The sequence below is a fragment of the Neovison vison genome, chromosome 12 (assembly GCF_020171115.1).
Source record: "Neovison vison isolate M4711 chromosome 12, ASM_NN_V1, whole genome shotgun sequence".
Lineage (NCBI taxonomy): Eukaryota > Metazoa > Chordata > Mammalia > Carnivora > Mustelidae > Neogale > Neogale vison.
The window spans coordinates 87599233-87854914 of NC_058102.1; the positions used below are offsets into that span (position 1 = coordinate 87599233).

The following is a 255682-nucleotide window of genomic DNA, read 5'->3' on the forward strand; positions in this document are numbered from 1 at the left end:
TAAAAGCATATGCATACAAAGCATATTCATACAAAAACTTGCACACAAACACTCCTATCAGCTTTATTTTTAATAGGCAAATCTGGAAATAACCTAAATGTCATCAACAAGTGACTGGATAAACAGTATATTTACATTCCTATAATGGTACATTCCTATAATGGTATATTCCTATAAGGAACACTACTCGGCAATAAGAAGTCAAACCATCCATAGGCAACTGAATCATCAACAACAGGATAATCTCAACAGAGTTATGTGAGCGGAAGTAGCCATACCAAAAAAAAGGACATACTGTATGATGCCATGTATTTAAAATTCTGAAAAATGCAAACTAATGTACAGTAATAGAAAGAAGATTAGTGGTTGCCTGGAGAGAGAACGTGGGAGAGTGATACATGGAAAGATTACAAAGAGGCAGAGGGAACCTTTTGGAGGTGATGGTGATAATTTCTCGCGTGTACACAGACGTCAAAATTGTGCACCCTAAACACGCATAGCTTATCGCATGTCAAATACGCCTCCATGAAGCTATTTAAAAATGCATGCAGTGGGCACACTAAGTGCTGGCATACTGTGCGCCAGGTTGCGTTGTAAAGGTGTGACATGCCTTCTCTTCAGCCCTCACCACAAAGCGATCAGGTTTTGTGATCTACGTGATCACATAGATAGATCATCGTGATCTATCTATGGTTGCTCCCTTTTTACCGAGGGACTCTGGAAGTCTTTTACTGAGGTCTGGAGAGTTGTTCAGGTTCCAAGGCTGCCCAGTTGGTAAGTGGCCACCTGACCCTCCTGTTTCGCTCTTAACTCTGAACTCCCGAGCTGCAGGAGCACAAGGAAGTGCGGAGTTCTCACATCCATTACCGGCCGCCTCCTCACGGAGTGTGGAGTCAGCAGTTCAAATGTTCGCGCCTGCTTTGCATACAGGCTCGCGGAGCTTCAGCCAGGTTAAGGTGGCCTTGGCCCAGCTTCGCACCGGAGGCTGTCAGGGAAGCGATGCGTCCCTTCTCCTCTTTCCAGGGCCCTGTCCACTGACTCACAGGGCTCCAGCTGCCGTGGATAGACTTCGGCGTTTTGTGTTTTTCAGTCGGCCAAAGATCATGTAGATTGAGTTCTCTGAGCTTGTAGGTGCCAGAACCCCAGCAACGGAGCATTGCCCTACAGCTGGGCATTACCGCTGCAACTGGCGTTCGGGAGACAGGTGAGACTTGGCATTCACCGGGGTCGCGGGGCGTTCGGGCCCACATAGCACCTTCGGGCTTCGGCTTCCAGTAGCTGGCAGGCGGCCCGCCGCCGTCCAGCGGCCGCGTCCCGGCGCTCAGCCGGGTGCCCCTCCCGCGCGGCTCCGCGGGGGCGTCGGGGAGGCGGGCCCGGGGACGCTCGCGAGGCACTCCGGCGCGGCGCCCCCTGCCGGCGCCCTGCTCCCTCGCCCGGGATCCGGTCCGGGCGGCGCGGGGACTCCGGCCTGAGAGCCAGCGAGCGCGCGGGCGGGCGGGCGGCGCGGCGCGCTGCGGGCGAGCGGGCGCGTCCTGCAGGGGTAGGTGGGCCGCCAAGCACCGGCGGGCAGGAGGGCGTGGGCGGCGCGCGCGGGCGGGCCCGGGGCGGGCGGGGGGCGCGCGGCGGGGGTCGGCGCGGGGGCGGAGCGGGCGGGGGGCCCGGCGGCGGGGGCGCGCGCGGCGGCGCGCGGCCGGCTCGAGTCATCAATTATGCAAGGACTCGGGCGGCGCGGGGGGCGGGCGCGGGGAGCGCTCCAAGATGGCGCCCACCGCAGTCCCGCCCGCCGCAGCCTCGGCGCCTCTGCAGTCCGGCCGCGCCTCCCGGGCCCCGCGCTAGGGCCGTCGTTGCCTCCCTCGCCGCCGCTGCCGTAAGTCGCCCCGGAGCCCCCGCCCCGGCGCCGCTCCTCGCCCGCCGGCTTCCCCTTCTCGCCTCGGGACCCCGGAGCGGGGCTCGCCCATCTCCGGTCGGGGGCTTTGCCGCAGAGTGCGCGGCGGGGCTCGAGGGGCCGCGGAGCTGGGTTTCTGTCCTCCCGGTTTTGGACAGGTGTTTGGAAGTCTTGCTTCCTTCTACCGTGTTTACCAGGGGTCCCTGAGGAGAGCTGAGGACCACCGGCCACCACCCCGATACACCCTCGCTCTTCTTGTCTCTTGGCTGCATTGGGGGACAGTGGCCTGCCCTCGGCGCCCCTTCGGTGGTGCAACCTCCCTCCCCCAACCTCCAAGGGCCGGGGCAGAGTCGGGGCCCCTCTCGGGGTTGCACTGGGAAGGGCAGTGCTGTCGGGATCGTCCTACAGCAGCCCCTCAGCTCTACCCCCTCCCCCATGTCTTACTGCATTCTTCTCCCCCATCCGGCTCCAGATCGTTACCAGCTGCAGAAGCCAGGAGCTCCTGGGTTCTTAGGGCAGCCAGAACTCCCCCTGTCCTTTACTCGGATGTCCGTCCCCCTCCTGACAGGGTGCTCTGGGGCTGTGTTGGGGGCCCTCGGGACCTTCCTCGGCAGGCTAGAATTCCTGCATTAGGGAGTACATCACTTTCAGAATATCCCCCTTCCCCCACCCCCATCCCTACGCCACCCGATGCAGAGCCTGTTCCTCTCCTCCTTTCTCCCTTCCCTCCCCCACCTTACCAGGATCAGCAGCACCCCGGGCTTCTTAGCGTTTGGCTTAAAGGACTGCCCAGCTCCACAGACCCCTCCTCTCTAGTTCTCTTGGTACTTGGGGGACCGCAAAGCCTCTGCATTTTTCCTCAGAGCTCAGCTCCATCCCCTCTGCCTGCGGCAACCACCGGTGGAGACTTGGCAGTTAACTTTCCGGGGGTTAGCTGGGGCTTTCAGACCCATTCAGAGGCCCCGGCTTAGAGGTCGGGTGGGGTGGGAATCATTTTTCAGTTTGATAAATACGATTCTTCAAACCATGCGTTCCTTCCAACTACTCCACCCTGTGCCCTCTTCCTCACTTACACTGCAGTTTTTGAAACACGGGGGAATGCATTTTATATGGGGAGATTCCAAGATTCTCGGCATCGGTGTTCATAATAAAAGAATGTCATCTGTTTGGGGGAGGGGGGAGAAACTTGGCGTTGCATCTGGCTAATCCAGGGAAAGGGAGAAATAATTAACATGAAGCAAACTCTACCACACCAGGAAAATTTAGTGGGTACCAGAGAAACAAGAATGGAAGCAGGAAATGTGGGTGAGGGCTTTGGGAGCAAAGGGCAATAGTGCTTTTTATAACTATTTTCTCAAGTTTAAACCTGGAGAGCCTTCAGAGACGTCTCCGTGTGTTAGGGCTGGGGGATGTTTTAGCTTTCCATAGGAGATTTCGGGTGTGGTAGACTGTTTCACCGTCTCTCTGTACTTTGCTTTCCTCCACGTGCATTATTAGAAGATAATGGAGGTGGGGGGACTTTTTTTTTTCCCTCAAAGAAAAAAAATTTTTTTTTTGATGTGTAATGCAAATGGCTGGAGAACATTAGCATCTGGTGCCATTCTGGTAGGAATCTCGGGGGGGGGGGGATCAGACTTAAATTGCTGAAAGCTTTGTAGCACGTTGCCTGTAACCCGGTTCTTGAAATACTGCAGCATTTTTTCTTTGGAACTCATGACCCATAAGGCCTTCAGTTCTCCCTGAAAGAGGATTTGATTGCTTGAGAGGGGGGTGGTAATGATGGTTTGGTATTCGGCAGGCATCATCTGTCCTAGAAATCGAGTCTCTCCCTGGAGAGGGCTCTGAGCATGTTCTATGTTTTCAACATCTGATTTAGGGTATGTGTAAATGTGCTGTGTTTCTTGGTAGGGCTGGTGGTGGAGATTGCAAAGCAGTTCTTGATAGTGCAGGCCAATTATTGGTTTCTTGAATTCAGTTTGAGAGGCAGACTTAATATACCTTTGGTTTTCATTTGGGATTTTGTCAACTTTCATCAAAGTACTTAAAGGATTTTATTTTAAATTAATAAAGGACTATGAAGTAGAATATAGCATACTTAAAAACAAACCATGTACAGTGCTTGTTGCTCTTTTTGTAGGAGAATAACAAATTTTTCTCGTGGTCCAGCTTTGGGTGCCCGTGTTGGGGCTTGCACCAGGGTTCTTGCTGTGGTGCTTAAAGGACAGTTCCCTGGTTTCTTGCTGTGGTGCTTAAAGGACAGTTCCCGGACCAGCGCTGCCATGAAGTATGCACATGCTGGACGCGATTTGGGTTTTTCTTTGCTTTTATTATCAGCAGGCTTTCTTGTAGATGTGTGTGTGCATGCGCAGCTGGGCTTATTCTTGAGATTGCAGGCCTAGTTATCATATTTTATTACTCCCACGTAACTTCATTTTGGCTGTCCCTCATGGAGACAGTGTTTTACAGGCTGCAACAGATCCATATGTAAGACATACAGTGACATTTTGCTGACTACATTGTTTTAGCACATTTTGGTAATTTAAAGTAACAAGGGTCAGTTAATAATTATGGGAATTTGGTCTCCACAAGAATTAATCAGATAGCTTGCTAAGTCAAGCTGGCTCAGAAGGAAATCTTCTGAGTTGATTTGAACAGTGAGCTGAGAAAAGGACTTGATACACAGAGACCAGTATGCAGTCCTTTATATCACTAGAGTAGACTTGTCAAAATTTTATTTTAAAATTCTAGAAAGGGAAGGTGGCCATAAAATTCAGCTCTACAACCTCCTAGCACAGAAGTTCCATTATGGGAGATCTTTGCTTTGAGTACTTCCATTGGTAGGGAACTTCCTTCTACATAAAGTTAGCTCATTCCATTTGGGTTCACTGTGATTAAGTACTTTAATGTCATTGAAAAGATAACACACATAATGTTAAAAGACCTATGGTTTAGGGCTATATCAAGGCCAGATGTCATTCTTGTGCTAATTACCAAGAAAAGATTGACTATTGATATTCTGTAGCAATTATACAAGAAATCCCCATCTGCTTGAAAAGAACACAGAGATAGACATATCCACCTAAAGCAAGAAAAACATTCCATGAATGGAGAGAAAAATAATTATCTTTAATGTGCTGATGTTATGTAACAAGTTCTAGAGGCACAGGCATGAATTAATGAATACATAATTCCCGTCAATTATATCTGACAAAGAAAAAATAACCCCACATTGTATAGAAAGTGTTAAAGATGCAAAGTTTATCCAGAGTGCGATTAGTTCCTGTAATTATGAAAAGAACACATTCTTATTACAGAAAAATTTTAATATATGTAAAAAAAAACAGGAAAAAGTCATCCTTAGCTTTTTTTTTTTTAAAGATTTCATTTATTTATTTGACAGACAAAGATCATAAGCAGGCAGAGAAGCAGGCAGAGAGAGAGGAGGAAGCAGACTCCCTGCTGAGCAGAGAGCCCGATGTGGGGCTCGATCCCAGGACTCTGGGATCATGACCTGAGCCGAAGGCAGAGGCTTTAACCCACTGAGCCACCCAGGCGCCCCACTATCCTAAGCAAAATAGTTGTTTTATTGTATATTTTCAGTCTTTTTTTTTTCCCTATAGGAGGGCAAGAAGCACTTGCAAATGTTATTCAGAATAATAGTATTTAGACTATGAACTTAAGAGTCTAAAAGCCTTGGTTTAAAAATACTATTATTCTGAGTTTCTGAGCATGGTATCATTTTCTAAGCTGGTTCTTGCCACTTAAAATATGTTAGTGCGTAGAACAATGCCTCACACACAGTAGGTACAGAGGGAGAATATTTGTTGATTTGATGATTAAGGAAAGATTTCTTTATTCCTCTGGTTATCTTGCTATATTTAAATCAAGAGACTTTACGGGCAAATTCTAAGAATGAATTCTTTCACATTAAAGGTAATTTTTTTGAAAATTTAAAAATGATTCTGAGAAAAGGTAAATTAAATATAACCATCTAGTGTTTAAGTCCCTAAATGAAACTATGGCTATTAAAGTATACAAGGAAGGAAACAGAACTGTCACATTGTAGGTGTATATTAATTGCTGAAATGTGGTATGACAGGCTTTTAGGTCTAAGCTGGTAAAACAATAATTTTTAGGAATAGGAAGTAAATGCAGGAAAAGGAGAGACAAACAGGAAGTCTTCTGGGAAATTTTTCTCTGTCTCTTTGTGAATGTGTGGAAACACAGCCAGGACACACAGTTAAGTACCATGTCTGGAATTAAGGTGAAATGAAGACACTAGCAGGTTGCCATAGTTAACACCATTGAGAAGCAGCAGCAGCAGTATGGGCTTAAGTTCATGTCTTGACTCTGCTACTTATTAGGTTTGTGACTTTGGGCAAATTAATGTATTTGAGTTACAGTGTTCTCATCTATAAAAATAAGAATAATAATTCCTATGTTTGGGTGTTGTGGGGATTAAAAGAAATCGCTGTTACTTTGTGGTTTCTGACACATAGAGCTCAATGTATATTTGCTCCTTTCCCTCTAAGGATTTAGCAGCTTAGTGTGTGTTTATACACGTATTTGTTATAGTATAGATATGCTGTATTAAATTTTGGTAGTCTGAAAGGCAGATAGTTGCTTTATCTTCAGTCTGGCATAGAGGATAGGATCTGCAGATACCCTGATTTGGATGGGCATTGCTGGTCTAAGAGGAGAAAAGCTTTATTTTATTATTATTTTTTAAGATTTTATTTATTTATTTGACAGACGGAGATCCCAAGCAGGCAGAGAAGCAGGCAGAGAGAGAGGGAGAAGCAGGCTCCCTGTTGAGTGGAGAGTCCGATGTGGGGCTCGATCCCAGGACCCTGGGATCATGATCTGAGCCGAAGGCAGAGGCTTTAACCCACTGAGCCACCCAGGCGCCCAGGAGAAAAGTTTTATTATACAATTGCAGTGCTGATCTCCACCACAACCATGCAAATATTGTTACCAAAGTAATTCCTCAGTCATTCCCAAACTATCCTAGAGTAGGATGTTACCCAAGAGAAATGCTCTTGCACTGCTAGCTAGCTGGCAGGCCATGAACTGTTTTTAGCTATAGCCTGGTATCTGAAGGCGGAATGGACCCAAAGACTGAGGCTCCCCTTTATTCTTCCTTAATTATGATGAGTGATTATCAAGTTTGGAGTTGCTTTTGTCTTTAGTACCATTCTAGGTTTTTCCATTATATTTGCACTGATTTATTTGAATGGGTCTCATATAGTAAGATCTCACAGCTGACCATCTACCTTTGGTAATTATTATTCTATGGTTGTCGGTTTATCAGAACTTTAAAAAACCTGGGACGCCTGAGTGGCTTAGTTAGTTAAGCATCTGCCTTTTTGGCTCAGGTGATGATCCCAGGGTCCTGGGATCCAGCCCTGCATTGGACTCTTTGCTCAGCAGGGAGCCTACTTCTCCCTCTGTCTGTGTCCTCCCCCCATTCCACGTGTGTGCTTGCTCAATCTCTCTCTCTGACAAATAAATAAATAAATAAAAATTTTAAAGACATTTTTTTAAAAGATTTTATTTGTTTATTTGACAGAGATCACAAGTAGGCAGAGAGGCAGGCAGAGAGAGAGGGGGAAGCAGGCTCCCCGCTGAGCAGAGAGTCTGATGTGGGGCTTGATCCATGACCTGAGCTGAAGGCAGAGGCTTTAACCCACGAAGCCACCCTGGCGCCCCTAAAAAAATTTTTTTTTAAAATCTTTCTATCAATTGATTGTTTGAATTAGGTAAGGCAAATATTATTCTACCCATTTTACAGCTGAGAAAATTGAGTGTCCCAGAACTTAACCACATTGTCTAGGGCTACAGGACCATTAAGTCATGGAGTGGAGATGGGTACCCAGGTTGGTTGGCTGACCCATGATTAAAGACTTTTTCCCCATGATGTTCATATAACTAAGTAACGTGAACAATTTTGGCTTTGTTTTAAGAAATTATCATTATCCTAGGTAGCTAAATGTGTTTTAGTGAGTGGGCATAATTAAAGATTCTGGGATAGGCGGAGGGAGGGCAAAAGTACCTTTGAGGGATAGCATTTTGAAAGCAGGGAAAATGAACTGAAGATGTGTTTCTTATTGAAGTAACACACCTGTTTTGTTTCTGCAGCTCTCCTGAGTACTTTTTTAAAGGTCATCGTGTCTGCTTACCTTTCTTTATTTCTCTTGCACATAAATACATACATATAGTTACTCATAAATACTCCCATATTGCCAATGAAAGTTATAACCAGGACTGTAGAGGAATTATGGCCTCTACCACCTGACTTCTTTGCTTATGCAAGGCTGAAATTGGTGTAGGGCTGTATACTGGGGGTTGGTGCTGGGAGGGGTATTCAGGGTGCAGCAGAAAAAGGTTCTGGGAGGCTCTTGGGCTACAGCAGCAAAGGTGGAAGTGGATAATAAAGATTTCCCTTAGGTATTTGGAGATGTGCCCTGTTGAGGAAAGGGGAACAAAATAAAAGCTGGGGGCTGAGGGTCGAAGAGGTACTCTAGGTTTGGGACTCAAGTTCTCTTGATCCTGGAAAGTGTTGATTGGGTTAGGGTGACTGAAATGTTAGTGGGGGGGAGGGTCTGAAGCACTTTCATATTCACTATTGGTGGTACAGAGAGGCCTCCCATGTTCAGTGGGCTTGTTCTGGGACCTGGAAGTGGAAAGCACCGAAATCCCCCAGAAGACATATTAACAGGCTCTTTTCATGTTCAGTTGATTAGTGCTGTTTTTATGCTGTAAAATCTTTGGGTTCCTGGAGAGTAAGGATGTTAGAGAAATCTAAGTGAATGTGTATTTATCCAGGGAATGGATTCTCTAGGCTGTGAATTATACGTCATTTATTTCCCTCCTTTTTCCTACATTTTGGGTATTTAACTGATCATTAGCATATCCACCAGAATGAACTTAGGAAGGAAAAAAATCCAAATTAAAATGTTACTTTAAGTTTTTAGTTAGTGGCTGATAAAGAAAGAGATCACTACTACTTTATCAATGAAAAGGCAATTCATTTTTCAGCTGTTCTTATTCTCTTGTTATTTCAGCAGTTCACAATTGAAGGCTAAACTTCCAAAAGCTTAATATTCACTGGTAGCAAGTGTGAAATAACATTTTTCCTTCATTTGACTGAGCAACTGTCCTGTAAATAAATAGAGTTTCATATATGACATGGTTAGTTTCTTGTTTTAGGAGGAACCCTTCTTCAAGTAAGGATAATGCATTAGGCTTTTGCTTTATATTCACTACTGTCTTTTTTGTCTTAACAAGAAGCTGAATAAAACACTTTTAAATGAAAAGAAAATTGTTTATTATTATTAAATTGTGGAGAAAAATTGAGCAGTTTGCAAATGAGACTGGTAGAGCTTTCTCAGAAGTCAGAATACCCAGAAATCTCACTTGCTTCAGAATTCTCAATTGGATTTCCTAAGATTTTGGCGAAGACTGAAGAGGTGAAATGCCTTGCTTCTAGGAAAGAGACGTTAGAGAAAATAGGCATTTTTTTAAAGATTTGTGCTTTGATGAAGAAGAAAGTATTGGGAGTGTGAGGAATCATTGGAGCAGACTTTGAGAAAAGTGTGGGAATGACTGCTGTGAATGGGCAAGGGAGTTTGGACGTGAACTTGGGGAACTGCTCATTTTTTAAGAGGAGTTATCTCTCCTCTGCAGACTCTTTTGGAAACCTCTCTGTGACCTGATATTCTGGATGGGGATTGGAACCTTGGAAAGGTGTCTTTTTTTTTTTTTTTAATGTCCCTAGCCTGCTAGAACTGTGCTACAATTGCTTTCTTTATCCCATTCTTGCATTGGAAAAGTTAGGGAGTGTTTTCTTGCTTTATACTAAAAAATTTAGTAACATTCTTAAATATTATTTTGTTTCCTCTTTTTAAAAAAAGATTCTAAGTCATTTAATATAAAAAATTTTACTCAGAAGGCACTGTTGAAGTTATCTCTTTCATTCTATGTTGTAAAATATGTACTTTACAATTGAGTAGCTAACAGAGGCTGTTCAAAAATCAGAAGGTTCAAGGTTAAGTCTTCTTATAACTGTCTCCCACTTAATCAGTATGCACTCCATAAAGGCAACTATCATTACCAGCTTCTCTTGTATTCTTTTTTGTGTACATATGCACCTGTGCACATTCTCTCCCCTGGCACATACCCAGTTATTTCTAGTGTCTTTTAGAGAAAACTATTAAAATAGTTTTGGGATTTGAACTCTCTTTTTAAATCACCTTAGATTAATTTTCCCCTTATGATACAGATAATCCCTTATGTTTTATATTTCTTAGTGAAATTTCTTGGCTTATTTAAGGTAAAAAGTTAATTTGGGCCAAAGCACCCATTTCCTACCAACTAAGTTGTTTTTTAGGGTTTCCATATGAGAATTACATATGAAAAAGTATAGAGAAAGACATGGCCTCAAGAACTATTGACACTTTGATTTGTAGATCCCCTATCCTGACCATACCAATCGACAGAATTGTCATGAGTAACAACTAAGGGTGAGGCATTGTGACAGGTGTTGAAAGATACTGTAGAGTTGCAGGAATGTATTTATTGGGTGAAATAAATTATAAGCACAACATGTTAAATAAGAGGTGTTCATAATGGCTCATGGCAACAACTGTAAGGGGTTTAAGTTCATATAAATGGTATAGAATTTTTATTATTTATTTATTTATTTTTTAGAAAGGAGAGTTTTAAGCTGATATGATGAGAGGGTGATGGAAGAAGTATGACTTGAACTGAGCTTTACAGAATGGTTGGGTAAGACAGTGTGAGTCAAAGTAAGAAGGTGAGAATGCATGAAGTATTTTGGGAGTGCAGTTAGCGAATCAGTTGGGCTGTGGTTGAATGCCACCTCCCCTTCCCCAGCAGGTAGGCCTGTGAAAGATAGGGTAGAGGTAGCCCAACATTAACGATTTTTCAAAGCTGTGTTTATCCTTAGAGACCATGGAGAACATAGAGGATTTTTGAGGTAGCACAGAATGACACATCATCAAAGCTGTGCTAAAATGTATCAGGAGGATTGGGTAGCAATGTGTAATAGGACAGAATAGAACATATAATGGATGTCCAGCTAATTGACTGTTTGGTTTGGCCTTAGATGGGTGGTGACAAGGGCTTGGACCAGGATTATAGTGATGAAGATGGAAAGGAGGGGAAAGAGAGAGAATTTTGTATATGTGTGTCCCATGTATTTAAGTAATATTTCCCTAATGTAAGAAGTAGTTTATAGGACGACTCAGTAGGACTTGATGAAAGACTACATGGGAAAAGGGAGGAGGAGGGGTTCAAGATTATTTTGCCATTTTAAAATTCGGAGATATAATCTTCTATTTAGAACATATGGGTGGGGGTATAGGCTGTAATATATGTTGGCAGTCTAGTCCAGACCAACTTGGTTATTAACAAGCTATCTTTTAATTAAAAAAATTTTTTTTGTAATCTCTGCATCCAATGTGGGGCTCAAATTCATGACCCCGAGATCAAGAGTCAGGTGCTCTTCTAACTGAGCCAACCCAGCGCCTCTATTTCTAATTTTTAATCCTTTCTTTGCAGAGAGTTATCCCCCGCCCCTTGAGCTTCTAAAGTTTTCTTTAAGAGAAACCTAAGTGTTCCCACTTCTTTATTCTCTGTGCTTGCTCACTGATAAAGATTATTTAAACTTTGTCGATCTCTGTCCTTTTGTTTCTTATTTTGGGAGTGTTAAATTCTGTCCATTTGTAAACATTTAACATGTGGTCATTTTCCTTGATATTCTCAACTAACCTTTAGTTTCATATATAAAGAAACAAGTATTATGCACCTTTTCATAGACCTGGTAGATGACTGTTTTGTCCTTACTGAAATTCAGTGGCTTGCTTTCTTTGATCATTTGGTTATGTTCTGTGTGCTTCATGAAAACCATTGAAATTGCAGGATTTATTAAAGGTAACAACTGAGAGGATTCTAATAGTTGAAAGCAGAGGGAAAGAGGCTCTATCAGCTAGTGCTGTTGCTTTTTCTTTCAGGTATTGAATCTTGGGTGGATACAAAATGTCAGGCTTGACTTGCATCAACTTCTGATATATCTGGGGTACCAGACAGTTGTCAGTGAGCCCTAATGTGCAACTTCAGTATACAGTGGTAATTTAGAGCAAAAAGTATGCTCAGGTTGCTCAGGTTCTGTTCTAGCCTTTTGTATTCAGTAAAGGTCTTTGAAAAAGAAAAAAATAAAGGGTGATTGAAACATCAGAGCATGCGTAAGCAAATTAACAGAATACATGTAAGAAAAAAGCAATTTAATTTAATGCAATAAAATTTTTCATTTAATTTGTTAATATTTTCTTTCTCACCACTAAAATTACAGAGTTCTTGCAAATTCCATTAACATTCGCCACAGTTTGCACTTAGACAGTTGGCAGAAGTCCCCATGGTTTGTGTGGAACCAATAGAGCAGATGGAGTTCATGTACAAGATATTAGTAAATTTAGCACTCTACTTGGGGATGCAAAGCATCCTTATGGTAATCCCATTAGGAGAGTCTCTGTGCAATCACATTATAAGTTTGTACCTGTTTTTTAGTGTGAATGCTCAAAGTAACTGTGGTTAAGAATAGTTGAGCAAAAACTCCCTGGGAAGGCATTCTTAGGGTAGTCTGGAATGAGGAAAGTCTATGAAGACCTCTTAACTGAATGCCAGCAATCTGTTTCACTTTTTAAAATATTTTATTTGCTTATTAGAAAGAGAGAGTGTGAGACATAGAGAGGCAGACTCCCTGCTGAGCAGGCAATCCAACATGGGACTCGATCCCAGGACCCTGGGATCATGACTGGAGCCAAAGGCAGATGCCTAACTGACTGAGCCACCCAGGAGCCACTGGCAATCTGTTTTATTAATCTAGATGTTCTAGAGCAAGTAATATTTTGATAGATACAGAGTTTTTTTCTCTTTCCTTCTATTTGTAGTAGTTCTTCCTTATCTCTGGAAGAGGAGGGGGAGGGATGTGTAAGACCAAAGAAGGACACAGAATGAGTGATTAAGTGTAGTGGGGAAATAAGGTAGAATAACCATATGAGTACTTCACCTATCTTAGAAGCTTTTTTTTTTTTTCTTTCCTGACTCATAAGAAAATTTCAGCCATAAGTGCAAAAGGGGTAAGACTTCTATATTTGGGGATCTGGCATTAGAAACTGCTGAAAAGTTTTATAGGTCAAAGAAAGTAAGTGTGTTTTTTGTGATGACTGGATATTGAAGAGATGTTATTAATTAGATCTGAGTATTTTCCACCTTTAATTTTAATTCGATTGCATGCAGCCTGACCCTTGGGGGGCTGATAGGCCTCGTTCCTTGCCACATGCTCCTTCCCAACCATTAGTAAGTTTCTGGCTTCTCTTGTTTCTTGTGCGTAGTGGGAGTTGCCACCACTTTCACCTCCCACTCCTTAGCAGGCTTGCTGTGCTGCTTCCCAGAGCTGAGGCGCAGCAGACATACCAGAGGCTGTGACTCAGGTTCCTGCTTGGGCGCTGCTCTACAGCCCTGTCTTTGCTCAGGGGACTGCTCAGAGAGAGATTTGTTGGCTTTTTTTTTTAAGATTTATTTATTTATTTATTTTACAGACAGAGATCACAAGTAGGCAGAGAGCCAGGCAGAGAGAGGAGGAAGCAGGCTCCCTCCTGAGCAGAGAGCCCGATGCAGGGCTCCATCCCAGGATCCTGGGATCATGACCTGAGCTGAAGGCAGAGGCTTAACCCACTGAGCCACCCAGGCGCCCCTGTTGGCTTGCTTTTTAAGAGCCATACATTTATCACTCAGTACAATTTGTTGCAAAATCTCAAGAAAAAAATATCATCCCCAGAAAGCAGTGTCAATTTCTAGCTGGGCTTATAGACCCATCAGCTCCTTTTAGGTACTGCTTTTGTTTATAGATGTTGAATTGTCAAGACTTTTCCAGTTTGTTTGTTTTTTTTTCCTCATTACTCATAGAACCCAGGAAGAACCCTTATTTGTGAAAACTGCTGACGTTTGAGGGTATTATAAAAATCCAGTGTGGATCTATAGAGTTCAAAGTATGGACACTAGTCTCCATTTTGGACATAAAGGTATCAGATGTTTTTATGGACAAAGTTTAGGCATCAGAACGCGTACAGTCTGGTTGTGGCTTTGGGCCAGTACATAGTGCCCCTGGGATGAATAGGGTCTTTTTTCCTATTTGGAAACATATTCCTATTAGGGTACTATCACCAAATAGAGTCCTGTTTCTTTCACAAGAATAAGTCCAATAGAATATTTGAAAAGCTTTTGAAGTTCCAGCTCAACGTATGGCAAATATATATATTTTTTCCTTTTAACATTTTTAACAGCTTTGGTTACTTTTCTTACTGTTACTTTTAAAATTTACAAACGGTACCATTGAAAAAATTTTGGTGTACAATTCTGTGAGTTTTCACACATGTGTGAATTCATACAACCACCATTGCAATCAGCGTACAGAACAGTTGCATCACCTCAAAAAGCTCCCCACTACTGTCCCTTTGTAGTCATATTCTCCCTAATGCATAATCCCTGCCAACCACTGATTGGTTCCCCATTCCTAGGGTTTTGCCTGTTTTAGAATATCATATAAATGGAAACATGCTAGAGTATATAGCCTTTTGGGACTGGCTTCTTCCAGTTAGCATGATGTTCATGTTGTATTTATCAAAATTTGTTCTTTTTTTTATTGTAAGTAGTATTCTACTGTATGATTATGTAACAGTTTGCTTACCCCTCATTTGATGAAGGTTATTTGATTTGAGATGTGTCCAATTTCAAGCAATTGTGAATAGCACTCCTCTAAACATTTGTGTATAGGTTTTTGCATGAACCCAAATTTATTTTCTTACTGTGAGTTTTGAGAGTTTTCAAAAAGTACACATATTGCAGATATGTCTTTTATCAGATAAATTACCTGGTTATATCTTCTCCTAGTTTGTAACTTCTCTTTTCCTTGTTTTAATATTGTCCTTTGTAGAGCTACAATTTTCAAATCTTATTTGTCAGTTTCTTTTATGGATCATGTTTTTGATGTCAAAGATAGAATTCTTTGTTGAGCCAAAGGTCACAAAGATGTTCTTTGTTTTCTTCTGAAAGTTTTATAGCTTCACATTTTACTTTTAGATCTATGATCCATGTAAGTTAATTTTTGTATAAGGTATGAAGTTTAGATCAAGGTTCATATTTATTTACTTTTTGCAGATAGATGTGCAGTTGTTCCAGCATCATTGCTATTGAAAAGGCAATCCTTTCTCCATTGAATTGGTTTTGTACCCTTGTCAAAACTCAGTTGGCTGTATCTGTATGGGTCTTTTTCTAGACTCTGCTCTGTTCCATTGATACATGTGTCTGTCCCTTCATAGTTGATTACTATAGCTTAAAGCAAGATTGAAAATTGTGTATTGTGAACTTTTCAGCTTTCTTCTTCTTTTTTTCAAAATTGTTTTGGTTATTCTAGTCCTTTTGTCTTTCCATATCAATTTCAGAATCAGCTTGTCTGTATCTGCAAAAACCCCTGCTTGGCATTTTGATTGGAACCGCATTAAATCTGTAGATAATTTGAGAGTTGATACCTTAACTACATGGTGTATTGAATCAATGAATGAGATGTATGTCTTCATTTATTTAGGTCATATTTTATTTCTTTCATCAACATTTTATGGTTTTCAGCATATAGGTTTGTACATGTTTTGTTAGATTTTTTCCCTTTTTTTTAGCTATTATAAATGTTTTTGTTTTGGATTTCAATTTCTTTTTTTTCTTTTTTTTTTTTTTAAATTTTTTTTTATTTTTTCAGCGTAACAGTATTCATTATTTTTGCACCACACCCAGTGCTCCATGCAATCCGTGCCCTCTCCAATACCCACTACCTGGTTCCCCCAACCTCCCACTTCAAAACCCTCAGATTGTTTTTCAGAGTCCATAGTCTCTCATGGTTCACCTCCCCTTCCAATTTCCCCCAACTCCCTTCTCCTCTCTAACTTCCCATGTCCTCCATGCTAATTGTTATGCTCCACAAATAAGTGAAACCATGATACTTGATTCTCTCTGCTTGACTTATTTCACTCAGCATAATCTCTTCCAGTCCCGTCCATGTTGCTACAAAAGTTGGGTATTCATCCTTTCTGATGGAGGCCTAATACTCTACAGTGTATTTGGACCACATCTTCCTTATCCATTCGTCCATTGAAGGGCTGGATTTCAATTTCTAATTCATTCTTAGGATATAAAAATATGATGAATTTTTTATTTTGAATTTATATCCTATAATCTTGTTAAACTCACGTCTTAGTTCTAGGAACATTTTTATAGATTTTGGGGACTTTTCATATAGACAATTATGTCATCTGTGAACAATGACAGCTTTATTTCTTCTTTCTAATGTATGTGCTTTTTATTTCTTTCTCTCTTCTACCATTATTATAGACTTTACAGACTTCTAGTAGGATATTAAATGAGAGTGGATATTTCTTCCTGTTCTTAGGAAAAAAGCGTTCAGTCTTTCACCACTAAGTATGATGATAGCTGTTAGTTTTTGTAGGTGTTCTTTATAAGGCTAAGTTCTCTTCTCTTCCTGGTTTGCTGAGGGTTTTTTTCAGAAATGGATGTTGAATTTTGTCAAATGCTTTTTCTGTATCAATTGATATGATCATAGGATTTTTTTCTTCTTAATCTATTAATAGAATAAATAACACTGATTGATTTTCAAATATTGAACTAGCCTTGCATTCTTAGGGTAAACACCACTTGGTTGTGATGTGTTATGTTTCCAAGTTGTTGGATTTGATTTGCTAATTTGTTGAATTTTAAGTCCGTGTTCATGAGGATATTATCAGTTTGTAGTCGTGTGTGTGTGATTTATTTATTTATTTATTATTAGATTTATTTATCTGAGAGAGAGAGGGCACTGAGAGAGAGGGGGAGGAGAAGATGGAGAGAATCTTCAAGCAGACTCCCCGCTGAGCACGGAGCCCAACATGGGGCTTGATCTTATGACCCATGAGATCACAACCTGAACCAAAACCAAGGGTCCGCTGCTTAACCACTGAGCCACCCAAGGCACCCCTGTAGTTTTGTGTTTTCTTTTCTTTTTTTTTTTTTTAAAGATTTTATTTATTTATTTGACAGAGCAAGATCATAAGTAGGCAGAGAGGCAGGCAGAGAGAGAGAGGAGGAAGCAGGCTCCCTGCCAAGCAGAGAGCCTGATGCGGGACTCGATCCCAGGACCCTGAGATCATGACCTGAGCCGAAGGCAGAGGCTTAACCCACTGAGCCACCCAGGCACCCAAGTTTTGTGTTTTCTTATGCTGTCTTTCTTTAGTTTTGGTATTAGGATAATGCTGGTCTTACAAAATAAGTTAGAAAGTGTTTCCTTTAATATTTTTTAGAATAGAATGTATAAATTCCTTCTCTTTAAGTATTTGGTAGAATTCTCCAGTGAAGGCATTTGTACCTAGGGTTTTCTTTGTATGAAGATTTTTAGCTGCAAATTAGATTTCTTTATTAGATATAGGACAGCTCAGGTTGTATGTTCTTTTTGGGTGAGTTTTGGGACTTTGTGGCTTTCAAGGAATTGGTTCATTTTATCTAAGTTGTGAAATTTATGTACATAGTATATACTGTTTCATTATTCTTTTAATGTGTGGGGGTTTATGGTGATAGCCCTTCTTTCATTCCTGATATTGATAATTTGTGTATTCATTCTTTTGTTTTTGATTTGTTTAGATAGAGGCTTATCAATTTTATCCATCTTTTCAAAAATCCATCTTTTAATTTTGTTGATTTTTCTCTATTGCTTTTCTGGGTCTTTTTAAAATTGTTTTTTATTTACATTGTTTTTCTTATATTTATTTTCTTCCTTTAGTGTACTTTGAGTTAATTTTCTCTCACTTTTTTTTTTTAAGGTGGAAGTATAGACTGTTTGAGACCGTCTTTTCTTTTTTTTTTTGAGACCTTCTTTTCTAATATAAATTTTTAGACTATAAATTCCCCTCTAAGTGCTGCTGTGACTATATTTTACAAATTTTGGTATGTCAAAATTTTTTTTTAAAGATTCTATTTATTTATTTGACAGAGAGCGATCACAAGTAGGCAGAGAGGCAGGCAGAGAGAGAGGAAGGGAAGCAGGCCCCCCACTGAGCAGAGAGCCCCATGCGGGACTCGATCCCAGGACCCCGATATCATGACCCGAGCCAAAGGCAGCGGCTTAACCCACTGAGCCACCCAGGTGCCCGGTATGTCAAATTTTTATTTTCTTTTAGACTTCCTTTTTGACCAACGAATTATTTGGAAGTGTGTTGTTGTGAGATATTCTAGAGTCTTTATTTTATTGATTTCTAGTTTAATTCCATTATGGTCAGAGAATATACTTTATATGATTTCAATACTTTTGTATTTGTTAAGGTTTATCACCCAAGACATGGTCTGTCTTGGTGAGTGTTCCTTGTGCAGTTGAAAAGAATATATATTCTGCTGTTAGGTAGAATGTTCGGTAGATGTCGATTATATTCAAATGGTTGATGGTGCTGTTCATTTGTTCTGTATCCTTGATTTTTTTTTCCTTCTCTCTTTTTTTTTCTAAAAATGTGATTTAATTATTATTTAATTGCAACATTATATTCTGCCTTTTAGCTTTTGCAGCTGTTTTGAGTTGTAATTGACTAATAGGAATTGTGTCTATTTAAGATCTACAACTTATGTTTTGCTATCCTTGATTATTTTTTTTTTAAGATTTTACTTATTTATTTGACAGACAGAGATCACAAGTAGGCAGAGAGGCAGGCAGAGAGAGAGAGAAGGGAAACAGGCTCCCTGCTGAGCAGAGAGCCTGATGTGGGACTCGATCCCAGGACCCTGGAATCATGACCTGAGCCGAAGGCAGAGGCTTAACCCACTGAGCCACCCAGGCGCCCCTTGATTATTTTTTATTTAGTTGTTCAGTTGATTACTGAGAAAGGAAGATTGAAATCTCCAACTGTAATTGTAGATTTGTCCATTTTTTCCCCTTAGTTCTGTCAAGTTTTACTTGTTCAGTGCATATACATTTAGGATTGTTATATCCTCCAGTGAACTGACCCCTTTATCATTATTTAATGCCCTTTCACACCTGGTAATTTTCCTTGGTTTGAAGTCCACTTTATCTGACATTAATACCAGCCACTCCAGTTTCCTTTTGACTTATGTTTTCATGTATTTATTTTCCCCCTTTTACTTAAACATTTTTAAAATTTTGAAATAGTTTCAGATTATTAAAATAGTTGCAAAAGTAGTTTCTTTATGCCTTTCACCTAGCTTTCCCTAATATTAACATCTTATATAGCCTTAGTACATTTACCAAAACTAAGAAATTAGCATTAGGATAGTAATCTATTAAATAAACTACAGAATTTTATTTGGATTTCACCAGATTTTCTACTAATGTCCTTTTTCTGTTCCATAATCCAACTCATATTGCATTATCATCCTTTTATTTTTAACCTACATATATCATGTTTAATGGGTTTCTAGTAAACAACATTAGTGCGTGTGTGTGTGTAAATTGAAGTCCATTATGACAATCTCTTTTCTAATTGATGTGTTTAGACCATTTACATTTAACATAATTATTATTTTGAATTCAAGTCTACCATTTTGTTATTTCTTTTGTTTGCTCATTCTGTTTTGTGTTTGTTTCCCTTCCCTTCTTTTGGGTTATTTGAATATTTTTTAGTATTCTGTTTTAATTTATCTATTGAGTTTTTTACTGCCTCTGTATAGTTGTTTCAGTTTTGACTGGGGATTACCATATACATACTTAAGTATTCAGTCTTCTTAGAATTGGTATTTACTACTTCAAGTGGAATGTAGAAACTTAAGCATCATTAGATTTACCTCTTTACCCTCTTGCTTTTATGTTGTAATTGTCATATGTATTACATTTACATTCATGGAAAACACCATCAGACACTGTTACAATTTTTGCTTTCAACCATTATTTAGATTTTGAAGACTTAAGAGGAATGAAAATGGCTTTTACACTTACTCAGATATTTACCATTTCTATTGCTCTTCCTCCTTTCCTGAAATTCTAAGTTCCCCTTTAGTTTCATTTCGCTTCCCCAAAAATTTCCATTAGCATTTTTTTTGGAGGGAGCAGGTATGCTGATAATGAAGTCTCTTCATTTTCTTCATCTGAGGATTTATTTTCTCATCATTTTTGAAGGATATTTTCCGTGGATATAGAATTTTAGGTTGACAGTTGTTGGTTTTTTCCCAACACATAAAAATCTTGTTCCATTGCCTTCTATCCCTCCATGGAACATCCAGTAACTCACATTATTATTTCCCTATAGATAAAGCATCATTTTTCTGACAGTTTTCAAGACTATTTCTTTGTTTTAGTTTTCATCGGGCAAGAATCTCTTTGAGTTTGTTCTATTTGCCATGGACTGAGTTTCTTGAATGTAGAAGTTTATGTCTTACCAAATTTGGGAAGTTCGTGGCTATTGTTTCTTCAAATATTTTCCCTGCACCGTACTTTCTCCTTTCCTTATGGGCTTTGATGATATAAGTATTAGGCCTTTTGTATTGTCTGGTGGGTCCTTGAGGTTCTCTTAATGTTTTTGCAATCTTTTTTTCTCTAGTTAGCTTGGATAATTTTTGTTGGATCCATGTTCAAGTTCACTGACTCTTCTGTCATCTTAGTTATACTATTGAGCCCATCCAGCAAATTTTTAAATTTCTGTTATTGTATTTTCTTTTTTTTTTTTTAAAGATTTTATTTATTTATTTGACAGAGAGAGATTATAAGTAGGCAGAGAGGCAGGCAGAGAGAGGAGGAAGCAGGCTCCCCGCTGAGCAGAGAGCCTGATGCGGGACTCGATCCCAGGACCCTGAGATCATGACCTGAGCCGAAGGCAGCGGCTTAACCCACTGAGCCACCCAGGCGCCCCATCTGTTATTGTATTTTCTAGTTTAAAATTTTCCATTTGGCTCCTGTGTGTGTGAACGTGTGTGTGTGTTCTTTTCTTTTGTTGAGATTATGTATGTTTCCATTTACTTCAAGCGTGTTTGCATTTGGCGCACCAGGGTGGCTCAGTGGGTTAAAGCCTCTGCCTTCAGCTCAGGTCATGATCTCAGGGTCCTGGGATCGAGCTCCGCATTGGGCTCTCTGCTCAGCGGGAAGGCTGCTTCCCCCTCTCTCTCTACCTGCCTCTCTGCCTACTTGTGATCCCTCTCTCTCTCTGTCAAATAAGTAAATAAAAAAATTATTTTTTAAAGAGTGTTTGCATTTATTTCTTGGAGCATGATTATAATAACTGCTTTACAGTCTTTGATAATTCTTATATTTTGGGGTTGGTGTCTGTTGATTGTCTTTTGCCTTGTGAGATGTTCAGATATTCTTTTGAGAGAGAGAGAGAGAATGAGAATGGGGTAGGGGGAGATTGGTGGGCAGAGGGAGAAAATCGTAAGCAGACTCCATGCTGAGCAGGCAACCTAATGCAGGGCTCTATCTCACTACCTGAGATCATGATCTGAGCCAAAATCAAGAGTCAGACTTAACCAACTGAGTCACCCTCGTGCCCCAGGATGTTGAGATTTTTATGTTTGTTTGTATATCAGTTTGGATTTGTATCCTGGACATTTTGAATATCATGTTGTGAAACTTTGGGTCTTACATAAACCCTCTAGAGACTGTTTCTATTTGCTTGTTTGTTCTAGCAGGTATTCAATCTAGTTAGGTTCAGGCTGTAAGTACTTACCTGTCTTTTACGGGCTGGGGTTCAGTAGCTGTTCAGTTTTCAAAGTATTTGTCATGCTATTTGTGTCTATTCCATATGTGTACCAGCTAGTGACCAGTCTCGGACCTGGGCAGTAGTACACCCCATAGATCAGTTGTCAAAGCCTTTGTTTTAGGGTCAGAGACATGCCATGTGCAGCTTGGGGATGAGCCCTGGAGTTCACACATAGCCTTACTGAGCTCCCTCCTCTTCCTGTCGTTCTTCCATACTTTCCAGACTCTCCTTTCTGCTCCTCTCACTAGAAAGCTCAGACTTTAACTTTCTACTCTATCTTGAACTTCTGGTGACTACATTTCCCTGAAAATCTCTCTGCTCTGCCTGGGATTGAAGTTCCTCTGGTCAGAGAAATGGTTTTCCTATTTGGCTGCTATTGTCATTGCCACTACTGCCCCCTTTGTTTTGGGATAAAGCAGTAGAGAACAGAAGAGACACACAAAATCAGGATATTTCCTCTATTTCTTTTGATCTTTAAGGGCTCCCTTCCTGGTTTTTTTTTGCACCAAAAATGGAGGTCTTCTTTTGGAGCTCTTTCTGTGTGCACCTGGTATACCATTCTGGATTTGGGCTGCCTTTGAGTTCAGTCCAGGAGATACCAGAAGAACGAAAAAGGAAAACTCTCTTGATTTCATGGCATTTTGAGCTTTGGTTTCTTATCCCAGTCCACTGGCGATCAGTTACTTTTCAGTTATCTGATAATGCATGGAGTTGCTCTATCTATGAATTTTAGTGGAGTTCAGTGGGAGTGAGAGGGTGGAATGGTCTTACTCCATTTTAACTGCTTCTGCCAAGTCTTTTACCAAAATTATAGAGGGGGAAAAAAAACCCCGAAAGTGCAGTAGTTGACATTTACCTTCTTTACACCACCTTCTAATTCTATTAAGAAACATGCTAACAATCTCTGGAGAAAATTGTGTAAAATGGCTATAGTAAACAGCCAAAAGGAAGGATATAGTAGTCGAGGGGAATTGGATGGCTGTTTGATTAGACAGTGAGTCCCTAATGCTTACAGTTTGGTTTGGATTTAAACCTTTCTTCTGAGGAACATTTTGTCCATCATGTATGTCCATCTACACAGCGATGCCTGTGTCTGTCCATAGAGAGATCAGGCGAAAGCTGCCAGTGTTTATTTACTATATTTATGGGGGTACAGAAGCCATACACATACAATAGTCATTTTTTTCTAATCCCTAGATCAGCATGTGTGATGTTAAAAGTTTTCATGTAAGAAACCATCTCAGAAATGAAGTTAATATTGTGGAGACCAAAGTGTCATTGTTGAGGGTTTGTTTTTTTAATGGTTTATGGTGTTTGCTTGAAAGCCTTGCATTTTCTGGGGCACCTGGGTCACTCAGTTGGCTAAGCATCTGCCTTTGGCTCAGGTCACGATCCCAGGGTCCTGGGATCAAGACCCACATTGGGCTCCCTGTTCTGTGGGGAGCCTGTTTCTCTTTCTCTCTCTGCTGCACTCTCACTCTTTCTGTCAAGTAAATAAATAAAATCTTTTTTTATTTTTTAAAAAAGGGTATTTCTAGACCCAAAGAGCTATGATAAGTTTATAGTTGGCAAGAGCCATGCTTGCTTAACTTGCTTTATATGCTAAGCAGAGAAGGTCACAGAAATTTATGAAGATAAAAAGTAAAAAATATAGCATTTAAGCAATAAAAGAGTTCAACAGTCTTTCCTCTGTTGTATTACTTTATAAGACCACAATGTGAGGAAAGACTGAGGTTACCCAGTAAGAGCCGTATCTTAGGATCCTTCAGTACACTTGCTATAGTCAAGTCATTGTAAGAAGCATCGATTTTTTTTTTTCCCATCCTGCCCTGTAGTGATGTCTGATCCTACAGAGCCTTTTTTAAATTTAATTTAATTTATTTGAGAGAGAGAGAGCATGAGCAGGGTGAGGGGCAGAGGGAGAAGCAGACTCCCACTGAGCAGGGAGCCCAATGAGGGGCTCAATCCAGATCTCAGGACTCCAGGATCATGACCTGAGCTGAAAGCAGACAACTGACTGAGCCATCCAGGCACCTCACTAGAGAGCCTTTTAAAAAAAAATTTGACTGATGTGGAACAGGTTCAAAAGGCAAACTCAAACAAAAAATTCAATGTTTTATAAAGTGACTCCTTCACTGTATTAAGTGCATGGTCTCCCAAGATAACTGTTTTGTTTTGTGTTTTCTACTGCATTGTACTTCTTTAAAAAATTAATACATGCTCATCCCCATTTTTCAGACAATGTGAGATTAAATACATAAAAAGTTAAAATAAAATGACTATAAGAGCCACCCAAACCAGTTCTTTTTTTTTTTTTTAAGATTTTATTTATTTATTTGACAGAGAGAAATCACAAGTAGATGGAGAGGCAGGCAGAGAGAGAGAGAAGGAACAGGCTCCCTGCTGAGCAGAGAGCTGGATGAGGGACTCAATCCCAGGATCCTGAGATCATGACCTGAGCCGAAGGCAGTGGCTTAACCCACTGAGCCACCCAAGCGCCCCCCAAACCAGTTCTATTACTTAATAATTAGGGTCTCCACTTGGAAAAAAACACTATTCACTTTAAAAAGTCTTTTTTAAAAATATTAATGTTCTAGCTAATTTTATGATTTACTAAAATTAATTGATGCAGATTCCAATATCATTAAAGCCAAGTAAACATGAAAATTTTTAAGTACCTCATTGATCTGATTTTTGGTCTCAGGTATAAAGTCCCATAGACTACTATTAGGGAAATGCAAGGATTTCTCTCTCTCTCTCTCTCTCTCTTTATAAAGATGTATTTATTTGACAGAGAGGGAGAACAAGCAAGGGGAGTGGTAGACGCAGACTTCCCGCTGAGCAAGGAGTTACCTTTTGAATGCTGTTTTCAGAATTTGGATTAGAGTTTGGAGCCAGTATACATCTTTCCCAGAGGGCAGCCAATGAATTCTTAGAATTTTAAATCATTAAAAATGTAGTGCTAAGTTTCATTTAGGAGTACTTCTTGAGGATAACCTCAAAAAAGGAATGGTAATAGGGATGACTGACAGGTGTCTCTCATCAGTTCTGTTGTCTTATGCGGAGCCTATGCTGTTATTTGGCCAGAGGCTAGGACATTGCTATTCTCAGTTCATGTACATGATGATGCTTCTGGAATAATTCAGTTTGGGAGTAGAGATACTGGGGTGGTTCAGCGATCTTCAGTTCCATGTCAGAGCCAAGAGCAGTGAGAAGGAAGGGGCAGAATATCAGCCACAGCCCTGGGCCTCTTAAAGGCAGGTCAGGGTCCAGACCAGACAAGGTGAGAGTCCTAAGAGAGGCCAGAGTTCTGCTATATAAGCCTGGGAAGCCCAGGAATCTTGCGAGAGAAGAAAGGAGTCCTCCTCAAAGAAAGGCTGTGTATCCAGTAGTTTAGGTATTCTGCTTCTGGTCAACAAGCCTCTGACTGTGACTGTGCCATGGAGATGCATTGTCTTCATCAATAGAAGTATCACTGCAATGGATTTAGCTTATAGGATAGTAGTAGGTCGAGCACTCTGTATTTGCTCTCTGTAACAGATGTGTCTAGCCATGTGATCCTATTCTTCTGTCACACAGGAATCTTGCAGAGAACACTTCAATTAGTTTTCTCACTAATCTGACCCTAAACCAGCATTAGATTATTAAAAAATCAAATTTTAAATTTTAGAATAATTCTAGATTCACAGGAAAGTTGCAAAGATAATACAGAGAGTTCTGCCTATGGTTCACTCAGCTTTCCCTGATGTTAACACCTTCCGTTACTGAGTATAATTGTCAAAAGTAAGAAACCAAGATTGGTGCCTCACTGTGAAATTCCAGACTTTCTTTGGATTTTACCAGTTTTTATACTAATGTCCTTTTTCTCTTACAGGATCCAGTCCAATATATCATATCGCATTCAGCCATCATGTTTCCTTTGCCTCCTCTGGTCTCCTCAGTTTCTCAGACTTCCCTTGTTTTTTATGATACTGGCAGTTTGGAGGAGTACTGGTGAGGTATTTTGTAGACTGTCCCTCAGTTTGGGTTTGTCTGGAGTCTCTCACGATTAGACTAAGGCTGTGGGTTTTGAGGAAGTGTACCTGAAAGGTGAAGTACCCTTGTCATCACAGCCCATCAGCAGTGTATGGTATTAACATGACTTATCTCTGGTGATGTTAACCGTAGTCATTTGGTTAAGGTAGTGTTTGCCAGGTTTCTTCACTGGAAAGTGACTCTTTTTCCCCCTGCCATACTCTAGTCTTTGGAAATCAGTCACTCAGTCCGGCCCACAGGTCGGGGAGGAGGGAAAGGATTAAGGCCTATCCCCTAGAGGAAGTAGTATCTACATATATTATTTGGAATTCTTGTGTAAAGGAAGATTTATTCCTTTCTTCCCTGTGGGTTTTTTTTGTTGTTGTTTGTTTGTTTTTTGTTTGTTTGTTTTTTTTGGTGGTTGTTGTTAATTTATATCAGTATGGACTCATGTATTTATTTCATATTTTGGGTTGTAACCCTGTTGTTTATTTGGTTGCTCACATTGTTCTAGTTTTGGCTACGGGGGGCTATTCCACATTGGCATGTGTGCCTTTGACATGCCGTCATTCTTCTGTTACTTGAGCACTTCCTTACTTTCTGGAACTAGAAGATGTCTCAGGCCTGTCTTGTATTTTCTCTGTCCTCACTTTGGAATCAGCATCTTTGAAAGGAGCACTGATTCTTTTCATTGGAGAAACCAAGCTCTGAGCATTAGATGTGTGTGTCACTAGTAGGTCCTCTCAGAGGATAGATCTAGGAACTACACATATGTATACCAACCCACATATGTATGCATATCTGCATTTATTCCTGAATCTGTCCGTCTGTATGTACATGTTAAGCAGGGTTCATGCTGATACCTCTGATTCTAATCCAGTTCCACAGTGCTCATTCTAGCCTTCCCCTTGCTTGCCTGCATTTCCTCCTCTGACAGTGAGGAACCTGCCTCTCACCATCCACCACAGTGGATGGTAGATTTTCTTCTTTATTCGGTCCTGCATGCATGTAAAGCAAGTTCTCAGTTAGTAATCATACTCCCATGAGCAACAAATATCCCAACTAAAATACAGTGTTTATGTTCAGTTTCTTTTATCTTCAACCTTATAGTTTTTTGTTGAAACAACATTTTCCAAAGTAACAACTCAGCTCCTTTTCTCCCCCACCCCCTTCAGTGAGTTTATGTCATGCATTTATAATATATTAGGTTCATTTGTCATAGTATACATTTTATCTTGGAATCCCCTGATATCCTTTTGATTGTCTTTTAAATTGCATACACTAACGTTCAGTGTTTGTAAGGTTTAGTTGTGTGGGTTTTGACAAATATATAAAGTCATGTACTACATAGAATTGTTCTATCACCCTAAAAATTTCCCTATGCACGTTGTCATAGTCAGCCACCTACCACCACACTGTCAATCTGTTTTAATTTTTTAAGATTGTATTTATTTGTTTGTCAGAGACAAATAAATGCTTATTGTCTGCTTATTTGCACAAGCAGCAGGAGCTGGGAGAGGGAGAAGCAGACTCCCCGCTGAGCAAGGAGCCCGATGTGGGACTCGATTCTAGGACCCCAGGATCATGGCCTGAGCTGAAGGCAGAGTCTTAACCAACTGAGCCACCCAGGAGTCCCTGTCAGTCTGTTTTAGACATCGCTAATCTGTTTCCATACCTATAGTTTTGCCTTTTCCAGAGTGTTAACATGAGTGGAATCCTGCAGTATGTAGTTTTTCAGTCAGCAAAATGCGTGTAAGATTTATCCATATTGTTCCATGGACCAGTAGCTCATTCTTTTGGGACATTGACTAATATTCCATTCTTCAGATATACCACAATTTGTTTCTCCATTCACCAGTTGAAAGACATCCTAGTTGCTTCCAGTTTGGGACCTTTATAGATAAAACAGCTATAAATATTTGTTTAGTTTTTCATGTGAACATAGTTTTCAGTTCACTTGGCTAACAATGTAGGAGTGTGGTTGCTGGGTCATATTGTAGTTTATATTTAACTTTATAGAAAACTGCAAAACCATGCAGCATTAGAGTTTAATCACCCATTTTGGGGATTATTATTTTTTAAGGGAAGGGGGGTAATTAATAATTGATAAGATTGAGGCTAAAGAAAGATCAACTAATTATCTGTGTAACTTTCAGCATATCAACTGACTGCTGTGTATATAGCATTAAATTTGGTGAGTGGGTGATACCTTAAGTCTTCAAAGGGATTTGTCATCTAATAGGGTAAGTTTTTATAAACAGTGATGTAAGGCAGCATTTAGGATTAGGCTGGGTTCTGCTTCTTTGTGTCTTGTTGTGATAGTAATGATGGTATCCAGCTGATTTGTGTTTGAGTCTAATCTGTAAAGGAGACTGACAGCACGGAGAGGTAAATGCCGTTAAAAGAAGGGTTTATTATTTACAGTCCCCAAGAGAAGGGGTGCCCCCACTGGATTTGGTCAGGAGGAGGGAGTAATGAGAAAATGAGGCCCAGAGCCCTTTTTCTGTTTTCCCTGAGAAACACAAAGCGGGGCAGGGGAAATGGCATTGGATTAGCTAGTGTGAATCATTTTGGTGGGGTTGGGGGTCTGGGGCTGTTCCTAAATCAACCTGTTCCTGGGTTGATTTAGGGCAAGGGAAATATTGGCTTGGTATGTGAGTTGATAAAGGATGTAGTTCAGAGTGTGGGCTGTGGATGGCAGGGAAGGTATAAATGACCCTGGTTGTTAGTTTGGCCCTGTGATTAATGGATGACAAAATGAGAAATACAGAATATAGAAAAACACAGAATACCAACACAGACTTCCTGCCTAGAGCTCTTTGTACCTACCGGTTGAATAATTTAATTCAATGCATTACTGACTGCCTGCTTTGAAACAGGAATACACAAATACATGAAATGAGGTCTTTGCCCTCAAGGAGCTCATGAGATATCAGGAAAAAGCAGATTCATTCATTCATTCACTAATCATTTACTGAACATCTACCATGTGCCAGGCACTTGCCAGTCTCTGAAGATACAGGGTTTTTTTTTTTTTTTTTTCTATTTCTTTTTTTTTTTTTCCCAATTTATTTATTTTCAGAAAAACAGTATTCATTATTTTTTCACCACACCCAGTGCTCCATGCAAGCTGTGCCCTCTATAATACCCACCACCTGGTACCCCAACCTCCCACCCCCCCCCGCCACTTCAAACCCCTCAGATTGTTTTTCAGAGTCCATAGTCTCTCATGGTTCATCTCCCCTTCCAATTTACCCAAAAACACATACCCTCCCCAATGTCCATATCCCTACCCCCCTTCTCCCAACCCCCCTCCCCCCAGCAACCCATAGTTTGTTTCGTGAGATTAAGAGTCACTTATGGTTTGTCTCCCTCCCTATCCCATCTTGTTTCATGGATTCTTCTCCTACCCACTTAAGCCCCCATGTTGCATCACCACTTCCTCATATCAGGGAGATCATATGATAGTTGTCTTTCTCCGCTTGACTTATTTCGCTAAGCATGATACGCTCTAGTTCCATCCATGTTGTCGCAAATGGCAAGATTTCGTTTCTTTTGATGGCTGCATAGTATTCCATTCTGTATATATACCACATCTTCTTGATCCATTCATCTGTTGGTGGACATCTAGGTTCTTTCCATAGTTTGGCTATTGTGGACATTGCTGCTATAAACATTCGGGTGCATGTGCCCCTTTGGATCACTACGTTTGTTGAAGATACAGGGTTTAATCTTTTGGATGGAACGTGCATAACCAAATAGAGTAGGTTTCTTTCCCTTACAAACATTAATGTTTAGGACCAAAATACATACTCTCATTTTGCTCTTTGTTTTCTATTTCCCTCTACCCATTCCCCCAACTCTCCAGTTGTTTTCTAGACATACATTTAGATTTAGAGGAGCTTAGATTATGGATTTAGGTTTTCACATTTATGAAAAATATAAGAAGTGGTATATGAGTGACAGGTTTTCTTCTAAGAATATGGAGCACATATTTTTTTTCCCTCTAGAGCAGGTAGTTTAAAATGTAAAACTTGGTGGGGGTGGGGGGTGCCTGGATGGCTCAGTCAGTAGAACATGAAGCCCCTGATCTCAGGGTTATGAGTTCAAGCCCCACTTTGGGCATGAAGCCTAATTTTTTATAAAAAATGCAACACTTTGATTAGATAGTTGTTTAGACTTTCTCTGCTATGTCTAAGAAGCAGTAATAGGGGAGGTGGCACAGTTGTGTGTGTGGCTGAAGGAGGAGGGAGAAGGGCTGTGGGGAGAGAGTTAGAAACGGGGGGCTAGAAGTCAGAACACTGGCTCTGGTGTCGGTATTGTTGTTAACATGTACATTTTGGTCAGATCATCTTCCTCTTTCTAAGCCTAGTTTCCATTTCCTCATTTAGAGAAGGGGTTGATGGTTACCACGTGTTCTACCGATCTTGTATTGTGATTAACAATGAAGTGTGGTATAAATATAGACTTACTGTGCAATACAAATGTGGGGTATATTGTAATACCTCATGCATAAAAAGCCTCAGAAAATATTGAGAGAATGAATGAAGCGATCCTTTTTTTCTTTTGTTTCTGATATTTCACTCCAAGGAATGAGAACTAAGAGACCTTGAACCTATTGTCTGAACTTGGGTAGTACTTAACCTCTCTAACTGTAACTTAGTAATTCCGTGCTTTCTTAAGCTTAGCTGTGGTTTTGAGTGGGTTAGTATTGGCACTTCAAGGAGAGTAACTAAAGAGGATACATATTTTCTGTCTCCTGTAGAACCGAGAGTACATTGTAGGAAGTCAGTAAATATTTGCTGATTGATTAATACATATTGAGAGTTTAACATACCTAAGTAAAACCTTTGGGGACTAATTCTAAAACAGAATATTTGTAAGTGAGTGAGAAGTTGGTATACAGACTGGGAGAGGTCATCATGGAATGGAGTTAATAAAGAAGACTTGATAGAAGGTTTGAGTGAGAACCTGATGTTTAGCTTAATGGCACAGTATGTTTCGCTTGGGAAGAAAGAAGAAAGGTAAGCCTGATTAGGATTTCAAGGAGGAATGAGAATGGCACTTTAGAGAGTGAGTGAAGTGCTGGAACTGTAGTAAAAGCCAAGTTGATGAGGTATTAGAATCATTTTCAAATTATAGTTATTACTGAGGCTATGCATTTATCAAAATCAAACAAGCAACCTTCCAACTTTACTCAGAAGTGAGTCCTTGTCACTGTATAGACTAGCTCTGCAAGGTTGAGACTCAATGCTTAGAAAGAATCTTTCTTCTGCAGACCAATCTCTTAGGCTGCTGATATCATTAATTCTATAATCTGTGTAGAGTGTCAGAAGTTTCTAGTAGTTTTGTAGCCCAGCTAAGCAGATAGGCCAGGAATTAGTAGCCTTTTATGGAGATGTACCAAACTTTGGGTTACTTTCCTTCTAGAGGCTGAAGATGATTCTTACAGTGTAGGGATTCTCACTAGCTGGCGTGTGTGTGTGTGAGAGAGAGAGACAGACAGAGACAGAGACAGAGACAGCATGCTGGCCCCCAGCTGTAGGTGGCTGGTAGAGACCACTTGAAGTGGAAAACTGAGCTGAGTATTGGTATCAACAGACTTGTGTTTGTGTGGAGTAGAGAAGGCGCTTCTCCCCTAAAGTAAAGGCGCTTTTCTTATCTGGGCATTTACAACAAGCTGGCAGGTACTCATCTCCTTCATGTTCATCATCAACCTAGTTATAGTACAAGTTATATACTACTGAGTACTAGTCTGGATGATATTTTTACTGGCAGTCTGGGCAACACAGTGTAAACATGCTACCTGCTCTCGAGAATTTCAGTGTAGGACTCTTAAACCTAAACATAAAAGCACAGATAGATGATTATATAAATATCCATCTGCTATTTTTATAAGGTAACCGTCTTCTGAATTTGAAGAACTGCTATGTAGAACGTGGATTCGACTATTGTTTGACCTCAGAATTAGGGTGAAGACTGATAGGTGAAGTCTTGTAGAGGCAAACTGTCATCAAATTTGAGGAATACACTTATTTGCCAACAGGTGAAGTAGGCTGCCTCAGATCACAGTTCTCTGTCCGTCATAGGCATTGTAGCAGACGCTGTCATCTCCTGGAAACTATAAAGGAAGTGCAAGTGTCATGTGAGTGGTTGGGTGACTGGGGTGTCTCAGCCTTGGCACTATTGACATTTTTTTTTAACGACTTATTCACTTGAGAGAGAGCACAAGTAGGGGAAAGAGCAGAGGGAGAGAATCTTCAGGTGGACTCCCTGCTGAGTGCAGAGCCCAACACAGGGTGTGATGCCAGGACCCTGAGCCAAAATCAAGAGTCGGATGCTAAACTGACTAAGCCACTCAGGCACCCCACTATTGACTTTTTTTTTTTTTTTTGACTTTTTTTTAAAAGATTTTATTTACTTATTTGACAGAGAGAGAGAGAGAGAGAGAGAGAGATCACAAGTAGGCAGAGAGGCAGGCAGAGAGAGAGGGGGAAGCAGGCTCCCTGCTGAGCAGAGAGCCCGATTCAGGACTCAATCCCAGGACCCTGGGATCATGACCTGAGCCAAAGGCAGAGGCTTTAACCCACTGAGCCACCCAGGTGCCCCCACTATTGACATTTTTGAGAGGGATATTTTTTGTTGTGGTGGGCTGTTCTGTGCCCTGCAGGATGTTTAGCAGCATCCCCAGCCTACCACTAGATGCCAGCAGTACCCCCCAACACACAAGTTGTGACTCTCAAAAATGTCTGCAGACGTTTCCGAATGTTCCAGTACGGAACTGCCAGGCCGAGTGACATTAAGGTGCCTCGGAACTCTAGTAATTTAACCTTTTTTTTTTTTTTTTTGGCAAGCAAACTCTACATCATAAATTTTTTTAACAAGTGAGACTTGGTTAAAGGACCTACATAATTGAAGTAGGAATATTCTCTTACCTACCAATTCAGGTGGCTTTCTAGGGTTGGGAGGTTTTTCTGAATCTGTTGCATGATGTTGGTGAGCTTGGAATGTGCAGGACATTCCCTAAACAGGGTGCATGCTTGGGAGAGGGCTAAGAGATGAAAATGGGATGAGACAAAGTTTGAGCCAAGACACCCCCCCCCATGACCAGTGTGAGGGAGAACGATCTTAATGAGTTGTTACAGCAGCTGACCTGTGGTCAAGCAAAACATCAGAGTTCTCTTCCTGATCATTCTCCTTGTTCTTCTCTTTCTCCAAAACCCTGGACAGCTCCGTGGTCGGGGAGGAATGGGTGTCCGAGGAAATCACAAGCTTTAAGCTTGGCTTGAATCTTGTCTCCTCCCTTTACTGGTTTTGACCTGTCAAGTTTTTTAACCTCACTATGCCTAATTTTTTTTTTCATTTTAAAAAATTGTGATGAAATATGTAACATATAATGGACCACTTTAGCCATTTTAAAGTGCATAGTTCAGTGCTATTAAGTACATTCATAGTGGTGTGCAACCATGACCACTATCCATCTCCAGAACTTTTTCATCTTCCCAGACTGACACTCTGTATCCATGAAACTCCCATTCCTCCTTGCCTCCAGCCACTGGTAACCACATTCCGCCTTCGAACTACTCTAGGCCCCTGATATAAGAAGTATCTTAGAGTATTTGTCCTACCATGACTGGCTTATCTCACTTGTATCGTGTTGTCAAGCTTCAGCAGTGTAGCCTGGGTTGGGATTTCCTTTCGAAGGCTCAGCAATATTCTATTGTATATATGTGCCACATTTTGTTTATCCGTTCATCTGTCAATGGACACTTGGGTTGTTTCTACTTTTTGGCTGCTGTGAATAATGCTACTGTGGGGTGTGAGAGTGTGTGTGTGTGTGTTTTCATTTAAAAATGGTAAGAAATGCTTTTTTTTCACAGAATTATGGTGGCTGTCTGTAAGGGCAGACAGTGCTGGGCATTAGCACGTGATAAGTGGCACTTTCTTTCCTCACCCTTTTTTATGGCAGCTGTTTCCCTTTTGCTTCTTTTACGGTCTCCCCAGCCTAGGACTGGTAATCAAACCGAAGCTGGGGCTAATGGTTTTTTCCCCTGCTAACTAAACTCAATTCTGGGACTAATGTTTTGTCATCAGTATTCTCTAAACTGTTTGTGTTACTTCAAGGCTAGTGAATCTCTGGGCATTGGAGTTGACTGTAAGGTTGCCTGAAGTGCTCTGGTTTTTTAATGGCTTTGAGAGTCCTTCACTAAACTCATTGTCACACTTTTCTCTAAGATAATTTGTTCCAAAACCTTGCTAATGACAGCTTGCTGTGCCCAGGGTCCTGAGGTCCCTTCATCAAGGGTTTTGATTCATTTGTCATTCAAAAGACTATTGATATCCTGAGGGCAAGTTTTAGATACACTTGGTGAATTTCATTGCTTTGTTCTTTTGACTCCTGCCTTTAAACACCCAGGCTCCCTCCCTCTGTGGGAAGGAATATTTTTGGCTGGCCCTTTTCTGTCTGTGCCGTGCCATCTGTCACAGGGGTCATTGCTCAGAGGCTAGCTTCTTCCCTGCTGGGAGCAGGTGGTCAAAACCAACGGCTATTGACAGGGTCAGGTTGGGGCATCTTACCAATATGCCCCCAAAGCTGTGTGGATAGCTGTTATCCTTCAGAGGAATAAGAGAAGGTCTTACTTTGTGGTCTTTTTCTGCGTTAAAGAGGAAGAGATGCAGATGTGATCCTAAATTCTTAGCTGATTACTGTGGTCCAGCCACTTGTCCTGTCTATACTCTTGCCCCTACCTCAACTGGTTCTGGACTCTAAGACTACTACCTGAAGCAGCCTACAATGTACAAGGAAAGAGACATCTGTGTAAATTATGGGTGATGTAATTACTCAAGCTGATTCATGTCTGAGATGCTAGAGGTGACATCCTGATCCTTGTTCAAACAAAATAAAATGCCCCTGAAATCTTCCAGTGATCTCGGGTCGTAAAGATCTTGGTTTTAAAGTCTTATTTAAAGAGATTGTGCTTTCAACCACTCAGGATTCTGGGCCTGACTCACAGGAGAGCCAGCCCAGTGCTGAGTCACTCAGCCAACTTCATTCATCGATCATGTGCTTGTGCACAGCTTGGTTGCAAGGTGGGAGAGAATTACTATTTTCAAATGTTCCTTCCTGAGGTAGCATGGTCCAGAAGTGAGCCGAGAGACAGGATGCTGGAGTTCTATTCTTGGCCCAGCTATGCACCTTCAGCAAGATACATCCCTCTCCCCACTCCCCTGCCCCCTCCACCCTAGAGTGTTAATATAGAAGGATCAGGGAAATAAAACCAAGAAGACAGATAAGAACAGGATTTTTTTTTTTAAACTGATTTTCCCAGAGAGATTATAAGGAAATATGGTCCACAAACCCATGACTCCCTGGTTGGCTGAGTTTGTTCCCCATTTTCTCAAGTAACTTGTCATAGCCTCCACTTTTAAGATAAAGAGGAATTTTTCCTGGGGAGATGAACCCCAGCATTCCTAGTCTTTGTTCTTTTTCAAACCCGTAATGCCTCTTTCCGGTAGTATTCACTGCATGGTGCACTTGGATACAATCAGCTGTCTTAAAAAGCACAAACGATTTTTGTCCGTTAAGTGGGGGACTTACTTCAGAATAATTTACCAAGTAAATTAGGCCTAAGGTGTGTGGTTTCCCTTTACCAAAATCAGCTTGACCTAGTGTAAGGCATTGCTGGTTTCTTTGGGGGCTCCCTAGTTCCCCTGGAGGCCTAGTATTCACGTGGCTCTGTCCACCCTCGCTGCTGTGCTCCCAGGTGTCCCATCCACCCAGGCCGAATTATGCCTTTCACTTCTTCGGACCTTTGGAGAAGTCAGGTCTTTCCCACCAACGCCTCAGGTATTGTTTCCTCCTTGGCATCCTAACCTCGATATGGCGGCATCTCTAAACTCTGCTGAAAGAATTCTTTTGTTTTTTAAGCATACAGAAAAATGTAGCGAATAATAAACTATTTGCTTGTGCTCTTTTTTTTGAATGTAAGAAATCAGGGTGGATTCATTTGAGCCCAGAGGCACCCTGTTCACCGCCACCCCCAACTTTTTTGTCTAAGGCACAGTGTAGAGTGTTTCACCTCCCTGTAGTTGGCCTGCCTTCCTCCCCCTGTGTTTATTATTCTGTTTTCCTCAAATGCTCGCACAGCTCCCCTCCCCACCCCTCACTATGACCTTGGGCAAATTGCTTTATCTCTGTGAGCTTTTTGGTTTTTTTTAATGTATCTGTGTGCATATCTTTAAAAATATGTATATGTAACATGTGTATATATGTATTTTTTGTGTTTTTTTTTTTAATTTTTAAATTTTTTATAAACATATATTTTTCTCCCCAGGAGTACAGGTCTGTGAATCGCCAGGTTTACACACTTCACAGCACTCACCAAAGCACATACCCTCCCCAATGTCCATAACCCCAACCCCCTTCTCCCAACCCCCCTCCCCCCAGCAACCCTCAATTTGTTTCGTGAGATTAAGAGTCACTTATGGTTTGTCTCCCTCCCAGTCCCATCTTGTTTCATTTATTCTTTTTTTTTTTTTTAAAGATTATTTATTTATTTGTCAGAGAGAGGGAGAGAGAGCGAGCACAGGCAGACAGAGAGGCAGGCAGAGGCAGAGGGAGAAGCAGGCTCCCCGCCTAGCAAGGAGCCCGATATGGGACTCGATTCCAGGACGCTGGGATCATGACCTGAGCCGAAGGCAGCTGCTTAACCAATTGAGCCACCCAGGCGTCCCCCATTCTTCTCCTACCCACTTAAGCCCCCATGTTGCAATATATGTATTTTGTTTAATTTTATTTATTTATTTGACACAGAGAGACAGAGAGATCGCAAATAGGCAGAACAGCAGGCAGAGAGAAATTTTTTATTTTTTTCTTTATGTATTTTTTATTTGAGAAAGCATGCACATACATGTGGGAGGGGAGAGGCAGAGGGAAAGAGAATCTCAAGGAGACTCTACACTGAGTGTGGAGGCCAGCGTGGGCTCAGTCTGATGACTGCAAGATCATGACCTAAGTGCAGATCAAAAGTTAGACGCTTAATGGACTGAGCTACCCAGGGGAACCCACTCTGTGAGCTTCGTGTTTTATTTCTCATCTGTAAAATGAGAATAATAGCAATAGCTGCCTTCTCCAATAAGTTATTTTGAGACTCAAATAGGGTAATATATGTAGAAGTGGTCTGTAAAGTTTTGTGTTACATGTGGCATCAGTTGTCTTGTTTTCTAAGGCTGTGAGAGAGGGTGCTGGGGGATGAGAGATGGCCAAGGGAAGGGATGGATGAGAATCCCCAGGGGTTTTTCCAAACTAGGACATAACTATTTATACTTGTATGTGTATACATGCCCATAGACACATATTCATGTCATTAGAAATGCTTTGAAGGTAGAGGCCAGTGAAATAATCTCTATTTAGACTCTCTTCTTCTATCATTTTCAAGGTTCTGTGTTATTTTTTGACCTATCTCCCCCATTGTTTTGCATTTGAATGACCATTTAAAAAAAATCAATTTCTTAGTCTATCTCTGTTCACTCAGAGTTCAGATTTTCAATAAGAATCTTCATCAACTGTTTGGCTACAGAGGTTTGCTTTCACTAAGATGCTTTGCAGAATTCCTGCCAGCAGTTTCTTATTACCCCAGAATATGTCTTTCTCTCCTATTGTGCTCTATCTCTTCTACAGAATGTAGTCTGAAGAGAGCTCTCCTGCTGTGCAAGAGTTAAGGATGCCTCAACAGTCCCTTTAGAGCACATTAAACGGAAGACAGTCAGGTGTAATTACTGTCTAGTCATTTCTCTGCCCCTGCATGTAGGCTTCTGAGTAGATCCTGCCTGCTGGTCATTGTCTCTTAGCCTTCCAGATTTAATCATTTGATTTATGGGTGCCTGGGTGGCTCAGTGGGTTAAGCCTCTGCCTTTGGCTCAGGTCATGATCCCAGGATCCTGGGATCAAGCCCCACATTGGGAAGTCTGCGGGTGGGAAGTGTGTGGGAAGTCTGCCTCTCCATCTCCCTCTACCCCTCCCTTTTGCTCATGCGCGCTCTCTATCAAATAAATAAAATTTTTTAAAAAAATCATTTGATTTTATTCAGTTATGGTACTCTGGCCCAAAGTAGAGAAGGGGTACATGGGTGAAGATATTCCTGTATAACTGTAGTAAGAACTATTCAGTTTTATTATTTAAAATGTTAAAGATTCAAGGGTAGAAGTTAAAAATGCTTGTGCTCTAGAACACAGTACTTGAGCTCCTGGTGTATATCTAAGAGGAACTTGCTCATTGAGCACATGGTGGCCTGGACAAGAATGTCTTTGGTAGCACTGTTGACAATACAACACAATCATTGGAAACAAAGGTTCATCAACAGGAAGGAGGATACGTTGTGGTGTAGTCAAACAGGGAGACATGACTGTGAAGCCATGAAAAGGATGAATTAGGGAGCTATGTCAAAAGGAATCTGTCAGCCATACTGCGGTGTGGAAAAATGCAAGTTTTAGGATATGATCAATATTTTGCATTTATACAAATTCTCAGAACGTGCGAAACAATCTTTGAATTATAATGGATATACTGTTTAAATGGCAATAATATAAAATAATACAAGAAGTGGGAGAGTTTGAGAAACCCCTAATTCAGGATAATGGTTGTATTTGAGGAGGGTAGAGAGGAATTGTATGGGAAGTTCTATTACTATCTGTATGTTTTTTTAACATCTGAAATATTTCATAAAATGAGTCAACTGTAATAAAAAGGATTCAAAATGTGTGTCTTAGTCAATTTAGGTTCCTATAACAAAAATACCATAGACTAGGTGGCTTATAGATATTAGACATGAATTTCTCAGTAATGGAGGCTTGCAAGTCCAAGATCAAGGTGCCAGCAGATTTAGTGGGAAGGGAGGGCCTCCTTCCTTTCCTACAGGCCGACTTTTTGCTGTGACCTCTCATGGTGGAAGGGACAAGGGAGCCCTCTGGGGTCTGTTTTATGAGAGCCTCTGTCTTTTGTAATTCAACATATGTATTTGGCGGGGGCAGCACAAGTATTCAGTCTATAGCAATGTTTAAAGAATATGACCCCAGCTTTGTAAAATTGTAGGCAAAGGAAAGAACGTGGAACTATTTAACAGAAGTTCTGTAGGTATTAGGCTCATAGATTATCTTTATTTTTTTATATTTTCCTAGTGTTCTGCAATGAAATACATAACTGTTTTTATAACCAGGAAAATAACAAGAGGTGTTATTTTTTAAAGAGAGGTCACAGGATATCAAAATAAGGCAGTAAAGTAGTATTGACAGCTGCTTGGGGTTTTTTCTCCAATCTGGACCTGAGAGTATTTTACAGTTACTTTAACTGGCTATAATTTTCAAATGCTTTAATTTGATGAGTGCTTTACTGTTCTTTTTGCTTTAACTTTTTGTTTTAAGGAATCGGGTTTAGAGGGAAAAAACTGTTATGATTTTTAAAATCAAAAGATGCTATTTAGTATTACATGAAATCATGTTAAGATGAATAATGATTTTTTCCAACACTGACAGCATGGTTAATAAGCTAACCACTTCCCAGTTAGAAAAAATTCTCATGGGTTGAAGACAGACTGGATCAAACTGCAGGGAAATAAACTTAATTTTAACTTTTCTGTTTGCCTTATACCTTTAACGTCCTACATTTCACATGTTCATAGAACAAACTTTCTTTTCTTCTCAGCTCAGATATTACTTTTAATTGGAAACCCTACCTCCGCCCCATCCCACACCGATCTGCCCCTAATTCTGGATTATATGAATCCCTGGTACCTGATATGGGACCGGCCTTAATGTTGTGGTGTCCCTGCATGGTAATTGGCTGGTAATCCATCTGTCTCCACTGGAGTTTAAGCTTCACAAGATTGGATGCAGATATTTTGTTCATTATAGAAACATTCCTTGGTATCTAGCATAGTATCTGGCACATAGAAAGTGCTGTAAATAATTCTTGAATGAACAAATGGACGAAAAGGTCACAGCTGAAGGGGACCTTACGGAAACTGACCCAACTGATGGAAAATTTTAAACTGGGTTTTCTGCGTATAGGTACAAGAGAAGTAATTAGGTTGAATAATAAGAATCCCAGAATTCTCCCTAGAATGTTTCAGTGGAGAAATGAAAAGCCAGAGTTTTAAATGCCAATGCCTTACTAGAAATAACAAATGAAGAAGCAGGGAAATGAAGAAAGTACACCCAGGACTGACATAATTAATGATAAAAAAAATTGTTAAATTGGTTGCTCCTTCCTCTTATCTGATTTCAAATGTTATTTTTAAATCTTGCTTTAAATGGTCTGATTTCTTAATAAGTTGTTTCATCAGTATTCATTTTATAAATACATCTTCTTGAAATACAACGCATATAGGAAAATGCAGAAATCATGAGAGTACTCTGATAAAGTTTTGGTAAATGTACCTGTGTAACCAGCTGCCCAGAAGGTTCCTCCTGCCTCTCCTAATCACTTACTGCCTTTCTCCAAGGGAACTACTATCTTCAGTTTTCATTTTTTCACACAGTTTTTACAGAATGCCTCAACCTGTCATGCTCCTATCAATATCAGGAGTTAGCCAGACTTCTGGGCCCAGCTATTCAAATAGTCGCCATCTTCCGGCTGGGGATTTGAATGAAGGCATGTTAACTTTAGCCCAAGTGGATGCTCTGTTTTTTTTTTGTTGTTGTTGTTGTTTGTTTTGTTTTGTTTTTAAGAATTTATTTATTTGTTTGACAGAGATCACAAGTAGGCAGAGAGACAGGCAGAGAGAGAGGGGGAAGCAGGCTCCCTGCTGAGCAGAGAGCTCGATGTGGGGCTCAATCCCAGGACCCTGGGATCACGACCTGAGCTGAAAGCGGAGGCTTTAACCCACTGAGCCACCCAGGCACCCCTATGTGTTCATTTCTATTCAGGTAGAAACAGGGAGAGGCTTAATCCACTGAGCCACCCAGGCGTCCCGGATGCTCTGATTTTTTGACAAAGGATGTCATATTCCTAAATCATCACTTAACCTTTATCATGGAGATCTTAAACCATGCTGTGTGGAAACGTGATTAGCAGAAATTTAGTTCTGTAGTTGATCTGAGCCCTGGCTCCCTTGAATATTGAAGATGTCAAACTGCTAGAGGCATTATTTAAGAGGTTTTAGAGCCAATTTGTTTTCTACTATAGCTTTTGTCTTAAGTAAGACAAAAGCACCATTCTTTCATTTATGGGACAAACATTTATCTGATGTCCTACTGTGTTCCTCTTTGTGGGCAAAGCACAGTGCAAGGCAAGGATGCCATGATTAATAAGCTCGATCCTTGCCCTTGAAGCACTTATAATTAGGGAAAATGAAGCACAGACACATAAAACCATAATTTAAAATAGTATTTTAGGAGTTGACATAACGTACTCAGGGGGCAGAGGTATTTGAAGGAGGGGGAATATGAATGGCTGTCCCAAGCAAGGTTAGGCAGGAGAGCCTTCTAGGCAGAGGGAATGGCACAAGCAAAGGTGTAGGAATGGAAAAGTACAGTAGGAGTGAGGGACGGCTTCGTGAAGCATAAGCTACAAGCAGAGAATAGCTATTAATAGTCTGAAAAGGGCCCTGAGTGCTCATTTAAAGATTTGAAATTTTAATCAAAAAGCAGTGGAGAGTCTGAAGATTTTTGAGCAGAAGGAAGCCATGGCCATCAAAGTTAAATTTCATTTCAATTTCCAGTTGTGTCTACAGTTTAGAATTACTGTACTGTCCCTGAGCTTTGCATGGGTCGTTCCAGCTCTGAGGATTAGTCAAATTCATTTGTCATCAGGTTAACAATAGTTAGGGTACCATAACAGTCATGAAGAGTTTTCTGTTTTAATGTTTCCTACAGGATATTTGCTAGTCCCAACTTTCCTAAGTTGATAGGGAACTTTGGACATCTTAGGGAAAAGTATAAGATTAATACATTACAAATGCAATTAGAAATCTATTTCTCCTCTTGCTACCATTGTGTTTGTCCCATTATAACATTCTTTTTTTGACGGAGAACGTCACACTACAAAAAAACACACTGGACGAAGAGCCACACTGACTCTGCTACTTTGCTATCTTTGTGACCCCAAGCAAGCCACTTAACTCCTTTGGGCCCGTCAAGAGGCTGGGTGTGAAGTGCCAGTTGGAAAGTGCTTGGGAAAGTGTCCCTAGCAGTACTGGGATGCATCTTGTGGTGCTTTGTATTTGGAGGTGATGTTCCCATGTGGGCATAGCTGGCAGTGTTCATGGATGCTTCTGAAAAGCCCTTGTCCACATCACATGCACAGTGCTTCGTGGCGGTGTGTTATCGCTGGAGGAAAAGTGCTGGGGTAGAAGGCAGAAACACCGAATGCCAGCCCGCACCCGGCCCCTTGCCCATGGCACTCAGATGTAACTGCCTGCTTTTGTAAGCTTCCTTGCATTTGCCGTAAGGCCCCATAAAAACACAACCACGCAACAGCACCATCACAGAAATAAAACACATGCAAAATACCCAAATTCCAAAAATTCCAAAAGACTTAATGAGTAAAGCAAATGTTTACCCGATGATTCTAAAGAGAGTAGCAGAATGTATTGGGCATTAGTCCACTAGGCCTGCTAAGAGGTATTCTTTAGGCACTCTGTATCATCCTTGTCCTATCTCCTTTTTTCCTTTCTTTCTCCTTTTCTTTCGGTGCCCAAACATCCCAGCCCCATGGAAAGCCATCTTCAGCATCAGCTGCATTCCCACAGTTTGCCTTCCTGGCCTCTTTATCATCACCGCCATTATCGGTATGACCATGCGGCACTTCCCCCTTTCCCTTCTTACTCAATTGTTCTGTTCAGCACGAGGAAGATGGCTGGTCTCAACAGGAAAGAAATTCTCCCTCCTCAGATGGGAAACCATTTAATATTTTGTCCCCGGGTCTCTGGCAAGGCAGTTAACCTCTCTGACCCCAAACACCTTTTCTGTGAAGTTGGATCTATCAGTGGTTGCTCTTTGATCCCCCCACCAGTGGGGATGAGATGAGGTAAAGCAGGAGAAAGCTCTCCGTAAATGGTAGAGTGCTGTGCAGATATGAGGCTGTATTCATTTGTAGCCTCAGCAACTGTTTGCAGAGTCTGTCACTGTCAGCTCAGTCTCCCAAGACTCCTGGCAAGTCTGAAATCTCGTTCAGGAAAGATCTATCCTGTTTTTAATCGTGGCTGACCACACCGGATTGTTTGCTGCTATGATTTCCTGAGAATTTACAGCGGGCTGCAGTGTATTACTGTATTTTCATGTGTATGACACTTCAAGAGCTCCTGACATATTCTCTCATCTGTTCTTTGCTGTAACCCAGTGTGAGGAAGATGATTTTATTATCCCATGGCCGTCCCATTGTGTGCTTCTCCCTGCTTGTAGTCACCACATCTGAGTGCACAGTACAGTGGCTGCTTGAGTGACCTGTCCCTCCCCACCGACAACCTCATAGATGTGTGAGTGATGCCTCTGAGTTTGGTCAATTTACTATCTTCTGGTGACCGTGTAGTGGGTCTAACCTGCCAGCTACTAGTGATGGATTGAGCAAGTGAAGAGCAAAACCCATAAGCATGTTCTTATGCTTAAGCACGTTCCATGCTGTTTGAATGCCATACAGTGTGACCCAGTTTGGGTGTCACCTTTTTTGACCGGTGAAGTGACCCGTGTGTTGCCTCCATAGCAAAACTCCATGCAATCTGTCAGTTTTCATGTTTTCATTAAAAGTCTTCCTCTGATCTGTGGAGTTCTTTGGAGTAGGCCATGCTTGACCTTAGTCACTGTCAGGACATCATGGTACCAGGGAAGGCATGTGGCCTTTGGATGGAGGCTACTTCCTGTGTGACCATGGGAATTCCTATTTTTTCTTTGCGTCTCTCTTTCTTCACTTGTAAAATGAAGCTGTCAGTACCTGCCTTATGAGGTTGTTTTGAGGATTAAAGGTAATGTTTATGAAGTGCCTGGCAATATATATTATCCTAATCTTTATAGCTGCTGTACGAGCTTTGCAGACAGGCACATAAGCACTTTCCTCTACTGTTTTATGTCTATATCAAGTGAACTTTATTAGTGAGCAATCCCAGATCCATTGTTCTAGGAACTGTCCATTGAATTCTGGAGTTGAAAGGGACCAATCATCTTGTACTAGTTTTGAGGCCATCCAGATACTCCGCAGGGATGTCTTCAGGGGTGATCTGAGAGGAGTGAGGTGGACATTGGGCCCTGCTTCAATTAGAGCAAAGTTACTTTTATCTGTTTTATCGATATTTCTTCCAGCATTTTGTTTGAAAAAGATTTCCACTGATTGAAAATAAAAAGCTTTAAAATTTGAATCCATCTTTCTACCATTCAATGCAAGAATCTCCTTTACAAGATTGACAGACAGTGACTTAGAATGTGTTGTGATTAGCAGTCTTCTAAGTTCTAAGCTTTCCAGTTCCACATAGTAGACACGCAAGAAGTGCGTACTGAATGGGTGAATTCTCGGCCTCTTTTGAGCCTCTGTGTTCATTTCTTTTTCCAACACATAGTTCTTTCTGATTTAAGCTTATATGTTTAGAACCTCAGTAATTCTGGCAGAGAAGCCAACATTGCTTAGCTTGTCAGAGTCCAGGGCAGCTAATTAATTTATGTTTATGGAATCATAGAGCTGAAAGGGATCTTTGAAGGGGTGCAGAGAAGGGAAAAGAGGGCTCATAAGAAGTAGTATAGTGAAATGGTTAAGAACACAGACCCTAGAGCCAAACAGCTTGGGTTTGAATCTCAGTCTAATCTCGGGCAAGTTACTTAACCTCTCTGTTTCAGTTTTCTCATAAATAATGCACAACAGTGATAATACATACCTCACAGAGTTGTTGGAAGGATCAAAAAGATTATGTAAAAGTTTTTAGTACTATGCCTAGCACATGTAGTAAATGTTCCATGTTATTATATGCTATTAATATTGATAGTATTATGATTATCATTATTTATTTATTGAAACCTACTTCATATGCATTATCTCACTTAACCCTTAAATGAGGAAATGGAGGCTCCTTAAGATTATGTAATTTGCCCAAGGTCAATTAATTAGCTGACAAACTGCAGAATTAGCTCTAGAAATGATTTCACTCACCTCCCCACTTTTATAAGTAAGACCAAGGCTTGGGTAGGTGAATTGAATTATTAAAGACCATACAGCTGGTCAGTGATGATATGCAAATTAAATCATTAATGACTATATATATTTCTTGGTCTTGGTCTAGGATTGTTTCTCTTTTGGGGGGTGTGGTAGAGGTCTTGATCTGATGTCCATAATTAAAAAAAATTAAAATTAAAAAAAAAAACAAACTCTAGAGCAAAGGTAACATTAGCTGTCCAAAACTGTTATGATTGGAAATTGTCCAGCTGTATGGAAGTGTATGAGCTAGAGTCTTACCAGTCTTGGAGAGTAGCAACCTCATAACTCTTACTATACTCAAATGCCATATTTTTGAAGATGGCAAATATAAAGCCAGCTGTGAAATATTGTGCATTAACTTCTAAATTCTCTACTACATAAAAAAAGTATATGCAGACAAAAATAATACAACCCGGTGATGCTAATGTTATCATAGTCCCTTACTATCATCCTCAGTTGTGGAAGACATTGTAAGTCCAGCAGGCATTTCCACCATCTCTCTGTTGAGGGTCAGTCATCTTCACTCCCCAGCTGAAGGTGGCAGGCATGCCTCTGGCTGCGAATAGTCTATAAAGTAGTAGAGAGTATCTTGCCCACAGTGGTCTGCATTTGTCTTTTGTACACATGATATATTGATACTCCTTAGCTACCTTTTATATCCACATTTGGATTTTTTTTGTATCAACTGAAAAAATGAATGTTTATGCTTAGTATTTCGTGTCACTGACTGCACACCAAAAATTTATTTCCATAATGATTTCATCTTTGTTCAGCAAGATTTACGCAATGATTTTCAGACATTGTTTTGGATTTTTATTTATTTTAGAAGACTGAACGAAATGAAAAAAAATTAAACTGATGGTACAAATGGTCTTAACTGATATTTACTATGTACTTTCTACTTGTTAGACACTGTATTAACCCCTGTACTTTCTTTGTTGTTTTAGTAGGTCTGATAGTCATTATACAGTAGAGGCAAAGCTTAAAACCATTAGATTTTTGGTTAGAAGGAATGAATCTAACGCAAATCAGATATTTGGTATACTTAAGCTGATTGACTATGTCCAATTGGAAAGGAAAAGAACAACACGAACTATGAGATGTGTTGATTTCTTTTCCTCAGTTATATAACAATAACACAATAAAAATATAACGGCCTTTTTATATGTACAACTGCTTTCTCCCTATACCCCCAACCATATTCCTTCATATGGAAGGATTTTTCCTGTTCCTACAATGCCCAATAAACACTGATGGGAGAATGTGTACCTGGGCTCTGGAGTTGTACTGGAAACCCAAGATACCTGGAGCAAAATGCAACTTTCCAAATGTTTTGGTCTTCTTTAGACATAGGAACACCTGTTCAGTGACATTTCTTTTCTAGATGCTTAACCTGTGTCGGTATTTTCATTTCTTGGCAAACAAACAGTCTAGTGGAAAATAAAACATTTGCTCCCTCTTTAGACCACTGGGGAGGGGAGGAAGGATGAAATAGGGGAGAGAGGAGAGTCTCAATATGACTGAAAGGAAAGCATAGGAAATGGGGGTTAAAATCTAAGGTGCATGTTGGGATTGAAGCAGAAGTGGAGAACCACAGCTCACAAATTGCAATTAAGGGACGCCTGGGTGGCGCAGTTGGTTGGACGACTGCCTTCAGCTCAGGGCGTGATCCTGGAGTCCCGGGATCGAGTCCCACATCAGGCTCCCAGCTCCATGGGGAGTCTGCTTTGCTCTCTGACCTTCTCCTCACTCGTGCTCTCTCTCACTGTCTCTCTCTCTCAAATAAATAAAATAAAATCTTAAAAAAAAAAAAAAGACTCTTTAAAAAAAAAAATTGCAATTAATAATGCAGTGAACCAGAAAAAACTGCACTGTAACTTGAATCAGGAGACTAGTGAAGAGAATGACAGTAGATGTGGGGCAACAACCATAGTCTACAAGCATTTAGGAGGTGTACCTTGTGGAAGAAATAAAGGAACACAGAAAGCCAGTTAAATTTGAAAAAAAAAAAAAAGAAAAGAAAGAAAATTGGTGATGGGGTTAAGCGATAAAATAGAGGACAGTTTTGACTTGTACTATCTGCAGGGCCAGGGAGATGGAAGTCTAAGGGCCTCTTGACTGGGCCATGTCTTGAGTCAGAAGAGTAGGCTGTATGGTTGTATGGATATATAGACAAAGTAGAATTCTGTCTTCATTTTAGCCTGATGGGACCTGCCCAGAGAAACTTTTGGAACCATTTATATTCATTATAATCATTGGTTTTGACTTCATTTAAATGCCTTTTTATATCAAAACGTTCATGTACTCAAAAAGTGTTAAGCACTTCATCAGCCCCTCCTGGTAGACTGACTTACTTATCATGGTCAATCTTGTGTTTATATCCATTTTAGGCCACTTTCAAAATAGTCCATAAATAGACCCTTCGAAAAGTATCTGCAGAAAGACATAGATGTAAATCATTGAAGAGTGACTGTCTCAAAGGGATTAGGAAGAGACCAGTTATTGAGAATCGGAAGTGAAAACAGATCAGCTTTGGGCAAGTTTGATGTGTGTGAGGCTTAGGAAGAAGAAGCCTCACAGTGGCCTCCTGGGGTGGAAAGCCAGAAGAATGCACAGGGCAGCTCTCAGGCAAGACGGGTGCTGACAGTCACCAGGGTGAGGATGGGCCATAAAATCTGGTAGCAGCGAGAGCCAGATTTTGATGTTATCATGAGAGGGTTAGGACTGCAATTTTTTATGTTTCAAATGAGTAAAATTAAGGTTTGACAAAATTGTTTTTATTTCAATTTCTAGAACTGTTATATGATTTCCCAAAATGAAATCTGTAAGTGACAAAGAAAATTGGCAGCCTAGCATCTAGTTGTCACTTGAGGAAGGAGGGGCCTAGCAAGTGGGGACAGTGTAAACTCCATCCATCTGGCTGCATTTTTCTCTTTGGTGATAAGAGCCGCCCACCTTCCTCCCAGTGCAGGGCTGCTCCTCTGGCTGATTCCAAACGAGCTGTGTAGCAGCAAGCAGAGAGCTGGCTGCCGGTTCTCAGGGGCTAGCTGCAGTGCTCCACCAGACTTATTCTCTTCTTTTTGTTCTTGTGGTTGTCTTTTCCCTTGAACTTCAGAACCACATATCTACCGCCTATTTCCTGTGTCCATTTGGATGTACCAAAGCAACTCAGACTCAACATATTTAAATGTGAAGTCATCTTAACTCCCAAACTGTGCATCACCTCTTATTCTCTCAGGGAATTTTACTTACCTTCCATCCATGTGCCCATGACACAAATCTGGGCCTCTTGGTTTTCCTTCTGCTTTACTTCCCACTTCAGTTAGTCAACAGCACTGCTCAGTATATCCTCCCTACTTGCTGCTGCCCAGTTCAGGCTGTCATAATCTGTCACGTGAATGGCTACAACAGTCTTCTACCTAGTCTTCTTCACTCTGATCTTGTTCCTCCCCCAGCCCAGCTCCCCATTGCCCACCTCATTCTGTACACTGTAGCTGGAATAATCTTTCTGAAATACAACTTCGATCATGTCATTCCCTGTTTAAAGACCTTCAATATCTCCTTATTGCCTTCAGGATAAGATCCAAACTCCTTCCCATGATAACGCCTTTGCCTTCCTGATGTGGCTTATCTGTTAATTTTCGGAAGTCTGCTTATACTGAATTGTTTACAGTACCCAAGTGGCTTGATCTCCCTTGTCTGTGGTCTCTTTTGTATGTACTGTTCCTACTTCTTGCAAAGCTCTTTCCATTTTCCTGCCAACCCCCCCTCCACTGGCCATCCTTCAGGCTTACCTGAGGTGTCACTTTCTCCAGAAAGCCTTCCTTGATCTCTGCAGATTAGATTAGGTGTGCTGCTTGTAAATATCTATAAAAGCTTATTTTACTTTATTGGATTTATCATACTGTACTTTGCCTGTTTACTTATCTGCCACCCCCAGAAGACTTTAAAGGTCCCTGAAGGCAGGGAGCTACCTTGATCATCAATATAGTTTCTGGCATATAGTAGGGAACACAGTAAATGTATCAATTGCTTTTTTTTTTTTAAGATTTTATTTATTTATTTGACAGAGGGAGAGAGAGAAATCACAAGTAGGCAGAAAGGCAGGCAGAGAGAGGAGGAAGCAGGCTCCCCACTGAGCAGAGACCCCGATTCTGGGGCTCAATCCCAAGACCCTAGGATCATGATCTGAGCTGAAGGCAGAGGTTTAACCCACTGAGCCACCCATGTGCCCTGTATTTTTTTTAATTGTGGTGAAATTCACATAATACAAAATTTACTATCTTAAATGTACAATTCATTAGTGTTAAGTACATTCACATTGTTGGACATCCATCACCACTGTCCACCTGCATAACGTTTTCATCATCCCTAACTGAAATCTGTACCCACTTAAATAATTTCACATTGCTGTCTCCCCCTAACCCCCAGTAATCACTATTCTACTTTTTGTCTCTGTGTCTTTTACTATACGTCTCTCACGTAAGTGGAATCATACAATATTTGTCCTTTAAAAATTTTTTTAATTTTATTTTTTTTTAAGATTTTATTTATTTATTTGACAGAGAGAGATCACAATTAGGCAGAGAGGCAGACAGGGAGAGAGGGGGAAGCAGGCTCCCTGCTGAGCAAAGAGCCCGATTCGGGGCTCGATCCCAGGACCCTGGGACCATGACTTGAGCCAAAAGCAGAGGCTTTAACCCACTGAGCCACCCAGGTGCCCCTGTCCTTTTTAAAAAAGATTTCATGTGGGTGCCTGGGTGGCTCAGTTGGTTAAACGTCTACCTTCAGCTCAGATCATGATCCCAGGGTCCTGGGATTGAGTCCTGCATCAGGCTCCCTTCTCGGCAGGAGGCCTGCTTCTCCTTTTCCCTCTCCCTCTGTTGCTTCCTTGCTTGTGTTCCCTCTTGGGCTGTGTCTCTCTCTGTCAAATAAATAAACTCTTTTAGAAAATAAAAAATTAAAAATAAAAGATTTTTTATATTTATTTATTTGAGAGAGAGGAAGAGCAGGGGGGAGGGGCAGAGGGAGAAGCAGACTCCCCACTGAGAAGGGAGCCCAACTTGCAGCTCTATCCCAGGACCCTGAGATCATGACCTGAGCCGCCCAGGCACTCCCAGAATTTTCTTACGTTTTAAGGCTGAATAATATTCCATTGTATGGATATAGCACACCTTGTTTATCCATTCATCATCTATCCATGGACATTTGGGTTGCTTCCAGATTTTGGCTATTGTGAATACTGCTACTGTGACCATGAGTGTACAAATACTTGTTTGAGTTCCTGCTTTCAGTTCCTCTGGGTATATGTCTAAAAGTGGAATTGCTGAATCTTGTGGTAATTTTATGTCTAATTTTATATCTAAGCAATATAAGGGTTCCAGTTTTCCCACATCCTTTGTCAATACTTGTTATTTTGTTTTGTTTTGTTTTATATTAACCACTCTGATGAGTGTGAAGTTGATCTCATTGTGGTTTTGATTTGCATTTCCCTAATGATTAGTGATGTTGAGCACCTTTTCTGTGGTTATTGGCCCTCTATCTGTCTCCTTTGCAGAAATATCTATTCAAGTCCTCTGGCAATTTTTTTGAAGGATTTGTTTATTTATTTCAGAGGGAGTGCTGGGGGTTGGGGGTGCTGAGAGAGAGGCAGTGAGAATCTTTTTTCCCCCCCAAAGATTTTATTTATTTATTTGAGAGAGAGAGAGAGACAGAGACAGCATGAGTGGAGAGAGAGGTAGAGGAAGAAGCAGACTCCCTGCTGAGCAGGGAGCCTGATGTGGTGCTCGATCTCAGGACCCTGGGATCATGACCTGAACTGAAGGCAGATGCTTAACCCACTGAGCCACCCAGGCATCCCTGAGGCAGTGAGAATCTTTTTTTATTTTTTTAAAGAGTTTATTTATTTATTTGACAGACAGAAATCACAAGTAGGCAGAGAGGCAGGCAGAGAGAGAGGAGGAAGCAGGCTCCCTGCTGAGCAGAGAGCCTGATGCGGGGCTCGATCCTAGAACTCTGAGATCATGACCTGAGCCGAAGGCAGAGGCTATAACCCACTGAGCCACCCAGGTGCCCCAGCAGTGAGAATCTTAAGCAGACTCTGTACTGAGTGTGGAGCCAGACACGGGGCTCAATTCAGATTTGGGCTTGATCTCATGACCTTGAGATCACAGCCTGAGGGGAAACCAAGAATTAGATGTTCAACTGACTGCCCCATCCAGGTGCCACCCCCAAACACCTCAGTCCATTTTTTTTTTAAGATTTTATTTATTTGACAGTGAGAGAGAGCGCACAAACAGGGGGAGTAGGAGAGGGAAAAGCAGGCTCCCCACTGAGCAGGGAGCCCGATGTGCAGCTCGACCCCAGGACCCTGGGATCATGACCTGAGCTGGAGGCAGACGCTTAACCAGCTGAGCCACCCAGGTGCCCCCACTGTCCATTTTTTAATTAGGTTGTTTGTTTTTTGTTGTTGAGTTGTAGGATTTTTAAAAATGTAGTCTGAGTATTAATCTTTCATGAGATATATGATTTGCAAATATGTTCTTCCATTCTGTGGGTTGCCCTTTCACTCTCTTGATAGTACCCTTTGAGGCACGGAGGTTTTCCTTTGATGAAGCCCAGTATATCTGTTCTGTTGTTGTTGCTGTGCTTTTGGTACCATATGCAAAAAATCCTTGCCAGATCCAATGTAATGAAGATTTCCCTCTACATTTTCTTCTAAAGAGGTTTATAAAGTTAGCTCTTACATTTAGATATTTGGTCCATTTTGAGTTAATTTTTGTGCATGGGGTAAAATAGGTGTCCAACTTCACTCTTCTGCGTGTAGTTATCTAGTTTTTCTAGCACCATTTGTTGAAAAACCTGTCCTCTTCCTCACTAAATGGTCTTTTCACTCTTGTTGAAAATCACTTGATCATGTATATGAGGGTTTGTTTCTGGGCTCTCTATTTCGTTGGTCTATATGTCTGTCTTTATGCCAGTACTGTTACGGAATCGTGGACTGCAACAGCCTAGAAAGAATTCTTGAGATGTTGTATGGTGCAGCTTAGTTTATTTATGTAGGGACAGGACCTGTGGAATGAGCTTCACTTCTGCTGGATAAAATGGTCATTAATATGCTGAGTGCTCAAGGCAGTGGGGTCGTGCAGGGAGTATTAGATCATAAATGTCTTCTTTGAATTTCTACTCATAAAACTACTCTCACAAGATTTCTCTGGTGCTTATCATTCAGTTCGGTATTAGCTATTGGTAAGATTTATAGGCAGTCATGAGACCCTTTAAGAATGTAACAACCAGCACATATTTGATCCTTAATGAAACTATACAGGCTGTACGTCAGCCTTGTGGACACTTCTGGGCTACAGGTGAACATTTTCCTGCTTTTCTCCTTCATCAGTACCACCCTGGTGGGTGACTGTATCTTTGTAGTAATCGTTGCTATCATAAAATATAAGTACCCTAACTTTGTTTCTTGTTTTTCAAGTCAGAGACAAGTTTTTAATAGTGCTTGCTATTGACCCTCCTTGTAACATTTTTCTTGAGTACCCTTGCCTATAATATTTCTGCTAACAGCTCCTCCTGGGTGACTTCTCTTCCTTCGTCTCTGTTATAACTACTCCAAAGCCAGTTTTCCTTCCCTCTTCTACTCCTCTCCCCTTAATTTAGATTCATTTCTAGTTGTGGGTACAGGCCACAGCTAGTAGTTTAAGTCCTTAATCCTCCTGGATCACCAAGAGAAGGGAATCCTAAAAATCTCTTTCCCCCAACTTTGAGTCCAGTTCAGTCTCTTTCAGAACTGCTAGGGTTAGAAGTCACTTTTATTGTTCCTTCATCATCAGGGTTGGGTGTCTCATCTTAGCACTCCACCAGAAGAAAGCTGAGACTGGGTTGCTGTGATGGGCAAGATGCATTGCCTAAGAGGCTGTGTGATACGGTGAGAAGAGCATTTTGTTGGAGGCCAAGAGACTTGAGCCCTATCTCTACATGTACCACTAATTAGCAGTTAGATAACTCAGCCTTTCTTGCTTACTGGAAACTTCTCTTATCTGTAAAGCAAGGAAAGTTAGACTAGATGGTCTCCAAGTTCCTTCTAGATCTAAAAAGTTTATTTTTTACTTTTTGCAAGACAGTTTCCTCAGAAGAAGGATTTAAGCTGGTTTAAATGGATGAATAGAACTTAGATGAAAAGGAAAGAAAGACTTCAGGAGATTTAAAACAAGAAAATGAAAGTATATTTAGAAGTCCATGAGAATAACAGTGACCAGCCTTTTTATTGAGTGATACCTGGGCCATTAGATATCCATGTAGGAAAAAAAGAAGAAAAAGAACCTAGACCTCTATCTTATATATACAAAAATCAATTCCAAATTATTTGAAATCTAAATAAGAAAGGTAAAGCAATGAAGCTTTTAAAAGAAAAAAAAAAGACTAACAGCTACATGACCTTGGGATAAGCAAAGATTTCTCAGAACAAAGAAAACATGAAAGACAAGATGGTTAGTTTGGATTTTAGCAAAATTAAGAACTACTTTTGATCAAAAGATACCACCAGGAAAGTAAAAAGGAGAAAAACATTTGAGATATATCTGACAGGTGACTTGTATGGAAAATATCCAAAGAACCAAAAATCAATAATACAGGTGCCCAATAGAAAAAAGTGACCAAAGACTTAAACTAGAGTTTCACAAAGGAGGGTATCTAAATAGTCAGTAAGCATGTGAAAAGGTGCTCAATACCCTCAGAAAAAAGCCAATTAAAACTCCAGTAAACCAGCAAACAGGGAAAATTGATCAACCTCTTGTCATTGGAGAAATGCAAACCAAAACCCATGATGAGACATCACACACACCCACTAGGATGGCTGTGCTACCGTAATTAAAAAAAAAATTTTAAAATTTAGAAGGAAAATAAACATTGGCTAGGATATAGAGACATTGGATCCTTATTACATTGTTGGTGAGAATGCAAAATGGCTCAGCCACTGTGCAGAAAGTTTGGCATTTCCTCAAAAAATTAAACATGCTCTTGAACATCTGCCTTCAGCTCAGGTCAGGATCTCAGGGTCCTGGGATCGAGCCCCCCTTCGGGCTCCCTGTTCAGTGGGGAGTCTGCTTCTCCCTCTCTCCCTCCCCCCTGCTCTTCCTCGATCTTTCTCTCTCTCTCTTGCTCTCAAATAAATGAATCTTTAAAAAAAAAATAGAAACTAAAAACAAAAACATTATGCTAAGTGAAAGAAGGCAGACCCAAAAGATTACTTATTTTAAGATTCCATTTGTATGAATATCCGGAATAGATCAAGAGAGACAGAACACAAACTGATGGCTGCCAGGACAGGAAGAGGAATGAAGAGAAACTGATTAATGGGGAAAGGGTTTTACTCTGGAGTGGTGGAAATGTTTTGGAACTAAACAGACATGGTAATTGCACTACATTGTGAGTGTACCAATCGCCATTGGTTGGTTCACTCTCAAATAGTTCATTTTAGGTTATATAAATTTCACCTCAATAAATTATTATTTTTTAAAACCTGTGCAGTACCTGTATATATACCCACTAGAAAGAGTGAAATAAAGAAACCTGTCATTTTGAAGTCTGGTGAAGATATAGAGCAACTGAACGTCTCTTAACGTTTCTGGAGGTATTATCAAAGCAAGACTAACACATGCCCTCCTTTAACCCCAGCATTCCACTCCTGTTTCTACCTGAATAGAAATGAACACATAGGGGTGCCTGGGTGGCTCAGTGGGTTAAAGCCTCTGCTTTCAGCTCAGGTCATGATCCCAGGGTCCTGGGATCAAGCCCCGCATGAGGCTCTCGGCTCAGCAGGGAGCCTGCTTCCCCCCCCCCTCTCTGCCTGCCTCTCTGCCTACTTGTGATCTCTCTCTGTCAAATAAATAAATAAAACCTTAAAAAAAAAAAAAGAAATGAACATATAGATGCCAGCAGAAGACATGTGCAAAAACGTCCTGCTAAGGACCCTTAGCTAAGCTGCTAAGCTTTTGTCCATAATGGCCTAAAACAACAAACAACCTTGATGTCTATCAAGGTAAAATGGATAAACCGTGCTGGATTCCTACATAAACTGCCCAGCAATAAAAAGACTGAACTACTGGTACAAACACAATAGAGATAAATTTCAGAGAAAGAATGTTGAGTGGAAGAAGCTAGACCCTGAAGAGTATTTGATGTTCTACTTATATGAAGTTCAGGAACCTGCCAGACTAATCTATGGAGATAGATGGCAGGCTAGCCCGTGGTAGGTTACTGGTGATGGTGGTGGTTATTGACAAGGGAGCTCCAGAGAGCTGTCTGGCTTCTAGAATAAATCTTCTATAACTTAATCTGGGTGCTGGTTACACAGGTGTATCTGTTTGTACAAAATAACCAATCTGTGCACTTGAGATCTGTATACTTTATTATGTTCTACCTTAAAAAAAAAAAAGCCTAGAAAATCAGAACAATAAACAGTCACCAGAGTAGATGTTCTTGCAGGGAAGAACAGAAGAGAATGTTTGAGAAGTGTAAGGTTGTAGAAAACCTTGAATGGCAGTAGAGTGGCTGAAATTTGGACTGTGTCCTATAACTCTGGGAAGTTTGAGGGAGGGAAATGACATCGTGGAAGCAGAGATGTGTCTGGTGGTCTGAGGACTGGTCTACAAGTGAAGGCTGTTCTAGCAGGACCAGAATGCAGGTGATACTGTTGAAAGTGGAAACTCAGAAGAAAGAAGGGTCAGTAAGGCTCGTCACTGGTTGGGCAAGCACAGCAAAGAATGACAGGGCAAAGATGATGAGAGTCATTGCTAGATGGCTGGAAAAATGATGGCTCTAATAACAGAATTGAGAAATCCAGGAGAAAGAATCAGTTTGGGAAGTACAGAGATGAGTGGTTTTACATGTTTAATTTTGAAGTGGTGACAGCCAGTTGTGAGACTCAGGAGGACAATTAGGGCTGGTGAACAAAATCCGAAAACCACCCAGGGACAGATTATGCTGAGTAGATGAGCTCCCTGAAAGAAAGAGGGTGACAGAAAGATTGCTGAGGACCAGCCCTTAGAGAAGAAAAGACTGTAGTTGTGGATAGGACCAGGACAATGTGGAATAGAATGAGAATCTTAAGCCATATGGAGAGAGAGTGGGGTGGGATATATAAATGGAAAAGATGAAGAAATAGGAAAGGAAAAGTAAAGATTGGGAATGTGAGGGAAAGCTGGGATCATTGAGGGACCATGGTCTTGGGGAGGGCAGGAGGAAACAGGATCTGGAAACAAAGGCAGAGCACTTAGCCTTGGACAGCCTGACCTATGAAGAATGCTGGGGTGTCCAGTCAGGCCCAGGCATTGTCAGCATCTCCAGTCACTTCCTCTTGCAGTATATTCATTTTTTCAGTTGGGAGTGTAGCGGACACACAATGTTACATTAGTTTCAGGTGTATAGCATAGTGACAAGTCTAATCTACGCTCACCACGAGTGTAGCTACCATCTGTCACCATGAACTCTATGATTGTACCATTGACCATATTCCCTGTGCTGTGACTTTCATTCCTGTGATGTATACTTTCCACAACTGGAAGCCTGTGTCTCCCCCTCCCTGTCATCTACTTTGCCCATCACCCCAGTGCTGCCCCGCCTTGCCAACCATCAGTTTGTTTTCTGTGTTTATGGTCTATTTCTGCTGTTTGTTTGTTTTAGAGTCTACATATAAGTGAAATCATATGGTTTTTGTCTTTTTCTGTCTGACTTACCTCACTTAGCATTAAGCCTTCTAGTTCTCTCTGTGTGGTTGCAAATGGCAAGATGTCTTTTTTTTTTTTTTTAAGATTTCATCCATTTATTTGACAGAGATCACAAGTAGGCTTTGAGGAAGGCAGAGAGAGAGGAGGAAGCAGGCTCCCTGGTAAGCAGAGAGCCCGATGTGTAGCTCGACTCCAGGACCCCAGGATCATGACCTGAGCCGAAGGCAGAGGCTTTAACCCGCTGAGCCACCGAGGCACCCAAGATGTCATTCTTTTTTATGGCTGAGTAATATTCCTGTGTGTGTGTGTGTGCATGCACACATACCACAACTTTATCCATTCATCTTTCTTTCTTTCTTTTTTTCTCTTTTACATTTTATTCACATTTATTTTTCGCTTTTATATCCATTCACCTTCCGATGGACACTTGGGTTGCTTCCATGTGGCAGCAACTCTTGCAGTATTCTTTGTCCTCTAGATAGCAACTGAGGATGACCCAGGGTCGATAATGAGTGTGACTGTGAGAACCAAGAGGCCCCAGGTATTTGAAGAAATTATGGGTTTCAGGCATAATCCTATCATTTGTGAAAGGGATGCAGAAGGAGTTCAAGGCACAACTCTTGCCCTCTGGGAACTTATAGGGTGCAATTCGACCATGACCAAGAGACACAACAAGTGCAAATAGGTTGTTTTGAATCCTGGTTTGTCATTTTCTAGCTGTGTAACTTTGAGTAGGCTGTCTTAGTCCTGTTTCCTCATCTCTGAAAAGGGAAGAATAATGATACCTACCTCATATGTTGTCCTGGAGATTAAGTGAGTTAATAGAAGCAAGGTGCTTGGACCAGTGCCTGAAACATAGTAAGTGGTGGATAAGTATCAGCTAAGATCCTGGTAAAGCTTATAGGAGTTCGCAAGGGGGAAAGGCTGCAGCTGGTGGGAAGGTGGTGTGGAAGAGTGGGCATTTACTGGAGAGAATTCAGGGATACAGAGGAGGAAAGGAATGAGAGAAAAGGATTTCTAGCTTGAGGAAGACGTTGTGAATAAAGTCTTAGATCAGCAAAAACAGTGGCATTTCCCTATGATTTACCTGATGATCCACACTGTTCCTGCTGGGAGTACTGGGGGTTAGAGCAGGACAGGAGAGTGGGTGACTGGCACTGGTCACAATAAAAGAAGTATGAGTTGGAGAGTCAAAAGCACTTTGGCTGTGATTTTATCCTGGCCCTGTGACCTTGGGCAAATTGTCCAATCTCTTAGGACCCCAAGTTTCTTAATCTAAAAGATGAAATGGACTGTGTCTGTAAAATCCCTTGCATCTCAGAAATTCTGTGCTTCATACGTGAAAATGATTTCTTGGACCCTATGGTCTAGGGAACATTGGGGTTTTTTTCTCATGCAGTGTGGAGCTCTCTGGTCTTTGTGGGGGCAGACTTGTGGTTCTGGCCTCATTAGCCCCACGCGGTGAGGGAGTGAACTGACCAGCCCACATAGAGACACTACACACTGCCTTTGCAACACTTTGCACTCACCACCACTAGAGAAATCTGGGATCTCTGCGGGTGTGTTTATGAAAGGAGCCCTTGGGTATTTCACTCTCAAATTATTTAGAGTTAACTCTACTACTGTTCTCTTGAGGAGCCTCGAGTTTTATGGATACTTGCCTTGAAGTGGACCCTGAGGGCTAAGTAGGAGGGAAAGAACAATCTTTAGCCTTTCAAAAAAAATTTCCCAGATTGTCTTTGTGGAGCTCACAGAACTAATGGCAAAAGCAGCACCATGAGCACCAGATGAAATGCTGGTAAATTCTTGAAGCTTTCCTGGTAAGACTCCCCTGCTCAGGTGCTTTTGTGATAGGCAATAAACACTGTTGTTTTTGATGTTAGGAATTCCTCTGTTTCTAGGTGTGTTTGGCATGGTTTGGCTTAAAGATTTTATTTATTTATTTATTTATTTATTTATTTATTTATTCAGAAAGAGAGAGAGAGTGTATGTGTGTGTGTGAGTCTGGAGAGAGGCAGAAGAAGAGAGGGAGAGAGAGAATCTCAAGCAGACTCCGTGTTGAGCCCAGTGGGGCGGGGGCTCAATCTCAGGACCCTGAGATACTGATTTGAGCTGAAGTCAAGAGTTGGACTCTAAACCTACTGAGCCACCCCAGTGCCTCTAAGGTGTGTTTTAAATAACCCAGGACTCTGTTTAAACATGCAAATGCGCTTTTCAAATCCCGTGCTTAGAGATCATGGGGCCTAGTACAGCCCTACCTCATTTTTCCTTTTATTTTTTAATTTTTATTTTCATTTTTTAAAAATATTTTATTTACTTATTTATTTGACAGACGGAGATCACAAATAGGCTGAGAGGCAGGCAGAGAGAGAGGAGGAAGCAGGCCCTTCACTGAGCAGAGAGCCCAATTCCAGGGCTTGATCCCAGGACCCTGGGATCATGACCTGAGCCAAGGGCAGAGGCTTTAACCCACTTTAACCCATTTTTCCTTTTAGAAGGGACGTTTGGTTTGTTGTTCTCTTCTCACCTGTGTCCTTCCTGGTTTGAGCCCCTGTGGGCTGCACACAGGCCTTTCTGCCATCCTTTGCCCTGCGGCAGGCGCTGCAGTGCTGTGTTCAGAAGTTCTCCGAGCGTCCTCTGCCATTTGGTTCCCCTGCCCCACCCCCAGTTGTCCCTGGCAGGATCTCAGTCATCGAAGAGGTACTTCTGGACTCTCATACCAGATGGGCTTTACACATCTTGATGAATTGAAAAATAACTTGAAATGGAAGAGCCAAAGTAGATGGCAGCTCTTTGATCTACATTTTATGCAAACCTTAAGGTTTTGAAGGGTTTAGTGTTTTCAGAAATTGACATTGGAAAAGAGTGACAGTTTGCCCTTGCGTTATATTTGGAAGGAAGAGTATTTCTTTAGGGACTAGAGTACCAGGAAAGGAAGGTGCCTTGAGCATATAAGGCTCCCCAAGCTAACATGTGCCCCTGGGTAATGTTAAATATGCCTTATTAGAATAGGAGTTCCACGAGGGAATGGAATGTATCTCTGTAGTCATATGTGGGTGCAAACAGTGAGTGGCATCTAAGTCAAGAAGAAAAACTAGCAGCTCAGGAACCTCCCATCTTGGGATCTTCCTGGCTAGCCGGTCCCGGAGGGGCAAGTATGAGCCTCACCTAGCCTGCTCATGCCACAGATTTTCTAGAGAGAAAAATAACCGAGTCCCGGAAGAAGCTGTGTGTTGCGGACGTTGTGAATAAAGGTCGGGAGTGAGATGGTTTGGTCTGGCCTCTTTTCAGAGCAGCGATTGATTACTGATGTCTGTGTTGCCGTTTCTTCCAGAGCTGACCTGTCCCGGCCGCAGCACAACTAACGAAGCTGCTGCAGGATGAGAAGATGGCAGCGCGGCTGCTCGCACCACCAGGCCCTGACAGTTTCAAGCCTTTCACCCCCGAGTCACTGGCGAACATCGAGAGGCGCATTGCCGAGAGCAAGCTCAAGAAACCGCCGAAGGCCGAGGGCAGCCATCGTGAAGACGATGAGGACAGCAAGCCCAAGCCAAACAGTGACCTGGAGGCAGGGAAGAGCCTGCCTTTCATCTATGGGGACATCCCACAAGGCCTGGTTGCGGTTCCCCTGGAGGACTTTGACCCATACTATTTGACGCAGAAAGTGAGTTGGAGGAGGCGGCAACCCAGCTTCAGACCCCCTGTCCTAACAGGCTTAGGGGAGACTGGGAGAAAGAGCTGTCCCTTTGCCCAAGTTTGGATAAGTAGCTAACCTTTTGTTTCAGTTCTGGTTAACGGGGTTTATTTTTTGAGTTTAATTGCTGCTCAGAGTCATTCGTGGGTCTTAACACTGCTCAACTCTGTTAATAAGACTTCTGTGTTTGGCTCCAGGCCAGATCAAAAGAAGATGAAAACAGATTAAAACAAAACAAAACAAAAGAGAACATAAATGCAGTGGGACTGTTTAATAGAGTCCAAAAAAGCCGGCATAGTGAAAGATGATATAAGCCAGGTAGAATCTCTCCCACACACATTCCAAATTCTATCTTTAACTCTAAAGATGCTGTAACTATTACAATATCAGCAAAGCCTATTGTTCCTATAAAGGAAATGAGGGATGTGTACTCTGTCCAAACTTTCTCTGTCCCGTGGTGACATTAGATCATAGCTGTTGGAGACAGGAGCAGAATAAGGTGAACCAGACTGGGCCAGTGAAGAGAGCAGGTGTTTGGCCTTGTTACTCAGTTGTCTGGGTGGAGCCACCACTCATTCTTACATTAGAGTCCATTCTGTTATTCCTACCAGTAAGAAGCAAAGTGAATAAACAAATAAACACTAGTCTTCATTTGGCCAAGAATTTCAGGCTCCCTTAACAAATATTTGACCAAACTGTGGGTTTCTTTCTCATGATTATCTTTTGAAACAAGGCAACAGGTGGAGAAGCAAAGCCCCCTAGTTAATCCACCAGCCAACTAACGAGCCCTTGCATACTGAGGAATGACATTAGATACCATTTTAGGGATCCCTCATTTGATAAATGTCATTTAAAGAATTAGATTGATAGGTGAGGGGAGAGAGGCTTTGCGTAATTACATATTCATAAACACAGAGCTTACCTGAACTGTCTTTATTAACAAAACTGCCTCATAAAAGTCCCCTAACTTGTCCTTCAGTCTTATAATTTGGAAGAAATTTTAGTTTCTTGGCTTAATAATGGGACAGAAGTAAGATGAGACCAGTAGCTCTCTTGACCTCGCTATAATTGTGGAGTCATTTTTGGTTCATGATGGTAAAAATAGGTAAGACGTTGTCTACACAAAATAGTCCTTCACTCACTTCTGTTGCAGCTCAGGACAGCGCCATAATAGAAAACAAAGTAGCAAGAGTAATCTTTATCTTCCACTGAGAAATGCAGAAAGTTTCAGAAACAAGCATGATATGATAGAAATAACAGTAGACCAGAAGTAAAAACTCCTGACTCTACCATAATTCACCACGTTTATTATCTGTATTTCTCTTTTGTTGTATGTGTATTGTTCAAGCTACCACAAATAGATTATAGGAAAAGAAAATTATAAATAAAGAAAAAAACTTATCAAAACTAGTTTATGTCCGTTAGCAAGCTATGCTACCTCTCTGGGCCTAAATTTTCTTATCTAGAACTGAGAAGTTGGACAGAATTTTTAAGGACTTTTTCACACATCAAGTTCTGGAACTAAGTAGTTTTCATAAACTTTCATTAATTTCCTCATTTTTTCTTCCCTTTTTTCAAATCTGACTTTGTAATCTGGGCCTTTGCCAAGTAGGGTAGATGGGAGAGGGATGGGGTAGGCTGTAACATTCTGGATTAGTGAATGAGGGAACATGGAATCTTGGGCTATTTTTAGACAAAAATTTCATTCATTGTAAAATTCTGAAATATTTTTAGAAATGTTTCCTTGTTCTTTCCTACCCTTACATCGTGATCTTAGAAGAGGTACGAAGCAGTGAAAAATCACAGGGCTTAAGTTGTGCCTCTTTAGGTGAATTGGCCAATGGTACAACTTTTTCAGAAATTCTTACAGCAATAAGAAGGTAAGTAAAGCCCCTTGGACCCTGACCTTTCAGGTAGCTAAAACCTCTTTGGTTTTATTTGAACTGTTTCTTTTTCTAACTCAAATGCAAATTAAGTCTCCCTTTCTTAAACCTGACTTAATGTATGAAGAATACATAGAGCTGTTGGTTGTCAGAGCCAGTTTTCTTTTGCGTGCCTTTTCCCCTGGTTGCTGCCCCATAGATAGCCCCTTCTCTCCTCCAACACCCCAGGTGTCAGTGGCCCTGGAACCGGAGTGAGACTTCAGACAGGGTGGGTCTCTGGCCCTGATAGGTATCATCCCTTGCATAGGGTAGATGTTGATGGAGCTCCATTACGGACTGGCTCTTCATGATAGACGGGCTGACTTTAGCGTTTGGCCTCATCATAAGAGTAAATAGTTTGCAGAAAGGAGAACTTTAATTGTATTTTTTTTCTAATTTTTTTTTATTGTGAAACATACCACCATGTGAAAAATTCATAAAACATAAATGCATAGATTAATGGTTATTATAAAGCAGACACACTAACACTCATGACAAGAAAGAACATTAGTAGCACTTGAGAAGTATTAATTATGCTGTTCATCAAGGGATTTTTTTTAAAGATTTTATTTTTAAGTAATCTCAGCACCCAACATGGGGCTCAAACTTACAACCCCCAAATCAAGAATCACAAGCTCCACCCACTAAACCAGTGAAGCACCCCAAAGCAAGGGATTTTTTTAGTTGATTAATATTATGCTTGCTCAAGTTTATCTGCAAATCTTCACTGGCATTACTAATACTTCTTACTAACTAGGCCTTTCTCTAGGCCAAATTAGCAAGGTCTCCTCTACAAGGAAGCACACTGGGAATTAACCCACAAATCAAAAAATATTGAGAGTAGAAATGACTTTAAGGGGACATTTCCTTGCGTTTGTTTTTCATGGGGACTGCCTTAAATAATTCTTGCAAAATAGAATTTCTTTGCTAAATTATACAAAAGGATTTCTTTATCTTTTCCTTATAGGTCTCATTTTCTACCGAATTAGTCATTTTTATGGCTCTCACTGAAACTGGTTTCTCATTTCCTTCCCTCTGTTGTAGAGGGTGAAAGAAAACTCCTTCCCTATTAGTACAGTTCTGGTTTTATTCCACTGTGGATTTCACACTCTCCAGGGACACAGGGACATAAACCTGTGTGTCGTCTTTTCAAGATACTCTTGTGTCAGCTGGGACTGGTTTGAGCTGTCATAAACTTCTTGAGGTCCTTGCAGCAGTCTTGTCCATGTTGCATTTCACTCCCAACAGGTCCTCAAAGAACAGTCTAGGTTATCCCCTCTTTGGATTTCCTCCGTCCTCCCAGTGCTACAACATTTTCTTTGTCTCTTGGTACTTTGTTCTAATGTCTCCTTTCTTTGGCTTTCTTGTATTTCAATTGTTTCTTGCAAATAATTGAATTTAGGGGATGTTTATTTACTTACTTACTTATGTTAAATAAAAATAAGTCATGTACCTACATGGTTAAAAACTCAATTGAAGATACTCAGTAAAAAGTCTCCCCTTTACAGCTCTCCCTCATCTGCTCACTTCCTGCCTCCCTGAACAGGTAACCACTGTTAGGAGGGTCTTCCAGAGTTTATTTATATGTATAAATATACATATACATTTTTTTTTTTGGCAAAAACAAATAAGTATTCTAAGGAACTTGAACTCTTCTGAATACCTTTGTTCTTGGTTTTTCTTTCTGCTATTTTCATAAGCCCACTGAAGTCTTAATTTTGTTATTTCTTTTCCCTTCTCTGAAGCTAGGAAATCTTACATTTTATCCGTGTAAATTCTCAACTCACTTCTCCCCCTTCTTAGCTTTTTTTGTTGTTGTTTTTTAAAGATTTTATTTATATATTTGACAGAGAGAGACACAGTGAGAAGGGAACACAAGCAGGGGGAGTGGAAGAGGGAGAAGCAGGCTTCCCGCCAGGCAGGGAGCCTGATGCGGGGCTCGATCCCAGGACCCCAGGATCACGACCCGAGCTGAAGGCAGACGCTTAATGACTGAGCCACCCAGGTGCCCCTCAGCTTTTTTAATAAAGCAAATCAAGGACTTTCTATTACTTGAAGGAGTGTCTTTCTGTCTCCCCAGTTCTCAATAATAACTTGTCCAATTTCAAATGGCCCCATATATTCCTGATAACTATCTTAAGTGGTGCAGCAGGAAAGCCTATGGATTAGCTTGAAAAGGCCTTCAGAGTTGGCTCGTACTTCTTTTCCCACTTCTTAAATTGGTAATTGATCTATGTGTCCATTTTGTTCCATGGGTATATCCTCTTATAAGAAAGTCTTATGAACAAAAATCTCAACTATGGGATGGACTAATGTGCCTTTAAATAGAGCATGTGCCTATTGCATTAAGAAATTACATGTCTTGGGGCGCCTGGGTGGCTCAGTGGGTTAAGCCGCTGCCTTCGGCTCAGGTCATGATCTCAGGGTCCTGGGATCGAGTCCTGCATCAGGCTCTCTGCTCAGCAGGGAGTCTGCTTCCCTCTCTCTCTCTCTCTCTGCCTGCCTCTCCATCTACTTGTGATTTCTCTCTGTCAAATAAATAAATAAAATCTTTAAAAAAAAAAAAAAAAAAGATTCTCCCTTCTCTCGTTCTGTCCCTCCCCCACCAAACTCTCTAAATAAATTTAAAAAAAAAAAAAAAAAAAGAAATTATATGTCTTTTCCAAAAGTTCAGTTTACTTTCAGGTCTTCATTTCTCTTTTCCTGCAAATTGGAATCTACCTAGAATCATAGAAAATTAGAATATTATATCCTTAGACATCAGGTAATTCAACTTCCTCCTTTTATAAATTTATTGAGGGGAAGTACTTGTCAAAAGCCACCATTAGGGGTGCCTGGGTGGCTTAGTCCATGGAGCATCTGCCATAGGCTCAGGTCACGATCTCAGCGCCCTGGGATCAAGTCCTACATCAGGCTACCTGCCCAGCTGGAAGTCTGCTTCTCCCTCTCACTCTGCCCCTCCCCAGCTTGTGCTCTTTCTCTCTCTGACAAATAAATAAATAAAATGTTTTAAAAAAATGTATAGCCCTTCTTCCCCCTCTGCCCCCCACCCCCCAAAAACCAACAGCAGTGTTTGTGGTGGAGCCAGGACTCAAACCCATGCCTCCTAACTCAAGTTTGTTACATTTCTGGTTCTCCACTTTGCTAATATTTTATTTTTATTATTTATTTATTTATTTATTTGACAGAGATCACAAGTAGGCAGAGAGGCAGGCAGAGAGAGAAAAGCAGGCTCCCCGCTGAGCAGAGAGCCCGATGCAGGGCTCAATCCCAGGACCCTGGGATCATGACCTGAGCCGAAGGCAGAGGCTTTAACCCACTGAACCACCCAGGCGCCCCTAATACTTTATTAATCGATCCTCAGCTTCATTGGCTCAGTTCTTCTGAAGCTAGGCAGGCAAATTTAGAGATAGGAAGAAGAACCTGCCTTTTCATTCACATTCCTGATAATCCCTATGGTTTAATAATAATAACTCTTTTAAGGATGGGTCCTAAGAAGCACAGGACTTCTGAAGGAAAGGATGGTGTCTTTATTAGCTCCAGTATTTTATCTTTGGAAGTGAAGGAGCTGACTTGTCGAGCAGCACGGGAGAAGCCATTCCAGAGACTTGGGCTCAGTGTCTGTACTCCTGCAACTCTTCAGCTGGACATGTAATCTGAAGGCAGTTTACTTAACCTCCCTACATACTTTTACTTCTCTCTCTCTCTCTTTTTTTTTTTTCTTTTTAGAGAAGAAGAGGCGGGGCATAGGGAGAGGGACAAGGGCGGCTGAATCTCGTGACCCTGATCATGGCCTGAACTGGAATCAGGAGTCGGACACTTAACAGACTGAGCCACCCAGGCGCCCCCATATTTTTACTTTTGATGGGAGCATGATCTCCCACCTGTCCCAGTCCCCCAGCCTACTGACAGAATGTGATAGTGAAAAGAGCACCTAACTGGCAATATAAACACTTCCGTTTTAGTTCTTCCTTTGCTCCTTGTTTGCCCTTGACCAAATCACTCAAATTCCTCTGGGCTTCAATTTCCTCACCTATAATATATGCAAGAGTCGGACCTTTATCTATATCCTTCTAATTCTATTTCACACATATGTCTATCACATAGCATCTTTCAGCTGTGGCAACCTGCTTTCCTGTTTCCCGAGTGTCCCCTGCCTCCTGGACTCCATTTCCTTCTCTTAGAATGTACTGTCCTTTAACTTCACCTTTGGACACTCCACCATTTAACCAGACCTTAGGGCCTCTTCTTTCTTAGAGCCTGACTTGATTCTCTACACCAGACCTAATCCCTTCTCCTTCTGGATTTCTATGATACATTAAGACTTTCAGCCCAACTTTTACTAAGAAGTGGTTTTTAGATTTAATTCACGTTAGCTATAGCAGGACATCCTGTTCCCAGCAATATTTATACTTTTTTCCTTACACACATGCACACGTGCACACACACACACATGCATGCACGCAGTCCCATGCATTCCTGGGAGAAAATCCTTGCTGAATCTATTTTCACGCACTCTTCAACAGGTGTGCAGAGCAGAGACAGACTGTTAACGGAGAGTTTATGTTCATTAAGTGTGATTTGAAGTATTGCTAATGAGAGGTGTTGCATTTCCTGCTTTTGCACGATAAGCCTGGATGCTCCTTTTTGTTCTAAATAAAAACTACATATTTCAAAACTTTATTTTTACAAAAAGCCATTTTGCAATAATATTTTTAAAAATAGTGTTTCTTTTATTTTATCCTCTAAATCAAAGTTAGGCAAATGTTCATGTGCTAGTGGGAGGCAAGCAGGTGATGGGTTAAGGATGTGCATGTGTGAGGTGCTTTTCTACTCTCCAAGCATCATTCTCTAGAGGGGAAGGAATTTAGTTGAACATTAAAACCTTAGCAATAGACCAAGTGTTGGGAAATCTGGTTTCTGATCCTGTCTCCGTCTACTGCAAGCAATCTTGAGCATGTTACTTAACCATTCAGGCTGTCAGTTTCCCTAATTTAGGAAATTAAGATTATGCTAATAGCTAATATCCCACCTATTTTGCCAGGTTGTTGGGAAGATCATTTCCTGACTAGCCTATGTAAAACAAAGCAGCCTATTGCTCTAGCCCCGCTTCATTTTTCTCCATAGCTTAGCAACACCCGCCGTATATTTTTCTGTTCATTGTTCATCCTCTTGTGTGGTCATCAGCTGGTGCAGTGCCTGCCCTACAGCGAGCCCTCAATCCATGTCTGTTGATTAAATTAATCTTAGGAGATAATGCATGTGGAAATGCTATATACTTTTCTGGGTGCTTTGAACATGGAAGGTGACACTATGATATTTTTTCCAATAAAAATTTTCCCATTGACCAAAATGAATTGAACTCTGGAAGGAAAAGAGACTGATTCCCAGTATATCTTTTCCTTTCCCAGAGAATTAGTTTCCTTGAGGGACTGAGGAAGTCGATCAGTAAATAGTTTTCCTGACCTTTTAGATATTTTCAGAGGGCTGAACGGCTACCAGTCTTATCTCTCCTCTTGTAGAAAATTAGAATCGGAAAAGACTATCAAAAGCCATGGGTTAATAGCCTCCACCTAGTGCTTGAATCTCTTCTTCGTTTATTGGTATCATGTGTGTATTATACGAAGGATGTTATTTCCTGAATATTATAAGTTGTCCTGTCATGTCTACTTTTATTAAGTGTTTTGCTTCTTTCTGGGCTGTGTGAATTGTTTTACCCGCTCTGTATTAACTGACTTGTAAAGGAAATGAGAGAAATGGACATTGGAATATACACCAAATTGGGCTGCCTCATATAAAACATAACCCATTTATTCAACAAAAATACATCTTGAGTGCTTCCTGTATGTGAGGCACTATGGGGCAGGGGATCTGTTCAGTTCTTTTGGAGAAACAAAGATTAATAAAGTCCGCTTTTTATCCTTAAGTAGCTTATAACATGGCAGTGCATAGTATGAGACAATAGTTGACAATGGAGCCCCAGAAAGGGCCTTACATAATTCATAGTAAGAGTAGTCTTTGAATCAGCCTTCAGAATTTAGAAAAGAGGGATCAACTGAAACATTCTAGGCAGAAAGAACAATGCAAGCAAAGGCTCAGAGACAAGGGTGTTGGACAATGGAAGAAAATGCTGAGTAGTCTAATTTGCGTGGAATGTGGGGAAATGAGTGAGGAGTCTTAGGAAATGAGGCCTGGGAGGGAGGGCTGGAGCAGGATCACGAAGGACTCGGTATGGGACAATCAAGTTTGGTCTTTACTCCTGGAGGTATTGGGGAGTGCAGATATGTGATTGAAGCAGTGCTTTAGGGATGTGAATGTGGTCTGTAGGATGGACCAGAGGGACAGAGACCAGCTATGAGGGGATGATTGTCCAGATTATGATAGTGGAAGTGAAAAGTAAGGGCAGTCGATGAAGTCAAGAGCTGTTACGGAGATAAACTGATAGGATTGTGTGATTGATTGTGGAAGGTTAAGGACAGAGTCGAGCATTCAGTCATTCATTTGAAAATTTGATAAATTGTTATTGAGCGTTTTCTGTATGCCCAGGCTCTGTTCCATGCCCTCGGGAACAAACCAGACAAGACTTTTCTGCTATTCTTAGAACTTAGTTTTCGTTGAGGAGGCAGATAATAAACAAGTAAAGAAATAAATCATTACAGATAATGGTATGAGCATTAAAGATAATATGGCCCAGGTACTTGAGAGGTTGCAGTGCTCTACCTTGGTAAGAGACTAAACGCGGAGAATACAGAAGAATCAAAGGCTACGTGCTGTCTAAGTACTCAGTGTCTTAAATAGGCCTTTAGCAAGCACTCAAGTATAATATTTAAAAGGACCCATAATGCAGATATTCTGAGTTACTTAAAAACCAGAATCGTCACTCTGTTGAGAGACTTTGCCAGCCTTCGATTTCTGCATAGGCAGGAGTCCAGTACCTTTCAGCGTCAGTGTGAGTCACAGGGCCACCTGCAGATGAACCCAGCATTTGCTCCAGAAAAATCCCTCAGGTCTTCCCAACTCCTTGCACAAGTACAAAGTTGCAGTTCCAAATCTCTGAGCCATGTTCGTGTAGAAGAGACACCTTCACCTGAATTCTAGAATGTGTGTGAGATTGAATGAGCTAGAATGAGCTGACCACCTCAGCCGCACTGACTGACAGTTTTAGGTCTCTGATTGTTTAGTTAGTCTCTGATGGCTTCTACAGGATTGTGAAATATTTTTATTTTAACAAAAATTGACCTGTTGAATGGGTTAGTTAATAATGGCCATTGGAAATAGTGGAGGACCTCTCAAGACCACAATGATATTGATCATCTTCTGATAGTAATTAACCATATTTTAAATCCTTTCTTAGTCATAGAGAACAAGCCTATGGCATCATTATAAAGAGGAATACTTCTCTAATTGTTTACAAATTCACGTGAGTTGTCAGTACTTTACATATTGTTCTTTACATTTAATCAACCCTGTCTGACACAGTTCAAGATTAGGATTGCCCCATTATATGACCATTTCTGCCAACTCTGAATCTAGCAGTAGACCTTTTGATACAGACTCTGGTCAGTAGAGTATTGACTCTAGGAATATTCCAGACACTTTGTTGAGGTTACAAAGTTTGGCCTGTGGGAGCAAGCTTGAATAAAAAAATCTCTCCAGTTTTAGCAGATGAGGTCCCCTGTCTACTGTTCAAGACCAGTCCCTCTCCTTGTGCCTTTGACCCCACCCATGCCTTCCAACCTTCTCCAGAACCTCACTCTCTCAGTTTTCCTCTCACTTTTCTGTTCTGTCAGTCTTTCCCTTCTCATCCTGTTTCCTTCCCCTCAGCCTATAAGCACTCCCAAAGCCTCTACCATTCTACGAGCCCTCACTTGAGCTCACATCACCAGCTAGCCTAACCTCTCTTCTACTGTCGTTCAAACTGGTAAAGAGTAGCCTTCACTCATCAGGACAACCTGCCTTCGACCCTCTTCCCCATCCTTGAAGCCTAACTCTGCATCCTTACCTCTCCACTGACATTCTCAAGATGAGATCCTCTGTGACGTCAAATTGCCAAATTTATCAGATACTGTTTTACTTCTTAACCCACCAGACTTCTCCGCTGGATTTGATACTGTTGATTACTCCCTAATTCTTGCAGCTCTTCTCTCCTTGGCATAGTGCTCCTTACATCTTTCCTTCTCTTCCATTTCCAGCAGCTCTCCCTTAAGTGCTGGTGTTCTCCCAGGTTCCGTACCCGTGTTTCTCCCATTTGGCACACTCTCCCTGGGTGATGTCACCCGTTCTCCGTCCTCTTGAATCTGTCTCTCCAGCCTGTACCTTGCCAGGCCTCTCTAACTGGGTTTCCAGTCAACTCAGTGCGTTCAACATTGAACTCATTTCTCCCCTCAGACCTCCTTCTTTCATCTGCTACTTTCGTGGATGACACCACCCAAATTCTAGATATCATTATTGACTCCCCAATTTTCTGCAGTCCTTAAGGGTTACCAATATTAGGGAGTTGTCAGTAGAAGGTTGCATATTTTTATAAGTAAGAAAATATTGTGACTCAGAAATCTTAATTGCTCAGATTCCCTGAGCGAGTGTGTGGTAGAGTCAGGTTCCAGGCACAGCGATGTGTGATTTAATATTCATGGTCTTTCTGCCATACCATGCTGTCTCTGTAGCGTATGCTGCAGACTGATTTTTTGTTTTGTTTTCTTCTATCACTTTTAGATAATTTTCTAGCATTTTACACTGCCTCAATATGAAGTTAGGATATGGTGTTTTGGGTTTTTTGTTTCGTTTTTTAATGTATTTGTTTCAGGCTGTATCTTTAGCATGGGACCTGAGACACAGAAAAGTTGAGAAGGCTTTTCAAACTACAGCAAATCATTCTTATGGGTGGATGAGCTAAAGGGTGGAAAAGGTCAATTAGACACCTAGTGGAAAGTTGCATATAGTTATAGGTTAGTTGTATAGTTGTATGGTCAATTCCTCCTGTCTGAGATTAATTCACATATTCAGTATGCGTGTTGGAATTCTCCACCTTGTACCAGATGGCCATCATATTATGCACTCTGCTTGCTAAGCTGAGAAACAGCAGCTGGAAACCATAGCCTTGCCCTTAGAGATCTCAGAGTCCAGTGAGAGATACAGAAGTGTACACAAAAATGACAACACTACGTTAACTGCTCTAATTGAATTAAGTGCCAAGTGGAGACACACAGGAAGGAAGGATAATTCTGTTTGAGAGAGTTGAATGGGGCACCTGCAGAGAGGAGGTGATAGTTGAGCTGGACCTTAAAGTATTAAAATATGGTTAAAAAATTCAACTGTTGGAAAAGAGAAGAAAGAATAATTCAGGTAGAAAGACTGGTGCATGCAAAGGCAGAGAGGCATGGGAAGGCCTGAACTGTTTCCAGCAGTGAGTGTAGTTTTGACAAGAGCATGGAGTGTGGTTTGCCAAGACAGGAGCCTAATGTGGGGGGTCAGGTTGGATCCCAGGGTATGCATACTAAGCCGTGTTTATTTTCTCCCACTTTCAGAGTTCTCAGGTCTGACATAAGATCTGGGGCCCGTCTTGAGCCAGTGCAGCCATAAGGGTGTCTCCTAGTGACTGGATACTTGGTCTGGCTTATCCTACTGACTTGTGCCAAGTGTGTGAGTACTAACTAACGTGAACGGTAGCCCTTGGGGTCTCCCTGTGGCCACCCCATGTTGGCAGCCAGAGGGCAGGAGCAGCTGTGGTCTGTGTGACCGCCGCGCAGCAGCCTCACCACGTCCTTTGGGGGTTTGTTCTGTGCTAGGCACGGTAGTGAGGACTTTTGGTGACTCTTCATTAAATCTCAGAACCTGGTAAAGTAGGTACTATTAGTCATTATCCCTATTTTATCAGTAAGAAAACTGCGTCTTAACAACCCAAACAAGTGGACAAAGATCATGACGCTACTAAGCAATGGAGCTGTGTCTTGAATCCAAGTCTTTGTGGCCTCCGAGCCTCCATGGAAACCACACTGCTGCTAAGAGAGAGGAGAGCAAGGATATAGACTCTCCTGGAATATGAATAGAGAGACTAGAAGGGCTAACATGCTTTATGTAATGAACATGTGTTTTGCTTTCCCCTAGAGCAGTCTGTGTATCCTAAGAGCGCAAAGGGGAAGGAGATCAAAGGCAAATTCACACTAAAGGGCGGCAAGGAAGAGGGGCCAAGGAGGAGGTTCAGAGCTGCCCGGCCTCTAGGGAGCAGCATCCTGCCGGCTCTGCGCTGAAGCAGGTGCCCAGCGCTACTCTTCTGCCGGGGTTGGCTTCCTGTGACAAGGGTGTGGGCAGGAAGCGTGTCAGCTGCTCCAGATCTGGGTTGGAGGGCGTGAGGTTACAAGATCAAACCAAATCAGAAGCATTACCTTCATCCAGCTTAACTTGGGGAAAAGACTGTAACCATAACCAGCTACTAGGATCTCTGAGGCCTGTGCAGAGGTTTTCCTCTTGCCAGAATTACGGGTATTAAGTAAGAGAGATTCCTTCTTTGCCTCAAGATTGGACCAGGGACCGGGTGTGGTAAAAGCATTCAGGACCAGACGCCAGGAGAACTGGGCCCTAGGAATTCTCAGCCCTGTGGTGTCAGTGTGAGCAGAGGTGTCTGTGCTTGGTTTCTTGTCTGTAAAGAGAGGAGTTCGATTTTTTTGAAGCTTTTTTTAAGTTGTCTTATGATGATTAAGAGCATAGGCTTTGGAGTTGGACCACCTCTGCTCAATTCTAAGTTTTGCCATTTAATAAATAATTTTGTGGTCTTGGGAAAGTTACCTGACTTTCCACCTCGATTTAATAATCCGTATTATAGTACTTTCCTACTTCCCGGAGTGGTTGCTGTGAGATAGATACTACATGGGCACCCTAGTAGGCTGCCTGCTGCAAAGTAAGTACTTAATGTTCATTATTATTCCTCAGATAGGCTCACAGGTACAATCGTCAATGACCAAAAGCAATAAAAACATAAACATGGGATTTAGAGGTCTCTCTTGCTCCATCCTCAGTGTAGTGGAATAGAGAGTTGGAGGATGATGTCTCTAAATATTCTTAGTTTGGGCTACTTGGGTGGCTCAGGCGGTTAAGCGTCCAGCTCTTGATCTCGGCTCAGGTCTTGATCTCAGGGTTATGAGTTCAAGTCCCATGTTTGTGGAGCCTACTTAAAAAAATTAAAATAAAGGGGTGTCTGGGTGGCTTGGTCATTAAGCCTCTGTCTTCGGCTCAGGTCACGATCTCAGGGTGCTGGGATCAAGCCCCACATTGGGCTCCCTGCTCGGCAGGAAGCTTCTTCCTCTCCCATTCCCTCTGCTTGTGTTCCCTCTCTCGCTGTGTTTCTGTCAAATAAATAAAATCTTCAAAAAAAATTTTTTTTTTTTTAAAGATTCTATTTATTTATTTGTCAGAGAGAGAGCGAGCACAGGCAGAGAGAGAGGCAGGCAGAGGCAGAGGGAGAAGCAGGCTCCCTGCCGAGCAAGGAGCCCGATGTGGGACTTGATCCCAGGACGCTGGGATCATGACCTGAGCCGAAGGCAGCTGCCTAACCAACTGAGCCACCCAGGCGTCCCCCCCAAAATTTTTTTAAATAAAATAAAATATTCATAGTTCAAATGGAAGTACAGCCTAAAGGAAAAAAAAATTGTCCATATTTCATGTCCTGCTTTAGATCAGTATTCTTAAAAAGGCAGCTTAGTACCAGGACACATGTACTGAAGAAATTCAGGCCAGTTGTGCCTTTGCTAGAGCCTTTCCTGAAGCAAATGGGACTATAATCGTGATTTCATCTGAGGGACCCACTAAGCAGATGCACATTAAGAAGGGCGTCTGGGCCCTTTTCAACATGGTGGAGTCATTTCAACAGCACAGGTCATTTATTTCCCAACAGCTTCCTAGTCCAAAGTAGAATCTATTTAGATTTGACATTAGATTTTGCTTTACTAAAGGAGGGGAACTTTGAAGGGACCTTGATTTGTTGCCTGCTCCGTTGGCTTTATGGCTAGTTCCTTGGGAGTGAGCGCCAGATTGCTGTTGGTAAGTGGACTGCGGGCTGCTGCTGCTGTCTTTGCGGTAGCTGCCCTCACGTCAGCTGTTCTTAGATCATTATTGGGTGGACACACACTCTGAAACCAAGAGGCAGAGATGATTTGCCCCAGTAGTAGTCACCAGAACTCACAATTTATAGTTAGGCAGGAAGGAGCTAAGAACTATTACAAGTCCAATTGGCCAGTTGCCTGGTTCAGAAGAGATACATAGGTCTGGGAAAAGAAGGTATATATATAAGGTTGAGGCAGACAAGAACTTAAGGCTAGAGAATTCAGCTAAGAACGAGAGGGTCAGTCCTCTCTAGAGATTGAAACAGTTAAGATCCAAGAAGCATACCTGGGGAGGTAGTCATATGTCAGTGTCAGTAACAGCTGTAGCTAGCTAGACTCAAAGGACATTGGTTCCCAGCTGCCCTCTTGTAGATCGGCGCAATCCCTGGGCCCCTGGCTGCGCACTGTAGCCAGAAGTCATCGGGTACCTGCAGGTTACCTTTGCCCTGAGGGAGCTGATGACCTCACAGGGGAGGGAGAACTCAGTGGAGGGGAGAGCCACTCTCCTGGGCCGTGTGTCCCACAGCAAACCAGGGGCTGGGGACTGCACCCTTCTTTGAGAGGCTTTCTGGTCTGTGATATATTCCACCCCTGCACTGAGTACTTTTCGCTGTAACATCCTTTCATATTTGTGCACGCTTAATTATTTTAATCTGTACTTTTTGTAGGATTAAAAAAATTACTCTGATCCTAGGGTGGGCTGAGGGTGACAAAATGCCATGATCCTGGCCGCACTATAGTACTTGGGTATGAGCGTGCATTTCTGGACTGCATTTGCAGTATGCTAGGATTTGTTCGGTGTGTGTGCGAATGTGCTTGTCCCTGGCCGTGGACAACGTCCCTCCCCCTCTTGGTAGACCCTGAACAGAATACATCTTACTCTGAATTAGCAGTGGCAAAGCTCCTCCATCTTGGGCTCCAAGCCCCACACTGCTATTAGAAATGAAAAGCCTGTGCTTTTCAGAAGGTTCATTTTATGCCGGCATGACATATTTATTAATATTCCGTGCCATAACTCGTTAAGGGCTATTCCACTGCTCTTAATGGGCCTTATGCTCAAATGAATTCAGTGGCTGTTATTATAAACTGATATTTCCCCTTGGACAGTAAGCCACAATTCAATTTCAGTTTCCCTTTTAACTCATTTACTTTGCAAAGATTTAATTTAAGACAGATTAGGTAAAATATTATTGGACTTCATGGACACCAGTGATTATTGCTTAAGAAGTATTCTTGTAAGAATCCAAAGCTTGCTGTCCTTCCCATTCATTCTTCCTGGACTTTGAAGAATCCAGTGTTGAACAAGGAACTAAACTCCTTTTCTAGATTCTTATCAGCAGTTTAATGATGATTACTAAGATTTTATTAGTTGTGCATATGGCTTTAAAATGCTTTAAATATATATATTTTTAAAGTCAGCCCATCACCCGTCATCTCAATTTGTTTTCTCTCTCCTATTCACTGGTCTGCCAAGAATGGGATGTGGAGGTGGGGTTGCCCTGGGACTGCTCCGTGCTGCCCCCCGCCCACATATAAGTATAGTTTTCAGGGTAGTATCACAGCTGTTGACCCTGGGCTTTGACAGAGTATCACATGAAAGAGCAAAATTCAGGAGAGTTCTACCAACATGTAATGTGAAAGAATAAATAATAATAGACTTTCTCCTCAAAAGTATGGCTTGCTGCTTTGTTGTACTTCCTCTTAGATACTTCTGCATATTCTCCAAGTCACAGAATCAAGAACTCAGAGCAGGAAAAGGCTTGAGCATGCCATCATTTTACATATGAGGAAAATCAGATCCAGAGAGAAGCGGGGACTCACCCCAGCTGTACAGCTAGGTAGAGGCCGGTAAAGCAGGAGAACCTAAGTGTTTGAAGACAGGTGTTTTGGAGCCGCCCCTCCTTTTAGTGACCTGGAAGATGACTTGGTGGTTCCCAGATCCTGGTGAGCAAGATTCCTCTGCAGCTTATTGAATCCCAAACCTCTGTGGTGGGCCTTGTGAATCTGCATTTCCTTTTTTTTTTTTTTTTTTAATTAACATATGATGTATTATTTGCCCCGGGGGTACAGGTCTGTGAATCGTCAGTCTTACATAATTCACAGCACTCATCATAGCACATACCCTCCCCAATGTCCATAACCCTACCACCCTCTCCCTACCCTCTCCACCTCCCCACCCCGTCCCCCTCAGTTTGTTTTGTGAGATTAAGAGTCTCTTATGGTTTGTCTCCCTCCCAATCCCATTTTGTTTCATTTTTTCTCTCCCTGCCCCCTACGACCCCCTACCCTGCTTCTCAAATTCCTTATATCAGAAAGATCATATGGTAACTATCTTTTCCTGATTGACTTATTTCACTTAGCTTTATACCCTCTAGCTCCATCCATGTTGTTGCAAATGGCAAGATGTCATTTCTTTTGATGGCTACATAGTATTCCATTGTATATGTATATACCACATCTTCTTTACCCATCCATCTGTTGATGGACATCGAGGTTCTTTCCATAGTTTGGCTGTTGTGGACATTGCTGCTGTAAACACTTGGGTGCACATGCCACGTCAGATCACTAGGTTTGTATCTTTAGGGTAAATACCCAGTAGTGTGATAGGGTCGTAGGGTAGCTCTATTTTCAACTTTCTGAGAAACTTCCATACTGTTTTCCAGAGTGGCTGCACCAGCTTGCATTCCCACCAACAGTGTAGAAGGGTTCCCCTTTCTCCACATCCTCGTCAGCATCTGTCATTTCCTGACTTGTTAATTTTAGCCATTCTGACTGGTGTGAGGTGGTATCTCACTGTGGTTTTGATTTGTGTTTCCCTGATGCCGAGTGATGTGGAGCACTTTTTCATGTGTCTTTTGGCCATCTGGATATCTTCTTTGCAGAAATGTCTGTTCATGTCCTCTGCCCATTTCTTCATTGGATTATTTGTTCTTTGGGTGTTGGAGTTTGATAAGTTCTTTATAGATTTGGGATACTAGCTCTTCATCTGATATGTCCTCTGCAAATATCTTCTCCCATTCTGTCAGTTGTCTTTTGGCTTTGTTGACTGTTTCCTTTGTTGTGCAGAAGATTTTGATCTTGATAAAGTCCCAATAGTTCATTTTTGCCCTTGCTTCCCTTGCCTTTGGCGATGTTTCTAGGAAGAAGTTGCTGCAGCTGAGGTTGAAGAGGTTGCTGCCTGTGTTCTCCTCAAGGATTTTGGTGGATTCCTGTCTCACATTGAGGTCTTTCATCCATTTTTGAGTCTATTTTTGTGTGTGGTATAAAGAAATGGTCCAGTTTCATTCTTCTGCATGTGGCTGTCCAATTTTCCCAACACCATTTGTTGAAGAACTGTCTTTTTTCCATTGGATATTCTTTCCTGCTTTGTCAAAGATTAGTGGACCCTAGAGTTGAGAGTCCATTTCTGGGCTCTCTATTCTGTTCCTTCAATCTATATGTCTGTTTTTGTGCCAATACCTTACTGTCTTGATGATTACAGCTTTGTAATAGAGCTTGAAGTCTGGAATTGAGATGCCGACAACTTTGGTTTTCTTTTTCAACATTCCTCTGGCTATTAGGGGGTCTTTTCTGGTTCCATATAAATTTTAGGATTGTTTGTTCCAGTTCTTTGAAAAGAAAATTGATGGTATTTTTATAGGGATTGTGTTAAATGTGTAGATTACTTTAGGTAGCATACACATTTTCACAATATTTTTTCTTCCAGTCCATGAGTGTGGAACGTTTTTCCATTTCTTTGTGTCTTCCTTAATTTCTTTCATGAGTACTTTATAGTTTTCTGAGTATAGAGTCTTTGTCTCTTTGGTTAGTTTTCTTTCTAGGTATCTTACTGTTTTGGGTGCAGTTGTAAATGGGATCAGCTCCTTAATTTCTCTTTCTTCTGTCTTGCTGTTGGTGTATAGAAATGCAACTGATTTCTTTGCATTAATTTTATATCCTGACACTTTACTGATTTCCTGTACGAGTACTAGCAATTTTTGGGTGCAGTCTTTTGGGTTTTCCACATAAAGTATCGTATTTTCCACAAAGAGTGAGAGTTTTACTTCTTCTTTGCTGTGATTAACTCCTATGTAGCCAGTTGGGCGTAGGTCCAGAACTGGTGTTAGTGTGTGACAGGGTTCACCCAGCTGTGCCCCGAGGGTCAGATCATCTCTGCCATTTGTTGTTGTATGGCCCATGGGTTCAAAGGGTTTTTACACCTTTAAATGGCTACAGAAATGTCAAAGGAAGAATAATATTTTGTGATGTGTGAAAATTACATGAAACTTCAATTTCCTTGTCCATAAATAAAGTTTATTGGAACACAGACACTCTTACTTGTTTATATGTTGTCTGTGGTTACCTTGCCCCACAGTGGCAGGCTTGAGTTGACTGTGCAGCCCACAGAGCCTGCAATATTTACTGTGTGGCTCTTTATGAAAGAGATTTGCTCTCCCCTGATATACATGATGCTGTTTGTCACATGAGCACTGCAAATGCCAGTGTTGAAAGGGAGATTCCTAAGCTTCGAGTACTTGTCTTAGTCTACACACCACCTTGTTTTATGCTAAAGATGCAGTTATGAAAGGGGGCACCTGGGTGGCTCAGTCTGTTAAACGTCTGCATTTGGCTCAGGACATGATCCCGGGGTCCTGGAGTTGAGTCCTGCATCGGGCTCCCTGCCCAGTGGGGAGCCTGCTTCTCCCTTTGCTCCCCGCCTACTCATGCTCCCCCCATCTCAAATAAATAACTAAAATCTTTTTTTAAAAAGATGCATTTGTTAAAAACTGCATATACATTAAGCATATATACTAGTTATTTTAACAATAAAGTATGTTTTATCGTAATACAGCCGGCTACTAGAAGTATGGAGGATTCATCTTCACTGGAGGTGGTTTTGTGTGGACCATGTGTTTATTTCTCTTTGAGTGGAAAAAAGATACCTTCTTTTTATACTTGATGAAGACCTAGGATGGAAATATTTAGAAAAGAGTGCTGATAAACTATTTTTACTTTATGCACAGTATTTAATACCTAAATTAATTATGAAATTTCTACTTCACACATAAAACGTAAAAAAATCCTTTTTTTCCTTCTTTTAAAATTTACTTACTTTTTGACAGAGAGAGAGCACAAGTAGGGGGAGCAATAGAGGGAGAGGGAGAAGCAGGCTCCCCACTGAACAGAGAGCCTGATGCAGGACTTGATCCCAGGGCCCCTGGGCCAAAGGCAGCTGCTTAACCGGTGCCACCTACACGCTCCACATAAAATTTTTTTTTTTTTAAAGATTTTATTTATTTATTTAGTAGAGATCACAAGTAGTCAGAGAGGCAGGCAGAGAGAGAGGAGGAAGCAAGCTCCCCGCTGACCAGAGAACCTGATGCGGGCCTTGATCCCAGGACCCTGAGACCAGGACCTGAGCTGAAGGCAGAGGCTTTAACCCACTGAGCCACCCAGGTGCCCCACACATAAAATATTCTTAATAAAGCCTTTATACCTATGAAACCATAGTTTTTAAATTCACCAAAATCCCTACTTTCCTTGCCAACTCCTCACTTACTAATTCAGAATCCTAGCTGACTCCTGGCTTTTCTTCAACCAAGACTAACAGTTTCCGTTCCTTCATGTCTTCTTTTTCTTTTGCCTCTTCTCCTAGTCCCTCAACTCAGACACACAAGCATTTGTTCATTAAGCAGTTAGCAGATAGTTGTTCATGTGCAGATGCTGACTCCGCGGTAGGAGGTACCCTCAGTGGACCTCTAGACCCATCTTTCCATGATTTTTCCGTGATCAAACTCAAAGATCAGAGAAATGGGGGGTGCAGATTACGCTACTTTCAAAAGTCCTGTTCCCTGTCTTCCTCTAAAGCAGGTGGGTGATTTTGTAAAGACCTGGCCTGGTTTTTAGATCCTGGGACATGGGCCAGTGCTTCTTTCATTGCTGCTTAAGCTTTTATGTTGTGTGCCCCAGGGGCTCAAATTTCTCATTCACCAGGGAATCCATCCCCCATACCAGTCTCATTCTCTGCCACATTGCCACTAATCAGCCTCTCAATCTGGCACAGGAGAAGCTGTAAGGAGGCTCTAAACTTGGCATAATATACTGCTCTTTGCTGCGTGACCTTTGCTGCGTGACCTTTGCTAGGTGATGTCCCTCTCCTGAGCTTTTGTAAAATGCATACAGGAGAATAATCCCTCCCCTACCCATACTTCATGGGAATATTAGGAGGCTGAATGAGGAGGTTATTTAAAAGGCTTGGCATTTTCATAGAGGGAGTTGCTATAGAAACCCAGAGGCGTACAAGTACTTCAGAGAGGGAGTTTCTGGAAAGTCCCGGTGTCTTTGTTTCTTTGGGTAACCAAAGTATGGAAGACCTGGCCTCTGACCTGCTTCAGCTTAACCCTAGGTCTACTGCTTCCTCTTGCTTTTAGGATTTGGCTTTCCTGCAGCACGTCCCACCAGAGCCAGTACCCTCTGGTAACAGGAAGAACATTGTCACAGTGCAGTCTCGAACACTAGGGATGGTGAATTGAGCATTTCCAGAATATATATGGCATAACACCAACACTGCTTTCCTACTGGGAGAGAAAGGCGTGACTGCCAGATTAGGAAAGACTAGACGATGAGAGGAAAGGATTTTTGGCAGCTGTTTATTGGAAGTGCGTGGCGTGGGTTTGGGTTATTGGAACTGTGGGAAGAAATGTGAGATTGACTCCTGCCCTCTGAGAGTGTAAAACCTAGTTTTGGGGTAACTAGTTGGGGCAGTGGGAGGGTTAAAAAAAAAAGATTTAGAATGGAATGAAAGGCAAAAGAAGTCCAACTATAAATAGGAGTTCAGAAAATGGAGAGCTCAGAGTAATTGGGAATATTTCATTAAAAAGTGGGACCTCAAGACCAGTTTCAAAATCATGCTTCCTCTGTGGGAAGGAGGGATGTGTTTGGAGAGCGTGAAGGAAGGAGCAACATTGGTAAGGCCTTAGTCTCTTCAGCTACTGATGGGTACATGGATGTTGGTGGTATTGTTCTTTAGGCCTTTCTATATGTCTTATACTTCTTAAACAGTTTATTTTTTTGTTCTGTTGCTGTGGTGTTTGTTTTTTACTGAGGTATCATTCACAAGTTAGTTCACCATTTCAAAATGTGCAGTTCATTGGTGTTTTGTTCACATGTTGTTCAGTCGTCACCACTATCTAATTCTGGAACATTCTTGTCTCCCCAGAGATGCCCCTTAACAGTGACTCCCCATTCCCTTCCCTATCCAGCCCTACGCAACATCTAACCAACTTTCCGCCATAGATCTGCCTATTCTGGACATTTCATGTAAATAGAGTCCTTTTGTGTATGAATTCTTTTCAAGATTTTCATGGTTCACCCATGTTGTGACATGAATAACCCGTCATTTTCTTTCTTTCCTTTTTTTCTAGGGCCAGATGTCTTTAGTTTTCAAAAAGTTCCTCCAATCATTTTGAAGTTCAAAATGGGTTAGGAAACCACCTTTGGCTATTACTTTTCTTAATTCTATTACTTGGCTTGGAATAAAGCTGATTTCTATAAATTTGTCAATAACACCTTACTGAGTACTCTTCAGATAATAATGTTTATATTTTTATTGTGGCAAAATATATGTAACATAAAATTTACCATTTTAACCATTTTTAAGTGTACAATTCAGTGATACTAAATATATCCATCATCTTGTACAACCATCACCACTATCCATTTCCAGAGCTTTTTCATCTTCCCAAAGGGAAACTTATATGCATCAGACAGTCTTTCCATATCTTCTCCTCCAGCACTTGGTAAACTCTATTCTACTTTCCATCTCTATGAATCTGCCTATTCCAGGCTCCTCATAGAAGTAGAACTTTATATCAGTCCCTTTGTGTCTGTCTTATTTCACTTACCATGATGCCTTGAAGGTTCATCTGTGTTGTAACATATAAATGAATCTCATTCCTTTTAAAGACTGAATAATATCCCATGATATGGATAGACCACATTTTGTTTATTCACCCATTACCAATGGACATTTCAGGTCATTTCTGCTTTTGTACCATTTTGAATAATGCTTTAATAAACCTTTGTGTATGAGTTTTTGTGTGAATACCTGTTTTCAGTTGTACATACCTGTACATACCTGGGAGTGGAATTGCTGGGTCATATGGTGACTCTGTGCTTAACTCTTGAAGAACTGCCAAACTGTTTTCCAAACTGGCTGCACCATTTTACATCTGCCAGTAATATGTGAGTGTTCCAGCTTCTCTACATCATTGCCAGCACTTGTTCTTTTCATGTTCTTTTTTCTTCCATTACGATCATCCTGGTAGGTGTGAAGTACTGTCTCATTGTGGTTTTATTTGCATTTCCTTAATGACAAATGATGTTGAACATCTTTTCATGTGCCACTAATTTGTCTGGCTGTTTTGTAGAAATGTCTACTTTAAAATTGAATTATTTGTCTTTTTACTGTTGAGTTCTGAGAATTCTTTTCTAGTCTGGCAGCTAGACCATTCTTAGATTCACAATTTGCAAATATTTTTCCCATTCTGTGGGGTTCTCTTAACTTTCTTGATAGTGTCATTTGTTGCACAAAATTTTGAATTTTGATCAAGTCTAATTTATCTCTTTTTAATTTGGTTGTTTGTGGTTTAGGTGTCACAAGTATGACACCACTGCCAAATCCAAAGATATGAAGATTTACACTTATGTTTTTTGTCAAAGTGTTTTATCATTTTAGCTCTTACATTTAGATCTTTGATCCATTTTGAGTTAATTTTTGTATAAGGTGTGAGATAGAGGTCCATATTCATTCTTTTGGATGTGGTTGTCCAATTTTCCCAGCACCGATTATTGAAGGCTAGGCTACTCTTCCCCCCTTTGAATTGTCTTGGCACTTCTGTCAAAAATCAATTTGTGTAGTTGTATGGGTTTATTTTTGAATTCTCAATTCTGTTCTCTTGATAGATATGGCTATCTTTATGCTAGTCTTGATTACTATAGCTTTCTAGTAAGCTTTGAAACAGGGAAGTGTGAGTCCTCAAATTTATTCTTAATTTTCAAAATTGTTTTTCTCTTTTGGTTCCCTTGCATTTCTCTATGAATTGAGCATAATTTCTCAACTTGTTAATTTCTGCCCCAAAAAGCAGTTGAGATTTTGATTGACATTGCCTTGAATTTGTGGATTTGTTTGGGGAGTATTGCCATCTTAACAACATTACATCTTCTAATACCTGAGCATGAGATAGTTTTCTCTGGTTTAGGTCTTCTTTGATTTCTGTTGATGATGTTTTGTAGTTTTCAGTGTACAGGTTTTATACTCCGTTTCTTACATTTATTCCTAGGTATTTTGTTCTTTTGGGTGCTCTTGTAAATGGAGTTGTTCTCTTAATTTCCTAATTTTTGAATTGCTTATTGCTAGTGTATAGAAATACTACTGATTTTTATATATTGATCTTGTATCTTGAAACTGTGCTGAACTTGTTTATGAGCTCTAATAGTTTTGTGAGTGTGTATTCCGTAGAGTTTTCCATATACAGGATCATTTCATCTGCACACAGAAATAGTTTTACTTGCTTATTTGCCTTGCCTGGAACATTCAGTACAGTGTTGAATAGAAGTAGTGAGAGGGACATCCTTGTCTTATTCCTAATTTTAGAGAGAAAACTTTCAGTTTTATCATTAAATGTGATATTAGCTATATGCTCTTCATCAGGTTAAGGAAGTTCCCTTCTATTTCTAGTTTGTTGGGTGTTTTTATTATAAAAGAGTATTGGACTTTGTTGAATGCTTTTTCTGCATCTGTTGAGGTGGTCTAGTGGTTATTGTCTTAATTTTATTAGTATGTTGCATTATATTGATGGATTTTTACATATTAAACCATCTTTGTATTTCTTGATCATGGTGTATAATCTTTTATATGCTGCTAGATTCAGTTTGCTGGTATTTTGTTGAGACTTTTGTGTCTGTATTCAAAAGGGATATTACAGTTTTGATTTTTTTTGTGATGTCTTTGTCTGATTTTGTATCAAGTCAATACCAACCTTACAGAATGAGTTGGGCAGTGTGTCCTCTTCTGTTTCTTGGAAGAATTCGCAAAGGATTGGTGTTAATTCTTTAAACATTTGGTAGAATTCATCAGTGAAGCCATCTGGTCCTGGGCTTTTCTTTGTGGGGGTTCATTTTTTAATGCAAGGTGCAGAAGATTATTTATAGTACAATCCCATCTGAGAGAGAAAGTAAGTCTTTTTAAGGCTGTATCTGTATGCTTGTATTTACACAGAAAAGTTCAGAAAAGATGTACAAAAAAAAGATATAACAGCAAAGGTTGTCTTTGGGTAATGAGATAGAACTTAAGTCTTCTGTGCCTTATATAAAATTACAAGCATGTATTGCTTGGTATATATATATTTTTTTCCTTTAAAGATTTTATTTATTTATTTATTTGACAAATAAATAGGTCACAAATAGGCAGAGGCAGGCAGAGGGATGGGGGGAAGCAGGCTCCCCACTGAGCAGAGAGCCCAATACGGGGCTCCATCCCAGGACCCTGAGATCATGACCTGAACCAAAGGCAGAGGCTTAACCCACTGAGCCACCCAGGTGCCCTATTTTTTAAAACCTACTTAGAATGGCTAACGTTTGACAATTTGCTCTTTCATCCACACAATGAGTTGCCAGTGCTGTGTACTTGCCACTGGCCTTGTCTCCTTAGTAGCTCAGTCTCTTAAGGCCCCTGCCTCTCCAGCTTCATAGTCTTCTGCACCCCTTCTCTGTTTCTCCTCCATCAACACCAAATTACCTATCAGTTCCCTGAGAATGGCCCACAGTTATGTGCTACTGGGCTTCTCTACATTCTATTCTATTCCCTTTCCCTGCCAGCCCTTCCCTTTGTATCTTTGAAATCCCTTCCAAATATCAGTTCCCTTCCTTCATGAATATCTTCTAACTCACTCTCCTCCCTTCCATTCTTTACCCAAGGGGAGAAAAAACTCCCCCTCCTGCTGCCTCTCATACAGTACGCATTTTTTTCGTACTGAACTTTGTATTTACCCTGCATTATAATTACTAGTTCACATATATGCCTTCCCTAAAAGTACAGTTTTATCCAATTTTGTAACCCAGAGTTTAGCACAGAATCGATGCTCAGAAGTACTTTGAATTGAATTCATGAGACAAGAAAAGACATTGTGGGTATTGGCATTGTGGGTAGTCATAACTGGCCTTTGCTCACATAAGCAATGTGAGCAAAGGCCAGTTATGACTTAGTATAACATGGCAAGACAGGAAGATTCACGTTGGGAAATACAGTTGAATGATTTCGTCAAGGCTGTTTGGTCATGGAGGCTTTTGAGATCCAGAGAGAATAGACTCCGTAGGTAAGCACCAGTGGAATGGAGAGCTCTTCTCACTTACTTCGAGTCTTTGCTCCATGGACAACCTCCTTCAGAATGAGTCACCTCTCCATTCACATGTCCTCTGACCCAAGTACTCTCTGTCTCCCCTTCCCTCATCCTCCTCCTTTTTCCATAGCTCTTACCACATTGTATATCATTTACTTATTCGTTATGTTTTTTTTTTTTTTAATCTGTTGTCTTTCTTCCCCATTAAAATATAAGCTTCCTGCACCACGGTAGCCTTGTTCACTGCTGTTTTTCAAGCACCTAGAACATTGCCTGGAACACAGTAGGGATGTAGAAAACAGTTGTTGGGTGAATGAATCCCAAGTTAATGAACTTCAATATCTTGTCCAGAACTGGCAGAGTACAGCTTAGGTATAATTCAAATATGTTTCTGAAAGAAAGAAAGAAAGTTATACAAGTACATAAAATTGCTGAGATAGTACACATTATGTGTTATGTCTATAATCTGGGGGCAGGTCAGGGGAGGGATGGGAGGGAAAGAAAGACACAGTGTCTTAAGGTTTCTTGCCTTAGAAACCAGCTTGGGAAATCAAAATTATAAATACATTTAAGTTTATTTATTTCTTGCCTAGAAAAATGTTATTGTGTGTGGTGACTAATTCCCATGCTTTAATAATTTCTCTTTTTCTTTCTCCACAGACCTTTGTAGTATTAAACAGAGGGAAAACTCTCTTCAGATTTAGTGCCACGCCTGCCTTGTACATTTTAAGTCCTTTTAACCTGATAAGAAGAATAGCTATTAAAATTTTGATACATTCATATCCTTTTCTACAAATGTGGGCTAAGTGCAGCATTTGCATGGTCGCTGGTATATAGAATATGTTTCTGAGCTTTGACAATTGAATTGTATATTAAGTATCTTATCAGTAGTGTCGTTGACAGTAGTGTTGGAGCCAGCAGTTTGCGTGACCTTCTGCCAGATCCTGGACTAAGCTTTAGCAGCTCTCTTTTCCTAGAATGATATCACGGGAGTCTGGAATTTTGTTGATATCACGAGAAGAGGCAAATCAAGACACTAACCTGTAACTGAAGTCTTACTCTTTAAAGTGCTCAGAGTTCAGTCATTTCATCCTGAGGCAAACGATTCTGTTCTTTTTTTTTTTTTTAAAGATTTTATTTATTTATTTGACAGAGATCACAAGTAGGCAGAGAGGCAGGCAGAGAGAGAGAGAGAAGGAAGCAGGCTCCCTGCAGAGCAGAGAGCTCAATGTGGGGCTCCATCCCAGGACCCTGGGATCATGACCTGAGCCGAAGGCAGAGGTTTTAACCCACCGAGCCACCCAGGTGCCCCGATTCAGTTCTTTAACACAAGTTCAATGCTAGAATTTTTTGGAAGGCCACTTCTTGAGTATAAAGAGTTCAATGAATGCTTTAGAAATCTGCCTTGAATATTTCTGATTTCTTGAGCAGTGAGTATGGAAAGTGCCAGAGACAGTTTCTCACATTAAATGGCCCCTTCATATAGAGGTTTAGATCTAGATTGCAAGCCTAATATGAGCCTCTACTCGCATTTTCCCCCCCTTCAGCAGAAAATGCTCATTTTCTCATGTGGCCTGACTTTTATATCTTATTAATGTAGAAGAGTGTATGACAGATGAAAAATTATGTGAGGAGTTTAGCATAGTGACTTTATATTTAATGGTTGGAGTTTAGTTTGTCAGTACTTAGTCCCATGCTTTGAAGGATATTGTATTCTCCAATTGGGATGAGGAAAGTGGCGATTGGAACTTAGTAAATTGGTTGGCTAAGCTGTTGGCGCATTTTATTGACTCTAAGAATTTAGCAGCCCAATTCTGAAATCTGTGGTTTACAAGAAACATAGTTCTGAAACTTAAAGGTTTACAAGGAGTAAATAATTCACAGTGGACTTATTCCCCTTTTGTTGGATCAGAAGGCAGCATCTTTTTCTCTTCTAACTGGATTGTGTTATTCCTGGAAGAAAAGTTGAGCTGTAATGAAGAAAAAAATCCAGCTGTAAGAAGTATTTTTTCTTTTAAAAACTCCATTAGTAGAGTGAGGATGGTGAAAGCTGTTAGCAAGAGAGAGAGTGGAGCAACAAATGGGATATGGATTCTGTGCTTGTTAAAGTGACAGTTTTTTGAGTTTGAGTAACTCACATGCTGACCTAAAGGAGTTTATTTTTTTCTCAGTAGACAGAAACAGAAAGGGTTGAGAAAAATCTTGGATGGAATGGAAAAAGCAACAAAATGTTTTGCTCTCCATAAACATTCCTGAGCACTTTCAGCATGATCAGACGCATCTTCCCCATTATCTAATTCTTTGTATGAATGTGCATATGTCCTTGAAATCCTCACCCAACGGGTCGTGACTGGTTTCCCACACTGTTCAAATGCCACACATAGCGGCTGTTGCCTTGCCCTCTAAGGACAGTTCAGCCCTTTGGGGACCTAGGAGCAAAAGTGAACCGTTGTGTTCTACCCCTGAAACCAACATAACAGTGTGTGCCAACTATACTTCAATTAAAAAAAAAAAAAGTTAACCATTAATTGCATGTAGGTTTCCAAATAACTAGTTATGCAAGACAAGATAATTAACTTAACAGTAAATGAGTACTGAATAATATAGATTCAATTTAATGTGTTTTTTTCACCTGATGATTTGGGCATCTGGTAGACCGGTAGATTTCTGGTTACTTTGTACACTGGGATTTAGAATCTTGTTCCATAGCTGAGGCTGAAGAGGGAAGGGGTGGGGGGGACATGATTTATCCAAAAGGAGTAGAGCAGTGACAGCCCTTTTGAAAGAAAGAGAGTGGCTCTCCTGCTGTGTCCACCCACAGTTCTCTGGTCAGGTGTGGATACATATGGCGGCATTCTGTATTCATGGTGGCTTTCATTATCACCTCGCCGTTTCCTTGTCCTCTGTGCTTTGTCTCCTTTCAGGTTACTGACTTAATTCTCATGATACCCAATGTGAAATGTGTTTGCTTTCTGAGGAAGAAAATAGGCCAGATTTTGTATATTCTCCCTTGACTCTTTTCTACAGTATTTAGCATGATCATTATGTGCACTATTTTGACCAACTGTGTATTCATGACTTTTAGTAACCCTCCTGAATGGTCGAAGAATGTGGAGTAAGTAGCTCATTTATTTATTTGTCTGCTTGCTTGTTTTAAAGATTTTTACACACCAAATCTTGCTTTGCACCGTTTATCCATCAAGGAAAAAAATTGTTTTTTTTCCCCACTCTTTACTTCACAGAGAAGGGTGAGGATCCATGTGGAATTTAGGAAATATCCTTAGAAGTCAACTCTAGAAAGAGAAAGTGCATTCTGGAAGTTACTGCCCTTCACCTCCACCCTTACCTGTGCTGGCCAATGCCTTTGACTTGCTGCCCCAGCGCCATCTTGTGCCCTCAGTTAGTCCCTCATGACACTGCCTTCTTCTCCAACATGAGGTTTCCTTTTTTTTTTTTTTTAACTTGTCTAAAGTTAAAAATAGCTCTGGGGCCTCCTCACCTGGTTCAAAATGATCCTACTAGATGACACCCAGTACAGCATTCCAGAGTTCTTGGTTTTGTGTTTCGTAAGTTTCCTTCAAAGCATCCCTTTCTCTTCCTGCCTTCCTTTCTGCTGCATTGGCTGTGCCCGTTCCGTTTTGTCTCTACAAGTTGAAGCCACATTTCAGGCACCATTACCTTCAAGGATTCATTTAAAGTTTCTGTCTGTTTGGAAATTACCTCAAACTCTCCATTTCTTTGACAGGTACACATTCACAGGGATTTATACATTTGAATCACTAGTGAAAATCATTGCGAGAGGTTTCTGCATAGATGGCTTTACCTTTTTACGGGATCCGTGGAACTGGTTGGATTTCAGTGTCATCATGATGGCGTAAGTTGTCTGCTTACTTTACTGCTGTTCTGGGTGTGATTGTGTATGTGTGGCTGTATTCCTGGTTGTGTGTGTAAGTGTGTTTATGGCCAGTTATAAGAGGAACTAATGGATAACCATTTAAGGCCAAGCAGGCTTTATGCCTGTGATTTTTGCTTGTGAGGACGATGACAGCATGTTTCCATGGGAGAAGGAAAGCCAAGGTTTTACAGCAAGGAAAGAAAGTAGCAAGTGATTTTCCATTGACATGCTCTCATATTTTCTTCCCCCTTATAACACTAATCAAGGTTTGCCTGCTTATCACCATGGGGCCTTGGTGAAGATTTGAAATTTTTTAGGTGTTAACCTTAACCTGAAAATCAGTTTCTTGGATAGGTTATATCGCATGTAATTTCATGAGGCTGGTCCAGATGTTGCAGACTTGAGAGCACATTTTAAAGTTAAAAACATGAGCCAAGGTATCCAAACTGGTCCCTTCCTAAGGAAGTAAGTACTGACCAGAAGTTCAAATTATTCTGAGAGGGCAGTATGACCCCACATTAGTGTGCTAGCTGCATGTTTGTATACCTGTATCTCTTTGGGAAATGTAACTGATGGTTGAAGAGTTAGAGAAGATTTAACTATTTGTATTTTCAGGTGTGGAAGCACTCTGTGGTATGGTGGGGAGTAAGGGCGTTGCATAGATTGTGTGTGTGCACGCAGATGTGTAAGAGAGTGAGTGTGTCTGTATATATACAGGTCTGAGCGTCAGAAAGATGGGTTTCAGCTATAAAAGGTGAATGAGTGAATGCTATGCATTGAATATTTGAAACTGAAACTTTGACTTTCTGTTATATTAAGGCAATTTCCAGCTTTCCAACATTATGAATGCACACTGGTGTTCATTTAAAATTTAAGTATCCTTGCTGGGCACAGAGCTGGTGATAAAATGGGCACTTAACACACTATTTGCTTTGATCCCATGATCCTGAGCCCTGCTCTTGTATGTCACAGGCACTTCATCTGAGGGCATGACTGCAAAGATATGCGTGCAACTCTTCGATAAGTCATATATGTAGACATTAAGGCACTTTTGCCATAGTCAACTAGGGAGCTACTTGATGTAAATTTGTTTTTCTGGGGCTTCAGCTACAGAAATTTGCCTCCTTTTTCCTAAGAAATTATTCACAAAGCTTGGGGACATAGCCTTTGATACATCCTGGCCTGCCTTTTTGCTAAAAATAATGAATGGACCGAGAATAGTCATTCTGATTGGGATCCACACAGCACGATGCTGATTAAGAGAGTAAGCCCTCAGAACCTCCTGGTTGTGTCAGTTCTTTCAAATATTCTTTTGGATTCTCCTTGTCCAACTGAAAAAAGAAATGTGTTCTTTAAGTGTTTATATTTGGAAATTTTCTTTTTCAACAACAAAAAGAATGAAATCATAGCTTGTGTATAAGACCCTTTCTTCCCCCCCATTGTCAAACCCTCGCCCAGTGGTACCATTACAAGTTAACTTTGGTTTGATTCTGCAGGTATATAACAGAGTTTGTAAACCTAGGCAATGTTTCAGCTCTACGCACTTTCAGGGTACTGAGGGCTTTGAAAACTATTTCGGTAATCCCAGGTAAGATGGCCCGGGGTTGGTGTTAGGTGTTGGGTTAGGGCCCTGACGTGACGTATTGTACTTTTTGTTTTGTTGTGGTTTTGTTTTTTTTTCCTTCGGTGTTTGTGTTCGTGTCTGTGTTTGTCATTTGTGTCTGTGTGTGACCTCCCTTACTACAGATATGTGACAGAGTTTGTGGACCTGGGCAATGTCTCAGCGCTGAGAACATTCAGGGTTCTCCGAGCTTTGAAAACTATCTCTGTAATTCCAGGTGAGAAAATTTACACACACAATGGACTGCCTCATCGCCTCTTTGCCCTCCATTCATTGTGTCCACCACATTCTAAACTGGTGTCAGCACACTTGATATGGCCTTGCATTCCGCATGTTCTTCCTGGGAGACGTTCTCTGGAATGGCCCTTTGGTCCTCAGGCCCTTGCGATGGCAGCGCTGGCCAGGCATGCAGCCCCCATTCCATCCATGCTTTGAGAAAGCACGTGCTGAAAAATCACTTGGATCCTCCAGTATCTGAAAAAATTGTCACAGAGCTAGCTGTCTCTTTAAACATTGATCATTTGCTTCCTGGCCTCATGGAATTACAGTATATTTAACATTCACCATCATCCCATTGCTTGTGGTTTCTAGGCTTCCTGTCGCATGGTTTGCTGATGGGATGTTATTCAATGAACTATATACTTTTATTGTAACTGTGTTAATGGACTTATTTAACCACAGAAGACACCTACCCTGTTAACTAGCCCAGTTTTAGAGCCAAATTGAAGAGCCTTGGAGTTAGTGAACAACTTTAGTAATCACTATCACATCCTATTGCTGTCTGTTTCACTGGAGTAAGAACCAGTAGACATCTACTATGTATGTATTCAGAGGCCATTCTCAAACACAAATCCCAATGAAAGCTTGTGCAGATGCTGTTAAAAACAGTGAAAGGTAAGATAACATACATACGTCTGAATGTATGGGCAAACAGCAAGGACAGAAACTTGAGAAGGAAAAGGAATCAATCAGTGGGTGGCTATGAAGTAGTTAACTGACAGTGGTTTCATAATTTTTGCCTTTTTCTTTTTGGTCCTGGTTGAACTAGCCAAGTGCTTCTTCACCTTTTGAAAGTTTTTAGTCCTTTCGAGAAGCAGGGGAAAGTTCCCAGACTCCACTGAACCCCACCTATGGACCCCACATTAAGATCCTTAATTTAATTTAAATCCTTACTACAAGGTAGTACTTAACTATTTTTTCCAAAGGCTGGTCTTGAAATCTGGAAGGGAAGATATTTGAGCTAGTCTTGCTAGCCTGAGATACACGGGCAGTAACATGGCAGAAATCAAGAGTGTGCTGTTGTGGCTGGTCTCTGGTTCCATTCAGGGGCTTTCAGGGAAGACAACCCAAGGGACCAAGCCTCCCACTGCACTCTTGTAGAAACAGGGACATGAAGAGCAGAGGCATCCTGTTCCTGGCGTCACATGGCTTTTCTGGCAGCCGACTCAGAAATATTCCTCTTTCCCCCTTTTCAACTTTATCTAAGTATCAGACACAGAGAGAGGGAAGCCTAAAGATAGAGTCCTGGAGAGAACTGGCTTGGAATGTGGCTTTCTGAGAACCTCAAGAAAGGTAAACCTCAGTTTCTCCATTTACAAATCTAGGCATCAAGTGGGCCAGTAAATTCAGGCCCTACTAAAAATGAGTTCTTTTCTAGTTAGCAGTGGGAGCTTTCTCCCTGTCAGATAGAGGCTGGGCATCAGTTGGAGTACATTCTTGGCAAAAAAACTACAACCCTGACTTACCAAGGTTCAGTTCCTAGCCATTTTAAATCCGTTTGACAAAAAAATGAAACTCATTCTCCAGGCAGCGTCACGCAGCTCACTGATGGTGGTTTAACCCTTAGACAGGCCTTGTCTTATTTCTTCAGGCATCTGGAGCACCAAATCTGTATTTTCATTTTCCCTCGGCTCTCTTTCTTCTCTGGCCTCTTTTAAATATGATCCCATGTTTTCTGCTCACTTCCCCCAATGTACTCTGCAAGGCATCTGTCTCTTTATGTTCTTGTGATCTGAAAACTTCTCTTCCAGAATTAAATTGGAAAGCTGCGTTCTGTTCACTAACTAGGGCAGCAGATGCTATCTCTGGTCTAGCTTTTAGCTTCTGTCTCTGCTGTACGGATAGCTTCTGACCACAGCACTTCTGCAAGGTAACTCTTGACCGGGATCAGACTACTTATCCTTATTATTAACCTGTCTGTCTGTCTATCAGCAAAATCTATTTGTAAACACAGAGTGGTGCTCTATCATTGATTTTTGTGTAGCAATTATTATTATAAAGAAGAAAGTTAAACCCAAAGAAAAGGTTTGTATCAAGCCTTAGACCTCCACTTCACAATTTGAAATAGATTCCAGATTCCTGTTTCTAGAAGCACCCCCACTCGAGCTGGCTTTGTGAAGTTAGCTGGGATGCAAAATAACTCTAATGGCTAATAAAGCCAGTGATAGATCTGTCTGTGAGTGGTGTAATTGGTATTTGAATTAAAGTGTGACTTTTCATGCCAAGTCCTTTCCCTCCCCATTCTATTTATAGAAGACTGTGGCCCTGTTCCTACCTGCCTGTTAACCAGCACTCCTTTCAAGATGGGAGCACCATTGCATGAGTCACTAGACCTGGTGCCATCCCTTGACTGGAAATCTCAGTCATTCTGACTCTACTGTAGAGCCAGGCCTTAGTCCCCTCTTAGTGAAAGCCATTGCTTTGCACGCCAAGTTTTCTCAGGGGTCAGTTCAGTGGGACTGGGGCTCTCTTTACCTTTTCCTGTCCCCAGTTTGATTGTAGGCTTTTGCGAAAGCTGCCAGGAACAGAAGCAAGGGCAACGACTTAACTGACATGAGGTCTGCAAGATCCCACAAAGCCTTCAGCTCCCTTCACGAGAGTACTGCCTTCCTGGATAGCTCACCCACTCACCTGCCGTCCCTCTTAGAACTTTTGGTAGATAGTCTAAATGTGTCAGTGAGGTCAGGACTCCTAGAAGGTGGGGTAATGCAGTGCACTGGTTAGCTCCAGCCTTTTGGATAAGGGCTGCTTTGATTTAGGGCTTTCTAGTGCCTGAGAAAAGACCAAACCCACATTCTGACCCTTTTTATTTGCTGAGTGGAGACCTAGATACATATCACACATGGTGTCCTTTTTGCTTCCGAGGCCTTGGCTTGAAGAACTGTGCATGCAAACTGTAGTTACGGGAAAGGACCCTTTCTACATTTTCTTTGGTCCAGAATTTGCTGGATTCAACTCGACATTGAAGTATTCTGTGTAGAAATTCATGTCTTAAAACTTTGTTTTCAGGGCGCCTAGGTGGCTCAGTCGGTTCATGGTCCAACTCTTGGTTTCAGCTCAGGTCATGGTCTCTGGGCAGTGGGAATCGAGCCCTGCATCAGGCTCTGTGTTCAGCACGGATGAACACTCTGTGTTCATCTCCCCCCACCGCCGTCTCTCTCTCTTTCTCTCTCTCTCTCTCAAATAAATAAATAAAATCTTCAAACAAGCAAATAAACAAAAACTTTGTTTTTGCTTTATATTCATTCGGGGCCTGGGCATAAAAATGAGCTTCTGAGTGACTTTGTCAGAAGTTTGATCTTCTACGTGTTTTAATCATGTGCCACAGGACTGACATACCCAGAGAAAGCGTGGAAATCTCAAAGCAGGAATCTTGAGTTTTTCCTATTGAGTAGCATTTAGTGGTGTAAATAAAACCAGTTGGAACAGCCTTACTTGCCAGTTGCTTCTCATTTCTATCATCGTTTCAGTGACTCCCCAAAAGCACTGCATTTCTATTTGCCAACACTAGTTTAGTATCATTTTGCTTTCTTTAGAGTTACAATTTTTTATTATTTTTCTCTTTGATTTTTTTTTTTTAATTTCTGTGCTTTCATTTCTGTTACTTTCTCTCCTTACCTGTGGTATCAGGTAAGAAGCAGGAAAAAGGTTGGGTCCTTCTTCTTCCCACCCTGGTATTCACAAAGGAAGCATTTTCTTTAGACACATGCCTTATGAAGATGACAATTTCTGCTGCACAGTGAAGGGGGATAAAAAGGTGTTTTCATACAATATTTAGACTCCTTGTTTCCTTTATAATATTCTAGTTATTAATCCAGTGCTTCTTGTATTTCTCCTTTTCCCATTGCTTCTCAGAGAAGATAACTGAAGTTGAACACAATGGTCCTAAATGGTAAAACACTGGAGTCTCACAGGCTCCCACTGACCCACCTTTGGGAGCTAGTTTAAGTTTTGTTCAGACTTTGTGATGCAAATTTGGTCTTGGGAATAAATCTACTGCCTCCAGATCTCTCCCAAATTATTCTTGATCTAAAGAACCCTCAAGAATATCATTGTGAGGCTTGAACCTGCAGCAGGAAAATTGACCTGGCACAACTTTACCCTAGGGCTTGTCTGGACGAAGCCAGACTTTGGAAATTGGGGAACTTTTTCCCCCTGGGGTGAGAACCGCTTGTTACTGCTCTTGAGACCCGTTCCAATGTTAATTTTGTAGAATTAGCTCATGTGGCTTCAAACCAGACAGATTTCTCAACCTGAGCCACAAGCTAGGAAATATAAATTTACTTTATTTATGATCTGGCATCACCGCTGTGGAAGATTGTGATCCCGGGATGCATGGCTGATTTCTCCAGACTTGGCACATAAGCAGGCTTTGTTCTTTGTCCAAGGGGTTGGATGTCGTGAAAGGGGACAGGGGTTCAGATGCGTTTGGATGTAGCAGCTTCACTGCTTCTCAAAATTCCTCAAGTGTCCCGACTTCCTCTCTGGTAGCTGACATTTCTGTACGTTGGGTCCAGCTATCTTTTCTTGATCTGTAGTAAATGTATTAACTGCTTCTGCTCAGACTCATCCCAATGCTAGTTAATGTTAGCCTTTTCCAAGAGTTCTTGCTGTCCAATTTGCCCCCATGTGGCTTCTGTTGCACACTCTGTTGTGTAGGAGTTGTTTGAAGGAGCATTCTGCTCTGTTTGGGATAATCAGCTTCCAGTCAGTATCTTGCTTATTCTGGTGTGTGGTGGTGTGAGCCAGTAGAAGAAGCAAGGCAACTTCTCCTCACAGCCAGAACAGTGGCATTTTCCATTCTTGTACACATCAGGTCAGGAATTCCACCAGCAGCTTCTCACTTTATTGACCTGTGTTGGTGCTAACAGGGAGCACTTTTGCCTGGCTGCATTTACTAGTGCGTGTCAGTCACTGCTGGCAAGACTGTAGAGGCTGAGCTCAAGAAAGGCATTATATGGGCGCCTGAGTGGCTCAGTGGATTAAGCCGCTGCCTTCGGCTCAGGTCATGATCTCAGGGTCCTGGGATCGAGTCCCGCATCGGGCTCTCTGCTCAGCGGGGAGCCTGCTTCCCTCTCTCTCTCTCTGTCTGCCTCTCTGCCTACTTGTGATCTCTGTCAAATAAATAAATAAAATCTTAAAAAAAAAAAAAAGAAAGGCATTATATGAAAGACCATCAGGTACATGAAAAGATGGTCAACATTACTAGTCATTAGAGAAATACAAATTAAAACCATAATGAGATATCAGCTCACATAAGTTAGAATGGCCATCATCAAAGAGACGCGACAGCAAACGCTGGCCTGGATGCGGAGAAAATGGAGCCCTTGCATGCTGTCAGGTTTAGTAAATTGGTGCAGCCACTATGGGAAGCAGTATGAAGGAACCTCAGAAATTAAAAATAGAACTACCATATGATCCAGCAATTCTACTTCTGGGAATATATCCAAAGGAAACGAAAACACTAACTCAGAAAAGATACCTTCATAACAGCATTATTTACAATAGCCAAGACATGGAAGCAATCTAGGTGTCCATTGATGGATGAACAGACAAAATTGTGAGAGAGATACACAATGGAATATTGTTCAGGTACGAAAAAAATGAGGAAATCCTACCATTTTTGACAATATGGATGGACCTTGAAGGCACTGTGCTCAGTAAAATGAGTTGGACAGAGAAAGACAAATAAGTACTATATGATCTCACTGAAATATGGAATCTAAAAACAAACAAACTCATAGAAAAGAGATCGGACTTGTGGATCCCCGAGGCAGAGTATGGGGGGGAGGAGTTGGAGGAAGTTGGTCTAAAGTTACCAGACTTCCAGGTATAAGAAAGTGCTGGGGATATAGTGGACAACATGATAACGATAGCTAACATCACTGCATGATACATGGGAAAGTTGTTAACAGAGTAATTCCTAAGAGTTCTTATCATAAGGAAATATTTTTTTTCTTTTTGTCCTCTTTTTATTGTATCTATTTGAGAAGGTGGATGTTAGCTAACCCTATGGTGATAATCATTTCACAGTATATGTAAGTCAAACAATTATGATGTATGCCATAAACGTCTACAGTGACGTATGTCAATTATTTCTCAATAAAACTGTGGGGAGGGGGAGAAAGAAATGCACTGATAGCCCCATCTCCATAACCTGGTGTTGATGTCTGCAAATATGGTCCTTGACAATCATCAACCCTAATGGAAGGAAGAAGAGTCTTGGTGAAGGCCAGATGACCCAGTGACCATTTACATTTAACATTGCTGTGTAATTGTGTGTCTACCTCGGCATGCTAACATTATGCCACACCACCTTTCTTCCTGTGGGACCTGGATGAAAGTCTTGGAGAGTAAATTTCTAGATGGCCATAGTTAGTGTTATTTAGTGGTTATTCTTGCTTAGTTAAGATATGTTTCTCTGAGCCCCTGTGAAGTAAAAGCAGCTGAATACCATTTCCAACTTGAGTTTTTACCTTAAACTTCTTAGAGTTGAAAAGCTCTCACCAACACGTTGATCTAAACTTCAGACTTCAGAAGAAAACACTTCAAGTGTTTTGGGTTTTTTTTTGTTTGGGTTATTGTTTTTGTTTTTTTAGCCTTCTTGACTCATGTTTACAGATTTCTTCAGCAATATCTTCTGGTTTATGGAGAAAAGATTTTAAACCCGCTGATTGAGAGCATTAAGGTTTATCCCCAGAAAAATGATGAGTGCCATGTATGGTTGGTGCATTAGTTGATCATCTTTGGTGGCAAGTGAAAGGATACATGAAGGGCTGGAATGTTTTTAGGCTTCTGGAAGCCAGGGAAACCAGAATGCAGAACCAGAAAGCTCCAGATACCAGGAAGTATTTTTTCTTCATGTTTTCTGTCTCCATGTATCGATTTCCTTTTTCTATCTCTTAGCTTACTAACTGACTTTACTTCTCAGACATCCTAATATAATGATAGAATAGGGCTACCACTTATTTCCCAAATTTACATGTTATCGTTCCTTCCACTTGTGAAGACTACTGGACTATCTTTTGTCCTGTTCTAAGTTCCCGGAGGAAAAGGATGAGGATTTAGGTCAGATGTCCACCCTGACATCTGGAACCTACTAACAGATGGTCACTTCCTGCAAGTAAGGCTGCTAGGGTCCCAGTTTTGTAAAAGGGGATAATTTGAGCCTCATGGCCTGGAATTTCCTGTTACATACATGGTCTTTGAACTGTTTAGAGAGTTCCCAGTGCAGGAAAATCAGATGAGACTCATGCTAAAATTGTATGTTTTTTTTTTAATTTGATTGATTGATGTCACAAATGCATTGGTTTGACTGTTTTGTAGTATTACACTCTTGTTGCTAATACAAACGACAGCTTACAGCTCCTTTTTCCATTCATTTAAAATGGAAATGGAAATGGCCTTGAACAATCATCAAGTGTTCAGATCAGTGATTGAACCCTTCAGGGGAGATATAAGCTCTCCTTAAAGAAATCCAGGAAAAGAAACTACAACCATTCTTTAGTGACCTATTCAACTTTTTTTTTTTTTTTTTTTTAATCATGCTTTGGCTTTGAAAACAGAGCTGTGTAATTTTAGGAACCTAGAACTGAATTATTGACCTAGTATAGACCCACCTCAACCAAACCAAATACAATGAAGGACTTTTCTATTCCTCAGCAACTTATAAAAATAAGGCCCATAATACTGGAACAACATGTACTTCTTTTTAGTTGCTTTCTGTTTCATTCCACCAGTATCTTCTTCTTTTTCTTTTTTAAGATTTTATTTATTTATTTGACAGAGAGAGAGTTCACAAGTAGGCAGAGAGGCAGGCAGAGAGGGAAACAGGCTCCCTGCTGAGCAGAGAGCCCGATGCGGGACTCAATCCTAGGACCCTGATATCATGACCTGAGCTGAAGGCAGCGGCTTAACCCACTTTGAGCCACCCAGGCACCCCCACCAGTATCTTCTTACTTATCTGTGTGACTGTGATACAGCTCTCAGGCCTTCGGAATAAGATTGAAATTTCAGCTGCTTAATCTTGAAGAAATAAATATCTCTGCCCTGTTTTGAAAGACTTTTAAAGAAGATTCTTCATCATTTCCTCTACTGCCCACTGCCACATACTCCTGTGTTTGTCCACATTCTGTATATAAGAAAATGAGGTGGGATCTTGAATTTGTTCTGTTATGCCATGGATCATATCTGGTGACTGAGCCAGGACCAGAATTCCTACTTTCTGATTTCCTGTCTGGTGCTCTTTTTGAACAGTCTTTCCCCCCACCCCTTTTCTTTACAATTTTATTTTAAGAAAGAGAGAAAAAGACCATGATCAGTGGGGAGGGGTACAGGGAGAGGGAGAAGCAGACTCCCTGCTGAGTAGGGATGCCTGCCATGGGACTCAATCCTGACCTGAGCCGACTGAGCCACCCAGGTGCCCCTGCACAGTCTTACAAGGAGAAAAGAATCAGGTTATGCTATTCAACTATAATTATTCCCATTTTAAAGACGAAAAAACTAAGATTCCAAGAGATTAGGTATATTGTTTTGGTCATACTAGTAAGTAGTCTAACTTAGTTAAGAGTAGTAATTATACAGCCGACTTCACACTTCAGAGCCGAGATTAGGATTTCTCTTGAATTTTAGTCTAATATTCCTCCCTTCAGAGGTAGTTGAGGGTTGAGATCACTCTTGAGGTCTGTGTGTCTGCCTCCCATCTATCCTGGTACATGGACCTCCCTGGAGTGCTCAGTGCTTTGTTGCCCTTTTCCTGTGGACAGCCTGATGTCCGGACATGCCCAGGAGAGCTTCACACAGAATCTGTTTTGACCCAAACATCATGAACCCACCACTGTGTTTTCCTGTGTCTCCTATCACTGATGCCGCCATTGCAATTAAGAAAGCTACACACAGGTTCAAATTTTAACTGGTGGCTTATACTTAAGTCTCAAATTCAAGTAGGTTAGATAGTTTTTTTATTTTGCTTTCAATCTAGGACAGAAAAAAGGCCAGTAGTAGAGAGCAGGACATACATGTGGTCCAGAGAAGGTGTATTTGTAAATGGAAAGACAAACTGTAAATACTGGGTTGATAATAATTAACCTGTTCAACACATTGGTATTTCCAGAACTCCTGGGAAAATATTTACTGTATTTTCTCACAACTTGGCTTTTAAGCTTTCCAGTAGTTCTCTGCCCAACCAAGAAATTTCCTCACCCTGATCTTCCCATTTGTTTATTCAGTGAATATTTACTGAGTACCCGCCATGAGTTAGACAGTCTAGATAACAGTTGTGAATGAGACAAACATAAATTATTAATTATAAGCATGATAAATGCTGTAGAGGGAAGTATAAGCAGCTATTAAATTATTAATAATAATGGGGGAGGGAGAAGAATTGAAAGTCAGAAAAGGCTTTCTGAGGGAATTCCTATATTATTCAGCTGAAGAATAATATAGGAGCCTGAAGAATGAGGAAGAGATAGACAGGTAGGACAGGGGAATGGAAGGAAGCATTCCAGGCAAAGGGAAGAGCATGTCTGAACCCTCAGAGGCAAGTAAGAGCTTGTCTCCTTTGAGGAGCTAAGCAGCAGTCAGGCTCAGGAGGGTACTTCCCAGAGGAAAAGAGCCACACACTGGAAAAGGAATTTCTTTTTCTTCTTAGAAATTATTGACTAAGAATTAATATTTCTGGAAAAAAATTATAATATTGCTGACCCATTGTTATTCCCATGGCATAAGAGAGTGGCCATGGTTCAAGGGTGGTGCTATGGGGAGGAGTAGAAGCCAGTAGCTAAGAGGGAGGCTGGGGGAGGTGGGGAGGGTTCTGAGGTGACTCTGATTCTGGGGCTTCTATCTCCTCAGGCCTGAAGACCATTGTGGGTGCCCTAATCCAGTCAGTGAAGAAGCTGTCAGATGTGATGATTCTGACAGTGTTCTGCCTGAGTGTTTTTGCTTTGATTGGACTGCAGCTGTTCATGGGCAATCTGCGAAACAAGTGTGTTGTGTGGCCCATAAACTTCAACGAGAGCTATCTGGAAAATGGCACCAAAGGCTTTGATTGGGAAGAATATATCAACAATAAAAGTAGGTGGCCCCTTCTCTGCAAGGGGCGAAAGACAAGTCTGTCTCTAATTTACATGGTCTGAAGCCATCACTGGGCTTTGAAAAGTCGTTGGGGCCAGAAAGGAATCCAGGGCTACTGAAGCAGCCTGAGGAAGTTATTCCCTGTTCTTGGGGTAGGATTGCGTTCAGAAGCGCTCTCTGGGCTTTTTCTCTTCCTTTAAAACACAACATGGAACTTTGTAACTTTTTTCACAGGCACCTAAACTTTTGTTTTCAAAATCAGGCTTAGGAGTTTGATAAAAATACCTTTTGCTTAGGAGTTTGATAAAAATACCTTATAGTTGGGTTACCTCAAATGGTTCAGGATATGCCTCATAATCTCTCTTCATATTAGTAAGACCTTAGCAGTCAGTCTGGTGTGGGACGTCGGGTAATCTCTAAGTAACCATTTGAGCCCCTTATATTGAAGGAGTTTTAATAATTTCATTTCAGGAACCACGGCACTTGAGTCTGCAGTAAGGAACGTTTGGTATGGTAGTACTTCCAAAGAATAATGGGGAAGAGTTAGCAATATCACTGTTCATCACCCTGGAGGAACTAAAGGCAGTTAAGTAGCCATAGGAAAGTGTTGCAAAGGTAATTTCAGGAACACATATAGGAAAAGGAAACGTGCCTTCTAATTAATACAGGACAAAGTAATGTGATCAGTGAGGGTTTTAGCTTATCTTTGGTAAAGAGAAGTTTTAAGGATAGAAGGCTAAGGTTGTATAGAGGAGTAAAGTGTTCAGAAAACTCCCTTTCAGACCCCTTAGACTGAAGTACCAGAAACTAGCATATAGATTTGAAATACGAGTGGAGGTCAAGGGTCTGTGAAAAGACATTGCATTACAGCTGTGTGGGAGCACTTTTCATTTGTAAGTATATATAAGAAAATAATTAATGGGAAAGAATTCTTAACAGGTCTTACTCTGTCAGGAAAGATTTATATGAGCTAAAATCAATGACTGTTTCTGCCGGGGCTAGTTAGGAACAGTGTAACCTTATTCTCTCATTCAGTTAAATCTGCCTTATTTATTTCTTGCTCTTCAAACTTTTCTAGCAAATTTTTACACAGTTCCTGGCATGCTGGAACCTTTGCTCTGCGGGAACAGTTCTGATGCTGGGTAAGTAGCTCGCCTAATTATATTCTTCTCCTTTAAAATAATGTGTCAGATGAAAATGGGGAGTATTTTCACTTTTCTTTGTGCTCGTGTAGTAGATCCTAACTGGGTCTGACATATTGGTTGGCTCAGATTTTCTTCTTGTTTCATATTTGTCCATCCAAATTTGGCATTTCTCAAGTAGGTGAATGTGCCTATAGTTTCAAGCCAAAATAAAAAATGTGAAAGGCTGAGGATAGAGTCTATAACACCAGATACCTTGCTTGTCTCTTGTAGACTCCCCTCATTCTGATTATAACATGTTAATAAAATATAAAGTACGGAAACTGTCTTCATGATGGATTAGTAGCAAGGATGACCCAAAACATACCAGGCCTGATGGCATGGAAAGGGAACAGAATAGCAACATAATATATTTTTCCATTTTTAAAAAAGATTTTATTTATTTATTTATTTATTCGATTGAGAGAGAGAGAGTGTGTGTGCCCACAAGCAGGGGGAGGGGGATGAAGCAGGCTCCCCGCTGAGCATGGACCTGAAGTGGGGCTAGATCCCCAGACTCTGGGGTCATGACCTGAGCTGAAGGCAGCTGCTTAAACAACTGAGACACCCAGGTGTCTCTTTTTTTCCCCATTTTTAAGAAATTGTGGTAAAATATGTAGAGCATAAGATTTAGTCTTACAACCATTTTTAAGTGTCCTGTTCAGTGTTGTAGAACCGTCAGCACCATCCATCCACAGCACTTTCCATCTTCCCAAACTGGCACTGTACCCATTAAACACTAACTTCCCATTTTCCCTTCCCCTCGCAGTCCCCTCGTGACCTCCATTCCAGTTTCTGTCTCTGATTTTGATTGCTCTAAGTGCGTCTAAGTGGATCATGCAGGAATCGTCTTTTTGTGACTGGCCTCTTCCACTTTGCCTGATGTCCTCAAGGTTTACCATGTGACAGCATATATCAGAATTTCCTTCCTTTTAAGGCAGAATGACATTCCATTGTCTGTATATGCCACATTTGTTTATCTATTCATCTGTCAACAGACATTCGCGTTACTTCCATATCTTAGTTATTGTGAATAATGCTGCTATGAACACAAGTTTATAGCAACATATTGCAGTTATATTGGTTCTGCCTCTGGCATACTAGTAGACTAGAACTATCCTAACTCATGGTTTTCCAGAGAATCCTCTCCAAATAAGATTTGCAGGCAGTAAGCAAAGAGTTGTCTTCTACCACTATTCCAGTTCTCTTTTCCTTTTTCTACATGACCATTCCTGGCCACACATACAAATTAGTGTGGCTTTTATTGTGGAACTAACCTCAGCGTGGCATTCTATTGCTTATATGAAATGGGGTATTTGTTTTGTTTTTGCTGTTTTCCTACTAAAGTTGTTTTCTAAATAAATATTTTCAACAATTATTTTCAAAAAAATAATAATAATAAATGATTCTGCTACCTTTAGCTCTGAGACTTTTGGGAAGCCTTTCAACTTAGGTGAGCCTCAGTTTCTTCATCTATAAAATGGATTTAATATATCTTGTTCTCACTAACTCAAAGGGTTATTGTAATGATCCAATTAGATAACATACATGAAAGTGCTTTGTGAACAGAAAATTATTAAATGTAAGGGTGTCACTTTATCCAGAGTATATTGGTCCTCTAGGAATTAGTGGTTTGTTTGGGTTTTTTTTTCTTTTTTTTTTTAATTTTTTATTGTTTATAAACATATATTTTTATCCCCAGAGGTACAGGTCTGTGAATCACCAGGTTTACACACTTCACAGCACTCATTTTTGTTTTTTTTTTAAGTTTTTTTTTTTTTTTTAATTTACTTGACAGACAGAGATCACAAGTAGGCAGAGAGGCAGGCAGAGAGAGAGGAGGAAGCAGTCTCCCCGCTGAGCAGAGAGCCTGATGTGGGGCTTGATCCCAGGACCCTGAGATCATGACCTGAGCCGAAGGCAGAGGCTTTAACCCACTGAGCCACCCAGGTCCCCCTCTAGGAATTAGTGTTTTAAGATGAGTATGACAACTAGAAGTCTGTTTAATTTCTCTATCAAAGTAAATACTAGAAATTACATTAAAATAAATACCAGGTGAGTCTAAAAGCAGGAGAACTGATAAAACCAAAGTCATTGAAATCCCCAGTATGACTTAGGTTGTCATTAAGGTTGGTGATTAAGAAAACAGATATGATTAAGAGGAACTTCTAGCTGGCCGGAAGTTCCTGTAATTTGAGGTCTTAGCTAAGATGAATTTGGTTGAATTGCACATTGATGTGAATGTAGGACAGTGATTCTCAAATTTTGGCATGCATAAACATCACCTGGCATGCCTCTTTAAAATGCAGATTCGTGACTTCCATGTCCAGAGCTTTTATTCCTAGGTCTGAGTAGGGCATAGGAATCAGCATTTTTAGGAGGCATGCCCAGTGATTCTGATCCTAGGGTCTTTTCAGAACGTCTTTTTTTTTTTTTTTTTTTTTTTTTTTTAATTGACCTGACTAGGAATGCCTCAGTGGCTTATGCAGCTGAGTGTCTGCCTTTGGCTCAGGTCTTGATCTCGGGGTCATGGGATCAAGTCCAGCATCCGGCTTCTTGCTTGGTAGGGAGCCTGCTCTCACTCTCCCTGTCACTCCCCCTGCTTGTGCTCTCTCTCTCTCCCTCTGGCAAATAAATAAAATCTTTAAAAAAATAAAAATAAAAAAGTTGACCTGACTACATCCTTTTTTCTTTCTTTTTTTTTTCTTCTCCTTCCTTCCTTCCTTCCCTTTCCTTTCCTTTGCTTCCTTCCTTCTTCTTTTCCTTTCCTTTTTCTTTTCTTTTCCTTCCTTCCCTTCCATTTCCTTCCTTCCTTCCTTCTCTGACTTTCTAGATGGTTACTTATTCTCTTCACAGTGCTGGAGATGACTTAAATTTGATGATTGGGTGGAATTATATTGAAAAGCCCTGAACGTCCTTTCTTTTCTCAGGCAATGCCCAGAGGGATACCAGTGTATGAAAGCAGGAAGGAACCCCAACTACGGTTACACAAGCTTTGACACTTTCAGCTGGGCCTTCTTAGCATTATTTCGCCTTATGACCCAGGACTACTGGGAAAACTTGTATCAGTTGGTAAGTAGTAACAACTCTTCTTTTGAGTGCTGCTTTTTATTTCTTTGGTGACAGAATTCGCATGAGGGTTTGTGGGTTTGGAGATATTCTGTGTAAGAGACCTTCAGTGAAGATATTATATAGGATGGCAGGATGTTATTTCTCAGTGTCAGCCAGTTTACAAAATTAAGTGAATTCTCCCAGCTCCTGTCCCGGTTTCTTGAGTAACCAGTCACATATGGCCATAGAGGTTCACAGCCTTGACAGCCTTTTGCCTGGTCTGGGAATTTGCTATCTCTGTTTACTTCCTATTGTTCCAACAGACCACCTGCAGTATTTCTCTTCTCAGATTTTTGGCTGAGGGCATCTTTTTAAGGAATATCAATTAAACATACTGTACAAGGCACTATACTAGACATAATAAAGATGAGATTTTTCTATCCACAAGGATCTCAACGCATCAACATTTGTGAGATATGTAACACATCTGAACTAGTTCAGGTAGGTTGTAACAGATTAAAAAAAAGAAAGGTCTACCATTCTGTTGGGCTATCTTGGTGATTGTAGCAAGTCGTTTAAATTTGCTGTTGGTGATGGAGAAGTAAGTCCAGGTGATTGCCAAGGGTCATCCAGCTTAGAAATTCCATGATAATTCATTGTTTTCTATTTGACTCTGTCTTTTGGTGATGCCAGTTTGAGAATGAGAAACATGTCTCGCTTAGGCATGAAGGACCTCTTGAAGGGAAGCTTCTAATTTTCAGAACCCATAAGGAATCCTTGCTTTCTGTTGGATAGCCTTGAGTTTTCTTAGGTTCCAGTCTTTCTCTTGAAATATTTGTGGTCAATGCTAAGTTCCATTAAATATTTTGATTAAAAAGAATAACACTGAAAACTAAGTAATAGTGGGTCATGTATACATAATCTAAAACCCAAGTGTTCTTTGATGTCTGTTTGCTCACTACTAGTGAAGGGGATAGTCCTAGGATCTTCTTTTTCTCTACTGTTCTTTATGCCTCTTTAAAAATCCACTCTATTACAGAAGGATAAGGAAGGATGTCACTCAAGATGGGACTTTTTGTGACTTGGACATGATTCCTAAGATGGAATTTGTCTATAAAAGCTCTTTGAGGACCCGTAGATAAATGAGCTGAAGTCCTGTATTCTTTATACTTGTTTTAGAACCAACTAACAAAGTCAAATATAATTCTTAGCTCAGAGCATTTTTTCCTTTAAAAAAAAGGAATCAAGTATTTTTCCATGAAAGGAGTATATTGGGAGTATTTGGAAATGAAGATAATATTTTCTGTCACAATGAATGGGAGGTACTAGTGACATTTACTCTGAGTTGAGGACAGACAAAGCCATTTGGCTGTTGGGACGCTAAGTGCTCTGCAGCATGAAGGCGCACCACGCAGTAAAGGACTGTTCTCAAAACGCAATGGTGCCCCTGCAGAGGATCATTATATTATCCCACGAGTGGTTTTCAGCCTGCTTCACTGGATGCACATGACTCAGAAAATTGTTTCTGTCTTTACAGACCTTACGAGCAGCTGGGAAAACATATATGATATTCTTCGTCTTGGTCATTTTTGTGGGTTCTTTCTATCTCGTGAACTTGATCTTGGCTGTGGTGGCCATGGCTTATGAAGAGCAGAATCAGGCAACACTGGAGGAGGCAGAGCAGAAAGAGGCTGAATTCAAAGCAATGTTGGAGCAACTTAAGAAGCAACAGGAAGAGGCACAGGTTGGGGATCAGTTCTTTGCTACAGTAACTTCCTGCCAGATCACGGTGACTAAGGCTCCATCTGATTGTCATTCTAGTTGATCTTTTTTAGGCACATGGTCAAATAGAAGTCATTAATCTGATTAAAATAACCCAAGTAACAACTTGCAGATGGTTGGTCCAGTTACTCCATTTGTCTTAGTGGCCCAATTGTTTGTTAATATGATCTCTAGTGTTCACTGCTCTGGTGGCTGGGGGACGACAAGTGGCCAGAGCAGGGTATATAGTGTCTCATGTAAGCACAGCCTTTTTGTTGAGGAAATCATTAGTATCTCCTTCAGAGATTCTCTGCAGTCATGAAAGTATTGGTTGTACTTGAAAAGAAGACACATGTAAAATGGTAACGTAAGATTTGAAAAACAGACTAGTGATCCCACCACCCTAACACTTTGCTGTCTGTTCCTTATCCAGATATACAAGTGTTTTTATACTGTTGGGCCTGTAATGTATAATATAGTTTCACAGCATTCATCTTCAGAGTTGCCCAGAAGAAATCTTGTGGTACCAAGAAGGCAGCTAAATTCTTGTGTGAGAAACTCAAGAGAATAAATCCCAGAGTTCTCATCACTGGTTTCTGCTCTGATTGCCTAAGGCCATGTGCCACAACACAGATTAGCCAGAAAATGGAGACGGCAGATCCTGGCCATAGTCTCCTCTGCAGGCTGCTTTGCCTTCCTCCTTCCCTCTGTTAACCCCATCTGTGGGAAAGGAAATGATCTGCACTAGTTGCTTGGCTTGGGGTGGGGGTGGGAGGCTCCAGTGAACTGCTTCTGACTGGCCTGTCACTGTGGCTCCTCCCCTAGGCCGCTGCTATGGCCACCTCTGCAGGCACTGTCTCAGAAGATGCCATCGAGGAAGAAGGTGAAGAAGGGGCAGGCTCTCCTCGCAGCTCCTCTGAAATATCGAAACTCAGTTCCAAGAGTGCCAAAGAAAGGCGTAACAGGAGGAAGAAGAGGAAGCAGAAGGAACTCTCTGAAGGAGAGGAAAAGGGGGATCCTGAGAAGGTGTTTAAGTCAGAGTCAGAAGATGGTATGAGGAGGAAAGGCTTTCGGCTGCCAGACAACAGAATAGGGAGGAAATTTTCCATCATGAATCAGGTAAACTCTTTGCACGGGATCAAATAAGCCTAAGAAATTCTGCTTTTCCTAATCTCACTTGATTCTCATATTCACCATTGGCTCTTCATTTTTGAGCCCCTTCCCTGCATCCCCTGGCCTACCTCTCCATAGAGGTAGGCCTCCATAGAGGTAGGCCTACCTCTCCATAGAGGTGCTCCAAGGCTCCCCCCGCCCCCAGTTTGGCCCTTGGACCACGTGATCGCCTTTGGCAGACTTATTTCAGCCAGAAGATCCATGTCACTCCAGTGGGCCATCCATTCTAAAACTTCAGGAAGCACCTTTCTCCTTAAAGCTCAGAACAGCAGAATTTAGCTTTCAAACATCTCCGCTTAAGAACTGCATATTAAAAAAAAAAAAAAAAAAAAAAAAAAAGGACTGCATATAATTGTAGGTTTAAAAAAAAGAGTCCTGAAACTCGTTAGGTCACCTTATTTGAGTGTGGCAAATTCTAGTAATTAATTATTCTAGGTATATGGTGTCATGCTGATAAATTAGCCTATGGTGGATTAAAGCCTCCAGTTGTAGCCAACTTTGATAAATGGGGAAACCAAGAGGAAGAGAGAGGAGAGGGCTTATGGATAATTACTGAGCATTCTGTTACTATAAATATCACCACATAACACCTATTTTTGGATTTCAAAGAACACCGCCGAAATCCAGTTCTTAGTCCATTTAATTCCCCATTTTAAGGAAATGCTAGAAAGTTTGTAAGGTATAGAGTAGATTACAGTTACCAGTTTTATGGTAGTATACCCTGTGTCTCTTCTTATTTCCAAGAGATGCTTCGTTGTGCCTCTCCCTGGTATCTCTCACTTCCCAGTTCATTCTCTGCTAGTCCTGTTCACTTTATCACAACAGAATCTCTCGTGTCATCCCCTTCCTTCTATCCTATTATTCCTATCTTAGTTGAGACCTTTGTATTTTTCATTCTACTGCAGTTAGCCACTGTATGTTTGTTTCCTCTGATCTTTCTCCTTCTCCTTCATGTTTTTTATACCGTTGACAGAGCGCTTCTTAGTAAAACAGAGCTCTCATTATTTACCCCCAAGAAGTCATGGAGTGCCTGCCATGCACTGGGGATTGTGACGGGTCCTAGAGATTCATGGGGGTTCAAACACCATCGCTGTAGTGGAGTGGCCACTGAAATTTATTTCTGTAATACCATCGATGGTTCCATATTGTTCCATAATTGCACTAGGCTGGAGTATTTTAGAGAGCACAGATCTAACACAACTAAATGGGAATTAGGTAATATATGCGTGTGTTGGTGAGGGAGCAGGAGGACAGAAGAAAGACATTCCAGATTGGAAGAAAGTAACTTCCAGTGTGGACACCCCAAGCTCGAATCACAAGTAGAGTGGTCTTTTAGACTGTTAGACTTGATGAGATACTCAAAGAGGTTGTATGAGGTAAAGAAAGGAATGGTGGGCTAGGGGCACAACCACGGATATCCATGGGCATTGGAGATGAAGCTCATGCAGGAAAACAAATGAATGGTCATTAGAGGTCATTAGAAGTGCTGAGAACCAGTTCAGTGAAGCCCAGAGAGCACAAAGGTTGGAAAAGCAGGGGAGTGATCGGTGGATTGAAATTTAACAGAAATGCATCATGAGCTCAGAATTGGAAATATGTACTCGATTTGGCAATATAAGTCCTTGAGAACTTTAAAGACACATTTCAGTCCAGGAGAAGGATGGATACCATACGGAAGTGGAATGGGAAGTGAAGACAGTGAGTGTAGACTTCTCATACAGACTTCTTTAAAGAATATGGGGGAAATTATTTTTATAATCTAGGTGGGGAGCCCAGAAAGGGGAAGTAGAGGTAGAAAATGGAGTAGTACAGAAAAGAAATGGAGCACAGGCTTAGCAGATGTGAAAATAGATGTAGTCTTTAAACAGGAAAGGGGCCCCTCGTCCCCAGATGTCAGGATTATAGGGGAGGATGGGTGTGGATAAGTTTGTAGGTAGGAGGTAGGAATTTGAGGAAGATGACACTGGACAGGATCTAGTGTACAGTAATACAGGAAGGGAGTGAGAGATTGAGTAGGAGGTTTAAAGAAAATATTGACAGTGTAGAATAGTTATCACGAAGAATGGGAGAGGGAATTACCTAATCATATTCACTCCGTCTACTGATGAAGGACCAGCCTCTCCTGGCCTCCTCAGTCCCAGTCACTGCGCCCTGTCAGGCACCCTGCACTTACACCAGAATGAACTGCTAGATGCTTCTCATATACAAGGTTTGTTTCCTACCCTCAGTTTTGCTCCAGAAAGCCTCTCTCTAAGTTGCCCTACTTTTCTCTCTCTCTCAATGTTCACACCATACCACCATATTTACTCTTCACATCCTTCTCTCAGAAAACCTTCCCAATCTCCCCCATTCCACACTTCGTTGGACATTACCATTTTATCTTTCCATTATGTTTTATACATACCTTATATGTTGCTCTTTACTCTGCTTGGACTCGCATTCTTCCTCTCTTAGACAAAGTGCTCAAGGCAGGGCCTGCATATGGCTAGCTAGCATTTAGATATTTGGTGGACAAATGAAGGCGGGAGTTTTATAAATCTGATTTCACCCCTTCTGGGACTTCTTTGTGGCCTGGAACCAGCTCTCCGTCTCACCTTCACCTCACCTTTCTCATAATTCAGCCTCTTTTGGGGAAAAGTGTGATTCAGCTTTGTTGTCATCCAACCCTTGTCTTGAGAGCCATCACTGAGCTAGTTAATGAATACCTTAGTGCGGTTATTGAATGGTCTCTGATTAATCTATAGGCTTTAGCACAGAGTTGCACTGATTGCTCCCTAGCTCAAAAAATAAAACTGGGCCTCTGAAATGTCCTGCTTTGCATGAAAATGTTCACTTCCTCTCATTTCTCCATCTGAAAAAAACTGTAGATTCCTAGAGGCCATGGCTGTCTGCCAAGACTTGCTGAGAAACCCCACATGGAAGTCATATTCTTTGTCCCAGGACTCTTCTGCCATTTCTCTGGTTTTATCTGGAAGAATGAGGAAACTGAGGCCCAGAGAGATTAACTAACTCATCTAAGGTCGTGTGGCTAGTAGATGTTAGAGTCCGGATTTGAACGAGGTCCTTTAGACCGCAGAGCTTGTACTCCTGAACACTATAGTTTGTAGCCACCCCTCCCCACTCACCTCTACACATACACCCCTCCCCACTCACCTCTACACATACACCCCTCCCCACTCACCTCCACACGTACACCCCTCCCCAATCACCTCCACATGTATACCCCTCCCCAATCACCTCCACACATACATGACTGTCTCTTGTTGGCTCACCAGTGAACATGGCTTCCATTTCCCATGGCCTGTTCAAGTGTATGTTCATTTCCTTTATGTCCATATCTTCAGAGAGCCCCTTAAGTCATCTGCCTCCCCCATCTCCTATTCAGTTCTCCATAAAATTATTACTATGGTTTTAGGGCTTAGGACAGTTCATGAAAAGTAAGTATTTTCAGTTTTTCATAGTATTTTAATTTTTCCACTGCAGCATTTCTCAAGCTTTTTGATCTTAGGACCCCTTGCTATCCTCAAAAATTGAGGACCTTGGGGCACCTGGATGGTGTGGTCGATTGACCGTCCAAAGTTTGGTTTCACCTCAGGTTGTGATCTCAGGGTCATGGGCTCGAGCCCTGTGTCCAGTTCAACATGAAGTCTACTCAAGCCTCTCTCTCTCTTGCTCGCTCCCCCTCTATGCCTCCCCCTTATATTTTCTTGCTTGCTCACTCTCTCTAAAAGAAATCAATCTTTTAAAAATAAATAAATAAAAATCCTTTGCTGTGTTAGCACCATAGATCTTTAACTCATGAATGATTTGTAGTATCCTGCATTGATCATCTGGGAAATACTGGTTTACTGAGTTACAACAGATCTTCCAAGTACTGACACACAGTATTAAAAAATTGCATAAATTATTATCATGACCAGCTCATCAGAAAAGTCTAAATACTGTGAAACTGTCAGGCTCTCAGAGTCCACTCTATACTTATGAGAAAATTAAAGTGAGAAAGGCAGATATCAGTTTAGTATTATTGTGAAATAGTTTTGACCTCTTGAGCCCCCTTAAAAGGATCACAGGACCCCCAGGAGTCCCTAGACACACTTTGAGAATAACTGCTGTTTGGGGAAGAAAAAGTGAGGTGAAGAAAAAGTGAAATATGACATTCAGGGAACATTTAAATCACTAATTTATTGCATCCTAATCATCCCAGTCACTGTTAAGCCTTGTCCCAACAGATGGCTGACATGGGTGCCCTAAAATCCTCAGTTAGTTTTTCAGTGGGAAAATAGGAGGGCCACCTCCTCAAATCAAGAACACCCCCGAGCTATTCTCCCAAGCAAATGCCTGGACCTTGGGTAGTATATTTAGTGAGCTGTGATGTGCCTGCTTGAAAAGGACCAGAAGCTCCTGATGGGTGAATGGCTAAGGTCCATGCATTTATAGCCTGGATCCCAGGAGCTAGTAGAGCCCAGGGTCCTGAGTCATCACTGAAACCCTCCAGCCCAGGCACGGTGAGACTGAGGAGAGGCTGGCGTGGCTAACTTCAGGGTATATTTCGTTGGAGAATAGACTAGAGCAGGATTGAATGCTGGGTCCAAGGAGAGGTGCAAAAAATTCTCTTTTCCCCGCCCACACTTATCACAGGCAACCCTTTCGCCAAGAATGGAACAGGGGATTAAAGAATAATAGATTATTTTCTTTTAGCATTTTTGTCTCAGGATCCTGATTTCTATGCATTTGTAGGTCACTGAATTGATCATTATCTTACTTATCACTTTCCTATCAGTTAGGAATAGATCTCATATATATTTCTGACTAGGCTGCAAGATGCAAGAAGGCGGGAACCGTGCTGTATGTCTTCTTTATGACCGTATCTACATCACTTAGTACACACTAGGTATTTAATGATCATTTGTCAAATAAATGAAACCTCTTTCCTAATGTGGAGACCTAATGTACTGTGTAGTGTCAGCAGCCAGCATTGGCTTAATGCAAAATCCAGGGAAGTGAACTATGAAAAGTGAGGCAGTGACCTAGTGCAGGTGTGGAGTAAGGCCCAGGTGTGGGTGGCCAGTTTACAGCATATAATCTAAATACATGTTATGAAATTGAACACTGCACCTACGATATACAAAGCCCTCCGGGAGATAAAAAGATGAATCAGGCAGTGTGTCCTTAAAGAGCCTGTAGTTGGTTTAAAAGGGGAGCTAAAAGCAGGTATCTAAAGAACTGTAGTTAAAAGTAGAGTGCAAGGACTCTGAAACAGAGGCTGGGTCTGTGGACGGGTGGAGGAGGTTTACAGAGGAAGAAGCTGAAGGGCTGGACCATGGACAGTGGTGAGGAGTTCCCAGCCGGAAGTGCAGAGCATACAGACCCGCAGGCAGTGTGGCTCGGTGATTGGGTCTCTGTAGGGAAAGAGTGAAAGATAAAATGGAAGAAGTTAGTTACAGTCAAAGCTGGGAGGATCTTGAAGGACATTTTTTAGGACAATGATTGATAATATTAAGTGTGCTCATGGGATTTAGCAAAGGCACCCAAGAGTTCCTGAGTCTTTTTTGTCCTGACCATATTTCTCCCTAGTGAGCCCTGCAAGGGAGATACAAAAGCCCAAGGCACTGTTACTAACATCTAACACAGAACCTCAGAACCTTACACTGAACTGAACACATGGGTAGAAGCTCAAAGATATTTCCTATCCCCCTACCCCGCCATCCAATCTTGGGATCTTACTGTATTTTTTTTAAAGATTTTATTTATTCATTTGAAAGAGAGAGAGACAGAAAGAGCACAAATGGGGTAGAGGCAGAGGGAGAGGGAGAAGCAGACTCCTCGCTGAGCTGGGAGCCTGACTTGGGGCTCAGTCACAGGACCTGGAGATCATGACCTGAGCCACCCAGGTGCCCCAAGGGATCTTACTGTCTTAATCATTGTTTTAATTTTCTGTGTATTATGATGCTTTGACATTTTAGGAGCCTTGCTAACTAGGGAGAGACTGCTCCTCCCAGTGCAAACTTAATTCCTAGACAGTGAACAACTTGTCTGAAAGTGTACCTTTTATTACAAATCAACCAATCCAAACCCTCAGCCCCAACTTTTTATCTAATGCTCACACATCAAGACTCGCAAAACCATGGGGCGCCTGGGTGGCTGAGTGGGTTAAGCCTCTGCCTTTAGCTCAGGTCATGATCTCAGGGTGCTGGGATCAAGCCCCATATCGGGCTCTCTGCTCAGCAGGGAGCCTACTTCCCCCTCTCCCTCTGCCTGCCTCTCTGCCTACTTGTGATCTCTCTCTCTCTCTGTCAAATAAATAAATAAAATCTTAAAAAAAAAAAAAGAAAACATTAGTGTCTTTAAGTTTTCTTAAACCCAGGAAATTTAAATCCATTGTAAGGCTTTCCGAATTTACCTCTCTTATAATCAGGGCCTTTGGGGATTTTAAATTCAGGAGTGGGGTAGATGTCACTTGGATACGTATTAGTATATTTATTAAAAAAGAAAAATAAGTTCATAATTTCTCAATTAAAAGAAGTCTGATTTGGCCAATTGCTTTGACAGTGAGAACTGGCTTTGCTAACCTGTATCATATGGTAGACATTTTTGTAAATAAAATGAGCCGAATCTTTAGCTTTAAGGTTTTGGTGAAAATATCTTTAAAGCATGTAGTAAGATAAAATTATTTTATTAAAAAATTAATGTTGGAAAAAAATTTACAGTGGCAGTGATGTATTAAAATGAATGATATTTTGATTATTCCAACCATTTCTTTTGGGTTAAATAAGGTTCCTCTAAGTAAAAGAATAACCTCTTTAAGAGTAACCCATATTTTTATTAGTAAATAAAAATGAAGCCTTTTTGGCATCCTCAGAAATCAAGAAATGGAATACTTCTAACAAATAGGTAACAAATCATTTGGCAAATTGGGTGGTTTGCAGTTCTTTGCTTTCAATAAAGTTGAAAGACTACCCAATATGATTGTCAGCCAGTAGATCATTAGGATAAATTTTGCTGATAGCTTATTATGTGAATCTGGTATATCATTTGAAAGGAGATTGAAGAATTGAGTGACATTACTATAACCAAATTCTTCTGTTCCAAGATACTATTTATGTGAATAGAGTTTCTCAGCACTTAAAATCTATATTAGATAGGGAAGGGAGAACTGATGTTGAGCCATTTTTGATTCTAATAATAATACTGTCTACAAATATTTCATCACCAAAAACACCAATTGGAAAAGAACTCATTAAGAGACACATTTTAATAAAATTTTCTTTTAAGCTTAGTAATTACTTATAAAATGTATAATATCTATATATCTTGATCAATTTTATTAATAAGAATTATAATTAAAAAATAAATCCGAGAGAATATTTTTAAAAATTCTAAGAGACTCATGGTCACAGAAAATTTTTTTAAATTTTAAGTACAGTTTATTTATAACTTTTTGTTGAAGAAAATTATTGATCAAAGGTGATCAATAAAATATAGTAAAGCATAAAAATATACGCTAGCATACAATTCTCTAGGGGATGTGGAATTGGAAGTATGGGTTGAAAGAGAAAAAGAAATGAGAAATTTGTGAGTGATAAATAAAAGTTTTATTTTAAAATGTCAGTGCAGGGGCCCCTGGGTGGCTCAGTCAGTTGAGCATCTACCTTCTGTTCAAGTCATGATCCTGGTGTCCAGGGATTGAGATCAAGCCCCACATTAGGCTCCGTGTTCTCTTCTCATCCTGCTTGTGCTCTCTCACCCTCTCTCTTATAATAATAATAATTTAAAAATAAATAAAATGTCAGTGTAGGGAGAACCTGGGTGTCTCAGTTGATTAAGCACCGACTCTTTTTTTTTTTTTTTAAAGATTTTTATTTATTTATTTGACAGAGAGAGATCACAAGTAGACAGAGAGGCAGGCAGAGAGAGGGAAGCAGGCTCCCTGCTGAGCAGAGAGCCCGATGCGGGACTTGATCCCAGGACCCCGAGATCATGACCTGAGCCGAAGGCAGCGGCTTAACCCACTGAGCCACCCAGGCGCCCCAAGCACTGACTCTTGATCTCAGCTCATGTCTTGATCTCAGGGTTGTGAGTTCAAGCCCCGAGTTGGTTGTGAGTTCAAGCTTCACTGCTTGTGAAATGTACATAAATAAATAGTGCTGGGAATTTTATAATTTAAAAATAATTAGGGGCACCTGGGTGGCTTTGTCCATTAAGCATCAGCCTTTGGCTCAGGTCATTATCCCAGGGCCTGGGATGGAGCCCACATTGGGCTCCCTGCTCACTGGGGAGTCTGCTTTACCCTCTCCTTCAACCCCCCTTCCATCATGCTCCCTCTCTCTCTCTCTCTTTCTCTCTTGCTCTGCACTCTCTCTCTCAAAGTTTTGTTTTTGTTTTTTTTTAATTAACTTTTGATGAAAAAAATGTTGACTTTAAAATGGAGTCAGAGGGAACATACATAATAGTCAACTGAATAAAAAAATACTCCAAGGCCACCGTTGGCCTAGGACTTACGGTCAGGGCATGTACTCATTGAGAGAATAGTGAGCGATTGAGCACTTTCACATTCTCTCCTTTTTGCCAAGTGTGGCATGGAGGCTCTCTTGAGTAAACGAGCTCATAGTAATGGGAAATAGACACAGCATGTGTTTCCTGGCGCATTAGACTCTACATGGTGCTCGAGATAAAAGCATCATTGCAGTGCACGGGTGAACAGTGAGTAGAAGTTTTGTATGGTTAGTTGTTGGAAGACCTACGCATCACAAGGCGATGGGGCAAGAAGCGAGCGCTTACGGGTGTTGAGTCGTACTAGGAACGCAACATCCAGAAGTGCTTTCTGGGAACACTTGTGTTCTGAGAGCAGGAATGCAAGGCTAAGGCCAGGTTGGGGAGGCCAACAGCCTCAGCTCAGCCAGTGCGGGGTACGCTTCCCGTCTCACGCCTGTCTCTGTGTTTTTTTCTGTCTCCCTGCCCTGCAGTCCCTGCTCAGCATCCCGGGCTCCCCGTTCCTCTCCCGGCACAACAGCAAAAGCAGCATCTTCAGCTTCAGGGGGCCCGGGCGCTTTCGCGACCCGGGCTCGGAGAACGAGTTCGCAGACGACGAGCACAGCACGGTGGAGGAGAGCGAAGGCCGCCGGGACTCGCTCTTCATCCCCATCCGGGCCCGCGAGCGCCGCAGCAGCTACAGCGGTTACAGCGGCTACAGCCAGGGCAGCCGCTCGTCGCGCATCTTCCCCAGCCTGCGGCGCAGCGTCAAGCGGAACAGCACGGTCGACTGCAACGGCGTGGTGTCCCTCATCGGCGGCCCCGGCTCGCACATCGGCGGGCGGCTCCTGCCAGAGGTGAAAATAGATAAGGCAGCTACCGACGACAGTGTAAGGAAGTAAACGCATAGACCGAGGCTAGGCATGGCAGTCTCTCCCGCGCCCTCCTCTCTTCTCTCCGGCCGGCCTCTGGCTCCCACGCTCCCTCCCCCACTCTCAAGTCTCTGTCCCCACCAGCGCCGCCCGCTTCTGTCCTCTCCCTCCTGCTCTGTTTCTGTTTCTCTCTTCCGCCCCTCCTTTTCCCATTCACTTTAATCCCTGCTCTGTCCACCCGCGCCTCCTTCTCCCTCGTTTCTATTGCCCTACCCCATCAGCTCCTTGCTTTCTTTTACCCCCTTTTCTTTCTCTCCATCTTTGCAAGTCTTTAGCAGCCTACTGTTTCCCTCTCCTCACCTGCTCTCACTGAATGCCTCTGGCCAGCGGATCCTGCAATGATGGAATGAGAATTGCCACCACCAATGACCAAGTCTGAGCCGGTTTGGAACTACCATTGCTTCTCTCCCTCCCACCTCCTGTCCCCATAGGGAAACAGCCTGGAATTTAAAGCTCTGATCTTTCTGTTAAAAAACAACAACAACAATATAGCTCAGAATAATTTTCCAAGTCTCCTCTGTAAGAAGGAGGTGTGATTTTTCCCTAGAGGAAGGTGGATGCCTGGTGTGGCGAGCGGGAGGTGTGCACCAGGGAAAGCCAGGCAAGGAGAGGTTAGGGAAGCCAGTGCAGAACTGGAGCTAGACGTTCAAAAGGGATTGAAATGGAAATAAATCAAAGGAGGGAAAAGTGGGAGGTTGGGGCAAGAACACACGGTGTATGGGGGAGGAAGGAAAAGGGAAGCGAAAGATGAATTTTAAATGTAATCAAATGTCAGGCTCTGGAGGAGCTGCATATAATAGCTTCATAAAATCACTTGTCTAGGGGGTTGGCTAATGGCTCCCCTCTTTGGGAAAAGCCATCTCTTCACATTTCTTTAAATTCTAAGCTGTTTATACCTTTTTTTTTTTTTTTCTAATTTCAAATTCTTATAACCTCAGTGATCCTAATCCTCCGTGCCTCTAACTCCCTAACTTCCTTCAGTCCTTCCTTAGCTGGCATAAGCTCCTTGAGACAGCATGCCAGTCCGTTTTGTTCTAACACTTCAGTTTCCTCTAACACAGCACGGAGACAGCCTATCCTCTAATTAGCATGATGCATGCGTGGAGGAGAACCGGGCAGTCAAGGCTGGAATTACTCCCAGTGATCTGTTTGTAACATTTCAGGACAGTTGTTGACTGTACAGATAAAAACTCAAAGGCACTTAGGATGTGTTTGACATTGTCTTTTCTCTCCTGCCTTTTTATTTAATAGCAAAATACCCCCCTCACACACACACGTTTGTTTAGCTCTTTACAAGCTACAAATTACTTTTACCGAACGTAAATTATTTAACGAACTTATTTAATTTGCTCTGAATCAAAATTTTCTGTAAGGCTGACCAAGTGGAGGGCATTATTCCTGTTTTTAGATGGGGAAGTAGGGCTCAGAGGATTTGGGCTCTTTGAGGCCCCACAGCTCATTGTTGATAGAGCCAGAGTCTTAGGGAAAAATCAGTCTTCTCTTTTTCAGTGAATTTTAATGCCTTCTTTGTTTAGTCATGTGGCCATTTTTCTTCTGGAAAACTGTTTCTTTAATATAATAGGAACAATAATAATAACAAACAGTGATTCCAGAATCCCCCCAAAACCAGATAGTTGGCCAAAATAGATGTTACAGATGATTATCTTTCCTTTAAATATAATTTTGGATAGTCCCTAATTCTATATCTAGAGGTAAATTTTTAGGCTCCATAATTAGTTAATATTCTCTGAAAAAGCAAGAAATTTTATTAGTAGAGAATGAGGGGTGGGTCAGCATGGACAGTACAGTTTGGGCAACTCAAATATTAAGAACCAAATTAAAATTTGATATTCTGGCTGGCTTTTTAAATACTTCAGCCAAATAACACATCTTGCTTTTTCTTTGAAAAGAAGGTATTAGAAAAGGTATCAGAAAGGAAGAGATTGAACTTCAGCTAAAGGCAGATGAGCACGTTTGCTCATTGGTTTTGTTTTGGGTTTTTTTGCAGCTTCTGTTATAATGTGGGGGGGAAAATTTGAGAGGCAGTTGAGCAGATGGCTGTCTGCACCGCCTCACATTGTAGCCTGCAGAGTGCTGTCTTTGGGTTTTGGGGGGCCTGCACACTCGACACCCTATAAGGACGAGGGGATTCATTCCAGTGGTCCCAAGCGATGATGGTGACAGATTTGAGGATTCCTAAGGCCAGGAGAGCAGATCCCAGAGTGGCAGGAAATGAGGTAGGCAGGACTGTTTCATTCCCAAAGCCTTCATAACTAGGAAAAGCTATTTCTTTAGAAGCCATAAAGAAGTACTTCCTAACTACTAATGGTGTGGCAGTCTACATAAGTTATAATAATAGGCCAAAAAGACAAAACAAAACAAAGAAGACTGCATAGAGCTTGTGTATAGGGTTTGGTATGCTATCAGATCTATGGAAAGACCGCCTACAGAGAAAGGATGACTGACTTGAAGTTTGACAGTAGTTGCCTTTGGGAGGGGACATTATAGGTGACTTTTTCTCTTCCTCACACTTTTCTGTTTTCAGTTTTCTACAATGGGCATAATAATTATAGCCACCATATATTGGGTTCTTGCTCAGCACTTTATATGCATTTAATTTCTTATAACCGTTGTGTTCGGTAGGTGGTTTTATCCTATTAACAGGTGAGGTTCAGAGCCTTAGTGACTTGTGGAAATGGAGCTTGAACCAAGGTCTTCCCACTGTCAAAGAGAACTTCCTGGCTGCTTGAATATTAGCTTCTTTGGGAAATGGGAAAAACTTGTACCATTTTTCTTAGAGGGAGGCAATAGATTCCTGTTATATGCAGCCCAGGCCAGAGGAGCGGCAAATACCACTATAGGTCAGGATGGAGTGGTTCTCACTGTCCAGGCATTTGGGATGAGTCCCCAGTGGATTAACTTGCCTTCACCTGAACCACTAGAGTGCTTCCATGGTATGCTCATGCTTTGTGGGGTTGCGTAGGAGCTGCTGAGGCCCTCAAGCTGGTCTCACTCAGGACTGATGCTTAGGCTATGCCACATCCGTATTTTTTCCTCACACTCAAGTTAAGGAATGTAATATTCTCAGGGCGCCTGAGTGGCTCAGTTGATTAAGCATCTGCCTCCTGATTTCAGTTCAGGTCATGATCGAAGGGTCCTGAGATCGAGACCCACATTGGGCTCCACGCTCAGCAGGGAATCTGCTTCTCTCCCACTCCCTCTGCCCCTCTCTCTGCTTGTGCACACATGCTCTCTCTCTCTCAAATAAATGAATCTTGAAAGAAAGAAAGAAAGAAAGAAAGAAAGAAAGAAAGAAAATATATAATATTCTCTGTGGGAAAAAATATATCTGGGCATCACTCATTAGAGTTTCATCAGAAACGATTTCACCTGTTTATTAATTATTCAGTTATGATTGGTGATTATTTTTCAGTAGTTTGGGAATTTTCACTTTTGCTTTTTGCTGAAGCAGAGGGTGAGGGGACATTCCCATCTCTTCATCCCTAAGCTGGAAAAGTAGGTGAGAATCTCATCACTCATAGAGAAAGCAGGTGCTGCTGGCAAATCCAGAAATCCCAAGTAACTCAGAAATCATGTTGTGCTAGCTTGCAAATACACATGCACTATCTCATCTAATGCTCACAGCTGATAGAGCCTACTCTTGTGTGCATTTCACTGAGGAGGAAACCAAGGTTTAGAGAAATAAAATGACTTGTCCAACATCACACAGTATGTGGTAGGCTCAGGGCTTGAACACAGGCGGTCTGACTCCAGAGCCCTGGCCAATAACCAGTGCCCCACACCAACTCTGAAGCCCAGGTTTACTTACTGATGTGGTCCTGGGAAATTAACATCACCACTCTAAGCCCATTTCCTTATCTGCAAAAAAGAAACAAAAGGACCTGTGCTATAGGCTGTTGCAAAGATGAAATGTAATAACATTTATAAACTGTGGAGCATGTTATTTGGCCCACTCTTGGTGTTCAGAAGGCCAGTTTCCATTTATTTCCCTATACTTTTTTGGCCTTCTTAGCCCTGAGAAGTAGACATTAGGATTTCTCCTGAATTGCTTGACTTGGCAAGGGTTGCATTCCTCTAAAATCCTAAAGAACCTTTGAGAAGAAGCAATTATTGGGCAATTATTTTAAAGCAGATTACTACAAAAATTTGAGGAAGGCTTAAAAGGAGATAAATGGCTAGGTTCTAAAGCTACGTCTAAAATGCTCTAAATTTTAGTTCCAAGAAAGGTGCCTGCCTGATAAATTTCCATTCATGCATCTCCATTGGAAAGCAATTTAGTTGCCTTCCGTGGGCAGCTCTATAGAAATGTGGGCAAATCTGCCATCTACAGGTGTCGTAGGACACCTCTCTGAGAAGGACAGCTACAATTCAGGAGGCTGGAAGTCAGGGGCTAAATGTCCTAATAAACTTTGCATTTGGGTTGAGAGAAACGGAACAAATTTGCACTGAGTTTAACTTTAAAAGAGTGCAATTAAGGTTCTCTGTGGCTTCCTCTGTTACTGATAGTTTTACATGAAATCTCCTTAGGGCCGGAATTCTAAAAAGGCAGAAACTCCTGCCTTTAAAACGTTGTTAATTCTTCTCTTTCCTCCCCAACAAAGTAAAACAAAACAAACAAAAGAAATAAACACCTCCACTTACAGGAATTAATAAATGACCTGAAAAGGGAAGGGAAAGAGGATGTGAGCTTTCCTCTGGCCCTGGCGTCTCAGCGTCCCTCCCTCCCAGGTGGTAAGTAGCTGAGCCAAGAGCAGAGACACACCTCCCAAGCGGATTCTGGAAAGCCGCCTCTGCAGCTGCTGGACATGGGAGTTTACTCCAGCATTCCTTCCCTCCAGTTAGCTAGAATCCATGGTAAAAAAGCAACAGCCAACCACCCGGAAGGGGAATGCAGAAAGGGACAGCCACTTTGGAGAACAGTAGCAGTTGCTCAAAAAATTAAACACAGAGTTACCATATGATCCAGCAATTCTACTCCTAGGTAGAACTGAAAACAGGTGTTCACATAAAAACTTGTACATGAATATTCATACGATCATTATTCATGAGAGCCAAGAAGTGGAAACAACCCAAATGCCCATCAACTAAGGGATGGATAAATAAAATGTGACACATCCCTCTTATGTAATATTATTCAGCCATAAAAGGGAATGAGGTATTGATATGTGCTACAGCATGAATAAACCTTGAAAGCGTGATGCCCAGCAAGAGAAGCCAGGCACAAAAGGCCACATAATATCTGATTCCATTTCTATGAAACACATAAAGAGGGAAATCTGTAAAGACAGAAAACAGATTGTTGGTTGCAAGGGGCTGGGTAGAGGTGGGAGTAAGGATGGGCTGCTAACCGGTACTGTGGTTTTCTTTGGTATGATGGAAATATCCTGGAATACGCTGTAAATATACTACAAGCCACTGAATTGCACACTTTGAAATGGGAATTTGAAATGTTATGTGCATTTCATCTCAGTGTTGTAAAAATTGAAAAGAAAGAAACAATAGCCTGGGCTTTCAGAGCCAGCTTCCACAACTTCACCTACAGAAGAAAGATTTCAGGAACTACATCCGTCTTGGATTCCTGTACACCCTGGTTTTAACAGACTAGACTTTTTAAGGACAGATTTATTTTTCTCTGGATACTGCTATCTTAGTCCCCAGTTAGTGCTTAGCACTTTTAAGTAATGTTCTTCATAGGCAATTTTAGTTTATACCATCCTAGGCAGTTAACAATGAGGAATGTATGTTTGCTCCCTGTCTCTCCATGAATTGCTCAGATCTGATGAATACTGACAACGAGCAGACTGTATATAAAAACAGGACTTTCCCCCACAACCTCCCCAAGAAACCAACCCCCTTATCAATGATAAGCCAGGCAGCCAGCCAGCTATCCGTCACACTTGCAGGAAGCCAGATTGCTGTCTCTAGCGACAGTCCAGGAAGTTAAACAGTAACTTCTTTAACAGTCAGCTCCAAACGGTCAGGACTTGATTGCTAAGAGACTTCTAAAGTTTTGTTTCTGCTTTCAACTTAGGACTACCAGAGAAAGCCAAATAGGCACCCCTAATCAATCACCTAGGATGCCCACCTACAGCTTCCCTGTGCCAGCCAGCTTGAAATCAAGGCACACCTGAAGTCTTCCCTTTATTCCATTCTAAAGCTTTCCCACTCTGCCTGCCTCTGAGTCTCTGGCAAAGTACACGTGATAGTGTCTAACTCCGTACATCCAGCTCAGAATAAATAGCTTTTCCCATTTGACAGATCTTCATTTATTTCCACACCACAGATAACATCTTTTATGTATTATATACACACTCTGTATTCCATATTCTGTTTCAAAGGAATTCTGCATAATCAGTATTGCAGTAAAACCTTAGGTAACCATCACCAAAGAGTTACCAAAGATGTGGGTACAAGGATGGTGGAGCACGGGCTGTCCCACCTGCCGAGAATTATCTCCCACACCCCTTTGTACAACAAGACTCCCAGAAAATACCCTTTCCTACTCAATACCCTCACCTCTCTGAGCAACCTCTTCTGACATGTAACACCATAGATTTGTTTTCTTTCATTTTCAAGCACTCATACAATATATATTTCTTATGTGGCTTCTTTCACTCAACAGGATGTGTTTGAGATACACATCTGAGATGTGTACACATCTGATACACATTTGAGATGTTCTTTCAATAGTTCATTCCTTGTTATTGATGAGTATTGATGAGTACTTCATTGCATAAATACACTCTCATGTGTTAGTCCACTTTCCTACTGATGGACATTCAGGTTCTTTCCAATATTGGGTAGTTATCTTAGAATGAAATTCCTGGGTCATACGGTAAAGGTATGTTCAACTTTATAAGAAACTGCCACATAGCTCTCCAAAGTACTTATACCATTTTTTTTAATACTCCAAGCAACAGTGTATTAAAGTTCCGGTTGCTCCACATCCTAGGCAACATTTGGTGATGTTAGTCTGATTTTAGCATCTTAGTGGGCATAAACTATATCTTACTGTGCTTTGAATTTGCATTTCCCTGCTGATTAATGATGATAAGCATCTTTTTGTGTGTTTATTGGCTTTTCACAGATCTTTTATTAGTCGCTTATTTAAATCTTTTGCCCATTATTGATTTATTTTTTATATGTTTTAAGTCCCTTATCAGAAACATAAATTTTTAATTTTGATGAAATCCAGTGTATCAGATTTTTCCTTTTTTGTTATTTTTTGCATCCTGTCCAAGTAATCTTTGCCAGTACCCAAAATTGTGAAGTTATTTTCCTTCTGTAAATTTTACAGTTCTGGGTTTTATATTCAGATCTCTGATTCAACTCAATTTGTGTGTATGAAATTAGATAGGAGTTGACTTGGATGAATATCTAGTTTTTCAGTACCATTTGTTAAAAAGACTTTCCTCCCTCCATTAAATTGACTTGGCACCTTGGTCAAAAGTCAATTGATGTTCATGTGTGGGTCTGTTTCTGGATTCTCTTCTGTTCTTTGGTCTCTTTGTGCTTATACCAATACTACACTTGTTTAATTACTGTAACATTATAGTCTTGAAATGAGATAGCATAAGTCCTCCAAACAAAAAATATTTTAAAGATTATCAAATAATTTCTTAAGAGATTAATTTGCTATCAAATGTTTTTGAAAAGATTATTTACCTATTCTAGATCCTTTGTGTGTCCTTATGAATTTTAGAAGCATTTTCTGTCAGTTTTTTTCAGAAAAGCCTAGAATTCTTATAGTGATTGCACTGAATCTATGGGTCAGCTTGGAAATAATGGACATCTTAATTATATTGAGTCTTTCAATCTGTGAATGTGGTATAGTTCTCATTTATTAAAGTCTTCTCAAGTTTCTCTCAGCAAAGTTATATAGTTTGTAGTGAACATCTTACCCATCTTTCATTAGTTTTATTCCTTGGTATTTGTGTTTTTTTATACTGTTCTAAAAGGTATAATTTAAAAAATTTTTATTTTCAACTATTTTTTGTTGCCAGAATATAGGAATGAGTTGATTTTTGTGAATCAGATTTTTTTGTATCTCATTATCCTGATGAATTAACATATTGATTCTATTATGTCTTTTTTTTTCCGATTCCATAAGGTTTTCTATATGTACAATAATACTTTCTGTGTATAACAGCAACTGCACCTTTATGCCTTTTATTTATTTTTCTTGCTTTATTGTACTAGCTAGGACTTGAGATACAAACTTGCATAGAAATGATAAAAGCAGACATTCTTCCTTGTTTCCATTATTAGAGGAATAGGATTTAATGTTTCATCAAGAAAAATAAGGTTAGCTTTAGATTTTCATAGATATTCTTTATCAGATTGAAGCTGCTGCATTCTATTCCTGGCTTGCTAAAAAATTTTATTATGCAGAGGTGTTTAATTTTATTAAATGTTCTTTTTCTGCATCTGTGAGATAATCAGATCACTTTTTTCCTTTATTCTGTTAAAGTGATGAATGACATTGACTTTTTTCCTAATGTGCAACTATCTTTCCTGATATAAACTCTGTTGGTCATGATGTATTATCTTTGTAAATATTTGCTTATGTTTTCTTAAGGATTTCACATCATTGTTCATGAGGGATATGGGCCACTAATTGTCTTTTCTTGTGGTGTTTTTGGCAGGTTTAATATCAGGCCATGTTAACTTTATAAAACAGGTTGAGAAGTAGCCCATCTCCTCTATTTTCTGAAGGAATTGATGTTAATATTGGTGTTGGTATTATTTCTTCTGTATATGCTTGATAGAATTCACTGGTAGAGCCATCTGGACTTATATTTCTCTCTCTCTCTCTCTCTTTTTTTTTAACATTTTATTTATTTATTTGACAAAGAGAGAAATCACAAGTAGGCAGAGAGGAAGGCGCGGGGGTGGGGGGGGCAGGCTCCCTGCTGAGCAGAGAGCCTGATGCCGGGCTCAATCCCAGGACCCAGAGATCATGACCTAAGCTGAAGGCAGAGGCTTAACCCATTGAGCTACCCTGGTGGCCCTGTATTTCTTTTTATTGTAAGGTTTTTTTCAATTGCAGTTTCTAATGTGAGCTATTTAGATTTTCTATTTCTTCTATCAGTTTTGATAAGTTGTGTTTTGGTAAGTTTGTACATTTCATACAAGGTGAAATGACATGAAGTTGGTTTTTTTTTTTTAATTTAAACCACTTAGATTTGGGGGGTTTATTTATTATCATACTTATCTTATACTTGGATATAAATATTGCACAGAAGATTTCCATCTTACAAAATGGTTCAACTTAAAATTACAGTATATTTTTATAATATTTTTATAATATAATTTTTATAATAATGCCTGCAGGATTTGTAATAATGTTCCCATTCCTTTTCCTGAAAATTATCATTTGCGTTTTCTCTCTTTTTTTCTTGATCAGTCTTGCTAGGGAAGTATCAATTTAAATAATCTGTTTTTAAAAAACATTTGCCCTTTTTGATTGTCTGTGGTTTGTGCATTTACTAATTCATTAATCTTCATTCTTATTTCCTTTCATCTACTTACCTGCACTTTAAGTTGATCTTTCTCTAATTTCTCAAGGTGAAAGCTCAGAGCACTGATTGTATATCTTTTTATATTCTAATATAAGCATTTCGCACTGTAAATTTTCTCAAACCACTGTGTTAGCTGGATCCCATAAATTGTAAAGTATTGTTTCCATTATCCCCAAAGTATTTTCTAATTTCCGTTGTGATTTCATTTTTGATCCATGGATTTTTAGAAGTCTGTTGTTTAATTTACAAATTTAAGGGAATTTTTCTGAGTATCTTATTATTACCATAAGATTTTTCAGTGGAATCAGTTATTTGGATCTGTGGTGAATGCTCTTGCCTCTGTAAAAAGGTGACATAATGACTTTCTGTTTTTACCCTCTGAAGTTCCTTAAGTATGGTCTTTGAAATTTCTTTTTCTTGGTGTCTTCTTTCATTTCTTTCTTTTCTGAAACTGAAGGTATGTTCTGTAACATGCCTTACTCTGGAACAATTTTAACATTATAGAAGTTGTCTCCACATATCCCTGCTACAGTTTATTTTAATTTTACATAGAAAGATATAAGTAATAATTCTTCCATCTTAATATTAAGTTTGGGGATAAACTTTTCTTTATGTGGAGTTTTTAAATCCAAACTAAAAATTATTATAGCTCTCATATAGATACCACTAAATATTAATCTAATGATTTGACTATGAGACAGCATTTTTATTAACTTTAAGGTTAATGTTATTGAAGTCTGAAGAATTCACATCTTGTCACATCCAGCAAGTCCAGAAAACGATAAGATATACTTAGAACCAAAGCAGTTTTAAATGCAGTTTCATCTTTTCTTGATGAATCAACCAGTCCATCAGATCTTATAGTACCTGGGAGTCAGCATTATGAAAATTATCTACCATGTACTGCAAAGAGCAGCTCAGTAAAAATCTAGAAGGAATAAATGCCAGAAACAAGAGTATCTACTCTGTGAAACCTTTCTGCATTCATTTTTAGATGATTTTCATTGTTAAAATGGAGTCGTCTAATCTGATTTATTAGGTGTTATGAATACCAGGCTGGCAATTGCACCAAAAAGTGGCTTTGATATCAAAGAAATAGATCTTATTGGACTTGAGGAACAGGTCATTTCATCATTGTTACATATTCGGGTGTTTGTATAGTAATACAAGGAAATCAGTTCTTTTTTCTTTTCCATTTCTTCTGTAGCTCTGCCAGACAAAACAAAACCAAACCCTAAGGTAAACCAAATGTCTGAATCAGCGAAACAGTTTGATGAAACACTGTAATAAGATAAATTATAACCCACCAGAAACTTTCTTCTGTACAGTTCTTAAAATCTAGTCATACCTGAGGGCAGAAAGCCTTTCTGATGGAGCTCTCTAGAGACTTTTCAAAACAGCTAGAGTCATTCTGGTACCGATCAGACCTACTTCTCTAGCTTCCTACAGGCATGTATCTTCCCTGTGCTCTGAGAGATGGTGACTGTCTCTGCCCTCTTATCTTCATAGTGGAAGGGACAGCCAGCATTACATGGATGACATGTTATAGTGATTGTTGTGGTAACTGGAAAGCTAGCTTTTTTAAGCCACTGCTTGAAGGTTAATCTAACGTAGTATATTCAGTTTGGCACAAAGAGCACCAGCAAGGGTCAGTAAGAAACACTGTGCTGTAATCCCCCACGGTAGAGCATGTAACAAATATTTTGTGTAACAGTCTGATGGTGTTTTCTGCCCTTTTTGTGTGGGAATTTGAATATCTCAGGTTAACTTATAAAGTAAAGTTTTATCAGGGCAAAATAAACATAGATGTAAAATAGTGAGACCCTTACCATACTTCTTTACAGTGCCTTGGAGGAGAATTAGGGTAGAACTTCAGCTTGCTAACATTCAGTTGGGCCCAGGTCTGATATTTGGAAGCAACAGTTTGAGAGAGCAATGGTGTCTCGTACCCATGCAGGAAACAATGTCTACAGTACTCAGTGTGATCAGGGACTTGGCCCTTAATGAAATGTCGAATGGAGGTGAATTCTATTTTACCGTGTGGTCCAATTCTAGCCAGATGCTATGGATACGAGACTGAGACAGGAGAATTCAGGTTCTGCTTTGGATGTCATTGGCCCTGGAGATCAGTCTTTCTGTTCCGTGCTATGAATTAACCAGATGAGGTGCTTGGGTCCTATCCAGATTCTTTGGTTCATTGTAGATTTGTACAGACTTCACCTGGTCTTGTCATTTTTAGAGCTAGGATGATCCATAGTCATGTTTTCTCCTACTTTTTGAGGTGAATAGGATTGTAGGAGCAGAGTAAAAGGTATCAGGAAGAGCATCTGTTTCTGCTCACACTCTGGACCGTCTGTCCAGTAAGGCCCAGCTTTAATGTTTGTAAGACTTTACTCACCTGATTCACTATTTTTTTCCAGGCTACAACTGAGGTGGAAATTAAGAAGAAAGGCCCCGGATCTCTCTTAGTTTCCATGGACCAACTGGCCTCCTATGGGCGGAAGGACAGAATCAACAGTATACTGAGTGTCGTTACAAATACACTAGTAGAAGGTATGTGCCCTTGATGTCGGTCTAAGCCGCCAAAATCTCAAATGTAGTGTGCGTGATAAATATAATTCCTGTCCATTGGCCTGAGTTTTGCAAAAATTAACTCTGAACCTTAGGAATAGAGTCTACGGGCTTTAGGAACAAACATCCCAAATCTACATGCAGATAATCAAATAAGGACTTCAGAGCTTCTACCAGCATTGTACACAGATAAGTAAGAATTACGAAGGAAATGACAGTCAGGAGTAAGCTAGAAGATCTCAAGAACACCGTAATGGTCATGAGGAGCCAGTGGGGTGAGGGGAGGCATAAAGGCTGTAGACTGAGGAGCTGTGAAGATAAGAAATGATGGTATTGGGGCACCTGGGTGGCTCAGTGGGTTAAAGCCTCTGCCTTCAGCTCGGGTCATGATCTCAGGGTCCTGGGATCGAGCCCCACATGGGGTTCTCTGCTTAGTGGGGACCCTGCTTCCTCCTCTCTCTCTCTCTCTGCCTGCCTCTCTGCCTACTTGTGATCTCTCTCTGTCAAATAAATAAATAAAATCTTTAAAAAAAAAAAAGAGGGGAGCGCCTGGGTGGCTCAGTGGGTTAAGCCGCTGCCTTCGGCTCAGGTCATGATCTCAGGGTCCTGGGATTGAGTCCCACATCGGGCTCTCTGCTCAGCAGGGAGCCTGCTTCCTCCTCTCTCTCTCTCTCTGCCTGTCTCTCTGCCTACTTGTGATCGCTCTCTGTCAAATAAATAAATAAATAATCTTTAAAAAAAAGAAAAAGAAAAAGAAAAAGAAATGATGGCATCCCTCCATGCCCTCTGCCCAACAACACACCTTCCTCTTCCCCTGGTTAGCTACCTGGGACCCTCTTGGTTTTCCCTGAAGGACTAATGTACTGTGCATTTAGACGGCACCTAGTTCTGCCTCTCATCAAACACCCCCACATATCCATAAATACGTTTGATGTGTGAGAGGTAAGCCGAAGCCCCTCTTATTTCAGCGCTCTGTGCCACGGGAGAACAGCCACTGTGCAATCACAGTGCACCTGCAGTTGCTGTCGATGCTGGTGCTTGGTGTTGGGTGCTCCCCTGCACAACATAGCCTGGCACACTGGGCAGCATCAGGGTTTTCCACGACAGCACAGTCCCCCAGCGAGTATCAGCTGTCTGTCCACCTGTGGTCTGTACTGCAGGCTCCTCTTGATGTCTCTGGAGGTAGATTCAGTGACTGGGTTTTCTCTCACGAGTTGCTGTTTGATTCTGCATGAATCTCCTTGTTTTGATTCACGCTGGTTTAGCCAAGCTGTCCCAGAATATTCTCAAGACCTCGGATTGCTTTTTTTCAGAGTTCAGAGCTCCCGGGCTAACCCAGCAATAACCAGAGTTCCTGAGCTAAGGAGATTCAAAACTATCCTGATGTTCTTGGGACAAGTTATTTTTTAAGTCATTTGAGCCCAATAACACTTCTACTCTGAGAGAAAGAGAAGGCGAGAGAGAGTGTGTGTTCATTCATTCAGTGGGGTTGTCTGTGATAAAGGGAGAATCCTCAGAAAGGAGTCCCCTAGATCATTTACATTACCACCTGTGAGCAGTGTTTTAGACTATACCTAGACTAAACTTAAGAATGTATCAAGTAGGAAGAATTTGAGTTAACTGTTTCAGCTGCCTGAACATTTATTCCTGTTTTCCTCTAATTTTCATCGAGGTCCTCGTCTGAGAAAATATCTCTAGTTTTGTAGTTTATACTTTGAGATAACTGCAGAGCATAAGAATTTCAAGCTAAGAAGCACTAGCTTAAGAACCTTGGCTAATTTTATTCTTCACTTGGAGACAAGAACAGGATTTCTCTGGATATCTGTGGAAGTTGAGAAAGACAAAAGAAAGAGAAAGTTGCACCTCCAACAGGCATATTTTATGACTGACACCGACATCAGAATGGATGAACTGTTGACGCAATACCACAGTTACTCAGTTGATTACTGGGGCCCAGCACAGGGTCTAGTAAAAGTAAATGCACCAGAAATGTTTGTTAGACTGACCCTTGCCGTGCTTGGAATGGTGGGGGCGTCCATGCTGCGGGCTTCCCTTTGAAGGCCTTGGTGCTTCCATTCCTCTACTGAGCTGGGTAGAAACCAATGGAGGGATAGCTTGGTCTTTTTCTTCTCCCTTCCTCTTCTCCCTGTGCCCTTCTTTCTCTTCCGTTTCTGCCCTCCTCATTCTCTACCCTCCACCCACAAGCACATATATGATAAAAAAACAGACATAGGGGCAGCTCAGGGGAGAGAGAGACAGTCATAATTGTGTTCCTGAGTAGGAAGCCATTCCTGTTTTTTCTCCCTTTTCTAAGTCCTAATGTTCACATAGCCTTTCACTGCGCAGACATTCCCCTATCCCCTCCCCTAGTATTCCACTCCCTTTGTTAAAGCTGATGAGACAGAACTGCTCTAAGCAAAGAACAACGAATGGCTGGAGCAGAATAATGTGAGAGGGAATTAAAGGACATTAAGAAAGATCCATTCCTATTTAACTGCTGGTCCCTGTATTTAATGATTGCTACAACATGAAAAACCAGCATTGAATGAATAATTGTTCCTGCTTCTCAGACCTTCTGTTAGGAAACTCTGACATAATTTTAATCTTTGGATTACCAAACCAAAGAAGCAGGTTTCTATTTACCTGATCTCTTAGAGAGCACAGTGGAGAATTCCAGAAGCGTGTAAATAAGGAGAAAATCCTGCCCGTAGTGTGTCCCCCCCCCATCCCCTTGCAGACATGCTCACCTGGATCCAATGAACTCAGCAGAATTCAGTCAGCAGTGCCATCAGCTTGGGGCTAGTTCAGAGGACTGGGGGAAGGGAGTAAGCAGACTACTATAGTCTCACTTCTCTGAGCAGTGAAGCTATGGGAGAAGAGGAGGGAGTTGGTCAAGTAAGAATGAAGAAGTGATGGTACTTATTATTGGTTCTCAAGTAAAACAGGTTCAAAAACTGTCTCAGAGAGACGACTGGCCAGAGCTGTTGGCTGCCACAATTTGTTGACTCGCTCTTGTGTTCAACTGACCAGCCCCAAGTGTCAGTCAGCACCATTACTTACCTGCTGTGTATCTCTCGTGGTGTGGCTGTAAGCTCTGTGAGGGTGCAGACTCTTGTTCATCAGCATGTTCCCAGGGCCTCTCACACTGTAGTTGTTTCAAAGCAGTTGAATTGAACTGAGAGAAGCCCTGCCTTCAGAACCTCACGGTCTACTAACACCACCATCTTGGCGGAACTGTGAGGCCCTCTCTGAAAAGAATCCCCAGCACCCCTGAGGTTGAGACTACAGTAACCTCTCTGAGAATGTCCAGGAGCAAAGTAAAGGGAACCCCCTTAACCTTTGGGTATTTCTTTGGAAATATTTTTCCTCAGACAAAATTCTTAGCTGCTTTAGGCATGTGAGGTCAATAACAGTTTATCAAGTTGTGAGTCACTTTATAAATATCTGTTGTCACCTAACTGATCCTTTCTAGCTCCTAAAGCTCCATGTTGTCTTACTGTTTGTGGAACCCGAAAGATTATCCTGAGATCTTACCTGAGAAAATGTGGGTAAGATCCCCAGTATCCCTGTAGGAACCTTCTTGGTGCCCCATAGGGTAGGGAAACCCCTCTTCAATATCTGACAGAGACTTAGAACCTAGTGCACCATACAACACTGCAATTGTGTCTACTGTCAGAGACGTGAACAGTCACTGCTTTAACCTCCACGTGCCAGTGAATAGACATTTGGAGAAGGGAGGAGATTAAAAAAAGGAACGGAACCAAATTTCCAAATATGTACTGTAAGAATTTATGGAAATAAGAGAACCTTTTCATTTTCTTTTTTTGGTTAGAAAACTAAATTTACCTTGGGAAGGGAGGGAGTTCTATGAGGAAGAAGCCAAAGCAAATTTTCTTCACAGACTTCCTTTCCCACGCAGACTCCCACGTGGCGCTTACTGTGGCCCTTAAATCTGAAAAACCAAGGCAACCATTTTCTTAGCAACCAGGGAGCCAATCAAAAACCCAACCAAAGCACCCCATCTAAATTAAAGCCATCACCATGGGCACCATCCAGCTGGTTGGAAAAGGGAAAGTAGACTAATTTAAGGCAGCCATCTTGTTCTTGGTGAAACGCTGGGAAACTTTTTTTAATTCCTTGAATGATTTGATTTTGTCAGCAGAATTGGGTTGGGATGTGGGATAGATGTAGTTATATTCAACCCCATGGAACCAAGACCTTTCCTTTAAGGATTATCATGCTGACAGGTTTTCAAATCTCCATCTCTTAAAGAACCTCCTTGGAGATCAAGGACCTTGGACTTTTGTAATTCAGGCTATTATAACTCATACTTTACTTGAGGAGGGCTTTGTTGCCTGTGGTCTAGTGCCCGGATTGTTATGTTTGCTGGCTAAATGGTTCTCTGCCTTTAGTGTCTAAGGGTCCTTTTTCATCTTTGTTTTGTGAGTGACCCTGAGATCATCTTGGTCCAGTGATATTCAGTCTATGTCCAGGATTCTAGGGAAGTGCCTCAGGGAAAAAGGAAGTCCGCCAGACTGGGCTCCTCTTCCTGCCTCTACTATAGCAGTTCCTGGCTTATCTGTTTTGTGTGTTGGGGATCACATAAGATCTTGTTGGAAACTAACCAGTTCTGTTTCTAAAAGCGAGAGAGCCAGACTGAAAGAAGATAAGGAAAGAAGAGAAAGACCAAGGGAGGGAAGGAAGGAAGGAAGGAGGACAAAAATGTCTCAAGAAGGGAAGAGAGGGGAGATGAGAAAGAGGAGAGGTAGGGAGAGGAGTGGGAGTCCTGTGCCAGGAGTTGTGAGTTGTGAGCTCACTGACTTGCACTTCTTTGGGACCGGAAGAGATGCCCTGCACAGGGTAGCCAGCCACCCACGCTGCCTGGGCTGCCCAGAGAATGAATGCTAAGAGCAGACGCTTCTGTGACCTTTACTGTAGGCCAGGGTGCTCTGAGGTGCTTTCTGTCTTAGCGCATTCAGTTCTCTCTGACTGAAGAACGGTGCCCGGGTTCCCCTGCCCAGCAATGTCTGAGCGGCCAGGTACGTCTGGCTTCAGAGTCTGTGCTTGCGGCTGCTTCTCTGATAATGATTTAGGGATACGATGTATAATCTAAGGCCTACCGTTTACCAAGGACCTGCCGCGTGTCAGGCGCTGTCCGGGCTGCTTTACATTCACCACCTCGCTAACTCCTCAGTGCATGAGGATTACAGGACTCATTTAGCCCTCCAGCCTGTAAAGGAAGTGTCATTTCAGATGACGCAAAGAAACATAGAGGACCCAGCAACTTGCCTGAGATCACACAGTTGTGAGTGCTGAACCCAGTCAGACCGGGAAGTCAGACTCCAGAGGCCAAGCTCCTAACCATGACGCTGGGCTCCCAAAACAGACATATCAAACCCCAGTTTATAACCAGATGGTTGTTAACAGGGAGCTGACCTGCGACTGCCCCTGCTTCCTCTTTCCCTTCGTGAGAAAGAAAACAGGGTGGTGGGCAGTGACTACACACTCAGGAAGGTCAGCACTCGGACCAGCTTTCTTCTTGTGCTGAATGGAAGTGATAATGACCCAGCAGAGGGTGAAGAGCAGCCCCCTTTGTTTTCTCACCGTGTTTGTTCTTTACTCACTGCAGAGCTGGAAGAGTCTCAAAGAAAGTGCCCGCCGTGCTGGTATAAATTTGCCAATACTTTCCTCATCTGGGAGTGTCACCCCTACTGGATAAAACTGAAAGAGATTGTGAATTTGATCGTTATGGACCCTTTTGTGGACTTGGCCATCACCATCTGCATTGTCCTGAATACCCTGTTTATGGCCATGGAGCACCATCCCATGACACCACAGTTTGAGCACGTCTTGGCTGTAGGAAATCTGGTAAGATGGAACACTGTCTCCGGATTTTATGATCCGAACATGTTTTGCCTGTAGGACATCTTTTTTCCGATACTGGAAGCTGGAGTTTAGTTGCAAAGAAAGTAAGAGTTAATTGGAAGACAAATGCTTCCACATATGGCGTAGCCCCAGCCGCTTCTGCTCACTGTTGTGATCCCTTGGCTGTTCCCTCTTTCTGCAGAACTTTGAAGACGTCATTTAGGAGTTATTGGCAGAAAACCAGCCATGGTGACAGAATGGGAGGCATGGTGCAGTGGGTTGCTTTCAGCAACCTGAGCCAAGGACTTCTGGATTTTCTTTCTCATTCTGTTTCTCACATTGATTCCTGCATTACTCCAGCATCACTTCCCCTTTCACCTTCAGTAACAACCACCACAAAATAGGGGAGCTCTTTTAGTGCATTAAACAGAACTATAAATTTGCCTGCGCTGTCATATCTTAATTATCCATATGGGGCCTATCTGTGGGAAACTTAATTCTAGGCTGGCTTCCCCCTCCCATCCAACTTCTGGGCTCTCATCCAGTTTCTACTGTTAGTTGATCTGTGCCAAATTTATTTTAATGTTAGCTGAAGTCATATATTTAACTTATTATATTATTTAGAAGATAAGAATGAGGTGCTTTGTTTTGTTTTTAATAGATGGCACAGTGTATTCTGAAGTCAAGTAGTTGTGATTTGGGGATTATCTGTTTTATTTCTTTAGTCCAAAAATCAGGAGTTGATTGAATTTTGGTAGGTGGGAAAGATCTAGTTGGAAAGAATCTTCTGGGTCATCTGTGCTTCATTATTCCTTGGGAGTTTCACCATGAGCAAGTCAAATCTAGTGGTTTGTTACCTTTTGAGTATGATCCCTGCCTGATGTTCTCCCTCTCCCTCCCTCCCTCTCTCTGTATACACACACACACACACACGTCTGACACAAAGAGTATTTACATTAAGCCCTAACATACTATTAGAGTGTTATAATATCATTTTGAGTTTTGATTATGAAAACACACATGGCAAAGGAGAGATCGTTTATCTGGTTAGTCCTTGTAGCCTATCACGTTCCCTGGTACACATCCGAGATAATTCTGTGGTCTTTCTACTCTGCATGTCGGAGTTCGTGACATGCTTCAGGCTCAATGCTTTGATATAAATGCTCGTGTGCTACCCGATGAAATATGGGTCATCTTGAAATGGGACACTCTTGTAGGCTGTCCAGGAAATCTGCTGACTCTGAAGGGTACCTGATAGTGGGCTGTGTCACTCGCGGACCAGAAACTTGGCCACCGAGCAACATTTTGAAAGAATCAACAAGATGATACAGATATGAGCTTTATCTTATTAGCCAAGACTTAAGTAATGAAAAATATAGCTTGATAATTTTGTTTTGTTCATGGTGGTGGTGGTGGTGGTATTTTCCCTGAGATGTTTTGTTTTTCTCAAAGTCTTTACTTTTACTTGCTTTTTGCAAAGCCAGTTCTTGATTTTGAAGGGAATTTGAGAGGTCTTTTCACCTACCACCAGCAGAATTGCCCTCAGACCAGACCAGCAGATAACACCATTTTTCCCTTTCTTAAAAATCTGTAAAGACTTAGGGTCACAGCTAAATTAGAGTTCGAACATTCAGAAGACTTTGCTCAGAATCATCAAGAAGAAAGAGGAGAGAAGGGAAGGTCAGCAACTAAAAATACTCAGGGACTTTTTGAAGCAAGTCAACCAAAACCGAGTTCTAAAATGGGAAAACACTCTGGGGGCAAGAATTTTCAAGGGATTGTAAAGAAAGCATGCAATTAGTAGTGGGGATGGAAAACAGTGAATGGTTCAGGACACTTTGGACTGGCCAGTAGATTTGAGGTGAGCGTGAAGGGAAAGAAATGAAGAATAGTACGTAGATTTGGAAGTTTGGTAGCTAAGAGGGAAATAGGATGACTAAAGAAGGAATAGGTTTGAGGTTTAAAATCAAGGGTTCTGTTTTGAACATACTAACTTAAAATATGCTACTCATTTCTAACCACAAATGTTTGCATCTGTAAAACAAGGGTAATACCATGTCATCAGTATTTGGGAGGACAAAATGAGAACCTATAGAGAAGTTTTTGGAATAGTAAAAAGCACTCTACAAATCATAGGAATCATATTAGTGTAATTCAGTAGCTTGGACATTTTTTTTTAATCTAACGGGCTTTATTAAATGATTCATGAATCAGGCAGCAACCCATCTAACAAACAGAGAAGAGCTCCCAAAGGCTTGGACATCTAGAGAGAGTCTTTGAATGAACCTGAGAAAAAGATGGAAAAGAGTGAGATTGACCAGCTTGTGAAATAGGGAACAGCCTGTCTCACAGCTGGAAACCTAAGGACTTCCCACAGCTGGGACGGTGACCTGAGCTGTGTTTGTCCATAGATATATAGATGGAGGTTTCTGGTGGGAGAGGAGAATAGTTTGCTGTAAAGTTTGCTGCCTCCTCAGCCCTCCCACAAGGAAAAATGTTAATACGAGGAAGAACCGTAAAGATAATTTTATCCATCCCTCATGTTCCATAAAGGAAATGGAAGCCCAGTTTGGCTATGTGACTTCTGCACCTTTTGTGTTATTCAGGAGATAAATATAAGGATTCTTTTCTTGCCTTTTTTTTTTTTTTTTTTTTTTAGTATATGTGCTGCCGAAGCGAGCACTTTTCTTGCCTTTTTTTGCAACCATTTGAACACAATAGTGAGTTTAAAAGGTGTTTTGTTTTGTTTTGTTTTGTTTTGTTTTGTTTTGTTTAAGCAATCTCAATCTTGGAGAAAGGTTTCAGGTATGGTCTAAGATGGTGTTTTGGAGAGTAAGCTGCTGACACAGCCTCTGAGCCTTCTGCATGTGTGCTTAATGAACAAGTATGCTCTCATGCAAAACCGCAGTACGGCCACCAGACTCAGGAAATTCCCATGCACCTCACAACCACTGCATTCTCAGGCCCCTTCAGGTTCTGCCAGAAATCCCAGCCATGTCCTCTGTAGCAAAAGGATGCTGTTCCAGTCTCCTGTTGCATTCGGTTGTCCTGTCTTTTCAGTCTTCTTCAGCTTGGCAGACTTTCTCAGTCTTACATTAATTTCTTGACCTTGAGACTAGGGGAGACTGCAGGCCAGTTATTTTATAGAATTCCCTCAAGATCAGTTTGTCTGATGTTTCCTCCTAACTAGACTCAGCTTACACATTTGGTGGGAATGTCACAAAAGTGAGGCTGTCTTCTCCTTGCACCTACCAGATGGCATGGTTTCCATTTGTCCCAAATTGATGGGACTCGGTCAGTTGATGAAGGAGGTGTCTGCCAGGCTTCTCTCCTGTAAAGTTACTCTTTTCCATTTATAATTCCATTTTAATTAGTAAGTATTTGTGAAGATGTTTTGAAATTATCTAAATTTACTTTTCTTCATTAAACTTTGGATTTATTCATTTATTTATGTCAATGTAGACTCATGGCTTTCAGTTTTATCTGGTGGGTTATAATCTATTATCATCTAAATGTTTAAACCATTCCTGATTTGGTCACTGGGCGTTCCTTCAAGCTGGTTTCTGGGTCCTGTCAACATATCCTCATTACCTTTTATCCAGTATCATAGAATAGTCCAGCCTAATTTTATATTTTTCCCATCTCAGGCCTGGACCAGCCATTTCTTAAGGAGCACTCGTTGTTGTAGTGGAAATAATAATTAGAAGTCAAGATCTATTGGAGCAATGTTAATGACTGGGCCCTCTCAGTATGAAGCTGGCTGTTTATCCTAGTCCAACATTACCGGGTTCATTCTGGTATCTCCGTTTCTATAGTTCCAACTCCTCTGATGAAGAAACCTGGTCGCCTCTATTTCTAGTTTATTTATTTGATCAAAAAGCACCGTTACCTCTTGCTGGGTGATTGTCCTCCTCGCCCTTTTCAGGCACTGGCTTCCTATGCTAGACCCCCCAGCATCCACACCAGTGTCCTCCCTGTGTACCCTCTCCCCACACTTCTCAGGCCCTGACACCCCAATCCCAATTTCTTTGAGAAATGCTACATTAGAGCATAAATTCCTAGGTGAATATTTGAGGACACTCACAAGAGCAACATTTATGTACAGCTGTTGGTTGATATGCTGCTTATAATTCTGTGATTATAATTATAATTCTTATCATTCTTATTTTTTCTCCTCCTCAAGAGGCATAGCACGGCACAAATTAGAATGGCACCATAGGGATAGCCTTAAACCTACACTTTTCCATTTGTAAAAAAAAAGTGTTCTTTCATACCAGCAAACCCCAATGATGGCAATCACTGTATGAGGAAAGAACATGGTTGCTGACCTCTGTCACAGGCATTTCTACCCGGCATCTGGGTGCCGTGCATCCCATTGAAAAGCAACAGTAACTCTGCCATCGTTGGTTTTCTCTTAGGAACCAGAGTTCCCACAGGATAAATATTCCATGGTCAGTTAGCCAGTGCTTATACTGAGCATTTCCTGTGTGTCCATCAGAACCAGTGGGACAGCAAATCCAGTCTCTACATAGTGTGCAGCAAGCAGGCTGACGTTTCTGTAGAGAGAAACGTTCCCTGGGTTTATGCTGAGGGAAAATGGCTGTCAGGATTTGCTTAGCTGCCCTCACAGTGATGTTCTATCTGTAGATGCGTAGCAGGCACTGTGAACTTTGATTTTGCTTAATTGGATCTCTCTAGGGATTATTTTCTTTCAGTTCTAGAATACTGCATCTTCAGTTTAGGAAAATGGGGGGCCGTGGAAAAGTACGCAGACACAAAACCTTTCAGCCCTTTTATCCATTTTTATTTCCGTCACACCATTCTGTTTTGTCATTCCTATACATTAACTGGGTCTCTTTCCCAACAGCATCTGTAATCTAAATATTTTTGACTACTTCCAGTTCTGTCCTCAGACCATATCTTCAAAGTTTTCCTTAAACTGCTTCCTTTGTAAACTTGGTAACCAGGTAGTTGCAAGCTATAATTTTATTATGAGTTTAAAACCCGTTACATATGAAACCTTCCTCTAAAATCATAATATTTAGTAAGAATCTGATGTTATTCAGTAAGAGTCTGATGTCATGTGGTTCGCTTAGGATGAGGGTCTTGTCAAACCTGGCATTTGTGGGATTTTACTTTCTTATAGTACATTATGTTACCAAGTCCTGTGGGATACAGGAGGCATTGGGAGACATGGGGTGCTCTGAAAGGTAGAAAAGTTAGGAGTCTTATGACACTGGGGAGAAGTCATTCTCTTACCCAGATGGACTCCTCACTCAGTGGGGAATCTGTTTGAAATTCTCTCTCTCTCTTTATCTCCCTCCCCCAGCTCACACTCTCTCTTTCTCTAAAATAAATATATTTTTAATAAAAAGAAAAGAAAGTTCTTGACATACTCAGTAGAATTTTATACAAGCAATACAAATGGGAATTCAGAAGACTATGCAGAAACATGGATTGAGTTATGATAAGTAAAAAGACCCACGATACTATGTACTCTATGATTTTACAACTCTGTCAAAATATATATGCATTTGAAAAAAAACAGAGAGGGAATATAGAAAAAATGATAGTTGTATGAGATGATGAGACCATACTTTTTTCCTGTATTTTGCACACTTTTAGCAGTGTTCTGTTGCTTTTACAACTCAAAATAAGAAACACAACAGCATATGTCAGCCTTCGATAAGACACATAACATTGGGAGGCCTGGGTGGTTCAGTTGTTAAGCATCTGCCTTTGGCTCAGGTCACGATCCCAGGGTCCTGGGATCGAGCCCCACACTGGGCTCCCTGCCCAGTGGGGAGTCTACTTCTCCCTCTCCCACTCCCTCTGCTTGTATATTCCCTTTCTTGCTGTCTCTATTGAATAAATAAATAAAATCTAAAAAAAAAGACACATAATATCAAATCAGGAATAATGCTGTATATTTTAAAGAGAATTACAATTGAATGAAGGGTGTTTTTGGTTTTTGGTTTTGGTTTTTTTTAGGCTAACACCCCAAACATAAACATTCAAAATGGCTGCTGACCCTTTAGAAGGAGTCTGTCCCCTGTGTGGTCTTCCTATTGCTTAAAATAGCTTGTTAAATGCATTCTTGAGCAATGTGAATTAGGTGTTTCTGTCAACAAAGATGAGAACATTGGGACTGAGTACTTGAATCAAGAGGCAACAAGGCTCTCCTGCCCCATGTGGAGTAGTCATGGGACATCTAAGTGCTGATGTCCTCAGATGCACAGTTTAAGAAGGCTAGCTCTTGTGGCTTCTTGGACATATTCTATCCAAAGATAATGATAAAGGCATTCTCTTTCTCTTATTTCTTTTTCTTACCCCCCACCTTCCCCTCTTTAGGTTTTCACTGGAATTTTCACAGCGGAAATGTTCCTGAAGCTCATAGCCATGGATCCCTACTATTATTTCCAAGAAGGTTGGAACATTTTTGACGGATTTATTGTCTCCCTCAGTTTAATGGAACTGGGTCTAGCAGACGTGGAGGGGCTTTCGGTGCTGCGATCTTTCCGATTGGTATTCCATATTTCTCCAATTTCTTTTTACATTTCCTATCTTGCAGCTACTAAAAAGTTTTGCATAAGTTAATTTGATGATTTAAAAAATCCTTAGCTATATTCTACTCACAATTTCTGTTGGCAGTTTATTGACTTAGATACTAAAATCTTGAAAAAATTTTTCTGCTAAGTGCCCAATATAGAAGTTAGTTTTTAATGTTAGTCAACAAACAGAGGTCAATTTTAGGAAGTTCCTCAGAAAATAATGGCTAATCTAAAAGATGAAAAAGGATTCCTAAGGGCTATTTTGAGGTCTAATGAATTTGCTAGTAAAGCTGAAGTGGAACTTCTCCTTGTTCAAAGAGGTCTCTCATTTCTTCCATCATGATGACCCCTTCCAGAAAACAGGAACAAAACAGTATTTTTTTTTTTTCAAAACAGTATTTTTTAAAATGATATTGAAATTAACTGTTAAACATTGGCTTTTTTTCCCCATAACATTAGCTGAGAAGGATTTTATAATGTACCTGAGAAAACTAATGTTAAAATTATTTAAATGGGGGCGCCTGGGTGGCTCAGTGGGTTAGGCCGCTGCCTTCGGCTCAAGTCATGATCTCGGGGTCCTGGGATCGAGTTCCGCATCGGGCTCTCTGCTCAGCAGGGAGCCTGCTTCCCTTCCTCTCTCTCTGCCTGCCACTCTGCTTACTTGTGATCTCTCTCTGTCAAATGAATAAATAAAATCTTTAAAAAAATTATTAAAATGACTTTGAAACAGTTAATGATACCCTCAAAATAGCTTCCCATAAACACAGGCATAAGCTCTGTCCTGATTAAGTCCCTTGAGAAGCTGAGTTACTTTGGGGATATCCCACTCAAAGCATCAGAACTGGCTTAGGTTTTTCTCTCCTCATCGGGAAAAATACCTTAGCACTTATAACTGAAAGGATTTTAGTTTTTTTCATCAGGATATTCAGCATGTTGAGAAAAGAGAATTGGAATAAAATGGAATTATTTGTAAAACAGAGGTCTCACTCAGTCTCAGTCCTTCTGGCAAGTTTCTGGAACCTCTGTTTACTAGTCTTGGGATCTTTACTAGTCTTAGGATCCAGGCCACAGTAGACTTTTTGAAAATCGTTCTTACTATCTGGAAGATGGGATGAAGGAGTAAGAGGTGGAAGCCTGAGCACTAGTATTCCTAATAATTTTAAGAACCAGTCAGGAAGGGAAAAAATATGAATGATCCAGATATTCATACAGAGAAACACCTGGTAAATCTTAAACTCTCAGATAAGACTCAAGCTTTTAATAGGAAAAAAATGTTCCACTCTGTGCTATTGCCTTCTACCAAAATTCCTATTATGTCCTGTGTTAGTCATTAACTTATAACATCTGAAGATGACCTCATCATTATTATTTCTAGATAATGAATTATATGCATTATAATTGTAGACTATTTGCTGAGACCTTATAAATCATTTATTACAGAATATAGAAATCTCATAACAGAAGTTTGTCCTCTGAATTAATATCACTATAGGCCCTTCTCGTAAGATGTTTGATATACATGGAACTGCACCTACTAGGGCTTTGTGCTTTTCCTCCAAGTTATACCAAGCATATTCCACAGTTTCATATCAGCTATTGATTATTTACTGGCAAAAAAGAGAGATACTTAGAATTTTTACATGATTTTTTAAAAGAGACAGATGATTTATTTTTCACTTTCCTTGCCATCCTGATCTTTTGCTTCACTACAACTCAACATTTTCCTTCATATGTTCTTTGAGATGTCAAGGAAAAAATCAATAGCAAAAGGATATATTCATGTATGGGTTCTTAAAAAGTGGATTGAGGGGTGCCAGTGTGGCTTAGTTGGTTAAGCGTCCAACTATTGATCTCAGTCAGGTCTTGATCTCAGGGGCGTGAGTTCAAACCCCCTGCTGGGCTTTGCACTAGGCATGGAGCCTACTTAAAAAAAAATTTAAATTTAAAAACAAAACATAAAAAGCAGTTTGACTCAGACTAATACAGGGGGCTAGAGGCAATAATCTTGGTTCCTACTTTAAGTTTTTCATGTACTGTGAAATTAATCCATTTTGCCTGTCTGTGCCTTACATTCTCCCATTTTAGTCTAAGATAGTTAGAAAGTCCTGGGAATTTCCCAAGGTCGCTCAGTAAATTTAAGCTCATCTCACTAATTTTGTATGTTTTTATTTTAGCCATGCGGAAGATAATGGATTGAGTATCATTTGATTTTTGTTTTGATTTTTTTCCCCTTAGCTCCGAGTCTTCAAATTGGCCAAATCCTGGCCCACCCTGAACATGCTGATCAAGATTATTGGAAATTCAGTGGGTGCCCTGGGCAACCTGACCCTGGTGCTGGCCATTATTGTCTTCATCTTTGCTGTGGTGGGGATGCAACTCTTTGGAAAGAGCTACAAAGAGTGTGTCTGCAAGATCAACCAGGATTGTGAACTCCCTCGCTGGCACATGAATGACTTTTTTCATTCCTTCCTCATTGTCTTTCGAGTATTGTGTGGGGAGTGGATCGAGACCATGTGGGACTGCATGGAAGTGGCAGGCCAGGCCATGTGCCTCATCGTCTTCATGATGGTCATGGTTATTGGCAACTTGGTGGTTAGTACTAATTTGTACAACTTCTCATTCTTTGCCCAAAACATCATACCCTTGACCCAGAAGCCCAATGGTCTTGGGCCTACTAGCGTTCATGCCTGTGCTAGTTTTTAATTCTTTCTTGGCTCAAGAACCCTAAGGTACAAATGAAGGAAAAGAAACTGCTCTTTACAGAGGCCTGCTGAGTCATAAGCCCCACAACCTGTCACCCGTTTTTTCATAGCTATGGAAACAAACCTCAGCAAAGTTAAGTGACCTTCCTGAAGTCAGGCAACTGATAAATGTCAGGGCTTGTATTAGATCCTGTACTACAAAATCTACGCTCTTTCTACTACAGAAAAATTCATTTAAATTCAGAATTTCTCAACTTCGACACTGTTGGCACTTTGGGTTAGATAATTTTTTGTTGTAGAATTGTCCTACAATCCTTTTGTTGTAGAAATATCCTACAAATGTGTTGTAAGATGTTTAGCAGCTTTCCTGACCTCTACCTTTTACTGGCCAGTAACCACCCCCACCTTCCCTAAGTTGTGGTAACAGAAATGTCTCCAGACATTGCCAACTGTCCCTTAGGAGGCAAAATTGCCCTCCATTGAGAACCACCGATCAAAACCGATGGAGAGTTTTATCTAACTTGTATAAATGGCAAATCACTTTTTTGCTGTACTCTGACCTGTCTGCCTGCTGTTTTCTGCCTCTGTATGTAGAATATTCACCAACAGAGATTTTGACGCCATGTTTCTCAAAGTGTGGTCAGAGGACTAGCAGCAATGAGATCACTTTAGAGTATGTTAGAATCTTAAGCCTCACCCCAGAACTACTGAATCAGAATCTGCATTTTTAACTGGACCCCCAGGTGATTGACATGCACACTAAAGTTTAAGAAGTACTTATCTTTCAGATCAGGCCCAATCCAACTTGCCAGTCTAGAGCAAGGGGGGCTGGAAGAAGGCAAACCCAGAGGACCCCCTGTCAGCTCATCCAGAGAAGTTCTCCTCCTTTTGTGCTAGAGAAGCATGCCAGGAGGGGCTTCCTGCCCACCAGCCTCTGGACCAGCCGTGCCACCCTATTCTTTCCTATGATCTGTAAAAATGGACACTGTGATGGTTCTGTAATCCCTTCCTTTCTCCATTTCTGATCACCCTTCCCTTGTCCTACTCCTGCTAGACTTCCCACTTCTTCAGTGAATGCAGCTCTGCCTCCTGGTACATAGTGGCATCCACGTTTCCCAGCCCTGGCCTTCCCATCCGTTCTCCATCCTCCTCTTCTCACTTGTCTCTGCATCCTCTCCCCGTTACTCTACAGATACCTGAGCACATGACATTACTTCTACTTCTGGTAGCACCTTTCCAGGTTCTCCTTTGCTCAGTCCTTCTGCCCACCTAGTCTTTAGGAATCTGTGACGATAAGTCTCTTCTGACTCTCTTCTTTCCCTTCCCAGTAAACAATCTGATGCCTTTCATACACCTTAATTAATAGTATTTCTAAGATCTTCCCCATCCTTTCCATGCCTGTAACCTATCCAGTATTTCTGTAAGTGTGGTCTGAAGATCACAGCCACCCAATTTTCACTCATTAAAACAGGCGGTCCCAGGCCCTATACCAGATCTACTGAATCAGAACCTTAAAGGTGAGGCCAAGGAAATACTTATTTTTTTCATACAACCTCTCCCCAGATTTTCAGGCATGCTAAGGTTTGAGATTACAGTAGCCTAATCCAGACCCTTATTAACTCATGTAAGCGACAGCTCTAACTGTATGTAGCTGGTAGGAATGATTTTCTCAAATCTCTATCATCTGTTACTCCACTACTCAAAGACCAGTAGTGAATCCAGTTAAATAAAATTCAAATTCCTCAGCCTGGCCTTCAAAGCCCCCTCCAACTCACCCTCATTTTACCAACCATACTCCTTTATAATTCTACAAATGGCCCAAATAATTTGCATACATATTGTGCATTTATTGTTTCCATTCCCCCCACTCTACCCATACTATGATCTCCACCTAAAATGTATTGCTTGCTCTTCTTCAGAAGTGTGACAAAGTAAGGGCCAGGTGTAAATCAAGAAGTGAACACCTCTCCCAATTTGTAAAGTAAGTCTTAATAAAAATAAATTAATTAATCTTAATGTCCAATGTGGTAAAATAGGCTATTTAAACATAAATAAATAAAGCTTGGCTGGACATTTAGATATACAACAGGACACAACAGTCACAATCACTGTCTTGTTAAACTACTTTATTTTATAAATGTTAGGAAAACAAAGGAAATTAATTCTTAAGATGACATGAACTGTATTTCAGTTCTACTTTCTTGGTTTGTTGTAGGAAAGCATGGCTCTCCAAGCCTAGTTGTTTTTTTCATGTGGGTTTCCAACACTTCCCCTGCCCATGAAAATATGGCATCTGTTTCTTCTTAAATCCTACCAATAAGCTGTGTCCATCTTTATTTTCTGTTTGGGAAGATTTTTTTCCCAAAATGGATACAGTTTTTGCTTTTTCTGATTGTAAGAAAGGCAATATATTTGGGAGTACATATATATGTTTGTAAAACTATAAAAGAACCAAGAAAAGACATATTAACCTTATATTACAACCAAAACCAAACAAAGTTCCCACTTGGTAGAAAATAGTATGGAAGTTCCTCAAAAAATCAAAAATAGAACTACTATATGATCCAGTAATTCCGTTACCAGGTGTTTACCCAAAGAAAACAAAAACACTGATTAGGAAAGACATACGCACCCCTATGTTTATTGCAACATTGTTTATACTAGCCAAGATATGGAACCACTCCAAGTATCCATCCATAGATAAATGGATAAAGAGATGGGTGTATCTGTATACAGTGGAATATTACTCAGCCATAAAAAAGAATGAAATCTTGCCATTGGCAACAACGTGACTGGACCTAGGGGGTATAATGCTAAGTGAAATAAGTCAGAGAAAGACAAATACCACGTTTCCACTCATGTGGACTTTAAGAAACAAATGAGCAAAGAAAAAAAGAGACCAAAAAAAAACCCAAAACAACAACAACCCAGACTCTTAAATATGGAGAACAAACTGATGTGTACCAGAGGAGAGGGGGAGGATGGGTGGAAGAGATAAAGAGGATTAAGAGAATGCTTATTATGTTGAGAACTGAGCAATGTGTAAAATTGTTGAATATTGTACTCCTGAAGTTAATATAACACTATATGTTAATTATATTTCAATAAAAAATTTTTTTAATGCCCACTTAGTGACATTAGCACTGTCAAACCAAACACGATAGAAACTCTTGTGCCTGTCACATGAATCTGTGGGCTTCCAGTTTTAATCCTAGTTTAATGGCTGACTTCACGTCGTACTATCTACATTCACTCTCCTTTCTCCTAATGCCACCGGTACAGGTGCTGAACCTGTTTCTGGCCTTGCTTCTGAGCTCCTTCAGTGCAGACAATCTGGCAGCCACGGACGACGATGGAGAAATGAACAACCTACAAATCTCCGTCATCCGGATCAAGAAGGGGGTGGCCTGGGCCAAACTGAAAGTGCACGCCTTCATGCAGGCCCACTTTAAGCAGCGTGAGGCCGATGAAGTGAAGCCACTGGATGAGCTCTATGAAAAGAAGGCCAACTGCATCGCCAACCACACCGGTGCAGACATCCACCGGAACGGTGACTTCCAGAAGAACGGCAACGGCACGACCAGTGGCATTGGCAGCAGCGTGGAGAAGTACATCATCGACGAGGACCACATGTCCTTCATCAACAATCCCAACTTGACCGTGCGGGTGCCCATTGCTGTAGGCGAGTCTGATTTTGAGAACCTCAACACAGAGGATGTTAGCAGCGAGTCGGATCCTGAAGGCAGCAAAGATGTAAGGTCCCAGTCTAGAACCCAGCCCTGATTCTGTGTGGGAACAAGCAGCCCTGGCAGGTCCCGGGACTGGTTCAGCTGTGGGCTGGGTAGAGAGATTGGGGAATAGCCAGCTAGGTTTGAGATCCAACCCTAAGACCCATTGTCATTTTAGACCTCCTCTGGGTGACCTAGTTTCCTGAGATGTTCCTAGATCTGTCTCCGTCACTGCCAGCTCATCTCAGTCAGAGGCTGGAGCAAACCCTCCAGTACTTCCCTGCCAGTAATCCGTCTGAGCCGCAGCGCTGAGACCCACCAATAGCCACCTTCCGTTTCAGGTGGACCCCTCATCTGTGAGCAGTCCCGACAGAAGTTTTGAGGGCCCTCTGGTAATTGTTTGCCCCTCTGCAAGTGGATGGTGATGAGCTGGTCGTAAGAATTGCAGAGTCCCGTCTGGTCCTTCATCAGTGTCCGAGGTAGAGCGTGGAGGGGAAGTGTCACGCAGAGTTGGTTAAACTCCCTTTTCTTTGCCACTCTAGAAACTGGATGACACTAGCTCCTCTGAAGGAAGCACCATCGATATCAAACCTGAAGTAGAAGAAGTCCCAGTGGAGCAGCCCGAGGAGTACTTGGACCCAGATGCCTGCTTCACAGAAGGTGCAAAGGGGCAAAGACAAGGGGGGGCCATGGCCCTGGCACTGCTTGCGGATTTCTGCCGGGGCCAGTGGTTGGCTCCGCGTGGGGGCTCCGTGGCTGTCCTCAAGAGCTTTGTTCCCCACCTCCTCCTCTGGAAGCCAGTTGATATTGTTTCACATGTTTGGTTCCTACCTAGAGCGAGTTTCTATTTGCAAACATTTCTTTGTCCGTTTTCTCTTGGCATCAGCCCAAAACTTCCAATAGCAAGGCCTATTGTGGCTTGCTGTGGCTGTGTCTGCCTCCTAACTCCCCTTTTCTCATCCCTCTCACTGTTTCTTTAGAGGACATCTTCCCAATTCCAGAGGGCCCTGTCTCGGTAGTGCTGCAGCGTAGCCCTAGCCCTGGCACCCTCCGTGGCTGAGGCAGGCCTTCTGATTCAGGCCTTCTGATTCAGCCCCTGTGCTCCTGGCTGTGTGGTGGGGCAGCGGCTGCTGGGGTCAGGAGGCCGAGGAGGGGTCAGGTCTGGGCAGGGCCCGCTCCTGCTTTGACCTGCCTCTCCCGCTGGTGCCAGGTTGTGTCCAGCGATTCAAGTGCTGCCAGGTCAACATAGAAGAAGGGCTTGGCAAGTCTTGGTGGATCCTGAGGAAGACCTGTTTCCTCATTGTGGAGCACAACTGGTTTGAGACCTTCATCATTTTCATGATTCTGCTCAGCAGTGGTGCCCTGGTGAGTCCCAGGGAGAGGACGGGGAGGGATGGGCTGGGAAAGGCTTTGTAGGAGCTGGGGGAGGGTCCAGGTGGGACGCAAGCCCAGTGCCTCTGAGAGCACAGATGGCTGTGGCCCCAAGCATGATGATCTGCCAGAGTGCTTTGGCCTGATGTTTTGAGCTTTAAGGATTAGAATCCACTTATCCACATCCTGATCTTCTTTACACTCAGCGTGACACCTCTCACATCTAAGACCCCCTTTCTATCAGGATGAGAGCACAAATTATCTTCACTGCTTAGTTTACCCCGTTCTAAGCAACTTCCTCAAATGATCCTCCCTTCTTCACCTAGTATCCCAAATATCTTGTTCTTTACTTTTCACTTGCCCCAGATGGGAGGGAGGTTGGCTTCCACTACCCCATCTCCCCTCACACCCTGACTGGTTGGGAGAACTCATGGCATTAGCAGATACTTAAAGAGCCAGGTCTCTGGTGTAAAGGCTGTTCATATTCACAGAGTTGGAAGTGCTTCTCATTGATCAGTGAGGCTCAGGGAGCACTGGACACGCAGGCTCCTCCCCTGTGGGAGCTCATTATCTGGGCTTTTGCTTTTATTTTAGCTGGTTTATAACTGAGGAGACCTGGACAGGGTCAGGAGTGAGGGAGTTGTTCCCCAGTTGGTTAGATTTGAGGATAGTAGGCACTTAGAGACGTGGCATATTCTTCTTGCTTGAGTTAAGGGAAAGCTGAAGAATGCAGAATTTTGAAATGCTTTCAAAAAAGGCAGGCACATTCATGTAGGGATAGAAGCAAAGCCTAATTTGGGTGCAGAAAATAGCAAGAGAATGTTAAATTTAGTGTTAAAGATCCTGTAGGAGGGGCGCCTGGGTGGCTCAGTGGGTTAAGCCTCTGCCTCCTGCTCAGGTCATGATCTCAGGGTCCTGGGATCGAGCCCTGCATCGGGCTCTCTGCTCAGCAACAAGCCTGCTTCCCCCTCTCTGTCTGCCTCTCTGCCTACCTGTGATCTCTCTCTGTCAAGTAAATAAATAAAATCTTTTAAAAAGAAAAAAAAGATCCCGTAGGAGAAGAAGAGAAGAGAAGCTAAAATGGAGGCAGTAGGTGGCAAAGAAGAGCCGGTGGGGAATGGGGGGCCAGAGGTGGGGGGATTATGCAGGCATGTGGCAGGACAAATGCAGGAGGCCAGATGGCTTGGCAGCCTGGATCTGGGTGGGGAGAGGGGTTAATCACACTGTCCTGCCTGTCCTGGGCCTTTACTGCCTCCATAGGCCTCCCTCAGTGCTGGCTGAGGGGCTGTGCAGGCCCCCAGATAACAGGACGATCTCTGCCCATGGGAAAAGGGAGGGCCAGACTCAGGCCAGAGCCAGGAGAAAGGTATTTTGTGACTGTCATCATCGCTCTTCCTCCAATCTTGTAAACAGAAACCCAGAATTAAGGAGCACACCTCATCTTCTGACTCTTCTCTTTCTCATTGCCACAAAAAAAGAAAAGCAGAAAAGCAGCAGTGAAACAGAAGTTCTGAACCTTCTTTACTGCTCACCTTTGATAGTTTCTCTTTATTGTAGATGAATAAAACGGGGCACTTGGCTCAGTACTTGAAGACCCTGTGCAGTTAGGAGGCATGAGACCTAAGAAGAGCAAAGTGAGGGGCGCCTGGGTGGGTTTCAGTGGGTTAAGCCGCTGCCTTCGGCTCGGGTCATGATCTCAGGGTCCTGGGATCGAGTCCCGCATCAGGCTCTCTGCTCAGCAGGGAGCCTGCTTCCCTCTCTCTCTCTCTGCTTGCCTCTCCGTCTACTTGTGATTTCTCTCTGTCAAATAAATAAATAAAATCTTAAAAAAAAAAAAAAAGAGCAAAGTGAAGGGGCGCCTGGCTGGCTCAGTCAGTTAAGCACCCGACTCTTGATTTCAGCTTTGGTCATAATCTCAGTGTTGTGGGATCAAGCCCCGCTTTGGACTCAGCGGGAGTCTGCCTGAGATTCTCTCTCTCTCCTTCTTCCCCTCACCCCGTCTCCCAGCTCACGCTCTCTCTCTCAAAAAAAAAAAAAAAAGCAAAGTGAAGCTACTGCTAAAATGTCTGAGAGAAGCCGAGAGTGGGGTTATGATGGGACTTTGGGGGGGAGCTCTATCCAGAGCTGCCAGTGACCGGAAGTTCAGTTGGGCATCTCACACGTATTGGGTAACAGGATGAATCTCTGCAAAGAGAGATAAGGGGAAACTTGACATGGAAGCTGTTGAGTAGTTCACTGAGCAGAGGGGGTTTATTTGTACAAAAGACCCCTGAGAAGAACGATGGACCATGACCTCTCCCAGCTGCCCAGTGATGGAACTGGAGCACATGATGTGCCTCCTTTTTGGAAGTGTATCTGCAGCAGCCCGATTCTGTCCTTCCTTCTGGAACAGTCCAGAGCAGGACCTCCTATTGTAGGACACGGGACTTTTGATCCCCCTGTAGTTTTCTCTCACGTTGCAGGACTCCCTGCTCTCCCTCCACAGCCCTCCACCCCAGTCATGGAAATGTTCTACCTTCGTGTTAGGAAGTCACTTCATTCAGGAATTCCAGAGAGAGAAAGTTGGACTAAGATTTTCTTCACCTGAGCGTCTCCCAGTCCTGTGACCCTCCCCCATATTTGTGGCATCAGGGGCTGCAGGGAGAAAAGATTTTATCATATAAGCATATAGAGTGTCAGCAAGGACACGGAGAAGCTAGAACCCTCAGACTCTGCCGGAGGACATGTAGAACGGTGCCACCATGCTGGAGCGCTGGTTGGCGGGGCCTCAAAAACTGAAGCCTACAGTCGCCACGTGAGCTGGCCAGTCCCCTTCTAGACATTATACCCCAGAGAAAGGAAGACATGTCCACATAAAACAGATGCACGAATGTTCATAGCAGTGCCATTCACAATAGCCAGAAAGTAGGCACACAAGTGTCCATCAGTGAGGAAGGTAGACAGACTGCCATACAGCGACACATTGGAGTCTTCTTCATCGGTCAAGAGAAACACAACTCTGATGCGGGCTGCAGCATGGATGAACTTGGAAACCTCTGTGCTCAGGGAGAGAAGCCAGTCACCAGGGACCATGTATCGTCTGATTGCCTTTATATGAAATGTCCAGAATGGGCAGATTGGAAGAGAGGAAATAGCATAGTGGTTGCCTGGGACTCGTGGGACGCAAGGAGGCCAGAGGGTGGCAGCTAGAAGGTGTGGGGTTTCTTTTGGGGGTGGATGGAGACACTCTAAACTTGATTGTGTGATGGATATACAAGTCCGAATGTACTGAAAGCTTTCGAACTGTACACTTGAAATAGCGGCATCATATGCTGTGGATTGTATCTCAGTAAAACATTTTTTAAGAAGCCACATGTGGCGGGGGGTGGCGGGGTGAGAGAGACAGGAAGCCCAGCATAGGCCAGCCACAGGGGGAGGAGCTGCCGAGGGGTGGGGGCCTTCCCAAGCTGCTTGCCTCCCTGCAAGCACCTTGGGCAGCCTCTGCTTCTCTTCCAGGCCTTCGAGGACATTTACATCGAGCAGAGAAAGACCATCCGTACCATCCTGGAATACGCCGACAAAGTCTTCACCTACATCTTCATCCTGGAGATGTTGCTCAAGTGGACAGCCTACGGCTTCGTCAAGTTCTTCACCAACGCCTGGTGCTGGCTGGACTTCCTCATTGTGGCTGTACGTGTCCTGCTTTCTACTTACCACCCCTTCTCGTAGGGAAACAAAAGCAGGGATGTTCCTTCCTCTAATGGCCAGAGTTGCCTGGGCACCCAGGATGTCGGACAAGATCTAGGTGTAGTTTTGGGGAAAGCTCCTGTCAGAGCACTCAGAGCTTAACTTCGGGCGAGGGAACTCTGAAGTCCCTCCATCGGCCCCACGGGTTAACCAACCAGCTCTGGGCTCTGGTGTTTTGGCTTGGAAGAGTCAGAGATTAGGAGCGGGAAGTGGAATCGTTGGTGCCAACACTCCTTGTTATTAGGCTGGGAACAAACAGTTCTTGCCCTGCACCAGCAGGGTGCCCTCTTTCTGGTGCCAGGGGAGGGGTGAGGATGAGGTGGGGTACAGGTGTGGGAGGGATCTCGGTAAAGCTCTCTCTGCTGACCATTCCTATGGATACTTCCATCACCTCAAGGCTTTGCACCAGACTCCTCCGAACGAGTCCGCCTGTCCAGAAGCGGTGGTGTTCACACTGATATCCACGCCCCTTCCCATACACTGCCATTTCCACAGTGGTGATCACACGAGAATCCTTTTCTCCTCCAGGTTCCAAGACCATTTCCAAGGCTTGCCAGCCATCACCTCCTGTCTTATTTTTCAGGGTGGAAGCTGCATCTTCTGTGATCGTTTCTCACCCCACAAGCCCTTGTTCCTTGTTGGCTTTTCTAACTGTGATGAATGCTTCTTATTCTGTGTAATCACCAAAGCTCTTTTCTTCTAGCCAAATCAGCATTCGAAAGAAAGGGTGAATGGGAATTTCAGGACCAGGGCCTGTGGAGAATTCACTTCCTGCTGAGCTGAGCGCTAAGTGCCAAGCAAGCGGAGTGTTTGGAGGCTGGTTGGGTACATATAGAATGCAGGTTTCCTCAGCCGTATAGTAAACCACCTAGAGCATGCCTCTAGGATCCGGAATGGAACAGCATGGACGCCTCTGTCAGATAATGGGAGCCCAGCACTCCGCACCAGTGATCTCTGCTCTAGAATACATTCCTGTTCCTGTAAATGTCTGTGACTTCTGACTACCACGGTTAATGACTCCTTCCAGGGGATGTCACTCTGCTCCTATTTGCATTCCCTTTTCAGAAACCCAGCCTTTAGGGAGATGCCCAGATGAGGTGAGGAAGTCATCCCCTGCCCTTAAAGTGAGCCCAACAGGTACTGCCGCAGAGGGCGGCAACCCGAGGCCGTCCTGGCAAATTTCAGCACTCCTGTCAGCAGCCGCCACTAGTGCCTTCTGACGGAAGGGCTCCACCTCCCACAGATGGAAGGCTTGAGCTCTAAGAAAGAAGGAGTGGGCTCGGGGTATGGCCCAGAGAATAAAGGGACACTGGGCCCACTTTCTTTCACAGAACAGGACCCCCTGGTACCCAAATAAGCTGATAAAAGCACTGAGGGTTGTGCGCATTAGCATTTATTTAGGAAACATTTTCATTCCCTTTTATACTAGGTGGCAGAGAAACAGAAGGTATGAGACAGACACAGAGCAAGCATTTATCCATAACCTCCTCAGCTTGAGGGCATTGCTGGATTCTTACATTGCCGTGAGTCCTGACAGTGGTTCCTCAGAACTCCTCGGTACAGGTTATTAGTCAACAAATAGAAATCAAACACCATTCTGTGTGTAGAGCTATCCCCAAAGCTACAGTGAGCCATGAGGGGCATGCAGGCATGGCCCCAGCTCCTTAGGCGCTCACACCAGCTTGCAGGACCCCTTGGGGCTGGCTCCACCCTTGCTGGGCCTGGCTCCAGCATTCTGGGATCAGGGCTCTCCTGGGACCCTCCCATCCACTGGCTTCTCTTGGACACCATAGTGCATTTAGTATCAGATGTTTACGGAGCACCCACAATGTGCCAAGCTCCCACCAGGAGTTGTGGGGGATACAGAGAGTAGAAGACGTGGACACTTCTCTCTAAGGGCCTGCAAGGCTGAGACATGTAGGCAAACAATTACTGTATAAAGCAGCATGCGTTAAGGGAGAAGAGGCCCCAGTCTGTCCCTTGGCTGCACCACCGGCCACTCCTGAGTTGTGAATGGGGAAGAAGGCTCACATGCACCTGCACAGCTGGAACCATCCGAGTTTTTTGCTGTCATGTGCCCTTGGCATTCTAGAACATCCAGCGGGTGTAAATTTTAGGTCCCATTCTAACTCCACCTCTGAGAGAAGCTCTTCTTTCTAGCTCATTCCCCAGTGACTAGATGTCCAAATCTGTTATTCCTCACCATCTTTCTTTCCCTAATGGATTCTCCTTCCTCTGTGTTATCCCTTAAAGCTGCTGAGAGGACTTTTTAACAATCATGTGGATAATCCGACAACCTCCAAGGTTAATTCTCTTTGGTTACAAGCCATGGAATTCTCAAACAGAGACAATGTTTCATTTTGCTCAGGTCCTTGGCTGCAGTGGAGACCTTGTCCTGTAGAAGAGTTTTGTCAACTTTCCCCCAGGGAAATTTATCCCGTTATATCAAGAGGTTAACCAGCATATCAGTTCCAGGGACGGGAACTTTCAGAGACCACACATCCTGAATTCAGACTATGACAAACATTGTCCATTTGAAAATGTTCACATCATTTGGAAAAAGTTACCTAGTGTCTCCCTTTTTTTTCTATTCCTGTAGCCATTGGTACCCTGAATTTTTACTTCCCCTCAACTCCTTTCTTTTTTCCAGGTTTGATTCTTTCCTTGAAGTATACTTTCAGCAAGGAGCTGGTTACCTCCGGTGAAGGTTTAGCATGGGGACTCAGGATTATCAGAGCGCCCTCAGCTGCTAAGCACTAGCCCACATAGGCTCCTTGCTGACCCCGTCTTGGGAGATCTTGGCTAGATTGATCAGCTGAGCAGCATGGTATCTCAGCACCATTTAGAGCCAAGCCAGGGAGCAGCATCTGTACCTCCATCCTTCTTCCCACCCCAGGCCTCTTTGTAATCAGACTAACCCACTGCCCTGAAGAGCTGGAGTGTCCCTGCCACGTGCAAGGCCTATTGTGCATGCCATCGCCCCTCAAAGCTTAGTGTTTGGCCGTCTTTACCTGGCATAGTTTCTCAGGGTAAGGTTGACTCAGGGGTATTTGATCTCGGGCAGTTGGTGAAGATGGGAAAGCTCACCTTCAGATATGCCTATTAAGGTCTCACCAAGAATCTGGCAATTGTAAATTATTTGGGGTTAAGAGTTGACTGCACTTGGCAATCATAGGCAAAACACACCTCCATCTAGAGTCTTACTGAGAATGATAAATGGAGGGGAAATGATTGGTTGGTGCTACTGTTTCCACATAAATCTTTTGAGATCCTTGTTTTAGACAAAAAATGAACTCTGAAGCATGTACCCTTCAAAGAACAGGAGTAAATCGAGCAGGCTTTAATTCCAGATCTGTTTGGAATACTGCCTAGGACTCTAGGGAAGATACCTTCACTGATGGATTTTGAGTCCATGCATAGACAAAGGTTCACACCCCTTTTAAAAATTGAAATCCTTGAAAAAAAATTGAAATCCTTGAGCATGCTCATCCCTTTCTCTCACTAGGTCACGGACATTCCACTTCTGCCTCCTGCCAGTCCTCCTGCTTCATTATAAAAAGAAAAGAACTTATTTTTTAAAATGTTTCATACAGTTCTGAGACACAGACTCAAAGAATTAAAGCCCTCAGCTAGAGATAAAAAAAAGCAAATGAAACTGAGTTGTAGATTGTTTCCATTTTTCTCCTTTAAATTTGCTTTAAAATATCAATGTAGGCCAGGCAGATCTGTAACCATCACTTTCTAGTAGAGGGAACTTAAGAATGACCTATGGGAATATCCTAACCTATCCCAGAATTTGTGGTGCAGTACATGGGAAAGACTGCTCCAAGAAACCCAGAGCCCAGACTGCCAGGATTCGATTGGCTAAAGGTAGTTCCCTTGGTGGGAACTCGGGTCAGGCCTCTCAGGTCAGGCGCAGGCAGCCCCAGATATAGTTGGCATCCGGTGTTAAGGAACCACATGGGAACTGCTCTGGGAGCTCTGGTAGGACAAAGTGAGTTTGGCTCTGGAAGAGCAGGAAGGCATTTAAACATCATGACTCCAGGCCTGGAGACCTGCAGGCTTCTCCCCAGCAGGGTGATACAGTCAACTCCGGATTGTTCTGATACCGATAACCATCTCTTGGGATATTGTCGTTTTACCTGCCAGTCGGGGATGTGACCTCTCTGTGGAAGAAGGAGCTCTGGCCTGGAAATAAGGAGTTTCCAGGGTCTCTATTTCTGGCTCCAGAACTGCCAGTGTGACGCCCGGCAGTCTTGTGTAGGGGGCTCAGTGTCCTCATCTGTGACTACAGTTTTTTAAATTGCTCTAAGTTTATCCTTCCAGCTGTTTTTCTAACAATGAGAGTCCAGGAAAGAACAGACCTGAGGCCAGTTCATTCTGAGCTGTTTCTGGAGAGAAAGAATGGGGATGATAAGGAGAAGTACAGGTTCAGTTTTCAGGCCCACCCAAGTTCTTATGAAGGCGTCTGGTTGTAGTTCAGAGACGGAAGGATTATTATAGTTGAAAGTGAGAGACGGAAGACTTGCTTAAGGGAGTTCTCATGGAGACAAAACTGTCTAGAAATTGCTTCCTTTGGTTCTTGCCTTCTTGGGAACGGCAAAACCAGCTGTGGCGCTTACTGGATACATTTCCTTTGTTGACCGTAGTAACTCATCACGTTCTCCGGCAAATGGTTTCTTGTCAACCAGGAGCAAGAGAGCTTGTCCCTGTTGGAAATCCATGGTGAATGAGCTGAGGAGGGGGCAGCTTGTGTGGAGTGTGTGTATTTATCTGTATTCTTTTCCATAGGTACCATTAAATTTGTCTGGCTTAATTTAATGGCAACTTCTGGGAGCTGCAGAGGCTGTAAAGGGCGAGGGTAAGGTTTTTGTCATCTGTTCAGGCTCCTCTCCTTCCACTGGAACGTCCTCATTCCCCCTCTCCCTTCAGCCTCTTCCCTTTGCCAACCTTATGTATGTTCTACCGCCTCCTCTCGATTTTCTCCTCCCCCTTGTGTTTTTTCTTCTGCCTCTCAACCTCCTTTCCTTTCAGGTCGTTTGAGTCCAAGTTGAAGTAGGCAGCTGGTGTTACCCACTCTCTCTCCCTGGGGGGCCCAATCTGTGTAATCAGTGCTAGGGGCTTTATTCTAACACTCTGGAACCTCTTTTCTTGTTTTTCTTTGTTTTGTTTTGTTTCCTTTTTTGTTTTTGTTTTTCTCTTCTGTTTCCGTGTAGGTCTCTTTAGTCAGCCTTATAGCTAATGCCCTGGGCTACTCGGAACTAGGTGCCATAAAGTCCCTTAGGACCCTAAGAGCTTTGAGACCCTTAAGAGCCTTATCACGATTTGAAGGGATGAGGGTAAGATACTAAGAGCAGCTGATCCTTCTGCATGCCGATGGAAACTGTTTACGCATGCTAGAACTGATCACACGGTGGGAAGATCATTCAGACACGATCTGTGATGCAGCTGCTGATTTGATCCTCCACTCTCTCCCCGCACCTGCCCCGTGCGAGGGGATCGCATCAAGCTGCCTCATCACATTAATATGGGCCCCGCCCCAACAGCGTGCCATCGCAGAACATGTTAACGCTGGCTATTCTCATTTGGCCTGGCTTACCTGTAGCACTTGGGGCGGCTTTCTGGGCTGTTGATTTAATAGGGAGAATCACCAGGTGCAAAGAAGGGGAATTTTAACCCGCGGCCCCACTGAAAAGCAGAGACCGCAGGCAGGGCTAGTGCCGGGTAGGGCATCGGCCAGGTGGGAGCTGTGGCCGTGCCGTCACTGAGAACGCAGCAGAGAAGGGGCTAGAAGACATGATGGCAGGCCTGGAATTGGGAACGGAGCAGAATTTGGCATGGCCCTGGGAAAAGAAATGCTTTTCTTTTTATTCTGATTCCTCTTATTGCACCTTGTTGTTCTCAGCCCAGTCCCATAAGGACTGGCAGCCTCTGTCTGATAGCAAAGCTTTCCTCCTCACCCCCTACCCCTCTGCCCACGCTATATGGTCCCCTATCCTGACACCGCAAAATAACAATCAGGTATGACGCCAGATGACTTCTCCACTAGTTCTGAAATTTCCTGACACCTGCTATTCCTGCTTTGGTGATACTCCACCCAGATCCAAACAGGGCAAGGTGCTGTCACCCTGCCAACTTAGAAACACAAGGCTCCCTCTTTTGGTGCCCTTTTGCTGTCTCTGTTGGTTAAAAAAAAAAATGTGCATGTGTGTGCATGTGCGTGTGCACACACACACATGCTAAAAAGTCAATTTCCTAAAATCAAGTGGGCAACTGTCTTTTAGTGGTAATAGTTGTCCCGTGGTAACAGAGAGGTCTGTTATACTTAACGAGACCAAGAAAACTCATTTCCATTCAGATGTTGAATACATGCAGGAGAGCAAACCGAGGATACGTTTTTAAATGTGCAAATATCAGAATGTAGGAATGAAAATTTACAGTGGCCCCCAGGAAGCAAGACTGAGTGGAGGAACTAGGTACCAGGACAGTGCTGCTTCATCCATTCCTCATCTGTGGTCCCTGGGCACTGTTCCACAAACAACCCCCAGTTGGACAGGAAGATGAAAACTTCACTGCACCTCGGGAATTGTGTTTTGTTAGTTTGCTTTTCGCCACCAGTTGCATCTCTGCTGTAGCACAGTCACGGTTCGGTTTACTGCATATCAGCTTTCTGCAACCCGCGTGAAACCGTCTACAGGAAAGTCAGGTCCACGGCAGCACAGACTGCTTTCAATTTAAAGAAACAAAGCAAAACTTGGGAGTCTAACTCTTTCTCCCAGAAATCAGAGAGTTGTTGGAGCAAGTGCAGGGAGGTCACTGTAAGGCACAGGCTAGACTGAAGGAGAGAGAGTATCCCACGGACAACTCTGCGCTCTCGGTCAGTAGGCATGGGATTACCGTGCTCTCCCTTTTTCAGAAAGGGGTAGTGAAACTTTTTCCTAAATCCTATCAGTTCTGTTTAGAGCATTGATCACCTGTGTTGGTGACTGAAGCTGAGGAGTAAAAGAAGGCTGGTGGAGACAGTACTGGGCACACTGTAGCCACCTCCATAGCCTGTGCTCCTCCCCACCCCTCGGGGGTGATCCCGAACCTCCTAAAGCCAGACTGGTAGTACCTGAAGAAAGCCCAAGAAAAAATGCCCAGCTGACACTTGCTCTACCTTTCTCCACTGGGAGTCTTGTTACTGCCAGTCCCTGCCCGTGGCAGAAGTCGTCCTTGGTAACCAGCCGGGGCTGATTTGTTCATGCTGGGGTTATTTGCCTCCCCTGGACTCAGGGACCCTTAGGGTGGCCACACCTCTTCCCTCCAGCCCCACCCCCTTTCCTCACCTTCCCTTGGGCTCACCAATTCCATTCCCCAAAACTTCTGGTTGCCAACCTGCAAGTAGCTCAGGGACCCAGAGGCCCAGAAGAGGTGATCAGAGCAGAGAGGCATAAACTTTTCCTTGAAAAAGCATGAGGAAGTGAAACCTCTACATCAAGGTTTTTTCCAACAAAAATAACATAAGGGAAAGCCAGTTTGAACCAAAAGCCAGGATTTGGAACAATGAGTGTTCAGGAAGGGAAGGTCTGGTAGAAGAGAGGCCCTTGGTTTGGTCGTCTCTGGTCAGCTGACAGCACTGACCGCTCCTGGCTGGGCAGAGGAGAGGGCTAAGGACCCTGTGTGGCCGCTTCCCAGCCCCTCCCTGAAAGCGTAGCTGCTGGAAGGAAAGATTGAATCCGCCTGAGCTAACAGTCGGCTTCCCAGCGATAAACAGAATTAGGTACATACATTTTATTTCAAGGTTACTTTTCTCCGGGGCCATATGTTTTCCACTTTGTGGTTTGGATTCTTATGTACACCAACACCCAGCGCTTACCCTTAGAAAAACACTAGCTAGGAACCCTTCACAAACTGAAGACCATCAATGCAGGTGGGCTCGACTGTCACTGTGCTGCTCCAGTGGTAGGCTCAGACCTCCGTTTGGGAGGGAACATCCAGCCCTAGCCTGTCCTGGGACACTGACTTCCGTTCTTCCTCTCCTTCCTCAAACCAAACACTGGAATATTGAAGCACTCATGCAATTATTGGCAAAGGAACACTTAATGTAGTTCTTTGCTTTTCTCTCCTCCATAGTAATCTTCATTTAAAGATTTCGCTGTGCTTTTAAATTTTTGAGGGTATATAATGCTATGAAACATGCATGCCTTTTTGTTGATTGTCAGTACATAGTTGTCCATTAAAGCCATGTTCCCTCTGCCAGATATTAAAAGCTATTTGACAGATTTTATAGCATTTAATGAACAGTAGTGTTCTAGACATTATGAGAAGACAGTGCTCTAAGAAATCATATCCATTGGAATTTTTCCATCAGCTAAGTGATTTGAAGCAATCATTAAGTATAAATGTCCATTGAAAAAAATAATTTTGTAGATTGCTAGACCCAAGCTTTGAGTAATATTTCTATACCTAATTTTGAACAATGAATTTTATCATAACTAAAAGCAATGTAGAATAACTTGAGAGTTATTAGGGACCAATTCATGAAGTGATTGCCTGTGGAAACTTGAATTACCATTTGCACTACCTATGGTGTGAGAGTTCAAGAAAGCACGGTTTTTTGCCCTTTGGTTGCTGAGAATGTCAGCCCAATGATGATTATATATGGAGCACAGTTAAACAATTTTCACTGTTTCACAATTTTCACATTATTAACTAGTGTCTACAGCCAGGAAGAATTATTAGTAAATTTCATGAGCTGTTTACTGTTCTATTCATAAAGCTAAGCTAAGAAGTTTTTCCTTGATTATAATTAATCAGAAGTGCATTTACATCATATAAGGACATTGGATTTTCATGTTCTACATATCAGAGAACAAGGCCCATGAATACTTTCATGTATTGATTCTTTCGATCAGCTCTTCACTTATAAAAGTAGGAAGAGGTCACTTAGTTAATTAGCTAATTATTATTCCCTGCTATAAATATTACCCCATATTCAACTGTAACATGTAACCCTATCCAGGACAGGTTATACTGGACTAAAATAGTCAGAAGAGTTCCCAGAGGAGGAACTGAACTGAGATAAAAAGAAACATTTCTAGGTTTCAGATCTTTTGGGGCCTACTTCCCCATTGCACACTTAGATGGTCTAATAGAAGGTCATGATCTCTCCCCTAAGCTCTGCTGCAAAATACTGTCACATAGACTTGATCTTTTGAATCTTGGTAATCTACTCTCTTATCGTCAGAGAAATGATTATTCCATTTGTGGATCATCCTCCTTTTGCCTGTTCTTTTGCACATTTCATTGCTTTCTGGTGCTCCACCAAAGGGTGAGCAACTGTAGAACGAGGAGGTAAAATTCAAATCTGATCACTGGACACATTTGGTAACATCAGTCAATCAATCAATCAATTAATCATTCTCCAAAATAACATGGAGGATTTTCCAGATTTCAGGTATTCCGGCTTTCCTCCATCAAAGTAATGAACAGTTGAAGGATAATCATTTACACCAAAGACAGAGCTATTAACTCTAGAAGAGATTTCTTGGTCTAAGAATTAAGAAATAACTACCTCTCAATCTAAAGGCCTTCATATATAAATTGGGGAAACACAAAACTAATATTTTAATCTAAAGAATGACTCCTTTGCAGAATATCATTGCCTTTTCTATATAGGACAGAACAGCTCTTCTCAACCCCGTTTTCCCGCCAGTGATATTGCAGTGTAAGGCCAGAACAGAAGATAAGGAAAACGCGAGACCAAGTCGGGCTCAAACAGAGCCCAGAGCCGCCCCCTGGCGTTCCTCCTCCCACAGCACAGCCCTGTGGGCCCTTTTGACGCTATGCATATTGGCAGTGTGTGTGTCCTGCCTCTTCTCCGCACTGAAAAACTGATGCCAGAGCATGGTGATACTTCTCACCTCCTCTAACAAAACATTAGAAAGCTGCATTTATACCCATGGTTTTTATTTTTAACTCCATGTTAATTTTCCTAGGATATTAGAGAAAGGAAGACACAGTCTTCCCACGTTATAGGGTTACCTTTCTGGGCCTTAGCAGTCCCACTTAAGACAACAGCAAGTGAGGATCAGGGCAGAATGAACACCAGCCTCATTTTCTGTGCCGACCCTGCCACCGCGTCCCCAAATGCTATTTTTGTAAGCCCTTTGAACTCCTCTACGGAAAATCGCCGCCACGGGAGAAGTGTTATCTAGCTACTCTCACCTATAGTGTGAGTCAAAATTGAAATTTAAAACAACCGAGAAAGTTTGATTCCTGTATTTTTCCCTTTGCTGCTGTTTTTTTTTTTTTTTTTTTTTTTTTCCCCCATTCCCAAGCTTACCTACAGTCAGTGATTTTTAACAATATGCTGGTTTGGGGGTTTCAAGACCAGTGATATAACCCAGAACTTTCCAGAAAACATAAGGCATTCCTATTCCTAATACATTGTAAAGAGTAGAGTCCAGCCCTGGATTGACATCTGTCAGCATTAGCCAAACGGGGACAACTCTTACATTCAGAAGCCTACAAAGTCAGAAGAGAGGGAAAAAAAAAAAAAAAAAGGCTGAAGAAGAATAATGAACCTTGAGTGAAAAATGCTTGTGTTCAGATTTTATTTTATTCTGTTTGGTAGAGGGAATATAGCTTTTTTTTTTCTCTTGAGCCTGCAAAATATGCATGCTCAGCTATTGCCTGAAATAAGATAACTGGCCTTGCATAAAAGAGACTTTGTGTACCATTGACCGATTCCCTGCTAACCCCAAAGGGTAGTTCTCTGTGATTTTGAACAATCCTACCTTGTTTTGCAGAGGGGGGAATGTCTGTTGATAGGCAACTGGTGAGCTTGAAATCAGATTTCCCCCACGGGGGTCATGTTCTATGAGCTGGCAAGGAGGGAGACAAGACTAAATAATTTTTTCAGTCCCAGGTTGGAGCCTGGGGGGAGAAGACCTAGGTCAACTGGGGCAGGGAAATTCGTGTTAGATGAAATAAATATTAAGGAATTTACTAGTATTCCTCAAAATATTCTTTAGAGATTTAGAAAATGCTGGTCCTACTTGTGGATCCATCCAGCTACTGTAATTCCAAAGGGGGCATAACGTTTTTGTAGTCAAAACAAGCCACACAGTATCATTCCCCTCCTGGAAATCAAAAGACTATGCTTGCCCGTACTTCCTCCCAACACTCAGCAACCTCCCCCTTCCAATGCAGGTGGTGGTGAATGCCTTGGTGGGCGCCATCCCCTCCATCATGAATGTGCTGCTGGTGTGTCTCATCTTCTGGCTGATTTTCAGCATCATGGGAGTTAACCTGTTTGCGGGGAAGTACCACTACTGCTTTAATGAGACCTCTGAAATCCGATTTGAAATTGAAGATGTCAACAATAAAACTGAGTGCGAAAAGCTCATGGAGGGGAACAACACAGAAATCAGGTGGAAGAATGTGAAGATCAACTTTGACAACGTCGGTGCAGGCTACCTGGCACTTCTTCAAGTGGTAAGTGTTGCCATTTTTGCCAGTCCTGGGGAATTCCGACAGCTGGTGAAATCACATTTGGTTCCTTCTCATTCCTATCTCCAGAATCAGGGTTACTCCTTATAGGCCACAGAGAACAATGTCCTTTCCCAATCCAGTTCCAGGGAGACACCTTTCCTGAGAATTCCTGAATTCTCCAAGACCTCACTCGAGGGGGGTGGGGGAAATCTCTCCCAATGCTCAGGACAGAGTTCTGTTCAGCAACAAATAGATTCCTGCAGTGTAAGAACGTTGCAGAGAGATCACCGTCTCTCTCCAGGGCGAAGTATGTATTTAAAGAGAACGGGGGTGGGGAGAAGAAGGTAAGTGCATAGACACCAACCACACCAACAGAATGGGAATTCTGATTTAGCAGAATAATCCTATATAACAGCCACACTAAGTTAACTAAAGAGAACAATATGGCAGTGCTAGGATGATGCCACTCAGGTCAGCCCGACCCAGAGAAAGTTCTCAAATTAACTTGTCACATTAAGAAAGGATTTATTTTAATTATGTAGCATACCATCATGTCTAGCTTTCTCTTTGACTCTCACCAATTTTTTGGAATGTTTGACAAGACAGTAGGATGCAATGAAAGCTCCTAGGCTTTGGAGTCAGACAGATGTAGGTTTGAGCCGTACTGCGATGTGTCTTGCATATGTAACCTTGGACAAATGACTCAACTTCCCCACGTCTGTTTCTTCATCTGTTAAATGTTGGTGATAATACTTTGCACTGTTGCTAAGAGGAGCCCTAATAATTTTTAAAAATTTCTTAGAACAATGCCTGGCACACAGCAGTGCTTGATTAATGGTATTTTGCTATAGGTATTTTTGTTACTAATACAACCGTGCCTGCATCATATAGTCCTTGGGAGGACTGAATGCCATAATGCAGGGGAAGCTCTCAACTTGACCTTACAGATAGTAAGCACTTACTATTAGCTAGCACTGTTAGCTAGTAGATGGCAAAGTTGATAGAATGAGTTTTATCCTACTCCAGAGTCTTTTGTTGTTTTATCCCAGTTGGAGAAACGGGACCCGCAAATTAAATCTGATTTGGAGCACCTCCAGGAGACCAATACACATCAATCAGCCAGTTAGACACTGTATTCACAGAGTCCCCACCTTGCACACAAGGTGCTGTGCTTGGCACTACTAGGGCTACCTGACATATAAAGAACCACCCGTGCCCTGAAAAAACTTTGAATCTGGTTGAATAAATAAAACAAATGGGACAAAAAGAAAACGGAGAATACTGAATTGCTAACCACTGTTTGTTTCCAAAATCAGAGGTTTAGTAGATGGAAAGACAGTGCAGTTAGGAAGGGCTGCCTGGGATGAAGGCAGGATTGCCATTACTGTAAGCAATCCTAGGATGGGGAAAGTTCTGGCCTTGTGGCCTTGTGGCCTTGTGTTTTTGGTTTTGGTTTTGTTTTTTTTTAACTGCAACTTAGAAATTTTCAGACCCCATTGCTTATTTAACACCATGGTGAAAAATGACTCGTGGGTGGTCGGTTATGTTTTCGGTAGCCTCAGTAGATTCCTGGCACTCGTTCATAAATACAGGTTTGCCCGAGCATTGGGCAACCTTCTCGGGCCCGTTTTAAAGATCTTTTCTGAAAGTATTGATCCAGCTACCATTGTCAACATGTTTCTCTGCCAAACTTTGATGTTATTTCCAGGGACTTAGACAAAGCCCCCTTGGGACCTGTGTTAACTAACAGAAAATTCTAGGTCCAAATGAGACCACACCCAAACTCAGTCCTGTGTTCACAACCAACCTGAGCCTGGCCTCTGTGACCCCTGCCTAGACTCCCACCCCCTGCCCCCAACAGGCACAGTCTAATGACTGACTCTGTTTGCCAGGCAACCTTCAAAGGCTGGATGGACATCATGTATGCAGCTGTAGATTCCCGAAAGGTAAGGATACACCTGGCAAAACCACAACCTTGAGAGAAGGCTAGAAAGCAAGCAGCATGGCGGCGAAAGAGCGGGTTAGGACACGTATTGCTGGTTTGATTGATTATAGGTCAGTTTCCTCCTCTCAGTCATCACGTTTTTACACCAGCTCGGGGTGATCAGGCTGTTGGTTTTGACCTGGCCCCAGAGGAGCCATCTCTTCTTCGTGCTGACCCAAGAGTGGCTCCTAGCTGCCCTATGTCCCCTCCCCCTGGCCTCGTCATTTGCATAGTCTCCACCAAAGTCTCCACTCTCCATTTGCATAGTCACGGCAGGGCGGGGCCTGCCGGCCTGGAGGAGGACCCGAACAGACAGAAAGTAGCGCTCCCAACAGCTCCAGTGGGCGGTTATGGCTGGTGGTAAGGGCATGTCAGATCGCCCACCTCATACCACCCCCACCCTCACCGCTCAGGAGCTGATTCTCTTCTTTCCTCTCCGATCCTTTTTGACAGCCCGACGAGCAGCCTAAGTATGAGGACAACATCTACATGTACATCTACTTTGTCATCTTCATCATCTTCGGCTCCTTCTTCACCCTGAACCTGTTCATTGGTGTCATCATTGATAACTTCAATCAACAAAAGAAAAAGATAGGTTTCCTCCCCTCACCGCCAGCGGCCAGAGCTCAACGCAGATGAGAGACACTTCTGTCCCTATCTCTAGAAAGAAAATGCCTTTCTTTCTCTAAAATCCTTATTATCACCTCCCTGTGGCCTTGGCCCCACTATACATTAGTGCCATCAACTCTTTCGGGGGCGGGGCGGGGGGGCCCTGGATTGCACAGTGTGTGCTTTACCACGTTTCCTAGGCCAAACTAACAATGTCCTAATACCTAATGTACTAGCAATTCTTGAGGTCTTTGCTGGGTGTGACTTCCCGCCAGGGGGAGGCAGGTCAGAGAGGGCCTAGTGATAGGGGTGAAAAGGACAGCAGCAGCTGAGTAACTGTAGCAAGAAGTAGAAAGTTTCATGACTGATGGGAATCCCTGGGCACCACTAGCAAACTGGGATTTGAGAGACCATCCTTGGAAAGTTCACTTCCTGCCTTGTTCCAGGTGGTTAACAATCTTTCCTAAACAAACTGAAGCACTCACTCTCGTCATCCATTGTAGAAGTCACATCTGTGTCAAGGACCTCTCCGTGTTGTTTTCTTATACCAGGATTTCTGAATTTTTAATGTTGGAAATAAATGGGCCTATAACCAGGACCTGAAAATCCTTTCGTTTTAAAATGTTCTTCTTTAGACTTCTGTTATGGAAAGCAGGTCCCCAAAAATGTGTGACCCAGGAAGGTTCAACTATCTTCAGCATCACAGCTCTCAAGTGTGCCCTTCCCTGGGGTCCACAGTGGGGCAGTCCATTTCCTTCCTGCCTAGCCGCTGGTGGACCTCAGGAATTCCAAGCTGAGGATGAAGGCTGGTGTTTCTTTGAATTAGAATAGTTGTCCTAGGTCTACCTCATTATGGGCCAACTCTTAGCTTAACTGACCTGTGGAAGGTCAGAGGGTCAGGCCCCCCTCAGCTCTTAAGGTTGAATCTTAGGTCCAAACCACAGTGCGTGAGAGCCTATTGTAATTACTTGTTCTCTTCTTTCTTCCTTTACTTTGGAGGTCAGGACATCTTCATGACAGAAGAACAGAAGAAGTACTATAATGCCATGAAAAAGCTGGGCTCAAAGAAACCGCAGAAACCCATTCCCCGCCCCCTGGTGAGTGCAGGCTGAGGGCAGAGTGAGACCCCAAATGGCAAATACACTGGTAGGATTATTGCCAAGTAAAGAAAGGGGTAAATGACGGGCTGCCTGTGTCCTCTGATCCTCTCCCAGCCACCCCATTCAGAGGATCTGGGAAAGACAGCAGAACAGGGACTAAGGTAGGGGATGGCTTTTATATTTGTGCTTGACCTGTCCTCTGAGACTTCCTTGGGCTGCAGCAGAGAATCAGCCTGTTATAATCACATAGGCTCTGGCAATGGAAAAAAGATGTTTTAAAAGACTGCTAAAAATTGACAAAGGAAAGTGAAAGTGAAAGCTGGTGTCTTTCTCCCACTGCAAGATAGGATGTGACCACTATCTTCTCAGCTCTCTGCCCAGCAATAAGTCTTTGCAAGACAAGATAGTACCCTGACTATTTGTGGGAGAAGAAGAGGGTGAAACTAGGAGTGTAATGTCCTGATTTTCAGTCTTGAACTGAACCTTTTGTCAAACAGATTTGGGTACTAGGATCTTGCTTTGCCCATTGGTTGGTGCCTGCCCTCTAACGTCAGAGGACATGCTCTGCTTCTGAAGCCACGTACCCAGCAGAGTGGGACACCACCCCCAGGCTCGAAGTTCCATCTTCTGTAACTTTCATTTAAAGTACCTTTTTATTTAAAAACAGCACAACTCTTCAAAGCTCACCTGGCAGTCTAATTTGTAGAAATAAAAGTAGAGCTACTTTGAACCAAGGGTGGGAGTCCCTAAGCATTTTCCCTACTTAGTGCCACCCTCTGGGCCTGGCATACTGGCGCCCTCTGCCCCCGCAACTTCTGAGGGGAAGGAAGCCCTCAGGCCCCGCCGAACAGTTGGGAAACCAGTAAGTGAAAGTGATCCTCAAAGTAAGCACCAGCTTGAGTTCCTAGGCTTTAAAAAAAAAAAAAAAATCAGAGATCTTAAGAAAGAGAATGTTTTTGCTATTTCTTTGATGTTAGAGCTTCCATTTTGTGACGGAAATGAGACTGAGAATGGAGAATGTTAACATTTCTGAAGCTCTCTTCAACCCTTTGCACGCAGGAACCTACATGTATTTTCTGTATTTTCTTCTGCTCTAAAATATAAAAACGTCCTATGGCAGGAGACATTAATAAAGAGTGATCAGCACTCATTCAGCAAATAGTTAGATGTCTCCTACTAAGTTCCAGGCACTAGGCCCAAAGTGACGGACACAATTCAGACACTGTTGTCAAGGTTGTTTTTAATACAGGGGAGATTTAGGTAATAAACGATCAAACCGCCACTATACAACCTGTAGTGTTGTGAGAAAAAACAACCGGCGGGCCTGACAGAGAACAGGGAGCTTGGGACAGGGGATCCACTTCTGTAAAGCAGTCCGAGAAAGCCCCGCTAGGAAGAGTCTACTTGGGTAGATGAGAAGGAGCCAGGCGTGCTGGCTGTAAGAGCAGAAAGCATCCGTGTAGCCAGGTGGTGGCCGGCTAGAGGAAGGGGCATGAGGTGAGCCAGATTAGACTGTGCGAGGCATCTCTGAATCGGGCTAGCAGTATGAACTTTGTTGCAAGCCCAATGAGAAAGTGTTGAAAGGTTTTAAGTAGAAGCAAGATAGGATCCATTTATGTTTTTAAATAATCACACTTGCTACTCTGGAGACTGGAGGCAGGCGAGAGAGGTGGTAGGACACCAGCTAGGAGACTCTCCCAGAAGTCCAGATAGAAGATGGCGGTGCTTGGGCTAGTGAGAGGCCAACAGAAGCGGGATGAAGTGGATGAATTCAGAAAAATCAGTCGGACCTGCAGTGTATGCAGTGGGGGGACGAGGGAGAGGAAAGTGACAAGGGTGACCCTTAAGGGTCTGGTTTGGAGACTGGGTGGATGATAGAGATGGGAGACGGGCGGGTTGGGTGAGAGGCAGGAGAACGGTTTGTCAGGTTGGAGATGCTTGTGAGTCAACAAGGAAGAGATGCTTGCTGAGAAAGCAACACAGCAATTCAGAGGAAAGAACTTAAGAAACTGAAGGACACAGACACCATGTACACAGTAGGAATAGGTGAGCTCTCCTGGGGAGACAGTGTAGAGAGAAAAGAGACAAGGTCAGGGCAGACATGGCCAGCAAACGAGGCTGAACAGGGGCAGTTGGCAAGGCGGGAAGCCCTCCAGAAGCGTGTGATGGCATAGACACAAAAGAGAATAGGGGCAGCGTTAGAAAGCCTTGGGAAGAGAATACTGGGTGTTATTGGGGTCTGCCCCTGTTCCTGACACCCTGCCAGAGCAGCAGCAAAGAGCTGGCCAGGGGTGCAGAAAAGACAGGTGATGGCAGCTTCCATGGTCCATTGGAGGAGGCTCTCATGAATGTTCTCATGTCTTTCCTCCCCCTCCCGCCCCTAGAACAAAATCCAAGGCATCATCTTTGACTTTGTCACTCAACAAGCCTTTGATATTGTTATCATGATGCTCATCTGCCTTAACATGGTGACCATGATGGTGGAGACAGATACACAGAGCAAGCAGATGGAAAACATTCTCTACTGGATTAACCTGGTCTTTGTCATCTTCTTCACCTGTGAGTGTGTGCTCAAAATGTTTGCCTTGAGGCACTACTACTTCACCATTGGCTGGAACATCTTTGACTTCGTGGTAGTCATCCTGTCCATTGTGGGTAAGTGGGACCAGCAGGGGAAGACGCTGGGCGCCTGCCTGGCCTCGAGCACGGGACTCCTGGGTGAGCGGCCGGTTCCATGGGTGTCAAGTGCAGGCCCGGGCCTCTCGTGGCAGAGGCCCACGTGCATCTCTAAGTCATCTCATGGACCCGCCCAGTAGGTCACGTGGTCAGTGGGTTTCTAGTGAGTGTTCATAGTTGTCTTGGATTAGAAATTCCCTGGTTAAAGGGGAAAATGATAGAGATTTGGCTCTTGCTTTCGAGGTGTTTAAAGTTAACAGGGAAAGTTAAAAGAACCCTGGCTGAAGTTGCAATGTAATGTGGAAAAAGGAATGGTAAGAGATTGTTGGGTTGGATACTCATGAAAGTAGTCTGAGAACATTCTGATGAGGACAGCAGGGCTCGTTTTACTGTGTACCGGCATGGTTCTTCACTGGCATGATCTCATTTGATGCTTATGACAGCCCAGGAAGCAGGCTATTTTTTAATCTTCTGTGTGTCCAAGGTCACCCAGCTGGGAGGTGGCAGAGGCAGAACTCGGGTTGGATCTTAACAGCAACTGTGTAACATTTTGCTTCAACCTAGAGGCATGGGAGGGTTGCTACTCTGGCAGGCAGACAAAATGCTGACCTATTGATTGGCCTCCCAAAACTTATTTCCTGTACTTCCTAAAAGGCATCTCAATGGTAAAACACTGGCTCAGTTCCAGGTAGGTTTAACTGACGTAGGCTGGCAGAGGAGGAGTGCCTGAGGCCCGAGGGAACCAGCCCCAGAGCTGGTGGCCAGGCTGGCTGAGCAAGGTGGTGACCAGGGGCGACTGAAAGCAGCTGGCCTTCCCCTTGGTCTGTGCTAGTTTCTGGTTCTCTTGTTCTTTCTGCTGGAGTAGCACATCAAAAAGTGTGCTGGTACATGGGGCATTATTCTCATGCATCTCCCCCCAAGAAAAGAGCTCCACGATGAAATTACTCTGGGCAGCACTACACATGGAATCTCCCTTTGGAGACTCCCGGAGCACAGTGGCCTATAGAAGGGTCTTGGAAATCCTACAGTAAAGAATGGTTGAATACACCATCCTACCTTTATTTTGATCACAGCACCCTTTTTTCAAATAATACTAATGGTATCTCATGTTTTAATGAAACATACTATGTGCCAGTCACCGTTCTAAGTGCTTTGCTAGTTATAATTCCTATAGTCCTCACAACAACCTTCTAAGTACAAGAAACTGAGGCACAGAGCAGTGACCAAGACATGAGGCTGGTGAGCGAGTGAGCGAGGCTTCAAGTCCAGCCCTGGCCTCAAATCCACACTCCTGAGCTCCCACAAAACACACTTTGGACAATGTTGCCCCGTCCACTGTTCTTCAATGTTTCCTGCTCACCTGTCTTTGAGTAGGAAAACCCACAAACCAAACCATGTCCCCTATTCTCAGATGGTACTGAAAAACAAAGGGAAGAATAATTTTACTTTTGGTGATTAGGATTTTTATTAAATAGCATTCATTTGTTCAGAAACAAAAGTATAGAAGTATAGAAGTCATCCTTTTAAATTAAGGGAAGTTAGGGTAACTATCCCCGGGACCTCCTAGAGGACCCCTTAAATGGTGTTCCTGCTCCCTGGAGTGCTGTCTCCCCATCTTTCTCCCCTTTTCTCTGGGGACAAGCAGACAGAACCTTACTCTAGCACCTTCTCTCTGAAGCCTTACTTGCCTACCAGAATGCAGTAGTCCAGATACGACCTGACTTCTTACAGTCCCTGGTTATGACTGACTTAAGATGCAAAAAGAAGAGAGCTGAGAATTCATCTTGGGTGCTGGCTGAAGTAGACATTTTCTTGAAAGCTCAATTACTCCATGGAATTCTAACTCCATGGAAGATGCTCCAAGAGGCTGTCCGGCCTCCTCTCTGAACTTACTGCATCTTGTCCCTTGCTGAAGTTAAGATTTTTGTCCTGTGTTGAAAAAGAATCACGCATAAAGAGTTTGACTAATCACAAAGGCACCTTTATGAAGGAATGCATGGGGGAGTGTAAGTCCAAAGTGACGTCCGTTACTCTGATATGTCTCCAGTTAGACACCTGTTTGAGACTTAGAGGAGGAGGGAAACAAACAAACAGAAAACAAAACATGTTTATCCTAGCTTCAATAGCTCAGTGGGGCGCCTGGGTGGCTCAGTCGGCTAAGCGTCTAACTCTTGATCTCCACTCAGGTCACACCACCTCTGGTTTGTGGGATGGAGCCCCGAGTCAAGCCCTGCAGCAGGCTCCATGCTCAGTGGGGAGTCTGCTTGAGAGTCTCTCTCTTTCTAAACTAAATAAATCTTTTTAAGAAAAGAAAAGGTGGGGAGGAACTCAAATAAGGGGTTTGCCCAGTATTCTGCAGTTCATTATCCCAGTATTTGTGAACCCTTAGGGTTGAAAGATATTTCCTTATTCAAAGTAAATCCTTCCTGTCCGTAGAAGCTCATGTTGTCTCATCAGGGCCTCAGCAGCAGGAGCAGGCACTGAAGGAAGAGGGCACGTCATTGCCTTCCCTTCAGTTGCAACCTTTGCATACCCTCTCCCTTCCGTGGCCCTTCACTGGGCTCCCATGGTTGCTCTGTGGTGTTCAAGGCAAGTGGTCTGGCTGAGGTGGACCCCCAGATAAGTGTAAACAAAAAAAGGCCCTCTGGGTTTACATAGTCACCCTCCCCTTTTATATCCTACTTACTATGCCTTGACGTTTTTCTCTGCTGATGCTGTTTCTGATTTATGGCTTTAAACACAAAATCTAGAAGCTCTGAGTGAAAAGCCACTCCTCAGAGATCCCCTCTAGTTTTCTTGGCTACTTTGGCAGGGTAGGGACACGGGACAATAAGAAACAAAAAACGTCTTTTCAGAGCCGGGAAGAAGATACTTTGAAAATTCGAGGCATAGCAGAATAACCAAGACACCACAGCCTAGGGGCATGAGGTCCTGGGTGGTGCCAGGCCCTCCCATTCACTGTGTGCGGATGTGGAAATCTGCTAGCATTTTGGAGGGGAATCAGTAACACCTCGGAAAATCACACATGCACAAAACTGAGAAAAAACTAATTGTTCCTGAGTAGGAAAACAGATAAATGAGGACATGTTCATGAGATGGAATACTGTTCAACCATAAAAATGAATAATCCAGAATTAGTATAACACCAGAGATCAATCAAACAAGCATAATGCAAAGTCCTGAAATTAAGTTAGAGATCGAAATACCTTGCCTTCTAAAAAGTTCTAAGAAGATATGGTACAATTCTTTCAACATAGTAGGATGCTAGGATGCTATCGATCTAGCTATGATAGCGTGGATTCTTCTGTAGTGAAATTGTGAAGAAACTGGCATGATACTCTACCATCTCCAGGACCGTGGTTGAAGAGAGGAAGCAAATTTGGTAAAATTACTTGCGTCTATTCAATCTGGATGTGAAGTGCATAGATGTCTATGTTATTGTTTCCTCTGCTTTTGTATACATTTGAAACAGGTGATTTTCATTTTTCATCATGAGAGTCCCAATTGAATGGTAAGGCGCTCATTCTGTGAAGCCCCTTGGACATAAGGGCTCCAGGGCCAGGTAACCTAAGAGAAAGGGGTCTCCAGTCTCAGTAACATTTCTTCTTCTGTCCTCTTCTTAGGAATGTTCCTGGCTGATATAATTGAGAAATACTTTGTTTCCCCAACCCTATTCCGAGTCATCCGATTGGCCCGTATCGGGCGCATCTTGCGTCTGATCAAAGGTGCCAAAGGGATTCGGACCCTGCTCTTTGCCTTAATGATGTCCTTGCCTGCTCTGTTCAACATTGGCCTTCTGCTCTTCCTGGTCATGTTCATCTTCTCCATCTTTGGGATGTCCAATTTCGCGTATGTAAAGCACGAGGCTGGCATCGACGACATGTTCAACTTTGAGACCTTTGGCAATAGCATGATCTGCCTGTTTCAGATCACAACCTCGGCTGGCTGGGACGGCCTGCTGCTGCCCATCCTGAACCGCCCCCCTGACTGCAGTCTGGATAAGGAACACCCAGGGAGTGGCTTCAAGGGTGACTGCGGGAACCCCTCCGTGGGCATCTTCTTCTTCGTAAGCTACATCATCATCTCCTTCCTGATCGTCGTGAACATGTACATTGCCATCATCTTGGAGAACTTCAGTGTAGCCACAGAGGAAAGTGCCGACCCTCTGAGTGAGGATGACTTTGAGACCTTCTATGAGATCTGGGAGAAGTTTGACCCCGATGCCACCCAGTTCATCGAGTACTGTAAGCTGGCAGACTTTGCAGATGCCTTGGAGCACCCTCTCCGAGTGCCCAAGCCCAACACCATCGAGCTCATTGCCATGGACCTGCCCATGGTCAGCGGGGACCGCATCCACTGCTTGGACATCCTTTTTGCCTTCACCAAGCGGGTCCTGGGAGATAGCGGGGAGTTGGACATCCTCCGGCAGCAGATGGAGGAGAGGTTCGTGGCGTCCAATCCTTCCAAAGTGTCTTACGAGCCCATCACGACCACACTGAGACGCAAGCAGGAGGAGGTGTCGGCCGTGGTCCTGCAGCGCGCCTACCGGGGACATTTAGCAAGGCGGGGTTTCATTTGCAAAAAGACCACTTCCAATAAGCTGGAGAATGGAGGCACACACCGGGAGAAAAAGGAGAGCACCCCATCCACAGCCTCCCTCCCGTCCTACGACAGCGTAACTAAACCTGAGAAGGAAAAACAGCAACGGGCAGAGGAAGGAAGAAGGGAAAGGGCCAGAAGACAAAAAGAGGTCAGAGAATCCAAGTGTTAGAGGAAAGCAAAAATTAAATATTGTACAGATGTAAAACTTGCAAGTGAAAGATTGTTTACAAACTTCCTGAATCTTCTCAATGCAGAACAGCTGTGGAGACACTTGAACTGAAGATCTATACCAAACGTAGTCTGCTTACCATGTAACACGGTTGCATCTTGAGCAGTGACCTGCCAAGGGCCAAGGACCCTGCTCCCCGGACTCACAGATTTTCTAACGCTTGGGCAGGTGGTTACTGCATGTTCCACATCAGTCAATGCAACTTAGGACAAAACCAACAGGATACAAAAACCAGAGGAGAGGCTGCCGGGACCAGCAGATTTCCGTTGCAGCCAAAGGGATTTTATTTTTTCATTTTGGTGATTCTCAGAAGCAGAAAGCATCACTTTAAAAGTTTGTTTGTTCATGCAAACTGTATTTGCATTCTTACATTAGTTAAGCTAAGCAGCAAAAAGAAAACACACACACACAGACACACAGACACACACACACGCACACTCACATCTAGCCCGTGGCATTCAACTGTCCGTTTCTTTGACATAAACCGCATCTTCTCCACATGGGCTTCACGTGGTTTGGAGATGGGTGGGGGAAACAATCAGGTTTCTTCAGGCTGAGGAGGACTTGCTCAGGCCAATTCCAAACATTGTGCTCGTTCAATGCGTAGAAATGATTTGCATGATGGCATGCTGTGATCAGAAGTCATGCATGAGAACCATACACCACAGGACACTACTAATCCTATCCCCTGCACTGGGTCAGCCTTCAGACGGGACCCAGCCCTGCACCGTTCACTGTATTTGGAGAAAAAAAAAAATGGTAAGAGTTCCATACCCGCTGCAAATCCTTATGAATTCTTAGAAGTCTTTCATACACCTTCTGGGTAGGGGAACATAAGCGACCAATTGACCACCACCACCAAAAAACAAACCCAGTCCAACAAGCAGACGGATCCGTTGTGTGTGTATGTTTAACAGACGTCTCTAACATACAGCCATTGTTGCACATTTTGAAAGATGAACTATTTAAATGCTGCTCTGTGTCCCTCCATGGGGAAACTTTGATCTCGAATGGCTTGTATTAATAATGTCACTGTAAAACCAAATCCTAGGGCTAAAAACAAAAAAAATCCAAAAAAAAAGTTCATTTGTATTGCAATATTTATGATGATTGTTTAGCCTTCATACTGGAGAACTGACACTTACTTGGGGCAGAGAGAAAAGTGCTACTCAAAGTGGCACATTATCTCTAGGGGGCAATTTGGGGAACTGAAAAACTTTCATGGGGGTTGGGGTGCTCACTTCATTCAGTGTCCTGTCCTTCTGCACTGTGGCTTTCTCCGGGCTCGGGTCCCGCTGGAGAGGGCTGCAGATCTTCCCGACGGGCCTCCCCACTCTACAGAGGGCTTGTCGCGAGCTCACACACTGCATGGTTCCTCTTGCCTCCATCTCATTTTTGCACCAAGCGGGGCTTTCCTTACCTACAGAGCTGGGTGAGGGCAGCAGCCCTGGGGGCTGTGGCGGTGGTTTCTTCCGTGCATTATAGAATAGTCACTGGTGGGACCTGAGGGAGAGATGGAGCCGCCTCTGAACCAAGCCCACTTGGTTTCTTTATTGCACTGATTCTCATGAGACAGCGATTTAATGTGAATTCTTTAGACGTCCCAGCTTCCCCCCCACCCCCTCACGCCGGCCCCCCGCACAGTTCCCTCTCCACAGTTGTGCCATCTGCTTAGCGACCTGCCCATTGTCCTTGGAGGGTGGCTTTGCGGGGAACACAGTGTCTTCCGTTCCATCTCCCGCTTTGGGGAAGACAGTTTTTAGTCCAGCGGTCTCTCCCCTGATGACTCGCACTCACAGCCACGAGGCTGCACTTGAATGTCAGGAAGTCCTCACAGAGAGCGAGGAGACTTGAGCGAGCGAACCAAATCAAAACCAATTCTTCCCAAACCATAAAACCGAGGGGGACTGAAAGCACCCCGTAATCAGACACGCCCATCTGCCTTGCTGTAGAAGCACTCTGGTGTGATTGTACCAACCACTTGACTAGTTTTGCATAGAACAAACCACAGCAAGCCAAAGCAGAGCTTTCTCTCTTGTCGGACCGTGAGAAACTCTGCCTGACTCTCGTCAGCCTGCTTCTGCGGCCTCCTCCGTAGGACTTTTGTACTATCCCCCGACACCAGGCTGGAAAAGCATTTCTCTCGGTGACCCTGCTAACTGCTAGGACGAATGTATGGTAACATGTACAGGCTACATCGTAAACAGCACAAAACAGAAGCTGACATGTGTGGCTCTTCTTTTTAAGAGAATTATAAATACTGTAATATATCATTTTATTTTATTGGCATGCCTTTTTGTAAATACAAATTATTAACTTATCAAATAGGAAATGGCTTCTGGCTTATGCCATTGTCATGTTTATTTTTATTTTTTATACTTTTCTTTCTTCTTAGATCTTAGATGCTGTCAGCCAATGTACATCCCCAAACCAGACAGACAGACAAAAAATTTTTTATTGCTAATGGTCTTTTCCAAAACAACAAAAAATATATATATTTTTGTTCCAATGTGCAATAAATTCTAACCACTTCTATGCAAGATTTGGCTAAACTTCATAATTGTTCTTAGGTCTTGGGATGGGCAACAGAGCTATAAGATCCCGCTCGGTACCCCCCAAGCGCTCATGCTAGTGATGTCATTAAGCTACTAGAGCATATTAATGAGATTTTTTCTAAGATCTGACCTTTTCCCTCCCCCCAGACCCTCAGCAGCTATCTCCTCAGTAACACACAAATGGGCCTTGGTATCTGACACCCATCAGCCAGCTTCGTAGGGAAGAAGCCCCCCCACTCTATCTGATGTTTCAACTTTTTTTTTTTTTTTAACTTTTCCTACCTTCTTTTCCCTTACCCACCGCCCCTCCACCCACTCGCTCGCTTACTCTCTCACTCACCCGCCCTGCTCCACACTTCTTTGGTAGTAAATGACACCATCACCAGCAGTTTACACCCGCAGTTAACAGGCACTGAACTGAGTCGGTGACGTTTCCGTGCGCCTTCACTGAGTGGGTAAGTGGCAACGCTTTGCCAAATATTAACGAAGCCAATCAAAAAGCAGCCGCAGCCACAGTATCACTGCACATATATATATATAGATATATAAATATAATATAAATATTTATTTTTTGTAGCCAGGTCCTTGGTGCAGTATTTATACTCCACAATCCACCTTTAAAAAAAGGACAAAAAGCAAAAAGACATGTGCGATGCTGTTAACTTAAAATGCAGAGCCAAAGCCACTGAGCAGCAGCTGACACCGTTGCTGGTTTGTGTGTGAAAAACACTTTCCCCTCTTCTTCCCTTAACCTCCTTGTTGCTGTAGGCTGAGGAGACTCCATAGTTTAAAGCAGAGGGTGAGAGCAGCGAAAACGTCCCGAGTCAACATGACCTACTCCCACTTCTCTAAATGAACCACTTCTGGGGTCAGAAGTTGACTGGGGAGAAATAAGCAGTCGCTCCCAGTCACAGCCCCCAGAATACAGTGCCCAAAGTTCTTTTCTTTTCCGCCGCAACCAATGTAAACTTGTAAAAGACCACTAGTGAAGATTAGTGTATTAGTGAATGCATGGAGGCCAACACTGCTCTAAATGAGACATGATTTAAAAAAAAAAAAAAAAAAAAAAAAAAGTACATCACTACTATAAGCCAAAAGGAAACAAAATAAAAATGACCCTTTTTGCTGTACAAGGGAAGCCTGTCTTGGTGTCCGTTTGTTGCTTGACTATCCCAATTCTTGAGTCCTGGGAGGGGTCTGGGAATCGGGACCTTAGCACATTTGGGGAAAGGAGGGGAACAGAAGGGAGAAAAGTTCTGGCTGAGAAGTAAAGATTGGAGAGAGGAGCAAGGTCCCACCCACCCCCTCCCACCTTTGCAGATTCTCCCCACCCAGCACTTATCCATTGCATGTAGCGTTCTTCCTCCTCCCGGGCCAGTGCTTCCGGGCCCACGAAACCCCTTCTTCACCAGTCCATCTGGCAGAGCCCCCAGAGATGACGTCAGCCAACCCAGCCGTACTGGCCTCACTTCTGCCTTTTTCACCAGTATGCTAAAACAAAAAAAACAACAACAACAACAAAACCCTATCCTAATGCCCCAAAGCTTGGGCAAGCACGATGCCCACTAGTCTCCACTCTGCTAGCTAATGCTGGGCCCTGCCCTCCATCACCCCAACACATACACCAGCAGACTACGGCTGGTCTCGTTCACATTTGTGCAGGGAAGAGGAGTACCGCTCCCCTCCCTCACCCTGCCCTGCTTTGGGGACATCCCACTCTAGGCCATGTCTCCCCGTCCAGGAACACTCTCAGGAGGATTTTGAAGTGCCCACTCTAGTCCGCTCCAGTAGCTCCACTCTGGAGAGAGAAGGCTGGTAGGTCAGTCCCCATCCTCCTCCCCTCGGCCCCAGCCTCCAGGCCTGCTGTGGAGGTGAGATTGCCATGGGTTATGACTTTGTGACTTGAGTCCTGGGCATCTTCTGTAATGATGCCTCTTTCTTTTCTCAGATGTTGCCCAAAGTTTTGCAAAAAGCTTCGTTCATTTTCAGGTACCCCCACCCCCTAAAGAATCGGCTGCAACTAGCCAGCCAGGGGGACATCAGGAGAGAAGAGGAAGTCTGGGTCGGGAGGGGCCCAAGGTGTGCACAGAAGTCTGCACTGTGGCTCAGCTCTGTGCTTTCTTGGAGTTCCTTTCCAAGATTACCAAGATTTCCTCCATGAAAATGCTCCTGAGGCACCCCCTGCCCCTGCCCCCCACTGCTGTTTGCTGTACATAGAGGCTAAGTGGGGTGGGGTGGGCGGGTGTGCACGTGTGGTGTGTGTGTGTGAAGAATATAGGTAAAGGGGAGCGTGGTCCAGTGGTTCCAGAAAAGGGACAGAACTCCTGTGTTCCATCCCCAGCTCAACCACTGGCTCGCTGTGTGGCCTTGGGCAAGTCACTTAACCTCTCTGTGCCTCAGTTTCCTCATCTGTAAAATGGGGATAATAATACTGACCTACCTCACAGGGGTGTTGTGAGGCTTTAACTAAATGTTTTGTAAAGTGTTTTGAGATACAGAGGCAAAGGCACTAGGGAAGGGCAAAGTATTATTTGGACTTAAGAAAGATGAAATGGTACCATAAATGCTGCTATTCTGAGAGCCATTTTAAACTGCACTGCTCCAACCACCCCCGCTTCTCATCACCAGGACAGCAGGTCGAGAAAATGTCTTTCCTTTCACTTGCTTCTGGGGTTTGTGATTATTCTAGACACTTAATTTTGTTCCCTTGCTGTATCTCCTCCTTCCCTCACCCCCTCGACTTGTTCCCTGTTCCGTTTACGCGGAAATGGCAGAAATGCTTGAGAAATGAGAATGCATAAGTGGATTGGAAGTTTATAGTCTGAAATTTCAATTTTACTTTGTACTGTACATCTTTTTACTTTAGAATTTGCAATAAAGGGTTACGTCAATCTTGTTTTCAACTCTCCTCTTGGACTGGCCTGTCATTCTGTCATTGTTCTCACACCAAAGACCCTCGGCTGGGGGTGGATGGGGGGAGTCAGGCTCTCCCACCCAGCAAGACCCTACAGCTATTCTCTTTGCCTTCCCCTGAGACAGGGGACGGAGTCTGAGGGCTCACCCATCCTCAGCTCCTCATATGGGCTGGCAGAGCCCCAGCCACTCAGGAGGGTGGGAAACGTTTGGGGCTCCAGGTATGGTAGGTCTTACTGTCTCCTCCATTTAGGAGGCCTTGTCTGAGTAGGGAGAGCAGCTTGGTGGCGGCAGCCCCTGAGAGTGGGGACACATGCAACTCCAGCTGGGCATCCCAGTAAGCAGAAACTCTACATCTTGTCCGGCTCCCTGAGGTCACAGATCATACCCTCTGGAGTTCAACTTTAGCCTCAGACCACTCTGGATTCAAAACCCCGATATGCCACTAACTAGCTGTGGCCCGTTTTCTTTACATGTCACGGGGAGCACACCTGCTTTTCTTGGGTTCTGAAGTGTGTCAAATCATGTAGGTAACCGCTTCGCACGGGGCCTGGAGGACGGTCAGCTCTCACTAAGTGGTAGCTGTCGGTGCAAGAATCCCCGTGAGAGAAGAAGGCACTAGAGCTGGTAAGCGGGACGGCCTGCCTCCCACACCGGGGGGGACACGGGCACCGAGACCCTCTTCTCCCGGGGCAGCCCCGCTGGCGATGCGGCTATTTCCAACAAACCAACGCTTGCTCCCTCCTTTGCGGATTTGGTAATGTTTATAATAGGGCGAAGGCGGCTGGCTCTCTGCCAGGGCAGCGCTCCCGTCTCACAGTCGGGGACACTGAGGCGAGGGGGGACCCGGCCGGCGCGCGGCCCAGGCCCTCGTCGGCGGTGGCTGGAGCCGCTCGGCGGACAGGAGCGGCCTCGATTCGGCCGCGCCAAGCGCCTGAGGGGGCCTGCGCCGGCGAGGACGGGGGCCCGGCTGCGGGCCGGGGCCGGGGCCGGGGCCGTCGCCGCCCGTGAGCCACAGCGTGAGCAAGATGAGCAGCGCCCCGGTTCCCAGCGCCCCCACGAAGCCGGTGAGGAGGCCGAGCGCCAGCGGCCCGACCCAGCCGGCGGGGCTGCGCTCGTAGGGTGCCTGCGGCAGACGCTCCACGATCAGCTGCAGCCCGTCCCAGTCGGGCTCGGGGAGCGAGGCGCGGCGGGGGCGCGGGGCTGGGGGCGCGGCGGCTGGGGGCGCGGCGGCGGGGCGGGGGCCGGGGCCGGGGCCGGGGACGGCGGGCAGCCGCACGTAGCGCTGGCCGAACTTGCGCAGCTGCAGCGTCGCCTGCTGGTGGAGATTCTTGCCCAGCTCCCGGGCCACGTCCGGGCGGCCGCTGCGCCGCAGAGCCCGGGCCACGCGGTCCCAAGACAGGGTGGAGGCGTTGGCCGCCAGCCAGGCCGCCAGCCCCTCCCGGCAGCCGTCCGACACCTCCGCGGGCTCGGCCGCCGCCCGCCGCTGCCGCCACAGCCGGCCGCGCGGCGCGGACGTGGACGCCGGCGTCTCAGGGCGGGCCAGCCGGTCCTCAGAGAGCCGGGCCAGTTCGCCCTCGACGTCCGGCTCCGGCACCTTCAGGAGCGACTGGAAATGGTCGCACTCCTCCGGGGTCAGCAGCTCGGCCAGACGGACGGCCTCGTGGGGGCCCATGGCGTCCAGGGCTCCCGCCGGGGCCAGCGCCCAGCCCCAGAGCACTAGCGCCAGGGCCCGGGCCTGAGCCCGCGCCGCCATCGCCATCACCGTCGCGGGCTGTGACCGCGCAGCACCCACTATGGAGGGAGGAGCTCCGAACGCCCACGGGTGGGGGAGGGGTGCCTCGTACCCGCGGCAGGGGCAGAGGGGGACCGGGTTCGCGGAGAGGGCGGCTTCCGCAGGCTGGGACTGGGGTCGAGGGGGGCAACCCACCCATGGGATCTCCCAGCATCCAGAAACTGGGAACTGAAGGGAATTAGGAGTGCGAGTTTCCTAACACCCAGTGGTGGGGCACACCCAGTCCCCCAAGAGGCTGGGATCCTGAGCCCTTACGTTAGAACGCCTGCCCTAGGCCTGCGGCCTGGCAAGCCCACTAATGCCTCAAGTTACCCGTCTCCCCCATCTCTACTAATCCATTCACCGCCCCTCAGCCTCCAGCTCACCATCATCCGATACCCAATCCCAAATTCTCTGGATATCTACTAAATACCAAATATTTCTAGAATCATCAATTCCCATCCTCCCACCGTGCCTCCAAACCTTCACCTTCTCTTGTCTGGATTAGGGAGACTCCTCAAGTCCCCACTCCCTAACCTTGTTTCCTTCCCTCAGCAAGATCCCTTCTGGTTCTCTGGTGGATCTTGGCCTTGGTCACTCCTCAGCTGACAAGTCCCTGCTGGGAAGCCCTACTTGACTATAATACACACCCTCCTGCCTCACCATGAGGTATCCCTTTTATCTACTCCTACATTACAGTGCAGCTCTGCCTTTTTGCTGTCTCCTCCATTTGACTTTCAGGTCCATCTGCTTGCTGTCCCTGTAGCAACTAGTGCAAAGTAGGTGTTCAGTAAAGATTTGTTGGATCCATGTGTGCATTCTTAACTTGCAAATCAGTCCCTGTCCACAGGCTACTGACCTCCTTTCCTCCCAACACCTCACTTCCTCCCACCCTCACTTTATGCTCCTGTAACAAATCACCCATGGTGCTTTCCAACCTCTGGAGCTCTGTTTGGCTGCTCCCCGTCCCCCACACCCCCTGGCTTCCTGCCCAGGAAGTTTTTCTTTTCTTTTCTTTTTCTTTTTTTTTTTTTTAAGATTTTCTTTATTTATTTGACAGAAAGATATCACAAATAGGCAGAGAGGCAGGCAGAGAGAGGGGGGGAAGCAGGCTCCCTGCTGAGCAGAGATCCTGATGTCGGGCTCAATCCCAGGACCCTGAGATCGTGACCTGAGCCGAAGGCAGAGGCTTAACCCATTGAACCACCCAGGCGCCCCCCAGGAAGTTTTTCTGATACACCACCCCCTCCACCACTAGGAGGCAGGGGCTCTTCTGGGCATCCTTGTGATAGCCTGTATTGGTTTTCTGTTACAAAACAGCCTGTGCATACTCCATTGGGACATTTCTCTGGAAATTGATTAATTGAAGGACTTATCTAGTATTTTAGTGTCTTCCATGTACCAAATCCTATATTGGACGTGAGAATATAAAATTTTTATAGAGCCCCTCCCCAAGCTGCTTCATCCACTTTTTTTTTTTTTTAGATTTTATTTATTTATTTGACAGAGAGAGATCACAAGTAGGCAGAGAGTCAGGCAGAGAGAGAGAGGAGGAAGCAGGCTCCCCGCTGAGCAGAGCCCGACGCGGGACTCCATCCCAGGACCCCGAGATCATGACCTGAGCGGAAGGCAGCGGCTTAACCCACTGAGCCACCCAGGCGCCCCATCCACTTATTTTTGAATGATCCATTTTTGAGCTCTTCTCCCCTTGAACAGTGGCTGTGCTTAACCATTGCCAAATCTTCAGTGCTACACAGAGTCTGCAAAGAATAGATGCAGAATAAACCAACTAGAGTGTGAGGGAGGTCTAGACCTCCAAGGGCCAAGAGGGCTGTCGGAGCTGAGTCCCAGGCAATGCCTGGGGGCCCCCATGGGCAGGCACACAATTCTTTCTGCCACAGGGGAACCGATTACTTTGCAGGCTCTCCTGGCTTGGGCTTGCTTTGCCTCCTGAAAGCCCAGGGCATGCGTCAGCCCTGAGCCCGCCTGCACATGCGCTGCTCTCCAAGCACGCTGGTCCTGGGTAATTTTGCTTAGAGCATTCAAAGACCTCAGGAGGTTGTGGAGCCACACCTCTCACAGCTATCTCCATACAGCTTTCTTTCTTTTCTTTTCTAAACAGAGATCACAAGCAGGAAGAGCTGCAGGCAGAGAGAGAAGGGGAAGCAGGCTTCCTGCTGAGCAGAGCCTGATGCGGGGCTTGATCCCTGGACCCTGAGATCAGGACACGAGCTGAAGGCAGAGGCTTAACCCACTGAGCCACCCAGGCACCCCTACATACAGCTTTTTCAACAAGCTCTTCCTTCTTAGTTCTCAGACTCTTGGTTTATGATGCACTGGCAATATTAGTTTGGGAATAGTCGATGGTGATGGACAAAATATCCCATGCACCCCTGAAGACTGGAGCTTAGCTACCTCCATGCCCTGTGCTTTGCCCCCCTCCCTCCCTCCAGGACTCTGAGTCTAATCTTAGCTCTAGCCAGCAAGGGCTGCTGTCCACACTTCTGAGTGCACCGTCCTCTTCAGGCCCCCTTTTCTCCAAGCATTCATTTCCTCATCCATTCACTCATTCAACAAACATGTGAGCCCTTCTTTCCCCTGGTACTTGGGGACTCTGGAGATAGAAGTCTGAACCTCTGGGAGCTTGTAGGAGGGCCTCCCCTACTCTGGTGCTTCTCACCTGGTAGCTTCTGTGCCCAATCCCTGGTAGGTCCTGGCTGAGCCAGAATGAGTACCAGGGGTCCCGCAGTGCTGTTCTGCCAAAGGACCAGAAACACCCACAGGGCCACACCCATGGCACAGCTGGACGCCCAGGCATTTCCCCAGAGGGCTCCCCACATCCTGCTGCCCCCAAGAAATCCTCTGGAAACCACATGTCATCGCTTTAATACTGTGTAATACTTTCTTTTAAAATACAGTCTCTTCTGAGGTAGACAGACCACAACTGCAGAGCATCATCAGACAGGAGATAAATACGTCCATGTACAACACGCAGCAAAATGAGGTAGAAATGGTTACAGCTGGGGGAGAGGACCCCAACCCCAGTGTGGGTAGAGGATAAGGAGGGCCAGCTTGCCAAGTCCGCCCGCCCTCCCCCAATGCCTGCCCCTGGATTCTTTGGTATGCCCCCTCAACATTGCCAGAGCTGGACCTGCCCTTACCCCACTCCCGCCCCGACCCACCCCAGTGCCTCTAGCCCTACTAGAGGTAGGTGCTAGTAGACTGGGGGCCGTCTCCTTGTGCAAAGTTCCCCAAGGCCAGTAGAGGAGGCAGTGGGGGCCCTGGGTTTCAGGGAGCTCCTCCCTTGGCCCCCAGCTGCCTGCCTCTTGAAGGGAAGGCTGGGATCCCAACCCCACTTCCCCATGCCCTCCACCCCCCCCCATATACGTACACACACCTGAGAGAACTTCCTCACACCCTGCTCCCTCCAAATGGCCCTTCACAGCAGTGTAGAGGCACCAAAAGCCCTGCAGCCAGCCAGCTCGGAGGAGAGGAGGCCCCAAAAGACAAAGGATGAAAAGGAGGGAAAAACAGAGCAGCTTTCCTGTTAGCACTCCAGCGCAGCACAGGCCCTCAGTATCTTGGCACCTGAAATGTCCCCCATGGACACCCTTCCAGCTGGGAGTGGGAGATGGTACAGAGACTGTAGGAGCTATAAGGGAATGGGGGAGGGGGTGCTGGGGGAGAGAGAGAAGAGGTAAGGTGAGGGCTTGCGTCCTACTTTGGAGCAATGGTCAGAGCTGTGAAATGGGCTCCCTGAGGGGTAGGAAGACAAACCAAAGCCCTGTCAAGGGAAAGTTGCTGGGAAGGAGAGGAGTATTATTCGCATAAGGAAGGGTCTCCAAGCCTGGCTTCCGGTGGAAAGTTTGGGTGGGACTGAAAATAAATCCCCCACTTCAGGGAAAAACAGTCTACCCATCTCCTTCATACTCTCACAGCCCCTGAAGCTCCCAACCTAGGACCCTAGGATAATGGGAGAGGCACCTTCTTCTAATCGGTGCTCACTCCTCCTTGGAGCCTCCCAACACGCGGGGAAGCAGAGCCTGTAGTCAGTTTTGTGCCCCGCCAGACTTGTGGCCACATTGTCTTCTCTCCCAAGGGAATCCTCCTAACATAAGTTATAGACGACCTCTCCCTGTGAAAGGCCAGGTGAGAGAAGCTCTCTGGGGACTTCCTGCCTAGATCACCCTCCCATCTGGGCCCTCTCTTTCCTGGGGCAGGAAAGGGGGCAAGGGGCATCCCTCTGGATAACACTAAACAGCTAACACTAAGCTGGGGGATGAGGCTCAGGGGGGAGAGCAGCAGGACCTACCTCTTCTCAAATCCCACAACCCACTCCCCCACACCTCTGGCTACAACGTTGGACCTGGGGAGGAAGCCCTAGAAATACATTCCGCTTCTGTCCCAGGAAGAGCAGGGGTTTCAGTGTGGCTCTGAGTCTTCCTCTCCTCTTCCCCACCTCACTTTCTGAGTCTCCTGGGAGAATTTGCTCCCTGGGGAGGAGTCAGGGGCAGGGAACACACAGGAGAGCAGCCCAAGTCTAACATTCTTTTCTGAGGTCAGTTTCTTCCTGAGTTGTCAAAACAAAACAACAAACAGCAAATTCTACACATCTTACAAAAATAAGAGGCCTAAAATATTAAACAAGCTACATTTCTGGGATTTCCCCCTCAAAAACAAACAAAAACCCTTCTTTGGGTGTTTTTTTTTTTTTTTTTTTTTTTTTTTTCTTCTTTTGCTTGCCCTACCCCCTAAGACCCAAAGATACAGCTGGGTGAGGGATATTGGGGTGGGAGGAAACGCCCTACCCTCTCCACCTCAGCCCCTGGACTTCCAGATCTCCTGCAAAGGAACACTGCTTTCTTTTGAATGAGAGGGACCAAGAGAAACAGAGGCTGGAAAGCAAGGGAGGGACAGAAGCACAGAGGGTGATAGATGGAGAGACAGGGGAAGGAGGAGCAAAAGAGAAACAGGGCCAGCATATGAGGAGGTCAGTGACAAAACCACGGAGAGAGAAAACTACGCTAAGGCAGAGAATGGGGAAGGAGGGAGCCACTAAGAGAGCGAGGAGACAAAAGGATTGTGGCGAGGGCGCAGGAGTTCCTTAGGCCCCGGATGCCAGCTCATCCCGGGTCTGCCCGTCGGCTGGGCGGAGATGGCGAGTTTCCCGTCCACAATAAATAGGAAAAACCTGAGTACACAGCGCATATGGCATCTATCTGCCTAGCAGAATCATTTTCCTTCCCACGGAAAAAAAAAAAAAAAAATCCACCGGCAGCCCCTCCCCTCCCCCAGCCCACTTTCATCACTCCGGCCCCCTCCCAACCCGGTTTGGCTAAAGACAACCTCCCGACCGGAAGGGCGGGGAAAGAGGGGCGGTTGCTCCCGCGGCCTTCGGGCGCGCCGTCAGTGTCCGGAGCCGTACATTTTGTCCCATTCCACGTACGAGTCCAGGTCCTTGGGGGAGGCCCTAGGGCCCACCTTGGCGAGCGCTGCCTCCAAGTCCTTGTAGGAGAGGGGCCGCTGCAGCCCGGGGAGGCCCGCCCCGGCCGCTGCCTGCTGGCACAGCTGCCCCAGCTCGCCCCCGGAGAAGCCCTGGGTGCCCTGCACCAGGGCCGCGAGCTCCCGCTCGTTCAGCGCACAGCCATGCTGGACCAGCGCCCGCTGCAGGATCTGCCCGCGGGCAGGCCCGTCGGGCAGCGCCACGTAGAAGCGGAGAGCGAAGCGCTGCCGGGTGGCGTCGTCCAGAGCCGCGGGCCGCGAGGTGGTGCCCACGACTAGCACGCCGTCGGCCCCTGCGCCGCAGCCGCCGTCCAGACAAGCCAGAAGTGGCGCCTGCAGCGCGCCTGCCGCAGCAGCGACGCCGTCTTCACGAGCCTGGAGCAGCGCGTCCAGCTCGCTGATGAGAAGCACAGAGGGCGGGCGGCAGCGCGCAGCCGCGAAGGCGGCCTGGAGGAGGTGCGCGCCCTCGGCGGCGCCCGGCGCGGCCAGCGTAGTTCCGCGCAGGCGCAAGAGCGTGGCCCCCAACTGTGTGGCTAGACAGCGGCCCAGCAGCGCTTTGCCGGCGCCCCGCGGCCCGAAGAGCAGCACGGTCCGCGGCGGGCGCGGGCTGCCGGGGTAGGCGGGGGGCCTGAGGAGGGGCCACACCAACTCCTCCTCCAGCGCTGCCTTGAGCGCGCCCTGGCCCGCCACGTCTGCCCACTGCACCGGGGGCCCGCAGTCTAGCATCTTGCTCGTCACCAGCTCCAGGGCCCCCGGGTCCAAGCCTTTAAGGGGCTCTCCCGACGGCACTGCGAAGCCCCCGCGGGGAGCCGGCGCCGGGGCGCGCTCCGGGAACTTTTCAAAGGGCTCGAGTTGCGGGCCGTAGACGGGGGAGCCCAGGACCTTCAGGGGGACGCCGCCACCGTACTTGCCCGAGGCCTCCTCCGCGGCCCCCGGAGGCTTCGGCCGGAACCCGTTGCCCCGACACTCGCCGTTGTCCGTGTTGGGGTAGGAGGCGCCGTCGGCCCCCGGGGCCTTGGCGGGCTCGTAGATGTACTTGCGGTAGCGGCCGTCCGCGCCCTCGTCGGCCGCCTTGCGCTTCAGCGACACCCCGGCCTCGGCAGCCTGGAAGCCGTAGGAGGTGGGCGCTGGCCGGGGCGGCGCGGGCGCGGGCAGGGGCGTGGGCGCCGCCAGGCCAGAGGTCAGGTAGGGGGCCGACGGCGGGGCAGGCGGCGGCGGGAGGGCCCCGTAGCCTGGCTGCGCCGCGTAGCCCCCCGCGGGGTAGTTGTACAGAGGCCCCGAGGGGCCGTAGCCCGGCGGAGGCGGAGGCTGCAGGAGTGCGGCGGGGGGCGGCGGGGGCAGCGCGGTGCCGGTCTGCGCGCAGTAGCCAGGGGCCAGGTACCCCCCGCCGTAGCCCGCCCCGTACTCGGGCGCCACCGAAGGGCCTCCGCACGCGTTGCCGGCGTAGAGGGGTTCAGGCAGATTCCCGGCTAAAACCGGGGAGCCCCCGAGGCCTCCAGAGCCGCCCCCGCTACCGGACTTGGTTCCCGGGAGGCCCTCGTGGAGGGAGGCCAAGGGGTAGGGGGGTTCCGGCCCTGGCCAGGGCTCGGGGTCCCCCTTGGCGCCGTTGAGGAAGGCTGCGTCGCCATAGCCGCCCAGCGTGGGGCGCTCGTAGGGTGAGTCCAGGACCCCTGAATACTTCTCTGCATAGCGCTTGAGGAGGTTGGAGGCTGTGAGGGCAGAGATGTCGTCGTGTGCCCAAGCATAGTGGCAGCGCTGGCGACCTCCCGGGGGCAGCTCCAACTTGTGGGCTGGTGACGGGGTAGTGGAGGAGACATCCAGGTGCTGCTCTGGCCACTGGTTGAGGGGCTGGGCGTGTTCCGGTGTCCAGTGCATCTTCAACAGAGCTGTGGGCGAGATGGGGAGAAGTGGCTAGAGGGGTCGTGCCGGGCCTTTCAGGGCCCACCAGCCGCCAGCCCCAGGCAGCTTAGATGGCAGCTTGGCCCAGGCCGGTTTCCACCATCCACCACCCCCGTGCCACCCTCCAGGGCCTCCCCTCTGCAGGCACCACTAACACAGTACTTGCCTTGGAGGGCACGTCCCAGCATTAAAACTGTGTGAAAATACTTTCCTTAGAGAGGTCTGGAAATGATATGTTTGACCCTGACTTCACCTCAAGAGGCAGTTCGATGATGATTTTGTCCCAGCCACACAAGCCCTGCCCTCTACAATACCTGGTCCCTGCTTTCAGACCTAATGTAGTTAAGGGGTCCACGATGAGTGAGGCACCCTGCCCCCAGAAATAGTCAAACGCAGGTGGGGCTCCTTCAGTAAGACTTGTTTGCTACACACCAACCCTGTGCTAGGCATTAGAGATACTAGATTTGCAGAAAGATGAATGGCCCTGGAGTTTGATAGTCCTACCTGAACTATTCCCTGCAGCCCTCCCCAAGATTCCAGGGGCCCCTTTAGGCCTCAAGTCAGAGACTCCAGTGTGTGGGGGCAGTGCCTAGTGGTCCCTGGGAAACTCCAGGGACTGACCCAGAAGCATTCACTTCGGTCCACCTAGTTCCTTTCAGTCTCTGCCTGGTGAAGTCAGAGCACCTGGGTTCCAGACCCCCATCTGCACATGCTGGCTGTGTGCCCCGGATGTGTTTCACCACAATACAGAACCGCGATTTAGAAGAGACAAATCCTATTCTGGAGAAGATGGGGAAAAGTGAGTAGAAAGTGGGTCACATATTTGTGAGCTTCCCAGTAACCACATAACTCCCTTTGCAGAATAAAAAACACCACCCTACTCAAAAGAAGCAAAATGTTCCTGGCGTAGAAATCTTGGAACTTTTTTCTATAGACTTCGGGAAGCAGGCCTGTGAGATGTAATGAACCATGACCTCTTAAGACAGCCATGCCAGAAGCATGGCAGAAATGTTCCACAGAAGTTTCTTACACTAGCCTTGAGCACCAGCCAAGGCATGTGCCAAACGCTGGTAAAAGGGATTCAGGTTTTGGGGAACTTTTGCAGGTACATGGATGGGTTGGCCTGCTCTGAGGATTAAATCTCAAAGACTAAATGGGCCCATGGCATGCCAGAGAGGGTTTTTGCAAATGATTATTTCTCAAACCTAAGCTTTTGGTAAGATACGTTAAACTCACAGGGTTAATATTCTTCAAATTTTATTAAGCGAATAGTAAGCATTGTGCTAGGCAAAGGGGCAGACTGAAAGGCAATACGATGGTTTAGACAGGTGGAAGGGACAGGCAGACAATATCGTTTGTGAGGTGGTAATATAGAAGGGTGTGCCAGAGGCTCTGGAGCTCAGGGAAATGTGCCCCATCTGCTTGAGAAGAACTCAGCAGGGAGGTGGTGTCTTTACCGGACCTTGAAAGGTGAGGGGCCAAGTTGGGCGGGGGCCGGCCAGCAGGTTCCCACGCAGGCCATTCATAAAGCCAGGGCTGTGCTAGCTCCCACGCCCTCTCTATTCCTTCAAGCCCTTTACTGCCACCTTCTGGAAAACTGTCATAATAAATCTTCAAATCTATCGCATCCGTGGGGTAAATCGTCCCCCTTTAGAAGGGCTCATGTTCAGTGTGCAACCTGCATGACCATACATTGCGAGCCTTGCGGGAGTGCTAAGAAATGCTGGGTCACTGGAGCCTTGGAAGTGGGTGTGTATGGGGGGAGTGGCAGAAGAGGCAGCCGACCAAGTGGCTTCTGGCGTTCTCCACAGTTGTCCTCAACTTGCAGCAGCTTGTTGACAGCACCACCTCTGTTGACCTCACACCTCCTATGGCTGTGACCTGCTGCCAGTGGGAGGGGACACTCTTTGAACATAAAACTGTATTCTCATCCCCACTGCCCTAAGGAGGGCATGAGCCACATAGACACTAAAGCTAAAAAGGGAAGTAGGAAGTAGGGTTCTTTGAGGTTTTATCTCCACCTGAGAGATAATCCTGGCCACCAGGGGCAAGAGGTTCAGAGCAGAGACAAGAGACCGGAGTGTGAGGTCTGTGGAGGGCGGGTATGCAGCTCTCCAGCTCATGGTGAGGGGGTTCTCCAAAGAACAAAGGCATTACCTAGAGTCACTGGGGGTTAATTTCCCAGGACTTCGGAAACCACAAGTGAACCTAGTTTGCCGGGTTCTGTAAGGTAACATTGGAGTTTTACAGATGCAGAGCACCTGATTCTTGATTTCTGCTTGGGTCAAGCTCTCAGGGTCCTGAGACTATGCCCCACGTTGCTCTCTACACTCAGTGGCAGTCAGCTTGAGATTCGCTCTCCCTCTCCCCCACCCCGGTACTCATTCTCTCTCTCGCAAATAAATCTAAAAAAAAAAAGTTCTACAAATGCAAATACTGTGATGTGGCATGGACCCCAAACCTGTTTTGTTTTTGTCTATTTACTATTATCTGTGCTTTGGCTCCTTAATATGGAGAAGAGAGATTTGACCTTGATCATACTTCCCCCCTAGCACGCTGGGGAAAAAAGCATGACCCCTCCCAGAAGGACACAAAGAAAGCTCTGGATCTGGACTTACCCACATACTCCTCAGCCCCTGCCAGACCCTCTGCTTCCCCCTTGTCTCTGTCATGTGGTATCCTCCCTGATCCTAGCACTCAGCTCCTGCTGTGGCCACCGGGCTCTATCCAAACAGACAGCCCAACCTCAGGCCTGCTCTACTACTCCGGGATTAGCCCCTTTCAGGCAGCTCCCAGCCGCTCCCTCGAGGGACCCTGTCCTTGGAAGCTCATGCTGCCCACTCGGTCTCCCCTCCATCCCTCAGATACTGGCCCTTCCATTCCAGGTTATTCGCTGTCCATTTTAGCCAGGGGCACAGCTCCCTCACTTCTGGCCTTCCGTTTTCACACTTATCTATATCTACTTTGCAGCCCAGTAGACCTGAGGGGCCATCCACCCAAGCCCTTGACCCCAGTCCAGTCCAGGTTGGGACCTTGCCCCATCCATTAACTATTCCAACCCCCTATTATGTCCCACTTCCCTCCCACAGCAAGCTCAATTCTTTCCCACCTCCGGAAAGACCTCCTAGACCCTCCTAGTCCCCCCCCCCCACTAGCTACGAGCCCATCTCTCTGCACCTTCTCCCTGTGACTTCTGCTAGAGGTCCTTTAGACCATTCACTGGGGAGCGGGGGACCAGGTCAGCAAGTTCTACTGAACTTGTCACATAGACTGCATCTGGATACTTCCTCTCACCCCTTCCAAGGGAAAGAACAAAGGTCTGGCCACAACCAAGCTGCCACAGGAGCAGGCTCAAACAACCAACCCAAGGAAAAGGAGAGGATAGAAGTTTGCAGGAGAGGGCAGGAGGGAAGGTTGCCTGACCTGCACATAGGCTGAGGATGTGGGCCTACATGAACCTGAAGACCTAGCTGCCCGCATGCCCCCACTGCTGGGAACACGCACTGTGCAGATGTGCGCAGCTGCAGGCCACATGCGTGCTTGTGTGCGTGTGCATGAACATATACACACTTGTCTTAAGCTTGCGGTGCCGCCTCAGCTGGGTGCCTCCTGAGACACCCATGCCCACCACGGCCTCGCCTTCTCTCCCTTCCAGACATGCAGGTCTAGGGCAGGTGAGGACAGGGGAAGGCCATGCTGTCTCCCTGCCCACATCCCCAGGCCACTTATGGCCCACAAGCTCCTGCCATTCAGCCTCCTGCACCCGGAGGGGGCCTCCTCCCCACTTTATAGGCCACACTCTAGTGCCCGCATCAGCTAAGGAGGGCGAGGCAAGGCCCCCAGACTGGTCTTTACTTAAGCCTGCGACTTTCCCTGGGTCTCGGGAGGACCCTGGAGGAAAAACAATTCTTTGCAGCTGCACTTTTGGGAAGCAAGGTCAGGGTCCTGATGAAGCTCTTTCTCTGCAGACCCATGAAAGCCAAGGGCCGTCCCACGCGTATGAGGCTGGAACTCCACTTGACTCCATCCATAGAGCACAGCCTTCGAGCTCACAGGTGACGAATAGTAATGGCAAGTTACTGGATGGAAGGGTGAGTAAAGGATCCCTTAAACAACACTCCGCCCCTTGTTTTTAGGAAGTCTTCCAGGATGGATGACAGAAGTGATCTGTCTTCACAGACGCCCAAAACACTCCGCGCACCTGTTTCCGTCCCTGTCAGCAGTGCCCAGGACACTCGGTGCATTGGGCCTGACACAGGCTAGGAGAGTGTGATTTATAAGAAACACACTTAGTCTTTGTTCGCTCTTCCTGGCTCACAGCTCCCCAAACCCTTAAAATGTCCTAAGGATAAGAGCAATGGGGGCATCTTTCCCTATGGTCTCTTGTCCTCAGTCCCTGAAATTGCTTTGCAACCACAAAGGTGAAGTGGGTGGGTTATTTACAACAAGCCCTTTCTACTGCACCTGAGCTTATGATAATGTGGTGATTTTTGGAAAAGCCCCTATAATCTAAGGATGGAGGCTGGTTGCCAGAGGAACTAGCCTTGACTAAAGGGTTGGAATTTTCGGTCATACCCCACACCCCTCCACACCCAAGGGAGAGGGGTAGAGGTTGAACTCAATCACCAATACCCAGTGACTTAATCAATCATAGTTATGTAATGAAGCCTCCACAAAACCCTAAAAGGACAGGGTTTGGAGAGCTCTGGGGTTGGCGAACACGTGGACATGCTGAAGGGCCCAGAAGCTCCACACACCTTGCCGTGTGCATCTCTTCCATCTGGCCATTCCCGAGTTGCACCCTTTTAGAATAACCTGGTGATCTAGTAAGTAAACTGGTTTCTTGAGCTCTGTGAGCCCCTCTGACAAATTAATCAAACCCAAGGAGGGGGTGATGGGGTTTTAGCCATCAATCAGAAGCACAGGCGACAGTCTGGACCGTTGATCAGCATGTGCACTGGGGCAGTTTTGTGGGACTGAGCCCTTACCCTGTGGGATCTGATGCTACCTGCGGGCAGATACTGAGTTCGATTGGTAGGACCCCCAGCTGGACCCCAGATTGGTAGGACAGAGCTGGTTGACCTGTGGAAACCCCCACATGTGCTGTCAGAAGTGGGGCACGTGGCCGTGCAGTGTGAGGATGGGGGAAAGACAGGTGGGGAGGATGTTTTCCCCTCACACAGGCCTGTAGACACTCTTCCTCCACCCCTGCTCCAGAGTCTCCCTCTGCAGTCACACTGACTGCAAGCAAGACACCTAACTTCTCCAAGCCTCAGTTTCTTCAGGAGTCAAAGGACAGTGGATTCAGGTGGTGGACAGCCAACTTCTCTCTTTAGGAACCCTTTCCAGTCAATTTTCTACAAGATGCAGCGGGAGGGGATCCCAAGCATGCAGGGCCAGCCCCTGCCTCCAACTCCTTAAGGAGGTCCTGAATACTCCTTCTTACAGAAATTCTCAGATTCCGAATGCCATTACCCACGCCCAGGGCTGGGGGCAGCACAGGGGAGGGGCAACTGCATGGTGGCTGCAGACCTGAGTGGAGAAGGGGCAAGGCCGCCCTCCTGGGCAAGCTCCTTTATCTCAGCCAGGGACAAAGGGGCCAGAGTGGAGAATCCCATTTTCAGGCCGCCTATGGAAATCTCATTAATCTATTCACCACGGCTCGCACAGCCCTTTTGTCCCAGGCTTTTTGTCTGCTGCTCACAACTGGTGCCCTGAGGGTCTCTGGCCGCCTGGCAGAGAACAGGGCTGTCCACTCCCCCCCACCCCACCAACCCCGTAGAGTGGGCCCTGCCCCCTCGTGCCAACCCGTTACTGGGAGAGGAGAGGAGAGAAGAGGAGAGGAGAGGGAGGGGTGTAGAGAAGAGAGGGAGGGGTGGGGAGAGAAGAGGGAGGGGTGTGGAGAGGAGCTGAGGACTAGTCCCCTGCTATAGCCTTGCATCCACCACACAGCAGGCTCTGTCCTAGCGTAGGCCAGAGAGCAGACCCCAACATGGCTGGACCCCCAGAACCCTGCCAGGGGGACCCCCTGGGACCTGGCACAGAGCTTAGCATGGGCAGGGTTCAATAAATGTTTAGGGAATGAACCTGAGGCCAGAGGGGTGGCTGCAAGATTTCCTATGGCGAGATGCCATTCTCTGCGGGGGCGCTGTCTTGTTGCCCAGCAGCCGGCAGACACTCTCAGGACACTGATGTGCCTGACTGCGGTTAGTGATACGGAACTGGATCAGACTGAGACCCATCCTTGGGGGTTCTATCCTCGACAGGAGACAGAAGGTACAAGCAGGAGGGAGGGAGGAAGGAAAAGAGAAAAGGAAAGAAAGAATTCTGGCAATTCAGAGTCAGGGGAGGTTGCATTTGGGCGGGAGGATCACCGCAGCACCTAAAATGCGTGTCTGAGGCTGGAGGGCCCAGAGACTTGAGGCCGTGAGGAGGAGTGAGGAGGACCCAAGTTGAGCAGGGAGCACTGGCATATCCAGCTCAGCCCTCCTCACTGCCCACAAGCTCCCACCTAAGTAGACCGTATTTACAGACCACAGCACTAAGTCTGAGGGAGGAGCTTCAGGATGCAAAGGGGCCTCCTCCCTCTGGCAGGTGCTTTTCCTGCCTCCACATGCTGTGGTCAGGCAAGGATGTAAACTGGGGAGCTGGGAACAGCTCTTAAGATCTGAACTCTCCCTCCCTGTCCCCAGACTCAATCCTAGACTGGAGAATGGTAAAGAACTTGTAGCTGGCAAGGGTGAGGGAAGGGCCATGGAAAAGAGGAGGACTGGGGGCAGCTGGATGGCTCAGTCAGTTGAGCGTCTGACTCTTGATCTGGGCTCAGGCCTTGATCTCAGGGTCGTGGGCTGAAGCCCTGCACTGCCCCCACACTGGGCGTGGAGCCTACTAGAAAAGGAAAGAAAAGAAGAGAAGTTAAGGACTGGGGTGCATGACATGGGCTGGAGGAGTGGCAATGGTCAGGACAGACGCGTGTTCCTGTTGGGGTGATTCCCTTCGTGTCTCAGGGAAAGTTGCTTGTCCTCTCTGTTTACTATCTGCAAACATCACAGACTTCCCTGATCCCTCCGACCCCTTAGTGCAAGCTGGATTTCCTCTCCATCCACAGGGCCTGAAGAAATCTAGAAAAAAAAAAAAAACCCAGCTCTGCTCACTCGGGCCTCAGGGTTGCTCGCGCAGTTCCACCCATCAGAAATGCCTTCCCTCTGCCAACCCGCCCTCTCCCATCCTTCAGGGCCATGCGAGGCCTGCCTCTTCCATGCCACCTCCCTGGCCACTCCAGTCCTAAGGACCCTTTGCTCTCTTGGGTGAACTGGACAAGGTCCATCTTGGCAGCAAGTACAGAGGACTTTCCTCCTCCTCACTGCTGATTCCATCCCCTTTCAATGCTCCAGGCCAGGGTTCCCTCCACTCTCCCCTTTTCTGCATGGCCCATTCTCCTGCTAGTGATCCTTCTCATCACACCAACGTGCTGGTATTTCTCCCATTCCAGGGGGGACCAAAAGCTCACACTAATCTCTTGATCCCCCTCCAGCTACATCCCATAGCTCTCTGCTTCCTATTGCCAGAACAAAACCGAAGCAGGTGAAAAAATTGCCTGTGCTCCTGTTTCTAGTTCTCCCCCCGTCAGCCCTCTCTTGCACCTCCTCCCACCAGGCTCTCACACCCAGAAATGCAGGTGCCTGCGCGCGCGGTCTCCTCATTAAACCGGTGGTCAGTCCTCGGCTTGGCAACGCGAGCCTCAGCCCATCACACTCCCTGAAACTTCTTTACTGGGCAGCCCACTGCCCCCTCCTCCTCAGCTCCCTTTACTGGAGAGTAAAGCTCCAGTACAGCTCCCTTTACCACCAACCCTACCCAACTTGGAGAGCCCAGGAGCCTTCTCTCCACATTAATTCCATCCAGTCTTGCACCCTTGACTGGCGACCCTAACACTGAGGACTCCTAAACATGATTCTCCAGCCTGGAAGTCTCCCCTGCACTCCCCACTGGCACATTCAACCTCTTCCCAACATCTCCATCCAAATATATATATATATATGTTTTTTTAACTTACTTATTTTAAAGATTTCATTTATTTATTCGACAAAGAGAGACACAGCAAGAGAGGGAACACAAGCGGGGGGAGTGGGAGAGGGAGAAGCAGGCTTCCCACTGAGCAGGGAGCCTGATGCAGGGCTTGATCCCAGGACCCTGGGATCATGACCTGAGCAGAAGGCAGATGCCCAAAGACTGAGCCACCAAGGCGCCCCTCCATCGGAATATTTAATTGGTATAATGACATGCCCCAAAATCACACCTCTGACTTCCTCACTCAATCCTGATCCACCCCCACCCCCTACCCCCATCTTCTGCATCTCAGGAAATGGCAGCTTCATTCTTCCTTGTTGCTCAGGCCAGAAACTCTTGGAACCTCATACTTCTTGCCAGCAAATCAGGCTGGCCCTGACTTCAAAATCTATCCAGAATGCAACTGTCTCTTAGCTGGATGCTTACAGCAGCCTCCTGTCCCATCTCCCATTTCCACCCTTGCCTCCCACTCTCTGTTCTCAGAGTAAAAGCCAATGTCCTGGGGCACCTGGTTGGCTCAGCCGGTCAGGCAACCAACTCTTGATTTTGGCTCAGGTCATAATCTCAGGGTACTGGGATCCAGCCCTGTGATCCCAGTATCCAAGGATCCAAGGATCAGCAGAGTCTGCTTGAGGTTCTCCCTCTTCCTCTCCTGCTGACCATACCCCCTCTCGTACACATGTGCTCGCTCGCTCTCTCTCATAAAATAAATAAAATCTAAAAAAAAAAAAAAAAAAAAAAAAGCCAAGATCCCAGGAGCCTGGCTGGCTCAGTCAGTGGAGCATGAGATTCTTGATCTTGGAGTGGTAAGCCTCAGGGTGGTAAGTTTGAGCCCCACGCTGGGTATAGAGATGACTTAAATAAATAAATACATTAAAAAAAAAAAAAAAAAAAGCCAGCATCCTCACAGTGGCCCACCAGGTCCTAATGATCTGCTTCCCCATAGCTCTCTTGCCATTCTACAGTCTATTAAACACTTATTTTTGCCTGCGTTCCCCCCCAGTCCAACGCCCCCTCAGGCCACAGGGTTCTCTTACTCTAGCATAGCAGGTGGGCTCCCTCCCCACAGTGGCCACACTCTTTGCCCCACCAGTCCACACTCACAGCCTCAGGGCTCTGTTCACTTGGCACTTGGCACTTCACCACGCACTGGCCCCTCCACCTGCAGCTCTCTGGAGCACGCACTCACCATCATCTGTGTACGGGTTGCTTTACTGTCTAGTACCAACTCTAGAAAATTCCATGAGGTCCGGGAAACAAAGGTTTAAAAGTTGCCTGTTTCCTCCTCTTCCATCCTCTGGTTTTGCTCCCCATCCTATCCCAAGCACCTAGGACAGTGCCTGGCACACAGTAAACTTCTAATAGACTGTAGAACAGATGGACGGATGTTTGGGCCGACAGAGGGGCCAAGAGGCTGGAAATTGCCTCTGTGTCCAAATAAAAAAAGGGTGACTAAATGTGAGCCCACATGAGATAGTGGGGGTGGCAAGAGGCAGAGCCAGGGGGTTCCCTCAGGAGTGCATGGGGAAGGGTGTCTGGAGGAGCAGTTTGTGTTTGTGAACACCAGCAGAAACCATGGAGCCTTGATCTGGCTGGACTTGAAGGGCACCCAGCCCAGCCCCCAGGGACCCTCACCTGGCCTTTTTTTTTTTTTTTAATCCCCCTACTTCTTTCTTCCCCTTGTTAGGCCTCTGGGAGAGGACAAAAGGGGCGCTGGAATTCCCATCAAAGGCCACCGGACACATGGCAAAGAGATTAGGACCCTTGGGATCCTGCTTCCTGGAGGTAGTGAGGCCTCCCCGCCAGTCTGGCCCCTCTCTGCGGTGGGAGGTGTGTGGGGGGCATGCTCTGGCCCCGGACTCCTCATATGTCAAATGCCAAACAGGAGGAGGTCAGCCTGGGGGGGGTGGGGAGGGCTGGTTAAGCAGCCCCCATCTGGGCTGTGTGTATGTGTGTGTGTGTGTGTGTGCGCACACACGCACTGGGGGGATGGGAGAGTGCAGAAATCCCTGCCTATGTCCGTGGTCAGGGCCACAGACAAGCTGTGACCATCTGTTGTCTTCTGGAGAGGCCAGTCCAGGGGCCCAGCACCCTTGAAGATAACCCATGCCTTTCTCCCAGCCTTCTTGTGTTTGCAGAGAACTTCCACGGGCTATCATTTGGTTTCACCCTCACATCTTCCCTGCCAGACAAGCATATTCTCCCCATTTTACAGAAGATAAAATGGAGGCTCAGAGAGGGGGAGTGATTCTCTCAAGTTTATAACAGCTAGTAAGAGGGGAAACTGGGACTCTTCAGCCCATCCTGCCGACTCTTCCTACCCCAGCTTTGACCAAGGTGCCTGGGCACCAAACATGGGGCTTCCAGGCACAGCCTTTCCATCCATTCCTGGCTCATTGCTCAGGGCCAGCTCAAGACTGCCCCACAGCTTCCTCTTCCAGGAAGCCTTCTAGGACTGACACCCCCAAGGAAGTTCTGAAGATGCCTCAAAGTATAAAGCTCTATACAGCCACTCCTTTCCCATCCTGGGCTGCTGATCTGTTGGGCGGTCTGTTGGTTTGGCCCCCTCGTGTCCCAGGACCTCTTAAGGGCAGTGCAGCCATGCCCAGGAGCAGACGATTCCCTAACCGCATGATATCCACCCTGGGACTGTGGAGGCCTGGCAGGTTGGGGAGAGAGAGCCTCTCATGCCCGAAGGAGCCCTCCCCAAGGCTCACTCAGCCACAAAGGGATCTGCACCCAAGAGCTTGGCTTCAGGGCCTGAACAGTCCAGGGCTGTCCACATCATAGCCGCTAGCCACAGGTGGCTATTCAAATTCAAGTTCATTAAAATGTACAAATGATTTTAAAATGTAAATCATTTATTATTATTTCCCAATTACTAAAAATAAAAATGTATTATGAAAGTTAGATTAAAAGTTCGGTTTCTCCAGGGCACCTGCCACCCTCTAAGTGCCCCGCAGACCCATGCGGTGGTGGCTGCAGTTTGGAACAGCGCAGACATGGAACATTCCCAACATCACAGAAAGTTCTATTGGACAGAGCTGCTCTAACCCCAGCCAGGGCTCCATTCTGCAAGGGTGCCTCCCACTGCAGCTAGAAGGGTCTCCAGGTAAACTTCACTGGGACTCAAGAGTCCTTTCCTTAGGGCTCCTAGGAAGTTTTCTCGCCAGGCAGGGCTCCAGCTTCTGTAGACTAGCTGGACCACCCCCCTCCCCACCAGCCCAGCCTGGCCCACAGCCCTCAACCTCAAGGCAGGAGAGGAGGGGCAGGCTGAAAAGAAGAGGATGGTAGGACAGGACAGTCTGTCATCTGGCCCTGCGGGGCTGCACTTCCTTCCCACCCCCCACCCCCCCACCCCCGCTCAGCTGCTCAACACCCCTCCCCCACCCCCACCATCCTCATCCTCACCAAATCCCAAGGACAGATGGGGGCCGGCTGCAGGAAACGTGACCACAGTGAAAGCACTCTCAAATGGCAACAGAATCTGGGGGTCACAGCTGTGTCCCCCGAGGCCTGGCCAGTCCCTCATGTCCGGCCTGTGTCTGCCAGGCCAGGCCTAGAGCAAATTTCAGGGAAGGGGGAGGATACTCAGGAATCTTAGGGGGAGGTTCAGGAGTCTGTAGGTGCTGGATTATTCCAGCAGGCGTGGCTCCAGTTAAAAATGCATTCATTCATGTGGTCACTCATCCATCCAGCCATTCAGAACACGCGGAGTAAGTCCCCACCATGTCAAGAAGTAATAAGAGGATGTAAAGATGGACAGGTGGGCTCCCCAACTAGCCTGACAGGTAGCTTGTTCTGGACTTAATCCTCTGCCCAGGCTAGATGAAGATCCTTTGTCTCTGCCCAGTGGTCTGAGCAGGATGGACACCCCCCCCACCAGCCCTCTCCCCTCAAACAGGCGTGAGAGCGCGCGTGTACACGTGTGTACACACACACACACTCTCTCTCTCTCTCTCTCTCTCTCTCTCTCCCCCAGCTGCTGCCATGACCCCCCCCTCGCATGGTCTCTCTGACCAATCACAGCACCGAAGGGTAAGTCCCACTGGCCAGGGGCCCCCAGGGAGTGTATTAGCACATTTGAACCGCTCAGCCCACAATGACAAAGCCTGGGGCCTTGGGAGGAGACACAGCAGGAGGGATGGGGGCCTGTGGGGAGCTTACCTCCCTCCCCTCCCAGGGGAAAGCTCAGGAGTAGATTAAGCATTCTGGGGCACAGAGGAATTTGGGGGCCCCAGCTCCAGCAGTGAATAAGCGATCCATAAAATCCCAATTTACACACTCACTGATCAAACAGCGCATCTACTACCCCAGGAGGTTGGTGGGGGGTGCTGCTGGGCTGCCCCCTCTCTTGCAGAAGGTCCTGGGGAGCCTGGAGCTTCAGTCCCAATCTCCTTGAGGGGGGCATCCATCTCCTGGGCCTGCGACCTGCCTGTCCCTGCTGTGATCTGGCGGCCTTTGGGGGAGGTGGCTGGCCAGACAGCCATCTTGGTCTGCCCTCTGTGAGTAACAGTTTCTTCTCCCTGTGCAGCCCTCGGGGCTGCCAGGGCTGGCTCCGGTTTCCTCAGAGCTGCTAATCACTTTTCCAGCTCTGAGGCTCTCCTCCCCACCCCCTTCTTTCCAGCAGCCCCTCCATGTTTCCTCTTGGCCCTACTTCTTGATGCTGTCTGTAGCCCCTGGGGCAGGCTGGGAGCCCTTCCTACCACCACCTCCTCCCTCCCCTCTCCTAGGCTGGGAACACAGCATGGGGGTGGTGGGGGTAACCCATCTCCCTGGGGACACCAAGTAGAGAGAACTAGCCTATGGCTACCCTTTGCCTCTTCTCCAGAAAGAAACACAATTTGTCTTCACCTCCCTAAACTGTGTTTGCTTCACTTTGTTAAGGCTGCCTGGAATTTCGGCACCCGAAGACCATTCTGGTTCACAGATGTCCTCTTTTAAACCACGCGCCTCTAGGAGTTGCCAGGCCATCAGCCACTCACCCCTTGGGAAGGTGAGCAAGGTTGACTGGCTCCCACCTCCTGTGTGACTGAGATGAGCTGTGCTGGGGAGGTACACGTGTTCCACACATTTCAGGGCGAGGCTTTAGGGCAGGGGATCAAGGTGAGGGCAGGGCAGCCCACTCTGCCTTTCCCTCTTCTCACAACTCGAGCCACCTTGGAGTCATTAAGTATGGACTTCAACTCCTGGGCGCAGTGGACTGGAGAAAGGGAGGGAGGGGTCGCCTATCCCCTACTTTCCAGAGGCTTCTGAAGGTCAGGCTATCTCCCAGAGGTCACTGCACACCCGGCCAGGGCTAGGTCTCCATGACGTTCTTCGGCCCCACCAGTGGGCTCCACACCAGGACACACTCCTTCTCTTCCTCGCCCTCCCTCACCTTCGTGGCTGCTCCCAGGGACCCTGGGATGCAGGCTGGACCCATGAGCACCTTGAGTGGGGCAGGTGTCTGAAAGAGAGCCTGAGAGATTGACCTGGGGCAGGGACTCTGCACCCACCCTAGCAAACCCAGGGGGTCCGTCTGGAGGTCACAGTCCTGCCTCCCCCTGTGGCTCCCATGGTGCAGGAGGGAGTCCCTCTCTGTGATGTGGGACAAGGGTCCATCTCTGTCCCTCTGGTGTGAAAGTGGCATGGGAGGTTTGGGGGAGCCCACCCAGCATCTCCCTCACTGGGCTGGCCTGAGGGTGGGACTTTTTTAAGACTTGCTAGAAGGGGGCAAGGGGCTGGGGCAGGACCCGAGGGCATGCTCTGACTTGGCTCTTGAGAGTGCTGGCTAGACGCTTCAGACTGGGAAGAGTGGGGTGGGGGAGAGATGCTCTCTGGGACCCAAAACAACCCAGTGAGCTTGAGGGAGTCCAAGGACAGCAGTGCAAGTCCCGAGCTGCCAGCTGTGCCCAGACTGGAGAGCACCCCGTCGTCCTGGCCTTGCCTGACCTTCCAGAGGGTCTGCAGAGGCTTTGGGGAACTGAGCTCACCATCACTGAAACCACCACAGCTTCCCACGCCATCCAAGCCTGACCTTGGGCCCCTGTGACCTATGTCCTGGGGCAGCTTTGGCCCATAGAGGGAGGACCCCCAGGGCCCTGCCCTATACCCCCTACCCCTACCCCACAGCCACCACTTAGAAACTGCCCCAGGCAAGGTCACCTGCCTCTTCAGGTCCCTCCTGAGAGCCCCCTACACCAGACGCCAACTTCAACCTGAGCCACACTTTTCATGACCCCTAAGTCTCTTAGGGGGAGATTGAAGAATCTGGGTGAGATTCCTTAGGGCCTCATAGATACCCACCAAGACCTCAGACTTGACATACCAAGAGAAAACATCTCTGCCTCTCCCTCAATTCATCCAGCTGGAAACCCTGGGGTTCCCATACCACTCTGCCCCTCACAGCCGCCTCCCATCTAGCTGGCAACAGAGTCCCCAGGATCCTGTTTGAAATGACACGCAGCTCTCACATCCACCACAGCTGGCCCCACGTTTGGACTCCCTGTCCTCTCCTTCTAAACTTCCTTCTGCATGGCTGCCCAGGGGGTTCCTTCCATCTGAAACAGACTCAACCCTCTACTGACTTCAGAGTGCACGCCAAACCCCCCAGCCTAGCACCAGACGTGGACCCCTTTGTCGTTCCTCCCAGCCCCAGGCCCTGCCCTTCCAGCCCCCTCTCGCCCCTCCGACCTTACCAGTCCATTCTCTGGGCAATACACCTTCACACTTTCAGGCCTTTCTTCCTTCTGGCTCCAGAACACCCTCTCCCCCAGTTCTGCAGCTGGGGTGTTCCCACACTCTTAAATCACTCTGCTGCTGTTGCTGGCTCCTTGCTGGGTTCCTCTAGCAAGTCCTCTGCACCTCCATCCTGTCACTCGAAGACCTTATTTAGAGTTGATACCACCCATTAAACCGGGCTTCTCACTCCCTCCCTCCCTGCTCAGAAACCCCTGCCCCTGGGCCTTTGCAGGACAGTTTCAGCAGCCTATCTGTTCCCTGCCTACCCTGTCCTTTCCCTCCCAAAGGCCTCTACCCAGAAAACCTTCTCTGGTACAATGGCAGTGGGAAGAGTAGGGCCTTTGAAGTTTCTATAGTTAAGTACCTGTTCCAGATAATTCTATTTCTTTTCTTTTTTTAAAAGATTTTATCTAGGGGCTCCAGGGTGGCTCGGTCAGTTAAGCATCTGCCTTTGGCTCAGGTCATGATCCTGGAGTCCCAGGATTGAGCCCTCATCAGGCTTGTTGACGCTCTCTCTTTCTCTCAAATAAATAAATAAAATATTTTTAAAAAATAAATTAAAACTAAATAAAAGACTTTATCTATTTGGGAGAGATAGCATGAACAGGGGGGAAGGGCAGAGGGAGAGGGAGAAGCAGGCTCCCCACTAAGCAGGGAGCTGAAGTGGGGCTCAACCCCAAGACCCAGAGATGGTTACCTGAGCCAAAGGCAGATGCTTAACCAATTAAGCCATCCAGGTGCCCCTAAATAATTCTTCCTTTTAAAGATTATTTGCTGGGCGCCTGGGTGGCTCAGTGGGTTAAGCCGCTGCCTTCGGCTCAGGTCATGATCTCAGGGTCCTGGGATCGAGTCCCACATCGGGCTCTCTGCTCAGCAGGGGGCCTGCTTCCCTTCCCCTCTCTCTGCCTGCCTCTCTGCCTACTGTGATCTCTCTGTCAAATAAATAAATAAAATCTTTAAAATAAATAAATAAATAAAAATAAAGATTATTTGCTTTGGGGCGCCTGGGTGGCTCAGTTGTTAAGCATCTGTCTTTGGCTTGGGTTGTGGTCCCAGGGTTCTAGGATCCAGCTCTGCATCCGCTCCCTGCTCAGGGGAAGCCTGCTTCTCCCTCTGCCACTTCCATTGCTTGTGTTCTCTCTCTCTCTCTCTCTGGCAATCTCTCTCTCTGTCAAATAAATAAATAAAATATTTTAAAAAATAAAGTAAAATTTAAAAAATAAAGATTATTTGCTTAAGCACAACAATTTGCAGTTGAACCCTGCACTTTCCCCTCGCCAGAGTCAAGCCCTCTCCGAGGCACCTGGCTTACCCCCACAGTATGGAGACAGTGCCAGCGACGCACGCACAAGGCTTGGGGGGCCTCGATGTGTGGACACTCTGACGCATCAAGCCTGTGCTCTGTGGAGGAGGCCGTGGCGCCTGGGCTGGATGAGACCCTCCCAAAATCTGTATCCCTATGGGGCTGTATCTGGGGCTCCTCCCCCCTGGGAATTGGGCCCTGTGTGGGTGTGGGATGGCGGATGAGGTCAGGGCTCTTGACCAGTATTCAATCACAGGCCCCTTTAAAAAGGATTTTTATTTTTTAAGTAAGCTCTACGCCCAACATGGGGCTTGAACTCATGACCCCAAGATCAAGTGTTGCAAGCTCTACTGGCTGAGCCAGCCAGGCGCCCCAGTTGTAGGCCCCTTTTATAGTCTAGTAAACCTGTGGTCTGTTCAAAACTACTCTTTCAGTGCCTATGATAAAAATATATGGAACTACTTACTTGTCAATCATACTTCAATAAAGCTGGAGGCGAAAATGAAATTTAAAAAAATATATGAGGCTACAAAAGAATTTAAGAACACTGGAATACAGCTTCACCATCAACTCCTTGGGGGTCATGGACCACAGGCCTCAGCCCAAAAAACTAGACAGAACCTCCTCTCCAGCCCAACCACCCCTCCCCGCAGCCAGGTGTAAGATCCAAGGTTGACTTGGGTCAGTTTGGGAGACGTGTGACCTTCAAAAAGTTTAAGCTTTAAAGACTGGGTGATCCCATGCTTCTTGGCCCCAAATGTGCCCTCCTCCCTGTGCATGGGGGTGGGCAGGTGGGAGACAGAGGGCGGGGGGAAGCAGGCTCAGGCAGCCCACCCAGGCTTCCCCTGTGGCCGCCCCTGCCCCCACCTACGCTCTTTCCAGCCCTGGGGGTGCTGAGCTGAGTAACTCCAACTATGCAGCCTGGCCGGTCTACCTGGGCGTGAGTGGGCAGGGCCATCCTCCAGGGGGTGGCCCCCCACACCTGCAGGGCCACAGGAACAGAGAGAGAAAGAGAGACTGGGCAGAGGGAGCTAGGCAAACACCAAACTACCATGACAATTCCTTCTGTCTCTCTGCTCCTGGATGGGATCCCAGCACAAGCGCCAAGCACCTTTCTCAGGGGTTTCCACACATTAGTTCAGTGAAGCCCCGCAACAACCCTAAGAAGCGGGTACATCTGTTATTCCCATGTTCTAGAAGAGGACACCAGTCACGGAGCTACTGCACGATGACACCCACCAGGGCTTTCTGGTTCCAGCTGCTCTTGGGCCCCTCAGAAGCAAATGTTATTGTTCCCATTTAACAACTAAGAAAATGGAGGTGTTTATTGATACCTACCATCCTCATCAACCTCCCCTTCCCTTTAGCCCTCTTCCTTCAATGCCCCCCAACTCAGCCACAGACTCCAGAGTTAGCACATTCCAAAGTGATTCTCACAGGACCAAAGGTATCCTTGCAGGCCTGACTCCCCTGCCCACGGTCCCCCAGCAGCCATGCCCGCTGAGTGACCAGAGAGGAGGAGCAGGGCAGCCGGGGAGGAGCAGGGGGAGCGTTCACACAGGAAAGACTCTTGAGAACCCCTATCTCCAAATATCTGAATGTCGGGGGGCATGCTGCGCAGCTCTTCCTCGCCACCCTCCTCAAAAGAGGTGACCCCTCCATGAAGGATGTTTGGCTACATGTCAGCAGCTGTCTGAACGTGTGGGTTGTCTCTGGAAGTGATGAGCTCCCCATCAGTAGAGACGATCAGCATGAGACGCTGTATCTCCTGAGAGGGGCACTCCAGGCAGGCTGAGGGGCTCCTCCCTCCTCTCTGCAGGTTTTCTGGATCATCCCCATGTGCGTGTCTAATTGGCACTGCAAACCCAATGGAACTCCTGGTCACCCCAACCCCATCCTCCAGCTGCCTTCCCCACCCCACTGAGGTGCCTCCATCTTTTCCAACAAGGGGCCCACACCCTAAAACTCCAGCCTGGGGGCTTCTGGGTGGCTCGGTCCATTAAGCATCTGCCTTCAGCTCGGGTCATGATTTCAGGGTCCCCGGATCAAGTCCCGCATCAGGCTCCCTGCTCAGCGGGGAGCCTACCTCTCCCTCTCTCCCCGCCTCCCCGCAATTCATGCTCACGCGTGCACATTCTCTCTCTCTCTCTCAAAGAAATAAATAAAATCTTTAGATAGATAGATAGATAGATAAAACTCCAGCCTGAAGAGGGCTCCAGGATGGAAGATGTGACCTAGGAATGGCCACCCCACATGGGACACGTCCATATGAGAAAGGAAGAATGAGGGTCAGGCCGCTAAGGAATGCTGCTTGCTGAGCTGGGTGGAAGGGGTGACTTCCTTCCACGGTCAGTGTTTCCAGGGAGCCGCTTTGCCCCAAAAGAAACAGGCAGACTGGGGAGGGGTGGAACCACATGATGTATGTGGCAGGGAGTAGGGATGGGTGATACAGTATTGATCAGCCACCTTTCTCCCGCCCCCCACCGGTGTCTTTCTTCAGCGTAACCTGAATCCCTCCAGTTTTCTTTCCCCACTGACCTAGAAAGAAGAACCAGTCACTGCAGACTCTTGAGCATCCAAGAGCCCAACAGGCCAGTCAGCAGCAGGGGGGTGACTTGCCCAGATTCCTCCTAATTCCCACTGAACCGGGGTCTCTGGTCATCTCTGAACAGCCTCCCCTAGGAGAACACAGTCCCCTTGAGACCCCACCAGTGATGCCAAGGGCCCTGCTGTCCCCGAGTCCTGCGACTCCAGCCCTGAGCAGGTCGCTCCGCTGTTACAGGCCCCCATCTACACAGAGTACAAGGAAAGCAGTTCTGAGAGCATCCCGTGTCCTCTTCTGCCTCATCTCTGGTGCCCAGTGGTCTCATTAGCTCATGGAAGGTCGGCCCCAGTCAGAAAACCGTGGCTGCTGGATGGACAGCTACCCGGAGGGCACCCCCAGGGCCCGGCACAGGGCCTTGCCAAGGGTGCCGTGCACACGCCGCGCTCCGTGCGAGGTGCTGCGTGCTCTGGGCCTCCCTGGCCGCATGGGAAGCTAAGGGTTGTTCAGGCTTCCACCTACCAGATTCCTGAGGTCACCAGACTGGCTCTCCTCTTGCCTACCTCCTGAGCCCTGCTCTCTGCCCTGACTCTGCTTTGGAAGGAGCTTCAGAAATGGCCCAGAACTTTCTCACACATGTGCCCTTTTCTTCTTCTTGCTCCCACATGGGAGGTGGTTCTCCAGAGTCCCCGGGTTCTGAGTTACTGAGAGGGTCACCAGAGGCAGGCATGTACTTCAGAGACAAAGAGACATGCTATTTCAGACCAGGGTCTCTGTCTCCTACAAACTCTCTAGTTCTTATCCCCATCTTACAGATGAGAAACTGAGACCCAAACAGAGTGACTTGTCCACGGCAATTATACCTAATTAGTGTGTGTTCATTGCAGCCCAGGGCTTGGCCCCTAGGGTGGGGCCAGGGCTGGTCATTATTAAAAAGGGTTGGCTCAGTCAGTAGAGCATGTGACTCTCTCGATCCTCGGGTCGTGAGTTCCAGACCCACGCTGGGCATATAGCTGACTTTAAAAAAATTTTTTTAATTAAAAATTGGGGCTCAGTGGGTTAAACATCTGATTTCAGCTCAGATCATGATCTTGGGGTCCTGGGATGGAGCCCCACATCAGGATCCCCGCTCTGCGGGGGTTCTGCTGCTCCTTCTGACCTCTGTCCCTCCCCCCTCAATCCTGCTCTCTCTCTCTCTCCAATGATCTCTCTCTCTGTCAAATAAAATAAATAAAATCTTTAAAAAAAAAATCTTCAAAAAATGTTTTAATTAAAAACTAACAAAATAAAATGGGTTTCAGATCACAGCCCTGTGGAGCTATGGAGGCTGGCCCATGCCTACAGCCCAGTTCTCCCATTCCCTGAGAACCCTCCACCCCACCTTCAGGGCCCAAGACGGACTGCAAAGTCTGACACTGCCCATGCCTCAGTAGGAAAGGAAGAGAGAGCAAGGCCCCTGGGTAGCTCCCATGCATTCCCCTCTCTTTGGTGGAACAAGTGGTGAAATGCCAGCTTCAACAGCGATCACAGCCTGGAGCCTTGTCACCCGCATTTCTGACCAGTCCTCACAGCACATAGTCAGTCATTCCAGCCTGGAACTTGGGGCTCCCAGCCCCGAGCTATTGCCTCATTTAATCACCACGATCACACGTACTTGGGCACCATTCTTAGTCCCACCTCCCCAGTGAGATATACAGTGTTTAATACGTGCTACTTAAGTATTCTCCAGGAGTCAAGATACTTATGAAAATGCTCAGAAAAGAGCTAGACTTCTTGCCACTCAACCTTGTTCCTGGGGACAAGGAGCCTCTAAAACAAAACAAAATCCCTGAACATCTTCTCTCCAAGCAATGCACTCAGAAATGAGAAGACCAGCCCTCACCTCAACCCAGGCAGTGTGAACCCCTCCCAGTTGAAGACTGGCCTAGCACCTCAATGGCCACCCCTGGTCCCCTGGCTCAGGCTGGGCTATCCCCCTTCCAGGAATAAGGCCACGGACATGGCACTGAGGGTGGAGTCCGGAGTCCAGGGCTCTCAGCCCTTTGCGCATGAGAAGGGACCTGGACTGGGAAGAGGGCTTCTGGATGCAGGGTCCCAGTGGGCTTCAGGGGGCCCAAGAACCCTCAAAGGCAGAATGCAAAGGCTGGGGTCAATTGATGGAAGGCATCGCTCGGGGAAAGGCTTTCATCAGCCCCTCTGCGAAGCCTGTAAATCAGAAGTTATGGGCAATCTGGAAGCCCCCTTCCATCCCTAATGCTCTTGGGCTATATATGTTTAAACAGAAACCCACTCCCCATCCTTCAAGGCCTCCCCAGCTGCTGCTCCAGGAAACTCTCAGCTTTCTCGATTCTTTGCAATTTGTGCCTTGCAAGGTCTCTCCTGGGGGAAGGGCCAGCCCAAGGCTCAGATGGCCAAAGACCCCAGAACACCCAGTGGTCAGCCTAGTGTGGCTCACCCCTGCACACGGCATCAGTCCACCAGAAGGTGGGGGCGTCAGTGCTGTGGACCACAGGTGCACCCAGATCTTAGTTCCACCTCTCCCTGCTGCAGCTCTCAAACCTCCCTGAGCCACACGTCTGCAGGGAACCTGGTTTTCATTAAATTGGGGAAAGGAGTGGTTAACTGCCAGCCAAGCCAAGAAGAAGCTAAGTTCTACTAAAAGGCACTGGGAGGGTGAGAGAGACCATCCTGTCCCCTGCCCTCCCAGGATAACCAGTGGAAGAGGGAGGGAGAGGCGGGGAGGCTGGGCTCCTAAGGGTCCAACAACCACAGCAGTAGGAGCTGGGGGTGGAGAGGGGGGCAGTCCGGGCCCAGATAATAAGCAATTGTTAATGTGATCCATATGGATCCTGACTGGTCTCTCTGTTTAACAGGATGATAATGGCCGGGAAAGAATGCTGGTCTGTGGGGAAAGGAAGGGGCAAAGTCCTTCCCAACTTGGGGGTGGGGGTGGGGGAGGGGTCAGTAATGAGGAGGAGGAGACCCACCCAGGGGTCTCCACCCACCCAGGAGTACAGCAGCTACCTGCCTGAAAGAGGCCGAATTCCATGCTTTGCTGGCTGTCCTGACCGACCTCCTCACATTCAGCCAACAAATATTCCTGGGGCACCCAGAAGGTGCCATGCTCCGTCCCGGGCCCAGGGTGGGCAGGGTGCAGGGAAGGATAGGCTCCTTCCTATCCTTCCTATCCTAGCGCGGACTCAGCCACAAAGGCCGAAGGAGGCACAGGTGCAGGACTAGGAGAACATGGCGGGAGCAGCAAGGCAGGAGCCGGGGGCTCTGGGGAGGCCACACGGAGGAAGTATGGCATCCGAGCTGGGCCTTGAAGAATGAGGTGGTGGAAAGACAGGGACAATGGGGAAGGCATTTGGCTGAGGGGACAGCAAGAGCAAAGGCAGAGAGGCGTGAAATTGCGTGGAGTCGGAGATCTCAGCAACAAAGCTACAGCCCAGGCAGCGAGGGGAAGGGAGCCTTGCTCCCTAAAAGAGCTGTGGCCATGGATGACCAGGAGGAAGGCAGGAGAAGGCTCTTGGAACAACACATTCCGGTCTGGTCCGGTCCCTATCCCTAACCCACCACCAGTCTGTGTACTGGAATTGTCCATCCCCGTGATCCTCAGCCCAGACCACTCTTAGACCACGGCCAGAGAATTCCGCAGGGCCTCAGAGCCCCTGTGCCTCTCAGACCCCACTTCTTCTCCTGGGGAGACGGAGGTCCCCCTGAGGAATTCGGGTTATCTGGGACTCACATGAAACAAGTCCACCGCCCTACACAGCTAAATTCCCTTTGGCCCAAGAGGACTTTCCCCCAGAAGGCATTACAGCCCGGGCGAGGGTCCCTCCTCGCTGGAGTTGCTGCTGCGGACACCAACAGATTCGAGTGGAAATAAATGAAATGGTGTTAAATATGGGAAAGGGGGATTTACGAGGCCTGTCACCGCGTCCAGCGCAGCCTGCCGGCAAGCCCCGCCCCTTTCTCGCCCACCCCAGGAAGTCGTGCCCCGCCCCCTGTCCGCCGCTCCGCCGCCGCGGGGTCCGCGCACCCCGGCTGGGTCCCGGCCGCGCTGCAGCCGCTAGCTGCCCAGGGAGTGGGTGCTCCGGAGCCAAGGCTCGGCGGAGAACGGCAGCTGCTCCCGGCCAGGAGGTCTGGGGATGGGGGGCTCTAAGGAACCTCAGTGCGGCCGTTTCGAGGAGGGTGCACAGGAGGTTCAGGCTGGGGCTCCCAGGGCAGGTCAGGGGTCTTTGGACGGTGGCACCATCCGGCCCACTCCAAAGACTGCACGGGGAAGGCTCTGGACCCCGAGAACGGAGAAGTACACCCCCCACCCCGGCAGACGCCCAGAGTGGGTCTGGAACCAGAGCCCGGCTCCCCGCTGCCTGGCCCGGGGCAAGAGCCCGCTCAGCCGCGGCAGCCAGTGCGGACCACAACACAAACATTCTTCCGTCCTCTATTCTCCTCCAAATTAGGTATCCATGGAGACAGGGCCAGGCAGCCTGACAGCCCCACGGCCTAATCCTGATTTAGTGACCGTCCCTTTAACAGCCCACCCACCCGTCCACCCACCCCTGCGCTCCGGGCCGCCGCTGGGCGCAGGCTCCAGGCCGCTCGCGCTCTCCCCGCGCAGACCCTTCCCAGGCCTCCTCTGCCCAGGGGCGGCTCGGGGACCGCAGGCGCCGGGGAAGGGGGCCCACCTTTGCTAAACTCCTACTGTGCGCCCACCCTTCAGCGGAGGACCCTCGACAGAGCGGGTTCCTACCAAGGGAATCTCTGCGTAGACCGAGAGGGCTCTGGGAGTGGGCAAGTTTAAGGGGCGCTCTCTAGAGAGCGGAGAGCTCCGAGGGTCTCCCTTGTAGCCTGTGGCCCACGGGCGAAGGTAAGTGCAGCTTCTTGCAACGCCCTGACTCTGAGGTGGGGCTACGCTCTCCCGGGCCAGAAGAGAAGAAAGGAAGGGGGTGGGCGTTAGGGGCGCTGGGCCCGAAGTGGCCTCGGTCTCCTGTCACTGCCCCGTCACGATGCTGGGGAATCTCCGGGCCAGGAACCCAGCCCCCACCCCCTCCCACACACACAGGGGCCGCTGGACAAAGACCTGACGGAGTGGGAGGGGCCTGCGGGCCGGCCCTCGGGCTCCGGACACTGGATCCTTCGGGGACCCGAACCCGCAGATCCCAGCTTCCCACCCCCCAATCCCGCAGGCTCCCCCCAGAGCCGGCCGCTGGCTATTGCTGCAACCTGCGCACCAAAGCGGGCGTAGAAGAGGGTGACCGTCGGCGGCGGAGACGAGATCTCCTTGTCCGCCGTCCCCCTCCCCCCGGGAAGTGACCCTCGGCCCCCACGCACCCGCCCGGGTCTCCGGCTGGCCTTGCCCTTCGACCCCCGCCTAGTTGAACCCCGCGCCCCGCAGCCCCCGCCCTCTCCGGCCCTCGCACTGCCCCGCGCCCGCGGACAAAGCTCCGGACACCCCGACCGAACGGTCACCACCCCCTGACCCCGGCCCGCCCGCGCGCTCCCGTGCCTGCCCCCGCCCGGGCCCGCGGCCCCGTACCTCCGCATCCCGGCCGGGTCCTAGGTGAGTGTGCGCGGCCTGTGGGGGCGTCCGGCCCCAGGACCCGGGCGCGGGCCGGGGGCGACAGGCCAGGATTGGGGGCCAGCGGCGCTCACCATCCTGGAGCCGCTACTGCTGCGGCTGCTGCGGCCGCCGCGGCCGGGAGCGGGACTGGGCAGTGGGGGTGGCCGGACAAGGGGCCGCCCCGGCTCCCCCCGCAGGCAGGACCCCCACCCCCACCCCCGCCTCCCCTCGCCCGCCCCCAGCGCCCTCCCTCGCAGGCCTTTGCTCCCCTCCCCTTTCCCTGCTCCTCCCCTACTGCCCCTCCCTTCCCCCCAACTCCCGCCCCTTCCCTGGCCCTCTCCACCCCGGGCTCCTTCCCCGCCCTCCCCCACCTCGCCCCCGCCCCGCCCCCACCTCCCCTGGGCTCGCGGGTCCCCTCCTCTCAACCCTCCCGGCTTGGCCCCGCCCCCTCCCTCCCCTAGCTCTAAAATAAATTAGCCACAGAGGGGGAGAAAAGAGCAAATGACCCTTGGTGTGGATGGTGTCCTTGCGCCACTCTCCGGCGCGCCGGGGCCTCTCCCGGGCCGTGGAGAGGGAAGTTGGGGTGGGGGTGGAGGCCGGGCAGGCGGGTAAGGGTGGGGGAGCGCTCTGTCCAGGGGGAGGCCGGGACTGAGGGGGGCCTCCGAGCGTGTCCGCTGGGTATGAGAGGCTTCCTGGGTCGAAGGGCAAAGGGAAAAGTAATCCGCCCTGCCCGGTGCGTCCCGTCTGCTTGCCACCCTAGACCCATTCGCCCAGTGCAGCCTAGGCTTTACCAAAGCCTTGTTGCTCATGGCCTCATCCTCCCGCCCCACACCCAGGTGCGCTGAGCTCCTACCACGTTAAGAGACTGGATTGCGGGCAGCCCTGGATACAGAGTGGGACACACATAGCAGAGCAAGTCCACCTCTCCACCAATGCCACTCCAAGAGTCCTGTGGCCCTAGTGAAACCCTGGACTTGGACAGCGGAGGGTGGGGTGCCAGTTCTAAAAGGGGGGCTTTGCTGGAGGGCTTCCCCAAGAAGGAGATATTCACATGGGGCAAAAAGCAGGATGAATGGTGGAAGGCGAGGATGGAGAAATGAATTCCAGACCCATGGTAGACTGAGAGGCATCCAAAGGCATCCAAAGGTTCATTGATTGGCCCATTCAATCCAAACATATTGAGTGTCAACCCGCACCAAGCTTTGGACTAGATGCTGGAGACACCTGAGAGAGTCTCAAAGGCACATCCCTGTCCCAGGGGAGCTCCCAGCCCAAGGGTAGACAGAATCCTATCAGACACCCAGGCTCCGGGATTCCACAATGATCCAGGTGCGAAAGGAGCCCTCGGGGCCAGCAGCTCGTGGCAGAACCCGCTTTGCCCAAAGAGGTTGTAGGAGATGGGACTGAACTTGGGTTGGGGGGTCCAGGCACATTTCCTGGAGGGGACGTTGAGTACCCAGATTGTCCCACCTGTGGAGGCAAGACTAGCACCGAGCAGGCTCTGAAACTCAGCAAGAGTAAGATCTTCTCCACCACCCCCGCCCCCCCCATCCTCTCTTCCTCTGCACTTCACACCCCAGGCCACATCCTGGCACAGAGGACAGATGTGTCCAGGCTTACTGCTAGGGACCACTAGCTGGTAGAGCCACAGCAACTACCATCGGAGGGCTGATACTCCTTGCTGAAGGGACCCTCTCCGGATAACAGAGGTAGAGGGAACTCGTTGGGTATTTCTTTACTGATGGGGTATCTGAGGCCTAGAGAAGTGACATCCTTGGAGTCACATAGCCAAACTGGATCTAGAAGCCACTGTACTCTTTCCACCCCACCTGTCCTGCTCCCCAAGGGTCAGAGGCAAGAGTTAAGAGAGACGCCAATGTCCACAGGAACTCAGTGACCTCAACCAACAGGACTGGCTCCAGAAGGCCAAGCCTGGCATTGCCAGGGGGTCCCACCCCCGACCCTACTCCCAGGGAAGGCAGGTGCTGCGTTTGGGGCCTGTGTGAGTGCGGCGCCTGTGGGCGCAGGGGCCTGGGTGCCTGTGCGATCTTCCTGATCCAGAGACTTGCAATAAGGCCTTTCTGAAAAGAAGAAAACTCACCCAAGAGTTTTTTTTCTTTTCTCCCGGGTTGGTTCTCCTGGGGCCAACTCACCCAGCTGGCCCCGGGAGAACCAGCATGAAGAGTTTCAGAGAGAGAGAGAGAGAGAGAGAGAGAGAGTCAGAGGGAAGATGTGGAGGGCTGGGAGGGAGGGAGGGAGGAGCAGGTGGGGTGCCATTCTCCACCAGGCTCCAGGGTGGAGGTGAATGACAGGAGTGAGGCTGGAGGAAAGAACTGATAATGTACTCCCCTGGAGCAAGGGTCCAGTTCTCCCTCAGCCCCGAGGCCCCTCCCGTGCTGGTAGAAGGACAAGGTCAGACCTCAGGAAGACCTAACCAGTAAGACAGTAGGACAGGCCAGCATGATGAGAAGGCCTTTGCCGGCCTCCAGGAGCAAGAGAGAAGGCTCTGCATCTTGGAGACGCTAAGTTATTTCTTTTTTTTTTTTTTTTTTAAGATTTTATTTATTTATTTGTCAGAGAGAGAGGGAGAGAGAGCAAGCACAGGCAGACGAGAGGCAGGCAGAGGCAGAGGGAGAAGCAGGCTCCCCGCCGAGCAAGAAGCCCGATGTGGGACTCGATCCCAGGACGCTGGGATCATGACCTGAGCCGAAGGCAGCTGCTTAACCCACTGAGCCACCCAGGCGTCCCTTTTTTTTTTTTTTTTTAAGATTTTATTTATTTGAGGGGCACCTGGGTGGCTCAGTGGGTTGAGCCGCTGCCTTCGGCTCGGGTCATGGTCTCAGGGTCCTGGGATCAAGTCCCGCATTGGGCTCTCTGCTCAGCAGGGGGCCTGCTTCCCTTCCTCTCTCTGTGATCTCTTCCCTTCCTCTCTCCTACTGTGATCTCTCTCTGTCAAATAAATAAATAAAATCTTAAAAAAAAAAAGATTTTATTTATTTGACAGACAGATCACAAATAGGCAGAGAGGCAGGCAGAGAGAGGAGGAAGCAGGCTCCCTGCTGAGCAGAGAGCCTGATGCGGGCTCTCCATCCCAGGACCCTAGGATCATGACCTGAAACTGAAGGCAGAGGCTTTAACCCACTGAGCCACCCAGGCACCCCGTGCTGAGTTATATCTGATGGGCAAACTACCATGGGTCCCATGAAGGGGTTTAGTAAGCAGGTGGGGTGCGGCTGGCCTCTTCACCCTGCTGCCCCCCATCCCAAGCCAGTGCTCAGGCAATGAAGTGTGACGCCCCTCCTGAGCTCATTAAAGTCCTCTTAATGTATCATCCAGCCTCCTGGGCTGACAAATACTCAATCCTAGCAAATGGCCCTTCTCCTGTCTCTCCCTCTGCCCTCTCGGGCAGGGCGCTAGGGATCTGTTCTCTGAGGACTCCCTGCTCACCCCTCTCCTGGCTGGCCCTAGTCAAGGGATCTGGACGTTGAGAGTGCCCTGCTGCAGACAGGAGTCAGGCTAGTCTTGTGATCCGCCCAAGGGTAGGTCAAGTGCCCAGTGGTGGATGGGATAATAACAGTGGGGATGATGGCAGTAATGCTTGGCTTCTGCAGAGGGCCCTCCATTCTTTCCCAGTCCTTCAGCTCATCTGGCGTCCAAGGTGGCGACTCCCACCCCCGACCCTACTCCCAGGGAAGGCAGGTGCTGCGTTTGGGGCCTGTGTGAGTGCGGCGCCTGTGGGCGCAGGGGCCTGGGTGCCTGTGCGATCTTCCTGATCCAGAGACTTGCAATAAGGCCTTTCTGAAAAGAAGAAAACTCACCCAAGAGTTTTTTTTCTTTTCTCCCGGGTTGGTTCTCCTGGGGCCAACTCACCCAGCTGGCCCCGGGAGAACCAGCATGAAGAGTTTCAGAGAGAGAGAGAGAGAGAGAGAGAGAGAGTCAGAGGGAAGATGTGGAGGGCTGGGAGGGAGGGAGGGAGGGAGGAGCAGGTGGGGTGAGGAGGAAGGAAAGTAAGGATGGGGGAAGGATGGGGGTGGGAGGGAGGAAGGGAGGAAAAAAAGGAAGAGAGGAAGAGGAAAGGGCGGGGAGAGCTCTCTTTGTGGTCCTCTGGATCAGCCACTCAGGAGTCATTAAGAAGCAGAAAAGGAAGGAAACGCGCCTCCCGGGGCTGAGGGATTGGGGTGCCCCTGGAGACACCACACCCAGCTCGGGGCTCCTGCTGCACTGCCTGCTCGCCTAGGCTCAGGCTTCTCCCCCCACAAATGGGGGCCCTCGCTCTTCTCCTGCTGGTTCTTTGGCCCCTAAGGCCCAGCTCCCAGTGCCTCCCTAACCCTGCTCAAGCCCACCGCCCCCCAACTCTCTGACTGTGCGCTCACACCACCTTTGCCTTCCTAGTGAGCTGCAGGCTGTCTGGGGCCAATTCTCCCCACCCCAACCCCCACCCCAACCAGCAGCCCTTTTTTCTTTCTTTCTTTAGTAATCTCTACACCCAATGTGGGGCTTGAATCCATGACCCTGAGATTAAGATTCACATGCTCTATGGACTGAGCCAGCCAGGTGCCCCAGGCCAGCAGCTCTTAGGGAAGGGCCTCTGTGAGAACTAGAAAAAGTGTCCTTCTGGGCAGATGTGAGTCTGTGCCAGACCACACGATTTGGCAGGAGGGGCTGGGGCTGGCCATCAGTCCCCTCCCTCCCCTTAGGGGCCCAAGTCTTGGGGACTCTGGTGCCCACTTTCTAAATCCTCACCGCACATCTGGCTCTACTGTTTGGTCTGTGAGCAGAAACACATCCACCAGACCCCACCCTGGAGCACAGCCTTTGGGCCAGCCCCCCAAAATAAACTGTCATCTCCCCCATGTATCTTTATAATACAGCACCACAGAACCTCTCACAAAGCATCCGTACCAGTTTAATACCCAAGCCTTTCTCCCTAGAGTATCTTTTCCCCTCGTCTCTCTGGAAGCTCCTATTCATCCTTCAGAACCCAACTCAGATGGGCCTTCTGTAAAGCCTTCCCTAGCTATCCCCCACTCCCAGCAGACCTGAGAGCTCCTATCCCAGAGCTCTCCTAATCCTTTTTCCTAGGTTCCAGGTGTTAGAGTCCAATACCCTGTTCCCTAGAGGAGTCCTTCCCTTCCTATACCCTGTGAAAAGGCAGAAGACTACATCCAAGCCTGACCACCTCACTTTTCAGATGCCAGCTCCCCTGGAACCCCACTGGGCTTCTCCTTTCCCTAAAGCTCACACACCCAGGGCAGAATGGAGAAGTGGAACTCCAAGTGGCTCAGAGGTCTCCCCACCCCCACTCTGCCCTCACTGGGGCTGGGCCTAACAGGAGACTCCTAGCACATCTGGTTGTGCTTAAATCATCCAGCGCCCAACTGCCCAGGCATGTCCCCTGCTTTTCTCCCCTCTGCCCTGGCCTCCTCCCCTTCCTAAACCAGCCTCCCTGTTCTCGCCTCCAGGATGCCTTCCCTGATTGGCCCACAGTCCACACTTGAACCCTCTTCTTCTACGGGTCTGGTTTGTGGGATGGTGTGTGCTTAACATGGTTCTGTGTGTGGAACCCCGTCCTTTCCAAGCACTGGTCCTGGATAGAAACTGCCCCTCCTGTCCCCGCGCAGGGAGGAGAGCTAACCAAGGGCCGCTCTTCTGTATGGCTGGCCTGCAGCCTGGCTGCCTCCCGTTCCTGGTCTTTGCCTCGGGGAGTGGGAGTGTTTCTGCCTTTTTCAAGTTTTGGTTCAGATCCAGACAGAGAGCTGTTCCCACGACTGCTCTTGCTGTCAGCCATTTTCCAAAAGGCTTTGCTAATATCCGAGAACCAAAGGGAAATAAATATAGAGAACGCAAGTATGAATAGACACCGGTTGCCAAGGACGGGACTGCGGATGACCTGCTTCAGCGGCGCTGCGGGTTTGGAAGTCCATGATCCATTCATTCAACAGCGGGGACAGATGCCTCAGTAGGCTAAGTTCTGGGAATAGATGCTCGCATGACAGCCCCCCCCCACCTTGCCTCTTAGACAAACTGACAGTCAGTGGGGGAGAAGGACAGGTGGACAAACAAATGCAGGGTGCTGTGATGGGCAGGAGTGGGAGGTGGCGGGGTGTGTGTGTGTGTGTGTGTGTGTGTGAAGTGATGGAAGATCAGAGACTTTGGTCTGAGTCCCCACTTCCCTGCGGCTGCCCCTAGGGAGGCCACAGAACCTTCTGGAGACTGTCTCCTCACCCGAGTGTTGGGGGAACCTCAGGTGTGACCTGAGAGGACTATGGGAGGATTCATAGAAAATAGTGTGTGGGGAAGCACTTTGTGCCATGCCAAGTGAGCAGTCGCTGTTATCATTAGGCTCACACGTGGCCTGTCTGGTGCCCAAGGCTCAGTCTGAAGCGTCAACAGCTGTCTCTGCCTCCCCTCCTGGGGCAGGGCCATGTTGGAGAAACTTCTCTGGTGGAGAACCCCAGCCCAGAGCAGGGGGCAGTCAAGGTACACACACACACATACACACACACACACACACACACACACTCTTTTGTTATGCAAGTAAAACACCTTTTTACAAAAAACAAAAACATATGGATAAGCACAAACCAAAATTTTTTTTTAAATCAAATACCCTTAATCCCACAACCCACATTTTATTATTATCCTAGATATCGATATATCCTAGATATCGATATATGGATATTATCTATATATTATTCTAGATATCAATATATAGAGATCTCTACACATTTTGTAATCTGCTCTTCTCAATTTACAAATATTTTTAATATCTGTTCCCATCTATAAATGCATTTATTCTTCATAATTTTTAAAGATTTTTTTACTTTTTTATTATTTTTTAAGATTTTACAAATTTTATATACAGAGAGAGTACAAGCAGGGGAAGCAGCAGGAAGAGAGAGAGGGAGAAGCAAACTCCCCACTGAGCAGGAAGTCCAATGTAGGGCTGGATCCCAGGACCCTAGTAGAGGCTTAACCAACTGAGCCACCCAGGTGTCCCTTAGATTTTATTTTAAGTAATCTCTCCACACAATGTGGAGCTCAACCTTACAATCAATCCCCAGAGTGCATTCCACTGACTGAGCCAGCCAGGTGCCCCCATACCATATAATTATTTATTTACTTACTTACTTACTTAAGTAAGTAAGGGGGCCAAGTAAGCAAGGGGGCCAACTGATGCCAGAATCTTTTTAAAGATTTTATTTATCTATTTGACAGAGAGATCACAAGTAGGCAGAGAGGCAGGCAGAGAGAGGGGGAAGTAGGCTCCCTGCTGAGTAGAGAGCCCCATGCCAGGCTGGATCCGAGGACCCTGAGATCATGACCTGAGCCCAAGGCAGAGGATTAATCCACTGAGCCACCCGGGCGCCCTCATACTATATAATTTTTAATACCCCTTAATATTCCATCATGTGAACATGCAAGAATTAATTTAACAAGTTTCTTTTATTGTCAGAATTTTTTTTCATCAATAAAAGCTTGATGAACCAACTTGGAACATCCACCTTTGTGCATGTCTGGTTGGGATAATTCCTAGTAATGGGAGGCTGGAAATGCATATTTTTTTAACTTTGAGGAGCCACTAGCCCAGGCCTCTTGGTGGTGCTCTCACACCTCCTCCAGGCAGCCCTCCCAGACTGGAGAAAGTGCATCTCACAAGGCCCACGCCTTTCCCAGTAGCTTAGTTCCTTAGTGACCTGGCCTGGAAGTCCTGAAAAATGCTCAGAAGGCCTGGCTGGTGATGGGCCCCCAGAGGGGCCCTGGGTGGAGAGCACAAAGCAGGCTTGTCTGGGGTCCGGAAAGGGGCCCCGCCCCCCCTCTGGGCTCCTGGACATACATTCCTTCCTCAGACAATGGCTGCCTCGGGAATCTCGAGAATGAAGAAGGCCGGTGGTTTTCCGAATCCTCCCCTCCAGCCCCCCCAACAAGTTGTACCCGTTCCCAAAATGGAAAGAAGGGGCACTTTGTATTGGGGGCGGGGTGGGAGGGCAGTACTTCTATGCCTACAGCCCCACCCCCTCCTTTTACCGACTGGGATCCACAAACAGGCTGAGGCCTGCCCCACCACCCCTTCCCTGTGGCTCTTGGGCATGTCCCGCTCTCTCTGTAGGCCCATTTCCTCAGCTGTAAAATCAGGGGCTTGGACTTCCATGGTTGCCAGATTCCCCACAGATCTAAAATGCCATAATGCAGTGGCTAAGACGAGCACCAGCCTTGAAGCCAGACTGCCTGAGTTCAAATTCAGATCTGTTTTTTACCCTGTGAACTGAACATCCCTGCCTCAGCTTTCCCGTCTGTAAAGAGGGTCTATGATGGATGCCCGCTCCCTCATGGTGCTGTCTTGAGGAAGGATGAGAAGAGGCTCATGAGACAAGCGGCTGATTTGTTCAAGTGTAGGAATCATGACTCAGGCTGCATTCTAATGCCAGATGGATCCCCAACCCAGTCTAAATCTCATGTCCAGTCTGATTTTGACCCCTGGACATTTGCCCAACAATTGGCCACGCTTCTGGAAGACGAGGGGACCAACTGATGCCAGAAGGAAGTATCCCTCTTGCCTGTTTCCACTTCCTCTAATAGGAGCCCCAAAGCTGCAAAACTGTAAAGACTTCTGGGGACAAATCAAATGTAAAATACAGGAAAACCCCCGTGTCAGATCATATTTCTTCATTTTTGTTTGGGAAACATGGGCATTTCCAGTGTCGCCTGCAAGTGCTAAGTGCCCGGTGACACTGGATTCCAGGCTCTTCCTCACCCACTGGAGCTTTAGGACTAACACACTTAAACAGTAAACAATATGGGTTTCCTGTATGTGCTTTTGAGCGGTTTGCCCCAAACCCTGGCTCAGCCTCCTCCGGCTGTCGCTCATGGGCTTGTTTTCACCTCCCCCTGCTCCCTCCTCAACCCTAGTCCTATGCTGTGCTGAATCCAAATCCTCTGCTACAAGTACCAGAAAACTCACCTCCGGATGGCTCATACATAAGGAAAATGCATGATCCTATCTCATCCGGTTTAGAGGACACTAATGTTAACAAGTGCTGTTACTTTATATATGGTTAGAAAGAAAAAACTGCCAATTAAACTAACACAGGAGTTCTTATCACTTTGAAATTTTATTTTATATTTACATAGAAAGCTCTTTTAAGGATTTTATTTATTTATTTGACAGACAAAGATCACAAGTAGGCAGAGAAGCAGGTAGAGAGAGGGAAGCAGGTTCCCTGCTGAGCAGAAAGCCCATGCAGGGCTTGATCCCAGGACCCTGAGATCATGACCTGAGCCGAAGGCAGAGGCTTTAACCACTGAGCCACCCAGGCACCCTCTAGAAAGCTCTTTTAGACTTCCATCGAAGAATATATATTTTTAAGATTTTGTTTATGTATTTGAGAGAGAGAGAGAGAGGGAAAAAAAAAATGAGCAGGGGAGGGGGAGAGGGAAAGGAAAAAACAGGCTCCCCGCTGAGCGGGAAGCCCAATGTGGGGCTGGATCCCAGGACCCTGAGATCATGATCTGAGCTGAAGACAGATGCTTAACAACCGAGCCACACAGGTGCCCCAGAACCAGACTTTTTTTTTTTTTTTTAATAAATTACTCTTGCACATACATAACAAGGAAAACATGGGTGAAATAAGTTGGTTAGGTTTTCTTTACACTTTATCACACTCAGAGACTGATTCTCAGACTTACTTTTTGTCTTTGAGCTCTCAGTGTCTGTGTTTTTCCACATAGACTCATTGTCTGGGCCATCACAAGCATTAGTGATAGAGCATTTCTTTAAAACTGCTCTACAGGGGGTGCCTGGGTGGCTCAGTGGGTTAAAGCCTCTGCCTTTGGCTCAGGTCATGATCCCAGGGTCCTGGGATCAAACCCAGCATTGGGCCCTCTGCTCAGCATGGAGCCTGCTTCCCTTCCTCTCTCTCTGCCTGCCTCTCTGCCTACTTGTGATCTCTGTCTGTCAAATAAATAAATAAAGTACTTTAAGAAAAAAAAGAAAAACAAACTGCTCTATGGAATTAATTATCTCTTGCTGTGTTAAAAAAAAAAAAAAGAAAGAAAGAAAAGAAAAGAAAATTACCCCCAAATCTTAGCAGCTTAAAGCCACAAACATTTATCATCTTTTTTTTTTTTTTAAATTATTTATCAGAGAGAGAGTGTGTGTGCTCCCAGGCAGGCAGAGGCAGAGGGAAAAGCAGGCTCCCTGCCGAGCAAGGAGCCCAATAAGGGACTTGATCACAGGATGCTGGGATCATGATCTGAGCCGAAGGCCGAGGCTTAACTGACTGAGCCACCCAGGCATCCCAACATTTATCATCTTATGGTGTCTGTGGGCCAGGAGTCCGGGAGTGGTTCGGCCAGGACACTCTGGCTCAGGGTCTCTCCTGAGCGAGCACTCAAGCTGTGTGGGGTCTGGAGGAACTGCAGCCACTTGAGGCTAGAGGATCCACCTCCAGTCTCACTCACCTGGCTATTGGCAGATCTCGGTTCCTACCTGAGTGTTGGCTGGATACCTCAGTTCTTCACCACATCAGCCTCTCCATAGGCCACCTGTCATGACAGGGCAGCGGGCCTCCCTGACAACAGAAGATCCAAGAGAGCACAATCAAACATTCAAGACAGAAGTCACGGTCTTTTTATAACCTAATTTCAGAAGAGACATGGCATTATTTCTGCCCTTTGCTATTGTTCATAAAGACCCACCCAGAACAACAGTGGGGAGTACGACTAGTCGTACAAGAGTACGACTAGAGTGAGGTGAGGACCCTTGGGCGCCATTTTGGAGGTTGATGACCACATCTACTACTGACCTCTGGGATTTCCTCCTTAACCACTGGCGTCCCTTTGGAAGTATTTGTTGCTGGTGGATGATCTTGTCAGATAGCCGATGAAAGTTTCTAGGCATCACGCAGTATTCAGGGGCATGAACTAAAACATCATAGGGTTGTCACTTTCCTGTCAGGACACCAAGAAAGTCACCACAATTTGCACCTGCTCAGGAAGGGTAGCTAAGAGCAACTGCTGTCTGACTGAAAACAGATGAAAATGCTATTGATTGTAAGATGTACAATGACTTTAGAAATATTAAAATGTGACCAAATGTGCATCTTAGAATTGCTCAAATGTTATTTTACATAATAATGAGAAGTAGGGCTCCAGAGGTAATTAATTCAGAGACTCAACACCTTCTTCAGAGACACACGTTCCTTCCATCTTCACATCTAACACCTTCAGCATATATTGTGTCCTGGGATGGTTCCCTTCAAACCACAAAATGGCTGATACAGTTCCAATCAAAACATGTGGGCCCAACTATTTCTCTCGGGTGTCTCCTTTTAAGAACAAAGAAACCTTTTGCAGAGATATCCAGATGATCTCCTCTCTTGTCTCATTGACCTGAAATCATTACTACCCATGATAGTCAGGACTAGGTTCAGTAGCAGATGTTACCAAAACTCAGAGCAATTTAAATAAGATCGAAGTTGGGGTGCCGGGGTGGCTCAGTTGGTTAAGTGTCCAACTCTTGACTTTGGCTCAGGTCATGATCTGATGGTCATGAGATTGAGCTCCACATGAGGCTCCATGCTCAGAAGGAGTCTACTTGAGATTCTTTCTCTCCCTCTGCCCTTCCCTCTTCTCTTTCTCTCTCTTTTAAATACATACATACATATTTTTAAAAACTCCAAGGTTTACATTTATTCTTTCTCATATATCAAGTCTGAAGACTGGCAGTGCTATTGTGCTGGCTCCACAGTTTCAGTGTCACCAGGAACTCAGGCGCCACCCATCTCATGAGATTTTATTCTCAGATTTGCCTCATGTTCCAAAAGGGCTGCTGGAGTTCCAGCCATCAGACCCATATTGTAGACCAGAAGGGGCAAAAGCAGAAGAATGAAAGTTTGTTCCTCAGCAGCGCCAGCTCCTTTAGGCAACCTTCTCAGATGTCCCACAGAACACATCTTATTGGACAGAAGTTGGTCACATGGCCACATTTAGCTGCATGAAAAGCTAAAAACATTTTCTAGCCAGGTACTTTGTCATCCTAAATAAGATTTGACTCTTTATTACTAAGGAAGAAGAGAGGAGAATGATGTAAGGCGGCCACAGTCAGAGTCTTCCAGTCTTCATGCTTAACCAACTCCTGGTCAGTGGGGACAGGATTACTAGGATTAGTGTACATTGATGAAGGATTTACTTCTGGGGTAGGCACGTGGCTATATTCCTTGAGAGGTGGATCCTGAAGAAAATCCAAATTCTGTTAACAAGAAAGAAGCACATGGATCCGCAAATATTAGTTATTTACCAAGAACTATTGCCCTCCTTTCTTGCTAACAGAATCTTGATTTTGCTCAGGGACCAGACTGCCCTGGTCATCAGGGGAAGCTGAGCCCCTCCCTAACCCCAGGGGCAAATCTTGATTAGTCTTAGACACTTGTGGCAATTCCATTCCCTCTGCCAGTATTTGGTTTAAGGATGTATATGTGATGAGATTCTGGCCTATGCCACACGAGAAGATTTTTGTGGGGAGACTTCGGAGTGATTTTTCAGAGGCTGAAGGAGAAAAAAGTTTTTCCTGGCCCCTGAATGCTGTTGTCTGCATGTGATATCTGAAACTGCAGCAGCTACCTTGTGACTTTAAGGGAAGTCAGGGTACAAGGACAAAAATCAACATGATAAGGATGTCAGAGAAAAGAGAAAGCAATAGAGTGGAATACTCACAGAGTGGAATTCTACTTCTGCAACATAAATCAACTATTGATTGTTGTTTGTTGGCACAGACAACAAAATGGGTGAATTTCAAAAACACTGTCTGAAGCAAAGAAACCATACATAGAAGAGTACATACAATACAATTCCATACACAGGAAGGTCCAAACAGGCAAAACTGATCTATGGAGGCAGAAATCAGAAGAGTGGATATACCTTTGGCAGGGGTAAGAGGCAATGAAGGGATTGACCATATACAGACACTAGAGAACTTTCTGGCATGAAGCCAGTGTTCTCTATCTTGATTGGAATGGTGGCTACCAGGTATTTGTTCATCAAAACTCATCAAACTGTACCTTTAAAATATGTGCATTCTGGGGTGCCTGGGTGGCTCAGTGGGTTAAAGCCTCTGCCTTCGGCTCAGGTCATGGTCCCGAGGTCCTGGGTTTGAGCCCCACATCGGGCTCTCTGCTCAGCGGGGAGCCTGCTTTCCCCTCTCTCTCTACCTGCCTCTCTGCCTATTTGTGATCTCTCTCTGTCAAATAAATAAATAAAAATGTTTAAAAAATATGTGCATTCTACCACATGGAAATTGTATTTCAATAAAATTGATAAAAGAAGGAAAGAAAGGAAGAAAAAAAGAACAGGAAGGAAGGAACCTAGGTCTTTGATAACACTGTTGAATTACTGAATTATCAACAGCCTCACCTTGGGACTTCTTGTTTGGCAATGTAATAAACAATTGTCCTTACTGTTTAGGGCATTTTAGAGAATTCTTTTATTATTATTATTATTATTATTTTATTACTATTTATTTGACACAGAGAGAGAGATCACAAATAGGCAGAAAGGCAGGCAGAGGGAGCGGGGAAGCAGACTTTCCACTGAGCAGAGCCCGATGAGGGGCTCGATCCCAGGATCCTGAGATCATGACCTGAGCCAAAGGCAGAGGCTCAACCCACTGAGCCACCCAGGTGCCCTAAGGGTATTTTAAAATTGGGTCTTCTATAACTTGAAGTCCAGTCCCTCTCGTTAAAAGCAGGGAAAGGCACACAGAGGTCAGGGCACAGATCCAGCCCAGGGAAACTGTGGGCTTCAAAGAACAGCAGAAAGGAGCATGAGGCATTGAAGCTCAGCTTGATCTGGTGGGGTTTGCTCCCTGCCCCACTATCATGATAGCCCTGTACAGCTGAGGGTTTCTCCCCACCTTCCTTGACTTTCCCTACCCCAATTTGTTAAAATGAGCACCCTAGCAATTGAAGGTCCTACTCTCAGGCTTCTGGTGAGGATTAATGAAGGAACACTCAGGAAAGCTCAGAGCAGAGTGCCAGGCATATAGCGAGGACTCGGTAAGGTTCCTATCTTACCTCACCTGGTCTGAACCAAGCACAGGTCCGGGAAGAGGAAGGACCAGAATTCAGACACCTTTAGAAAACAGATCTTGAGACTGTAAATGATTGATGACACCAAGGACTCAGGCCTGGGTGTTTGGCAGAGATTATGAGCAGACTGTATTCTTAATGCCAGGAAGATGCTGGTAAAGAGAGATAAGAACATGGTAGGAGGGGGAGATCTGGAGAGCGAAAAGAAGAGTGTAAGCTGAGTCTCAGGTGTCTGCGAGCAGCATGGAGTGGTGGACCAGAACACAGGGGTCTGTCACCAACTAGCTGTGTGATTTTGGGCAAGTTACTGCCTCTCTCTGAGCCTCAGTGTTCTCATCTGTGAAATGGGAAGTCTGGGAATACTTATCTCATTAGGTTGCTATAAAGATTAAATGAAACAATATATTTAATGAGCTTAGCAAATGCTGGCATATAGTAGGTGCCCATTAAGTAGTGCCAATAATTTTCACCATGCCCAGGCAGGCAGCTCAGGCTGAAATACTACAGTACTAACCTAGCTGAAGTGTATGGAGAGTTTTGAGCACACACTTCACTTTCTCCTGCCACCAACAGGGCGTTCCCCAGCAGGGATTTCCTCTTCTTTTCTTTGACCCTGTCCCTCCCTTCCTTCTAGTCCCTACTCTGACCTTCCTCTTCCAGGAAGCCTTCCTTGACTAATGCCTCCCCTTTCCCTGCCAATCCTTCCAGGAGCCTCCCTGTAGGGGCTGGCCTCTTAGCCCAGAGCTCTAGCCACTCCCTTCCTTTGCCCATCCCTCAATAAACACCACTCCAGCTCAGATAAGGCCTAGACCCATGGGGATGCTTGCCCAGTAAGGGAAGGATGCCAGCTCTCCACCACATCTCTAGTGGATGAGCGCTTTGAAAGCGGTGGGGGCTGGTGAGGAGGCGGCCACCTGCCAGAGAGGCAGCAGACAGGCCAGCTAAATCCTTGACCTACGATTTAAGGGGTCGGGCATAGTTCAATAGAGCACTCCAGGCTGAGTCCCAGCTCATTCACACAGGTCAGGGGGATGAGGGGGAGGGAGGGAAGGGGGGCCATGTCCTCCGAGAGCTCCTTGGAGTCGTTCCCAGCCCTGGGAGGCATAAGGCAGCACCCTGAAACCTGCAACCCCCATCCCCATCAGTCCAGAAACCCCTCTGAGAGGCCAAGTGGGGAGGTGGGGGGTGTGGAGCCGTGGTTTGCATGCAATCCCCTGCGCCCAGCACCCAGTAAGGGCTCAATAAGGCTCCCGTCTGGATTAACCGCCGAGGTAGAACCCCTTGCTAGGTCCTGGGACCCAGCAACTTTGCCCAGAGTTCCCAGGTCGGCCCTAACCTCTCGTCCTCTCCTCCACCTTTGGAACTGGGCTCTACAAGGATTTGCGAGAATGTCCTTTGAATAGCTGGAATGCCAGTTGGAATCCCATGGGAAAAATGTAGATTTTCCTAGCCATAAACGCCCGGTCAGGCCCAGAGGAGCGCCAAGCGCGGACGCAGGTCTCAGCCGGGCCCCCTCCCAGCCGGTTTTCTTCAAGGGCCGCCGCCCATGTTTCCCCGCCGGGAGTGCTATGCAAAAAAGATGCAAAACAGGCCGAGACAGCCATAGGGATTGGCTGACGCGGGAAACTCCGGCCGCCCAATCCGGGGCCTCCGGCGGCCTGGGCTCCCCCGCACAGGTCCTGGTCCCGCCCATAAATCAGCTCCGTCAGCGTTAATGGCTCCTGACTAATTGCCTGGACTCCGGCTCCGGGCTCGGGTCGCCCGCATTAAAATTCAATCAGGCCTAGCGCTGAGCTATTAAATATTCATTGGGAGAGCTTCCCGAAACCAGACTGGGGGATGGAGGTGGATCGGGTTGGAGGGACTACCTGAACCGCCAGCTTCAGCGGAGCACCCTCGCCCTTGGCTCTTCCTCGACACTCCAGCAACTGCTGCCTGATTTCCATTCTGTTGGGCCTGATTTCTCTCTGGAAGTCCCTGAACCGTCTCTAGGGAGATTGAGCTGCCCTGCAGGCCTATGGTGCTAAATTATGACCAGGGCTGCCCTAGTCCTCTGGCCTGCATCCCCTTCGCGCCTGGTGGCCTGGCTCCACAGACCTCTTACCAGCGACCCACGTGGGCCGCTAATCGATGCTGGAGTGGAAGAGCTCCAAGGCAGAGATGGTTTCATCCTCAAGAGAGACCCCTAGGTCCCTGGCCTGGTCTTTGCCAGGGGCTTTGCTGGCATTACACTGGTAATCTTCAGCCGGCTTAAGAGAGTTTCAGGATGGGCAGCGTGGGGTCTCTGCTGGGAGGGAGGAGGGGGATTCTGCACAGCCCTCTTCTCCTCTCCCCTTCCCCCAGGAATGCAGTCTGTCTAAGCTGCTGGGCCCCTGGCCTGATGCTGAGCAGGCTGCCTGGAAGTTCTCAAGAAGGGTACCCAGGAGGAGGGGGCTGGGCTTGAGGGCCTGGAGGGGGCCACTGACAGTGTCTGGAACTTAAGCAGGAAAAACACAACCCCACCCTTCATGCACACTATAGCTGCCAGGTCATATAAAGAGGGTTTGGCAGGTGTGAAGACAGCCATGTCCTGGAGACTGGAGCAAGACACTCAGGTGAGGACTGGACCCTCCAAATTGTATTGAGACATCCTGTAACACAGCTCCGCCCCTGAGCCGGGGCTGTTTAAAGGAAGGGAAACACCAGGAAATATGTTGGGAGAGACCTGTTCCCCTCCTGTTTTTACAGCAAATCTTCAGGAGCAAACCACCTGTTCCTGGGACTCTTCCCTTGCCCTCTGATCTGCTCCCTGCTCCTGGTGCCTGAGGGACTGCCGGAAATTAACCCACAGGGTATGGAGGAGGCTCAGACTGTCAAAGCCACAGAGCACCTTACAGATATTGCCCTGGAAGGACAGAGGCCTAGGGTGCCAGATTCTGCAAAGCCAGAAGCACCTCAGGGCTCTAGGAGCAGTGTGAATTTCAGGGGGTCATGTCTAGGGAGATACTGGAAGGGATTTCTTTTCTTTTCTTTAATATCTTATTGATTTATTTGACAGACAGAGATCACAAGTAGGCAGAGAGGCAGGCAGAGAGTGAGAGAGAAGCAGGCTCCCCACTAAGCAGAGAGCCCGATGCGGGGCTTGATCCTAGGACCCCCGAGATCACGACCCAAGCTGAAGGGAGAGACTTTAACCCACTGAGCCCCACTGGAAGGGATTTCTTGGTCTGAACTGAGAGTGTCAAGTGTTATAGAATTCTTGTCTGAAAAGCCCTACTCTTTCAGAGCTGAGATGCTCTCCTAGCAAGAGATGGGGGACCCAGGCTGGCCCCAGAGGTGGGTATAGGGCAGATTGTGTCTGGCAGCAATTAGGAGGGGAGCTGGCCTGGGGGGCCTCAGACTTCAGCGGTCAGAAGTGACCTGAGCCAAGTGTCCAATTCCAAAGCCAAACGTCACAGGCAATCCGGGATTCCAGCTCACTCCACGTGTGGTTCCCATTAGGGCTGGCTGGGGTCTTCCTGAAGGCCAGGCAGATTCCTGAGCCCCTCCCCCAACTTGGCTCCTCCCTCTTCAGGCTGTTTGGAATGTCTTACCCAGACCTTGGGGTGGCCCACAACCTTGGGGAGTGGGAGTGCATCCCACTCCAAATAGGCCTTCCCACCCACTAGATGATGTTTTTGCAATCTCTCTCTCTCTCTCTCTTTTTTTTTTTTAAGATTTATTTATTTGACAGAGATCACAAGTAGGCAGAGAGGCAAGCAGAGAGGGAAGGGGGAAGCAGGATCCCTGCTGAGCAGAGAGCCCGATGTGGGGGCTCCATCCCAGGACCCTGAGATCATGACCTGAAGGAAGGCAGAGGCTTTAACCCATTGAGCCACCCAGGCGCCCCTGTTTTGCAATCTCTTAAAGGGGACAGCAGGATAGGAGATTTAAGCCCTTAACCCTGTCGCCCCCCCCCCAAGGAAGGGCTAATTCCCAAAAGACCCCTACACTGTGTCTGGGAGCCTTCCTCCTCTCCGGGTCAGCTGCCTTTGTTCAGGCCTCAGCACCTTTGGTCCAGACACTTGCAACTGTCCCATTTACCAGCCCATTCCTCCATACTGCCCCCCTGAGTGGGCATGAGAACACCCCCGCCTAGGATTTGGATCATTACCCTCCTGAGGAAACTTCCAGTAGCTTTCCAGCAACTCTGCAGCAGTTGCCCAGATATTCATTATGTGTATTTTGGACACACACACCGTTTGAGAGTTTTTAGCAATCTCTACACCCAATGTGGGGTTTGAACTTACAACCCCGAGACCAAGGGTCACATGTTCTACCCACTGAGCCAGACAGGCACCCCGTTTTAGAGTTGTTGTTGTTTTAATTGTCAACATTTAAAAACCTAGAGGCAGCACATAAAAATCGACATTTCTAATTTTTCTTGAAAATATCTGACGACACGAAGCTCACTTGGCAGCATGACAGTAACCCCTTCGGCCTTCAGAGGGGGTCTCTGGGGCTTCCATGTGTACTTAGTCCCCCCACTGGATGAGAGAATGGCCTTTTTATCACGGGGCTGGCACTGACCCTTTTATCTCACTTCCTCTCAGCTTCACTCCTTCTAGCCATTTATGTTCCTGTCTGTCTCTCTAGGTGCAAACACTTCAACTTGCTACAACCAACCCAGGTCTAAATCCCTTGGCCTGGGGTCTGTGTCATTTCAGCCACCCTTCACACCCCGCCCCTCCTATCCCAGTCAACTCCTCCCGCTGTTGGTCCAATGACAGTGTACTCTTGGTCCAAGCCCGCCAAACTTCTCACTCTTCCCTAGACACATCCCGGACGTTCACACACCAAGTCTTTTTTTTTTTAATTTTTAAAGATTTTATTTATCTGACAGAGAGAGAGAGAGAAAGAGTGAGATCACAAGGAGGCAGAAAGGCAGGCAGAGAGAGAGGGGGAAGCAGGCTCCCCGCCGAGCAGAGAGCCCAAAGCTAGGCTTGATCCCAGGACCCTGAGATCATGACCTGAGCCAAAGGCAGAGGCTTAACCCACTGAGCCACCCAGGCTCCCCTCACACCCCAAGTCTCTGCACATGGTCTCCCTTTGGCCCAGAACACGGCATCTCTTCCACCCCTGGTGAACCTCTGTTGCTCCTTCAAGCCCCACCCCAGAAGCCACTGACTCTGTAGCTTCGTCCTGACCCCTCCCAAAGGTTGCCTGGTGGTTCCAGTGATTCCAAAATGTCTCATGCCGCATCCCCTCCCTGGAGGGAGAGCCTCACCATGGCTGGAAGTGAGGTGCTGGGCATCCCTGGGTCTCCCCTGGATGGAGGAATGGGCCATCAAGTTGGTGGTGGGAATGGCTGGCGGTTGGAGGGGTTGCATCTCAGCCCCTCTGGAGCTGGCCTTGGTGGCTAACACAAGTTTGTTAGAGTTGGCAAGGCTGGAGGAGGGGAAGGCAGCAGGCATTTGGGGACATTAGGTGAAGTCTTGTGGCCCTGGCAGGAAGGAGGCCTCACATCACTCACGTCACTTGGGATACCTATGTTTCTGCACTTGGGGGATTGTTTAGACCCTTCTGTGTGTGTGTGTGTGTGTGTGTGTGTGAGAGTGAAGATGTGTAAGTGTTCAGGTAAGTGGGCCAGGGCACCCAGGCAGTGGGGTACTACTCTCCTCAGCCCTGTGAGTACCCCCAATACCCCCAAAGCTGCCATCAGTGTTGGGTAAAGAGATCAAACAGAGGGGCGCCTGGGTGGCTCAGTGGGTTAAAGCCAAAGCCGCTGCCTTCGGCTCAGGTCATGATCCCAGAGTCCTGGGATCGAGCCCCGCATCGGGCTCTCTGCTCAGCAGAGAGCCTGCTTTCTCCTCTCTCTCTGCCTGCCTCTTTGCCTACTTGTGATCTCTGTCTGTCAAATAAATAAATAAAATCTTTAAAAAAAAAAAAAAAAAGAAAGGAAAAGAAAAAAAGAGATCAAACAGACACCATCTTCACCTCCAGAGGCTGAAGTTGCAGAGACCCTGGGAGATGGGCTTGAAATCAGTGGGGCTGCTCCCTCATCTGTTCCCTGGCCTCCTGTCCCTGTCCCACCCCACCCTCCTTCCTGCCTTTTCAGGGTTCCCAGCTGCCACAACACCTTCCACAGAGCCCACTCCCCCTGCCCCAGGGGCTCCAGCAGGCCAGGCCCAGTGCCCCTACCCAGGGCCAATCTCCCCAGGACTAGCAACTGGCCCGCAGTGGAATCACCTGAGATGTAAGGCCTGGGGATCCTGTTCTTACGGACAAGGAAAACTCTGAGGACTGTCAGGCTCGAAGGAACATACTAGAGATCCCCGGAGTGAGTAGTAACTGTAAGGAATTTCAGCCCGGACCCTTGTGTCTGAGGGCCACGTTCTGGCCCCTAGCGCCCCGCCTCGGCCCGCAGGGTTCTGGGCTCCGGCCTTGGGTCCCCCGCTTCCCGCCCACGGTCACAGCCGTCCTGGGCAGACAAAGATCTATGCGTCAATGTCCCAACGCCGGAGTTAACCACCGACCGGTGCGAACGTCGCGGGCGCACAGGACGCTTCGGGAGTCCCTACCCTTCGAGGGCAGAACCCGAACGCTGGGATTCGGGGTCTACCTAAGCGGTGTGCCTTCTGCGTGGGGGACCCTCAGCCCCTGCCAAAGAGAGGCGGTGGGCGCGCTCTCGGAACCCCCCAGTACTCATCCCCACGTTGTGGAGCGCTCGCGGGGTACTCGGACCTCCCGCCCCCGGGAGCCGGGTGCGCGCGTCGCGCCTCGGCCCCTCCCCCATGCGGGGGGAAGGGGAAGGGGAGGGAGCAGATGGCAGCAATTACGGCTCGGACCCTCCCCCGCCCGTAGCCCGAGGCCGGAAGACCGGCTGCGTGAGCTTTCCCGGGTGGGAGGGGCGGCGGCCTCTGCGGCCAGCTAGCGGGCGGAGGCGGGGCGGGGGCTCCGGCCCGGGAGGGGACTTCCTTCCCCCGGGAACCGGGCTGGGAGATTCCCGCAGGAAAGGCGAAGCTCCACCTTCCCATTCCGGGCCCCTGAGTGTTTTCAGGCCCGTGTCCCAACAAGCCCAGCGCCTGCCTGTCTCAGAGCTTCGAGGATTTTCAGGTTGGGCCCGTGGTCCAGGCTGGGGAGAGCGGAGTTGTCCGGTTGTGCAGGTTGCGACCTAAACAAGGGCTGGGTGAAGGGGTTACAAGGGGTCTGAAGTCCAAGTCTTGTGCTTTGGCAGGGGCTGTTTTTTCTGGAGGGAAAGCAAGGAGCACCTTTTCCCACAAAGAGCCCGAATGAGCAAGTCTGGACTGCCCCTGATTGAAGGCTGAGTAGATCCAGGAGAGCAAAGGACTAAAATTGGCTTCTGTACCTCAGGGGCATGGCCAAAGTGAGCAGGAGGACTCTCATGGCTCAGGACAGAGACAGTTCTACTAATTGAGCTTCCCAGGTTCCTTCCTTCTGAAATCTACTCCCATCCTGATCTTGTTGTCCAATCCACTAGCAAAGTTTCTCCCTTCTGTCTCTAAGATATCTTGGATCAGCCCCTGTTCCCCAACCCCCTCCAGCGTCCAAGCCCCTCTTCCGTCCTTGTACAACTGCAAAGGTTCCTGTTTGCTCTCCTGGCTCCTGGATAATCAATTCACACAGCTTCCATGGGGACTATTAAAATTACCAATCAGGGCAAAAAAAAAAAACAAAAAAAAAAACCCCAGAACAAAAAAACAAAACAAAACAAAAAACACCAAAATGAGAACATGTCAGTCCCTGTTTAAAACTTTGCATGGCTTCTCCTGGAGGAAGGCCCCACTTTCTTACCCTGGCTCCTGCGTGTGCTGACCTCTCCTAGATCATTCTCCCTTCTGTCCAGATGCCGCTCCCACTGGCTGCCTTTCTGTTCCTTGAACTTGGCAAGTTTTTCCCACCTCCGGTTTTGGTTTTGCTGTTCCCTTTGCCTAGGACACTCTGCCTGGATCCTTCCTAGGGATGTCACCTCCCCATCAATCCTAACCCCAATACTACAACAGCCTCACACCCAATTGCCTATCTACTGTGTCACTTAACCATGTCTATTTCTTCAGGACTTAACGGCTTTCTGTAATTATCATCTTTATTCACTTTAGTTTGTGGTCTGTTTCACTTCCCAGGATGCCAGCTTGATGAATGCGGGTGTCTCTCTTGTTCTCTGCCAGCACAATGCCTGACACAGGCCTAGGAGGTGCTCAACATACCTCATGCAGTTAAGGAATGTGGGAGTCCCTGGGGAGTAAATTTGCTACTCATCTATGTGATCACTTTTAAGGGGGCCATTTCCTGGGAGAAGCCAGCTGCAAACCCCTGTATTCACCTGTGTTTCACCCAAATGTTTCATGTATGGGCAGGCCTGTGGTTTCCAGTATCCATAAACTTAGCAGCCAAGACTAAACTGAGCATGTGCCACGTGCCAGGCGGTACTCTGAGAGCTTTACTTGGCTTAACTGATTTAATTTGTACAATGAAATAGGTCCTAATATCTTCAGTTTATAAGCAGAGACATACGAGGAAACACACAAGAATGTGTGGTCATTCAGCAAACAATTGCAGGCATCATAAGCACTGAGTTGATTATCAATGGACACCAGATGGGTGAACTGAGTAAGTATAGAGGTGAGCCCATTGCGGGAAGGTGGCCCAGATCATGACAGAACATTAGGGAAGATCAGCATGGGAGGTGGGGGTGGGGGACACAGGGCTGGTTTGGGCAAGTGGGTTGAAGAGGAAGTCTAGAACCACAGCATGTGCTCCTGCCCTGGATCCCCATGGCCGGCACGGGTGCAGCGGTGGTGCAGAAGTGAGGGCCTGAGTCCAGTATTCTGCCACCCTCCAGGGGGTGATCTTGGGCAACCACTTGCCCGCTTGGGGCCACAGTAGCAGAATGCTTGGGAAGGCTTATATAACACCTTGCTGCCTGAGCTGTCACTGGGATTAAATTTTAAAATGCTCATGAAAACGCTTCATCAGCCGCACCAGGCTTCTGAAGGAAGGAAGTAGGGAAAGGGTGCTGGCTGCTGGCCTGAGAAGCTGGGGATAGAGCCATACTTGGGCTTCTCTCGAGTCAGTCCCTTGCTGTGTGCCCCTCCAGGGTGGACCAGGTCTACCAGTTGTTCTCTGTATGTGGGCTGGCTAGGAGTTTGTACTCAATGGGTGTCTGTTGAGTGAACGCCTGAGTGAGGGAAAGGCCAGGGGAAGGATAAGAGAGGGAAAATAAATGCATGAGTGAAAGATGGAGAGAATGAAGAAGAGACTAGAGGCTCCCTCCACCTCTGAGCCTCAGTTTCTTCATCTGTAAAAGACAGTGGTAAGGCTTGGCCCACCTTTCTCTTGGGCCTCTAGTGTGGATAGGAGGAGCCCTGGCAGGTCCATAGAGGATGCCCCTTCCTGTCGATGCTGGGCTGAGATGACCGCTGCTCCCCTCCCCCACATCCCTGTCCCCCGGAATTTATAGATTCCTTATTGTCCTGCACAAAGGCCCTCTTGGGGAGGAGGCGGGGTGGTGAGGAGACTGGGGAATTAGAAAGTCAGAGGCTGAGTAACAGCCAACCACACCCAAGACCCCATAAATCTTCCTGGGCTCCCTGGAAGGTGGATTTGCTGCGCCCTCCCCCAGAGCGGCTTGCAGCTCGGAAGCATCACCAGCAGCACCACAGTAAAGGTGTGGAGGCCCAAAGATAGGACCCTAACTCTGGGGGTGGGGTGGATCCTATTGTTTTGCCCCTGTGACTTCAGAAGTTCCTTCCTCCCATCCCATCCCGCTCCATTCCCTTACGCGTCCCTTTTGAGTCTAGTCCACTGCTGTTGGGATTGAGCAGAAAAATGAGCTTTCTGGGGGTACGCTGAGTTCCTTGGCGAGGGGTGCCTGGAGGTCCAGACTCCCGGGAAAGCTGCCGCCTCCCCCACTCCGGCCTCTCCGGGAGAGGAGGACTGGCAGATGGTGCAGTGTTAACAGATGACAAGAAAACAGAATTACTCAGCTGCTCTGTCCCTCATGTTCGAGGAAGGGGATGGCCTTCGAACTGGAAAGAGACAATGGTGTCAATTGGGAGGGCTGGGGAGGAGGGGGAGGGAGAGGAGCTGTGGGGCATGGTGGGGTGGGGGAGACTTGCAAACCAGCACATGGAAGACCAGCTTGGGGTCCCATCTTGGCCACTCATGGGTTGGGGAATCTCAAGCAGGTCAAACCCCTCAGAATCTGCGTGGCCTCCTCTATAAAACAGGTCAACAAAAAACCCTACCTTACCTTCTCACTGGCTTTTATGAAGAGAATGTGGGTTTTTCTCTTTATAAAACAGGCTTTACAACTTGTGAGGGTGTCAGCATGTGAGAGGTTACTTACCAGCTCTAAGTGCCAGCCCCTCGGGTGTTTGTAGACTCATTTTTAAAACTTTTTTTCCCTTGGGCACCTGGGTGGCTCAATGGGTTACACCTCTGCCTTGGGCTCGGGTCATGATCTCCGGGTCCAGGGATGGAGTCCTGCCTCCGGCTCTCTCCTCAGCAGGGAGCCTGCTTCTTCCTCTCTCTCTGCCTGCCCCTCTGCCTAATTGTGATCTCTCTCTGTGTGTCAAATAAATAAATAAAATCTTAAAAAAAAATAAAAACTTTTTTCCCTTACAACAAAATGGAATAGAATAGAAAATATCATATGCATCACTTGTTATGTAATACTTTTGCTTTTACTTCTGGGGTTGTTCTTATGGTCCCTGAGGCCGAGGTAAATGTATTTTACTGGGCGTGATGGTCAAAATTTTTGAAGTATTCCAAGGAGAAGTTTCTTTCCTGGTATCTCCAGACTGGAAAGGCTGGTGGATGGAAACTAACAACAAGAAATGCACCAGGAGAAATATACATGTAATGGCCTTGGACTATGGAACCCCAGGGTGGGGAGACCTGGCTCTGAGTAGCTCAATGTAACTAAGATTGGGGGAGGCTGGGGTGCTTACTTAGAACTCACCAGACTGCTGTCTTGCTGGGTAACAAGAATCTCTTTGCTTTATAGGATGCCTTGGGCCCGAATCATGAGAATACTGTCCCTGAACACCTATTAGTCTATGCTCACTGTTCTCTCCACATGGCCCTGAGCTGAGCCAAAGAGAGCAGCTGGTCAGTAAGAACCTTGAACTCCTGTCCTTGGGCCCTTCCCCCCAACAAATCCACTAAGAGTGCAACAGGTATTATGTAGTAGTAGTAGTCAGGACCCTCCTGCCTGAACTTCACCCATGACCCTCATCCCCACCTCCACCCAAGGGGCCATAGTCCAGTGGGGGGGTGAACTGGTCAGAGGGGGCCCTAAATCAATCCCAGACTTCCCTGGATGGCATTGAGTTACGAGCTATGTGTTTTGTGATGTAGATCATGGTAGGGGAGGAGGGGGCATGACCTATGGCAGGTCACCAGGGACCCCCAGAAGGGGCCAGAGCCGGGGTCAGAGGTCACCTCCTCCATTCTCCATCCCACCATGTTGGGTCCCATCCCATGTCTAGTTCATAGGCGGGGGTGGGCTCTTTCCCCACTGACTGCTGGCCCCAGCTGTATCTGCCACCAGGCCTGTAGGGAATAGGGGGCTTGTGCTCGAAAAAGATCCTGGATGAAGGGCAGAGGTTGAAATGACAGTACATTTTGTTCCCTAAAGGAGATTGGCCTCTGCTCCAAACTTGACTCAAGAATTTGCTGAGCTCTTTCACTGTAGATTTGTCACTGCACTTTCCTCAAATCTCCCCCTTCCCTTCTGATTGAGTTCCACAAGTCAAGATTCCTGCAAACCCAGACCAAAGCATTAGATGGCTGGAAATACAGTGTGACAGTCAGAGACAAGATAGGGAGAGAGAGAAAGAGAAAGAGAGAGAATTGCCCCCAGACAATATATGTTATCAGGGCTTAAGCAAGATTGTTAGGGGGATAGATAGATGGAAAGGTCCAGACAGTGAGACGAGAAAGATCAAAACTGAAAAGATGGAGAAGAGGTGAAGTCAGGCAGATGGAAAGAAGACAGATCGACAGAAGCAGTGAAGAGATGGAGATTGAAGGGAAGTTGGAGTGGGCAAGAAAAGAGCATTCTGGTGCACTCCTATCAGATTCCAGCAGCTAAGAGATCAAAAGGGGGATAACCCTCACTGTTAATCCTTAAGACTGCCACACTGAGACTCTGGAAGGCCCTGACTGAAATGTACCCATAATACCCAGGAGGTGATCTGTTATTTTACACATTAACTAGCAACCTCCAGTCCCCCTCTGCCACAATCATCCCTATCAGCAAAGACATACACAGGGAGGGTCAAGACCCAGCCTGGACAAGGGGGTGGGGTGGGAAGAAACAAGCATACAGTCTGCCTGAGGACAGAGGCTTGGACAGGGCACTGGGGAACTGAGCATTGCTGCAGGTGGAAGTAGAAGAAACCTTACAAACCTTCTGGGTACACAATCAGGTCGACCAAAGCTGATCCACAAAAATAATTCCCCTATAATTCTATCATGCTTTGGGATCAAAAATGGACCCGGTCACCCTCCTCCTGTGTACCTGCCCTGCCAAGACCTTGCCCCTGCATCCAACCCCACGACCCTCTGCTTTAGCCTTCACGTGGGTGGGGATGCTCTTCCAATTCCTGCCCAGGGCTGCCACCTGCTGGCAGAGAGTGGCCTTGCAGCACAGGACCCTTGCTAAGGCTGAAGGTGGTCAAGGCTTGGAGGAAGATCATTTGAAAAGCAAAATGTGAAATTCCCTTTTACCTAGTGAGATGTCCTTGGGGCCTCTCAGCACAGATTAAAGTCTCCTCTCTGCTCAGCAGGGAGCCTGCTTCTTCCTCTCTCTGCCTGCTTCTCTGCCTACTTGTGATCTCCGTCTGTCAAATAAATAAATAAAATCTTAAAAAAAAAAAAGTAATCTCTACACCCAATGTGGGGCTCAAACTCACAACCCTAAGATCAAGAGTCACACACTCTACCAACTGAGCCAGCCAGCTGCCCCTACTATTTTTTGTTTATTTTGTTTTGTTTTATTATTTTAAAAGACTGATTGATTGATTTGAGAGAGAGAGAGAGCTGAGCAAGGGCAGAGGGAGAGAGAATGCAGAAGCAGATTCCCTGCTGAGTGGGGAGCTGGGCTTCGGGACTCCATTCCAGGACGCTGAGATCCTGACCCGAGTAGAAACCAAGAGTCAGCCACTCAACCAACTGAGCCAGCCAGGTGCCCCTACTATTTTGTTTGTTTTGTTGGTTTTGTTTTAAAGACTTATTTGAGGGGCGCCTGGGTGGCTCAATGGGTTAAGCCGCTGCCTTCGGCTCAGGTCATGATCCCAGGATCCTGGGATTGAGCCCCGCATCAGGCTCTCTGCTCAGCCGGGAGCCTGCTTCCTTCTCTCTCTCTCTCTCTCTCTCTGCCTGCTTGTGATCTCTCTCTATCAAATAAATAAAAAATCTAAAAAAAAAAAAAATTAAAAAAAAATACTTATTTGAGAGAGAGACTGCACGTGTACTCACCCGCACAAGCACGTGGGAGGAGGGGCGGAGGGAGAGAATCCAAAGCAGACTCCCCACTGAGGGCCCCACGAGATCATGACCTGAGCTAACACAAGTCAGATGCTTAACCGACTGAACCACACAAGTGACCCACTACTATTTTTTTTTTTTTTTATGATTAGGTGATTACATGGGGCAGCCAATGTTGACAACTATTGTTCCAGTCCTTTCTATGCATTTACATCCATGTAAGTGAGCCAGTCTCTCACCCGCACATGCGCACACACACACACAGACACACACACAGACACATTCTCTCTCTCTATATATATCTATATGGCTTTTTTTCTCTTCATTAACATGTCTCAGAGATATTTTCCAAGCAGTCCATATGGATCTATCTTATTATTTTTTAATGGAGGCATAATTTTGTGCATAGTTTTTTCAAGTCCTTCCTCTGTTGATGAACATATTTTTTAAAGATTTTTTAAATTTACTTGACAGAGATCTCAAGTAGGCAGAGAGGCAGGCAGAGAGGAGGAAGCAGGCTCTCCCCTGAGCAAAGAGCCCGATCTTAGGGACCCTGGGATCACGACCTGAGCCGAAGGCAGAGACTTTAACCCCCTGAGCCACTCAGGTGCCCTGTTGATGAACATTTAAGTTATTTCTAAATTTCTTTTTTATAATTACAAACAATGCTTCAAAGTATATACAGTATATCTTGTTCACATATACAAGTACTGTTTAGGGAAAGATTTCTAAAAGCAGAATTTTGGGGTTCATGTGTATGTACATTTGTTATTTTGATAGAAACTGTCAAAATGCTTTCCAAAAATACTTCACTAATTTACATTTCCCCAACAGTGTAAGCACTTAATATAATTAATGTTTAATTTTTGCTAAGTTGATGGGCCAAAAACGTTTCATTATTGTTTTAATTTGCCTTTTCCTGCTTACTGTGAGATTAAGCATCTTTTCATATGTTTATTGGCCATTTGTATTTCTTCTATGAATTAATTACCATGTCTTTCCCCAAATTACTATTAGTTTTTTTAATTAATTAAGATTAGAGGAAATTCTGTTTCCAATAACATGACTGCCTGGACTCTGGACTGATATTTCTGAGTTAAACAGTAAAACTGCTAGTTAAAGTAACAAATACAAATTATTTTCAAAGAGCTGGCCAGATAACAAGAATTGATTTGTGGGGGTGCCTGGGTAGCTCAGTCAGTTGAGTGTCTGATTCTTCGTTTCTGCTCCAGTGGTGATCTCAGGGTTGTGGGATCAGGCTTTATGCCCAGTGAATTTGAGTTTTTCTCTCCCTCTCCCTCTGTTCCCTCCAATACTTCCCCTTGTACATGCCTGCATTCGCTCACTCTCTCTAAAGTAAATAAATAAATCTTTCTTTAAAAAAGAATTTATTAGGTCAAAATCTAAGGGAGGGCAGGATCTCAGACAAGAAAAGAAATCAAGGAATCTGCTTTAGTTTGAAAATATTTGTTGAATCAGGCAAACTTGAGCTTCAATTTCAAGTCTTTATTTTTTTTAAGTTTTATTTATTTAAGTAATCTCTATACCCAGTGTGGGGCTTGAACTCATGACCTTGAGATCAAGGGTCTCACACTCTTCTGACTGAGCCAGCCAGGTGCCCCACAATATCCACAGTCTTTTCTTTCACAGAACCAAAGTGAATTTAATAGATTTCCAAATTTTCCAACATCGATAAAGGACAACAATTTATAGGTCCCAAAGCAGGATAAATAAAAAAAACAAAGAAAGGTAAATAATTAGAAATCTATACCTACCCATAAGAGTAAAATTTATTTTTTTCAATTTATTTTTTTACATTTTTATTTCCTTATTTTTAAAGAGTAGAACCAGGGCACCAGGTAGTTCAGTAGTTTAGTGTCTGCCTTCAGCTCAGGTCATGATCCCAGGGTCCTGGGATGGAGCCCCGCATCAGGCTTTCTACTCAGTGGGGATCCTGCTTCTCCCTCTCCCATTCCCCCTGCTTGTGCTCTCTCCCTGTCAAATAAACAAATAAAACCTTTAAAAAAAAAGAAAGAAAAAAAATACTTAGAATACCACAGACATGAGGCGCCTGGGTGCCTCAGGGGGTTAAAGCCTCTGCCTTCGGCTCAGGTCATGATCCCAGAGTCCTGGGATCGAGCTCCGCATCAGGCTCTCTGCTCAGCCAGGGAGCCTGCTTCCTCTTCTCTCTCTCTGCCTTCCTGTGATCTCTGTCTGTCAAATAAATAAATAAAATCTTTAAAAAAAAAAAAAGAATACTACAAAGAAAAGATTTTAAAGGCAGCAAGAAGGGCACCTGAGTGGCTCAGTCAGCTGAATGTCTGCCTTCGGCTCAGGTTGTGATCCCAGGGTCCTGGGATCGAACCCTGCGTTGGGCTCTCTGCTCAGTGGGGAGCCTGCTTCTCCCTCTTCTGCATTTCTTCCTGCCTGTGCCCTGTCTTTCTCTCTGTCAAATAAATTAGTAAAATCTTTTTTTTTTTAATATTTTATTTACTTATTTGACAGAGAGTGAGAGAGCACAAGCAGGGGGAGCAGCAGGCAGAGGGAGAAGCAGGCTCCCCGCTGAGCAAGGAGCCCTGATGTAGGTAGGACTCGATCCCAGGACTCCAGGATCATGACCTGAGCCTAAGGCAAATGCTTAACTGACAGAGCCACCCAGGTGTCCTGTAGGAAGTTCTTAAACAAGACCCAAAGGCACAAAGCATAAGGAGAAATCTTAATGAATTTAACCACATCAAAATTCCGGATTTTTTGGGCGCCTGGGTGGCTCAGTGGGTTAAGCCGCTGCCTTCGGCTCAGGTCATGATCTCAGGGTTCTGGGATCGAGTCCCGCATCGGGCTCTCTGCTCAACAGGGAGCCTGCTTCCTCCTCTCTCTCTCTGCCTGCCTCTCTGCCTACTTGTGATCTCTCTGTCAAATAAATGAATAAAATCTTTAAAAAAAAAAATTCCGGATTTTTTAAAAAAGATTTTATTTATTTATTTGAGAGGGAGAGGAAGGAAGCATGAGCAGGGGGAGGGGCAGAGGGCAAAGCAGGCTCTCCACTGAGCAAGGAGCCCACTGCTTCGGGCCTCCATCCCAGAACCCAGGGGTCATGACCTGAGCCAAAGCCAGACACTTAACCAACAGAGCCACCCAGGTGTACCCAAAACCAGGATTTCTTTCAGTGAAGCTCACCACAAAGCTAACAGAAATGTACATAGTACAGTTGCAACGTCTAAAACCCATTTGAGGGGCACCTGGGTGGCTCAGTCGTTAAGCGTCTGCCTTCAGTTCAGGTCATGATCCCAGGGTCCTGGGATCGAGCTTCACATCAGGCTCCCCGCTCTGCAGGAAGCCTACTTCTCCCTCTCCCACTCCCCCTGCTTATGTTCCCTCTCTCGCTGTGTCTCTGTCAAATAAATAAATAAAATCTAAAAAAAAAAAAAAAAAGGAGAAAAGAAAAATCTGATGTATGCCTACAATGGAACTTTATGCAGCAGGAAGAAGAGGGGAGAAAGAAAGAAAGATAAAGGATATGCCTATATGTCATTTATCAAGAGAGCAAAGATTTTCCCAGGAGCCTTACCTATTAGACTACCGATTGCATTTCACTGGCCAAAACTGTGTTCCTCCACCAGACACGGTCATACTTAACTAAAACGTGACTAGAGAGAAGGGGGTCACAGATAGGGGTTGTGTCCTCTAATTAGTGATGTCTAACACATAATCTGGTAGATTTCATCTAATTGTTGAAAGAATTCCATAGCATGCATTCATAACATTTTACTGTGATGGCTAGAGGGACAGTAGCCATCTTGTGGCCATGAGGAAAAGTCAAGAGGCTTCCAGAGAAGGCCCTGCCATCATCAGTTTATATCAACAACAGCTTATCCCTGAACTTCTTAATCTTGTGTGAAGAATAAACCCCTATTTGGTTAAGCCACTTGTGGTCGTTAGGGCTCAACAGTAGGCAACAGAAATAGATGTGGCCAGTTTAGTCGTAAAGGAACAGGTTCTAGGTTCAGAAACAACTCCCAGCTTTGAGAAGCACATGACTTCTGCCTGTGATCGGGAAGCAACAGTCATTACTAGAGGAAGATGATGAATCAGGAAGCTCCTCACCAGAGCCCCACTACATCTGTCCTGCTCTGTGACAGTAAAACACATGTCCCGTGGTATTTAGCTCTGTTCCAGATTTATGTCTTGCACAAGAGCAGAACCTAAATCACGGATTCCTGGCTCAAGGAAATCCAGGAAGTGTCGTTTTGGTTTTCCAGCTTCTGTAGTTCAGAAGAAACATGAAAAGGAGTTTTGGATCAATGTTGGCAGCCACCAAGCCAAGGAGACCATCTTTCGGTTACTTAAACCAAAGACAGTCCCCACAGATACACTGCATAGAAAGCAACGAGGAGCCATCTCCAAAAAAGCAAGGAGTGAAAAAAAAAAAAAACCAGAATGAGGTCTGTCACACAATTCTAGGGTGCAGGTTAAAACATACATAAACCACATAGAGGAGGGGAGGGAAAAATAAAATAAGACTGAAATCAGAGAGGGAGACAAACCATAAGAAACTCTTAACTCTAGGGAACAAATTGACGGTTGCTGGTGGGGAGGTAGAGGGGAGGAAGGGATGACTAACTGGGTTATGGGCATTGGGAAGGGCACTTCACGTAATGAGCACTGGATGTTGTGTGTAGAGGGTGAATCACTAAACTCTACCTCTGAAACTAATTAAAAAAACATACATAAACCAACACTACCTTTTTTTTTAAAAAAAGATTTTATTTATTTGACAGAAAGAGAAAAATCACAAGTAGGCAAAGAGGCAGGCAGAGAGAGAGGGGGAAGCAGGTTTCCTGCTGAGCAGAGATCTCCATGTGGGGCTGGATCCCAGAACCCCCAGACCATGACCCAAGCGGAAGGCAGAGGCTTAACTCACTGAGGCACCCAGGCGCTCCAATAAAATACCTTTTTAAATGCAGTTTACATTTTCAAGAATATATACATGCCAATTGATAAAGGGAAAGCAGGAGCATAAAAGGCTGTGGGGGATCTGTGAAGAAAGAGATAAATAAAGTAAAATAAAAAAATTCTCCTACGTGCTGATGGTGGGAGTGATATAAACAGATGACCACGGTTGGCTCCGTTTTCTACACCTGAGGTCCAAAACTGACCTATTACATTTAATATTTAGTTTTAATTTACTTTAAAGAATGGTTCAAAAATTATTAATACATAATTGTAAATAATGTGATTCAATTATTGTAATTTTAAAAAAAGATTTTATTTATTTATTTGAGAAAGAGAGATCACAGTAGACAGAGAGGCAGGCAGAGAGAGAGAGAGAGAGAGAGGGAAGCAGGTTCCCTGCTGAGCAGAGGGCCTGATGGGGGACTCGATCCCAAGACTCTGAGATCATGACCTGAGCAACGGCTTAACCCACTGAGCCACCCAGGTGCCCCCAATTATTGTAATTTTAATGCAATCTAAATATTACATACTGAATTTACCATACCAAAACTAGTCCATGAAACTTACTATACCATAATTCTGTCCTCCTAATTAGACAATTCTTTATTTTTTAATTTCCCCAGAACCTAAAAAAAAAAAAAAAAAAAGTCCAGGTGACCTCCAGAGCCCCACCTCCCCCAGTTCCAGCCCCTGTTCATCGCGATGTCTGCACTCGAACCCTCTCCTTCCACCACTCTGGCTCCGCGGAAGAGAAAGAGACTTCAGGCTTACACGGCTGGGTAGGGACCCCTCACGACCCTCCAGCCTCGGAAAGGTCTGCTACGGGATCGGGAGGTGGAAGGTGAGCACGTTTTGGCAGGGTGGGGTCTTACCCAGAGCCCCCTCCGCGGGGGAGGAGCCTCCTTGATTAGGCCCCGCCCACTCAGGGGCGGGCTCTCTGGCCGGTCCAGGTCTCTGGGAGAGGAGGGCACCCGCCCCTCCCGGTCCCCCCCGCCCCCCCACCCCCCGCCCCATTCCCGTCCGCTACTGACCCGGCTTGATCCTGCTCAGCTCCGGGGTGTTTGCAGCAGCTCTTTCCCTAAGTCCAGCCATCTGTTACTTGCCTTGCTTCCTGGGGAGAGCGAGTCCTCCTCCCGCTGCTCTGGAGATCCCGCGAGTGTGCCCCCAGGAGCCTGGGGGCCGCTGCGGGCCCCGGCAATGACTGCCTCCTAGGGAGCCTCCACACCTGGGTAAGGTCCCGTGGGAAAGAGAAGACCGCCCCTCTCCTTGACTCTCACTGGGATCCTCACAGCGAACCACTTCTGCCCTCTTAGGGTTTCTGCCCACAGTTTGTCTTCTCTTAAGTTGGGTGGGGTGCTGGGACCCTTCCCTGGCGTACAGGGAGACACTGTTCCCCTCCGTTCTGTGTTACAGGTGCCAGCTGCGTGAGGCTGAGGAACGGGCGTTCTTGCCCCCGCCCCCCGCCGCCCCAACTGGAGGAGGAAGAGCCGGAGTTGCCCAGGGGTGGGCTGGGCATGTCTGAGTCTTCATCCTGCCCCACCGGCCAGGAGACCCCTGCCCCAGGCTGTAGCCTGGGGGCCTTGTACTGGGGCTGTGTCCGCAATGACCCTGTTCAGCTTCAAGCCACGTTGGATGGTGGGGTCTCCCCAGAAGAAGCCACCCAGGTGGATGGCAACGGGAGGGTGAGCTACCTCAGGTGTTTCCCAGTGCAGCTAGAGCAACCCTATGTCCTTGCCACAGGACATTTATCCAGTGCCTGGATCCGTGGGAGGAAGGGAGGGATCGAGGGTAGGTTTAAACAGAGGCTAAACAGATGGATGTGGGTTTAGAGGGCACAGGGGCCCCAAGGAGATCCTGGAAAAAAGCGCAGGGGCTGAGCTGCTCCTCCCCCAGACAGGTCTCATGGTTGCCTGCTACCGAGGCTTCGAGAGTGTTGTGGCTCTGCTCAGCCGCTGCCCTTTCCTCGATGTGAACCAGCAGGATAAAGAAGGGGACACTGCCCTCATGCTGGCTGCCCAAGCAGGTGAGAGACTGTTAACCTTACCGTCCACCAGTTTCCCCCACTTCAGACAGGGTCACAATCCCATACTTTTTGTATTATGTTCTTCCACCGCAAAGACTGTTGTGTTTGGTGGAGGGTGAGTTTGGGGCTTCATCACCCTCTTTGGGGAGAGCTAAGCTCTGTCCTTGGTACTCTGCAGGCCATGTGCCTCTGGTGAGTCTTCTGCTCAACTATTACCCGGGCCTGGACCTGGAGCGCCGAGACCAGCGGGGGCTAACAGCACTGATGAAGGCCGCTGTGCGGAATCGTTCGGAATGTGTGGCTGCCCTCCTCATGGCAGGTGCATGGGGCCTGGACCGGGATTTGTGACAACCAGTTCCTCCCCAAGCCTTCCAGCCTGACGCTTAGTCAGCCGTGTAGTTACAGAGAGAAAAGAGGTGGACACGGAGGATCAATCTAGGCTGACTTCCTGGAGGAGGGGAGTGTGCTTGAGTTTCTCAGAATCAACGAAGTCTAGCTATTGATGTCTCTGTTTACATTGTGAATGTTGGTCTCAGAAAAGAAAGCTTGGGAGGAAAACCTAGACCAGCTAGAAAAACAAAAAATGCTGATATCTGGAACCAGACTCTTGGGTTCTAGTTTTGGCTCAGCCACTAGCTGAGTGACCCTGGGCAGAAGCCTTCTCTCTCCGGGACTTACCAGTATAAAGAGGGTGTTGGTTTTCTCTGGGATGACTTCCGTCTCTGACAAGCCAGGGTTTCAGGGACACGATGATACGTAGTTGAGGCATGTGGCTGAGTGGAGTTCTTCTGGGATAAAGTTCACACTGCTCATGAAGTCTTGGGCCTCCACTATTTCTTCAGGTGGGATTACCATCTGTTGGTCACCCTGGGGACTCCTGGCCTCCAACTCTTCCTTTCCCTATCCCATCTGACTGTGTTTGGGGTGAGAAGGGAGAAAACTCTGCAACCTCCTTTTATCCCAAAATGACTGTTATCCCCCCAGCCCAGATTAGAGGGGTGTGGTGATGAGAAGAATGAGGAGTGGGGGCCCATAGGACCCCCCCTCCACTTGCCCAGCATTTGCCACTCAGGCCTCCCTTGTCCTGGGCGACCTGCCCACCATCTGTTCCTCAGCTCCTTATAGGTTTGCAGGCCCCTCCACCAGGTCTCTCTGAAGTCTTTTTTACTCTCTGGACTTTACTGTTTTCTTCTTTAGTCCTTTTTTTTTTTTTTTTTTTTTTTTTTTTTTAAGGATTTTATTTATTTATTTCGGGGAGAAAGAGCACAAGCAAGGGGAGTGGCAGGGAGGGAGAAGCAGGCTCTCACTGAGCAAGGAGCCCCATACGGGACTCGATTCTATGACTGGTATCATGACCTGAGCCGCCGCCCAGGCACCCCTTCTTCTTTAGTATTAAACAGGAGATTGTGCTCTGGGGCTGATACTGTCCTGAGGCTGTAGCTGGTCACAGCTCCCAGATTCCAGCTGCAGCAGGAGGGGCCTCTGTGGTTTGCAGTCCTCCCCAAAATCAGTCCCGGGGCTAAAGAATCCGCCCTTCTGCAAGTCGCCAGTCCCTGTCCCATCCCATGTCACTCCTGTGCCCCCTCCCAGGTGCTGACCTGACAGCGGTGGATCCTCTTCGGGGCAAGACGGCCCTAGAATGGGCACTGCTGACCGACAGCTTCGACACTGTGCAGAGGATCCGGGCGCTGCTGCGGCGCCCCCAAATAGAGCAGCTGAGCCAGCATTACCAGCCCGAGTGGCCAGCCTTGCCTGGGCTCGTGGCTCAGGCCCAGGCCCAGGCCCAGGCTACCCCATCTCTTCTAGAGCGACTGCAGGCCACTTTGAGCTTCCCCTTTGCCCAGTCTCCTCAGGAGGGGGGTGTCCTGGACCACCTCGTGACCATCACCACCAGCCTGGCCAGTCCCTTCCTCACCACGGCCTGCCATACCCTGTGCCCTGACCGGCCACCTGCGCTGGGCACCCGAAGCAAGTCTGTGCCAGAGCTGCTAGGCACTGCCCCACCCCCTCACCCAGCACCCCAGCCCCCCCAGATAGTCCCTGGCTCCCGGGTCCTCGTCCCCTACCAGAGCCGTCAGGGTGTGCTGAGTATGTGCCCTCAGTGGCTACAGCCCAGGGACAGTAGCAGCCCCAGGCCCCCAAACCCCAAGATCCGCCTCTCCAAGGCACCCTCATCTTCCACACAGTACAAGCCAGAGCCCAGGCGCAGAGAGAATCAAAGCCTAGCCCTTCCTGTCTGGAGATACCAGGAGCTCAGGATGGAGAGGAAGAGGAGGGAGGAGGAGGAGGGTAGGTGAGCACAGAATTAGAGGAAGATGGATGAGGCCAGGCTGAGAACAGGTGATCAGGTCCTTCCCTAAGGCTCCTTCACCTTCTAGAGCCCTTTCTGCTTTCCCATTGCTCTCTGTTACAAATGCCTCTGTGCTCTCCTTGAGAGGTTATTCATACGGCATTGTTTGCAATCATCAGAGTGAAAACAACCTAAGTGTCCATCAACTTAGCTAGGCAACTAGCTAAGTTCCTTATGGGTGTGATCATAGTACATCCATAGGATGTATTCTGCCCAGTGGTAAAACAAAGTTAAGGAAGCTTTGTATGTTCTGATATGAAACTGTCTTCGAGATGTATTAAGTGTACAAGTGTATTAAGTGTAAATAATCAAGGGGTGAAACAGCTTGAATGGCGTGCTGCTGTTTGTCAAGGGAAAATGTGCACCGAGATAAACTTGACTGATACAAACGTATATTGAGTACCAGGGTGTATTTAACTACTTAGTGAATGAAGGAATGAAGGAGGGAAAGGAAAAACCATTACCTGACAGTGGAGAGAAAAATGCCTGAATAAGATTGGAAAGGCAAGTACAAAAAAGTTTAATTCCTACTTAGCAATAAAACCATCACTTTTTTGTTCTGCCAGAGAAAAATAGTTTGCTATTTATCAGTCTTCAGCAGCTTAACCTCTTAACTTTATGTAAGGTCTGGGCCCTAATAAATAGTATGTCAGACAAAATTACTTTCCCTTGATGACCCATAGGTGGGGTTATTAGCCAATGATCCAAAATTGCTTGAAAAGGCACTTAGTAATTTTTTGTGTGTCTTATTTATAGTTTTTTTCTCACTTTTTTTTTTTTAAAGATTCTATTTTTAAAGTAATCGCCACACCCAAGGTGGGACTCAAACTCATAACCCTGGGATCAAGAGTCAGGTGCTCCTCCGACTGAGCCAGGCAGGCGTCCCTGGGTATTTTTTCTTAATGCATTTGCTTGTTTATTTGTAATAGTAAAAGCAACCATTTGTAAGCTGCTTACTATATACATTAATGTGTTTAACACTCCCAATAATCTTGTGAGGGTTTTATCTTTGAGGACACAGGACACACAGAAGGGAAGGCATTACCTGGGGTCACACAGCGAGAAACTAGTAGAGACCAAGATTGAGAGCCAGCCATCTAGTTGTGGAGGCCAGGCTCTCCACTGGAGCCCTGCTGCCTCACTGGAACCTCACTGGGAAGAAACATGGTCGTTTGCTCAGCAAGATGACTGAGCAACTGACCCAGGGCAGAAGGGAAACTTTTCACTGAATATCTTTTTGAAACTTTTGACTTTTTTTTTTTAAGATTTTATTTATTTGACACAGAGAGAGAAGTCACAAGTAGCCAGAGAGGCAAGCAGAGAGGGGGGGGGGGATGCAGGCTCCCTGCTGAGCAAGCCCTACACAGTTCTCAATCCCAGGACCCTGAGATTGACCTGAGCCGAAGGCAGATGCTTAACCTGCTGAGCCACCCAGGCAGCCCGACTTTTTTTTTTTTTTTAAAGATTTTATTTATTTGACAGAGAGAGACACAGAGAGAGGGAACACAAGCAAGGGGAGAGGGAGAAGCAGGCGTCCTGTCAAGCAGGGAGCCTGATGTGGGGCTCGATCCCAGGACCCTGGGATCATGACCTGAGCCGAAGGCAGACACCCAACAACTGAGCCACCCAGGTGCCCCAAAACTTTAGACTTTTTTAAAAAGCTTCATTTTTTACAACAGTCTCAGATTTACAGAAGAGTTGTGGCGATGGTGCAGAGTTCCCATGCTCCACACTCAGTGACCTCTTGTCAACATGCAGATAGTACGTGCATTACAATTAGTGAACCAATATTAATGCATTATTACTAAAGTCAAAACTTGTTTCAGATTTCCTTAGATTTTCCCTGATGTCCCTTTTATTTATTTATTTATTTATTTTTAAAGATTTTATTTATTTGACAGAGATCACAAGTAGGCAGAGGCAGGCAGAGAGAGAGGGGGAGGCAGGCTCCCTGCTGAGCAGAGAGCCCGATGCGGGGTCGATCCCTGGACCTCGAGATCATGACCTGAGCTGAAGGCAGAGGCTTAACCCACTAAGCCACCCAGGTGCCCCCCCCTTTTTTAAAAAGATTTTATTTATTTATTTGACAAACACAGATCACAAGCAGGCAGAGAGGCAGGCAGAGAGAGAGAGGAAAGCAGTCTCCCCGCTGAGCAGAGAGCCCGATGCGAGGCTCGAACCCAGGACCCTGAGATCATGACCTGAGCTGAAGGCAGTGGCTTTAACCCACTGAGCCACCCAGGTGCCCCTGATGTCCCTTTTCTGTCCAGAATTCCATCCACAATATCATATAACATTTACTTGTCATGCCTTTGTAGATTCCTCTTGACTGTAATGACTTGTCTAATTTTCCTTGTTTCTGATGACCATGACGATTTTGAGGAGTACTAATCAGGTGTTTTGTAGAATATCCCTCAACTGGGATTTATTTGATGTTTTTCTCATGATGAGACTGGGGTTATTGGCTTTCAGGAGGAAGACCACAGAGGTGACATGCCATTCCCATCACATTCCATGAAAGGTACGTGCTGTGAACATCATGGTTGAGGGCACCTCGATCACCTGGCTGAAGTAGGGTTTCTCAGGTTTCTGCCTGTGATGTTTCTCTTCCCCTTTCCTAGATCATGCTCTTTGGAGGAAAGTCATTACATGAAGCCCACAATGAAGAAGTGGGGTGTTACATTCCATCTTCTTGGGGGTGGAGTATCCACATAAATTACTCGGAATTGTTCTGCACAGAACATTTTGACTTTTTAGTCATGTATTACTAGATTTTGAAAAGTTAAAAAATAAACCTGTTCTTTGAATAGGGGAGAGCATGGAGACACACACTGAGGTGAGAGCGACTATTTGGGTTAGACGGTGTGTGATTTCTCCAGGGGGTTCTTTATGTTTTGTTTTGTTTCGTTTTTAAGGATTTACTTGTTTATGTATTTGAAATGGAGCATGCGAGCATGAGTTGGGGAGGGACACAGAGAGAGGGAGAGAGAGAGAGAAGCAGACTCCTGTTGAGCGTGGAGCCCACTGTGACATGGGGCTCGATCCCAGGACCCTGAGATCATGACCTGAGCTGCAACTGAGTC

General features: G+C 45.4%; 4 protein-coding genes across 4 annotated transcripts; 2 read left to right on the forward strand and 2 right to left on the reverse strand.

The window, feature by feature from the left end:
• The first annotated feature begins 1499 nt into the window (after positions 1-1499).
• Positions 1500-182332, forward strand: SCN8A (sodium voltage-gated channel alpha subunit 8). Its single transcript, XM_044229304.1, has 28 exons — positions 1500-1540; positions 59948-60277; positions 86363-86481; positions 88728-88817; positions 89448-89576; positions 91344-91435; positions 101347-101568; positions 102647-102710; positions 105680-105821; positions 107338-107544; positions 108387-108680; positions 117698-118060; positions 118958-118960; positions 130098-130230; positions 135878-136116; positions 142465-142638; positions 144900-145256; positions 148649-149119; positions 149637-149754; positions 150305-150459; positions 153961-154134; positions 159408-159530; positions 165388-165672; positions 167562-167615; positions 168107-168244; positions 169255-169359; positions 171747-172017; positions 175662-182332. Exons 2-28 carry the CDS (start codon positions 60002-60004, stop codon positions 176807-176809), a joined length of 5946 nt encoding a protein of 1981 aa, XP_044085239.1. The 5' UTR covers positions 1500-1540; positions 59948-60001; the 3' UTR covers positions 176810-182332.
• Positions 182333-183151: 819 nt separating this feature from the next.
• TMDD1 (transmembrane and death domain 1) lies at positions 183152-184093 on the reverse strand. Its single transcript, XM_044226383.1, has one exon. The coding sequence runs from the start codon at positions 184091-184093 to the stop codon at positions 183152-183154; it is 942 nt and encodes a 313-aa protein (XP_044082318.1).
• Positions 184094-189113: 5020 nt separating this feature from the next.
• On the reverse strand, positions 189114-191550 carry FIGNL2 (fidgetin like 2). Its single transcript, XM_044228349.1, has one exon. It carries the CDS (start codon positions 191486-191488, stop codon positions 189518-189520), a length of 1971 nt encoding a protein of 656 aa, XP_044084284.1. The 5' UTR covers positions 191489-191550; the 3' UTR covers positions 189114-189517.
• A 58578-nt stretch (positions 191551-250128) lies between these two features.
• ANKRD33 (ankyrin repeat domain 33) lies at positions 250129-252992 on the forward strand. Its single transcript, XM_044227098.1, has 4 exons — positions 250129-250249; positions 250428-250568; positions 251840-252241; positions 252436-252992. Exons 1-4 carry the CDS (start codon positions 250129-250131, stop codon positions 252540-252542), a joined length of 771 nt encoding a protein of 256 aa, XP_044083033.1. The 3' UTR covers positions 252543-252992.
• Positions 252993-255682: the final 2690 nt, after the last annotated feature.

Bases quoted from the DNA above. Each gene is read 5' to 3' on its own strand.
- SCN8A (XM_044229304.1), top strand. From the start codon at position 60,002: ATGGCAGCGCGGCTGCTCGCACCACCAGGCCCTGACAGTTTCAAGCCT. The intron at 142,639-144,899 runs GTATTCCATATT...TTTTCCCCTTAG, and splicing joins TGCTGCGATCTTTCCGATTG to CTCCGAGTCTTCAAATTGGC. The intron at 149,120-149,636 runs GTAAGGTCCCAG...TTGCCACTCTAG, and splicing joins ATCCTGAAGGCAGCAAAGAT to AAACTGGATGACACTAGCTC.
- TMDD1 (XM_044226383.1), bottom strand. From the start codon at position 184,093: ATGGCGGCGCGGGCTCAGGCCCGGGCCCTGGCGCTAGTGCTCTGGGGC.
- FIGNL2 (XM_044228349.1), bottom strand. From the start codon at position 191,488: ATGCACTGGACACCGGAACACGCCCAGCCCCTCAACCAGTGGCCAGAG.
- ANKRD33 (XM_044227098.1), top strand. From the start codon at position 250,129: ATGGTTGCCTGCTACCGAGGCTTCGAGAGTGTTGTGGCTCTGCTCAGC. The intron at 250,250-250,427 runs GTGAGAGACTGT...GGTACTCTGCAG, and splicing joins CATGCTGGCTGCCCAAGCAG to GCCATGTGCCTCTGGTGAGT. The intron at 250,569-251,839 runs GTGCATGGGGCC...GCCCCCTCCCAG, and splicing joins GGCTGCCCTCCTCATGGCAG to GTGCTGACCTGACAGCGGTG.